This window comes from Magnolia sinica, chromosome 8 (genome assembly GCF_029962835.1).
Source record: "Magnolia sinica isolate HGM2019 chromosome 8, MsV1, whole genome shotgun sequence".
In the NCBI taxonomy this organism is placed as follows: domain Eukaryota; kingdom Viridiplantae; phylum Streptophyta; class Magnoliopsida; order Magnoliales; family Magnoliaceae; genus Magnolia; species Magnolia sinica.
In genome coordinates this window covers 54,982,282-55,270,639 of record NC_080580.1, presented here as the reverse complement: position 1 = coordinate 55,270,639, position 288,358 = coordinate 54,982,282, and the positions used below count along the sequence as shown (strand labels likewise).

The 288,358-nt window shown below is 39.6% G+C and overlaps 1 protein-coding gene across 4 annotated transcripts; it reads left to right on the top strand.

The window, feature by feature from the left end:
* The first annotated feature begins 46,964 nt into the window (after window positions 1-46,964).
* LOC131253331 (anaphase-promoting complex subunit 1) lies at window positions 46,965-253,124 on the top strand. 4 transcript variants are annotated; one of them, XM_058254292.1, is made up of 36 exons: window positions 46,965-47,359; window positions 53,855-53,918; window positions 63,555-63,639; window positions 63,976-64,259; window positions 69,173-69,278; window positions 69,360-69,523; window positions 80,766-80,953; window positions 81,026-81,095; window positions 81,594-81,764; window positions 85,783-86,258; window positions 92,240-92,699; window positions 92,954-93,292; window positions 100,650-100,733; window positions 112,803-112,895; window positions 137,842-137,901; window positions 155,401-155,499; window positions 155,738-155,878; window positions 175,163-175,243; window positions 181,981-182,052; window positions 198,587-198,661; window positions 217,006-217,099; window positions 217,176-217,258; window positions 217,445-217,501; window positions 217,660-217,737; window positions 217,875-217,996; window positions 218,088-218,248; window positions 219,375-219,451; window positions 219,531-219,644; window positions 229,279-229,380; window positions 248,148-248,462; window positions 249,163-249,226; window positions 249,332-249,471; window positions 249,643-249,797; window positions 250,692-250,770; window positions 250,867-250,962; window positions 252,295-253,124. In XM_058254292.1, exons 1-36 carry the CDS (start codon window positions 47,130-47,132, stop codon window positions 252,685-252,687), a joined length of 5,472 nt encoding a protein of 1,823 aa, XP_058110275.1. In that variant the 5' UTR covers window positions 46,965-47,129; the 3' UTR covers window positions 252,688-253,124. The 4 variants fall into 4 exon arrangements, with proteins under 4 accessions (XP_058110275.1, XP_058110277.1, XP_058110276.1 ...); XM_058254293.1 differs by having other exon boundaries at window positions 46,966-47,359; window positions 198,587-198,658; XM_058254294.1 differs by lacking the exon at window positions 198,587-198,661.
* The last annotated feature ends 35,234 nt before the right edge of the window (window positions 253,125-288,358 follow it).

Genomic DNA, 288,358 nt, shown 5'->3' with positions numbered 1-288,358 from the left:
TTATCTTCATATTCTTTCAGTATAGTCTTTTATAGGGAGATGGTCCTCTAAGTCTTCAATCTGTACATCACCTACATCATCTGTACGGTTGGGAGAGGGTCAACGTCATACTCATAATGATGGTCATCCTTTAAGATTAACAGTAATTCAAGAGATTCATAAAAGTAATGTAAAGGATTTAATACGTCTCGCACTCCACAACAACAAGAGATATCAGTGCACGATCTCTATATGAGATGCATGCCTAGCAAAGTATATGCGGTTTGTCACACTTAGTGATCTCCACAATGTGGAATATGATTAGAGTTATCCGGCTCGCCCCGCATCCCATATTACGAAGATTCGTCAGCATGTCCCACGTTTAATATAGATTTATACGATTATCCCAAGACGGACACCACACATGACTAGGTGAATCACGCAACCCCGATTAGAGCGACTAATTGCGACAACCAACCCTAAAAAAAATTAATGTAACACGTATATATACCGATTCACATACATCAACTAGTGCACCATCACCCATGAAACATGGAATTACGTGTCGCCCCAGGGCCACTACCGAAAATGCATTACATCCATGATATTTATTCTATCGCTAGAGGAAGGATTCCCAATATAGTACTTACACCAAGAGAGAAACCCTTGAACTATGGGAGTTTAGGAATATCAAGACACCTGCTTGAACTTTTAAGGTAAAGAAGAGATGAGTAGCAATGATCAGCTCAAATAAGACACGAGTGACGAAGGTCAACTCACATAAGAGACGAGTGGCAAAGGTAGGGCTCGTATCCATAGCCCCACATGAATTCAGGAAGACTCCTTGCAATGGACATCATGTAATAATCTCAAAAGGGCCAATAATTGTTGATGACAATTTCAACGAAAATAAGGAGAAAGTCATAGTAATCTGAGAACAAGTAAAATTCATGAAAAATGACACGTAAAAAGGTGAGATAAAATGAATAAACTCAATTAAAGTAAGCTTAAAGGATAAAACCCTCACATAAATTCTGAAAGGCCAGAGATCATTACTCTTAAATCACTATTTTCAAAGGACAAACAAAGGATGATGGTAAAATTAGTTACTTGTAGGAATGATTCAAAGCATGTGAGGGAACAGAATCATTTAGACTATCTTATATTATTGTAAGCTTAAAAGAAAAGCCCTCACCTTAAACTCGACTCGACCTAACACTCGATGAGTCAACTCGGCCTCCTTCCTCTCTTTCTTTCTTTCTTTCTTCCTCCTTCTCCCTTTCTTTTCTTTTCCTTTTTCCTTTCTTTCCTTCCCCCCATGCTGGATGGCTTCACTTCTAGCAAGTAGAGCTTCTCTCCCTGCTGCCGCTTGGCTGATTTCTCTCTTTCTTGCCCTCGTGATTTTCTTGACGTTGGAAGGCTTTCTCCCTCCATTTCTTTCTCTCATTTCTCCTCTCTTTCTTTCTTCCTTCATGCTTTTACTGAACGAATCCAGTGACAGGGGATTCCTTTTATATTGTTTGTGAATTCTGAAAGGTTCGTGCATAAAGGGTACGTTGGCGGTGTGCGAAAGGTCGAGGTGTGCGTATGGTCGAGCGGCGTTGTTTGATGGACGTTTCCTTCCTCTCTCTCCTCTTCTTTCCTTCCTTTCTGCCAACGTGGGGGTGATCGAAATTCCCATTTATGGGGAGTGGATGGCTTGGATGGAAGCCATGCTTCAAGATCTGCTTGCCTTCTGCAGTGGAAGTTGGGGTGCGACAGGCCTTTCGCTGCTTGTGTGGATCGTCCAGAAGATCCTGTTGTTTCTGGCGAGGTCAGACTCCTTCAAGCCTTTTTGGAATCTCTGGGATGGTCGGAATTACCTTCCCTTGAGATTTGAATGGCTAATATCAAAGGGAGCAAATGAGTTCTCTCCCTCTCTATATCCCATTTTTATCATCTTCTATTGCAACGAGCGAAGCTTCCTTATTTTGGTCTGATTTCCATCATTAGATGGGGTCCCTTATCATGGATTTCTAGGAAATCCAGTCCTTCGATTAGATCCTCTATGATGTATTGGTCCAGGAGTCAAATTTTGAGGTTGATCCTAGCTCTTGATAGGCCACACATTGCAACAACGTGTGAGCAAAATTCCACGTTTAAACCGGTTTCGTCGCCCACTATAACAACATGCAGACGAATGCCATGTGGGATGGTTGTTTCAAAATAGGTGGGGGTCCATTTGTGATTGAATTTTAGAGGATCCACTCCCTTCACTGGTTTGGTAGAATCATGTTATGCTAGGGGCCAAAATATGGGGTGGATCTGAGTTTTGGATTGGTCACACCTTTAGTCAATGTGTGGTGATAATTTCGTAAGAAACTACTTATGTAACCGGATTCTTATGCGGAAGTTACACCTTCTAATTTGTTTGTACGGATTAAGTGGGTTCCATTATGATGAATTTTTGGGAAATTCATTCCACTCATTAGTCTAGTCAGGTCATGTTGGCCCATGAGCCCGAATATGAAGCAGATCCTAGCCTTAGATAAGCTTATCTTAGAAATTCTCCTAGAGGGTGTTAAAATGAACTTAATCTCAATTAGTCGTACATGCTTAATGATCAGGGCCCAATTTTGAAGAAAATGTATGGTCAGGATAGGCAAATGGTTGGATAGAATTTGGTGGTTGATCGATGGTGGAAAATACCTAGATCTGAAATTTCACCTTTATATCAAAATGATGAAATTGGCTTCATTGTTCAACGGTGTAGGATCATAGATCATGGTCCAAAATTTGCATGATGTCACAGTCATGTGAAGCCAAATTGTGGTCCAAGTTTGAGTTTCGATGGACGGCACGAAGTGGCTAGATCTGAAGATCTAGATTTATAAGGAGTTGATAAGCTTCGAAAGGATAACTTCGCGCCTAAGGAAAAGTCTTCCAAAGTGGGGTCTTCATATTTCACACTTGGTCCATATGATGGGCAATCCAAGTCATTCATATGAAGGGAAATATTCAACTACGACTACCCAAGAGGTTTCTTCACGCGATAGAGATCAAAACAATGGTTACGAACTGATTTATCAATTGGGTCAATTATATGATGATCTAGTGGCTGAAAATCGGCATGCATGGTTAATTTATAACAATTAGTCTTGGTATAAAATTTCACATTAAACGGATCGTATGAACCATGTGATCTAGAATTCAGGGGTCTAGGTTAATGGTGTTTTTGTAATTATTACTAATCTAAGAGTTTTCTGAGATCTAATGGTTCTACATGGTTGTAGACACATTTCTAAGTAATTGTTATAAAATAACTTATATCTAAATCATTATAAATAAAGAGTAATTCACCAACTTAATTAGGGAATGTACATATATCAAACCACACAATGGATGGTCAGATGACATGTTTAAAATAGGAAGATTTGATGGTTAGTAATGTAGTCATGTATATAGGTGGGTGTATGGTTAGTTTTGTAAACAAATGATCGCAAGCGGGTTTACTTGGACGTATGATGATCTTGTCTTAAAATCAACGGTCGGATGGCTTGATCTCTGGACGACAATCATTTTCAACGGTTAAATTCACGTTGGAGATTAGATGTAAGGTTAAGATAGTTTAATTGGTATCATAAACATGTACATATCAAGTTACATTTCGTGGTAATGCTCGAGAACTTTCAATACACGGGTATTGAAAAGTTCGATGTGTTACAATATCATCTCTATAAATTGGCACATTTGTAGAAAAAGCTTATGACCCGCCAAGTTTCGTAGCCATGATGCAGGCAGGAATTTAGAAGATCCTTGAATCTTTCCTAGTATTGGAAGAAGGTCCCTTCCCCTTTCTCAAAAAAAAAAATTCATGATCGCCCTCCTTATGGTAACTTTTTAAGGAACTATCGGGTCATCTCAGCCCATGTCCCAATCGATCTTGGCCTCTAGGAGTGAAGCCAAGACTTAACTTTCTCCTTCGGAGAGCAAGGGAATAACTTTAATCTTAAAGTGTCCTCAAATATTGTGAAAGTGTAAGGTTGCTACAATCTCATCAAATTCTTTTAAGTGTAGGTATTGACTCTAAGAATAGAGTCCCTGAAACTTTAAGAGTAGTTGGATCACTCCCAATTTGAAATCCACATTTCTTACATTATGTGGAAACACCATGCATGAAGGTGTACTCGTCCTTGCTGGTTGTAAGCAATCATGTAGAGTTTTAGGCGGATGAACATTTTGTACAACATTCTCATCTTTTCATTCCTCGGCATGCTGGAAATGTTGATTATCATCTATGCTTTCTATCAACTCAGGAGTTCTAAGGTGTTGTCTAATCTGGTGATGGATAGGCAGCCCTTCTACTAATCCTCATTCACTTAAGAGACATAGGGTGTTGTCACAAACCCACTTGCCATGAAACACTCTCAATCCTAAGGTTAAACTATGACCTATTTCAAAAAAAATAAGAAATCTGAAATACTACATTAAGAGAGGTTGGAAATATATTAACACATCAATGATTCTATATTAGTTTCTACAAAATAAAGGAACAAAATTAATATATGATAATTGAGAAAATCCTGATATGGAAACACATACAAAAATTTAAACCTAATCCTAACCTAATTCTAACACCAATGTACTTCATAAAAACACAACCAAAAACTTATTCACAAACCCCATTGCAGTGCTGCGATGTATTAATAACTCAGTGAGATTGAGGTCGTACCCACGGGGACTTGTTATTTTGTAATTTCTGACATACATGAGAACCATAACTTGAATAGACACTATCTATTAAAATTCGGTTTTAAAGAGTAATTGTGGAATAAACTATCATAATTAAAATATTAGAGTGCCAAGTATCCACTTATAACTTTCTTAATGTTAATTTACTTTATTCAATTACATCACACAACTGGAATCAAAGTCCTATCTTATCCAGTCGGATAATATAGCAGTTAAATCATCATGTATAAGTTTATAACATAATTGAATTTTCATTGAATTGGTTCCCTCACAAAGCATCAACGATTTGATTGTAGTGAATTCAAAGCATCTATCATGCCTAGAGTCAATGATAGATCAATGGATTTACAGATCAATCCCTTACAAAATAGATAATAATATATTCTTAACTTTCTTTATCATCCAATGTGTCAGGAGTCGATAATAGATCAAAATAAACTAAAGATATATCTTCATTCAAACCAAAGATCAATGACTTGTTCAACATTCAAGTCAAATAATTTGAATCAGAGTAAACTAAATATCAAAAAGAACTACAAGCTTCACCTCTCATCTATAGCTAAGAGATTAGCCAATCATAGACATGATTGAACTAAAACTTAAACATAAAAACATAAAAACTAACTAAAACTGAAGGTTTGGAGAAGAGTGAGGATTCTTTGAAGCTCCACAGCTCTTTGTTGTACTATTTCTATCCTAATTCGTATATAAGAAAGCAATAAACATCCCTTATATATATAGCTTTGTTTCACATTGACTTCAAATTGACTTTGAATTTATGCACTTGATCGCATCTTCAATGTCACTTCGATGGCATCGAACTCCCACCAAAGGATTTGAGTGAAAATAGAAAACTGTCCATCAATGAACTTTCAAATTCAATGATTTTATCAATGGCATCGAAGGGTGCATGAATATGCCCACCAAAAAATTCATGAATTTCATGATTTTTACGATGCAATCGAGGGTGGCTTCGATGGCATCGACACTTACTTTGATGGCATCGAAGGTGTCATTGATGGTATTGAGGTGTCGATTACAGTTGCTTTGATTTTTCGTACTTTGAATCTTCAGTTTTCTTCCTTCATTGATTGGTTTCCTTGGATATCTGGCTTTTTAACTCTCCCATCTTGACATTCATATATCCAATTATTCACTTGATAATTCTTTAAGCATTAAATCCTCACTTTAAACATCATTTTCATCTTAACTCTCCAAATCACCTCGCAATGGAAAACATGCGTAATTAGATCAATTAAACACATTTATCTTCACAAAATCAATGCATAACAATGGGAAAATATACAATATTTCGCACTCAACACTTATCACATCATAACTTGATTAACATATATATATATATATATAGTGTGTGTGTGTGTGCAACTATGAACTTACACAATCATACTCCCGCATATGGTTATGCCCTCGAATGTCTTCAACCTACTCCAAAAGATTGGTATGAATAACATTGCTTTCCATATCATATTTATTTGTGTGATCTCCGACACCATATTTATACATCCATTCGACATCCGATTTTAATATTTGTCGTCACAATAGAATAAAAAGTAGTTGGTTGAATTGATGTAATGCACTTTAATTGAAAATTTAAAAGAAGTGATATTGTTTGTGATATGTTACCATGAAAAAAGCATTGACGAAGAGAAAAAAAATTAATACAGTAGAATATGTTTATTACAACATTTTGTCAAAAAAAATCATATACAAGTTTATACCCTACACAAAAAAGAAGTATTCGTAAACATCTATAATATAAAATCTCAAATAAAGTGGCTTACTACGCAAGTCAAATTACCCCATCGTCAGCCTAGGAATTGCCTTTTCATAGGCACCTCAACCATGTGTTGTCTTCCTACTCTTAAGCGTTCTCAATATCAACAAGCTCCTTAAGGGTAAGGCTTATAAGCGAATCCATATGCCCCGAATCAAGAGCAACAACATCACTTTGCTTGCTACAAGGGGCCATAAATGGAGAGATAAGGTATTTAAAAGAGTGCATTTCATGTTTAAGCATCTTCTCACCGACCTTGACTACCCTAAAAGGAATTGGGAGGTGTCACGAATGATGACACCTTCTAAGCAATTATGTAAGTAGTACAAACCTCTACTTCATACGTTGGTGCAGGATGACCCTCTTCCTCATCCATGGGTATGGGGTGTACCCCTCAACTCATCTGTCATATCAGGGTGGACCCCTGCCTCATTCACAGGTGCGGGGTGGTCCCTTGCCTCATCCATGGGTGCAGGGTGCTCCCCCACCTCATTCACGGGTGCAAATGGTCCCCGCCTCATCCATCTTAGAGTGGTGGACCTCACCCCATTCATAGGTGAGGGGTGACCCCCTGCATCATCTATCACATTGGGGTGGACCCCCGCCCCATCCATCGATGCAATGGTGGTCCCTCGCCTCATCCACAGGTGTTGGGTGCCCCCCTGCCTCATCCATCACATTAGGGTGGTCCCTCATCTCATTCATCCGAGCAGGGCGATCCCTCGCCTTATACAAGTATGCGGGTAGCCCCTTACATCCACGTATCCGGATTAGCCCTTCGCATGATCGATGAGACATCGTTGGTCCCCGACCTCTCCTTGTTGGGACAATTGGCTCACATCTTGCATATAAATCATATATATGACATACAATACTGGTCATTATAATATCATAATGTAATAACTTAGAGATGCACACCGTAAAAATCGCAACTTAAAATACCTCAAGTGCCTCCAACTCCTCGCGTAGTAAGTTCACTTATTCACGCGTATTTTAATTCTCCTCTATTAGCTCCCGAATTGCTCTTTTATTACACGTAACCCTATTTGATATTTTATATTTGCAAGTTTATTCTTCCAAGCTTACTGTATATCTTCATAACTATATCTTCAATTGACATTTTATACTTCACTTTTTCAACTTTCTCTCCCATTTTTTTCATTTTTTGCATCCTCAACATCTCCTTATCCATCTTCTTCTTCATCCTCACCCCCTTCCCCAACTCTTTTTCCATCTCCTTCTTTCCAACCTCGTCCTCATCCATCTTCTTTTTTGTCCTCAATTCATCCCTCATTATCCATCTTCCTTTTTTTGTCCTCACCTCCTCTCTCCCTTCATCTCTCTTCTCAATCTTCTCCTTCTCCATTTTCTTTAATCCTCATTGTCACGCCCTAGACTTGAAAACTGGGCTCACAAAATTCTTGATCGCCGAATCCGGCGCCGACAGCCTCCGTAGTACCCCATTCTCGGCCCCCAGCACCCATACACCAAGTTCCGATCCTGGGATTCTACAAGGAGGATTTCTAACATGATTTTGATTCGTAATGAGCATAACCATAAGCATAACCCATGAACAATAATCATAAGAACACCATCACAAAATCCATTATGATTAAAAACTTTGAGTACAATGCGAATGAAGGGAAATACAAAATAATGATGATAGAAATTTCTGAAGCTCGAACGTACGCTCCTGCTGCGATTATGCTACGGTTGCGTCCTGGCGTCACCTGCATGCATCAATCGTGCATAAGCTTATAGAAAGCTTAGAGGGTGGTGTAAGTGTGTGCGCAATATGAGTGTGCTCGGAATGCAATGTTAAGGTAATGTGGAATCATTCTGACGAGTACATAAATGCAATTAGTCGTACCAAGGCTATGCGGTACAAGACATGAATGTTGTTTGCCATATCAAGGCCATGCGATACGAAATGCAACTCATGCATGCCAATCCTCATCCACATATCAATGTAGTTCCTCATTAGAGCATCAAATATTAGTACAGTTCTCATTCTGGATAATCAATGGGGTTTAATACACTCCAAATGGCACTGCCCCTTTCTCAGGCGCACAGTCCAAGTGAGCGTAAGAAACCTCACTATCCGCCTGGCCAATAGTCTACCAATATCTATCCGGCACGTCGATAACGGACACAATCACAAGCTGGTCAAACGCAGTCTAGCAATGCCCCCTACCCTTGGGCAAGTAAGGCTACACCCCTTTTTAACCGACCACGACACAGTGGGAGACGCGGCCTCCTAGTATTTGGTCTTCATGTACTCATGTATCCACTCGGTCTCGACGTTGGAGTCATCATCTGGTAACATCGAGTTTAGAAATTTTCACCCATGGACATCTATGGCGCCCCGATGCTTAGTAACAATATTTTCGGTGTCTGATCCTGCCATCCACGATGTGTCTGTAGAGGTCACAGCCCTGATGTCGCTAGGGCGTACAGTAATCATGTCATACAAATGCGAAGTGCATGAATCACACTACCAATCATGCAGGAATCCTGCGCGTACTGCACGCTCATATAGGGCAACTCCGCCTATCAGGGAGCCCATAAACAATCTGTCTGAAGGCATATACGATGATCAGTCACTCCTCATATCAAGCATATATATGATGCGTATTAGCATGAATCATGGAACTATACTAAACATGTCATATGGTGATGGACTCTATTCATAACGAAGATGGGCCTAGACGGCCTACATACCACAAGTATGGGCCTATCAAAGGGGCCCTAAGGAGAGTCATAATGTGGACATTTAACCAACATTATCCTTACAATGTGGACATCAAACTATCATTGCTCCCAGGGCACGGCCCGTTATAAACATCATTATATACACCATGGTGAAATCACACATTGCAATGAACCTAAATACATCCCATTGGGCCTTAAATACATCAAATTGGCCACATCACATGGGCCTCATATTCATCAAGTGGGCCGCATCAATGGGCCTTATGTACATTGCAATGAGCCATAACCCACGGGCCTTGAATACATCACAATGGGCCCTCATTTGGCAAGTGGGCCACATCACATGGGCCATATATACATCAAATGGGCTACACCAATGGGCCTCATGTATATCAAATGGGCCACACCCAAATATAAGTGGTGATAATGATTTCCACCATTAAAATTCTCAGGGCTCACCATAACATTTATTTCCCATCCAATTTAATCATAAGGTCACACAGACCTGAATTAAGAGGAAAAATAAATTTCCTACTAATCCAAAACTTCTGCATTCCCAAAGGATTTCAATGGTAGACGTTCAATCCTCACAGTGTAGTGTGGTCCACTTGAGAAATAGATCTGCCTTACTTTTAGTCTCAAGCCTTAAAATTATCCTTCAAAATGGTTGGACGGTTTGGATGCAACACATGCATCATGGTGGAGCCGTAAGCATGTCAGATGGATGGACGGCCTGGATAGAACACGTCCATTAAGGTGGGTCCTAATAGATGTAAATCATAAAATTCACTATTTTCTAAGCTATGGCCCGTCAGAAAATCGGATTGACTTCATCTTTCAGCTCAATGCCTAAAATGAGTTGGGGAATGGAATGGACGACGTGGATTAGTCTCATACATCAAGGTAGGGCCTGCATGAGCCCCCCACCCAAGTCTTTGAACCAAGCTAATATATATACATATATATATATGTTGCCGTCAACACACCACACTGTGCATTCACATTTCACTTTTGCATATAACACACATATATAAGGTGGGCCCCACCTACAGGCGTACTGCCTAGGTGGGCCACCAAATGGCTGAATGGTGTGGATAAGACATACATCAAGGTGGGGTACATCCGAGTGGGCCACACGGTAACATCATTATACACAAAAACAAATGAAAATTCAAGGGAGAGAGAAAGAGAAAGGGACATGTGTGATGGAGGGCTCCGCCACTATGAGCCTTCCCTTGCATTCAATCATACATCAAGTGGGTCTCTTTACATGTGGGCCCACCAAATCAAAAATCAACAATGGAGATTCCTTCTCCACCAAAATGGAAGGTCTAGATGACCCTATTCATGCAAGGAAAATAAATATCATGATGGGGTCCATGGAGAATGGCCCCATCATGGAATGATCATGAGAATCAAGGTGGGTCATCAGCCACATCTAGGGTCCAAAGTGAGATCCATACCATCAATCAGTAGGCCTCACTTGGCCCATCATAAAAAAATATATAAAAATCTAGGCCTATAGAAACACCCACCGTCCGATCTACTTGGTCCGATGGAACGCCGATCTCCTTGCCTTCAATTTCGATGGAGGTAGATGATGAATGGATGGTTGAGATGGGAGATGAGAGAGAGGGAAAGTGGACCACACTTAGCTTTGGGAGAGAGAGAGCTTCGACGTGAGAATTTTTTTGCTTGGGAGATTTTTTTAAGAAATGAAGGAAAGAGAGAAGTGATGGGATGATAAAGGGTGGAGTGATGGGTGATGGGTGATGGGTGGAGTGATGGATGAAGTGATGTAAGGGTTGACTTTGGGGTAGCTTGTGTAAGAGAGAGGTAAGGGTAGGGTATGGGTTGCTTGTACTTGACTTGAAGTATGATGTGTACTTGATTGATGGGATTGATTGATCGATTGATGGATAGGTCGTAGAGATTCTCTCAAAATTCGCATGCGCGGCGTTTTCCTCGAAATGAATGCGGGCCCATATCTTCTAGCCTGGGTTTCGGATCGGTGCGCGAGCCACGGAGTTGGAACCGCGGCGATGGCACAGTCACTATGGTACAAATTTCGGGTCGAGCTGACTTCAGTATGCAGGACTCGGCTTAGGATCACGCGCAAACGTCATATACAGGTCGAGGGTTATCGAAATTTGACTAGAAGGACCGCGGAAGCCTACGGAACGGTACGGACTAGGATACGGGTCTTATACTCATATTCTTTCATAATTCCCTCATCTCCACATCAGTCTATACCTCATTTCAAGTGGGAACGAGCTCCCTTGAATTCCCCATCTGAAAGTTTCGTACGTTATGTCAATTGCAAACATAACCATAACACACTTCACATAAATAGTTAATGAACATCCCAACTTACCATCACCTTATTGAAAACCCCTGAAATTGACTCATAAGGAGCAACTTCATAGGGAAGCCAATTTAAATGTCTTAGAGGATTGGTGGGAGCCTTTCTTGCAACCCAACTACTATCCTCAATTTGATTGGAGAAACGCTCATATGCCCATACCTATTAGAGGGAAATGGTCATTACATATTAGACATGACGAATAATGAATAACATAACTGAAATAAAATCTATAAAAAAGAAAAAAATACCTGTAAGGCAAATAAGCATCCACACATTTTGTACAAAATGGAATAGTGCTTCGTAATCGTTAAATTAACTTATTTTAAATATTGGTACCCCACATAACCTGTGTCACGCACCAAACCTAGAAATCGGATTCACAGGAATCCCGATCACCAAATCCGGTGCCGACAGCCTCCGTAGTACCCCATTCTCGGCTTCCAACGTCCATATGCCAGATTCCGATCATAGGATCCTACAAGGAGGATTTTTTTTTATTTTTTTATTTTTTTTACGTACATTTGTTTCATAACAAGCATAACCACAAGTTTACCCAATTCACAAAGGCAACATCGTCATCACATATCCACTAATATAAACATTTGAATACAGTGCTGAAAAGGAAATACATATGTCAAAAATCAAAGCTCCAAAAGTCTGATGTACCCTCCAAGCTCAACACTATTACATCCTGACGCCACCTGCATGCATCTATCGTGCATAAGCTTATAGAAAGCTTAGAGGATGGTGGAAGTGTGTGCACAGGTAAGTGCCAAATATGCAATACAATGTCATAAATCATACAATGGAATAAATGGAAATACTGACAAGATACGATATCAGAGTAAGCGGAATTATACTGGTATGTCCATGAGTCATACAATATCAGGGTACATAATGCAAATCCGCTATGCAAATGAGGTGTCAGAGTGAACCAAATATTAGATGCCAAGGATACAATGCTATAAATCATACAATATCGAAAAAAGCGGAAATATACTGATAAGTCTATGAGTGTCAGCAGCCGTACCAAGGCTATGTGATGCAAGACATGAGTACTAACGGCCATATCAATGCAGAAACATGGCAACCCAAAATGCTAAGTACTGCGGATGCAATGTGATATGCGGTGCGAATGAAATGACCAAGCTGGAGTGAAGTCGGGATGATAGTACATAGTATCGCAGGCTATGGGGTCCATCACAAGGGACTTCTATCCAAACCAATCCCATACCTAAATTTAGATAGTCAGACTCAATGTGGTAAACTCCTAATCTCAGGTTAGTCGCGCGCCCAACCAAAATCCTAGCCATCCGAAGGTACACGTAACAAATAGTTACGCACCACTAGCCCGAGTGGATAGTGAATGAATGAATATGTAATTCCTGCTCAATAAGTCCACATATCAGTACGGTTACTCTCTGAAAAATCACCGGGGTCTATTACACTACAAACTAGATTGCCGCCCTATCGCGCACAACAAGGTGAGTGGAAGAGACCTCACTATTCGCCTGCCAATATCGGGCCCGGCTCGTCGATAACAGACCCATTCCTCGAGCTGGTCAGACTCAGCCTAGCATTGCCTCCTCCTCTTAGGCAGGTAAGGCCATACCCCCTTCCAACCAGCCATGAAACAGTGGGAGACGAGGCCTAACGGTATACGGCCTTCATGCGCTCATGCATCCACTCGATCTAGATGTTAAAACAACCTCTGGAACCAAGAGGGTTCTGGGACTTTCACCAAAGGATATCTATAGCACCCCATGTAGAACAGATTTTCAATGTCCCATCTGGCCATCCATGAAATACCTATGGAGGCTACGGCCCTGATGTCGCTAGAGCGTATGGTGGTCATGTCACACAAATGCGAGACGCATGAGTCACACAGTCCAATCATGCATCAATCCTGTGCATGTCATGCTCTCATGTGGGGCGACTCCGTTTATTAGGGAGCCCTATGAACAACCTGCCCTATGGCATATGCAATGGTCAATCACATCTCATAACAAACATGCAGATGATTATGGACATGTATTATGATGCTATGCTGTCACATACTCATAATCGGTATCAATAATCGACATCAATAATCGGCCTTGACAATGTGGACATTTAACCAACATTGCCCCCAAGGAATGGCCACATAGAGCCAAACATATAATGGGCCCACGGCCTCACATAAAGGTCTAATATACAACACGATGGGCCCTACTCAAGGGCCACATATACACAACAGGTGGACCCTGCTCATGGGCCTAATACATATCATAATGGGCCTTACCCATAGGCCATGAATACATCATAATGAGCCTTACCAATGGGCCATGAATACATCACAATGGGCCTTGCCCATGGGCCTCAAATACATGACATGTGGGCCCTACACATGGGTCTTGAATACATCAAATGGGCCATGCATCATGGGCCTAATACGTGTCACAATAGGCCTCAACTATGGGTTGCATGTACATCATATAGGTCATGATAATCGGCCTTGGCAATCGAAATCGGCCTCGACAATCGAGGTCGGCCTCATCAATCGGAATCGACACTCGGAATTAGCCTCGATACTCGGCCTCAACAATCGGAATCAGCCTACACAATCGGCCTCGACAAATCAGAATCGGCCTCGATAATCAAAATCGGCAAATCGGCCAAGTCAATCGAAATCAGCAATCGGCCACGACAATCGGAATCGGTCAATAATCGAAATCGGCAAATCAGTCACGGCAATGGCACCAATAATCAACAGATAAACAAAGCGGGGTCCATAAATGATCAGCCGTTCAACCATAGTATAAAGATCGACACTCGGCCGTGGTTATATCAAATCCGAAAGCACGGAGCCATCCGTCTACGATGAATGGGCCCACTTATTTAGGTTAACCTACAAAGAGAATGGGCCTAACAAGGCCTAAAGGAAGGTCACAATGAGGACATCTAACCATCATTGCCCATCAATGTGGACGTCAAACCATCATTGCTCCCAAGATATGACCGTCAAAAACATCATCACATACATCATGGTGGAATCTCAATCGACGGGCGATTTGAATTAGGCCGAATCAATGGGTTGATTCGAATGGGCCGAATCGAATGGGCCGAGTTAAATGGGCTGGATCAAATGGGCCGAATCAATGGACCGATTCAAATGGGCCGAATCAATTGGGCCGATTTAAATGGGCCGATTCAAATGGGCCGAATCAATGGACCGATTCAAATGGTCCGAATCAATTGGGCCGATTCAAATGGGCCGAATCAATGGGCCAAGTCAAATGGGCCGAATTAATTAGGTCGAGTCTAATGGCCAAATCAATTGGGGCCGATTCAAATGGGCTAAATCAATGGACCGATTCAAATGGGCCGAATCAATTAGGTCGAGTCTAATGGGATGACTGCATATCAAATCAGGCCCACCCTTATGTATTTTGAGATCCGACCTATTCATAAGCTAGCATAGAGATAGATGAAGTGAAAATCAAATATCAGCTTGGGTGGGAACCACTATAGCTCTTAAGAAGTTTTAAACGGTGGATGACATTGTACCCCATTACTATTGCAAATGGTGGGGTCTACTTGAACTTTAGATCTCACTCATTTACCCCATGCCATAAAATGATCTCACAAATGGTTGGACAGTTTGGATACAACACATGTATCATGGTGGGTCCCATAGATAGACAGCGTGGATGGAACAGGTGGGACCCATGGAACTTGCTGCCCTGTACAGCAGCTGGTGATGGGGTCCACTTATTACCGCGAACAGCAGCCAGTCCTCAGACCTGCTGACGTCTAATAGGCAGCTATATAGCTGCCGTACATGCAGCTTGGCTGCTTTGAAGAAAGCAAAGGTGGGTCCCACGTAGGGCCCGCCCTTATATATTGATATAATATATAACAATATATTATATTATATATAATATATAACATAGTACAAGTAGCTTTTGCTGCTATTTAAGAGAAGCAGCGGTGGGTCCCACGTAGGGCCCACCCTCATAAATGTATATAATATATATAATGTATTATACTATATATTAATATAATATAATATAATATATTAATATTATATATAAATATCACCACGTCCAGGCCGTCCACGTGCATCAAGGTACCCCACACGTGGGGTGGGTCCCACCGTCCAAGGACGGTGGAGACCTCACACGCACCATGGTGGGGCCATGACTAAATGGATGGACGGCGTGGATAAATACATACATCAAAGGTGGCCCCACCCCACACGTGCTACACATGTGGGTGGGTCCCATCCACCAGAAAGAAAATGGACGGACGGTCTGGATGGGGGTCCATACAGCAGCTGGGCCCCTTGTGGGCCCCTTGCCGTTACTGCTTTAGCGCTACAGGTGGGTCCCACATAGGGCCCACCATCATATATCATATAATAATATTATTATATTATATTTTATTTTATTTTATCTCTTATAGCTGGATAGTACACCCCAATGTTAGTTCACCTTCTCTGTTAGCACGTCCATGGATATGTATGTGGGTCCCACATATGGGGTCCACCACAATGTTTATTTACCATCCAATCTGTTAATAAGGTCACACAGACCTGGATGAGGAGGAAAAACAAATTGTATAATGATCCAAAACTTCTATGATAACCCAAAAGGTTTTTAATGGCAGACGTTCAATCAGCACTGTTTCCTGCCGTATGGGCCACCTGAGTTGTGTATACGGCTGATTTTTGTGGAAACTCAGTTCAAAAAGGGAACCCATCAAATGCACGGTGTAGATGTACAACATACATCGTGGTAGGGCCCACCATTCCACCGTTAAACCAGCAGTAAGGAAGCTATTTACTGCAACGTCCAGGGGACGCTGACAGCAACAAGGATGTCCCATGTATGTGTTTTAGTTTTTTTTTTTTTTTTGTTATTCTACCGATTCTTATATGTAGGGCCCGCATTAGAAAAATCCACACCGACTACTGGTCTCCCCGGCTCGTAACAGAACTAACGAGTCCAATATGCAATGTTTTTGGCATATAGAAACATCACAGCAAGCCTTAACCGTTTAAATCACAAAAAACCACTGTTTCCTGCATTATGGCTTGCCAGAGGTTTAGATCAGCTTCACATTTCGGCTCAACGGCTAAAATGAGATGGGAAAAAGGGTGGACGGTGTGGATTAAATCCATACATCAAGGTGGGGCCTACATGAGCAGCCCGTCCAAAAGCATAAACCAAGCTCCTTTTCTTTTTTTTAGTTAGCACACCCACTGTCTGTCCATGCTCACAACGTCCAGCGTCCAGGGACGCTAGACGTGGACGTATTTATCAAGGTGGGTCCCACGTGTGGGGACCACGGCTGGTGGGTCCCACATGGACGTGGCCCATTTGATCAATTGATATTTGTGTTTTCCCATCACCGTTAAGTAGGGCCCACATGGCTTAGACGGCCGTGGGGTCCATTTGATGGATGGTTTGGACATCACATACATCAAGGTGGGATACATCCGGGTGGGCCACACGACCACATCATCACACCAAAATAATGAAAGAGAGAGAGAGAGAGAGAAAAAAAGAAGCACCCACCTCAAGATATTAAACTCCTTACTCCAATAAGTCTTAAAGCTCCAAGGAGGTTGATTTAACGGTCGAGATGAGGTTTGGTGGGCTGGATTAGTAGGGAGATTGGATGGGAGATGGCTAGATTTTTGGGTTGCTTGGACGTCCCAAGCTTGCACCAATGGAGGAAATATGAAAAAGAAAGAGGGAGAGAGAGAGAGAGGTGATGGCAATTAATGAGTTTGACTTATGGGGAAAAGGAAATGGGTGGTTGCTTGTAAGGAGTTATGGCTAGGGGTAGGCTAGGGTGACATCATAGTAATTATGTTTATAGGAAAGTACAATAACAAGGATAGGTGGGTCCCGTGATCAAGTGATCAATGGCCGAGATAAAGCACGGGTCGGATCTCATAATCTGAGCATCGCATTGACACACGAGACGCGTCGTCGGAACTGCAGCGACGGCGCGGTTACAATGACATAAGTCTCGGCTTGAGTCGGCTCGGGTTTATAGGATGTGACTCAAGAGCATACGCAAATGCTATCTACTTGTCGCGGGTCGTCGGAATTCCACTGGGAGGACCGTAAAAATTTACGAAACGGTATGGGCTAGGAGACGGGTCTTACAACCTGTAAGACCCGTAACCTTGTGAAACCTTTTGTACGCTTTAACTTTAGCACCGACATGTTCCTGGCAGACCAGATCAACGAGTTTTGATCGCAAGCCTATTTTTATACCACAACACCCCGAGACTTGTACCATAGTGACCGCGCAGGAACTACGGTTCCAACGCCGTACAACACGCCCTATGCCTATCATTCTCTCTCCTTTATCTTCCCATTCTACCCCTCCATCTTCTTTTAATTCCCTCCCTATCCTAAAAGTTCTACCACAAAATTTTCTAACTCCCTCTCATATCTACCATTTTTCTAGCAAGAGTAGAAAGAGATTAAGAGAAAGAAAAAGATTATAGAGAATTAAGGAGAGATTAAGAGAGAAATAGAGAAAAGAAAGAGAGATTAAGAGATGGTTTAAGTGAAAAAAGAGATTTCGAGAGAGAATTAGGAGGGATCAAAAGGGTAAGAGAGAGAGAGAGAAGAGAAACAAGTGATTAGATGAGGTTAGGAGTGGAGAGGAGCTCGGTGGACCGTCTGATCGTCGATCCAAGCAGATCCAACCGTTCATCCTTCGCAGTGAGTGTATGGGAGGATCAAGACCCTCAATTTCTTTGTGCTTTTTTCATTTTGGTGGCCCACAATGGTGGGACTCACCTTCACCATGTATGGAGTGTATGGTGGACCCCATAGTGGTGGGGGCTCACCCTAATGGTCAGATCTCTTCCCTTGCTTTTCTTCAATTTCTTTTATTTTTCTTCTTCTTTCTTTTAAACTTATGATGTTGTGGGGCCACAAGTAGGCCACATTGTTTGAGAGCATTCCCTGTACGCTATCACGGTGTGGACCACCTTGTGTAGCCCACCATGATGTTTACTTTCCATTTAACATGTTGTTGGGTTCAGAATGAATTGGATGACGGAAGAACCACCAAGGTCAAGTTGATCTAAAAGCTCATTGGCCTACCATGATCTAGCTAATCCAATGGACGGAGCGTATTCCTTTAAGTAGGCCCCACCACCTTCTAAACCAAATAAAGGAAGAGAGACATGCCAGTGGCTGCAGCTGGATGCAACAACGTCTAAAGACACTCCTACCCAACAGCGAGTGGGGTACCCACTTGTGGAACTCACCTTCATGTATGTGTTCCGTCCGCTTCGTCCAGCCGAATCCCCTTATCATTTTAAGCATTGAACCAAAATATGAAGCCAATCCATATCTCAGTTGGGCCACACCATGAGAACCAATGTGTTGTAGAGCTCAAGCGTCATTGCCCCTGCATGGATGGGCTGGGAGTGTGGGTTCTCACTTGTGGGACCCACATTGATGTGCTTCTTAGATCCAGACCATCCATCTGCTTTCCCAACCCACTTTGATTTCTAAACCCAAAAATGAAGCTAATCGAACCATTAAGTGGACCGCAACAGGCGACGGGGATGTGGGGAGCACTCCCTCATGTCGAAATGCAACGTGGAGGGGGAGGCCTCCACTTATGGACCCCACTTTGATGTATTTATGAAATCCACGCCGTCCACCTATTTCTCTAGATCATTTTAAACCATAGGTCAAAAATTGAGGCAGATCCGATTTTTGAGTGGGCCGATCAGAGGTAAACAAACCCCTGCTCTTGAAATTATCCAAACCATTCCGAATCAGGGCCATTTGGCCCCTGCTCAAGCTAACCTACGTGGTGAACGGAGCAGATCATGCAAATAGGGCCCACTTTGATAATGCAACAAAAAAATATAATATAAAAAGGGGGAGTGTTACCTGCCCCAGCGAGCGGGACGGACGCCCACCTTATGGTGTGGAAGTGGGGCCTGCATGTGGGACACACCATGATGTTTATGTGCCAGATTATTTTAGGTTAAGAGCCCAAATATCTAGTAGATCTGAACCTCGAGCGGACTGCACCAAGGGTAACAATAGCAAGGTGGTACTGCCCATTTGGGTAGCACCTAGGCCCACTCATGGGACCCATGATGATGTTTATGTACCATCCACACCGTTCATCATCTTCTTCAAGCCGTGTTAGGCTAAGCGCCCAAGTTTTAGGTTGGTCCATATCTTAGGTGGGCCGCACCACAGGGAGTGGTGAGGTTAGAAATTTATTTTTTATGGAATCCAGTAGGGTGTGTCTCCCACTGTGTCATGGTCGGTTGAAAGGGGGTGTAACCTTATCCGCCCTGGGGTAGGGGACTGTAAGCTAGGTTAAGTCTGACCAGCTCATAAATGGGTCCGCTATTGAAGAGCCGGGTGGGCACTGGCATACCACTGACGAGGTGAATAGTGGGGTCTCTTCCACTCACTTGATCATGCACACGATGAGGCGGCAACCAGTGTTGAGGTATACTAGACCAAATGTGATTTTTCCAATGACAGACTGTTCTGAATTGTGGACTAGTTAAGGATCAACATTTTTACGTTGCATCTCTAGCATATGACACTCGGCCACGTAAGCCTTGCACTGCATAGCCTTAGTACGGCTAACAACATTTATGGACTTAGCAGCTTAGCCCTTTGTCATATTCTGCATACTATGATGTCTGTATTATTGTCATATGCATTGTGCACACATGCACACGCACTCTACCGAGCTTCGTAGGAAACTTATGCGCGTTTATTTACACTGCAGGTGATGCTGGGGCATATCAGCAGCATTGAGCTCAGATCATGAGCTCGGCCTTTTGAGTTTTGGTTATATTTTGTATTTCCTTTTTAGCACTGTACTCAAATATTACATTAGTGGATATGCGGTGATGATGTTTTTGTGACTTGGGTACACTTGTGATTATGTTCCTTTATGGGGAAAAAAATTCACTATAAAAATTGTACTTGTAAGATCCCATGATCAGAACTTGGCGTATGGGAGTTATATTGATCCGAGAATGAGGTACTATAGAGGTTGTTGGCACCGGATTCGGCGGCTGAAAATTTTATGAGCTCAATTCCTGAGTTTGGGGAGTGACATAACCCCAATAACGCCTCATAAAGTTTTAAAATTATTTACGAACTTTATATATATTCATCAACACATTCATTTTTTTTAGGAGATCCTACTAGCAACGTTTTTATGCACATAAGGAGTGTTTACTTCACTACATCAATATGTCTTTCTGTCTTCATAAGTGAAATAAAAACATATATCAAATCCTTATTCACGATGACTGTTAGTCACAAGTGATTATCCCTAATCCTCATTCTTTCACTCACCCCAGCATTCTTCATCTACTTATAGGGTTCACACCTGAGGCCTATAATTAGGGCGAAGTCTATCTCCATCAAGGTAAGGATGGAATATTCCTTGATACCAAATTGTAAATCACCAAGGTTCCTTTACATCAGACAGTGAATCACTTAACCTTGAGATTGCCACTGCTTTTCATTGAATTGCAATAAATAGCCGAAAGATGTTTTCATAAACATATCTTTGTGGACATTGCAATTCTTGAAATCATATATGACAATGGTTAAAAATTGTAGAGAGCACTTTGGGGATACTTTTGGATTCTCCTAACCTGAGCACATAGAAGGTTTTTTGACACATTTGAATATGTAGTGCAATAAATAAAATATTAAAATATGTAATAATAAACTAATGGAACATAAATGATTGTCGTTGTCATCTATAAAGGATCGATGTTCTCATGTATAGACAAATGATCACTGTTGTCATATATAAGGGGTCGTTGTTGTTACATACAAATGGTTGACACTGTTATTTTTGGCAAGGATTGTCATTGGGATTTTCAACGAGTATCACTGTTGAGATTCTCAACAGGAATTGCTGGTGTGATTATCAACGGGGATCACCATTGTGATTTTCAACGAGAATCGTCATTGTGGTTTTTAACGGAGGATTGGATTGCCGTTGTGATTTTCAATAGAGCACTATTGTTGTGATTTTAATGGGGGACTACCATTGCGATTTTTAGTGGAGGATTCTTATTGTGATTTCAATGGGAGATCGTCGTTGTGATTTTCAATATGAATCGTTGTTATGTTCAACTATTAGTTTCACAGGTCGTTGTTGTCATTTTCAGTGGGATCCAACTGTCTCATGTATAATTAGTTGTCATTGTCATTTTCGACGGTCCTAAATATTTCATGTACTAGAAGTCGTCATTGTCATTTTTAGTGGGTTGCAACTGTTTCATGTACAATGATGAATTGTTACCATCTACAACGAACAATATAAGTCCCATACATGTATCTCATTCCTTAACTCATCAAACCAACACGTCGATCCATGTGGGGCATCTTGGAATGATTATAAAAAAAAACTCCGAATGGCACCTCATGGAAAAAATCCAATATATATCTCACCTTTAGCCACCACCTAAATGGAGAGTCATTGTTAAATAGTGAAAATGAACGTGGAATAGTAAAAAAGTATGTTGGAAAGAGTTGTGGTTCCCATAAGGGAGAGAACACGGGGTTGGAGTGTCGCAGGAGAATTGTCGGAGAGTGTGGTGCTCCCACAGATGTAGCAACAATGACCAGAGCTTATGGTGATCCTCTCTCTGAAAAAAAAAAACCCTAAAAAAAAAGGGATCATTTGCTATGGTTTGGCCCCACGCAAGGGGATTCAGACGGTATGTGTGAAATCCATGTCATATATTAAATAAGAGTTTTCATTTCACGCCATGGGTCCAAGAATGAGGGAAAAATGACATCAAGAATGAACCACACTAGAGGAAACAATAGAAAATGAATGGTTATTGTTATCGACATATGTGGACTACAAAGGGTTTGGATCACGATAAAATCAATGCTTTCTTTGAATCCATGACTTGCCGAATCAAATTAGCGAATTAGATCTCTCATGGCAGGGGTGCAATCATTGTTTGATGGAACCACTTTACACTCCTCTTCACACATCGTTAAGGTCTTCTCAACTTGTATAGTACTCAACAATCATACAAACTTCAACCCCCAATGTAAGAGCATTTTAGTATTTGAAGATTTTTTAAAAGAGTGCGGATCCTCTGCATCCTGGAAACAGGGGGGAGTTGAATCTAATATTATTATTGGTCCACATCACTTTAAGTGCCACATCACCAGTTTTTTTTAATATATTAAAAAAAATTACATTTAACGAGAAGTCCAACGCCGTTAGACGATTTTGTTTGAAAATCGGTTTGCATGCCGATTACAGTACGCTCTTTCTCTTACCGTACCGAGTGAACTCATTTGGGCCCACCTTGTATGTATGTAGTCTATCCAGGCCGTCCATCCGTTTTTCCATCTAATTTAAGGGGTTGAGCCCAAAATTGAAGTATATCCAAATATAAAGTGGATCATACCACAGTAAATAGTCGGGATAATGATTTCCACCGTTGAAACCTTGCAAAGCCCCACAGTGATGTTTATTTGTTATCCAACCTGTTCATAAGATCATACAGGCATGGATGAAGAGAAAACACAAATATAAGCTTGATCCGAAACTTTTGTAGCCCCCGAGAAATTTTCAACAGTAAACGTTCAATTCAACTGTTTCCTATGGTGTGGTCCATTTGAACATTGTATATGCTTCCATTTTGGACTCAACCTCTAAAATTATCTGGTAAAGTTGATGGATGGAGCAGATAAAATACAAAATCATGGTGGAACCCACAAAGTTTATTCAGTACGCTAACGTAGTGAGTTACTCACTACGCAATCCGCTTCCCTTCGATTCCGGGATTCAGCTCATGGATTGAGTAGCGAGCATCGCTACTAAAGTGACGTCACCTAGTTATGTGGGTCCCACCATGATGTATCTTTTGTATCGACACCGTCCATTCATTTGGAGAGATCATTTTAGGGCATAAGCTAAAGAATGAATCAGATCCAAAACTCGAGTGGACCCCACCACAGAAAACAGTGGAGAGAGTCATGCCCACCATTAAAAACTTCTAAGAGTCACAAAAGTTTTCGATCAAGCTAATATTTCTGTTTTCCCTTCTTCAATGTCTGTGTTAAGTTAAGGCCCACTGTGATTTTTATTTAAGTTTTTATTTGGGGATTCAACGCCCAAGTTGAGTAGCGAGACTCGCTACTAAAGTGACGTCATGTGGTTATGTCGGTCCCACCATGATGTATGTTTTGTATCCACACCGTCCATCCTTTTGGAGAGATCATTTTAGGGCATTAGCCAAAGAATGAATCAAATCCAAAACTCGAGTGGACCTCGCCACAGAAGACAATGAAGAGAGTACGCTCACCATTAAAAACTTCTAAGGGCCACAAAAGTTTTCGATCAAGCTGATATTTGTGTTTCCGCTTCTTTAATATCTATGTTAACTTATGAACTGGTTAGATCTCAAATAAAAATCATGGTAGACCTTAGGAAGGCTTCAACGGTGGACATCACTTTCCTCACTATTTTCAATGGTGGGGTTCACTCCAGCTTTGGACCTACCTTATTCTTTTGATCATGCCCTAAAATGATCTCTCCAAATAGATGGACAATGTGGATACAACACATACATCATGGTGGGCCCCACAGAACTTGGTGGCGTCACTGCAATAGCGAGTCTAGCTACTCAACGTGTCGATAGCTAATCCGCCTCCAATTTTTTTCTTCTAAAATTTAATTAGGCCATGTCATCTCACTGCAATTTTATAAGATAAAAAAATATTTACAAAATCTGCTTGATTAGCAAGGAATATTAGTTGCGACCCAAGATGAGTGATGTCTGTAGGATCCTCCTTGTGGGCCCACCTTGATCAATGCGTTGTATATCTACTCCATCCATCCGTTTTCTCATATTATTTTAAGACTCGACCCGAATCAGTATTTGTGATCGGGTCAGATTCAATCCAGATTAGTCTAGGCTAGACCTAGACTCGGATCGGGTTAGGCATGCTGGACTTGGTACCGAGTCAGGTCGAGTTTGGGTCAGGTGTATTTCAAAACCGAATCGAGTCAAGTCAGCCCTAACTCGGTTTGAATCGACTCGATGCCCATCTCTAACCATGATGGTTGTTTTTTTATCCATACTGTTTATCCAATTTGCCCACTTACATCAGTGCATAATTCTAAAAATAGATAGATCGATATCTCAAGTGGACCACGCCATAGAAAAAGTGGTTATTGAACACATACCATTATAAACTTCGTACAACCCAATGTAATGTTTATTTTCCATCCAACTAACTATTAACGTCACAAAGACATGGATGAAGAGAAATACAAACATCAGCTTGATCCAAAACTTTTATAACCCCTAATAAGTTTTTAATCTTATAATCATCCATGTTTCTTGTGGTGTGGTCCACCTGAGATTTAGATCTTCCTCAATTTTGTGCTCATGAACTACAATGATCTGTAAAAATGGATGGACGGCGTGGATAAAATAATACATCATGGTGGAGGCAATAGAGCTTTTCCAATAACACACAGTACTGCAGTTGGTGGTATATACTACCAATGTCCCCTTTGTCAAAGCCACTTGTATGAGCAAATAGTCAGTGGCTTAAGTGGGCCATACTATGATGTTTTTTGGAAAATCAACCTGGACCACAAGGTGCGTCACCCCATTTTAGGCCACAGGCCGAAAAAATTAGTTTTATTTATAATTTAGGGTGACCACATGATTGTAAACAGTGTATAGACAACCCTCGCCTTCCAAAATATTTCCATTAGTCTGGCCCAAGTGATTCATGTATCGGTATGATTTTTGGCAAAAAAAATTTCTTTAATAATCTTGTTGTTGAAGTGGATTTTGATGTAAGTATAATGTTTAACCCTTTAAAAGAAATGGTAGACATCTCTCTCCCAACTATGAGACTTAATAGCCAATAGTTATAGTGGATATTACATAAACATTGCAGTGAGCCCTGAGAAAATCAAGAGTCGCACCCCATACAAATATATATATATATATAAACTCTCTTTACAACAATTAAATGCGTAATCATTTAAGCCCGAATAAAAAAAAAGGTTAACACGAGATTCATGTGAGCCACACCAAAGAAACTATTTGGAAGAGAGACATCTGTCCTTGAAATTTATAAAACCCACCATGTTAATTATATAAAATAGACACATTAGTTTATCTAATGGAACCCCATCATTTTGTCTAATGGAACCCTATCACTTTGTCAAATGAACCAGTCACTTTGTCTATTGAAACCCCGTCATTTTATTTGACAAGCCGCTACTTTATCTAGTGAAATCCTGTCACTTTGCACAGTAATATCGTCACTTTTTCTAGTGAAACCAAGTCATTGTAATCAAAAACTCGTCATTTTATCAAGCAAAATCCTATCAATTTGTTTGGCAACCCCATCACTTAATCTAGCGGAACATTATTACTTTGTCTAATGGAATCCCCTTACTTTGTCCAATTATCACGTCACTTTGTGTGTTAGAACCTTGTCACTTTGTCTAGCAACCCTTTCACTTTATCTAGTGAAATCCCGTCACTTTGTCAAGCAACATCGTCACTCTCTATGGAGCCCCATCACTTGATACAGTAAAACTTTGTCACTTTGTCCTACTGCATAGTCTCTTTGTCTAGTAGAACCCCATTACCTTGTCAAGCAACCCAATCACTTTGTCTAGTGAACCTCGTCACTTCGTCCAATAGCCTGTCACTTTGTCCAACAACCTTATCACTTTATTTTGTGGAACCCATTAACTTTGTCTTCCAGCCTCGTCACTTCGTTTAGTGGAACCAGGTCACTTTGTCCGGCAACCCATTACTTTTTTCGACAATCTGTAACTTTGTCTAATGGAACCCAATTTTTTTTTGTCTCGTTTAACCTTATTAATTTGTTTAGTGGAATCATGTTGCTTTGTCGAGCATACTCATCACTTTGTTTAGTATAAGATTGTCACTTCGTCTAATAACCCCATCACTTTGTCTAATGACTAAGAAAAAAATATTGATAATGGATGGTCTATATTGTCAGTGGCCCCACATGATTTAAGGCCTATGTTGAATTGTCTTATTACCATGAAAACTATTCATTATATATTGTTTCTAAAAACTATGCTTAATTATCTTAATGTTTAGTAAATCTTGGGGGTTGTACCTAAGTAGGATAGCCATTGACGCTATTAAATCATATTCACTGTGCAGGATACATAGATGATGGGCATGTTGGTGTTCATGTGGAATAGGAGGATATTCTCTATTCCTCATTTCATTTGTATTTAATTTGTACTATCGTGTATTGTAAAAACTTAAGATATTGGTTTATATAAGCCTTCGGGTAGCCACTCGATTATTTTGTTATGTATATTTGGACTCCCTCTTATACTTAATTTGTTTCTATTCCGCTAAAATGCTAACTCTGATAAAGGAAAAAAATGTAAGTAGTGTACTCGGGTTTCGGGAACTAGGGTGTTACAAACGTAATTATTGGTCAAAGTAACGGGGTTCTATTAGACAAAGTGATGATGTTCCACTAGATAAAGTGATGGGGTTGCCAGACACATTAATAGGGTTTCGCTTGATGAAATGACGAGTTTTCGAATAAAGTGACTTGATTCCACTAGACAAAGTGACGATGTTATTCCGCAAAGTGACAAGATTTCACTAGATAAAGTAGCGGCTTGTCAAATAAAATGATGGGGTTTCAATAGACAAAGTGACGGGTTCATTTGACAAAGTGATAAAGTTCCATTACACAAAATAATAGGGTTCCATTAGATAAACTAATGTGTCCATTTTATATAATCATCATGGTGGGTCCTATAAATTTTAAGGGTGGATGTCTCTCTTCCAAATATTTTCTTTGGTGTGGCTCACATGAATCTCATGTTAACCTGATTTTTTGGATTCGGGCCTAAATTATTACACATCTAATTGTCAGAGTGGATGTTGCATATACATCATGGGGGGCCCCTGCTAAAAATTCAATCCCCTATGCTTCTCCAATTATAAAGAGAGTATATATATATATATATATATATATATATATATATATATATATATATATATATATATATATATATATATATATATATATATATAAACTCTCTTTATAATTGGAGAAGCATAGGGGATTGAATTTTTGGGCCAGACTAATGGAAACAATTTGGAAGGAGAGGATTGTCTATACAGTGTTTACAATCATCTGGTCAACCTGAATTATAGATATAACTGATTTTTTTGGCTTGTGACTTAAAACTGGGTAACGCACCTTGTGGTCTAGGTTGATTTTCCAGAAAACATCATAGTATGGCCCACCCAAGCCACTGAATATTTACTCATACAAGTGACTTTGACAAATGGGACACTGATAGTATATACCACCAACTACAGTACCGTGTGTTATTGGAAAAGCTCTATTGGCTCCACTATGATGTATGTATTTTATCCATGTCGTCCATCCATTTTTACATATCATTATAGTTCATGAGCACAAAATTGAGGAAGATCCAAATCTCACGTGGACCACACCACAAGAAACATTAGTAATTAGAAGATTAAAAACTTATTGGGGGCTACGAAATTTTTAAATCAAGCTGATATTTGTATTTTCTCCTCATCCATGTCTTTGTGATGTTATCAGTTTGTTAGATAGAAAATAAACATTACATTAGTCTCTACGAAGTTTATAATGGTATGTGTTCAATAACCACTTTTTCTATGGTGTGGTCCACGTAAGATATTAATCTATCTATTTTTAGACTCATGCCTTGATGTAAGTGGGCAAATTGGATAAACAGTATGGATAAAAAAGCAACAATCATGGTTAGAGGTGGGCATCGAGTCGATTCAAACCGAGTTAAGGCTGACCCGACTTGATTCGGTTTTGAAATATGCCTGACCTGAACTCGACCTGACTCGGTACTGAGTCCAGCATGCCTAACCTAATCCGAGTCTGGGTCTAGCCTAGACTAATCTGGACTGAATCTGACCCGATCACAAGTACTGATTCGGGTCAAGTCGGACCGAGTTGGGTCGGGTGCAGTGGGTATCCATGAGCTTAAATCACAACTCAAAATTGAGATTCACTTGCTAGAATTGCAACCTCTCCATAGCTACACAACATCTTAGATCTGAAATGTCATATCTAAGTTTTTTGTTTTTTATTTTTAAATATATATAAGAGTCGAGTTTCGGATCAAGTCGAGTGAGTACTGAGTTGGATTTCGGGTCGAGTCGAGTCGAGTTACTTGGTGACTCGAACTTGACTCGTTTTGAGTTCGGATTGGACAAAGTTAGCTTGATTAGGATCGACTCACCCACTCCGTTCATATCAAGTTGGATGAGTCAAATTTACCGAGTCGTCGTTTACCTATCCCTAATCATGCTGAAGCCCACAAAGGTTTTTTATTTTTAGTAGCACACAATACCAACATTGGTGTTGTGTACTATGCTATGTGATCCGAGTGTAAAAGAAAGAACCCGACAACTCTGAATCCCCTATGTGAGTGGGACCCATCTAATTGTATACATTGAATATATATATGCCATCTATCCACTTTGCAAGCTCATTTTATAGAGTAGGCTAAAAAGTAAAGCCTATCCAAATCTTAAATTGACCACTCTACAAGAAACCATAGTCATTGATTATTAAAACCTTTTTGTGGGCCACAAATGGTTTTGGATCAAGCCGATATTTGTGTTTTTCCTTTCGTCCGGGCTGCGTGACCTTATCAACAACAGATTGGATGGTAAATAAACATTATAATGGACAATGAAGTTTTCAATGGTCGACATTCAATGACCACTGTTTCTTGTGGTGTGGTCCACCCGAGAGTTGTCTCTGCTTCATTTTTTATATAATTCTCTAAAATAATATGAGAAAACAGATGGATAGGGTAAATATACAACACATAGACCAAGGTGGAGCCACAGTGAGGATCCTACAGACATCACTCATCCTAGGTCGCAGCTAATATTCCTTGTTAATCAGGGAATTTTAGTAAATATATATTTTTTAATCTTATAAAATTATCGTGAGATGACATGACCTAATTAAATTTTAAAAGAAAGAAATTGGGGGCGGATTAGCTATCGACAAGAGGTTGAGTAGCTAGACTCAAGTGACGTCACCAAATTATGTGGGGCCCACCATGATGTATGTGTTGTATTCACACTGTCCATCCATTTGGAGAGATCATTTTAGGGCATGATCAAAAGAATGAGGCAAATCCAAAGTTGGAGTGGACCCCAACACATAAAACAGTGAGGAGAGTGACGTCCACAGTCGAAGTCTTCCTGAGGTCCATCATGGTTTTTATTTGAGATCAAACCTGTTCATAAGTTAACACATACATTAAAGAAGGGAAAACATAAATATCAACTTGATCGAAAACTTTTATGACCCTTAGAAGTATTTAATGGTGGGTGTGACCCTCTCCATTGTTTTATGTGATGGGATCCACTCGAGTTTTGGATCTGATTCATTCTTTGGCTCATGCCCTAAAATGATTTCTCCAAATGGATGGATGGTGTGCATACAAAACATACATCATAGTGGGACCTACATAACTAGGTGACGTCACTTCAGTAGCGAGTCTCACTACTCAACCCGTGCCCTAAATCCCCAAATAGAAGGAAGCAGACTGCGTAGTGAGTAACTCACTACGTTAGCGTACTGAGTAAATTTTGTGGGGTCCACCATGACTTATGTATTTTATCCGCTCCATCCATCAATTTTACAAGATAATATTAAGGCTCGAGACAAAAATTGAAGCATATATAATGTTCAAATCGGCCAAACCATAGGAAACAATTGAATTGAACGTGTTAAAAATTTCTTGGGGGCTATTCTCTTCATCCATGCTTATATGATCTTATGAATAGGTGGATGACAAATAAACATCACTGTGGGGCCTAGCAAGGTTTCAACAGTGAAAATCATTATGCCCACTGTTTACTGTGGTATGATCCACTTGATATTTGGGAATATTTCAATTTTGGGCTTAACCCCTTGAATTAGATTGAAAAAACGAATGGAAGGCCTCCATAGACCACATACATACCAGGTGGGCTCAACTGAGCTTACTTAGTACGGTAAGAGTAAGAGCCTACTGTACTCGATATGCAATCCAACTTCCAAATGAAACCGTCTAACTGCGTTAGACTTCCCGTGAAATGTAATTTTTTAATATATTTTAAAAAATTAGTGACGTGGCACTTAAAGTAACGTGGACCAGTAATAATATTGGATTCAGATGCTCGCTGTTTCCACGATGCTCCGAGATGCAGAGGACCCGCACTCGTTTTAAAAATTGTTGAGAGTCAAAAAATAAAAAATGAGAAAATAAGGCTAAATATTAACAACGGTCAAACCTTGGAGGCCTTTTAATGAAAAACACATTAATTTCAAGATAAGATCATTTTCAACGCGGGTTACCAAAATTCTCTTTGCACTCGGAAGCTGTGTAGGCCTCACAGAGATGCCCATGGCGGATCTATTCCGTCCATTAGTTTTGCAATGCCACAACGGCCGCACCAGACTTAACAATGGTGATTGAATGCCAACCATTAGAAACTTTACGAGGGCCATAAAGTTCTGTACCAGGATGACATTTGGCCTTATAGTTTATCTGAGTGGCAATAGCCCTGTGAACGGTTTAGATAGCATATAAACATCATGGTCGGCTTTTAGAAGGTTTTAATGGCATTCCCATTGTTTTGTATGGTGTAGCCCAAATTAGCTTGGGAACTGGCTTATTTTAAGATTATTGCTCTATTGTGGTCTTGCAAAACTGATGGACGGAGTGGATTTGTATCGGCATCCCTGTGGGCCCTACACAGTTTCGACTGCAGGAACTTTCTCGGGGCACAGGCAATCCGCGTCCGATCATTTTTCCAGGAGAAATTTGCGACTGTATGGCCCATTTATGGCCCCATTTACGAGACCAAGCCACCCTTATTTTCCCGTGCGAGAATACGGCCCAGCTGTACGGATGACTTGCCAAAGGTCGAAAATGCCCCTGCTTGTTCCATCAAGCGGATAGGTGGGGCTCGAAGACGAGCGCTGACACGCCTCGAACTTCGAGTTGTACGAACGGTTCAAAAGATATCAAAGTTACATGGGCCCACAGTTACGTATTTATTATATACACAATGTTCATCCATATTTCGAGATCATTTGGGAGCATTATAAAAAAAAAAAAAATCATATCCAAAGATCAACTGGACCACACCACAAAGAGCAACGGGAAAATTGATTTTCACCGTTAAAAATTTTGTAGGCCCACCATCACATTTATTTTCCATCCAATCTATTCATGAGGTCACAAAAGCCTGGATGAAGAGAGAAAAAATTTTCATAATGATCCAAAACTTCTGTGTCCCCTAAAAGGGTTTCAATGGTAGAGGTTCAATCCTCCACAGCCTTTTACATTGTGGTCCACTTGATAGCTAGATCTATCTTATTTTTCACCTCAAGCCTTAATACAAGTTTGTCGAATATATGGACGGTTTGGATATAACACATACCTCATAATAGGACCCACAAAAAGTGATGGGGATTACAATAGTAAAAAAATAAAATAATAATAAATAAATAGGCCAGGAACTTATTGCTATGGTGTTTTCTATAGCTACGGATTATAACCGTAGCCATAGCCATAGCCCCTGCTGTTTCGATATATCCTTTTATATGTATCGAAGGTCTTTTGATTAATCGAAAAAGGTCCAGAACTGTCCAACGAGTTTGCTTAAAAAATCCTGCAATTTTCAATACATATTGAAGAGTGATATGACCAATAGCTACGGATTATAACCGTAGCCATACCTGTAGTCTGTGCTAATTTATGATTTTTTTTTATTTTTTTTTTTTTACATGGATAAATTTATTCTACCTACAATTTTCTCTAATACATATTTATATAAATATGTATATATAAGCATATAAAAAAAATTTCTCTTTTTTTTCATTTATTTCTTTATTCATTTAACGAGAATATCTCCTATACCAAAATTAGTTACTTGACGTACCATATATGATTTTGGGGTAAGAGAAGCTACTTTAGCCAACCAACCAGGTTATTTTTCAAGATTCCATTAGATCTATGGTCGAAAATCTATTTCATTCACTTCACGGTCAATTTTAATCAGTTCGCGGTCAATTTCATTCATTTCATTTACTTCGCGATCAATTCCATGCATTTCACGGTCAATCTCAGCGATTCTGTTTTAATTCACGGTCATTTCCATGCATTTCACGGTCAATTCCCTTCACTTCACGGTCATTTGCATGCATTTCACGGTTAATTCGCTTCAATTCATGATCATTCCCCATGCATTTCACGGTCATCCCAAACTATTCCGTGTTGATTCACGGTCATTTCGAGGCATTTCACGGTCAATTCCCCTCACTTCACAGTCAGTTGCATGCATTTCACGGTCAATTCACTTCAAACCATGATCATTCTCATGCATTTCACGGTCATCCTAAACAATTCCGTGTTGATTCACGGTCGTTTCGAGGCATTTCGCGGTCAATTCCGTTCACTTCACAGTCAGTTGCATGCATTTTGCGGTCAATTCACTTCAAACCATGATCATTCTCATGCATTTTCCGGACGTCCCAAACAATTTCGTGTTGATTCACGGTCGTTTCGAGGCATTTCACGGTCAATTCCCTTCCCTTCACGGTCAGTTGCATGCATTTCGCGGTAAATTTACTTCAAACCATGATCATTCTCATGCATTTCACGGTCGTCCTAAACAATTCCGTGTTGATTCACGGTCGTTTCGAGGCATTTCGCGGTCAATTCCCTTCACTCCACGGTCATTTGCATGCATTTCGCGGTCAAATTGCTTCAAACCATGATCATTCCCATGCATTTTACAGTCGTCCCAAATAATTCCGTGTTGATTCACGGTCGTTTCGAGGCATTTTGCGGTCAATTCCCTTCACTTCACGGTCATTTGCATGCATTTCGAGATCAATTCGCTTCAAACCATGATCATTCCCATGCATTTCACTGTTGTCCCAAACAATTCCGTGTTGATTCACGGTCGTTTGGAGGCTTTTTGCGGTCAGTTCCCGTCACTTCACGATCATTTGCATGCATTTCGCGGTCAATTCACTTTAAACCATGATCATTCCCATGCATTTCACGGTCGTCCCAAACAATTCCGTGTTGATTCACGGTCGTTTCGAGGCATTTCGCGGTCAATTCCCTTCACTCCACGGTCATTTGCATGCATTTCGCGGTCAAATTGCTTCAAACCATGATCATTCCCATGCATTTCACGGTCGTCCTAAACAATTCCGTGTTGATTCACGGTCGTTTCGAGGCATTTTGCGGTCAATTCCCTTCACTTCACGGTCATTTGCATGCATTTCGCGGTTAATTCGCTTCAAACCATGATCATTCCCATGCATTTCACGGTCGTCCCAAACAATTCCGTGTTGATTCACGGTCGTTTCGAGGCATTTCGCGGTCAATTCCCTTCCCTTCACGATCAGTTGCATGCATTTCGCGGTCAATTCGCTTTAAACCATGATCATTCCCATGCATTTCACGGTTGTCCCAAACAATTCCGTGTTGATTCACGGTCGTTTTGAGGCATTTCGCGGTCAATTTCCTTCACTCCACGGTCATTTGCTTGCATTTCGCGGTCAAATTGCTTCAAACCATGATCATTCTCATGCATTTCACGGTCGTCCCAAACAATTCCGTGTTGATTCACGGTCGTTTCAAGGCATTTCGCGGTCAATTCGCTTCACTTCACGATCAGTTGCATGCATTTCGCGGTCAATTCGCTTCAAACCATGATCATTCCCATGCACTTCACGGTCGTCCCAAACAATTCCGTGTTGATTCACGGTCGTTTCGAGGCATTTCGCGGTCAATTCCCTTCACTTCATGGTCAGTTGCATGCATTTCGCGGTCAATTCGCTTCAAACCATGATCATTCCCATGCATTTCACGGTCGTCCCAAACAATTCCGTGTTGATTCACGGTCATTTCGAGGCATTTTGCGGTCAATTCCCTTCACTTCACGGTCAGTTGCATGCATTTCACGGTCAATTCGCTTCAAATCATGATCATTCCCATGCATTTCACGGTCATCCCAAACAATTCTGTGTTGATTCACGGTCGTTTCGAGGCATTTCGCAGTCAATTCCCTTCTCTTCATGATCATTTGCATGCATTTCACGGTCAATTCGATACATTTCACAATCAATTCCCTTCACTTCACGGTCATCCCAAACTATTCCATGTTGATTCACGGTCATTTCGAGGTATTTCACGGTCATGCCCCTTCACTTCACGGTCATTTCCACGCATTTCATGGTCCAGTCGCTTCACTTCACGATCATTTCCATGCATATCACGGTCATTCCTACCTATTCCGTGTTGATTCATAGATATATAGGCAACCTTATATTCAAGATACAAGGGAACCATATAAAACTTACCAAGATGGACTTCACCCTAATAACAGGGCTGAAGACTAGTGATCTCTATATACCCAATATCCATCGTTCGATGAAGTCATTAAGAGACAAATACTTCCCTAAATATCCTATCCTAAAGAAACATGTACAGGAGAAGTTCAATAGGATAGTTGATAGCAATAAGCACGAAGATGTCGTGAAGTTAGCCCTAATATTATGTGAAGAGTGGTTTATTAGGAGTACCGACACGAATATGTGTAGAGTACTTTGTTAGGGGTACCGACACGAATATGCCTTCAATTAGGTAGTGTTTTTTCAAGGGACCCACATATGAGACCCACTGTTTGGTAATCCAGAGTCCTCATGGTGGACAACCTTCCGAAAGACATTTCAGAAAAGGCATATGAGACCCACTGTTTGGTAATCCAGAGTGTTGATCTAAGGGACCCACATTGGATGGACTGTTCACCAAAAATTCATATACTGACCATAGGCCTTTTCCCACTGTTTGGTAATCCAGAGTGTTCACCAAAAATTTTGGTATGTAGGATATATGTGGACCTCCCAGATGCTAAGAATCGGATGAAAATTCTAAGAATATTTCTGGCCCAAGAAAACCTAGATTTTGTATTTCGATTTGACGAACTTGCCAATGCAACTGAAGGATATTCAGGGAGTGATTTGAAGGTGAAGTACCTACACCTGTTGTCTTTCTTGGCCATTTATTCCTCAATTTCTTACTTTCTTTTTGTGCAAAACCTTTGTATCGCAGCAGCATATAGGTCAGTGCAAGAATTTCTAGAAGAAGAAAAGCGGCTATGTTCCTTGACTTGTAGGTTACTGTTGATGTATGTTTATTTCCTTAGATGCAGTTAGAGTCGAACCAGATTTATGTATGCTTTAAGGAATAACTTCATTTCTAAAAATGTACGGACCAGTGCATGGGCATTGGGCTTTGTGGACAGGCATTGATGTGTCCACTTGTGCATTTTTACAATTCATTTGATTACTCATTACTCTCTCTTTCACTTTTTCACATATGCTAAATTGCCATTTTTTTTGCTTTAGGGAGGTACAAATAATGCACCGTGAGTATTAAGGCCTCTGAATTTGGACGATTTTATTCAAGCAAAAGCTAAGGTATGGAAATAATCTCCTTTTGTAGTTCCAAATTCCTATAGTAATTGATTGAAATACTTGAAAGAGAAGTGCCCAGTGTATATTCTCTCAGGTTAGACTAAGCGTTTGCTAGGGTGATGCCGTTGAAACCAATATCGATATCTGTACAATTATTCTATAATCTTAAGAGAATAGGGGGAACGATCACCACTTACAACCAGTGGTACGCCACAGCCTAGTTTCTGCCTTCAGAAATTTGTATGTGTATATGTATCTCGGTTGCAGGTGATCAGTCCTCCAAAAATAAAGGGAATTGATCTCGAAATGCATGACCGTGAAGTGAGGGGAATTGACCGCGAAATGCCTCGAAACGACCGTGAATCAACACGGAATTGTTTGGGATGACCGTCAAATGCATGGGAATGATCATGGTTTGAAGCAATTTGACCGCGAAATGCATGCAACTGACCGTGAAGTGAAGGAAATTGACCGCGAAATGCCTCGAAACGACCGTGAATCAACACAGAATGTTTGGGATGACCGTGAAATGCATGGGAATGATCATGGTTTGAAGCGATTTGACCGCGAAATGCATGCAAATGATCGTGAAGTGAAGGAAATTAACCGCGAAATGCCTCGAAACGACCGTGAATCAACACGGAATTGTTTGGGATGACCGTGGAATGCATGGGAATGATCATGGTTTGAAGCGAATTGACCGTGAAATGCGTGGAATTGTCCATGAAGTGAAGGGAATTGACCATGAAATGCATGGAATTGTCCGTGAAGTGGAGGGAATTGACGGTGAAATGCATGGAAATGACCGTGAGGTGAAGGGAATTGACCGTGAAATGCATGGAAATGACCATGATGTGAAGTGGAATCAATGTTTGAGTTATCGGCGAGAAATCGATAATATCGCCGATATTATCGGTGTCGCCAGACCTGCGATACCGAAACCCCAATATTTCGTTTCTCTTCTAGATGTCGCCGATATTTTCGATATTATCGGCGATATTTTCGGATCACTGGCCAAATCAGCCAACTCCCCTATAGATTTCGATAAAATAGGCAAAACAAATGCCGTGTTTTCGGCGACATTAGGCGACGACCCTCTTATTCGGAAAAAAATATAGAAAAAGAAGAAGAAGAAGAAGAAGAAGACGCTCTCTTACCTTTTTACTCAAGATCTACCTAGGGAGTGGCCTTCGGCTGAATTTGGTTGTCCAATCGTGGTCAACAGCGCCGGATCTTTCACAAGAACGAAAAACCTAAAATCCCCTTTTTCCTTCGAATGGAATAGCTTTGAAAGGAAACTGGATTCTACCTAGGCTTACGAGGATTTGATTTGGGATTTGAAAAAAAAAATCAAAATTTGGGGAGAGATTTTTGGGAGCTTTAAAATCGCTATGGTCGGGGTCGATTTATCAAAAAAAGGGAAGTGGAATGGGTGGTGTACACACAGTAGCTGTATAGCTGCTGTAGGTACATGGCGTGCGCAGACGAGCACTAACGCTCCTCGAGCTTCGAGTTGTACGAACGGTTCAAAGGAGATTAAAGTTACGTGGGCCCCACAGTGATGTATTTATTATATCTACACCGTTCATCTATTTTTAGAGATTATTTTAGGGCATTATCCAGAAAATGAATCATATCCAAAGATCATGTGGACCACACCACAAATAGCAGCGGAGATAATGATTTTCACCATTAAACAATTCGTTGGGCCACCATAACGTTCTGTAGGCCCCACCATGATGTATGTATTGTATCCTTACCGTCCATCTATTTTTCGAGACAATTTTAAAGTATGAGATCAAAAATGAAGTATATCCCAATCTCAAGTGGACCACATTACAGGAATAATGTAGACCATTAAAAACCTTTTGGGACCTATAAAAGTATTGGATCAAGCTAATATTTGATTTTTTTCCCTCATCTAGGTCTGTATGATGTAATCATACAGATGAATATCAAATAAATAGAACAGTGGGCCATAGGAGGATTTTAACGGTGGATATCCAATCATTATTATTTTCATGTGGTGTGGCTCATTAGAGATTTGGATCTGACTCATTCTTTATCTCGTACACTAAAATGATATCTTCCAATGGTTGGACGGTGTGGATACGAAACATAAACCATGGTGGGCCAGAGAACAGCTACATGTCACTACGGTGGCAAGTCTTGCCGCTCAACCTGTTGTAGCTAAGCAGCATCCCTACCGACTCGAGTACATATGTATTTGCGTACTGAGTAAATTATGTGGGGTCCACCATGATTTAAATATTTTATCCACTCCGTCCATCCATTTTAACAAATAATTTGAGGGCTTTAGCCCAAAAACCAATTATATCCAAATCCCAAGTGGACCTCACCACGGAAACAGTGTGAATTGAAATTATAACGTCTAAAATTCCATGAGGCCTAAGAAAATCTGGATCAATATATTATTTGTGTTTTTCCTTCATCCATGTCTTTGTGACCTTATGGACAAGTTAGATGACAAATAAACATCACTGTAGGCCCTACCAAGGTTTCAACTCTGAAAATCATTATTACCAATGTTTCATGTGGTGTGGTCTACTTGAGCTTTGGACATGCTTCAAATTTCGAAACAACTATTAAAATGAGCTGAAAAAATGGATGGCCAGCGTGGATAACCTGCGCACATTCATAGTGGGCCACAGTACTACTCTCAACAGCCACGAGATCTGAACAATGATTACGAGTCACCTTGTCATTCTATGTAGGGATGAAATGTGGCCATAAATGTGTATTTTTTTAAAATGCATTTACTTTTGCATGTCTTAATTATTATAAGCTTACATTTGTATTACATAAACTCATTTTGGTTATTATTTGAGTGATTTCTTATGACAACGCGTGCCTTTTGGCCCCCATTAAATGGAAACTTCTTATTTAATGCATTCTTTTTGTAATTTTTTCATTTCTAAATATGTAAATATGTGTATTTAGACATGTCATAAAATTTCACTAAAAAATTTCACCATTTTTTCCATGTTTCCCCCTTTTTCCCTGCATTTCCAGTTATCGGCGATAACGATATTATATCTTTATCTCTAGCCAGCGAAACTTGTAGCGATACCGACAACTCGAACACTGAGTGGAATCGTCGGAATTGACCATACATTGCATGGAAATGAGCGTGAAATGAAAGGAATTGACCGTGAAATGCATGGAAATGACCGTGAAGTGAAGCGGAATCGCCGGGAATGACCATGAATGTAAAAAAATGACCGTGAAGTGAAGGGATTTGACTGTGAAATGCATCGAATTGTTCGTGAACTGAAGGGAATTGACCGTGAAATGACCGTGAAGTGAGGTGGAATCGCCTTCATTGACCGTTCCATGCATGAAAATGACCATGAAGTGAAGGGAATTGATTGTGAAATGCATCGAATTGATCGTGAAATGCATGCAAATGATCGTGAAGTGAAGGGAATTGATCGTGAAATGCCTCGAAATGACCGTGAATCAACACGAAATAGTTTGGGATGACCGTGAAATGCATGGTAATGATCATGAATTGAAGCGAATTGACCATGAAATGCATGCAAATGATCATGAAGTGAAGGGAATTGACCGTGAAATGCCTCGAAATGACCTGAACCAACATGGAATAGTTTGAGATGACCGTGAAATGCATGGGAATGATCATGAATTGAAGTGAATTGACCGTGAAATGCATGCAAATGATCGTGAAGTGAAGGGAATTGACCATGAATTGCCTTGAAATGACCCTGAATTAACACGGAATATTTTGGGATGACCGTGAAATGTATGGGAATGATCATGAATTGAAGCGAATTGACCGTGAAATGTATGCAAATGACCGTGAAGTGAAGGGAATTGACCGTGAAATGCCTCGAAATGACCGTGAATCAACACGAAATAGTTTGGAATGACCGTGAAATGCATGAGAATGATCATGACTTGAAGCAAATTGACCGTGAAATGCATGCAAATGATTGTGAAGTGAAGGGAATTGACCATGAAATGCATCGAAATGACCGTAAATCAACACAATAGTTTGGGATGACCGTGAAATGCATGAGAATGATCATGAATTGAAGCGATTTGACCGCGAAATGCATGTAAATGACCGTGAAGTGAAGGGAATTGACCGCGAAATGCCTCGAAACGACCGTGAATCAACACGGAATTGTTTGGGATGACCGTGAAATGCATGGGAATGATCATGGTTTGAAGGGAATTGATCGCGAAATGCATACAAGTGGCCGTGAAGTGAGGGGAATTGACCGCGAAATGCCTCGAAACGACCGTGAATGAACACGGAAATGTTTAGGATGACCGCGAAATGCATAGGAATGATCATGGTTTGAAAGGAATTGATCACGAAATGCATGCAAATGACCATGAAGTGAGGGGAATTGACCGCGAAATGCCTCGAAACGACCGTGAATCAACGCGAAATTGTTTGGGATGACCGTGAAATGCATGAGAATGATCATGGTTTGAAGGGAATTGGTTGCGAAATGCATGCAAATGACCGTGAAGTGAGGGGTATTGACGCGAAATGCCTCGAAACGACCGTGAATCAACACGGAATTGTTTGGAATGACCGTGAAATGCATGGGAATGATCATGGTTTGAAGGGAATTAACCGCGAAATGCATGCAAATGACTGTGAAGTGAGGGGAATTGACCGCGAAATGCCTCGAAACGACCGTGAATCAATACGGAATTGTTTGGGTTGACCGCGAAATGCATGGGAATGATCATGGTTTGAAGCGATTTGACCGCGAAATGCATGCAAATGACCCTGAAGTGAAGGGAATTGACCGCGAAATGCCTCGAAACGACCGTGAATCAACACGGAATTGTTTGGGATGACCGCGAAATGCATGGGAATGATCATGGTTTGAAGCGATTTGAATGCGAAATGCATGCAAATGACCGTGAAGTGAAAGGAATTGACCGCGAAATGCCTCGAAACGACCGTGAATCAATACGGAATTGTTTGGGATGATCGTGAAATGCACGAGAATGATCATGGTTAAAAGTGATTTGACCGCGAAATGCCTCGAAACGACCGTGAATCAACACAAAATTGTTTGGGATGACCGTGAAATGCATAGGAATGATCATGGTTTGAAGGGAATTGATCACGAAATGCATGCAAATGACCGTGAAGTGAGGGGAATTGACTGCGAAATGCCTCGAAACGACTGTGAATCAACACGGAATTATTTGGGATGACTGCGAAATGCATGGGAATGATCATGGTTTGAAGCGATTTGACTGCGAAATGCATGCAAATGACCGTGAAGTGAAGGGAATTGACCGCGAAATACCTCGAAACGATCGTGAATCAACACAGAATTGTTTGGGATGACCGCGAAATGCATGCGAATGATCATGGTTTGAAGCGATTTGACCACGAAATGCATGCAAATGACCGTGAAGTGAGGGGAATTGACCGCGAAATGCCTCAAAACGACCATGAATCAACACGGAATTGTTTGGAATGACCGTGAAATGCATGGGAATGATCATGGTTTGAAGGGAATTGATCGCGAAATGCATGCAAATGACCGTGAAGTGAGGGGACTTGATTGCGAAATGCTTCGAAACGACCGTGAATTAACACAGAATTGTTTGGGATGACCACGAAATGTATGGGAATGATCATGGTTTGAAGCGATTTGACCGCGAAATGCATGCAAATGACCGTGAAATGAGGGGACTTGACCGCGAAATGCCTCGAAACGACCGTGAATCAACACGGAATTGTTTGGGATGACCACGAAATGCATGGGAATGATCATGGTTTGAAGCGATTTGACCGCGAAATGCATGCAAATGACCATGAAGTGAGGGGAATTGACCGCGAAATGCCTCGAAACGACCGTGAATCAACACGGAATTGTTTGGAATGACCGTGAAATGCATGGGAATGATCATGGTTTGAAGGGAATTGATCGCGAAATGCATGCAAATGATCGTGAAGTGAGGGGACTTGACCGCGAAATGTCTCGAAACGACCGTGAATCAACACAGAATTGTTTGGGATGACCGCGAAATGCATGAGAATGATCATGGTTTGAAGCGATTTGATTGCGAAATGCATGCAAATGACCGTGAAGTGAAGGGAATTGACCGCGAAATGCCTCGAAACGACCGTGAATCAACACGGAATTGTTTGGGATGATCGCGAAATGCATGAGAATGATCATGGTTTGAAGCGATTTGACCGCGAAATGCATGCAAATGACCGTTAAGTGAAAGGAATTGACCACAAAATGCCTCGAAACGACCCTGAATCAATACGAAAATGTTTGGGATGATCGTGAAATGCATGAGAATGATCATGGTTTGAAGTGATTTGACTGCGAAATGCATGCAAATGACCGTGAAGTGAAGGGAATTGACCGCGAAATGCCTCGAAACGACCGTGAATCAACACGGAATTGTTTGGGATGACCGTGAAATGCATGGGAATGATCATGGTTTGAAGGGAATTGATCGCGAAATGCATGCAAATGACCGTGAAGTGAGGGGAATTGACTGCGAAATGCCTCGAAACGACTGTGAATTAACACGGAATTGTTTGGGATGACCGCGAAATGCATGGGAATGATCATGGTTTGAAGCGATTTGACCGCGAAATGCATGCAAATGACCGTGAAGTGAAGGGAATTGACCGCGAAATGCCTCGAAACGATCGTGAATCAACACGGAATTGTTTGGGATGACCATGGAATGCATGGGAAGGATCATGGTTTGAAGCGATTTGACCGCGAAATGCATGTAAATGACCGTGAAGTGAGGGGAATTGACCGCGAAATGCCTCGAAACGACCGTGAATCAACACGGAATTGTTTGGGATGACCTTGAAATGCATGGGAATGATCATGGTTTGAAGCGAATTGACCGTGAAATGCATGGAATTGTCCATGAGTGAAGGGAATTGACCATGAAATGCATGGAATTGTCCGTGAAGTGGAGGGAATTGACGGTGAAATGCATGAAAATGACCGTGAGGTGAAGGGAATTGACCGCGAAATGCCTCGAAACGACCGTGAATCGACATGGAATTGTTTGGGATGACCGCGAAATGCATGGGAATGATCATGGTTTGAAGCGATTTGACCGCGAAATGCATGCAAATGACCGTGAAGTGAAAGGAATTGACCGCGAAATGCCTCGAAACGACCGTGAATCAACACGGAAATGTTTGGGATGATCGCGAAAATGCATGGGAATGATCATGGTTTGAAGCGATTTGAATGCGAAATGCATGCAAATGACCGTGAAGTGAAAGGAATCGACCGCGAAATGCCTCGAAACGACCGTGAATCAATACGGAATTGTTTGGGATGATCGTGAAATGCATGAGAATGATCATGGTTAAAAGTGATTTGACCGCGAAATGCATGCAAATGACTGTGAAGTGAAGGGAATTGACCGCGAAATGCCTCGAAACGACCGTGAATCAACACAGAATTGTTTGGGATGACCGTGAAATGCATAGGAATGATCATGGTTTGAAGGGAATTGATCACGAAATGCATGCAAATGACCGTGAAGTGAGGGGAATTGACTGCGAAATGCCTCGAAACGACTGTAAATCAACACGGAATTGTTTGGGATGATCGCGAAATGCATGGGAATGATCATGGTTTGAAGCGATTTGACCGCGAAATGCATGCAAATGACCGTGAAGTGAAGGGAATTGACCGCGAAATACCTCGAAACGACCGTGAATCAACACGGAATTGTTTGGGATGACCACGAAATGCATGAGAATGATCATGGTTTGAAGCGATTTGACCGCGAAATCATGCAAATGACCGTGAAGTGAGGGGAATTGACCGCGAAATGCCTCGAAACGACCGTGAATCAACACGGAATTGTTTGGGATGACCTTGAAATGCATGGGAATGATCATGGTTTGAAGCGAATTGACCGTGAAATGCATGGAATTGTCCATGAAGTGAAGGGAATTGACCATGAAATGCATGGAATTGTCCGTGAAGTGGAGGGAATTGACGGTGAAATGCATGGAAATGACCGTGAGGTGAAGGGAATTGACCGCGAAATGCCTCGAAACGACCGTGAATCAACATGGAATTGTTTGGGATGACCGCGAAATGCATGAGAATGATCATGGTTTGAAGCGATTTGACCGCGAAATGCATGCAAATGACCGTGAAGTGAAAGGAATTGACCGCGAAATGCCTCGAAACGACCGTGAATCAACACGGAATTGTTTGGGATGATCGTGAAATGCGTGGGAATGATCATGGTTTGAAGTGATTTGATCGCGAAATCCATGCAAATGACCGTGAAGTGAAGGGAATTGACCGCGAAATGCCTCAAAACGACCGTGAATCAACACGGAATTGTTTGGGATGACCTTGAAATGCATGGGAATGATCATGGTTTGAAGGGAATTGATCGCGAAATGCATGCAAATGAACGTGAAGTGCGGGGAATTGACCGCGAAATGCCTCGAAACGACCGTGAATCAACACAGAATTGTTTGGGATGACCGCGAAATGCATGAGAATGATCATGGTTTGAAGCGACTTGACCGCGAAATGCATGGAAATGACCGTGAAGTGAAGGGAATTGACCGCGAAATGCCTCGAAACGACCGGGAATCAACACGGAATTGTTTGGGATGACCGCGAAATGCATGGGAATGATCATGGTTTGAAGCGATATGATCTCAAAATGCATGCAAATGACCGTGAAGTGAGGGGAATTGACCGCGAAATGCCTCGAAACGACCGTGAATTAACACGGAATTGTTTGGGATGACCATGAAATGCATGAGAATGATCATAGTTTGAAGCGATTTGACCGCGAAATGCATGCAAATGACCGTGAAGTGAAGGGAATTGACCGCGAAATGCCTCAAAACGACCGTGAATCAACACGGAATTGTTTGGGATGACCGTGAAATGCATGAGAATGATCATGGTTTGAAGCGATTTGACCGCGAAATGCATGGAAATGACCGTGAATCAAAACGGAATTGCTGGGATTGATCGTGAAATGCATGAAATTAATCACGAAGTAAATGAAATGAATGAAATTGACCGCGAACTGATTGAAATTGACTGCAAAGTGAATGAAATGGATTTTCTATCATAGATCTAATGGAATCTTGAAAAGTAACCGGGTTGGTTGGCTAAAGTAGCTTCTCCTACCCCAAAATCATATAAGGTACGTCAAGTAACTAATTTTGGTTTATGAGATATTCTTGTTAAATGAATAAAGAAATAAATGAAAAAAAGAGAGAATTTTTTTTTTTAATATGCTTATATATACATATTTATATAAATATGTATTAGAGAAAATTGTAGGTTGTGTAAATTTATCTATGTAAAAAAATAAAAAATAAAAAATAAAAAAATAAAAAAATAAAAAAAATTCATAAATCGGCACAGACTACAGTTATGGCTACGGTTATAATCTGCAGTTATTGGTCATATCATCTTCGATACATATTAAATACTCTTCGATATGTATCGAAAATTGCAGAATTTTTGAGGCAAATTCGCTGGACAGTTTTGGACCTTTTTCGATTAATCAAAAGACCTTCGATACATATAAAAGGACATATCGAAGCGGCAAGGGTTACGGCTATGGCTACGGTTATAATCCATAGCTATAGAAAACACCGTAACCATAAGTTCCTATCCTATTTATTTATTATTATTTTATTTTTTACTTTTGTAATCCCCACTGCTTTTCGTGGGTCCTATGATGAGGTATGTGTTATATCCAAACCGTCCATGTATTGGACGAACTCGTATTAAGGCTTGAGATGAAAAATAAGACAAATTTAGCTATCAAGTGGACCACATTGTAAAAGGCTAAAAGGTTATGGAGGATTGAACGTCTACCATTGAAAATCTTTTAGGGGTCACAGAAGTTTTGGATCATTATTAAATTTTTTTTCCCTCTTCATCCAGGCTTTTGTGACCTTATGAATAGATTGGATGGAAAATAAATGTTATGGTGGGCCTTACAAAATTTTTAACGGTGAAAATCAATTTTCCAGTTGCTCTGTGGTGTGGTCCAGTTGATCTTTGGATAAGATTTTTTTTTGATAATGCTCCCAAATGATCTCGAAATATGGATGAACGTTGTGGATATAATAAATACGTAACTGTGGGGCCCATGTAACTTTGATATCTTTTGAACCGTTCGTACAACTCGGAGTTCGAGGAGTGTCAGCGCTCGTCTTCGAGCACCACCGATCCGCTTGGCGGAACAAGCACGGGCATTTTTGACCTTTGGGAAGCCATCCGTACAGCTGGGGCGTATTCTCGCAAGGGAAAATGAGGAGGGCTTAGTCTCCTATATGGTCCATAAATGGGTCGTACAGTCGCAAATTTCTCCTTTTCCAGACCAAAAAAGAAATTTTGATACTTTGGCAGAGTGTGATCGGTGATACACATGCACTTTAGAAATTGCACACGTAGAGATGAGGTAATATAAATCTCAGTGTGGACGTTTAATGAACCAAAAAGTGACCTTACATAATTATCTCACCATCAGATTGGTGGATATTTATGGGGTGGTTAAGATTGAAAAAACACAACGGTCCGATTTCAACAAACAAGTGTCCACCAATCAGACGTTAGGATCTATTTAAGTAATCTGATTTTGGGGCTGTGAACGCAACAACGGGTTCCAAAATTTAGTTCGTTTAGTTTGATTTAGCGCATGCCCACTTGTGCAATTTCCAGGTGCCTGTGCATCAAGCATCAAAAACAGCCAGAGTATCAAATAAATCTTCCACAGAAAAAGGCCTTTAGGGTTCTCCGGTAGTCTCCCGCTCTCCACTCACTCAAACAGCCTAAAAAACGGGCGGGATTCTCACATACACCCGCTGCAGCAGCACTCCCATTCCCTTTTCTCGATTCTTCAAACCTTCCTACCGATTTCTGTCACACTCTTCCAAAGGATGCCCATCGGTGTTCGACATCTGACGGTTCTGGGTGAGTTCAAGCCCTTTGGCTTGATCGCAGAAGCTCTCGATGGCGGAAAGGCTCCCGAGAACGCCCACGATAGATACCACTATTTCCTCTTCGATCCAGAGATCGCCCGCGAAACGGATGGCGACGCAGGTAACGATTCATCACTGGGGCCTGATTCCTGCGATGGTGATCACGAGCTCTTCATCAGAGGAAACCGGTATCGTTCCTATCTCCAGGCATTTATCCCGTTCTTTGATTTTGAGATTGCAGTAAAGACGATTACGGGGGAGTGATACAGTTAGATTCTGAATTCTTGAGATGCCATGTAGATTTCCCACGTTCTCCGAGGTTAAAGTGGGGCCCACCACATCGCATCAACTTTTCTTTCTTCCATTGGGCGGGCCATTTCATGCATTTTGTATACCTCTATCGTTTTAGCTGCTGCTATGTTATTCCTGTTTTTTCCTATTTCCTGCAACTGATTATGCTATTTATTAATTTTCGGAGCGGTGGGTTTGACAATATTATTTTGGATTTATCAATTGCAAATTAGTAGGAAAAGAAGAGGAAGAGAAGAAAATGGACGACTTTTCCCATGATGGGACATTTCAATCTGTTTGGATAGCAAATAAATAATAGGTAAGTAAAAATGGAATAATTATTGAAACAACACAGTCAAATTCTCATGCACAGGAAACGAGGTGACGAATGTGAGAGCTTTATGAGATTTCCAGTTGTTATCCAAGCAAGTCCCCCACAAACGGAATACATGGAAATCTTGAGAAATCATTATTGACCAATTATTACGGTTCTGATTTATTGTCTTTCCCCACTATCCAAACAGGCCATTAAGGTCGTCATAGATGCACATCCTCTACATGATTTTGTTTGGGAATTATAAAGTCAGGCTTGTATGACTGAATGAATATGTCTGCCTTCTCGTTGGTGTCAAAAAAGTGGGCCTGCTCTCTATCTCAATTCAAAACAGCTGGCATTGACACAGGACACCCTTATTTCGAAACTCAAAGCTTGTAGAACAATAGGTTTAGTACCTTTGAACGGGGGGGGGGGGGGAGCTGCACACTGATTGAGGGTTTTTAGATCGTAACTTTGTGGAATTTTCACCTCCAGTTCACTGATGACACAATGATATTTTGCAAAGCTTCATTGACAGTGGCAGCCGGCATCAAATTCATCTTTAGATGTTTCGAGGTGATCTCAGGCATTAGAGTTAATCTAAGAAAAAGTTCTATGACCATGATAGATGGCAAGTAGTGATCCTCTGAAGCACTTAGCCAATCAGATGGGATGCAAAACTCAGAACTTTCCAGTTCATACTTGGGCCTTCTACTTGGCGTAAACTCTTTTTCTACCTCCATATGGGACCCAATCATTGAGAGGCTTCAAAAGAGTTTAGTGACTTGGAAGAGGGGATACTTACGTTTGGGGTGAAGGATAACACTTATAAAATCGTCATTGGCAAATCTCCTGAGATATTATCTATTGCTGTTTAAAATACTGGCAAAGGTTGCTGATAAGATAAATAAGATTTGGAGACAATTTATATGAGCATTTCAGCAAGAAGAAGTTTCATCTGGTTAAATGGAAGGATATTCAAACGGCAAAGGAAGAGGGAGGATTAGTCATTAGCAAAATCACAAAGAAAAATGGACGTTTACTTTGCAAATGGTGGTGATGCTTTTGGCAGAGAGCATAATGCTTTGTGGCCCAGGGTGGTATTAGAGAAGTACGGATCAGCCAATAAAGGCTGGGACCTAACCTTCGTTTGCAGAACTAGGGTATCCAAAATCCGAAAAGTTATCGGAAGCATGGGTGATTGTTTAAAACCTTGGAGGAAGACTTGTTGGATGGTTTTAGGTTCTCGATCAACAATGGTGAATCGATTATGTTTTGGAAAGATGATTGGCTGGAGAACTGCCCCCTTGCAATCAAATTCCGAGATTGTATAGGATGGTTAGAGAGCACCATGTTTTGTTGAAGGCTTGCTTGGAAAGATTGGAAGATGGATTGTCAGAACATCATTCTTAGAAGGAACTTGAAGGAGGGAACGGATGACTTCCAAACCCTTTTAGGCAATGTTTTTTTTTTTTTTTTGTATCGTTATCGTCTAATGTATCGCACCCTTGGGATATAGAAACATATCGGTTATCGCATGAGAGATATTGGTTTTATCGTGTAATGCATCGCTGTTGTTGGGAAACAGGGAAACATTGGGAAATTGGTCAATTTTTTCAATGAAACTTCATGGATTGTTAAAAAGACGCCAATACACATTCAAAAATCAAAACATCACAACAAACAAATGCACACAATAGGTTTCCTTTGTATGGGGTCCTAATCTATGCATTGTGTTGTTGTCTGACTGAACTGATACAAGTGTATTCAAAGTCTATTCATATAATTTATAAATGTAAAAAGATATGTATGGAAACACAAATAATACATTAAAAAACAAAATAAGTAAATAACTAGAAATATACCTATGAATAATGTGTGGCTGTGCTCAGACCCACATAGAGCTGTGCGGTGGCTCATACCATGCCCGGGTTATAGTAGAATGATACCCGTGAAGATATTCTCTAACATAATGTTGGTACTCATCCTCTTCGATTTGAGAAAATTTGGAAGAATTTTGAATTTTCTTCAATTTTCTACAAATCGGTCAATTGTTTTCCTAATCCCAAAATTTGAGTGTATGTGATGATGATTTCATCAAACACTCTTGAACACTCTAAAATGTGGGCTAATTGACTGTTGATCAAAGTGGAATTAAATTTTTTAACATTTTTAATTACTTTTTTCCCGAAAAATCTTCACATTATTATTAATCACTAGATCAGGTTACATACATGTTTGATTTTGTATTTAGACACAAATTTGTAACTGATTTGCGAGAAATTGGAAAATTTTGTTTTCGTTCAATTTTCCACAACTTGGCTCATCTCCACCAAATTTCAACGCGTAGCTCTAAATCCATGTTTTTTCATGCAAAACATGAAGAATCATAGATTTGTAACCATTTAACACTAATTTAACATGATTTACAAACGAAGAAAAAAAGGATAAAAAAATCGAAAATGCTCACCGGATCGAACATGTGGGATATATTGGCACTTCTTATGCGTTTTGTATCACACAGGTGGGATACAAGTTATATCGTGGGATATATTGGCCGATATCATCGATACTGAAAACATTGCTTCTAGGCATGTTTGATGCATGCTTTGGCAATGATGGGCACTATTGACCAAATCTCAAATTTCATAACTTCTTGAACAGTAATTATAGTAATTTTGATAGTAAAGGATGACTTATTTGTGTATTTAGAGAGAGGGAGAATAGAGAGAGAGCATTAGTCCTTATTCTAATCTTAGCATGCGTAGCCAATTCCAAATAATCCTTGAATAGAGTTATACCTACTGACTACAAGTTTATGTATATATATATATATATGTGTATATATATATATATATATATATATATATATATATATATAACAAAGTCCAAATTTGCTCACATTTAGAAAGAGAGTTGGAACTCAAAAAGGAAACTGGTGGGCGTAAGTAAGGTGTTCTGTTGCGGTAACGGTGCGCGTAACGGTGCCCACTGTTACGGATACGCTGAATTGATGTAACAGCCGATACAGGGGCGTAGCGGCTGATATGCCCTCGTATATGTCATTTTTTTTTTAAGCTCCAAAAATGCTGAAAAAATATTCAAAAAAACTGAAAAATTATAAATATTCCAAATATGCATTCATTTATAATTTTAAACATGTTTATGGTAGTGTAACAGTCTAGTCTTTGGTAAAAATGTTGTATTGGGTTGTCTAATGAATTTATGAATTTGACAACCTAGTATTGGCTATAGATCTTTTAAATTTAATTATCTAACTATATAATATCAATATCAATTAATCAGAATGAATCTAATACCAAAATATCTCATAATTGTAGGTATTGGTGTATTACATACCTTGCGACTTGTGTACATTTTATTTCAACATACAATCTAAGGACTTTTGTATCCAATTATGTAATTCATATATCTAACAAATTAATACCATTTTCCCAATAAATCTTAAGAAAAAAAAATGAAATTATATTCAAGTAAATAGTGTTGTCAATTTAGAGCTAATTTGGTGGACCATTCGATGCCCCAAATCAACCTTAAATTCATGCAATCTATTGGCACTTATCTCACTAATGGATTGGTGGATATTTATTAAATAGTGAGGAATGACAAATGATTCTATTTCAGGAAAACAAATGTTTGCAAAGTAACGGTGAAAATCGTTTAAAAAAAATTAATTTTGGGATTGTGACTTGGCAACAAGTTAATGTATGCCTCAAGCACAAATTTTACGGCCATGTACATGGGGCCTAGCATGATGTATGTATTGTATATCAATGACGTTCATCTGTTTTATCAACTCATTTTAGGGCATGGTCCAAAAAGGAGGTAGATCCAGATCTCAGGTGGACCACTAGTGGGTGAGGCCTTGAAATTGAGGTCCACCTTGATGTATTTGTATATCCGTGCTGTCAATTTGTTTTGCCAACTCATTTAAAGGCATGATCCAAAAAATCAGGCAGACTTAAACCTCAGGTGGACCATTAGTGAATGACGCCCTGAACATAGGGCCCACCTTGATGCATTTGTTGTACATCCATGCCATCCATCCTTTTTGCCAACTCATTTTAGGTCATGGTCCAAAAAATGAGGCAAATCCAACTCTTTGGTGGACCACACAGTAGAGATTGAATTCCCACGATTAAAATTTCTACTACTATTATTTTTTATAAGCTGCGACTTGTGTTTTCCCTTGATCCAGGTCCATGCGACCTTATCAACAGTTTCGATGGTAAATAAACATTACAATGGTAAGAAGTTTTTAACAGTGGGTATTCAATTCTACTTTGCGGTCCACTTAGATCTAGATATGCTTTATTTTAGGGACCATGCCTTGAAATGATCAGGAAAAATTGATGGGCGGCATGGATATACAACACATAAATCAAGGTGGGCCCCATGCACTAAAACAATGCAAGTGCACTAAGCGGCCTGCACCGGAGACTACTTAAAAAAATAAAGGGTGTGGCTGTTTTACAGCCACGCCACCCATTCATTTTTTTCGAGATAGAGAGAAATGAAAGGGAAAAAGAAAAAATGAGAGGGAAAAAGGGAGAGAAGGAGAAAACGAGAGAGAGAGAGAGAGAGAGAGAGAGAGAGAGAGAGAGAGAGAGAGAGAGAGAGAGAGAGAGAGAGAGAGAGAGAGAGAGCTGCATCAGAGGGGAAAGAAGAAGAATAAGATGTAGGAGGAGGAGGATGAGGAAGAGGAGCAGCAGCATTGCCGCAGCAGCCACAACAGTGCCGCGGAAGAAGAAGAAGGAGAAGAAGAAGAAGAAGAAGAAGAAGAAGAAGAAGAATCGGGTTCGCATTTTTTTTTTTCCTCGTTTTTCTCACTTTTTTTTTTTTTTCCTCCCTTTCTTTTTGGGGTTATTGCCCGTAACGGCCGTTATGCCTTGTAACGGCCGTTTCAGTTCATTTTTTCTGGACCTCCCTGTTTCAGCCCCGTATCGTGTAACGGTAACCGCTGTTACCGTTACGTATTGGCCATTACGGCCGTTACGGCTGATATGTAACCGATTTGGGACACCTTGGACCTAAGGCTGCAATATATTAAGCAAACATGCAATATTTCAATCTTCTGAAGATGTTTTCATATACCAAGAGTGTGACTTCATAGTGCGAAATGATACGTAAATCATCTCCCAATTCTAGCATAACCATACATGCTAGGTAACCTCCAAAACCTTCTCAAACAATGTAGTCTGCACCTAAACTGTCCTTCAGTCTCCTTTTTACAGTCCTTTACATTTCCTTTTACAGTTCTTTCGCAGTCCTCCAGGTCCTGTCATATCCACAGTACGTTTTACAATGCCCAAAACTGAAACCCTTTACAGTCCTTTACAGTCCTACAGTCCTGTTTACAGTCTCTTTCAAATTCCCAAAACATTTCTATGAAGTTCCTGTATAAACTTGTAATGAAGTCCCCATTTTAACCCTATACCCTTGCCAGCCTATATACCCAACCCACCCCTTTGAAAGCCACAACAGTCCTTACAACCTCCAACTTTCAAAATCCAGCAACCCCCCCAAACCCTTCACCCAGTTCCAAAACCAGCCCCCTGCAATTGAACTTGGAATCTTCCCGGATTGACTACTGTTTGGATGGTCCTGATTGGACTGTGGAACCCAGGGACCTAATCAGATGGCCCTGATTGACAATTTTTTGGCCTTTGGGGCATATAAATCAGATGACTCAATCAGACCTTTTGCTCATGATATGGTCCCAGTCCTCTTATGTGAACATGATCTTCAGAAATTTTCAAGTATGTTTTGGCAATATAATTGGTATTGTTCTCATCCCTGGATATACCATTGTTTACATTGTATACATATTGGCAACAACATTGTTACTCTTGAACTGATGGAAAAATTATCGTTGTTGTTGATGGTGGATTCTACTTTGAAACCTGTGTTTGATTTTTTGATTGATGTTAACAAGATTTGCTGATTGGCTAATTGTCAATGCCTTTTCCCTTTGTTAGTCTTGCTTATTTATTTATTTATTTTTCATCTATACCCCTGTATTGCTTTGACATTCCTTGGTGGTCTCTTTTGATAGGATGATTTGGAGCACGGGTTCGCGAGTGCACAGAAGATACACCTCCTGCTCGTCAATAATTATGGTATCTTATTTAATGCTTCATGAACATTTAATTGATTTTATCATGATAATAAACTTTCAGTTTCTTTTTATGCATCCTTGATTATTTTGAGTTCTTAATGTAAATTAGAAGATGAGCAATTATGTAATGATTAAAGGGAAAATTACAAAAATAATTCATTTGTAAACTTTTATCTAAAAACTACCCAAATATTAAAAATTTACCAAAACACATGAAGCTCATAAATTATACTTCCATTCTTCAATCTGCTAACTTTCATTTATAATGACAATTTTGTCCCTTTTACAGAATATCAATCTCCTCTTTAAAGGTTTGTTAATTCCTCACAAGTGTCGAGCTGTACATTGTCTAGGTAGCTATCAAGGTTACTTTCTCTAACATGAAGGAAACAACTTAACATGCATTAATCCGCCCTGTCCATCAGGTACACCACCCCTTCTGGCCTTCATCTAAAAAAAATGGGCTGATTCAGTGCTCAGGTGGGCCACCCCATAAAATTGTATCTAAAACCTCTAAATTCACATGTATGGCCTCACATGTATGGCCTACCTAAGTTTTAGAATACTGTAATTCTTTCATCCTGATGGGGCACATTATGAATGGATTGTATGTTTATAAATACCATGGTTGGCCCTATATAAAACAATGGTGGGCTTCCCATTCCAATTGTTTATTCCTCATAAGTGTCGAGCTGTACATCACCTAGGTAGCTATCAAGGTTACTTTCTCTAACATCAGGGAAACAACTTAACATGCATTAATCCAGCCCATGCCTTCATCTAAAAAATTGGGCTGATTCAGTGCTCAGGTGGGCCACCCCATAAAATTGTACCTAAAATGATGCAGGACCGATGCATGAACTGAGTAACGTGTGAGATCAAATAGCCGAATTAAGATATTTAATAAAAAAACACAAACATTGCTATAATCATCACAAATATCATGAAAATCAAAAGAAAAGCATCCATAATCCTAGACTAAACTACCAAAATCGTAACTCAAGATCATTAAATAAAAAGAAACTAGGATCTAATGGATGTAGGGACATCCAATTAGCATATGATATAGTCTATTTCAAAATAGGAAACCTAATACAATATAGGGTGAAAATTAGGGTTTCGGTAATTTGGGAAGTAGGAAATTTAGGTTTTAGGGTTAGGGTTTTGGGGATGGAAGAACAGGTTTTGATATAATGATGGTGGGAAACCAAAAGGGGCAGGTGGGTTTCACACGTGTGGCTGTATGGTCACACGTGTAGCGTGGGAGGATGAGTTTAGGTCGGTTAGCGTTTGGATTGTGGATGGGTATGAAAAAGTTGGGTTTGTGAGAAGACGAAGATTTGGGATGAGAGAATTAAGAATCTGAAGAAAATACTCGGATGTGGACGAAAAGAGAAGATGGTGTGGGGATAGATGGAGACCTCGTACCTCCGTTGATGAAGATTAGCCTCGTACCAATCTTCCTTCCAAATTGCATGGAAGTATCTTCAAATCGCATGAAGATAGGAAAAGAAAGCAAGAGCTTTTCTCCCTTAAATTTTTTTTTAAAAAAAAATCACGAAATTCAATGGGAGAGAGGTCACACGCCCTCCTCTTTTTATAGATCCAAGAAGTTTAAAAAATTGCAAAAATCTCCGTCTTGTGAACTTTAACGAAAATAGCCCTAGTCTAAATTAAATCAACTAAAACACTCATAATGTGTCCAAATATAAAATAATTAAAAACTAAATCCTAAAATATGATAAAGTCTAAAACTGATGTGGACGATCAGCGATCAATGGCCTGATCATGTGATCCATGCGATCTAATGGCCCGATCGTCGCGTCCCTCTGATCCAACGGTCTGGATCACTCGCGCTGACCGTTCGCTTTCTTCGTAGTGAAAGCGCTTCTCTTTGCCCCTTAAGTAGAAAGAAGGACAAGAAAGAGATTATTGGTGTTATTGCTCCCGCTTCTTTATCTGCGCTCGTCAAGCTTTGTGCTTTTTGGGAGGTGAGCCCATGTGCATCTTCCCATTGTGGGGTTTTCCAGATGCTCGCACATGCACATGGAGTCTTCAGCATGATCACGGGTACTCGCCTAGCCACAGGGAAATCGGCACGGCCTGCCTCCTCTGATACGTACGTAAGGGTGTACATGACGTGATGTCCTCATCATAAAACCTCTAAATTCACATGTATGGCCTACCTAATTTTTAGAATACTGTAATTCTTTCATCTTGATGAGGCACATTATGAATGGATTGGATGTTTATAAACACCATGGTTGGCCCTACACAAAACAATGGTGGGCTTCTCATCCCAATTGTTTCCTATGGTGTGGCCCACCTAAGTGTTGGATCTTGATTTTTGGGTTCCATTGTGAACATGAGGCAGTGTCCTGATGGACAAGGCCTTTCTTATGAAAGTTCCACCCATGTGGATCTCAGTTAGTGAGTAACCTACCCAAAGTAACCCAATAGTTCCTCCTCAAGAGGTTTGCTTAGTAGTTGTAGTAAGACACGTCAGGACTCTAACAGTTGAATTTGGCTTTCTTTCAGTGACCCAAACCATTTATTTAATAGGGGTCCCCTTCGATGGGGGATGCTTGAAAAAACTTTCAGGTTGAGGTGTCTTTCATGTTCAAAGCACAAGTGCCAAATTACCGAAGGTTGAAATAATCTAATTGAGATCTTTTATTTGTTATCATTTCAACATACAGAGGGAGAATCATCATATAAATGGTTAGTGGGATCATTAGAAGATGACCCCATCTTCAAAGGCTAATGTCCCAACATATCATATTGCAATGCACGGGATGTATTCAAGCCAACCACCCTCCTAAAACAACCCTACTAGAGTCATGTGCCTAGGTATGCAGGGAGTGTACCTACCATCACCTGGGTTATACTTTCATGAGATCCAAACCGTTCATTTGGTATGCCGCCTTTCATTCACCATGAAACCCATAAATCATGGTGATTCAAAACCAGGGTAGGTGACACCATAGGAAACAATTGGGATGGAACACCCATCGTTAGTTTTGTGTAGAGCCCGTTGTGGTTTCTATATTTCATCTAGTCTGTTCATCAAAGCATTCCCCAAAAATCACTCTTATTCCAAAACTCAGGTGGGCCATAATATATGACTTTAGAGGTTTTAGGTATAATTCCCCATGGGATGGTCCAGTTGAGTGTTGAATTACCCTGATTTTGGGTTAAGGCCAAACAAGGGGTGTTATACCTAATGGACAAGGTGAATCTCATGCACGTAAAGTCATTACCCTTATAGAACTGTAGGCACGCTATCTGCATACCTTTGCAAGTCAGGCAAGGGTTTTCGCTCCCAAAACCTATCCTTCTTGCCCATCCAATGGCTCAAGTTGAGGCTAAAGGAGAGAAGTTTTTGTTCTCTAATGCCCCACAGGTGTGGGGCCATACACATTTACACGTGGGTGCCATCCAATGGCTCAAGTTGATCCCACAAGTAGAGAAGTTTTTGTTCTTAAATTCCCTACGCGCGTGGAGCTGTACACATTCACATGTGGGTACACGTGTCACAATGTTACACTTGTGAGATTTGAGCGGCACACGGACTCAAACTCTCCTGAATGAAACCCTTCCTAATGAGCTCATCTACCTGCTTCTTCAACTTTGTATGCTCTGCAGGGTTCATTTGATAATGAGGAATGTTTCGTAGAGTCGACTCAGGGAAAAGATCAATGGCATGCTGAATGTCTCTCATGGGTGGAAGCTCATCCGGTAAATCCTCAGGAAAAACATCACTAAACTCCTTTAGTATCGGACTCACCTCGGGTGACAACTCTACACTTACCTTGGGTGTAGCCTCTCTAGCCATGAGGGTGTACACCATTGAATTCACCTTAGACTCCCGCTCAAATTCTTTGGTGTTTAATATGTGGAGAGACTTGGGCAATGTAATCCTCATCTTTATCCCAATGTTCGAAATATCGATACTATCGGCCGATATTATCGTTATACGCCCCCTAGCGAGACGAAACTCGTCCGATAACCCCTGGAAGATACCAAAAAACCCAAAATCCAGATATCACACGATATATTGTGCGATATCGCGCTATATATCATCGATATCGCACTATATTTTGCGATATTGCTGTTATTATCATCTTTCTCGTGTTTTATTAAGGGATTTATCAAATTTGATGCCTAATTACCAAAAAAATTTGAAAAAATAAAATAATAAAAGAGAAAGGCTTTCAATCCAAGTAAGAGAGGGGATTTTGGTACCGGATCGCTTGATCGAAAGTATAATTTGGTGGGCCATGATTGACAGCGGCGCGCTGTGCAAAAAAATCTCAAATTTCCCGTTTTTTTCTTCGAACGGATGATATATTGAAATTGTAACGGTGATTTTGGCGACAAATCAGCAAAAATCCTGGAGTTTTGGAGTTTCGGTGAGAGATTTTGGGGTTTTGGAACCCACTTATTTGAAAAATGGCTTCGGAAGCCCTTTTACAGGGAAGCCACCACCATCCTAGCTTGTGTGGGTACGTGTCGTGCGAAAACGAGCGTTGACGCTACTCGTGCTTTGAGTTGTACGAAAGGTTCAAACAACATCAAAGTTACATGGGCCCCACAATGATGTATTGATCATATCTACACTATTCATCCATTTGGGGAGATCATTTTAGATCTTGATACCAAAAATGAGTAATTTCCAAGGCTTAAGTGGACCACGCCACAAATAGCAGTGGGGACAATGATTCTCACCGTTAAAACATTCGTAGGGCCCACTGTGATGTTTACTTTCCATCCAATTTGTTTATAAGGTCACACGGACCTGGATGAAGAGAAAAAACAAATGTCATATTCATCCAAATTTTCTGTGATCCTCAAAAGGTTTCAATGGCTGGCATTTAATCCCCCATTGATTTTTACAGTGTGGTCCACTTTATTTTTTGATGAGTCTTATTTTTCAGCTCAAGACTTAGTACGAGCTCACCAAGTGGATGGATGGTTTGGATATAACTCATACCTCATGATGGGACCCACAGAACTTGGTGACGTCAACACATAGCTAGTGGTGGTGTGTGGTACACCAGCCAATCCGCTGCCCTTTTACCCTAAGAGGTGGACGGTCCTGTTGGGGGCTTTGTGGGTTCCACCTTGATGCCATATGTTTTATCTGTACCGTCCATCTATTTTGGATGATCAATTTAGGGCATGAGTTGAAAAATGAGTTAGATGCACATTTCAGGTGGAGCACGCTAAAAAAAGCGGTGATTTAACGGTTAAAATTAAAAACTTCTTTGGCCAATGGTAAATTTTATTTGCTATGTAACCACTTTTTAGGGCCCGCTAATTTATCACATAAGATCTGGACGAACAAAAAACTAAATATCAGCTTGACTGAAACTTTTGTGGCCCCTAAAATTTTTTAATGGTGGCCATTGAACAACCCTTATTTTGTGTGGTGTGGTCCGCCTCAATTTTGAATTTATCTCATTTTTTAGCCCACGCCCTAAAATCATTTGCCAAAATGAATTGACGGTGTAGATACACCTTATTACATCAATGTAGCCCTATGGTCAGGGTCTCACTTAGTGCCATAGTTAGCCACCATTCGAGGAAGCGGTTTGTGTAGTGGGCGTGGATTCTGGGAAGCTAACTAAACTCTTTTCGGCTTACCTCGATGTATGTATTGCATATCCACGTTGTACAGTTGTTTGGGCTGCTTATTTCATGGCATGGTCCCAAAAAATTAAGTAGATACAAGTTTCAAGTGGACTACACTACAAGAAATAGTGGTCAATGATCTCCCACCATTAACTTCCTAGGGTCCACCGTAATGGTTATTAACCATCCGACCTATTGAATTTGCCTTATTGGATCTGCTTTATTTTTTGGATAATGTCCTAAAATGATATGGAAAAACGGATGGACGATGTGGATATTGAATATAGTTGTCTTAGTTCAATCCGACAGCGCATAGCTTAGGACCCTATACAAAGGAAACCTATTATGTGTACTTCTTTTTTGAGACTTTATGATTTAAAAGTGTGCATTAAGGTCTTTTTTAATAATCCCTGAAGCTTCATTGAAAAATTCAACCATTTTCTCAATGTTTCCCAATGTTTCCCAAAAAGTGCGATAAATTATGCATTACAAACGATATATCCTGTGCGATCACCGATGTGTATCTTTATCCTGAAGGTGCGATACATTGCGCGATACCGATATTTCGAACACCGCTTTATCCTCAAATGACATTCCCACAGAAAGAGCAAACTCTAATAGTGCATCTTTGATTTTTTGAGGGTTTTTACAATTGTCTAGGATGGAGCAACCGTTAGAGGATCCCTCCTCGGAGGGTGAAAACTGAGGTAGAAGAGATTGAGCAGATGTGCTAGCAATTGTTGGAACAAGGTAACGTCCAGAAGGTGGTTGTTGAGGTGGTAAGGAGGAGGAGAGGGAAGAGGAAGAAGGGCCTCCGAATGGAAAGGTTTGAGAGCAGATTGCAAAGAGGGCTAGGAATGGGGACAGGAAGTTGTCGGAGATGCGAGTGGTAGTTGATCGATAGCTGAGGCACTAGTAGGTCGAGGAGAGAAGGGGGGAGAATGGAGTCCTGAGAGGGTTGAGTTGTGAGGGCGAATTGGAATAAAAATGTGGATAGTATTGGAGGGGACACCTGTTGCAATGGGAAGGATTCGTGGGGGAAGGGCGTCAAGAAGCTGAAAAGATGGATGCTGTTGCATTGAAAGCTCAGGTCGAAGTGGCGCAAGGCTAGGCTCGTCACAGGAACTGAGGGTCTGTTTACAATACTTGAATTGAGGCATATCTTCAGGAGAGGGAGCCACGTCACTGGCTGAAAGAGAGATTATATGTTGGGACTCGAACAAGTCGGTGTGAAGATCCTCAGTACTCATTTCTGAATCTGTTTTGCTATTGAAGCAGTCAGAATTGTCTGAAAAGGATCCTCGAGAAGTAGCACGTGTCGCGATGAGAGAGTCGTTTCCAGAGGCGATATTAGTGGCCGCTTCCAAATCTCAAGAGTTAGGGCGAGGGGAAGGCGGGAGAAATCTGTGTTCGACATGTGGGTCATTGAACCTGTAACCATCAATGGATGGATAGATGGAGGTAGCATGAGAGCTTTTGATAGGGGGCTCTGGCGTGTTCGTCTCGAGGTCCTCCAGTCTGCAGTTGACCATCGGAAGCGAATTTTTGATCTGTGTTAGGAGCTTGCTGATACGGCCTCCTTGATTGGGTATCCAAAGAGCCCGGGCAAAGCTAAGGGATCGGTTCTATCATGGATTCCTTGGGCCGAGTTGGAAAGCTCGATTCCTTATCGTGGTTAACTGCCAAAGGAGGCAAAATCGGGTCCTGCCTGATAGAACATGGATTGGATGGATACGGGTCCCTTTCTCAACGATTGGGCCTAGGATCTGGACCCATTGCCAGATCTTTCATTGGTCTGCCGGAGCATTGGAGAAACCGCAATCCTTCTTCTTGTATTATCTTTGATTGAGGTGAGACTCCAAGGAATTTGACTTGGCTGCTTAGGGAGAGACAAGGAGTCGCATAGATGGAATCCTCTACTTGCACTTCGATATTGAAAAAGGAATCTCCTACCTCCACCGGGATGCAAGAGATTTTTGGACCGTTCTTGTTTAATTTAATATGAATTTTAGTGAATCGTAACTCCCATTCAGATTCTGTTACCGGGTTAAACTAAGTAATTTATCCAATACATGAACGCACCAATGAGAGGAATTGAAGATTCCAAAGCTTAAGCGGTATCAAACAAAAATGATACTGGTTGATAATGAAGCCGAAACATGAGAACTCCCCCCATTTACAAATGGAGACCACCTGCCCATCCTTGTATTCAGGGTCCATCTGAGGATGTGGTCGAAGTTAGATTGAGGGGGAAGCGGGCATATCCGAGCAGCTTCACACCTCCCGCCCTGACATGACAGTGGTTATGGAGCCAACCTTGGATATCCGTTAAGGTGGCCTCTTCCCAAATAGTGAGCACCAAACTGTTTTTCTAGGAGGCTGCAGCTTCCTCAACTACCGAGCAGTCGACCATGATTTTGGGGCCAATGGGGGAGGAGATAATTTGAACCTTGTCGAACTTTACCATCTCCGAAGATAGAGGTGGGAATTGAAAGTATGATCCTTTAACAACTTCAAAGAACGATCGCCCATCCATTCTATTTCGGGAGCTAGATCAAGGGAAGGGAGGGTGGGCCTCGGAACCAAGGTATTCAAAATCGGTTACGTAACGGTAACAGTTATGACTGTAACGACCGATATAGGGGCCGTAACGGCCGTTATGACCTGTATCATAATGGTAACAGTGGTGGCTGTTACGGCCACTGTTACGGTTTTGGAATACCTTGCCTGGAACCGAAGGCCGACCGAGAGGAGACCTCAACAGTGACGGAGACCGTCTTCGTATGATGGACATGCTCGAATTTTGTGAACTATACTGGGTGATGGTTGCATCCTTAGTGATCCTTGTTTTCTAGGCATGACAATCTCCATAATCCTTCCCATTTTGCAAAAAACGCGGGACATCATATGTTCATCCTAGTCCTTCGGGATATTGGATACAAAAAGGGTGGATAGCTTGTAAACCTTGAAACTGGTGGGTTTTTGGTTGATGGGGCTGATCGCTTCCTGGTAACAATAGTCCATCCACCGTTAGTCTGAATCGACTCACGTGATGGGCCTTTTCCCAGGATGCCCTTATGATCTCCTTGTAAATGGAAAGAGAGTATTCTCCCATCGGCTCGACGGTTATCGACTGTTGTTCGAATCCTGCAGTGAGTGTTGGATGGCCGCTGGTTCGGGGATTCACTTCTTTTCCAATGACAATTGAGTGGGTTTACTACCGCATCCAGAACCTCCATTTATTCCATGTGCCATTGATTCTTGCATTCTTTAATATGTTCTGCGACAATCGTACCTTCGCCATGTGGTCCTTCAAGGAGGATTTTGTCATCCAAGCAGATCCGATGCTCTACATCTAGTCATTTATCCTGCTCAATCCTCTGAGCATCCCATTGTTTCTCCACTTCTTTCTGCGCTTTAGATGTATCTCTTTCCTGACGAGACAAAATCTTTGAGTGTCCCTTCTCCACGCCCTCTTCGACGCCCTCTTATATTCTCCCTTAGCCTATTTTCCTCTGAGCATGCCTTCACCATTCTGCGTATCATTCATCACACCCTTCCAGGGTATCTCACAGACTTCCCGCTTGAGAGACAAAAGCAACAGAGGTATGGTCATATTTTAAGAGCTTGGGTGTATGAAATCACATGTTAACTCGTAGTTGCTTAGAATCCCTTTTTTGTTTTTTAAACTTTCAAGGGCTCCTATGTACCCATTAACCATAATTGTTTGTTGTTACTTTCTAAAATTCTTTTTTCCCTGTACTTGCATCATTGCGCCTAAATCCTAGCAACTAAATTACAGAGAAACATGTTCGATCCTCCGTCACAGTGGTATAGCAGATTAGTTGTGTTTCTTTATGAATATGTAAACTAGTTCGTTCTATTGCTAAAGTCTTTGCCAACAAGTCATTATAGTTTGATGATATTAAGTCCTGTGTAACTTAATTTCCATCTAGTCTAGATATGTTTATTGTGCTAATGGATCATCAAATTCAAATTCTAGGCTTGCTGGTGCCGTATGGATTCCATATCAGAACCACTTCTTTGTGTTTTACAAATTGACACTTTGACAGTCTACAACACTTCTGGTGAGTAACGGAGTTAATTTTTCCTTCTCTTTCCATTTTTTAAAGGAAAAGTTGCTTCTCGATATGGTTGTGCATCACTTGTACTACTTGTTCGTTTTCGTTTCCTATTGAGTTCACATGAAACCTCTTTGCAACACTGTTTTACATACTCATACCATTATTCTTGCAGTTTACATCTAGACTTTGGTTTTTTAGGAAATTATCTTTGGCTCTTTGCATGTACAGACTTTAGCTTATAGCATCTGTTAGATGATGTCTTATATAAACCTTGAACTACTTTTTTTTTTTTTGTTGTTTTTTGGATAATGATACAGTAGGTAATTGAAATTTTTGCAGGCGAAGTCATATGCATTCCACTTCCTCATCCTATAGCATCAATATGGCCTCTTCCATTTGGTTTACTCCTTCAAAGGGCAACTGATGGGACTCGTCCTGCCTATTTACCATTTTCATCATCAAGCCCACTACTAAATGCACGTGATTTATCTCGTCCAAATAGAGAACATGCATCCAGTCAATACAATTTGAGTGCATTCAGTTCATCTAGTCATAATGTTGTGGGGGATGCATCTACCATGTCGTCACATTTAATTTTGAAGCACCCACTGGAAGAGCCGCAGGTATATGAATGACGAGTTCTTTCTGTCACTGAGGTTTTTCTGACTTATGATTTTGTCCTTCATTTTTGTTATCAAGTTGCATACTATGCAATACATTTTACTCGTTCTATTACTTCGTTTAGAATTAGTTTCTTGAATTGCTTATTGTCATTGATTAGGCTTATCTTACTTGTCTCTGTTTTTTGTTTTTTACTGCATATGCATTAAAATTCATTGCCAAATTATGCACACTTGTTTGTCTCTGTATTTTTTTTTTTTTTTTAATGTCGTGGATGTTTCTGAGCTTCACTGATGCATATAGAGTCAGTAAAATCTGTTACTTTTGGTTAATTTCTTGTTGAGATGGTTATGTGCGGCGAAGAGTGGAGTCAGCTCTTGTAAGGAGGGGAACATTGATATGGGTTTATGTGACTGAAAAGATGACTTAAAAGCCTAAGTTAAAAGGAAAAAAAAATCCAATATGACTTGGTAACCCCTGAGTTTATTGGTTTCAGAGCCGACCAAGATGAGACGGCCCCCCAGTACATTTGAAACCCCTGACTCCAACTCACCCCGTATCGAGATGAGTTCACCGGGCTCATGGTGATGGAGGTGAGTTGGGAAAGGTCTCTTTTGCAAGTTGTAAATGCAGGTCGGCTTAGCAAAAAAGGTAGGGGGCTAGGCTCCTCTTTTAGTTTAAGCACCATTTTCAAAATGGTGGTGATTCATCCTCATCACACATTTGACAATGATATTCAGCTGTACAGACCATCCATATTGTTAGTGGATCGTTGATGGAACATAACTCTAAAATCACATTGATCAAGCAATCCCGTCCAGTTATTAATGGCTATGAAATGGATGGTTAAAATTAAAATAGCGAGCAGGCAAATTTGAAGGGTAATAATGTGTTTAAGCTTATTTCCTTTTCCATTTATTTAAAAACAAAACGGAAGCATAAAACCGAGGAATGCTCTCTCTATGACACATGTGGCCACGTGGGACTGCTTGTGTGAGCATGTGGGACCCACCCCCGCCCTCTTTTGATTCCTATGTAAGAGGTCCTGGTTGCACCAATGTGGCACTCATCATTGAGCATGAATTGGCCAAATTCTTCTAGGAAGTCTACAAGATGCCAATGATAATTTGCCTTCTTACTCTCCAACTGAACATTGTTTAAAATAATCTTTTTAAATAAACCTAATTGTTGGCCACCAAATTTAGTTGAAGGAAACGAAATGGAGGTGTTCTCCATGTTTTAGACACAATACTGTTTGCCAATTGTGTGGAACCAAATTAATGCATCCAGAACAACACTTGATGACCAAAGATCTAGGCCATCCAACCTTCCATATTGGCTTGATCAAGGATTTGGGAAATCGATAGCCTTATGATTGATTTAGACCCAAATCAATTGTCTTGGATTGTGTGGTTCCACAATAAAATAGGTTTTATTATTCAATTAGTTGTTAGCAGTGCTTTAAATAGTGCATAGCGTATTGCGTAGCTTTCAGCCCCATATAGCGTGTAGCGTAAGCAACTCGATACTTCTAATTTTTTTAGTAAAAATAGGAAAAATATGATAAATAGTAAGGATACATATTAAAAAATGCCAAAAATAAAAATGAAAAGTGCCTAAAAATGCTTCATTTTGCAAGTAAAAGCAAGCCAATCCACTTATATTTAAACCAAATCAAATCACCATCACATCAATAACTTTCCAGCAAATTACTTCAATTAATAATGTCCAATACAACTCGAGTTTAAGCTCCATTATAAAATCCCACAGGTTTAGAGTATTAAGTACAAAACAAATGTCACATTCCTCGAAGTCTCAATTCTCAAATTTAGCACTAAATATACTAGGCTCTAGACTTTAGATTCCAGAGGTCATCGTTATCATCGTTTTCCTCGTCCATTTGTCACCAGATTTAGGCCTTTCATCATTGGCATCCACATCTACATTGTTCACTTCATGAATAGTCTTGCCCATATCTCCTTCCTTTGCTATAGGAGTAAAAATTTGTCTCATAGAACCACCTATTCATAAAAGAAAGAGATTCATTGGTTTTTTTTTGTGCAAAATGTTCTTAAAAAACTTTATCTTAGAAGTTGGAAACTATAACTAGAAGCACTTGCTTAAATTGACAGCCTTTCTTTTATAAGTTTTATTGGGGGACAAGGAGTTGAACTTGAACCACTAGATATTGGAAGTGGTGCATTGTTGCTGGCTAGATCATCAAAATCCGGAATAGTTGCAATAACACTAATATCAAATGCCATGTTTTAATCTTCAAGCCACAATGCATCAATTGGGGGAACATGGTCTTCTTTCTCAGTAATCCACTCATCATCTGAAGCGTGTGGCCAACTAATATAGGATCCATTGCGGCCCTCTTGTTCATACTTCTTTCCCTCAATTTTATATTATACATCCCATATACTAGAGAGTTTATCTTTTGTTGCTTTGGGCGATTTCTCCTTTTCGTGTGAATCTGCCATTATCATATGATGATTTATGTCAATTATCAAAGACTTTCTAATGTACTAATTAATAAATTTAAAACAATGAAGAGTAGAAGAATCACCCGCTCGAAAGTACTCCAATTTCTCTCACAGCAAGAAGCATTGAATGTGAGGCTTAAAACCCGGACTTTAAATAGCTTAAATTGAAATGTTCTATCTCCAAAGCGTGCCCACCAATCAGCTACACAAATTAATAAGATATTAATGAAATGCTTTCACCAATTATAGAAATATTATATCCATGAAATGGAAATATAAATCACTTGGGGAACGCTTCATCATAGTATCAATTGCTAATCAAGAGTGAAAATCCCCTCTTCTAAAGTCATGTTCATTCAAATGAATATTAACATCATCGTGTTCATTGCTTTTGGAGATCATCCTATTCATGCACTCCAAGAACCTTCTTTTTATCTCAGGGTGTGTAGAGTACTTATCCGAGTATCGTATCTAATGATTAAAATATTACCCAACTGCATGTAGAGGACACTAAAGTTGAGGAGTCCATCTCTCATCTATTTTCTTCCAAATTGGAACACATCTCTTCTTTACATTATTGCAATTCAATTTAATCTTCTCCTTTGCTGAGTCCATCAATTCATAAATAAAGCCCATTGCTGGCCTCTCTTTTGAATCTACTTCTCTCAAAACACTTCCTAAAGGCATTGCGCTCTTAACGCATAGCACAACATGCGACCAAAACTTTGGATCAAACATTATGATGGCTTGTACCCTTATTCCTTCTATTTTTTAGCCCAAGAACATGAACGCTATTGCCTAAAATGCAAACATGGCGTACGCTGTTGCAAAGAGTGTCACCGTCGGCCGTAGAGGCTCATTATTATTCGTGAAGCTTCTCATCTTGCCGATGACAATACCATGCCCAAAATATACTCGATCACTGTTTTTGCCTTTTTAAGCATTTCAGAATACTTTTTTATTTTTCCAATATACTCTAACATTAGATATATGCAGTGTGCAACACATGGGAGTCCAATATATCTTTTTTCTTTTCGCCATCAGCTTTTTACCGGCGGTCACATAGCTCAAATGATTATCTGTGATAACTTGAACAACATTTTCTTCTCCGATCTCTTCCACCATATCATCAAGATATTTAAACAAACAAATTTCCGTCTGTTATTGAATTCGAAGCATAAATAGATTTGTAAAACATCGTTCCAACCGGACTATTTATCAAAAACTTTTTTTTTTCATCAGTACAACCATCATCTCATGCATAGAGGGTGGCTTTTGAAAGAAGCCCTCTTTGAAACCCCTTAAAGTATATATATATATATATATATATATATAGATGTAGTTATATGAGTTTCATACCATGTATTACACGGCATAAGCCCTCAGCCACACATGTGGAGGCCCGTATATTAATGGTTAAGATTGTCTAAACTGGTTAAATGAATAGATTTTAACCATCTACCATAGGACTCACTATTTGGATGATCTGGATTGGTCAACATATTGCCATGTGTGAGGAGGATAGGCCACTGCCATTTTGACATAAATGGCTTAAACTCACAGGAATGCAAACTGTTTTCATTTCTTAAAACAACCAAACATGTGCTACACGCTACACCTACGTAGCACACGCAACACCCCTTGTAGCATATGCCATGGGAAATATGCAATTTTCATACGCTACGTAGCATTTTTGCTACGCTATGCTACGTAGCGTGCACAACATGCTACGCTACAGTGCTATTCAAAACATTGGTTGTTAGAGTAGTGGTGGCCTGCATAACAAGTTTCCTTGAGTATTTTTGTCACTTATTTATAAGACCCTTTCATGTATCAAACAATTTCTGAATGACACGAAATTGGTCTGGTTTGAAAGCCCATTGAGTTAGCTTTCAGATGAGCTACGATTTTGTGATTCTGATACTGTTTCCGTGATTTATTGCCAATTTACATAGATCCTATATTATGCTTGCGATAGGATTTGAGAGCATTTTGGTAATTTTTGATATTTTAGTGAAGTAGATGGTTGCGATTAGCAGTGTCAGATGGTTAGGATTGTATTAGGGTTTCTCTTGCTTTAAGAAAGAGTATATATACTAGTAAAGACACTTTTCTGAATGGTTATGAGGGAATAGAAAGTTATTTTCTGGGGTTATAGCATGTGTCGCATCCCTTTTGGCATGTACTGCCTACAGTAGAAGAACAGCAGGGAATTATTGTGATTACTAGTATAGCGTCTAGTAGACTGTTTGTTTTCAACGAGTCCATGCATTTTTATTTTTTATTGCATTAGTGAAGAAATTTTGTGCTTTGATCTTAGAAAAAAAAGGTATGTATTGTGATTCTCCCATTTCATTTGGTTGTGTCACAATTGAGGGTTGGAATTCTTTGTTTGCATTATATCTTGTTTAATTTGAATACTGTGGCAGGTAGTTTTTGTCAATGAAAACGGCGAGTTAAGTTCCATGAAGGATTTTGATGAAAGAATAATATGGACTAGTGACACTATTCCACTCATGGCATCATATCATAAAGGTTTCTTTGAACTTCCTCATGATCAACTCTATTTGGTTCAACACCTTCATGCATTCTTCATATTTGTGCTTTCTGTGGCAGGCAAGATGCAGCATTCAGTGTGGTTTGTTGAAAATGTTAATTCTGATCTTGAAGCATCCAGCACATCTGCAACAATGGATGCAGTTGCTGCAGAAGTGTTATGTAAGCAGTTCTTTTTGCGGAGAATATGGCAGGGAAAATGCACCCAGTCTGCTGCTAGTAAGGTGTTAGTTTACTAGCTGATAGTTCTAAAGTCGCATACACTTTTAACAGTTGATACCAGTGTTTTGTACTCGTCTCCTTTGTCACAAATAAGTGAAGTTCCTGATGTATTCATTCGTGTGCTATTTCAGGTTCTTAGTTGAATACGCCTGATTTGGAAAGCTTCAATTTCCTTATTAATTGCTGAAGATCTAAGTCTCAATTTTTGTTGTTTTCTTTGTGTAGAGCAATATCGAATGTTTCTACAAATAAACATTACACATCATGGACTATTGGTTTGTATTTATTATTTTTATTAAGATTGAGGGATGGAACTTCATGTTCTCTAGTCTTGCTTGTCTTTGGTCCTTGTTAGCATCTGAATGATAAACTGCATAAAACATTGTATGGGGCAAGGTATTAAATATGGTTATGTAATAGCCATTAAGGAAAAAGGGCCTATATGGCCATTACGATACGGGCTGTAATGGTAATGGCAGTGGTTGTTACAACCACTATTACTGTCAATGAATACCTTGATATGGCGTTAGTACGATTGTATAGGTTAGCATAGCCATCTGATATGCATGATGTTGTTATGCAACCTGGAAATGATATTTCTCCTCTCTAGATTTCAGGAGAGGGCAATTGCTAACACAAAGCAATACCCCAATTCTAAACAGCCATGCAGAAATTTTTTTGTGTTATGTAGGTGTATATGCGTGTGGGCCTATGACTAAGCCCACAAATACACACACCTGGGCGTTAGTGTTATGGGCCTCAGTCTTAGCCTTTTGCCCATTTTCTCTTTGTTTTATGCTTTCCTTATTTGCCCCCTAGTCTTTATTTAGTTTTTCCTTCATGATAACAACATGTGTAATTGTACCTTCCCTCGTATTATTATATATAAGATAGGGCTGGACATCCCAGCTCTATCTGTTCTCTTTCTCTCATATTCACTCTTCCTCTCTTTCTCAGATTCTCTCCTCCTCCTTCTCTGACATGGTATCAGAGCCTAAGTGCTCCTAGGGCTCTTTCCTTCTTTCTTTCTTTCTTTCTTGCTTGCTTTCCTCCTCATTCGTCTTCTTAATCCTATATGTTTTATTATTCTAATCTTTCTAACCAATAGTTCCTTCCCTACACATTCATCTTTTCTTTTTTGTTTATTCTTTTCTTCTTTTCCCTTCACCCTTGATGTTTTCCTTCCATCCCTTCGTAATCTTATTTCCTTTTTGTTTCCTTATTTCTTCTTTTCCCCTTCACCCTTTTTTCCTCTACTTTTTTTCTTTTCTCTTTTTTTTGGGACTGCGCACTTGAATCACGTGTTGTTGGATTTGAAGCCGCTTCACTGATCAACCAAAGTTTTTGGTGATCCGGTTGATGCGTTGTCAAATTTGAAGCCTCTACGGTATGCAGTTGAAGTCTTCGCCAATATTTTTTTTGGGTTGAAGATGTTCCTGGGGTTGAAGATGTTCCTGGAAATTCTTATTCAATTCCTTTTTCTGAAGGATTTGCTGTTTTTTCCTAAATGGTTGGAGGTCCCTGGATAGGTTTGGCATATTTTTTGAGTCGTTTTTCTCTAGATTTTCAACATCCAGTCTCCAGTAGTAGAAGTTTGTTGACTAATTTTTGGGCTTCTTTTCTGATCTATTTATCTAGCCATAAGGCCCGTCCTCTCCTCCTTGGTTCTCTCACAATTTTTTGATATATATATATATATATATAGCTTCTTTATTGACTTTTGAGGTAGTTGGTCCTGTTAACTTTAAGATGCAATGATTAATCATTCATTTTGAAAATCCTGGTTTGCAAATTACCACTTAAACTTAAGCCTAACAATTATCTTCAATTGTCGAAAGCTGTTGAGATGTCTATTGGAGGAAAAAAAAGTTTGGGTATATAGATAGCAATATCACAGAACTTCAATTGTCTGATCCTTCATATGGAGACTGGAAATCAAACTTATTTGGCTTTTCTTGGCTTCTGAATTCGATGGAACCGAAAGTTAGCGAATGCTTTTTTTTTTTTTTTTTTGTTATCTACTGCTCTTGAGATCTAATAGATTAACCGTGAACTGTTGCAGATCAGAATACTATGGCTCGGATTTATAATATTTATTAGGTGATTGGAAATCTAAGATAGGGAGAGCGATCGATGTTTGACTACTATGTGAGATGCGTGGTTTGTGCTAGGAGTTATCATTTTTGGATGATCGTCATTTTGTGTGTTCCATAAATGCAGAGGCATATACGAAGAGCATTGAGAAGAAAATAATTTTTGAGTTATTGGCAGGTCTTAATACAAAGTTTGAACTAGTTTGCACCTAGATTCTTGGTTCACCCTCTTTACCCTCACTTAATAGTGTTTGTGCACTATTGGTGCGTGATGAGAAGTGTTGCACTGCTAAGGCGTCAACTATGGTTGAAAAATCTGCTTTAATGACAAAATTTTGAAACTTTGATAATGCTACTATAGGTCATGTTTTTAGGGTTAGGAAGAGGAGGACGTGATGGTGGCCATGGTCGTATCTGTGGTATTGGTCGTAGTCGTGGCATCGATCGATTATTTACTCACTGTGCTTGATGGGGACATCATGCGCACACGCGCACGCACGCTGCCCACACGCGCATGCACGCCACCCCTCCTACGCATGTATGTACGAAGGAGGGCCCTGTCGTCGATCCGGCTCGATGACGACGTTCCCGGAGGGCCTCCTAGTTAGAAGATGGAGTTTTGGTTCAAGAGAGTTGGCCTGATAATCAAGTAAAGCCCATCATGGGATCTCATGATCAAGGCCCACTAGTCGGATTGATTTCATATTTTAGGTTTTGAGTATTTATGTTATTTAGAACATCATGAACACTTTAGATTTCTTTGATTAGTTTTTATTTTGGTTTACTTCATCGCCAAGTAATAGGTTGTGCACATGACGTGAGTTTTGGGATATATAGGGTTTTCCCATAAATAGGCACCCCTTGTAGTTCTTTTTTTTTTCATTGAAGTTGAATAAAAATTCCTGTGTGTTTTTCTGCTCTCTGAGTTTTTGAGTTGTGGAAAAATTCAAGTGGGTGCGAAGTCCTCCCTTTTCGAAGGGCTAACTACTGTGGTGCGAAGCCACGTTTATCCCAATCCGCCCCTCCATCTTATTTCATCCATTCCACGACCATCCTCGCTTCAAATCCGTTTGTTTTGCAGCTGTTCGTCTCTCTACAACCAATTTCTAGAATTTGGCCCTGCAGGAGGGTTGAAACTTCGATGGAGCACTGTGTCTTGGCCGTACGTCGGATCGTCACAAAACTTGGAGGGTTTGGAGACCTCCCCTGGCCAACCAAGGCCAAGGAGTCTGTTTTGGGAAACGGGCCCCGCTCGCACGTGCGGCCAGGCTCATGCGCATGTGCACCAAGCCCTGCCGCTGTCCGCACGCGTGTACGTTTGTTGATTCAGGTTTTTCCTTCTTATTTCCTCTCTTTTATACCAATTTTCATAAACCCTAGCCCTAGATTGCATTATTCCTAATTTATTTGCCTATTTTCTCACCCTAGGGTTCCTGGAATTGAAATTGGGGAACCCCTTGGATTATGGACTGATTACTATGCATGTGTGGCTGATTTCTATTTCCCTTTGAGCATCGTTTGGTCCATAATTTTATTGATCCAGTCCTAGCTTGTGTAGGCCTTGACCTGTGCAGATTCCCCTTTACTTGAATGTTTGAGGTTTTTTTTTTTTTTTTTTTGTGTGTGGGATGTGGAATTATTATGTGATTGTTCTGAATTAGTATGATCTAAGCCTGAAATCTTGCATATCATATTTAAATTTCATGTCCTGCATCAGTGCTAGATAGGGATGTACTATGGATTATCATTAGGTTCTTCATGGTAAACCTTTGGGCCGAGCTGCTAACTTTGTAGCTTCAGATGGCAGAGATTCTCATACTACTACTGGGGACACAATTCCTTACTCTACTTCACTTGCGGTTCAATCGGTTGGTGACATTGTTCATCTCTCAAAATCTGAGTATGATGCTTTGCTAGGAGATGCCATTTTGAATAAGGCTTCCTCATCCACTTCCTTGGTTCAGACAGGTGATACATCCATTACTGTTCATACTACCTCTGTGTCAAACCCATTTGCCATTGATTCAGGGGTTACTGATCATGTGACAGGTGCATTTGGTTATTTTTCTTCATCGTTGTGTTTTTTAGGATTTGAAGATGAAGAAATTGCTTGGTGGTGACATGAGAAGGATGGTTTATACCTTTGTCATTTAAATGCTTCAAGTGAGTGTCTAAGAATTCAGAAGGAAGGCTTTATCATGGTTTATACCTTTGTCATTTAAATGTTTCACGTGAGTGTCTTAGAGTTCAGAAGGAAGACTTCATCTCTGGCATTGTAGGTTTGGTCATCCTTTACCAACATCCGTCGACTTTAGTTGATGCATGATGTGTGATTTAACTATTTGGATGTGGAGGTTATTAACAAAATAATCGAGGTAAATCAAATAAGATAACGTGCTATTCTACCAAGATTAAAAGAGTACCAAAGAGGCAATAAAATTTAGATTTATGTTAAAATCACAATCCCACACAAGCATGAATCATTTAAGCATGAAAACCTTAGGTCCCATGAGAGATTGGAACTCTCACACTTAACATAGGCATAGGTCATGTTTAATGGGCAGATTTGGCGCAATTCAAGGGTTAGGAAATTGGGGAAATAAAATTTGGTTTTTAGATTTGGGGAAATTAGGTTTGGGGATTTGAGGATTTGGGAATTTAGGATTAGGGAATTAGGGATTTAGGGTTAGGGTTTCAAAGGAGAAACAAAAGGCGAAAGGGATTGGGAATGCCGATGGTAAGGAGAGCCGTATGAGTGAGTCCGTATGGTCGTACGGACAGTGTGGTACGGTCGGGTATGTCTGCATAATTGTACGATTAGAGGGAGGGTGTAAATGGGATGTTTTGGGATGGGTTAGGTCGCAGGTATAAGGTTTGGAAGAAAGAAAAACAAAGATGGGAATGGGGATTGTCTATTGTTGGTGAAGGAAGAAGAGAGATAGAGAGAATGAAAAAGAGAATGAAGAGGGTGATCCTTTTGATGGAAGAAAAATGAGGAGAAAGGTAGTTTGGATTTACTCCTTGGCTTCATGCTAAATCAATCCACCCATTCACAAGATGTTTTTACTTCATCACATAGTAAGAAAAGAGATTTTTAATTTTATTTATTTCACATGCTTGCAATGAGGCTAGGGCTAGACGTCCAAGCCTTGAATAGTCTTAGAAAAGTCTTTTTACAAAAAGACGCTCTTAGGAAAGATTTTTCAAAGAAACCCCCTAATATCTAAAATATGTCACATGACACAATAAAACATAAACCTGCTAATCTTTAGCTATGAATAATCAACAAAACATAAAATATGATAATCCAACGCTCATGATCAAAGTGATCATTTTGATGATCGAAGTATCCACACAATCCAACGGTTTGATCGTCGTGTCCTCGCGATCCAATGATGAAGATTCCTCAACTAAGTAGCCCACATGCATCTTCCTAGTGTAGGGTCATCGAAGATGCACAATCATGCATGTGGGGTCTTCAAGTCCTCAGTGGGCCCACCTGGGCCCATGAACAAGTCATCGAGCTAAAGTGATGGCTGGGCCGATCTCCTCCTCCTCTGGTACCCTCTTAATGGTCGGATGTCCTCATCATTAGTAATGTTAAAAATTTGAAGTGTGGGGCTCGTGTTTTAGCTTTTTTTTTTTTCAAAAAGATTCTCAAAATTTCATTGATATGGAGAAACTGAGCGGGGGGCTCAGGCCATAAAAAGGGCGTAAGACCCCCTGTTGTACAAGGCATTCACATTCAGGAGGCCCACCCTAGGGGGCCCTCCTATCATATAAAGGAAAAATCAGGAAAAAGCTAAGAGAATCGGATCGCCCCTAATCCTGTCCTATCTAGGACCAGCTCTCCTCTAGCGGATAGAGGGAGGTCGGAGGCCGAATGGAAGATCCCGGTCTGCTGGTTTGAGCTGCCCCATCGAGCTAGGTAGTCCTCAACGGAGTTAGCTTCTCTAGGGATGTGCTTGATTGAAATGACAACGAGGTTCTAAGGGCTTAAAACTGGTTTTTCCAATAGTATGCATTCCAAGGAGGGTTCCCTGCTGTGGAGAAAAGGCCAACCACGACCAGGCAGTCGCTTTCCACCTCGACGTAGGAAAGGCCCATATCCTTGCAAAAATTGAGGCCGTCAATAACCGCCTTCGCCTCCGCCTGAAAACTCGATCCCATGCCATAGCCCTTTGAGAAGGCAAACTTAAAGGCGCCCTTATCATCTCTACAGACGCCTCCACTCCCGGAGGGACCTGGGTTACCCCTTGACGAGCCATCCACATTAAGTTTCACCCAACCCCTAGGTGGTTTGATCCATTTTACCAAGGGCAATGAGGGAGGGGAACTTCTCCCTGGACCAGCCGAAGGTCAACAACCCCTTCCCTATCTTCCTGGGATTTACACGCCGGAAGGGGATATGCATTGGACAGGTGGAACAACCAGGACCTGACCTGGCAGATGGCGTGGGAGACGCTGGAGCGGGAGTCTTCAAATCGACGCTTGTTTTTGGCCTTCCAGATTTCCCAATGGTGGGCTCGTGTTTTAGCTAAACACCATAAATCTATTTATTTGCTTGTGGAGAAATGTTCCAGTAGAATTTTTTCTTTTGTTCATTTGGATGTTTGGAGTCCAGTTCCTATTGTTTCTAATGGATTTAAATACTCTGTCTCATTTATTGATGATTCATCTTGTATGACATGTATTTCTTTGATAAAATCTAAAGATGAGGTTAGCTCTATTTTCAAAGTTTTTCATAGTTGGGTAAAAAGTCAATTTAATGCGAGTATTGGTACTCTTCATATTGATATTGAAAAGAATACATTTCTCATATTATGATATCTTATCTTTAGGAGCATGGTATTAACTCTCAGACCATATGTGCATATATCCCACAACAAAATGGCGTCGCTGAAAGGAAGAATATATATCTTCTAGTTGGAATTTATGTTATTAAATTTTTTTAGTTAGATGTTTTTTTATATTTTTTTTATATTTTAATTTTTTATTTACAGCCTACTATTTAATAAATCATCTTCCCACAAAAGTTCTTGCTAGAAAGTCACCCATTCGGTATTTTTTGGACTTTTATTCAATCTTTTGCATTTCCTTGTGTATCTGTTGGCATGTATTTTATGTTTATAACACTGATCATCTTAGAAACAAATTGTCAAATAGAGTTGTGAAATGCATTTTCTTGGAACATTCGTCATCACAGAAGGGGTATAAATGTCTTGATCCTCTTACTAAAAGGTTTTATAACTTCTTTTTTTTTTTTTTAATTTTTATTTTTAAAGGTGTTATAACTTATGTCTCTTTGGATGTTAAATTTTTGGAAGATACTCCATACATTTCTGATAGAAAGGGGGAGGCACATTCTATGGCTCTTCCTGTTCCTGTTATTGGGTTTGATAAGATAGTGTTCATGTCTTTTGAACTTGGCAATGCTAGAAATAAGGTTGCTATTGATTCCACTAAGTCAAACTTGAATGTATGTGAATGAAGGATGCTTGTAAACCCTTTATTTTTCACGACACCACGAAGCATGTACCTTCAACTACAAGTACTGATAGCGTTTTTACTTGATTGCTATTTATGGTGATACTTAGAACCTGCCTTAGGTTTACCCCTTGCTGTAGAAAAGGCAAAAAGACAGTGTACCTCTCATCCTATTCAGAGGTTTATTTCCTATCATTCTTTGTCCCCTCAGCATCAATTGTTTGTTTCGACTATTGAGTGTTCTTCATCCACCATTCCTATAAATGTTAAGGAAACTCTTACTTCTCCACTGTGGCGCCGAGCTATGGAGGAAGAGATGATAGCTCTTGGAAAGAATCATACATGTATCTTGAAGGAATATATGTAATTGTTTTATGCTTTTTCTCATTTGCCCCTTAGCCTTTCTTTAGTATTTCCTTCATAATAAGGGCATATATGTAATTGTACCTTACCTCATATTATTATAAATTAGATAGGGCTGGGCATTCCAGCTCTATGTGCTCTCTCTCTCTCTCTCTCAAATTCCCTCTTCGTCTCTTTGTCAAATTCTCTCCTCCTCTGACATATTAGAACTTTTAAGTAGTTAAAACAACACAAGAACAACCAGTCTAACAACACTATCTTTGATTGTTGCATGAGCATTTTACTGATGACCTGTAAAAATCAAAATTTCGAATGGTGCTTACTGGTGTATATGAGGGAAACGATTTGAAACCTCATGGGTTATAATATAGTTGAAGACACCCTAAGCAATCTTTATTGTTCTTTTATGTTCATTCCAATACACTGAAAGAAATCCATTTGTACTTGTACAAGGGGAATAGAAATGGATAGGTTGGACAAACTGAAAACAAAATTCTTCCACTTTCCATATTTAGAACATTATCCAAATTCCTCCTACAATATCCCCACAAAGTTGTTGACCCAATCATGAAAAAGCTACATGGGAAAGACGTGTTAGGAAGGAAACATTATTTAGCTTTATGTCTTTTCAATTGCATGATGGAACTTTAATATTGGTGATGAAAGTTCTTACTGGAAGATAGTCTAGCCATTTATCTGCTTGCTAACTTGGATCTGAAAAAAAGAAATTTGAGGAAAAATGTATGGAATTGGAGTCTGGAGATGAAGATCTTGATAGTCTTTAGCTAAGCGCTGATTGGATCCTAGTACTATGATGGAATACAATATAATGTGTACAACATATAGCCAGAGCATCTGTTCTCCAACTTTGAACTGTCTAGTGTGGTGGATGGTGAAATTTGGATGAATTAATAGTTGACTGGTTGAAGAATGTGGACTATTTAGTAGATCTGTCTGTACAATCTGTCGCATTATTGTTCATGGAAAATACAAGATGACTTTAATTTAGGAGAAACTACATGATCTCGAACCGACAATATGTGCTAGTATCCTTGGGTTCTCAGTTTGTACTAGTGAGGGGCATTGATTGGGCATCTAGACCATAAACTAAACAGCCCATTGATATGGACCACACCAAAGAATCTCCATGATAGTACAATTGTAACACTTTGGCAGTTAAATAGACGATTAAGAAACAAGGTTTAGCTATGGTCCATATTTAAGAAAAAAAGGGCCCAATATTGGATGGTTAGGATATTCCAGCCTAGGGAATATTAGGGCATGGGTCCATCCAAGGTGGAGCACCTCATTCAATGGTTTGAATTGCTAAACCTTGGGCCCCACTGATACAAATTGAACATCTGATGATACTATATGTTGCCTTGGATTGTGGATCATATAATTCCTGATGACTTGGATGAAAACACTGATGGGGTAGGCGGTTGCACATGCTTAAGAGTTGAGTGTATTTTGTGGCACCCAGCCTTGGGGCCATGGATGATAAAATCCTCATCCTAGATCACCTTGAACTTAGAGAAGGGCCATGCCGTAGCTTTTGTTTGAAGAGGGAAAATAGTGGTTGACCATCTTTCTATCCACTGTACTGTGGCTTGGAATATTTTGGGATGCGTTCTCAAGTTTTTTTTTTCCCCCCTTTTATTGTATTTGTTGGATATTCCAGAGAGCTTGGGAATGTGACAAAACGTGTGCATGTGGCGGTGGTGGGGGGTAAAGCTAGAAAGTGTGGTGCTTTTTTCAACTGCTTTTCTTCGTATTTTGTTGAAAAAAATGAATTTAAAGAACTAAAATCACAATTTGCTCACCTTCGGGGTTCAGGATTGTAATCCCTCTCCCATCGTGATTTCTTCACCCATTTTGATTAGAGTTGTTAAAACACACCCATAAACAAAATAGCCAAAAGATTTGGGAAGAAAACCTCTTTTTTAATTTTTTGTGATTTTTTTTTTTTTTTTTTTGAATTTCCAGCAATCTAAGCTGTTGTTGCTTGATAGATGTAAAGTCATAATTATGGTCGATATAGTGCACTTTTACAATATGAAGCTTGCTTATATATCACGGCAAATTGAATATTGTGATATATCAGCATGCATTGACAATATTATGGTCGGTACCATGTAATTTTTGTACTCCCACAGATTTTTATATCATTGACACCTTGATACTGTTATAAGGAAAAAAATACCGTTATGTGGTTGATGCTATCGACACATTAAACGCTGGTTTCTTATAGGCATGGCTTCAGTGTTTATTAGCTGATAGATTTGGAGGGCGAGAAACTGCATTGAATTTGATGTCCAAAGAAGTGCTCATATGCCTTTTATTAAAAGAACTATTAGCTGGGTGGCAACAGTTTTAGATGCGATGTTGATTTCCAAAGAGTGTTCAAATATCACCTTTGGAATGTCTGAACCTGAAGCTTCAAAACGTAGCTGTTAAACATCCTGTCCTGTTCGATGTAGTAGGGTGGCTGTTGACTGGATAAGGAGTAATGTTGATGGTGCTTCTTGTGGGAACCAGGGTATTTCTGGAGGAGGTCTTATCACTCATGTTAGGGCAGGTCCCCTGGTTTCTGCATTCTTCGATTCTCCCACTACTGGTCATTGCTATAACATAGAGTGCAGAGATAAGAACACTAGTTGATAGGATTAGATATTTCAAACTTTTTAATGTTCTTAGGAATTCTCTTTTGCTTTGGAATGAATTTTAAAATATCTGATATAGCTTGACAGTAATTTTCATGCAAACTTTCAGGGAAGGGAATAAGGTGGTTGATGCCTTGATGGTGTTGTGATTGTCAATCTAATGAAATTTTCGATAATAGGTTTTCTCTGCCTGCTAAGGCTAAATTTGCTTTTGTTTTGGATAAGGTTGTGCTATATGATGTTCATTGTTAGCTTTCTTGGTGTAATGTTTCTTTGTTCCCCCATTTTAGTTTTCCTTTTTAATCAATAAATTCGGTGGTACCGTCCACCTTTCCAAAAAATGGGGCATAAAATATTGCGGAGACTGATATAGGAATTTGATGTTCGGCATGCACAATGCATTTTAATAATGTCTGTGTAGTCAGACTATTTAGTATTCCTGCAGCTGATGTGATGTATATTCTTTTTGCATGTTTGGTCATTTTAGTCTTTCTAGAGGGAATTAATGATGTAACCTGATGTTTGATGACATTCAATAGATCGATGAAATTTTTTTTTTTCTCTCCAATGTTACTGATAGTATGGAACCATGTTCGTCTTTTTTATATCTTGTAAGTTACATTGCCATACTTGTTCAGGTGTTTCTGGCAACTGACGATGATGGGGTGCCTATTATTTGTTTGCTCCTTCAAGAACAAAAAGTGCTACTCTGTGTAAGGCTTCAGACTGATGAGAGTAATAATGAGCTTCTTGTTGATGTTAAACTTCATATGAGCCAGAGCATCCCTGCGATTGCTGCTGCTTCTGTTATTGTGACACGTCCAAGGTAGTGAGGCTTGATCAACTGCAAATTTAGCCACATACCAATTATATGAACTTCTTGCCATCTTTTTTGTAGAGTGAAAGTTGGACTGCTACCGTTTGCTGACATAGTTGTCTTGGCTTCAGAAAACAACCTTCTTCTTTATGTAAGCTCTTCTTGCAATGGGTTCTTATATTTGCTGGTCTTATGGAACTATGTTGTATTGCAAAGGTCGTGTTCCCTGTTACTTCATAGCATGGCATGTTTTCAGGCTCTTTCAATTCCCCATGACGTTAATATGACATTCTGCACTATCTAGTTTTTTAATATAATTTGTCACTATGAAATACAGTTTCTTCAATCTTTGTTTGTTTTTCTTTGAAATTTTGGTCTTTTTTTTTTTCTTTGGGAATTTTCAAATCCAGGTTTAATTTAGGCTTATACGACTTTGAAATTTACAGTTTATTTCTGTTTCTAGGTGTTTAATGTATGCATTAGTTGTCTTGCTTAAATGATTTGTTTTTTGGGGGAAACCTTTGTAAATGGATTACCTGCTTCTTTCATACTTTTGCTGTTGACTTTGTAACTGGTTAACTTTTCACTTTTTCCACTTTCTCAGGATTATTGATAAGATATTATGGTTTTGTTGTTTGCAAAACTGCAGTCAGGTAAACAATGCTTATGCAGGTATTATTTGCCATATAGTCTGGGAAAAGGCTTGGTTTCAGATAATGCAGAATCTTCAGAATTGACAACCAATTTCCATGACCTGAAGATTATCGGATTAGCAGATGCTGTTGACAGCAAAATTAATATAATAGTCAATAATGGCCAGGTATTCCCACATCATCATTTCACATTTGTGATTATAGGAAAATAGAATATGACATTGTCCTGGTGTCCTACTCTATCAAAATTTCATTATTATTATTATTATTATTATTATTATTTCACTGTATATTGGATTCATTGAGTCTGAGAGTCTGTGTGTGAGTATAGGTATGTTGATGCAGGACATGAAATTCAGATATGATGTGCAAGATTTCAGATTTAAGATCACATAGTTCATAAACAATTACACAAATTCCACATCCTACACAAAAGTCCAAATATTCAATTTAGGAGAATCTATGTGGGTCCAGGCCTACACACATTAGGGCTGGATCAATAAAAATTATGAACCAAACAATACTCAAAGGGAAATAGAAACCATCCACACATGCATGACAATCAATCTCTAATCCTAGGAATTCACCAATTTCAAATTAAGGAACCCTAGGGTGAGAAAAGATATAGAAATTGGGGATTTAGGGCAATCTAGGGTTAGGGTTTATAAAATTAGGGATGAAAAGAAGAAAACAAGAGAAAAACCTGATCCAGAAATAGCTCCCGCGTGCAGACGGTGCCCCGGGGCTGACGCATGTGTGCGGGGTGGGCTGGCTGCACGTGTGATGGAAGCCCACCTCCCTAAAGTGACACCTAGGCCTTGGTCGGCCAGGGGAGACCTCCAATCCTTCCAAGTTTGACGACGATCTGACGTAAGGTCGAGGCGTAGTGCTCCGCCAATGTTTTATCTTTCTACAGGTCCAGATTCTGGAAACTGGCTGTAGGGGGATGAATAACTGCAAAAGCTAGAAAATTCAAAGTAATAATGATGATAGAAGATGAGAGATATGGATGGAAGAGGGTAGGGGCGGATGGGGATAGATGTGGCTTCGCACCATGGTAGTTAGCCATTCGAAAAGGGAGGGCTTCACACCCACTTTTGAATTCTTCCATAACTCACTAAGAGAGCAGAAAAATAAAGCAGGAATTTTTATTAAGCTTCAATGAATCAAAAGAACTACAAGGGGTGCCTATTTATAGGAAAACCCTATACCCCAAAACTCGGGCCATGTGCGCAACCTATTACTTGGCGATGAAGTAAGCTAAAATAAAAACCAAACAAAGAAATCTAAAGTGTTTATGATGTTCTAAATAATAACAATAAGCAAAATCTAAAATATGAAATCAATTCGACTAGTGGACTACGATAATGAGATCCTATGGTGGGCTTTTTTTGATTGTCGAGCCCACTCTTTTGAATCAAAACTTCGTCTCCTAACTAGGAGGCCCTCCCTGGACGTCGTCATCGATCCAGATCGATGGTGGGGTCCTCCTTCTGATGTATGTGCGTAGAGGGCGACGTGCGTGCGCGTGTGCGTGTGATGTCCCCATCAATTTCCTTCGGCTGTGAAGATTTCGCCACTGGTGAAATAAAACTCCTGAACCACTCTAGGATGTTAGGATCAAGTCTCTGAAGCTCCTCAGTGAGTCACGTGCTGTCTGAACCTGGGCGTGACTTCCATTTAACCAGATACTTCTGAAACCTGCTGTTCGACGTTGAAACTATCTGATGGTTTAAGATATCCTCTATTTCCTCCCTGGGTGTGTGAAGGTTAGGTATGGGAGACGGAGGTTGGGAAGAAAGGTCAGGAAGAGTAGGTATGAGAGGTAGAGGCTGAGAAAATGGGTCGGGACGTATAGGTATGGAAGGTAGATGCTGGGAAAATGGGTCGGGACGGGTAGGTATGGGACGTAGAGGCTGGAAAAATGGATCGGGAAGGGTATGTATGGGAGGTAGAGGCTAGGAAGAAAGGTCAGGAAGAGTAGGTATGAAAGGTAGAGGCTGGGAAAATAGGTCGGGAAGGGGCCATGGTTCAAAGGATAAATATGGGGAATCAGGATGGGTGGGTGAAGGGCTGAACAAAGTATTAGTGGTCCCCTGAAAAGTAATTAGATCCTCTACATCGAATGTGAAACTAATTCCCATAGACGGTGGAAGTTCTACCTCATACACATTGAGACCGTTTTGTTTTATAATTTTGAAGGGTCCAGCGCTACGTGCCTGTAACTTACGAACGGCTCCCAGAGGGTATCGCTCGGGCCTGATGCAGACCATCAAAGAGTCCCCAATATTGAATTCTTTGAAACGCTTATGCTGGTTTGCAGAAAATTTGTAATGTTTATTACTAGTAGTGATCTTCTGCCCGATTTCTTGATGCCATGAATGAATGTGATGCGCAAAAGACTCTGCAGGCTCTGACGCCCTATGGGACAGTGACATAGGGACAAGATCAATAGGTTTCCCATGTTTATAAACAGTAACGACTTCATAAGGACTGAGACCTGTGGATCTATCGACATAACTATTAAACGCAAACTCGGCTGTAGGTATTACGGTGTCTCATGTTCTGGTGTGCTCTATATCCCTCCTAGGGGGAGACTCATCCGGTAAATCATTAGGAAAGACATCACGTAACTCATCCATTATTGGAATGACCTCAGTGGGTAACTCTACACTAGCCTCTGGTGCACTCTCTCCAGCTACAAGGACGCACATGTTGTACCCCTCAAAATAGTGGTCTTGATGTCCCTCATGGGGTGGGTGCACGGGTGCACGCCCATAATTGATTCCTTGACCAACTCCATTCATTGGTCTATCCTCCAGGCCACCTGCCTGAGATTGGACATTTACCCCAATGGTGGGGTTTGTCCTGGCGATGGTCTTTAGTCGGGTAATGCGCACATCAAGTTGTTCAAAGCATTGGTCCATTTCCAAGCGCTTATCCAAAAACGCGATCTGCTGAGACAACTTGTTTAGTGACTTTAGCAGTTGTTCCATGTTTAGTATAAGGTGAAAACAAAAATTCAGCAATATAGTTGTCAAAATATAAGATTTTATTTATTTATTTATTTGATTTATATATAGAAACTTTCCTAATTTGATGCAGGACATGAAATTCAGATATGATGTGCAAGATTTCAGATTTAAGATCACATAGTTCATAAACAATTACACAAATTCCACATCCCACACAAAAGTCCAAATATTCAATTAAGGGGAATCTATGTGGGTCTAGGCCTACACACATTAAGGCTGAATCAATAGAAATTATGAGCCGAACAATACTCAAAGGGAAATAGAAATCATCCACACATGCATGATAATTAATCCCTAATCCAAGCAATTCACCAATTTCAAATCAAGGAACCCTAGGGTGAGAAAAGAGATAGAAATTGAGGATTTAGGGCAGTCTAGGGTTAGGGTCTATAAAATTAAGGATGAAAAGAAGAAAACAGGAGAAAAACCTGACCCAGAAATAGCTCCCGCGTGCAGACGGTGCCCCGGGGTTAACGCACGTGCGCGGGTGGGCTGGCGGCACGTGTGATGGAAGCCCACATCCTCAAAGTGACACCTAGGCCTTGGTCGGCCAGGGGAGACCTTCAATCCCTCCAAGTTTGACGACGATCCCACGTAAGGTCGATGCGTAGTGCTCCACCGAAGTTTCAGCCCTCCTACAGGTCTACATTCTGGAAACTGGCTGTAGGGGGGTGAATAACTGCAAAAGCTGAGAAATTCAAAGCAATAATGATGATAGAAGATGAGAGATATGGATGGAAGATGGTAGGGGCGGATGGGGATAGATGATCACACAAAACCCATCTAAAGCCCGACACCACCTCTCTTAAAAACAAAAAAATCGAGTCAATCACACTCCAGCAATCCTCCTTCCACACCTTCGAATCCGAGATGATTACTTTACTCGTAGTGGCACCCACAACATTGAGCACCACCCCATTCCTTATCCTTGCCGGCCTGGATGGAATTTATCTTTGCCTTATCAACCGACTAAAGCTCTGTCAGTTCTTTTCCACCTTGACAACACTATTGGCACTATATCGGAGTTTCTAATATGTAATGTTTTTTCTATCAGTATTTGATTGCTGAAATTTCAATTCCAAGTACCTTTTCTCTTGTGATAATAGTTATGGCATTGACGAATTCCGGTTTTGTTTTTTTTTCTGTGCAGGTGTTTAGATGTGCATTACGAAGAAGCCCATCTTCTTCACTGACAAACGACTGCATTACAGCAATGGCCGAAGGGCTGCATCCATATTTTTACAATCATTTTGTTACTCTTCTTTGGGGTGATAGTGGTTCCACCTATTTGTCTAATGCTGATTCTTGTGTTGATTCAGAATGGAATTCTTTTAGTAGTATTGTAATGCAATTGTGTAGTAACAGGTTCAGTCCTCAAGAACCTTCAAATATCATGCCCAGTACATCATGGGAGTTTCTAGTTAACAGCAAATTCCACTTGAATTACTGCAAGCGCACCTCTATCACTGGGATTTCTTTTGCAACTGCGCTCGACCCTACAGAATCTGCTTCCTCTGGTGCATGCAATCTCGATAAACAAAGTCGAGGGAAGTCATTCTACTATCAGACATTGGACTCTTTGCATGCACTGTATGAAACTCTGAAGCTAGATAATCTACGGAAACAGTACGTTCCTGCTCTTTTTCCCATCAGTAGGACCTAATTCACTATGTCTAGTCATAATTGTTACTGCAGTCAATTCTATCAATATTCAGCATAGTTTCTGTGGCAGTTTTCTCTAAGTATTATTATATGTTCATTTTAGCCATGTCCTGGACCCTTACCGTAGCAGGCTTCTTGTGGCTTTTGTTTATCTTTTCGAAGTACAGCTATTGCTGTCTTTATATCTCCAGATTGTTCGATAGACTTTTGTTTGTATTTTGATTGAGGTTATATGGTCTTTCATTCATTCTCCTTGTTCGTTTTCTAAACTGCCAAAGATGGCCAATATACCGCTTGCTGTATTGGACCCTAAATAGTTGGAAGATAAATTGCCTAGTATTAGATGTGAATCATGTGATGCAAACTAAATCTGCAATATGTAGAACATGGCCGTCAACAAGCCAACTGAACCTTGATGTGGGTAGATGCATGAGGCAAAAAAAAAACAAAAAAAAAAACAGACCAGTAAATCACACCTTTGTGCAGTGCTGCTCATCTAAAAACTCAGCTAAGTTTATTTTCAGACTCGTTTGGGAATTTTGAAATACTTCCATACTAATTTATCACCTCCATTATCACCATCGCCCACCATATCCTTGTCCCAACCATTTGATGTTGTCTTTTACGAATCCATTTCTCCAATCATATTTGAAACCCTCATTTCTATGAAAAATTAATGTTTCATATGAACCGTATCGAGGAATTTTGAATAGGCTTGTTCTTGTCATTGCAGCACCAATTTGAAAACAATGCAGTGTCCTTGTTACATAGGGTGAACTTCTACCCACATATTGTGGATTAAGCATAACAGTCATTATACCTAGTTCTCGCTACTTCCTCATTCGAGAATTTTCATTATTTTGTTGAGAATCTTGATGATATTCAATTAATTGTGTTTGGTTCATGAATTAATTGCCATCTTGACAGTTTCGTATGTCAGCTATAATAAGTTCGTAGTAGGTTTCCTTGCTTCTCTTTGGTGTCTATAACCTTACAAAAGGCAGCGAGTGTGGGGAACAAGGACTGAAGATCGGTTTCAGTATACCTTAATGTCACCACTGAAACTGGCACTTATCAACTGCTACAAATTGATATGGCCAGGGTTTTCAATTCTGACTAGTGGGGCCTAGGGTTGGGTGATCCAAAACATTATTATGCTATGTTCCACCATGGGTAGACTATTCCCTAAAACCCTTATTTGTAGGACCAATCTTAACCTTTTATTTGTCGCCAACAGATAGATGATTAAGAAGAGATACAACAACTGTCTAACTAATCTGAAATGAACTTTAGAAATAGTCCATCTATAGTGGGATAGATCAAAACCACAGTGATTTCTTGTCATGATCCACCTTTATCTCGCTCCTCGGCAGGCCTCTATAAGAGTTGATGATGGAGGCTGTGTTTTATTGGTATCACTTGCGTGAGATGGTGCCAAGGTCAAAATGCTTCTGCTTATTTGTTATTTTTATGTTCTGGGTGTCCGCTTTTGCTTCTTCTTGAAGAGATGACTTGTTAGCCTTTAAAGATAGATTGTTGAGTGTGGCGTCTTTTCTTGCTCTCGATTGACTTCTAGACTTCGCCGCATCTTCCATTTTGTTATGATTCTTCAGTCCATGTGCTCAGTGCTCTTATTGTTGTCGAGATGACCAACGCACCTAATCAAATTTAACGATCTCCTAAGAAGAGGCTGATACAATTGTCAAGCTTTGAATCACCCTCTGTCAATTGTTTATTATCATGTATCACAAAGCTTTCAAGAATTCATTCTTTTGAATATTCATGGATTGAAAGTCCACATGATCATTTATTTTTTTTGGCATTGATGATCAATGATATAGAGCTTTGCCATTTTAAAAAAAGTTATTTTGGAACTTTATCGTATTTTTTAAAAAACCTTTTCAAGCATGATTTTTGGTATTCACAATGTATCCGTTTTAGCAAGGACAACCATGGATGAATAAGGACAATTGTGATTTGGATGGGAAATAATTGTATGGAGCTCACAAATATTCTCCTTTTGTCAATATTTTTGCAATGAAGAATGGGTAGATACCACTTAACATAGACACATGTTTGGATTGTGGTTGTAGGATCCTTCTAACTAGGTGTCGCTCCACTTTGGCTCACACTTCGGAATCTCACTGTTGCTTCCGCTTACTACCTATCTATGCTCGTTTACATTTTAAAAGAGACGCTTCCCTGCTCCCACATCTGAATTTGTTGTCCCTCCACTTCATGCTTCGTGCAACTATCATTCAGATTGATCCGTGTCAAATTCGACCATTGGATATGTGTACCTTTGTATCAACTAGAAGAAATCATGGGCCTTGGCTCTTGAAGCGAATTACTTTGATACGAATGATGTTTCTCGTTTGTGAGGAATCCACGACACATGGTTGTGGTTAAAGTGTGACAATTGTAATTGTTGTAGGTAGTGTTCGAATTATCTCCGATATTATCGAAATATCTTCGATATTATCTTTATTTCCAGCTCAGCGATAGTGCTAACATTGGGAGTGATACCAATAACGCTGGTAGTATCAGAGATTTCAGGTATTAGCAATGTATCGCTAAATATCGCCAATGTATCAATATCGCTAATGTAATCGCCAGTATTTTCAACTATGTAAATTCTAGGTGTCGGCGTGTCGCTTGTATTGCCAATGCATCAATATTGCCAATATATTGCTAAGATTTTTAACTATGTAAATTCTAAGTAATGCTTGTATCATAAGTGTATCAACGATATTTCAATGATATTGCCAATGTACTAATATCATCAAAATTTTGTTTATTAGAAAATTTTTTATTTCAATTTTTTTTTCATGGGCACATGGTTGTATGTAGTGTTCAATTTGTCATTGATAATATCTCGATATTATCGATATCGCAACATGCGCGATATTGAGACCACAATCTTTCGTTTCCTTTCCAATTGTTGATTATTTCTTAGTGAAATATCATGTATTGTTGATATTTTGCAATATCGATGGATGTTTGGATGGTTAAATAGGTCGGATGGGATGGTTGGACTGATTTCTTACCACAACACATGCTTTTAAGGCCCCATTAAATGGAAACTTGTTTTATGTGCATTCTTTTTGCAATTATTTTTTATTTCTAAATATGCAAATATGTACATTTTAACATCTCCTGAAGTTTCGTTGAAAATTTCATTGTTTTTCCCATGTTTCCCTGCATTTCCGGTTATCAGCGATATCGATATTGCCACTAGTATGTTTGTTCAAAATATTGGCAATATTATTGATAATATCGTTGATATTATCAGTATCGCTACCTGGTGTTATAGAAACACTTAAAAAACACAAAATTTTGTTGTATTGAGGATAATATTGTGGGTCGCTGATATGCCGGCACCACGATATTATCACCCGCTATCGCACCATAAATACTTAGATTTGTTGGCGATATTGGCGATATTAATGCTGACACAGGGATACACGCTATAAAAGGTGCATAAATAGAGAAAAATGAAGAACAAAAATGGAAAATGCATGCTTTTGAGAGAGTTTTTTTTTTTTTTTTTTGAGAAACTATCTAAGGTGGATTGCGACCAATCATTTTCAATTTTTGATTCCAAGCTTAGATTTGGGGGAGATTCGACACTCGAGAGTAGAAGTGGGCCTGAACTTTGAAGGTGAGAAAATTTTCTGAAATATCATTTTTTACTTAAGCTCTTAGCATGAATTTCAACTCGAATCCATGTTTATGCACGCTCGCATTGACATCTATTTCAGTTGAAAATTTCAACACTTGGGGCAAAAAATGGGGAAATCCTATTTTCCTCCATTTTATCCCCTACAATTTGTGATTGAGGAGCAAAATATGTTGATGAGACTTGGCCGATCTATTGATTCAACCAAACTTTTCAAATTTTCAAAAATTTTGACTTATTTAAAATTATGAAAATGAAATAAAAAATCTGTTTTATTTGAAAGATATATTGTTTCATGAAATATTTATTATTATTATTTTTTGTATTTGTGGATAAATGTTAATGAGTGATAAAAATTTTATTTATTTTTAAAAAAGTAATAGTGTCATTTCATAATTGTTTTTTAGTGTATGGATTGATGTATGATGAATGTATGTATGGATGGATGCTTGATGGATGGCTGTATGTACGCATGCATGCGTGGATGGATGTAATGTACGTGTGTATGCATGTGTGCATGGATGGATGGATGTAATTTATGTGTGGTATTTGAATGATAGTAACTCATTTTGCTTGTGTTTCATTACTTGATTTGTATGATATTTGAATAATATGAATTCATTTTCCTTACTATTCCATTGGTTTTTTTATGACATACATGGTTTGGGCCCCTATTAAATTGAAGCTTATTATTTATGGTTGTTTTTTCAATGTTTTCCTAATGATGTTAATGTCTTTTAACATCTCTTGAAGTTCCACTAAAATATTCCACTTTTTTTTTTTTTTCCATGTTTCCTTCAGTTAGCGGTATTTTTCCATGTTTCGTCAATAATAATGGCGATAGTGATACATGTTTCTGTATCCCTGGTCATCGATACATGTAACAATATTGATACTCTGGAACTGCTTGGTTCTTGATCATGGCTACAGGCATCATCCCTCATTGTTCCCTGTGCTGTGGCCCACCTGAGTTTAGTTTGGCTCGAGTTTTGGGCTCAAGGCCAAATATGGCGGTGGGGCATCTAATTAGTATGGGTTTTAGACACACATCATGGAGGACCCCACGTTGTCACTTGCTAGGTGAGTTGTATGGGGGGTGGCTCAGTCCATACTGCGTCAACTGAGGCGAGTCATACAGGGACAATACAGGGCAAGTTGCCCAATGTATACAAAGGGGGGTTGGGGGCTTTTAAGGGGGCAAGTCACCCCATGTATATGATGATACGTACTAGTTTTGGTCAGTACTTCAAACTTTGGTCGGGAATGCAAGAGCTCAATTCTCAGGGGAAGCATGTTGAGACATCGAGTACTAACGATCATTAATTGGTGAAGTTGATTATAGAATGCTCTGCCCCAGTGATTATACTGCACCATTTCGGGTTTTCAGTTTGTACATGTGCAACCCATTGTTCAGTGATTTGAATCATTGTTGGGATGGCCCCCTCATGAATGGTCCATTACTAAAAATTTCCCAAATGGAAAAATTCTATATCTTTCAATAGGTGGCACATGAAGAAATGATTAAGAAAGAAGATACAGCAGTTGTTCCCATTCAGCCACTAAAAGTCCATATATTTATAGCTAGGATCTTCAGATCTGGCGAATTCTGGCTGCGTGGTCCATGCATGCTGTGCCACCCATATCAAACTTAACCTTGGGCCTCTCTTGTATAAGCTGAAAGCCTGACTGTAGAGTACAATATCTCAGCCAGAGCATTGTATAGTACCTATACTTGGTCATTGTGGATAAATCGGTCATCCTAAGAGTGAGATATTAAAGAAATTTACTTCGCCTGAATTTCTGGAAGGATTGTAGTAATTCTCTTCAATGGATGGGGCGCAATAAAAATGCATCCAAATGCATGGAACTTACTGTACTTAGGAATAAGTCCTCTTTGGCGATGGGCAGGACTCAGGAGTTCCAATTTCAGCATCAGGTATAGAATTGTTGGTGATTTATCAGATATTCTAGATTTGGTTGATATGGGAGAGGTGCCTAGAGAGGTTTCAATGTTTGCTTCTAGCCCTGCTTCCTTATACTGAAGTGCTGAAACTTTGTTACATGAGGTAAGTGTAAAATTTTATTTTAATTGCTTCTGTTGTCATTTTTGTTGATGTCATTGCACCTAATTGTTTTATGAGCTACATATTGGTTTTAATTTCCAAGAATGCAAATTTTTTGCAATAACTTCTTCATCTGCTTATAATTTCTTTCCACCTGTCGCAATTTGTTATATTATGACATAGATGCCCATTTATGCTTACAGGGACTTGCAACTTCTTGTTATTCTATTGTCTAATATTGCTGTTTCTTTGGGCGAGGCAAGCTACATGGATCATTATCTTCGTGATTTCCCCTACCTCTTGCAGAAATTTGGGATCTGTCCTTCGTCGTTTGTTGCGAGAACTCCACCATGCTTATTTAGATGGCTTGGAAACTGTTTGCAACATGGCTGCAATGTTGCTAATATTGATGACCTTCCGCTGCTGATTCGTAAAGGTAGAGGTTCTGTGGTGAGTTGGGCCCGCAAAATAGTCTCTTTCTACAGCTTATTATTGGGATCAGAGAGAATTGGAGGAAGGCTTTCTACAGGAGTATATTATAACATTGCCAAGGGATCTGCACGTACTCCAGAGGAACTCACCGTATTGGCAATGGTTGGTGAAAGATTTGGACTCCAACATCTGGACTTACTCCCCGCTGGTGTATCTCTTCCTCTGCGACATGTGAGTCTTTTTCCCTTAATTCATTTCAGTGTATGGCAGGGCATGCGTATAGATCTTATAGGTTCTTGTAAACACTGTACAATATGGACGCAGCTAATGAGTGTTCAAAAGCATTAACATTGAAATTTATCATGCTCTTTGAAATAATAATATTTGTACTTATTCTTGCGATAGATTAGTATTTATCTTATAATTCATCCTTAGTTCCATTGACTAATTACATAGAAATGTGTATCCTTTTATGCAATTGATAGGCATTAGAAAAATGCCGGGAGTGTCCGCCCACCGACTGGCCAGCGGCTGCATACGTTCTTGTTGGTCGAGAGGATTTGGCAATGACATGTTCAGGATCTGCAAGAAAATCCAAAGAGCCAGTATCCGAAGCCAATGTTAATTTAGTTTCTGTTTCTGCACCATATATGCTACACTTGCATCCAGTTTCTATCCCCTCATCAACTTCTGATATGACGGGATTGGACGGTGTGACAATTGAGGATGCTGATTCTATCGATGGTTCTATGGTCGATGGCATGGAGCATATGTTCAACGCGAGCACACAATTGCGTTATGGTCGTGATCTGCGGTTGAATGAGGTTGGTTTTTGTCCTCCCAGAATGCCTACATCCTGTAATTCCTAGTAGGTACCAGGTTGTTTCCCCCAAAGCATGCTTAATTGTGCATATTTCTGAAGCATGATGGTTAAGGTATGACTATTGAAGCCTGAGTTAAGGTTGAAGTTCTTTTATGGACATTTAACTTCTACAGCCTGTTCCGTATAAACTGATTAGCACATATGTATGAAGCTCAGATACGCATGGGTATGCCACTGGATGCAGCTTGAATTATTAAACATGATATGATGCGTATACTTGCCTCATTTGAAGTATCTGGGTATAAATGGCACACACTGTTTACTTTGAAGGAATTTCCTTCAATTTGTTCTTTGAATGATTTATGTTGACCATTTAGTCACTATATTTTTGAGATCATGGGATGCTATTGCATGCATACCATTTTGCTTCTGGATTCATTTTGCTCAGCAATTCATTCCAGAGATAATGTCAGTACATTGCTAGAACAATTAGCTCAATTCTGTTGTCATTATAGTTTCGTAAGCATGGAATGCGACCTTCTGCCCATGGTTTTGATGCCAAATTCATGCTGAACAACACCTTTTCTTGTGTTTCCTTCCACCTAGTAACCACAATATGTATGTTACTGTGGCCAAATTGAAGCAAGATCAGTGAAATTTTGACAGCTGCAAATTAGTGTCAGTTGTTATTTCTTATCTTCAAATAAGTTGGTCATAGACATCACCACTCAACACATCTGAATTTCTCCTTAAATATTTGTCTCTTGCTCCCACAAATTTTGTTAACTCTACATTGTCCTGCCTCTAATTTACAAGTAAAGAAGCATAAATTGATCTTGAATTCTGTGGTGGATAAACAACCTACTTTGGAGAAAAAATGATCCCAATTACAAAGGTAGACCTTTCTGTATTTTCCTCCCCAGAATTCTGTCTGCATGCCCGGCACATTTCCACACACAGTAATGTGCGCGCGTGCCCTGTGCATCTCCGTGTGTGCATGGTCTTGTTCGTGCATTTATTTGTTTGTGGACGCGACATGGAAAGATACACGTGCTGATACTCCCAACCAGTGTTGTCAAAATCCTATTATTTACGATTTATGATATACAATATTACTTGAATCTTAAGCAAAACAATTTGAATACCAACCTGGAATCACTTTTTGTATGAATCCTACGATTATATGATTTGAATCCCACGATTTAAGATTCAAATCCCGATTATTATTCAAATTATACTTGTTCTCTTTTATTTTAAGTTTCACTTGACTTTCATTTTATGTTTTTAAATTGTTGGGGGCTTTAAGAATCCTTTAGGAAAGGTAAATTATTTTATTTGTTCTTTGTAAGAGATTAAATGATATATATTCTCTTCAATGTTAAATCATGAGCTTTTTTTTTTTTTTTTTTTTGTGATATCTTACTTAATTGGTCGAAGCACCAAATTGATGTATGACTTGCCTATAATATTATTATGGATGTCATGCTGACTTATATCTATTATGGAAAGATATTTTGAATCGAAATATCTTTTTTCATTGGTCTACAGTATCAAAGGCTGCTTTTTCCACCGTGTTTCTACATTCTAAAAAGGTTGCAAGAACATAAATTATTAAAGGACCTTGTATATTTTTTTCGGGGAAATTTCTTGAAAGATGAAAAAAATAAAGGAATAAGATTCCTTTAACACTATCATGACATGGTATTACTTGGTGCACATTGATGGCAAAAGGAAGAGTGATGAGTTTAAAAAAATTCTGATTTATTTATATTATTTATATGTTTTAAAAGAAAATAATAAAAAATCTTAAGATTTACTATACGATTTGCAATCTGATATGATTCAACCCCTAGTACGATTTGCGATACGATAATGATTTTGACAAAATTGCTCCCAATCATATCACTTACCCTGGGACGTTGGCATGTGGAGCCGTCGGCAATGCATGCATTGAGATTGGCAATTGGCATGCATGTACACTGATAAAAATATTTAGACAACTGGTTATCGACTGGTCCCAATGTTCGAAATGTCGGTATTGCGCAATGTATCGCGCCCTTGGGATACAAAAACGTATTGGTTATCGCATGGGATATATCGTTTGTATCACATAACTTATCGCACTTTTTGGGAAACATGGGAAAATATTAGGAAAATGGTTGAATTTTTTAATGAAACTTCAGGGATTATTAAAAAAGACATTAATGCACACTTTTAAATCATAACATCTCAAAAAAAAGTGCACATAATAGATTTCCTTTGTATAGGGTCCTAAGCTATGCGCTGTTTGTCTGAACAAAGGCAACTATATTAAAATATAATGCATAACATTTATAAATGTATGAAATCACATCCAATTCATTCAAAAGCAGATGATATAATAGGAAGTAATATTTCGAGTGATGGGCATCCAAAGGTGGAACCACATGATCGACTTCAAAAGTACAAATAGTTCGAATAGATAAATAGTCACACACACAACATATATGAACCTTCACATGCATCTCTTAACGTCCTTTCCAGCCTATAAATTGAGCCAGTTCACTTATCAGGTGGGCCCTACTTGAAATCAATGGACAAAAAATGGTCTGATACAGTGCAATCTGCCTGATATGTGGTCCACTTGAGTTTATTTCTTTCTCATTTTCGGGCTCATGCCCTAAAGTGATCCAGAAAAATAAATGGGCGCGTGAATTAATAAATACATCATGGTGGTTGATGAGGACATCACGTCACATACACTCTTACGTACGTATCAAAGGAGGCGGGCCGCGCTGATTTCCCTGTGGCTAGGCGAGTACCCGTGATCGTGCTGAAGACCCCATGTGCTTGTGCGAATATCTGGAAGTCTCCACACTGGGAAGATACACATGGACTGCTTTATGGAGTGACCTAGACTGTTGGATCGGAGGGACGCCACGATCGGGCCATTGGATTACATGGATCACATGATCGGGCAATTGATCATTGATCGTCCACATCAATTTTAGACTTTATATATCCATGAGTGTTGACCGATCTAGCAATTAGCTACAAGTTTTTTGTTTTTCCAAAAGATAATTATTATTGTTTTAAATTAAGAAAATGGAAGAAAAACCTATTTATTTTGGAAACAAACAAGTTGTTTCACTAATGTGTCATCATGTACGATGTATGCATATATGAACTCATTTTGGTTATAGCTGCACTACTGTTTTTTGGACAACACATGGTTTAGGCCCCTATACAATGGACACCTTTTACAAATAGTTGTTTTTTTGCAATATTTTGATTCTTAAATGTGTAAATGTGTGTCCTTTAACATCCCCTAGAATTTCATTGAAGAATTTCTTCTAGTCTACAACTCAGCTAAAAGTAAAGTGCTGAATTCAAATAGTTGGCTAGTCATCAAACTTTTGCATCACTACCATGAGAATGAACACTATTTCAAATATTGATCAAGCTAGGGTTCCCTTGAAACAGTGCAAGGCAGATTTTAGACTTAGTTGTGGAAGAAAGTGAGCAAGGGCATGCAAGGTGCTCCTTGGAAGGAACATGCTTCCATCTGTAAATTCATTGTGGTGGAAAGTGATTGAAGGTCTTCCTAGGATCCGACGCATGGTTCTGGTGTGAGTGGGCAATTGGACTGGTGCAGTTGAAGGCACAAGTCTGGATGAGGAAAATTTTGTCTCCTAGTTAGAAAAGGGAGTTGGTGGACACTATTGAAAAGAGGGGAATTGAATATGCTTGTAGGTGATCAAATTGTAAATTGGAGATGGCTCTTTTGTCCCATAAAAGGGAAGGATGATAATGAGAATGGGTTAGGGATATCTGGGGATGAAGTCTTGAAGAATAGCACAATAACCTAGAAAAATGGCTAAAAGCTTGATGAATATGATCTTCCAATTAGGACAAACTTTTGGGTTGTCCCCCCCTTCGACATTAGTTCCGATAAAATCAATGGTGTGGTCCAATGAACCGTGGCTTTAATTCCTCCCCATATGATTGCATTTGATTTATTTGATTCTCTGGTTGCATGGGAATGGGTAGTAGACTTATGATAGTTTAATTAATTTATGGTGAGGAAATAATTAATAATATTTTCTTGTATGCACCTGAAGCAGGACATGAAAACAATATCAAAAGACAATTTCAGATAGTGTTGGATGAGCTAATTGCATAATTGCTTGATGGGTAATGAAATTACGTGTATTGTTTACCTTAGCATTAGGAAGCTTGGCAGAGCTTACAATTATGACTAAGTTCGGGGGGGTTGAATAGGACCACTTAAAAAATTACCAATTAAAAACAAATAACCTAATTAAATCAATTTACCAATTTAAACTGATAATGCAATTTACACTTGGGCTTCGAAGCCAAAGTGGGTCCAATCACATTGACTACAAATGATGTAATACTATAAGCAACTAGTTTATAAGAGAGTGATATTGCGTGTGAGTGATCAATTGGATGCCTAGCATTCAACCCATTCAAGCATTCATATAATTCAACCAATCAAACTCATAAGCATGAATATAAGTGTGCTCAAATGACAATTACAAACACAAGCATATATATTGGTTCAACTGCTTGCCTACTTTACTCTTGGCGGACGCACTATCCTCGAGTGTACCGGTATTTCACTATCGGAGGTTTTAAATCAGGTTCACCTCTAACCTTTATAATAGTTTCTCCTAGGCTAACCATTAACCTACACATACACTCCCATGTCAGAGGAACACATTTCCACCCGTGTCGGTGGCTCTCGTAGAGACTTACTTGGTTTTCTATCGGCTAATCAACAACTACTAGCGGCCCTAATCCAAGGCCTTGCGTACACTCTCATTGGATGCTCCCTATGGAGACTAACAACGCACGCGTGTTCGGTGAATTCGACCCCACACAAGAACCTATTAAGCTTGGGTTACAAACTCTACACTCAATCCTACACAAGGAAAGAGTGTGAATGGACTCTACAATTGACAACCTTACTTGTTGGATTGAGCCCTGTTGATGCACCTTCTTGAGATACTTCTTCAATGCTCTCCCGTGCTTGAATCGGCGTCTTATTTGCTCTCACGATCTTTGAAGCGGATGGTTCAACTCCACGATCAAACACCTTGCATGCGATGCTCCAATGAGGTGACTAAGATGATGTGAGTTGGGTTGAATCTCCTATAACTAAAGATTATAGTTGGTTCCTAGTAGGGATTCTCATAGATGGGTGTTCTAGAGGATTTATAGAATTTAGACAATGATATGCTTATAGGTTTGTGTCTAATCTCTAGAACAAGGTGGAGATCATGTTCATCTTCATAATGGATGTTGGAATCCTCATTAGAGTGGTAAATCTCAATAAGATGACTTGAACCTCATAGGTTTAGAGGCTTAGGAGTGGGATTAAGAGCAGGGAATCACTTAAACTCTAATGGCACAAAAACCCATCAAAATACCCAACGTCCGAGTGCCCTTTATTAGCGAATCAAGTTCCAATGGTTTAAAAAAATGAGCAGAAAAACGACACCTTCGATCGATCGAGCGATGCCTTCGATGGGATCGAAGGTCCTTCGATAGGATCAATAAATTCCTGCTTTTCAGACAGTTTGCTGCTGGACGTTTTTGGCCATCTTCGGTTGATAGAGTGCTGAGCTTCGATCGATCAAAGCATCGCTTGAAACCACTCGACAGCCTGTTGATGGAATCAAGAATCACTCGAAAACTGCTGTTTGGGCCATATGTTTTACAACAACTTTACATTTCTTAGAAATTTAACTTATCATGTTCATTAAGTGTCTAAGGCTTGGTTTAGATGATCAAATGTTTATCTATGGGATGGCTCATCTAGAGGAGGGTTGTTTTGGTTCTTACGATGGTCTAGGGCTAGGTTTACGAATGCACCTCATGCTTTACCTGTTGTCTTAGGTCTTGTTGCTTCAAGTCTTCGAGTCTTTGAGTCTTCGGTCTTCAATATCTTCCTATGTAGGCTCAACTGACTCAAGATGCCACCCTAGCTCACATCATTGACAAAACTGAGGCATTAACAGGTAAATGGTATTTATATATGAGACTTAAATGGGCAAGGAATGAAGATTAGCAGGTGGGTAGTAGTGGGTATGTGGGGCCATGGATGTGGGAAAAGAAATGAGTCAAGAGAGTCGATTCTTGAGTTTGCAACAATACATGACTAGGTGATGTTGTGAGATTTGGCTTCTTATTTTGGGGGTTCTAGGTTTTGACCTTCTTTTCGATTGGAATAATTTATTTATCAATGAAGAACCTGAAGTTTGCTACCTCCGTTTTCCTCATAGGTTAACTAAGCATGATTCAACGGAAGGTAAAAAGGTAAAAAAGTCTTCCTAGATGTAAGTTACATGGTTAAAGAACAAAAGAGATTCCCTATGAAGTATGCAATCATGGAACACACGTTTCAGAAAATAAGTACAGATTGACTAATGCGCCGAACTAACTCTGCTATCTGTGCATATGGATCCAAATGGTGAACAGAATTGACCTATGTTATGAATATATTTTTTTTTTTCCAACCGTGCACTCTCCTTTTTATTTATTTCTCTAGAAGCCAAGATACTTGCAGAAAAACATTGTCTCCTACTGTCATGTAATAAATCCTTTCTAATGTGGTTTTTCATCTTCATGTATTGCTCTTAGCCTAGCGATTGTACTCAGCCTGTGATAATTCTCAAAGTATACAGTTTTACTACATTGATGATGCTGAATGTTTGTCTGGCATTCATATTGATTGTTTATTTTTCTTTTGGTACAAACTTCTTTTGTTTTCTTGGTGGTAGCAAACATACTTCATTGAATTCTCAGCAATCCTTTTCTCCCCTTGCTTTTCATTCATGTATACCTCTAATGAACTAAGCAATTGTTTCAGGCATCAAATTGATTGTCAAAATTGTTTTTCTAACATCAGGATCTGTTAAATGGCTGAATAATACCTAACATGCTTACTAGTGAGAAAAAGTAATTCAGGAAATGAATATCACTTTGTATACTCATGAAACATGTCTTTTTTTTTTTTCTTTTGTATAGGTCATCTAAATAATTGATTGAGGAAGCTTAACACTATTAATGTTTGTTATTGTCCTAATTATTGTCTGAAGTAGTTGTTATTTGACTCGTTTCTTCTTGTGCATTTGTTGTTTCTTTTTCAATTCACCTTTTCATCCAGTATCTTTCCGAGGTTTGGATAACCCTTCATTATTTTAATGTTTTTATTGTTTATGGGCAGTCACATTATGCATTCTGTGCTTTTACATACATAGAACAATTGGTGTATCTTCCCTATTTCCTGGAATCATTTCCTTGAATTTCAATTGCATATCCCTATATATTATAGCTTGCGTGTTATAAATTAGGTTAGGCGTCTCTTGTGCTCTGCAAGACCTGTGGCAGTTCAAACGTCCGTTAATCCTAGCACCTCTGATCAGGACCTCCAACAGGTGCATTGTTTTTATTTCCTTCTTGAATGCTATTCTATTCTACATTTCTGTTTTCTTTACATTATTGAGTTTTCACAGTTGAATCTCCACATGGCATAGTGATGATTCTGATTAGAATCTTGGATCGGTTATCAATATCTGTTTTTCTTGAAGGATTAAAAAAAGCATGTACTAGCATCCTTCCATGTGCATGAAATGGAAATGCTTGCATGATTCTGAGAGTTCATTGTGAACCCATGAGACAATTTGCTCCCTTGAACTTGTAACCCCCTGATCTTATTTGCCAGTTTGAATAATTGTATATCAATTGCTTTACTTAAATATCGAGTCATTACCATCTCTAATTACAAAACCTATCTTGTGTCCTCTTGAGCTTATTCTGGGTGAATTACCTCCAACGATTCGTTTTGAATGGGGGAATATGGATTACCTATATATCTTAATGATTGAGTATTGCAATACCCGAGTATTGTAATTGCTGTGAATAGTAACCTCTTTTGTTGAAAAACATCTTGTAGTAGGTGATTACGATTTCCAAAAGTTGGCATGAATCATACTACAAAACTGTCTAGTAATTGATCTAGACCATCCATAATGTGGCTCCCACCCTTAATGATCACCTTTTCCAGATGATCCTCAATGGCTCACGAAATGGACAATCCATATTGATTGTACTTCATATGGTGTGATTATTGATCTAGAACATCATCATGTGGATCCACCATTGATAGCTCATGTAAGAGAGAGTGTAAAGACTAAAGAGAGAGCAAAATAGAGATAGAGAGTTTGAGCTATGAGTGCATATAGGAGTGCTTAAAATCCCTTTTTATAGAAGAAAAATCAAGATTTAAAAAAAAAATAAAATTTCCAACGGTCAGATTTCTGACCGTTGGCACATATGCGATCGCATATAATCGCACATGTGGCATATGCGACTGCATATGCCACTGTCGCATATGCAATCCAAGCATAAGTGTGCGCATATGCGAATGTGCGATTGCATGTGACAACACAGTGCATAACCAAATTATATCTATTGCATGTTATTATACATCCAAGTATTCTGCATACATTAAAACCATCAAGCATCGAAATTGAAAAAAATCAACTTTTTCCTCCTTTTTTTTTTTTTTTTTTTTTTTTTTTTTGCATTTAAAAAAAAATCTTTGAAAATATGTGAAAATAAAAAATAGTAAAAACTTTAGAAAATGCATAACCAAATCAGATCTGTTGCATGTTATTCTACATTCAAGCATTCTACATGCGTTGTAACCATCAAGCATTGAAATTGAAAAAAATCAATTTGTTCTATTCTTTTGCATTCTTCAAAAATCACAAAAAATAGGTGCAAAAGTATATATAAAAAAAATAAATTAGGAAAATGCATAACCAAATCAGGTCCATTGCATGTTATTCTACATTCAAGCTTTCTACATGCATTGCAACCATCAAGTATCGAAATCGAAAAAAAAAATGAACTTTTTCTATTTTCTTAGGTTTAAAAAAATCACCGAAAATAGGTGTGAAAATAAAAAAATTAATTAGGAAAATATATAGCTAAATTAGATCTATTGCATGTTATTCCACACTAAGTAATTATACATGCATTGCAACCATCAAGCATTGAAATAGAAAAAAACTAAACTTTTCTAATTTTTTTTTTTATAATTTAAAAAATCATGGAAAATAGGTTCAAAAATAGAAAAAATAAAAAATTTGGAATATGCATAACCAAATCAGATCTATTGCATGTTATTCTACATTCAAGTATTCTACATTTATTGCAACCATTGAACATCGGAATTGGAAAACAAAAATCAACATTTTCTATTTTTTTTGTATTTTTAAAAAGTCACCGAAAATAGTTGAAAAATACTAAAAAAGTAAAAAAGAAAAAGAAAAATGCATATCCAAGTTAGATCTATTGCATGTTATTCCTCATTCAAGCATTTTAGATGCATTGCAACCATGAAGCACTGAAATAAAAAAAAAACCAACTTTTTCTCTCTCTATATATATATATATATATATATATATATGCATTTTTTAAAAATCATAGAAAATAGCTGCGAAAATAGAAAAAGTAAAAAATTTGGAAGATGCATAATCGAACTAGTCCTATTGCATGTTATTCCGCATTAAAACATTCTACATGCATTGCAACCTTTCAGCATCGAAATTGAAACTAAAACAAGTAAACAAGTTTTTGTGTGTGTGTGTGTGTGTGTGTGTGTGTGTGTGTGTGTGTGTTTTGGAATTGTTATAAAGTCATCGAAAATAGGTGTGAAAATACAGAAATAAAAAAATTGAAAACTACATAACCAAATCAGATATATTGCGTCTTATTCCACTTTCAAGCATTCTACAGGCTTCACAACCATCAACCATTGAAATTGGAAAATAAAACCATTAAATTTTTTTTTTTTTTCAAAAATCATTGAAAATAGGTTTGAAAATAGGAAACGTATATAAAAAAAAAATGCATAACGAAATCTGATCTGTTACAGGGTTATTTTACATTGAATGATTTTCCGTGCATTCGAACTATCAAGCATTGAAATCGAACAAAAAACTTTTCTATTTTCTTTCATAAAACTGTTTGTTTTCGAAATAATGAAAAATTAAAAATGGAACACCAAATCAAGAGAAATTTCAACAAGATTATGTCGATTTGGTGTTTCCCTCTTTGATTTCATCATTTCCGGCAAGAAATCAAAAAAAAAAGCTACTAACCTCGTTTTTAAAAAGTTCCCAAAATGGCACACCGCCCATTCGAGCTTCAATCCGTCAAAGCTTTCCCAATTTGAAGTTTTAATATTTAAAGATGGCATAAAAGCAGTTGGATTCATTTTAGAATGAGTTTAAGAATTAAAAAAACACCAAAGAGATGTGGAAAATCGAGTGCAAATAGGCCTTTTTATTGAAAAAAGTTGTTACTGGACCATAACACATTTAATGGGTGTAATGGGCGTTACTCAACCGTTTTTTTTTATTTATTTATTTATTTATTTATTTATTTTATAAATTTTAAATTTTTTATTTTGTTTATTTTTTAATTGTGAGGGGGACCGTTTTTTAATACCTTAGTACATTCCCGACAATAAACTCTAAGGGCCTATTTGGATTCATGAGAAGTATGGTAAAGGAATTAGTGTTTCTTGGGAAACCTTATTTGGGAATGGAAATAGTGTTTGTTGGAAAACGTTATTTCCCAGAATTGTAGGAAAGGAAACATTGATTTTTTTTTTTAAATTTTATTTTTTGTCTTTCAAATATTTTCCTCGAAATTAGGGACCTATTTCCAAATTTGTTGTTTGCTAAAACAAAATATTTTCTTAAGAAAATTTCCTACTAATTGCCATCATGTGCTAGATTTTGAGACACTTGAAGATGGATAGTGGCACATGTGATGTTTGTGACATATGTGGGGTAGTTGAAGCTGAATCACACATGGCATATTTGTGGTGCTTGAAGCTGTATAATAGCACATGTGTCACAAGAGACGCATGGACACATTTGACACATGTGGGCACTTGAAGCTAGATGGTAGCAGTTTTGCACATTGCTAGATTGGCACGTGTGGCACATATGGAACGATTGAAGTTGGATGATGGCACATGTGCACAATGGCACATTTGGGGCACGAGATGATGGATGGTGGTATGTGTAGCGCATTAGCACAGGTTGGATGCTTTGCACATGTGGGGCACAAGAGAAGTTGAATGGGGGCACATGTGGGGCACAAGAGGAGGTGAATGGGGGCACATAGTGGCCACGTTAGCACATGTGAGATGCTTTTTCATATGGGGCGTAAGAGAAGTTGGATGGTGGAACATGTGGCACATTCACACATGTAGCACAATGGCATGTGTGGCATGATCAAAGATGCAAGATGGCTCATGGGGCACACTGGCACATGCGATGTGAGGTTGTTGAAGATGGACGGTCGTGCATTTGGTTTAACTACTGAAACATCCATTTTCCTTAAATTGTGGGAAAATGGCTTTCTTAATTTGGAGTTGGGAAAATAAATTTTTTGATTTCCAACAAAAGCAGGAAGTGGGAAATGGTATTTTCCACAAATTCCCACAATAAAAGGCTTCACAAAAAATGGAAAGTTTGTTTCATGGGTAATAGTTCTTACCTTTCCTTCCATTGCCATGAATCCAAAGTCCAAACAGGCCCTAAGCAACTCCTAGGCGTCTATTTAGTTGCAGGGGAATTCTTTTCTCCGCTTAGCATTTCTCATGTCTTCAGAAAAACCATGTTAGCATTTCTCATGTCTTTGGAAAAACCATGTTTTGTTTCCTTCAACTGCCTAGTGTTTACATTTCCTTATTCCGCAAAAAGATGCCCTTTATTTACATGTTGGATGGCTTCCCTGGGAAAAGTTGGGGATGGGCTTCTCACTCTCACTAATAGACATCGATTTTCCTAGCCATCGATTGGATGGTTATGATCATCAATCAAAGTGATTTTTGAGAAGGATGGGTGATCAAAGGTTGGTCCCACATGATGGAAGTTCCAAATCAATGACTGTTTCTAGCATGATAAGTACGGACCTTTCAATTTTTAAAGCAATTATTTGAATGGTCATCATTTGATCAAAGATATTTTTAGATGGATGGTGAAATCAGTGGTGGGCTCCCCTGATGCATAGTGATTTGACCGTTTCTAGTATTATAAATGTGGATTGTTCATTTCCTAGATTTTGATTCATTTGTTTTGATTGTTAGATGAATGCATTTTTTTGGGAGGCAATCAACATTGAAAGGTGTGCCTCACATGATTGCGGTATAATTCACTAATCTAGCCTTTTTGCTTGAATGCATCCCGATGTATTACAATAAGATACGTTGGGACTCTATCCATTGGATTTAGAATTTTTTCAATGGCCTAAACCGTTTATTTGATAGGGCTGCCCTTTGAAGGTGGATGCTCAAAAAGCTCTTGGATTGAATATTCAACCCTCTGATTATGAAAAGGTTATTATGACCATTCATGTTTAAAGCAAAATGCTGGAGTAGTTTTCCACCATAAATCTTGGTGAATTTAGCTTTTCCAGCTTCTTATTCTGATTAGTGCGGCTAAGAAGATAAATGCCCCGCGCGGCTCCCTATTTAGTGCTATGGATGGTTCCTTGGTAACCTCTACAAGACTAGATGCCTTGCTCTGGCCTAGTACGAGCCTCAGACAGTGCAGAGCCCGCCCGTTTGCCGCCGAGAAGAAGAATTTTGGAATATCTATCATATTAGATTACAATAGATTTTAGGTTATCTTTAAGATATTCTCAGATTCTCAGCTCTTGTATATCATGTTAATGTCAATAGAAACAAATAACTAAGATTTCCACCATCTAGTCTCTAATCTAATGTGGTATCAGAGCTGTTCATCAGTCCTTTGTCCACCGTTGCCCATAACAATCTTTGATCCTCATTGTTCATCAGCTGACACCGCTCATATCTATCATCGATACATCACTAATGTGAATCAGGAAGCCTTCTTGTCTGCCCCACACCACCATTATCTTCTTCATCATAGGGTCCTCTGTGTTAGATCCCATCCTGGTGTGATATCTCCTCCGCTGCATTTGCTCCATTTGTGCTGGAATCTGTCCCTGTTCACTGTTGCTTTCGTTGCTGCTCCTGCGAACTTGGTTCAGACTCCCAGATCTAATTGGCAAGATTGCCATCTCCAACCTCTGTGTGGCTGCTGCATCGAGCTTGTAGCACCCCTGTGTTTTTGTAGCCACCATTGCTGTCTGCTGTTGAAACCACCTGTAGTGCTGGCACAGTCATCTTCTCCAGCCACGACTGCAACAAATAACCATGGACTGCATCAACCCGAGAACTGACTGAATCATCCCCATGGGTAGAAACTCATGGCCGTCCATAAGCAATTAAAACTGTTGCATCCTTGTCTTTGGCAACTTCCTGTTCCCAAATCTACTCTAACAAAAAAAGAGCCATATTATCAAAGTGTTGAAATACTCCAATTACAAGATTTTAAGTGAGACTCGTCATGTAAATAGTTTGGATCATTGGAAGATGACCCACAGTCAAAGGCTAGTTGTAACGCCCTGAAAATCGAGGGTCGAGCAAAGCTCTACTCCCGAGTTCCAACGCATCACTTATGCAACATGGATAATGATGTTTAGATGTCGTCCATTAGCGATGCAGTAAACATGAGTGAGATTATGTTAAAACAGCATATCATACTCCAGAGTTAATGTAATTTGGCAAGCGGAAGACTAAAATATATGCATTTAATTTTGAAAACGTTTCACAAAGTTTGGATTATGAGTATGAAACCGGGCTAAATATATACATGTGTTGTTTCTAACCATATAAATGCGGGAAGTTAATGTGTTCAATTAAATAAGTATCCCAGTAGTCCCTGCGCATTGGTATGAGATCTATATAGATCCGCCCGATAGTTGAACGTAGGAGAACTCTTCCTTCTCGCCTACGAAGTCCAACTCTGCTGTATAGATCTCGCCATCACCCGCATCTAAACCAGAGTCTGGGTGGTGTTTAAAACACCGTCCAGGTGGGAATGAGTAGCTAATTCAGTGGAACTATAAAGCAAAGGTTAACATGTTATCAATTCAGTCAAGCAGTAATGATAAAGGAGTACAACAATCATGTCCTAAGTACTCTTGTTAATGTAGGGATGATATGCTATAATGATGTATGCCCTCGCCTGCACTCCCTCAGCAACATCATCTCACGGTCGCGCATGCAACACTCCCGCTGTGCTTACCTCCATCGCCAAAGGCACATGCAATGCGGTGCATGTGCGTGTTAGCCAAGTTCTTAATTAGACCTATTCATACAGCAGGTTTGGGAAGCGAAGGTACCTCCCTTTATATCATTTATCCAAACAATGATTCATCTAGGGTCGTCAATCCTAGTTAATCACATACGATAGGCAAGTTCGAGTTTACACTCTAGGTCGCTACGAGAGGCTCGTCACCGTCAGTGTGGGCCTATTTTGTACTCGAGGTCACACCACCAACGCCCTACTAATTGACAGTCTATTTTCGAAGGCTTGTCACCAACCCGACTGGAGACCACAGCCAGGCTGCGCCGGGGTAGGCCGGCAGCTCGAATACAGTATCCCATACCACCGTATTCAGCTCACGAGTTTGGGTTGCTCATTAGTCACTACGGGGAGGCTCGTCACCCTAGCGTAGGCCGACAGCTCGACCACGGTGTCCCATACCACCATGCCCGGCTCATGAGTCTTAGCGGATCGTGGTTCTATGGTTGAAATAGGTTTTACATTGGTAAGCGGTACCTTAGGTTCAAGCAGTAGCGTCCATACATGGTAAATACACAATAGGCCAATCGGGTTATTTGACAAGTTCGATTGGTACGAGTGCACACTGAATTAATCGACATGGAGCGCGTAAGCCCTCCACGTGGCCTAACTACCGTCGACAATCACCATACGACTCGGATTCATCGAATGTATCCAATGTGGCGAAACTAGTTCGGCCACTCAATCGGGAACCGTTACCGATTGCCTGGACTACATAGTAGTGCCAATCACACTCAATTACAATGGGTAGTCATATATGTTAAGCATAACAATATTTAACAAACAATTCAAAAATAAATCTCATTTGAGCATTTTATCAAACACTTAAACTACACATTACTACATACATGACATAAATTAGTTATAGCATATATTATGGCAAATCCTTTCATAAAGGAGTTGTCATGCATACAACGAACATGTATTATAGGTTATTTAGTCATGGCAAACACAAATCATAAATTCAATTTCATTCAATCATTTCAACAAACACATGGAATGCATTTCGTATTATACATAGACTAAGGTAGTTACGACATATATTATGACAAGTCATGTAGCAAGGGGATTCTCATACATCCAACAAACATGAATCCTAGATTAATAGTCATGGCAAGCTCACATCATGATTTCATATCCATTCAAACATTTCAACAAACACGTGGAATACATAATATATTCAACATAGTTTACACATGTATAATTCATCGAAAACGTCGTAACTAAGATCATATGGCAGCAATCAAGTCAGATATAAATTATTAGCTGACATTGAAAGCCTTGAAAACCATAACCTAAGCGTTTATAGTCCGCCCCTTTCGTCGGATTCCTCGTTTCGAATTCGGTTCGAATCCTATACACACTCGAATACAGAACAACGGTACCTAAACATCGAAATAGGTTAGCTATTTCGTTAATTCCGCTATTTGGATCCCTATAACAAGATTATGGTTAGGATTTCTTACCCAAATCGTATATGGAATCGTCGGTTAGCGATGGTGGGGAGGTGATTCAGCACTTGGAGTCGTGGGAGTGAATCCCAGCAACGATCTCCTTCTCTCTCTCTCTTCTCCTCACTCTTTCCTCCTTTTTTCTCTCTTCTCACTCCTAGGGTTAGAGAATTCGTATGGGGGAGAGAGAGGTGCATTTAAGGGCTATATATAGGCGCAGAATTGATGTCAATGGCCCCAGGGCCATGGTATACTTAGGTTACAGCCAAAAGATGTCTGTTTCGGGCCAACAGGACTCATCTGGAGGTCTATTACTGACTATGTCACGGAGTATGTTCCCTAACAATGGATCTAGGCCAGAATACGATTTCGGTTCGATCGGATTAGCAGATCGACCGTGGAGGACCCGTTTCAGTTCAACGGTCATCGGCACTCGATAAGGGCCACAAGTATACTGACATGTGTATAGAATTTTCCTTGATCCAAGGGTATAGTTGGGTCAGAATTTGATGGTCTGAAACTTTAAATTTGGCCTGCAAGCGAACGACCCAATTCACTTAAGTTTGAGTTCATTTTCTAAAGATATTCGCGTTTCTCACACACTTCGCTCAAGGCTCAAGTTGTGCGTTTCTGGATACTATTTGGATTCGATTCCCGCGATGCTTGTCAAGCCCAGTATGGCGGTCATAACCTTATAGTTTCGCGGTAATCGGACTTTCGACGCGCGGTCCAGGCCCGATACGGAGTTTCAATGTGCTCCTGAGAGCAACTGGGTTTTGAGGTTGCTCCTAGGTTTTTAAGTAATGTTGAGTTAGTGATTTTAATTATTTTGGGTCTTGTAGTTTGTATAGAAAGTGGTTCAAGCCAAATCCGTCGATCGTTTAGTCTAGTACTTAACTAAATTCCGCCCTAATTACGACCGAATAAGGTCCTAGGGTAGTTCTATGCCCCCTTTTGGCACTTTTAGTTAGTATGTTATTTTAATTATTTTTCTAGTAGTTCATTATCAAGTCTACTTCATCTCTGCCAAATTTCATTAGATTTCGTGTGGTAGAAAAATTCTAAAAATTCTAGAAGTAGCAGCTGTCCGAACTAATAATTTTTGGACAGTTGTCACATCAACCTAGATTTAACTATATTAAAATTTTTATTTTATTTTTCACTTATTTTTATATGAAACTAGACTTATCAAGCTTCAATCTGGCTTTTGAATCACCTAAATCGGAGTTATATCGAGGGAGATATGACTTTTTCAATTCGAGCAAAAACTGCAGTGAGGGTCCACCAAAACTTGGTGCACCGGCGAGGCATCGCGCCGACCATGATGCCATCACGGTCCGCTGGACCAAGGGCGATGCCATCGCCACCTGGGCTAGGCCTCGCACTCGCCTGGTGGTGGTTCTGCCACTCGCCTTCTTGAAACGGACGTATCTTCCAATCCGGAATGAGTTACGCGACGTGCCATATATGAATTTGGGGTAGGAGAAGCTAATCTATCCAAATAACCTATTTATTTTGGGAGATTCCGTCAGGTTAATGGTCAAAAACCCATTTTATTTATAAATTTACTATTTATAGTAAATTTTAGTTTAAGTATTGTTCTTCATCATTTATACATTAGGATTAATGTTTAATTTGAAAGTAGGTTAGAAAAATTTGAAGAATTAGGTGGTGAAAGGTGAGATTATGAAGGAAATGGGTTAAGAAGGGGATTTGTGACTTTGGGATTGAATTCTGAGAAGTAAATAAGGTATTATGATAGACCCATTGCCCAAGGACGTCTAACTCTAAGTTGGCAAAAATCCGGGACGTTACACTAGTCTTGACGGTATTGTACTACAGTACATCGGGATGTATTCAACTAAACCTCGAGAGAGAAAAAGAGGGAGAGGGATTCAGAGGGAAAGGGTGTGAGCTACAAACGGAGAGAAAGAGAGAAGGTTCCTTCAACAGTGGGTGACCCTTCCCTATGTTTTCTAGTGCTTTGACCCACTTAAGTATTAAATCTGCCTTATTCTTGGGGAGACATTATAACATGAGCCGGTGTAATAGATTAACAAAATGGATCTCTCACAGCCATCATTGAGGGCCTCCAGTGATCCTCTAATGCACTGTCTCCTTAATCCTATGCTTCCATATTGGATACACGGAAAGAGGAGTAGGGGCGGTTTTCACACTAAGAAGAGGAAGTAGCTACCTTCTAGGCCATTGTGGTGAGTGGGAAAATCTGGACTGTTCCTTGTCAAAGAGCTACATTTTCTAAATGACGACTTTTCCCTCATTGAGAAGAGAAAATCCTTTTATGTCATCCCATAACTGGAGCTCCTAACACATCCAAAAACTACTAATATCAAGGGAAAAATTGTCCAGGGCTGCTTGTGTTATATATATATCATATACTATGGAAAATCCATTTTCCCTCTCATTGATGGAATGGTTTCAACTGAATCAATTAAATTTTGAGAGAGGTTGGGTATCAAAGGTGCCATACATATGGCTGGTCCATATCAGTGATCGCACATTTTTCCATATGATCAATTGGAAAACTTCCTTTTTTTGTTGCCATTGATCAACATTTACGGTTATCCGATCAAAGTGATTATTGAGAGTCATAGTCAATTAAAGGTGGGGACAGCATGATTGGGACACTGTGACCAGCCAAATTATGTGCTTTCCTTATGAAAACTATTGTGAACCAAAATCAATTTACTTGGTAAAATCCAAAGTATCAACCTACAAACCGAATTTTGACATTCACCATGAAATGCAAAAGTCAATTTTAAGTTTCCACAAGAAACATAAAAGTGGGGAATGAGTTCCTCAACACCCAAACTTGCCCTTTCGCAGTCTGGGCATTTCCTTTTTGCCCAGCCCTTAAACCCATTTAAAGTACTCCTAATTAGTAACTGTCTGGTAGGAGGGAGGGATTGCTCGTTGTTGATCATTTTAGTCAACTAATGGTGTTAAACAAAGGGTTGACTGATTCCTTTATATAACTAATCATCTGTTGACTAATCAAAGATATTGAATAATTTCTTTAAATATCTGAAATAATTGGCACCCAAAAGCCTATTGCAATCACCTATTATGTTAGACCCTCCACACATATGATTGTCAACATTATGCTAATACCATGCTGACATCAGTTCTCTGATGAAGTTTGTATGGCCCATCTAATTGGGATGATGTTTGTCTCTAATTGGATCCACTAGAGAAAATCAAGTGCGTTTAGCTCTATTATTTCATAATGAAAAGAAAATTGTTCGAGTGATTGAGTCGAGACAACTTGAGGAGTTCTACTTGGTTGAGTTTTTCTTGGATTATGAGACATTGAATGTAGCACAACTTGATTGGGTAGATTCACTTCCTTTTTTATACTCAATGGAAATTTAAACATAGTCCAAGATGTTGATTGGGCTTGTCAGGTTTGTTGATGCCTCTTGTTTTTGTTGATGAAGCTTTTGGGTCCTTTCCCCCTTTTCTAGTAGGTGTAGTGCATCTACATCGGTTCCTGCACATTCTAATGCATCCTTTTTCTTGAAAGCCTTTTTATATTGCAGTTTGAATGTTTTGTAGTTTGACATTGATTTTATTCAAGACCTTGGAGTGTTCTGTGTTGGTTAGTGTACAATCGTATGTGTCAACTTACCAAATTACCAATTACATGTGCTATGTGACTACCATTAATTTTGATACTCCATTGGCCTCAAATATTGTCAATTTTCTGGGGAGTTTTTGCATGCTACCTTGATGTTTTTCAGTCTATGATCCTTTTTTTTATTGGTCTTTGGTGCAGGCTCAGCTCTGGCAGCTTGCTCAACGAACTACTGCTCTCCCTCTTGGTCGAGGGGCATTTACTCTTGCTACCACTTGCACTCTATTAACAGAGGTTCTTTTCCCAACTTTGGAACTAACAATTTTTTCTTGGAAACTATGCATATCTTTATGTTTTGAATTATGTTATTGAATATGAATGTGGGCTGTTATATGGTCCATTCTTTGGTCCATCTTGGTTTAGGATGTAATGTGTATTTTTGCTTGTGTTATTTATGGCATTCTTGTAATATTGAAAACTTTGTTAATAGACTTGAGAGAGGTAGGGATGTGAAACCTAATCCTCATTCTCTCTCTCTCTCTCTCTCTCTCTCTCATTCTTCTCTTTACTCCATTCTTAATCCGTTCGCATGGTTTCAGAGCCAAATTGATCCGGGCATCGATCTTTTCCTTCTTCTTCAACGTTTCTTCTATCTTATTTTTCTTTTTATTGTTTTGAGGTGAAAATCCAATGTCGTTGGGGGTTGAATCTTTCTCAACCACCATATGGTGGGCTGAGTAATCGTGTTCCGTGAATGTGTGTGAGGCCCACTTTCTTATAGATCCATCTTGATGGACAAAAGTGGGGCATCATGTGTTTATGATCAGATTTGAGATCAAAAATACATGTTGAAAGTGAGCATTGCAAAGGCTAAAGAATCAATGTACGTGTGAAGGTGTTGAAAAAAGAGGTTCCATTTAGTGATTGTGTTCATTGATATACATTGGTTTTTGACATACATGCGGGGTAAGTTAAAAGTTATTTGTTCCTCCTTGGGTGTTTGATTTCTCCTTGATCAATAGGTGTCAAGAATGAAGCCAAGAGTCTTTTGTCTCCATTAGAGTCGATGAACTTTCATATTACATTGACTAAACTCAATGGGGAAAATTCCTTACAATTGACCACATCTGTAGAAGTATTCCTTACGGCAAAAGGAAAATAAAATATTTAACTTCCTCCACACCTAATGAAAGTTCAATAAAATATGAAGATTGAGTGTTGGAGGAGATGCTCAAATTAGGCTTTGTTATGGAATAATATGAAACCTCAGATTAGTGCAGATGTTATCTTTTTCGAGACACTAAAGTCTGGAATAACTTGAAGGAGTGTATCAAGGGGAAAAGAACTTAAACTCGGATGTACGAGTTACTTCACAGTATTTTCGCTTTTCAACATGGAGATAAGTGCGTTGGATGGTATTATTCTGCCTTGTGAGGCATGTGGGAGGAGCTAGATGTATACCAGCCCCTATCTACAGATTATAAGACTATGCAATGATTGAGAGAGGAATTGTGTTTGTCAAATTCTTCTCTGATCTTCGTCCCGAGTTTGAGCTTGTCCAAACTCAGATTCTTGGAGGTAGTGAGGTAGTTGATATTCAAGAACCAAAAAAGGAGAAAATAAGGAAAAGATTAAGAAGAGAAAAGGAGAAACGAGAGAAGTGAAGTGAGGAAACATGCATCGAGATTGGATTAGTCTATCATTGTGATAGACTAACCTATTTACATTAATAACAGAAGGAAATTGCAATAATGCCACTAGGAGTAAAAAGACTAAAATAGTCCCCTTGCGATTTAACTAAAAAAATAATCTATCCATACTCTCTCTAGAGTTGGAGCATTGATATCAATTATGCCCAACTTTTCAGTAATACGATGACTGACCAAGAGACTTAGTAAAGACATCGGCCAACTGCTCTCGTAAGCGAACAAATGCTGTCTCAATCTCCTTATTAGCTACCTTCTCATGTATAAAATGGCAATTAACATCAATATGCTTAGTACGCTCATAAAAAACAGGATTAGTAGCAATGTGAATGCCAACTTGATTATTACAATGTAATGGAATTTGACTAGAAGAGGGATAGCCAAGTACTTGTAATAGTGTCTGAAGCCAAATGAGCTGACTACTTGCATAAGCCATCGCTCGATACTCTAACCTCTGTAGTGGACCAAGTAACAAATTGTTGCTTCTTACTTTTCCAGGTGTCAAGATTGCCACTTACAAAGGTGCAATAACTAGGCGTAGACTGCTGATCGAGATGGCTACCAACACCATCAACATTATAGTAATTGGAAATGCAAAGGTGACCATGCCTCTAAAATTGTAAACCTTTGGCAGGAGCTGATTTTAGAGAACAAAGAATTCGATAAACTATAGTATGATGGGCAGTACATAAAATGGTTGATGATGCTCACAGTATATGATATATCAGTTCGCATGATAGTCACATAGATGAGACGACCAACCAAGTGGTGATACATATCGGGATCAGAAAGAAGATTGTCATCATCCTGACCGATCTTCTGATTATCATCCATAGCTGTAGCAATAAGTCTACACCTAAGCATCCCAGTCTCTAATAATAGGCAATAGGATATTTCTGCTGAGAGAGGACAATCCCAGAATTGGACTGAGTAATCTTAATCCCGAGTAAATAACAAAGAACTTGATCTTTGATCTTAAACCATGTGAGGTGGAAATATTTGAGATCATCAATACCCGCAACATTATTACCAATTACCATATGACATCAATATAAATAATGAAAGTCATAATACTAGTGGAGCAACAATAGAAAAAAGAAGAGTGATTGGCATATGACTGTGAATAAATCCAAAATCCAGAAGAGCCTGGGCAAACTTTTCAAACTAGGCCTGATGAGACTGCTTAAGACCATTAATGGACTTTTTTTAGGTGACGTACTAGATGTGAGCCACTAGTCAAAGTAAATCTTGGTGGCTAATCCATATACGCCTCTGCAAGATCACCATGTAAAATACATTCTTTATATCTAGCTGAAACAATGGTAAAGACAAATTTGCAGCCTAGGAAATGACCATGCAAACATAATTAAGCTTGACCACTGGAGAAAAGGTCTCAAAATAATCCACACCATGTCTTTGTGTAGCCCTTGACTACTAACCGAGCCTTATATCTAGTGATAGAATCATCTAGTTGATATTTGATTGTGTAAATCAAACGACATCCAACGATTTGCTTTCCTTTAGATAAATGAACTAGCTTTCAGTTATTTTTTTCACATACTTGATGCCTCTTTCAAATTGTGAGGGGTGAATGGGGATTTGGAGGCTGCAAAAGATCTTGAAAGATGGAGAAAGATTGAAAGGAAACAAAATTAGTGATAAGATGCCGAGTACATGAACGTGTAGGCTTACACAATGCAATAGGACGATCATTACGTGAAGGAAAGATAGTACTTGAACTGCCAGTGGAAGCAGATCGAAGGATGGAGGGTTGATCAGTGGAGGATTTCTTTTGGTGTTGGTATGCATGAAGTGGCTTGGTAGACGTAGAAGTGGGGGCCTCACAAAGAAAGGAGCTGGAAGGGGTATAGAGTCACATAGTGGAAGCTCTCACTAACTAGTAAGAGGGTCATACCGTGAATGCCCTTATGGGGAGAAATAATAGATATCCTAAAAGAAGGTGACATCAACGGATACATACCTCTTACCAACTAGAGGGTTAAACGCATTTATATCCTTTCTGAGAATGAGAATAATACAAGAAGATACACTTTACTGATCATGGGCTGCACTTATCATTACACTATCTAGAATATGAACAAAACAAGTATAATCTATTAGGTAAGGAAAAAGCTTTGTCTCGAGGTTGTAAGATTTTGAAGGACTTGTTTAATAATATTTAGATGGTTTTCTATGAACGGGAAAGGTAGCGGTTAACAATGCACCATTCGAAAAATGTTTATGAACTATCATTCAAGAAAAAGAGTACCAGTGACCTCAAGGATATGACTATTTTCCTTTCAACAATATCATTTTGTTGGGGGGTCTTTGGAAATATAGTCTGAGCAGTGTTTGCTGTGTCGGTATCACATTACGTATCGCACCCTTGGGATATGGATATGCATCGGTTATCGCATGGGATATATTGTATGTATCAGGTCATGTATCGCATTTTTTGGGAAGCATGGGAAAACATTGGAAAATTGGTCGAATTTTTCAATGAAATTTCAGGGATTGTTAAAAAAGACATTAATACACACTTTTCAATCATAACATCACAAAAAAAGTGCACATAATAGGTTTCCTTTGTATAGGGTCCTAAGCTATGCACTATTTGACCGTACTGATGCAACTATATTCAAAGTGAATTCATAACATTTATAAATGTAAGGAGAGAGAGAGAGAGAGAGAGAGAGAGAGAGAGAGAGAGAGAGAGAGAGAGAGAGAGCATAAGAAGCTCCACATGCCTACCCTCTGTTTAATTACTAGGGCTTTCACTTAGGAGTTGAAAATTCAAGAATACCCTTATAGAAAGAAACACAAAGAAATCCATTACCAAAGACTCATGTACACAACCCAAAAGCAAAAAGGCTGAATCCCAATAGGATGACCACACGTGTGACCATTCTAACACCCCCCTAAAAAACCCGGTCTAGATGAGCTCGACTTAAAGCTTTTGTGAACATGTCAGTAACTCGATCTACATATTTGATGATTGGTGTGGATATTTCCTTGTTTGCGACCTTCTCTCTGATGAAGCGACAATCTACTTCAATATGCTTGGTCCTCTCATGATAAACTTGATTATTGGTGATATATGACATAGCTTGATTATCACAATATAGATTCATGGGAGTATAAACCACAAAACCTAACTCACACATTAACGTCTGCTGCCACACAAATTCACATGTGGTATGGGCCATGGCTTTATACTCTGCTTCTGCACTAGAACATGCAAAGACTTGTTCCTTCTCCAGGTAAAAAGATTACCTCATACAAAGGTGCAGTAACTTGTGGTGGATTACCTATCTGAAGGAGATCCAACTCCAGTTTGCATCAGAGAATCCTTCCAGTCTAAGATGTCTATTTCACTTGTTGAGAATTCCATGGCATGGGGCGCCCTTCAAATATTTAAGTATGTGGACCACAACTTTCATATGAGATACATGAGGGGCTCTCATAAATTGACTAACTACATTGAATTAGTAATATCCGGTTGTGTAATAGTTAAATAAACATTTTACCAACCAACTAGCGATATCTGCCTGGACCATCAAATAGGTCCCCTTCGCCTGTACTTATCTTAGAGTTTGCGTCCATGGGAGTTATTACCAGCTTAGCCCTAGTAAACCTGTCTCTTCTAACAAGTCCATAACATATTTCCTTTGTGAAAAATTAATTCCCAACATTGATCGAGCTACGTCAATACCTAGAAAGTATTGAAGATAGCCTAAATACTTTGTATAGGAACTTCTTCAACTTAAATATGCTTTTCAGTAATGATGATGTTGGCCACGTAAACAACAAGAACCAAAATGCCAGTCTCACTCTACCTAACAAAGACCAAGTGATCAACATGACTACGTTTCTTCCCAAATTGCATTAACACTTTACTAAATTTGTCAAACCACGCTCGTGGAGACTGCTTTAACCCATAAATTGATTTTCTTAGCCAACATACTTTATTAGACTCCCCCCTAAGCAAAAAAGCTAGGCGATTGCTCCATGTACACTTCTTCAAGTAAATCACCTTGAAGAAATGTATTCTTTACTTCCATTTAATATATGGGCCAATCCAAATTTGTAGCAATAGAGATCACCGCATGAATTGAATGAAGCTTGGCCACTGGGAAAAAGGTTTCAGAGTAGTCAACTCCAAAAGTTTGAGTACATTCCTTAGCCACCAAACGGGCCTTTTAACGATCCATAGTGCCATCGGACTTGTACTTATGGTATATACCCATTTGCATCCAACTGCATATTTTCTTGCAGTCAACTTAGCCAAAATCCAAGTTTGATTTTGTGAAGCGCAACCATTTCTTCTTCCATAGCTCTTTTCCACCCATTAGAATGTAGAGCCTCCTGAAACAATCAAGGGACAAACACCGATGACAAGGACAAAGCAAACTGCCGAAATGAAGGTGATAAACCATTCAAGGAAACAAAATTGGATATAAGATGTAGAGTACAAGAACACATAACCTTTCAAATAGCAATAGGTTGATCAGCTTCATCCAACAAGTTTGGTGGAGGTTCATTACTAGGCAAATCTTCAGACGGATTGGTAGAACTAGCGGAGGGCACATTGCTAGGCGCTTTAGTACCTCTCTTGGAATGTCTGGAGTAGACCTGCAACGGTGGAGGATTTGGATGTGACTCTGTGGCTTGCTTTCTAGGTAAATCTTTGTCCATCACCACAGGAAGGGCGGTAGAGTTTTTGGAATATTGCAATGTCTTCCCATCATCATCTGAGAAATATGGAGTAGTTAAAAAAGGTGACATCCATGGACAGATATCGTCTACAGGTGATAGAATTATAGCATTTGTAGCCACACTGAGTATTTGAGTACCCTAGAAATACACACTTTACAACGTTTGGTTCAAACTTATTGGAGATTTGATCAAATTGATGTACAAAACATACGCTTCCAAAAATTTTATGAGGTATAAAAAAGGAAGGACACTGGGGATACAAGATAGAGAAAGGAGTTTGACCTCCTAATACTGACGAGGGCATCTGATTTATAAGATAACATGCAGCTAAAACAGCATCACCCAAAAACTCTTTGGAACCTTCATGTCTAATAATAATGCCCTAGGTACTTCAAGCAAATGGCGGTTTTTACGCTCAACAACTCCATTTTGCTATGGTGTATGTGCACATGACGTTTGATGAATGATGCCATGAAATAAGAGATTGGAGTGAAAAAGAGTTTATCCGATGTAGAACACATAATGCCCTCCAGATACACTAGTTGAAGTGCCATCAACCAGGTTGACAGATGAAATGAACGAAGACTGGACTAACTTGGATAGCAAATTACGCTTACCGGTCATATGATCGGAAGCACTATAATCAATAATCCATGGAATACACTTAGAAAAGGTAAGATAAGATGTGCCTGACTGAGCAAGAGTAGCAGTGGAGGAAGATACATGAGTGGAATGATTATTTAGAAGCTTCGCGTAATCGTCTTTGGACATAGTGACTATGTCACCTGAAGTACTCGGCTCAATAGGAGTGGCGGAATTGGCTATATAACCTTCTCAACTATCTTCTAGAGAGTTGGCTTGATTAGCCCAGGCAAGCTTCCCATGTAGATCCCAGCACGATTCTGTATTATGAGTGTTGAGGCCACAATGGGTGCAATGGCAATTACCACGACCGCGACCACTAATGCCACCACGACCATGATCATGGCCACCTCCAAATCTACCGCCTCAACCAAGTCCACCTTGACTTCCCCCATCACCTTTGCCCGCTGTGGAGATAAAAGTTGAATGATCTGATGAAGTAGAACTTTGAGTAGACATGTCAATCGTCGTTTGAACTTTGGCGAACGCTTCTGTCACTGTGGGAATTTCAGTACATCCATGAATCTTGGACCTCACAGGTTCAAACTTAAGTTGAAGGCCGGAGAGAAATTAACAACATGGAATTCCTCCCTTTGCCTAAGCATAACCTTAAAATTTGTTGACAATGGTTGATATACATTCAACTCTTCCCACATGCCATATAGGGCTGAATAATATTCTCCCACACCTTTTATCACCCTGATGGAATGCAAATATATTCTGTGTGAGTTCATAATTCTGGATTAAGTTTTTTTCACCATAATACATCTCCTTCAAGGTGTCCCAAACATCTTTGGCTGTCTTGAGGAAGATTACATTGGTATTGATACGTGGTTCCATACTATTCCACAATAATGCCCTAATTTGGGCATCCTCTGCCATCCAATTATCATAGTCTGTCGTAGTGATATTAGGTTTGGGGGATGTCAACTATTTAACTTTTTTCTTTTCAGTTTGAAAAACTTATACAAATGAGGCCCACTGTAGATAGTTTGTGCCATTCGGTTTCGTTGATGTTATTTGGAGAGGGACCAACTCCAATGAGGATAAAATACTACTCTTGGGATCATTTTTGGAATCCATCTGAATTGTAACAATAATTTTTCTTGAACACAAATCCTCCAACAAACTGACGTACTAAGTCAATAACTGATTCCGAGCTTCAACTTGTTTCGATCAACACAATAAAGGAGGGGCTTCATGAACTTCTAAATTTTCAGCCTTCAAATCTAATTCCATGCTTCGAATAACTGAACTTAGATTGTATACTGGATAAACATGGTTTCACCAACCATAATGTGGAGGTACAACAACCGGAAGAAATTAGGTTAGATTAGCCCCAAACATGTTAGGGTTTCCCACTAGAGTGAATGAAAAGAAAATAAATAAAAAGGAAGTAAGATAAAGACGAGAGATCAAGAAGCAAAAGCGGGTCAATGTGTCTTTGATACCATGTTGTTAATCTAGAAGAAAGAAAGAATGGAGGAAGGTGAGGAGAGAATGTGAGAGAGAGTTGAGAGCTTAAGAAGCTCCACATGCCCATTGTCTTTTGTTTTATTACGAGGGCTTTCACTTAGGAGTTGAAATTACAAGAATACCCTTATAGAAAGAAACACAAAGAAATCCACTACCAAAGACTCAAACCCAAAACCAAAAAGACTGAACTGTAACAGGATGACTACATGTGTCACATGTGTGGACATGTCACATGTGTGATCATGTCACATGTGTGACCATTTTAACAAAGACATTTATGTAAACATAAAGAACACATTAAAAACGAAGGAAGAAGTACAAATTTAGAAATATACCTGTGAATTATGTCTTTAGCTGTGGTTCAGGCCCACACAGAGCTGTGTGGTGAATTGTATTCATCATCTCCATCTCGACGGGGTTGTGAATAGTACTGTTGCTTCACAAATCGATAGTACTGTGGATAGGTCATAGTAGAATGGTATTAGTGAAGATACTCTCTAACATAATGTTGGTACTCATCCTCTCCAAATTGAACTAGTATACCCATCCATGGGTATTGTGTAATTGTCATAGTATGTGGTTGATATGGATTTGGGATGGGCATAGATGTAGCTCCTGGGCATCCATACTACTATTGATATCCTTGCCTGTATGCAGAAGTGAACTTCTTACTATAGTAAAAAAAAAACGATGTGTCATAACTATTGGAGGTGCTCGCTGTATATTCCTCAGGTTTGTATCCATATCCATTTTATGGCACGAAACTCAAGTTACCCTCCTATGTCTGTGATCCATATCCATACTGTGGCATAAAACCCGAGTTACCTTCCCTCTTTTGTGTTTAGATGTAGAGCCACCCTGCCTCTTACTAATGCACGTCCCTCATGGATATTGCTAATAACTCTAATTTTGTTAGCTTCTTGGTCTGCTTTTTCTTCAACAACTTCTTATGCGTGTATGTTTAATTAATGACAAGTCAAGGCCGTGGTTCTTCTGGACGAGAACCATGGTCAGTATCCTGGGTGGCATGATTAAAATCACTCCCCAATGAATGGGCTAAGAGGCCTCTGAGACTTCACTCCCATGATGAGTCTTGCTGTCGTCGCCACCATCGCTGTCGCCAACATCACCATCATCACTACTGTCACTGGAGTCACCCTCGCCGTCGTCACTACTATCACTGGAGTTACCCTTACCCTCACCATCATTGCTCTCATCACCATCACCAGACTCATCACCTGCATCACTCTCTGTCTCTCTTTCGGTGTTGGATAATGTTTTGCTGCCACATGTCCTGCATGCTAGTTTCTGCCACAGGTTGTCCTTTGGACTCCTTGTCAATGGGTCTATAGCGTCGTCAGGAGATCTTGCCTACCCCACATGAGCATCAACATCAATTCCTTATGACGCTGCCTTTGCCACCACGTGCGGTTCTGGTCTCCCATTGGAAGTATTCAAGTTATCTAACTTAACTCACTCGTAAAGTTGGTCCTCATACATGAATCGGTAGATTAGGCCTCATATATGTTTGATTTTGTGTTTAAAGTATAAGATTGCAACCAATTTGGTAGAAACCGCGAAAATTTTGAAATTTCTTCAATTTCCCGCAAATCGGACCACCTACCCTCAAATCTTGAAATCGAAGGTTCAAATCTTTGATTTTCCATCCAAAACATGAAGAATCAAGCATTTATAACCTTTTGGCAGTGGTACATGTGTCAGTGGTAGCTGTGGCTATGGCTGTGGCAGTTGACAACGCGCACTCATTATTGTAGTCTCAATAACCACAATGGATATATGTTGGAATCTTATCGGGAAGCCTACTTGGGTGAATTAGGTTCGTTCCTTTGATAATAACACCGAGGGTTATGTCTCCAAGCCTATCTCTTCCACTTCTCAGCCAATACTTTAGGTGAAACAGTTACACTGTCCAAGGAGGACTGTCAGATTTTTGAAGGATTGCTTTGCTTATGTATCATCATCCACTACCACTCTCGCATAGTCAGGTATCATTTGTCTTGCATTGTTTGATATGTAGCTTAGGTTAGTGACTCAGGAATTTCTGGTTATATGGGCGGTAAGCATAGTGTGTTATCTCAGTTAGTATCATCCTCATCAATCTTTTGTCACATTAACAAATGGTACTTCTACTTGTGTGTGTTGGAGTTCCAGCTCTTATCACACCACGTGATGTAATCCCGAGCCACAACAAACCCGGATCATCCCTAGGTATTAGAATTTCGGATCTAACACCAACGTCAATCCGTGCGCTTTGGGGAAGCATGTTCAACGAAGATAAAACAATGGAATAAACAGAATAACCAAACAATCAAGCAAGCAACCGCAAAGCACACGATATTTAATGTGGAAAACCCTTGCAGGAAAAAGCCACGACACAAAGCGATATAAATCCACTCTAATCAAAAGCCTTAAGAGTTTACACCACTCACCTTCTTCGATTACAGACGAAACCGGATCTCTCCTTGCGACGCGCACCTAGGAAAACCCTAGCCCCTTGAGAAATTCCTTTCCCAAGCCCATACAAGTGTTTAAGACCCTCTCACCTCGGAAACCCTTGCCCTTAAAGAGAAAACACTCGTATTAACCAAGCCCTACTCGTGATCGGACTTAAATACCTCGATTTACTAATTTGTGAAACCCGTTTGGTCGAATCGAATGGCAACTTCAGTCGGACCAAACCAAACTCGACTAACACTTTTTGGTCGAATCGAAAACTTGCAAATCGTAACAGTGTCTAAACTGAGAATCCATCTAATTTTTGGTTGAACCGAAAAAGACCTTAGTTGAATCGAGATAAGGCTTCTATGCACAATAGATTGGCCGAATCCAAAGCATCCCGCACAATGATCTCCACCTTGACTTGCATTTTGCCAATTCACCTTGAAGATCTCCCATTCTAGCCTCCACCTTGAGCGTATACCGCTCCTTGCATTCTCCACCAAGAATGCAACTCCATCCACACCCCTGTGCAAGGGTGCCCCAACCTCATTAATGGCTGGTGAGTAATGCTTGAACTTCTCCGTGGTCACCGGCTTTGTTAACATGTCTGTGGCATTCTCGTTCGTGTGAGTCTTCTGAAATAGAATCTCTCCTTAATTGCCTTTTGCTTTGACCTGAGTTCTCTTATAAGATGTTTAAACCATAATGCCTCTTTTGACGCCTCCGTCGCAGCCATATATTCTGCCTTAGCTGTAGAAAACGCTATCGTGGACTGTAACATAGATTTCCAACATACTGGTCCGCCTGCTAATGTGAAAACATATCCCGTAGTGGATCTCTTATTGTCCAGATTACCTGCATAATTTGAAACCACGTAGCTTATAACTCCACCTGAAGTTCCATGTCCCCTGAACATGATCCCAGTGTTGACTGTGCCCTTGAGATACCTTAGAGTCCACTTGACATTATTCCAATGCTCATTTCCTGGATTCACTATATATCTGCTGACCACGCTAACTGCCTGTGATATATCTGGCCTCATGCAAACCATTGTATACATGAGACTCCCCATTGCACTCGCGTATGACACCCTTGACATATATGAAATCTCCTCTTCTTTGCTTGGACATGACCTGGCTGACAACGTAAAGTGACTAGCTAGAGGTGTTCTAACTAGCTTAGCACCTTCTATGTGGAACCTCTCTAGCACCTTTTGTACATATCCCTTTTGAGACAACCAACCTTCCTAGACTCTCAGTCTTTGTGTATCTCCTTCTTGTCCTTTGCAGCAATTGACATATCATCAACATAAAGTATCAGTAGAATGTATGACCTGTCCTCAAGTACCCTGTAATATATGCAACAGTCATACTCACATTTGATATACCCTATCTCCACCATGTAGGAATCGAACCCCTTGTACCATTGCCTCGGAGACTGCTTCAACCCATATAATGATTTCTTCACCCTACACACGTGGCCATCCTTACCAAGCTCCTTGAATCCTTCAGGCTCTCTTGTAAATTACTTCTTTAAGTTCCCATGAAGGAATGCCATCTTTACATCGAGTTGCTCTAATTCCAAATTGGATTCGGCTACCATACCTAGTAGCACCCTGATTGCGTATGTTTCACGACTGGAGAGAAAACTTGTCACGCCCCAAACTCGAAAACCGGGCTCACAAAATTCTCGATCGCTGAATCCGGCGCCGACAACCTCCGTAGTACCCCATTCTCGGCTCCCAGCGCCCATACGCCAGATTTTGATCATGAGATCCTAGAAGGAGGATTTTCAGTGTAAATTTTTTGTGAAGGAGCATAACCACAAGTGTACCCAAATCACAAGAGTAACATCATCATCACATATCTACTAATATAAATCGTTGATTACAATGCTGAAAGGAAATACACGAATATAATAAAATCTCCACAAAGCTCGGCCTTCACGCTCCTGCCTTAATGCTACTGTGACCTAACGTCACCTGCACGCAACGGTCATGCATAAGCTTATAGAAAGCTTAGGGGGTGGTGTATGTTTGTGCAATGCATGTGCCAAACATTTAGATATCAAAGTAAGCAGAAATACTGGCAATTCCATCAATACCATCAGACTTATCCAAACTATGCGATGCAAAGACATAATAAGGCAAAGTCATATGCTGAGGAAGCAATGTAAATCGACTACGCAATGTGGAGATATAGTAAGCCAAATGTCATATCTAGGCCGTATAGTGTAGAATCATAGTAAACCCAATGTCATAAGCTGAGGGTGCAGTGCAATATGCAAATGCAAAAGAAATGATAAAGCTGGAGTGTGTAATCGGGATGATAGTACGTGGTATCGCAAGTTGTGGGGTTCATCACAAGGAACTTCTATCCAAACCAGTTCCATACCTAGATTTGGATAGTCAGACTCAATGTGGTAAACACTTGAACTCAGGTTGGTCGCGCGCCCCAACCGAAATCCTGACCATTGCGAATGTACACATAACGAATTAGTTGCGCACCACCTGCCCGAGTGGATAGTGAATGAATGAATGAATGAATCAAATACCGAGTACGCAACACCTGCTCAGTAAGTCCACATATCAGTACCGTACATCTCTAGGATCATCATCGGGGTCTAGTACACTCTACGCCAACTCGTTGCCTCATCAAGCGCACAACTGGGTAAGTGGAAGAGACCTTACTATCCGCCTGCCAATATCAGCCCGGCTAGTCGATAGCGGATCCATTTATGAGCTGGTCAGACTCAGCCTAACATTGCCTACTCCATCGGGAGGGTAAGGCCACACCCCCTTTCAACCGACCACGACATAGTGGGAAGCACGACCTCCTGATATTCGGCACTCTGCGCCCTTGCATCCACTCGGTCTAGATGTTAAAGCGTCCTCTGCTACCAAGAGGGTTTAGAGAATTTCACCCAGGGACATCTATAACATCACATGTAGAAAAAGATTTCCGTTGTCCCACCTAGCCATCCACGATATGCCTATGGAGGCCACGACCCTGATATCGCTAGAGCGTACAGTAGTCATGTCACACAAATGCGAGATGCATGAATTACACTATTAGTCATGCAACAATCCTGCGCGTACTGCGCGATCATGCTGGGCAACTCCATCTCACAAGGAGTCCCATAATAAACCAACCAAACGTCATATGTTATGATCAATCACTCATAACAAACATACATATGATGTGTATGGGCATGTATCATGATGTAATAAAGTACATAGGCATGATTATCTGATAGGGAAGACAAAAATACTCCACAATCGACCATCACCGGCTTGTCACATACTATGAGTATAAACCGAACGACGTGCTCATACAATTATAGGAGCCTATGCGGTATGTCTTACATTAGCTTTCCAAGGCTTTGCATGATCCAAGACGGGGACGATGGGTCTAGTCCATATGTCGAGATAGGTTCTACATAGTGGATATACTAAACCTGATACTACATATTCTTCTATCTACGGCAAGGGGTGATGATGTACCAAGCAACGGATAGCCTAGATGATACACTAATGTCCAAGATGGACCTCGCACTTGTCTCAACAAAGAGACGGACGGTGCGGATGATATGTACATGTCACGTGGTCCTAGTAAATGGGTACAAGGGTAGGATACACCTCTCGTGGTGAGTCAAGTGGGTATATGACAAGGTGAGTTCACAAGGTGAGTTAACAGGGTGAACAATTGGGTTTCCTAAATGTCTATATCATGTAATAAACTGGGCTTTCCTATGGGAAGCCCGATACGTACACAAAGTGGGTTTGGTGGAGTACCTACACCTAGGATTATGTGTCCTTCCAAGTAGATTGGGTAGCCCGCTCAACACCTAAGTGGGCCTTGGGTATGGTCACTAAACTTGGGTAAAACATGCATCTACATGGGCCACCTTTCTATGGAAGGCTTGGTGTGAATACAAGGTGGGCTTCAAAATTTGGGCAGTACTACAGGGCATGGTGGGAAGCACCATTATTAATGGGGGCCCAACGGTTTGGGTTAGCCCACTAGGGGAGATGAGAATGGGCCTAACAACGGGCCCTAGGGAGAGTTACAATGTGGACATTTAACCATCATTACTCTTACAATGTGGACATCTAACCACCATTGCTCCTAAGGCATGGCCCATTTGGGATCGGAATCGAAATCATAATGGGGCTCTTGACCCTCCAATTATCTAGGAAATGGATGGACAGCGTGTGCCCATCGCTCATACTTGGTGGGCCTGCATAAGGCGGTGGGGTCCTCGACCTATGAATGGATAAACGGCGTGTATATAACACATACATCATGGTGTGTTTCACACACATAATGGGCCTCACTCATACAATGGGCCTCATATAATCACAATGGGCCTCGCACATATAATGGGTCTTATATACATCATAATGGGCCTCGCACACGGGCCTCATATACATCACATGGGCCTCGCACACAGGCCTCAAATACATCACAATGGGCCCTATACCTGGGCCCCACATACATCACAATGGGCCTCGCTCAAGGGCCTCATACACATCACAATGGGCCTCTCACACGGGCCTAATATACATCACAATGGGCCGCTTACACGGGCCTCGTGTACGCAATCAAGTGGGCCTCACACAACCACAATGGGCCTCACATACGGCCACAATGGGCCTCACATACGGCTACAATGGGCCCTACACATACAGCAGGTGGGCCTTGCGTGTACGGTAGGTGGGTCCTGCACGTCCAGCAATACGGACGGATGACGTGGATATAAAACACATACATCATGTGAGTCCCACCGTCCATGGCTGGACGATGAGGATTACAACACATACATCACGTTGGGACCCACAACTGCTGGACATCATGGATGAAATACATAACGCTGAGTCCCACTTGAATTTTAGATCTATCTCATTCTCTTTGTAATGCCATGTAACGATCTTTACAATGATTGGATGGTGAGGATATAGATCACCTGCATCAAGGTGGGCTGCTGCAGCTGCTGGACAAATGTTCCAACAGCATTCCACTTGTTTGAACGGTGTGGATCAACACATACATCACAGTGGGTCCCATGTATGGGCGGTTTGTATACAACACATCATCAAGGTGGCCCACGTCCCACGGTCTGGACGGATTGGATATAACACAAACCTCATGATCAGACACCCTCAGAACTTGCTGACGTCCATATAGATGGGCGATTTGGATATAACACATGCCTCATGATCAGACCCACAACTTGCTGACATCATGACAGCAGCTATCTTGCTGCTGTAAGGTGGATGGACGGCGTGGATGAAATCCATCCCTCAAGTGGGTCACGTCCAGATGGACGGACGGTATAGATAAAACACATGTCATGTGGGTCCCTGCACAGGTGGACGGTTAGGATGAACAAACACCTCATCATCAGACCCTCAGAACTTGCTGATGTCCATACAGATGGACGGTTTGGATATAACACATGCCTCATGATCAGACCCACACAACTTGCTGACGTCATGACAGCAACTATCTTGCTGCTATAAGGTGGATGGACGGCGTGGATGAAATCCATCCCTCAGGTGGGTCACGTCCAGATGGACGGATGGTATAGATAAAACACATGTCATGTGGGTCCCCGCACAGGTGGACGGTTAAGATGAACACATACCTCATCATCAGACCCACAGAACTTGCTGACGTCAAAATTGCAGCTATACAGCTGGTGGGACCCACAGAGCTTGCTGACGTCAATACAACAATTATATAGCTGTGTAAGGTACACCAGCCAATCGTCTTCCAGGCAGGTGGGTCCCACGTGGGGCCCATCATATAATATTATATATTATTTATATATATACATATTTTTTTAAAGGCACTAGCGTCCAGCGTGCTGGATGGCTTGGACACGGACATCATCAAGTGGGGTCCACGGATGGACGGTGCAAGTAAAACTCATAGATGACGTGGGGTCCACATAGATGGACGGTGTGCATGAAACATACATCGAGGTGGGGTCCCACCGTCCAGCAGCTGGACGGTGAGGATGAAACCCATACATTATGGTAGGGCCCCACCCGTCCAGGGTCTGGACGGTGTGGCAAAAACGCATACATCAGGGTGGTACCACATGGTGGCCCACCCAATTAAGCTAATATTTGATTTTTTCCTTTCATCCAGGGCCTGTTGGCCGGCTGGGCTTTGCTAGCAACAACTGCTAGGCCACAGCAGACCGGGGCCCACTCCTGCAGTGGCCCCACCACACGGACAGTGTGGATACTACATAAATCAAGGTGGGGTCCACGTCAGCGTGGCCCACCCGTTGGACCAAACTAATATTTGTGATTTCCTCTCCGTCCAGGCCCACCCGAAAATGGGCAGCAAGGTGGGCCCTTTGCGGACAACGGGTGCGTCTCAATACATGCGGACGACGTGGATAAAAATACATACATCATGGTTGGGCCATCCAATCAGGGGAGAGAGAGAGAGACGGCGATGGAGGGGAGGGGCTCCGCCACTATGAGCCCTCCCTAGGTGGGCCATGCAAATACAATACATACATCAAAATGGGTCCCAAATCATGTGAGCCCTAAATCATAAAAATCAACGGTGGAGATCCCTTTCCACCAAATAAAATGCAAGGTCTAGATGACCTTTCACAATGGTAAAATAAATATCATGATGGGGTCCATGGAGAATGGCCCCATCATGGGATGATCATACGAATCATGGTGGGCCATCAGCCAAACTTAGGGTCCAAAGTGAGATCCATACCATCAATCGGTAGGCCCCACTTGGCCCATCATCAAAACACAATTTAATCTTACAAATCACCCACCGATTGCAAATATTCTAGGCTCCTTGCCTCCAACTTTGATGGAGGATGATGAAGATTGAAGGGCTAGGATGAGAGATGAGGGGGTAGGAAGTGGGCCACACTTGGCTCTCTTTGGGAAGAGCTTGGACCTTTTGTCCCTTGGGTTGCTTGGGAAATGGATTGAGAAAGAGAGAGAGAGATAGCTGATGGGATGAAAAGGGATGGGTGAGTGATGGGTGTGAGTGACATGAGGGTTGACTTTGGGAATGACTTGTGTAAGAGAGGGATGGGTTGTGATGGGAGGTGTACTTGACTAGTATTGATTGATTGATGTGATGGATTGGGTAAAGATTCTCTCGGAATTCGCAATGCGCGGGGTTTTCCTCGAGATGAACGCGGGCCCACAACTCGCAGTGTTGGAACCACGACGACAGCGCGGTCGCAATGGTACAAGTCTCGGGTCGAGTTGACTCAGATCTACAGGATACGACTTAGGGTCGCGCGCAAATGTCGATTATAGGTCACGGTTTGTCGGGATTTGACAGGGAGGATCGCGAGAGCCTACGGAATGGTACAGACTAGGATACGGGCCTTATAAAACTTCATTGTAATTTACTCGTTCCCTTTATGCTAAAAGCCGTGCATTGAATTTTTGCCCTCCTTTTCTGTTAGCGCTTCCTTCCCGAACACCCACTTGCACCCTATATCCCTCTGACCTTTTTGAAAGTTTCACCAAATCCCATGTATGATTCCAGTGTAGAGATTCAATCTCCTTTGCCATGACCAACATCTACTTGTCGCTATCGTTCTTAGATTTTGCCTCTTGAAAGGTAGAGGGATCTCCACTCACTGTGAATAATGCGAAAGAAACCATATCCTCAAGCTCATATCAAACCGAGGCTCTAATGGTTATTTTCTTCATTTTCTTGGCCATACTTTCCTGGGTATCATGCTGATTGTTTTGGTTAGTTTCTTTCTCCTACTGAATTTCACCTTCAGCAATCAACTCAACTGGCTCCACCTGCACCAACAATTTCTCGGCATCACCATGTATTTCCAACTTCTATGATGCATCCTTGTTGGCCTTCAACATTGATGCCTGACATTTCTGCTAATGACCATCTTCTATGAAATTAAATTCCAAAGTTTATAGCCCTTAACACCTTTCTCATACTCGATAAAGATGCACTTCCTAGATTTGGGATCCAACTTATTCCTTTGTCCACTTCGTACTTGGACATATGCTGGACACCCGAAGATCCTTTTCCCTGAGTTATCGACGTCCTTGCCTGTCTAGATTTCCTCTGCAATCTTGGAGTTTAGTGTTGTAGATGGTGACCGATTTACAATATAGCATGCCATGTTAACCGCTTCTGCCCATAGGCTTTTAAGCAACCTCACATGCAACTGCATACTTTACACCCTCCTCAACAGAGTTTTGTTCTTCCTCTCTTCCACCCCGTTATACTGTGGGGTCGCTAGAGTTGAGAAGTGTCTTGTGATGCCTTGTTTATTGCGGAATTACATGAATCGCACCTCTTTGCACTCCATATTGTTATTTGATTTGAGACACTTAACCTGCCTCTCGGTTTAATTTTAATACTTCCTCCTTCCATTCCTTGAACTTGGTGAACACCTTAGACTTGTGCTTTAAGAAGTAGACTCAAAACTCCATCGAGTAATCGTATAAAAAACTCATGAAGTATCGCGCTCTTCCCAAACAGTATTGTCACTGGCCCCCAAACATCATAATGAATATAATCGAGCGCTTCGCTACTTGTATGTATGGCAGTCTTGAACCTTACTTTACATTGCTTCCCATATATGCAATACTCATAAAAATCCACCTTGCATGCCTTAACTCCCTTAAACAGTTTCCGTTTATGGAGTTTCATCGTGCCCCTCTGGCTCATATGCCCCAACCACATATGCCACATATTGGTGTCATCTGTGTCGGATTTTGTGTGAGGTGGTAGCGGCCTCACCTATAACTGTGCTCACAACCAATTTGTATAGATTTCCCGTCTTATGCCCCTTCATTAACACCATTGCAGCTCTGGTGACCTTGATTACACCGCCAAATGCGGTGAATGTGCACCCATTTGTATCTAAAACTACCAAGGATATTAAATTTTTTTTTTTTTTTTTTTTTAAAGATGTAGGACATGCCTGACATCAATCACCTATAATCCGTATGACTCCATTAAACATCCTTGATGATTTTTATTCCAATTGCCTTGCATGTTGCGTTATTCCCCATCAGAACACTTCCACTATTATAGGACTTGTAGGAATTGAACCAAATCCTATCCGAGCACATGTGATACCAACATCATGAATCGAGTATTCGTGTATTTGAGATATGATTCGTACCTGAAGAGACTGAGAGGTCTCCTTCTTAGCTCTCTTTTGCTATGCTAGCTGACTCATGTGTTCCCTTTACCCTTGCTTTATAGGTGATCCTTCCGTTTCTAACAGTTTCTCTTGAAGTGCCCCTTTGTGCCACAATAGAAGCATTTGTCCTTTGCCTTCGATTTCGATCTAGACTTTTTCTTCCTGTCAAACCAAGATCATTCCACGGATCTCCCACGTCCTTGACTCCCTTTTGCGACTAACCCTTTCGCTTGAGAGTACTCATCGCTTGACTTCTTCCTCATCTCGTTGGAAACAAGAGCCGCGGTGATCTCTGCGAACTTCACTGTTTTCTTCCCAAACAGCAGAGAAGCAATGCTACAAGTAGCACCGCTTTGTCTTCTTCCTCAATTATCACTTCGAGCCTTAACAACTCGCTATATACCTTCGTAAACGATTTCCCGTGCTCCAGTAGATCGGGTCATTCCTTTATTTGTAGCTCGAAAAGTTGTTTCTTCACAAACAACTTATTAGTGAGGGACTTCGCCATATATAGGTCTTTTAGTTTCTTTCACATCTTCAGGGGAGATTCCTCATCTAGAATGTTGTACACGACTCCATCCGATAGACATATACGGATGGTGCTCATAGTCTTCTCCCTGAGTTTGCTCTGGTCATCATTCGATATCTTCTTCGGTTTAGTCTTCAACAACACCATGTTCAACCTTTGTGATACTTGAATATTCTTAACCTTCTGTTGCCACAAACTCAAATTGTTCTTCTCATTGAATTTCTGTATATTGATCTTCGACCCTAACATCTTCGCTAAATTCCCGAACGTCCTTAAACCTGATGCTCTGATAACACTTCGTTGGAGTTCTGGCTCTTACCATACCACTATGATGTAATCCCGAGCCATAAGAAACTCAGATCAACCCTAGTTATTAGAAATTCAGAGTTAACACCAATGCCAATCCGTGCACTTTGTGGAAGTACGTTCAATGAAGATACAATCGAATAAACAAAATAACCAAACAATCAAGCAAGCAACCCTAGAACACAAGATATTTAATGTGGAAAATCTTTGTGGGAGAAAAACACGGCACAAAGTGACATAAATCCACTATAATCAAAAGCCTTGAGTTTACAACACTCACCTTCTTTGATTACAGATGAAACCAGATTTCTCCCTGCGATGCACACCTACGAAAACCCTAGCCCGTTGACAAAATCTCTTCCCAAGCCCTTACAAGTTTTTAGAACCCTCTCACCTCACAAACCCTTGCCCTTAAAGAGAAAACACTCGTATTAACCAAGCCCTAATCGTGATCGGACTTAAATACCCCGATTTGCGCTAGTCTGTGAAACACGTTTGGTCGGATCGAACCAAACCAACTCATACTTTTCGGTTGAATCGAAAACGTGCAAATCTTCACAACGTGCAAACTGAGAATCCTCCCAATTTTTGGTCAAACTGAAAAAGACCTCAGTTGAACTGAGACAGGGCTTCTCCGCCCAACAGATTGGTAGAATCCTAGGCATCCCGCAGAATAGTGTGTCTGGGTTGGTATTACATGTCCTTTCCCATCGCTTACTGCCATCAATACTTTACATTCATAAAATTCTTTTGAGTTTGTTATTAATGTTGTACGAGGTTTCCTTGATATTATCGATAATATCCCTGACATTATTTGTATCTCCAGCTCAACGATACTGATTACACTAGTAATTCATAAATTTCAGGTATCGACGACATTTCGCTAAGTATCGTCAATGTATCGCTAATATTTTTGACCGTGTAAATTCCATGTGTTGCTTGTCTTGTAATGTATCGATATCACCACTGCATTACCAATATTTTTTATTGTGTAAATTTCAGGTGTCGTTTATATCACCTATTTGTTGGTGACATTTCAATAATATCACCAATGCAACAATATCGCTAAAAATCTATTTATTAAAAAGAACTCCATTTCAATTTTTTTAATGGGTGGATGGTTGTATGATGAAATGCATGTTTGTATGTGTCTATGTATGCATGAATGGAAGGATGGATGGATCTTGGATGGATTATGTGTATATGTGATGCTGAAGAATTAACCACTCGCTCTAAAAGTTCGAACTGATAGAGCATTGCGAATTAATCTCTTTATCTCATAGCCTAGGTTCCAAATCCATGGGTTAGGTCCTCGGCCGAACCCTCCTCGTGGGCCCCAAATCCATGGGTTTTTGCGGGCCGCCCGCCCCAAGTCTGGCCCCTCATCCCATAGGCCACCACACTCGAGCCCGGTGTGAAAATGTCCCTGCATTAATCACCCCTGGTGAGGAGTCTCGAACACGAGACCTCCTGTTCTGATATCAATTTGATGAAGGACAATTAACTACTTGCTATAAAAGCTCGAACTGATAGAGCATGGCGAATTAATCCCTTTATCTCATAGCCCATGCCCCAAATCCATGGTTTAGGTCCTCGGTCAAACCCTCCTCGTGGGCCCAAAATCCATGGGTTCTACCTCACACGGGTCCCAAATCCATGGGTTTTGTGGGCTGCCTACCTCGAGTGTGCCCCCGCATCCCACAAGCCACCCCACTTGAGCTTGGTGTGAAAATGCCCCCGCATTAATATGCATAGATGGATGGATGGTTAGATCTTCGATGGATTATGTATGTATGCATGGATGGTTGGGTGGATGGATATGTGTGTGCGTGTGTGTGTATGCTTTAATGGATGCATGGATGGATCATGCATGTGAGTTTGTATTTATGTTTGTACATACATGGATGGATGGATGGATCCACCTTTTTCCTAATTTCCCCGATGTTTTGTTGAGTCAATGATACATGCATTTAGGCGTCGTTAAAGGGAAACTTATTATTTGATTCCTAAACATGCAAATATGCGTCTTTTTCACAATTATTTGATTTTTTAAATATGCAAATATGCGTATTTTAGCATCTCATGAATTGTCATTGAAAAATTCCACCATTTTCCCCACGTTTCTCCAGTGTTTTCCCGAGTCGGCGATACATGCTTTTAGACTCTCATTAAAGAGAAACTTTTTATATACGCATCTTTTTTACATTTATTCGAATCCTGAATATGCAAATATGTGTATTTTAGCATCTCCTGAAGTTTCATTGAAAAATTCCACCTTTTCCCCATAATTCCTCTCCGTTTTCCTCAGCTAGTTATACATTCCCGAGTATCATCGATGTCGATACATGTTTCCACATCTGCGGCCATTACATGTATTGATACCAGTAATATGAACACTGATTGTCAATGACTAAGCTAACAAAGTCCTCAATTTGTTTTTGTCACATTTTATCCTTCTGATTGTGAATTCCAAGATGTAAAGACGAGGATAATTGGAGGGCTTGAAGGACATGGACTCTATTACCTTGATCATAGAATAAGTGGAGCTGCATTATCATTATGGCATACATCTCTCCTTATTGGTGGCATTCTAGGCTTGGCCATCCTTTCTTAAGTACTTTGAAGGATAGTCCCATCATTGTTGCATGTGTCGATGTTAGAGTGTAGGGCCAGTGAGTTGAGAGTAAACACCATAGCTTTATGTGAAGAATTCTTTTCTTTATGGAGATCTGGTTGAAGATGTTTGGATGGAGCAACTGCCCAAGTTTGTTGCTCAAGGGGAGTCGGATAGGTTATACCATCTGAAGAAATCAATTTATGGGTTGGATCTTGGTTTGACAAGTTTTATAAGTTTTATAAGGTGGTGTTCAAGTTTGGGATGAAATGTAGCTAGATCGACCTCTATTTTTGTTCGTCAAAGTGAGATTGATACCATTGTGTTGGTCGTACATGTAGAAGACATCGTTGTCACAAGCAATGGCAATATAGGAGTTGGCAAGTTGAAGAAATTCTTATAGCAACATTTCTTTTCGAAGGACTTGGGCTGTCTTAGATATTTCTCGGGCATTGAGTTGGCCAGGTCTAAGGTGGGCATCAACTTGTCACAACGAAAATATGTGATAGATTTACTGGATGAGACAAGTCTTCTAGGAGCTAAGCCTATTGAAACTCTTATGGATACAAATAAGAAACTTGGTATGGATTAGTGTGAATTAATTAATGATCCAGGGAGATATGTCGACTTGTGGAAAAATTAATTTATTTAACAATTACCCAACTTGATATTACATTATCTTGTCAATGTGGTTAGTCAGTTTATGCAGGCTCCTTGGGTTCCTTACATGGAGGCTGTGCTTCGTATCCTTAGGTACTGAAAAGGAGCTCTTGGTCATGGTATTCTCTACAAGTAGAATGGTCATCTTCGAGTGGAAGGATATTTTGTTGAAGATTGAGCCGGTTCCTATATAATAGGTGATTTACATCTGGCACCTGTATTTTTGTAGGTGGCAATCTTATTACAATGGAGAGTAAGAAGCAAGTATTGTGGCCTGTTCTAGTGCTGAGCTAGAATACAGAGCAATGACTCATGCGGCATATGAACTTATTTGGCTAAAACGTTAATGGGTGGAACTTGGGTATGTAGTTTAGGTTCCTATGAGGTTGTACTATGATAATCAAGCACTTTCTTATATTGTTAACAACCCTATCTATCATGAGAGGACTAATCACATCGAAGTTGATTGCCACTTCATCTAGGAGAAAGATGTAGCTTAGAAATTTGTATGCAGCTCGTCAGATCAACTGGTAATATATTTATGAAAGCTCTCTGTCGTACTCAACTAGACCGTCTCTTTATCAAGTTGGGCATTCATGATATATATGCTCTAACTTGAGGGGGAGTGTTATTGAATGTGAATGTGGGTTGTTATATGGCCCATTCTTAGGCCCATATAGGCATAGGACATAATGGGTATTTTTACTTCTGTTATTAATGACATTCTTGTAAATATTGAAAACTATGTTGATAGACTTGAGAGAGTTGGGGACGTGTGAACCCTAATCCTCATTCTTTCATTCTCTCATTTCTTCCATTTTTCTTCTCCTTTTTCCTCCTCTCTCAATCTATACATAGATTTGAATTAATTTTCTCGGCTATGCTATATGATGTGCACTTAAAGATATATTGGTGTTCTTAATAGCTCCCATCAAAATGTTGTAGGCACTTGCGGTTCCAAAGCTTGTTTTGGCGGGACGCTTGCTTGCACAACAAAATGCAACGGTATGCTATTACTTTGTTTACTAATGTTGCTTGTGCCATGCAAAGCCTTCCTATGCTATATTGTGACTTTTGTTGGGTGATTCTTTTTGTGTTTCATTTCCTTGTAAATCGGGTGTTAACACCTAGTTGCTGCTATTGCTGTAGTAATGTTTTATTTGCCAATATTTGTACATCTTTGTCCTTTTGAATTGTCTTATGGAATACTAATGAGCTGTTCTTTTAATATTAGAATGGATTATCTTTCTTATAACATTGTGATCTGATTTTATTGACATGCAAATCCTCCATTAGATTATGTTGATGGGTTACTGGAGTGATAATATGTTTTGTTGAAGTTCATGAAACAGCATAGAATGAACATACAAAAATTCCTTCTTGTTTGCAATATGGTTTTCCATTTTATTTCTAACGTTTAAATTTTCTTGCCTTCATATTTTTATTTACCGTGAGGTGGTTATATCTATATGGAATACTTGCTTCACTCTTTACAAAATTGTTTTGATTCTCCAAAATAAGTTTGGGAGGTTTTTATGAGATGGAGTTTGGTGTGGTTTAAGGAAAGAAGAAGAGTTATGTGATGAATGCTTTTGTTTGCTATATTTTGAAAACTTTGGAAAGAGAGGAATAATCAAATCTTTAATGATCAGAGTATTTCAGTGCAAGTCTACAACATGCAATAAATCTAAATGACACCACATTGCTAGTCTCATCTGAGCTAGATCCTAAACCTCCATCACCCTCTTATGCCTCAATCAAACATTCTCCCATATTATCACTCTAATCGTTGTCTATAAGGTAGGATTCTCCTTCTTGGTGTTCCACTCATCATCAAATTCCATACTCAATAAGCAAATTGGATCAAGCCCTTGATTTTTTCTTCTCTTGCATGACACACTTCTAGTTGAAGATAGTGTTTTACAAATACAAGGGAATTTTAATCTTTGTTGCTTGAGTCTATTTTTCTTTTTATAATGTGTTTCCATGACCATAAACAAATATTTTTGTAATTAACTAAAGTATATAATAATCAATTAAGCATATAAACTGTGACGCCCCGTCACTGTTACACATGTGGGTGGGCGCTTGTGGGCGGACGCTGATGTGGGCGGGGCCTAAGGGCCTAGGCGAGCTACCAGCGGTTGGCAGGCTACTGTGCTGGTAGGCTACTGTGTACGCAGTGAGAGGTTGAACTTGTCCCACATCGGAAGCGCCGTCTAGAGTTGTGGTGGTTATATGTGGAGGCTCTCTCTTAACTGGTGTGGTGCGTTTTAAATCCGTGAGGGTTAGCTGGGCTGATATGGGCGGGACCACGGGAGCACTGGGTCTGGGCGAGCTACCAGTCGATCGGGACCCAAAGCGACAATATCACAATGATGGGGTGGGTCGTTACAAATGGTATCAGAGCTGAGGACGGCTCTGCCCTCGGTGGGGATATTGTGATGCCCCGTCACTGTTGCACATGTGGGCGGGCGCATGTGGGTGGACACTGATGTGGGCGGGGCCCAGTGTTCGAAATATCGGTATCGCACAATGTATCGCACCCTTGGGATACAGATACGTATCGGTTATCGCACGGGATATATCGTTTGTATCGCATAGTTTATCGCACTTTTTGGGAAACATGGGGAAACATTGGGAAAATGGTTGAATTTTTTAATGAAACTTTGGAGATTGTTAAAAAGGCCCTTAATACACACTTTTAAATCATAACATCTCAAAAAAAAAGATGCACATAATAAATTTCCTTTGTATAGGGTCCTAAGTTATGCGGTGTTTAACTGAACTAATGCAACTATATTTAAATTGAATGCGTGATATTTATAAATATATCATAGTCATGTATGAAAACACAACCAATTCATTGAAAAACAAAATAAGAACTGAAGAAGTAAAATTTGATAAATATACATATCAATGATGGGGACTAGTTGTGGTCTAGACCCACATAGAGTTGCGTGGTGGTTCGTAATCATCATCTCCATCTCGACGGGGTTGGGCATAGTACTGCTGCTCCACAATTTGACAATATTGTGCCCAAGTCATAGTAGAGTGGTACCAGTTAAGATACTCCTTGACATAACGCTGGTATTCGTCCTCTCCGAACTGAATCAATACGCCCATTCGTGGGTACTGCGTAATCGTCATAGTCTGTAACTGATATGGATTTGGGAAGGGCACATATGAAGCTCCTTGGTATCCATATTGTTGGCCATATCCGTACTGCTGCTCATATCCTTGCCTATATGCAGAAGTGAACTCCTGACCAGGGTTGAAAAATGATGTGCCGTAACTGCTGGAGTCACTCGTCGCATATTCACTAGGTCCATATCCATGCCCATACTGTGGCATAGAACTCGAGCTACTCTTCAGTGTTTGTGATCCAGATTTATGTTGTGGCCTATAACTCGAGCTCCCCTCCCTCGTCCATGATCCAAATCTAGAGCCACCTCGCTTGCCACGAACGCTTGTGTGCCTCATGCATTTTGCTAGCAGCTCCTCAAAATCTGAAAGTTTATGAGTCTTCTTTTTCTGTAGTAGCTTTTGATGCGTGTATGTTTTATTGTAAACAAGACGAGGTCGTGGTTCTCCTGGACGAGAACCATGGTCAGGGTCCTGCGTGGAATGATCGAAATTCTCCTCCCCGGTAAAAGGGCTAAGAGGCCTCTTATCCTGACTCCCACCCGTGTCGCCACCATCCCCGTCGCTACCACCACCACCATCATCATCCTTACTGTCATCAGAGTCATCGTCACCCTTATCGCTGCCATCATCATCACCGGACTGATTTCCCGCATCACTCTCTGACTCAGTCTCGGTGTCAGACAATGTTTGCAGTGCGGGCTTGCACACCCTCACCCCCACGCTGCACTTCACTTATCATATTTTTGAATTGAGTGCTTGTAGCAGCATTTGCGGGGATTTGATCGTATATAAAAAATTTTGCTATAAATTTTCCAACTTTTTTCCTCACATCCCCTCCACTAAGCATCTCCTTTATTTTCTTTTGTGTCCCTCCTGCCTCTTTGTACATCCTCGGATCTGAAGGTAGATCCTGCACCCGCATACTACTACTCCTGCCCATGCCCCATATTCCCCCCGCCTACTACCCTCCCCCGATCCACCCCTAACACTCTCCCTTGCTCCACTCCCCCCACCACGCTCATGGATAGACCCCTCAAATCTAGGCCTACTTGTGTCCCACCTCCTATTCTGATCCCTCTCCCACTGATCCCGTATGGACTCTTGAATTCGGGATCATCATCATTATCGAGATCCACTACATCATCCTCACATTTTTTTTCAATATGGTTTTCATCTGTTCTCGCACATCCTTTGGGCACTTAGGGCAATCCACAACATTGCGATACCCTCCTGCTAAATGCTCTTTTAGGCGGGTTACCCCACCACTCCTCGATACATGGCCACATAAATCACAAATACTCCCGAATCGATTATCAGGAATGGGCTGACCGTACGTCCACCCTATATCAGGTTGTCTCCCTCTTCCTCCCGACATATTTTACCTATAAAATAATATTTTATCTATCCATTGAGATTGGATAGAGTCAAAATCAGATAGATCCACCACTTAGATGGGCCACACCACATGGAATAATGAGATTTGATGCCAACAATAAGTTAATAATTAGGGGCCATCTAATTAGTGGTCATCATTTGAGCACTAATTAGACTGAGTGTACGCTGCCCATTAGATCTAGACCATCCATTGTGTGGCTGTATACACCATCTGGATCATGCCTATGTGTTGCCCATTAGATGTGAACTATCCATATAGCTGCACAAGCAATTTGGATTGCGTACTGAGTTACTCAGTACGCTTTTTTCGTACTGAGTAAACGCAGTTGGGCCCACTGTTAATGTATGTGATTTATCCACACCGTCCATCCATGTTTACTGATAATTTTAGGGGTTGATACCAAAATTGAAGTAAATCCAAACCTCAAGTGGACCGTTACACAGGAAACAGTGTGGAATAATGATTTCCACCGTTGAAACCTTCCTAGGGTCCTAATTAATTTTTATTTGTCATCCAACTTGTTCATAAGATCACAAAGACATGGATGAAGAGAAAATACAAACATCAGCTTGATCCAAAACTTCTTTGGCCTCCAAAAACATTTTCAATGGTAGAGGTTCAATCAAACTGTTTCTTGTAGTGTGGTCCACTTGAGATTTTAATTTGCTTCATTTTTGGAATATAGTCCTAAAATTTTCTGTTAACATGGATTAACGGAGTGGATAAAATAAATAAATAACAGTGGACCCCACATAGTTTACTCAGTACGCTAAGGGTACTGAGTTACTCAGTACGCAATCCGCTTCCTTGCAAAAGTGACGTGACCAAGTTCTGTGGGACCCGCCATGATATATTTGTTGTATCCGCACCGTTCATTCATTTGAAGATATCAATTTAGGGCAGGACCAAAAGAATGAGTCAAATCCAAGGCTTAAATGGACCCCACCATAGAACACAGTGGAGAGAGTGACGTCCACCATTAAAATCTTCTAAAGCCCAGAAAACAGTGGATCTGACTCATTCTTTGTCTCATGCCTTAAAATGATATATGTAAGTGTATGGACGGTGTAGATACAACACATACATCTTGGTGGGCCCCACAGAACTTGGTGCGTCACTTCAGCAGTCTGGCTACATGACCCGTCAGTGCGCGGGGAGATGGATTGGCTACTCCCCCTAACACCGGCCTCATGGCTGGTGGTCGATGCTTTGTGGGCCCCACCATAATGTATTTGTTTCATCCATTCCGTTCATCCATTTCTACGGATCATTTTAGGGATTGAGACAATAAATCATAGGGATGTAAATCGAAGGTGGACCACACAAAAGGAAAACAATAATGATTGGATATCCACCATTAAAATCCTCCTAAGGCTCACTGTACTGTTTATTTGACATCCAATTTGTTGATTGGGTCCTAAAGACCCAGATGAAGGGAAAAAGTAAATATCAGGTTGTTCCAAAGCTTTTATGGCTCCCACAATGTTTTTAATGGTCAACGTTCATTCAACACTGTTTCCTGTAATGTGGTCCACTTGAGTTTTGGACATGGTTTAATTTAGGGCTCAACGCCTAAAATGATCAGTAAAAACGGATGGACGGCGTGGATAAACCACGTGTAATCACGGTGGGCCCAACAGAGTTTACTCAGTAAGATAAGAGCGTACTGAGTACGCAATCCAGCGTGAATGCCTGTCGGTGACGGGGGCACGATAGGTCACCAAGTTACGTGGGTCCCACCATGATGTATTTTTTATATCTACACCGTCTATACATTTGAAGAGATCATTTTATAGCATGAGCTAAAAAATGGCTCAGATCCAGAGCTCGAGTGGACTCCACCATAGAAATCAGTGGAGAAATGTTTCAACGGTGGAAAGCATTTACCCCATCGACGGGGAAGCGGATTGCGTACTGAGTAACTTAGTATGCTAAGTGTACTGAGTAAACTCTGTGGGATCCACTGTGATTTATCTATTTGATCCACACCGTTCATCCATTTTAAAAGTTAATTTCAGTTCATATACCCAAAAAAAAAATTTATATCTAAATATCAAATAGACCACACCACGGGAAATAGTGTGAAATGAGTGTCTACCATTGAAAATTTCTAGGGGCCACTGAAGTTTTGGATCAAGCTGATATTTTTTATTTCACTTCATCCAAGTCTTTTTTATCTTATGAACATGGTGGATGAGAAATAAATATCACTTTGGGCACTAGAAAGATTTCAACGGTCGAAATCACTATTCCCACTGTTTCCAGTGGTATGGTTCACTTGGGCTTTGTATATGCTTCAATTTTAGGCTCAACGGATAAAATTATGTGAAAAAACGTATGGACGGATTGGATAAACCGCACACATTCAAGGTGGACCACAACTGAGTTTACTCAGTACAATAAAAGCGTACTGAGTAACTAGTACGCAATCCTATTTCCATCCGCCGAAGCGGATTGGGCACTGTGTACGGAGTAAACTCTGTGGGGTCCACTATCATTCATGCATTTTATCAAATCTGTCCATCCATTTTATCATATAATTTCATGGCTTTTGAAAGAAAAATTAATCATATCCAAAGCTCAAGTGGACCACACCACTTGAAACAGTTTGAATTGAAGTCTACCGTTGAAAAGTTCTTGGGGGCCCACAGAACTTTTAGATCAAGATGATATTTGTTTTTTCCATTCATCCATGTCTTTGTGATATTATGAACAGTTTGGATGACAAATAAACATCATTGGGGGCCTTATAAATATTTCAACGGTGGAAATCAATACTTCCACTGTTTCCTTTGGTATGGTCTACTTGAGATTTTGATATACTTTATTTTTGGGCTCCACCCATAAAATGATCTGGAAAAACGGATGGATGGCGTGGATGAACTAGATGTTAAACAGTGGGGCCTACAGAGTTTACTCAGTACGATAAGAGCGTACGTAACTCAGTACGCAACCCGATTTCCCCATCCGCCCCTCTTTTCATCTTCCCTCTTCATTTTCACCTCCATGGCTCCATCCACGCAGTCCGATCCAGTTCGTCCCCTCAAATCTCGGCCCGGAAGGAACGGTGAGTCGATCCGGCCTGATTCCTCGCCGAAATCTCCGAGAAAGAGGGAAGATGAAGAAAATGGCACTTACCTGTCGAATGGCTCACCTCCGATCACCGCTACAGCAGGTACCCTTCGACTTCTTTCTCTTTTTTTTTCTAATTGATTTTTTTTTTTTTTTGATTCTCCATTGCTCGGATCCGATTTTTATGGTGTGTGTGGGTGGTTAGCTACAGTGGGACTCGTGAGTCCCCTGCAATCTACCCGTGACTGTCCGTGCGTTGATGTCCGACAATAATGGAGAGGAAATGGTGCGATATCGTTGATATATCGTGCGATATCGCCGATAATATCGGCCGATATCTGGATTTGGGATTTTTTGGTATCTTCCGGAGGTTATCGCGAGTATATCGTCTCGCAGTGGTGCGATATCGATAATATCGGCCGATAGTATCGATATTTGAAACACTGGCAGGGCCTAAGGGCCTGAGCGAGCTACCAGTGGTTGGCAGGCTACTGTGCTGACAGGCTACTATGTACGCAGTGGGAGGTTGAACTTGTCCCACATCGGAAGCGCCGTCTAGAGTTGTGGTGATTATATGTGGAGGCTCTCCCTTAACCTGTGTGACGCGTTTTAAATCCGTGAGCTTCAGCAAAGCGGACAATATCACAATGGTGGGGTGGGTCATTACATAAACACTGAGATTCATGAGATGAGTTCAATCATTTTGCTTGTTCAAAAGTGCTCCAGCTGCACTCAAAACTAATATTAGGCTAAAAATACAAATTGCTAGCTTTTACAATTCTGGACACTCATCTCCTCGCTTCTACCATAAACCTATGTAGCTTATTAATATAATATAAATAAGTAAATATTAAACTAAATAACTTCCAAATCAAACAGACTTCTAAGGGATAAGGTCTAAACTCCCCTTCAGCTATGTTTGTCAGACCAATCACCCCCTCTCATTGTTTTTGTTCCAGCTTTTCCCCCCACATCCAATAAATAACCTCTTCCAACCCCTGCAAGAGAGGAAAAAGCATAATGTCATAAAACTTTCCACCCATTCCAATTTTACCCTTTTAGTTCCACAATGAGTTTGGTTAGCCCGCGGCTTGCATCTCGGGATCATGCATTAATTTGGGCCATTCATTAGGTATTGCCCAATGTGAACATGTCTTATGCCTAAAATCACGGTAGCATACACATCAAGTTAACCACACATGTAAGTCGAACTTGGACTGCCAAACCTTTATTCTAAATGCCCCCTTTTACCGCTGATCTATCTAGTTAGTGGACTAATATTATTTTTTGGTCAATGGCAAGTTTGCAGTGTACATTACCTTATGAATGGCTAGGATCTCTGACAAGCATGCCATCCAACATGGAAGTTGGGTTGCATGATAGTTTTAGTACAGGTTTAGCATTTTACTTGAGAGATTTCCTAGAATAGACTCCCATGTTGATATCTTGGGACTTAGGCATTAGATTAGGGTCATTTGCAATTACCATAACCATTTAAGCAATGGGCCTCACCATGGACAGGGACCACCCAAAAAGACTAAGATGGAAGTATTGCAACCTTTGAATAATTCAAAAGTTGAAAGAGGCCATCTATATTGAAACAGAAAAAGAATCAAATGATCAAAGGACTTAAACTATTTCAAATTGTGTGCTTTTCTATCTTCCTCCATCAAAGGTAAGGCCCATCAATTAAACGGTTTAGATCATTGAATGATGATTGAAATCAAAAGAGTGAAGTCCCTACGTATGGTAGAGAAATAGGTAGGGACGGTCTGGCAAACCTCTTTATCAAAATCCTTCTGGCAATGGACTCTAGAATCCAACCTTTGTGAGGGAGCCCTACCATCCACATGCTTGAACACGTGCGAAAATTGAAGCCATGGATTCTCTAAGGGAGGTTTGCTTCAATACATTCCAATGCATAGATGACGCATATGTTAGGAGTTTTGCTATTTTATTTAGGGTCATTGTTCAATGGTCCAAATTGTTTATATGATGAGCTTCATTGTGGACATGGATACACAACAAAAACCCTTATATTGAAATATTTCCACACTCTAATCATCTATTTTCCTTTAGATATGAATATGGATGATCTCCTCAACCCTTCAATAATCAAGGGTTGAAATATCCCCTTTAAGAGTGATTTTTTCGGTTTACCCATGGATTTTGATCCCCGTTGTATAAATAGTTTGGATTATTGGAAATGACCCCAACTACTGTAGCTAAAGTCCTTAAAGTCCCTATGTATGTGCAATACGTGATGCTTGTGGGAACATGTGGAGTTTGTTAATTCCACATGTATGTGAACTCCTGACATACATGCACACGTACGTTCAAATATAAAATTGTTTGAGAGATCTATCATATGCATCTGGTTAGAAATAATGCTTAGATCTTCTACCTTGAAACTCGGGTGGTTTCGGTTCTTACTTTGGCCGCAATGCATTGAATTCCATTGATCGTTAATTTTTTTCCTCTAGGCATCTAATTATTTTTGTTAAGTTTTGGTCCTCCTAAGGTGTCAAATGGCCTGATTTTTGGGCTGAAAGATCCTAATGTCCTATGCCGTCAGATTGAGTGTTTCGATCTTGACCAAGTGTTTTATTTTGTAACATTTTCTACATGGATGGTAGGTCTTCTACATGTGCTTGCTATGCAAAAATTTCGGGGTCATTAAGTCCTTTGGGAGATGAAAGTGCATAACTGGAATAAGAAGAAAGTTAGTGTGTTGTACCGTTTTCTTTAATGCAAGGGGGTTAATGAGGTTAAATCCTAAATGCCAGATGTGAACTTGAACAAAAATGATGAGAGTGACTGGTCGGTCCAACAAGTATAGGTGAAGGGGGATATGGTCTTTATCCCTTTCAATAAGTTACCTAGTTGCTTTGTTGTTCTTGTTAACTTTGTTGTATCTCATCCAAACAGGCAAAAAGTCCTCATAAACTTGTCAATCTGCTCATTGATGATGTCCCTTTGCCTTGAATTTGGAACCATTCTTTCACTACAATCATATAGTTCTATTTTTATTTCCAAATCTGTATGAAAGTTCTCTGCATATTGAAATCTTGGATTTAGAAAGTAGGCATTGCATGTAAGGGCTTATGGAGCTGAAGATTCCAGTACCAAATATTGCTTTTTAGTTTATACCAAGTTCTTTGCTGTATTCTCTTTGACACCATCCATCGCCTCATAAATGTATCCCATTGCCTGCTTCTCATCCAAATCAAGTAACCTTAGTACCTTATCCAATGGGAGGGTAGTCTTTAGGCAATATTTGGTAAATGGTCAGAAGTCGACATCAGTTAACACTATTTTACGCACTTGCTTTCACTTTGGGGTCTTGGAAAAATGGCTCTTCCAATTCCTTAGATGTAAACATCGACCTCAAACCAATCCTATACTCATCAATGTTAAGTAACATGTTGCAAATCATGTCACAACCAATCTAGTCTACTTAGTTTTTGTATGCTTTTGCATCAAATTTGAAATGTCAATGCTTGTAAATGTACATGGTTATAGGCCTTGCCATTGTCATTGTCTTGCATGAACTTGCAATTCATTGATGTCAAGCATAAGATCTATTCAATGAGTTGCGCATGGTGACTAATATATATATATATATATATATATATATATATATATTTTTTTTTTTTTCTTTTCTCTGTCAACATCTAAATTGCTTTGCATATGTGGGTGCATATCCGTAACAACTTGTACCATGTTATCCTTCCCGACCTCATTAATGATAGAATCAAGCAATGTTGTTAAATTGTCCACATTTTTATAAATGTTGAAATGTATCAATAGATTAAAAAACCTTGCCACTCAGACTGTTAACCAAAAAGTTTGTAATAGACCGATTCATTCCATCCGTCTACCCTTTTGACATGCCAGTATGCCCTGTTCTTCTTTCTTGTACCCCTTAGTTGACTTGTGTACATTCTCTACCTCTATCTTCAAAAACATGTTTCTCACATCATGATACGTGGGAGGCTTTAACCTCAACATGAATGTGGCAATGGCTTCCATCATCAATATGAAGTAAGGGTTCTTCAATAGATTGAATGGTAGAGCATTAACATAGAGGAACTGAGCAATAGAAAGACCCATTATCTCTCTCCTTTTTAACAAATTTATTTAGAGTGGTTTCTTACTTTCCTCTTCTTCAATTATGTTTTCCGACAAACTCATCAATAGTCTTTTTCCTTTTTCCTCTAACTCGATTTTTCCTCATCACGTGTGATTAAAACTCTTTTATGGTCATACATGGCGTCTTGTTGTTGTTTCTTGTCAAAAGAATTCGTTTCCAACAATTTCTCAAACTTTTATAGTATATCATTAGTGACTTGCGAACATGCCGCTCTATTGTTCTTTGTTCGGGTGAGGTGTTGTTTCATTTGAAATACACCTCCCCATTGGCTCTCGCAATGGAAGTTGCATTTGAGGAGAGTGTTGGTGTTTTCATTCACTTTTGAGCAATAATGCCATGTAGGATCATTATCTTTACCCTTAAACTTCTTCACCATCTACAAAAACAATTAACACAATCCTAGGGCAAAGACATAAATTAAAGGAAAAGATAAATATTAGGAAAAAGGCAATTCTTTACCTTACAAATAAGCATAAGAATCTCCAAGATTCAAAAGAATCTTAAAGTAAAGAAAAACAAAAGAAAAGGACAAAATATTGAATATTTTATAACAAATTTACCCTAAAAAGACAACAAAGCAAAAAGAAAAGGATTTATAACTATTTTATGTATTTATGAACCTATTTTAGATGCAGAATCTCAATGGAGAAAGTAAGTTTGATTCCGTTAATAGGTGAAAAGGATATGTTAAATTCGTGTTCTAGGTTTTTTAAACTCAAAAACTCAAAATTACGTCTCTTAAAGGAAACAAAAGAGGGCTTGTTTTGGTAAACGTTGGGCTTACAAGTCTTTTAAAAACAAAAAGGGTGTAAAAAAAATCACCATCTTTTTTCGTTGAAATACACTGCCCATTGAATTGTGAATCATATGAATCAAGCTCATTTGTGATGTTTGATTTGGATCACACACCCTTGCGATGCGATTTGAATCATATGGTTCATATTGTAAATTGTACGATTCACATAGCACTGGTGACTACCATTAGCACTTAGTTTTCCATCCTTCTCCCACAAGTGTTACAACATGTTCCTCTTGCTCTGATATTTATCGTAATTTCAGTAAATTCATTGTTAGCTTACCTCTAGTAGCCTTCGTTCCATGTAAGACATCTTTTGTGGGCCTCGTCTACATACTTGAATTACATGAAAGCAAATAATGTAGGGGCATTTTCACACTGGGCTCGAGCGGGGTGGCCTGTGGGATGTAGGGGTACACTCGGGGTGGGCGGCCCATGTGAGGCGGGTGGCTCATGCGAGGCGGTACCCATGTGATATGGGGCCTGGTTTATGAGATAAAGGGATTAATTTGCCATGCTCTATTAGTTCGAGCTTTTAGAGCAAGTGGTTAATTATCCTACATCAAATTGGTATTAGAGCGGGAGGTCTCGTGTTTGAGACTCCTCACCGGGGGTGATTAATGCAGGGGTATTTTCACACTGGGCTCGAGTGGGGTGGCCCGTGGGATGCAGGGGCACACTCGAGAGGGGGGGGGGGGGGTATCCATGTGATGTGGGGCCAATGAGGGGGGTTTGGCCAAGGTCCTAGCCAATGCGATGTGGGGCCTGGGCTATGAGATACATGGATTAATTCACCATGCTCTATCAGTTCGAGCTTTTAGAGCAAGTGGTTAATTGTCATGCATCAACAAAATTTGTTAAGGTCCTAGACTCTTTATGACATGGGGTGGCTATCTTAGATAAGTTTCCAGGCTCTTCAAATTGTGATACAACATCCTAAACTCCCCAATTTGGGTCGAGTCCGATGACCAAGACAATAAAGGGACTTCAATACCTTCAGATCTTCTCTCTTTAACCACTTGGTTAATCCCTTTTGTCTTCACCTATTGAGCTCAGAAGCATCTTGCTCTTCAGTCCAACCAATGTTCTGAGCATCGAGATCGTTAGATCTATCAATGATTAGGGATATGGAAACATTCATCGATATTGCTCATATTATTGTTGATCTTTTGAAAATTTTTGTTGATTGAGGGAAACATTAGTAAAATGGTGGAATTTTTTAGTGAAACTTCAAGAGATGTTAAATGGCACATGTTGACACATTTAGGAATCAAAAGATTGTGAAAATAACCACACATATTAAGATTCTTTTGTATAGGGGGCTTAAACCATGTGTTGTTAGAAAAAGTAGTGATGTTGATGATATTTTGGTAATACGGGTGATTTTATTGCCGATAAAAGCAATTCTTTTTTATCCATGTGCCTGTATTGGTCACCTGGTGAAACCATTAATATTACATATTACTAATAATGTTGATAATATTGGTGATATTTGGAACACTAACTCGAACCTATCTAACCCCTGTAGCAGGAAATGCTCGTCGTGAAATATCATTTTTTGACTTTTGGATTCTTATAGGAAACATCGTTCTGCAGACACTTGTTCTTTTCTTTTCAAAGACCCAAAAGGATAGCAAAACCAGTAATGCTCCGAAGAATGGTGCCCTTAAAGTTTGACTTTTGAGGGCTATTTTTCATTGTTTCATTGAAAAGAGTTCTATACCATGCATAGTAGGTTTAAATACATGTAGCCATATCCTTGGCATTTTGTATAATGGAATGGTTTACTTCTAGTTGAATCTTTTCAGTATTTTTTTTACCTCTCCTTGTCATTATATTCTTTATGCAGTCTCTATTGGGTATGTGGTCATCCTCATGTGTGTGTCCACTTTATTGTGTAGAGTGGTCTATTTATCAAGCATGGAGCAAATATGTCGTTGGGCCCATGTCATGAGTGTGTTCACACGTTTCTACATTTGTGTGGAAATGAGTTATATCTCATATAGATCCTTCTTTCCGATTTTCTCCTTCTATGAGAAAGAGAAAGATGTTGTCGAGAGAAGAGTAAAGAGAGAGTGAGAGAGCCCTAGAACCTAAATCCTAAGTAGAGAGTTCATCATAGAGAGTGACTAAGTGAGAGATATTGTTTTCTCATCTTGACTGAAAAGATGGGGTCCTTGTACACATGAGAACTGATTCCCAAGCAAGTTTTGCCATGAGAGGAAAGCTTTTATCCAATTTCTGCATAGTGGCGTTGATCGGCTGCCCCGTGGTTTTCCTTCTTTGATTGAGTGGGGTTTCCTCATAAATCAGTGTGTTCTTCTCTTGCTAAGCCTTTTATTCCTATCTAAGATTCATTGTTGTGGTTCTATATTTAGCTTGTATACTTTTGTTGGTTGCTCTTGTGTTTGTGAAAAAACTAAACGATTCACATAAAAGAGAGACTTCTGCATTCCTCACCAAGTGGTATTAGAGCAACGGTTGTTGATTCGTGGTGAAATTTTTGTGGAATGAGATGAAAATTGTGACACCATAGATGGCTAGTGTTAATGGAAGTAATTGGTTGATATAGAAAGTCAAGATGTAATTATTCTCTATTGAAGATATTTGTATGCACCCATTTAAGGGATGAAGTTGGAAACCTGACAGAAGATGAATGGGAAAAGCTTGATTGAGAGGAATGATTCGGTAGTTGTTGGATGATGTTGTGTTCCATCATTTGTTGAATGAATCCATGGGAAAATCTCTATGAAAGGAGCTACATGACTTGTATGAAAGGAAGATGACAACAAACAAGGCATGACAACTTTTGAACTTAAAAGTCCAAGGAAGGAACTTCGGTGGTGTACCATCTTAATGAGATGCATAGTATTGTGAATCAATTGGCATTAATGAAGATGATGTTAGATGATGAATTACAAGCACTATTGTTACTCAGTGCCTGTTTGGGAGCTTGTATTTCAAATCCTGGATTCCGAATCAAGGTGATTATGAATAAATGGTGATTTCAAATCCTTTAGTTGTGTTTTCCATCTTGTATTCAGAATGCCCTGGAATACAAAAATAGCAGTGCATTGAAATTATGTAGTATATTTACATGAGTTTGAATTCGATTACTAAATCAACTTTAATATCGCTAATTAGTGTACATATGTGATGTTTGACATAATGATTGTAATAGGCCCATTAAAATATATACTTCCGCAAAAAATGATGAAATTCCAATCCTTGGATGGCTTACAAGCGTAGGATTACAACCGAGTGACTAACTAATGTTTTTAAAACGTCGATTTACATTGCAAATGTTTGGACTACTTAGATCATTTTATCGATGTAATTTTAGTGATTGAGCCGATAATGTGATTGTTTTGGGATATCATCAGCGGGCCACTTGTTCAATGGATTAGTAGCCTAGGGACACCTATGTTACATGTGTGACTCTTCTGCCTTTAAAATAAGTAAAAAGAGAGAATTGGCAATTTCAGCAAAAGGGAGAGATTACAAAACTCAACAATAGTGAGTATTTGATATCCTCATGGACTCCAATGCCCCTCAATCCATGTTACTAAATGACCCCTTAGCTCACTATCAGAAAGTTGGGAGACGGTGGTGGTTTCCCCAAGTGATTCGACATCGAATGGAGTGTGGAGCATGAGAAACGTGACGAGTAGTTTGTTGAATGGAAAAATGTGGAGAAAGTCTACGGGTGTTTCAAATTCACAAGTCTTGACAACCAAAGATAGAACTTAAAATAAAGGGCAACATGTACAAGAAAAGTCCAAGCCAAGATTAAATTCAAGGAGCAATATCATTTATCACTATTGTTGTGGCACCGGACACATAATGTTGCAATGTCGAAAGTTCAAGAGAGACAAAAAGGAAGGAAAGCTGAAAGGAAAGGATGGAGAAGTTGCGCTAATGTGGCGAGTGATGATGCTCTTCTGGCTGTAGAAGAAAGTTGGAATCTTCTCAACCTAACAAGCATTCACAAGAATTGGGTGATAGAATTAGTAGCTTCTTATGATGCTAAACCATGAAAAGATAGTTCACCTCCCTACAAGTTGGGGAAGTTTGGTTTTGTTCATATGGGTAGCAAAAACATATCCAAAGTTATTGGTCTTGGTAGAGTATATGTTAAAACTAATATGGGAGGTAAATTCATGCTAATGTGTGGAAAGTTGGATGATGGGTACAATATCATCTTCGGCAATGCAAATTGGAAGCTCACAAAAGGTGCAGTTGTGGTGGCAAGAGGCAACATGTATGGTACGTTGTACTACATGAAGGGACATTTGTGCAATGGGGAGCTAAATATTACCTCAGAAGTCAGAAAGCTCCTTATTTGAGTTATGGCATAACTGGATTGGCAACATACACGAGAAGGGGATGGAAATCTTAACAAAGAAGAATCTCCTTCCGGAAACCGAAAGTATGCATTTAAATTCATGTGATGATTGTTTAATTAGGAAGCGACATAGAGTTTCTTTTACAAGGTATAACTCTAGATGGTTATTGCAAGAGGAGTATATCTAGAAATGGTTGGGTCGGTTTCATGTGAAGAATGCAAAACTGGTTGGATCACTCTTGCAGGGTTCTAATCATGGCCCTTCAAGTAAGGAGGAGGAGAAACAAATGGAGAAAACTCCTTGTGAGTTGTGGGTAGTATGATATATATTGTGGTTTGTACTAGACAAGACATAAGACATGCAATTGGCATTGTGAGTACATTTCTTGCCAATCTTGGCAAAGAACATTGGGTTGCAGCGTAATGGATTCTTTGGTGTCTTAGTGGTACTTCCAAGATGTGTTTATGCTTTGGAAATGGTAAACTAGAGATTGAAGGATATATAGATGTAAATTTGGGTGGAGATATGGACTTAAGAAAGTCCACCTCAGGCTACGTGTTCCCATTTGTAGAGGGAGCAATTTCATAGTTGTCTAGGTTGCGAAATTTTTTGTTTTGCTTTCTACTATGGCTGAATATATTGCAGCTGCAAAAGCTTCTAAGGTGATGTTTGGGATGAAAAATATCATCAATGATTTGGGCATCAAATAGAAAGTGTTTGCGGTTAATTGTGATAGTCAAAGCGCTATACATTTGGCCAAGAATTGAACATATTATTCCAGGATGAAGAACATTGACTTGCGATATCATTAGATATTGGATGTGTTAGAGTTGAAGAAAGTTCTCACAGACAAAATCTATCAGATATAATGATGGAGGCCTTACCAACGGACATATTGGACCTTTGTCCAGCCCCGATGGGGCTCGATGTCAGATGAACATTGGTTCATTGGGTTGATCACTAGGCAAGGTGGAGCCACCCTTATGAGTTTGGAGGGGGAGATTATTTGGTATGTGGTCCATCCTCATGCGTGTGTCCACTTTATTGGGTAGAGTGTGTATTTCTCAAATATGGAGCAAGTAGGTTCCCTAATTAATTGGGATAAGGCTTAATTGACGATGATGATGGAGTGAATAGGTTGTTGGGCCATGTCTTGAGTGTGTTCACATGTGTATCTGTACAGTGAGTTACGTCATATATATACCCTTTTTATTCCTTTGCCCTTGTCTCTTTATTTTCTTTCTTATATTCACTGTTGTGGTTGTGTGGATTGACTTGTATACCTTTCTTGGTAGTCCTTGTATTTGTGGAAATTCCTAAGTGATTCACTTGAGGGAGAGAGTTCTGCATCTCCCCATCAGTCTCATGGTCTGTTTAATTATGTTCCAACCATGGCTTATCTAGAATTGTAAGGAACGCTAGTATGGTTTATCCAAATGTGGTTTTGTCATCTTTCTTCTTTCTCTTTTGAAATTATTTTGACGGGTTTGCTTTTATAGACTCTGTCCTCTTTGCTATGCTTCCCATAAAATACTCTCCTTCTTTTCTTTTTTTTCCCTCTTTCCGTTTACTAATAAGGTTACCCATTGAATAGGTCAATCTAGACCCAAGTACAAGGAATATGGCGGAACTAAGAACATGGCCAGAGTTTCACAACGGTGTTGCAGCTGGATTAAGGCTGGCTCCCTTTCAGGTTTTGCCTTTTTGACATCAGAAGTTTTAGATTCTCAGCTACATAGTGCTCATTCATGCTCTGTAGGCAACAGTTTTGAACACATTCTTTTCATATGCTGAAGTGCCTCAGCTGTAATTTAGTTTTCTCATTATTCAGTTTTCGTTTCCTAAAATGACCACTAACATCAAGATGTTTAACTGAATTGGACCTATGTGTGGAACTTGTAATTTGGATACCTGTTGACCCTTTTATGTAGGGGAAAATGTCAAGAACATGGATAGCATACAACAAACCGTTGGACCCGACTGTTACTCATGCTGGACTTCTCCTAGCATTGGGTTTGCATGGACATTTGCGTGTTTTGACGATTGCTGATGTATATCGTTATCTTTCTCAGGTATTGTTTTTGAAAAAAATTCTTTATCCAGTTTAGATATTCTTGTTTATCTTAACATTTGTCATTTTGTTGAAACTAGTTCATTTCGTGGTTCAAAGTATCGGTCAAAGCATATAATCCAATAAATAACCATATCATTTTGGATGCTAATTTGTCTTACCAAAATATACACCGAATCAGCTGATACAAGCCGATATGGGCCATTATGAGCTTACACATTGTTCAGTTCTTGTGAGACTTTTTTTCCATTTTATGTTGTTTTTGGATGTTTTCTCTTTGAGAAAGGGGTGAAAGTTTTTTCTTCTTCCTTCATAGAGTCGTAAACCTGTAGCGTTTCACTTTCACACTCAATTATACAATGCTTGTATTAATTGATTTACAAACTACTAGAGACCTTAAAAATCTATAACTAATAGAACTAATATTTGGCTATGTTTGTTTCCGTCTCTTAGGTGAGTAGAAAATGTAGTATTTTCATTAACTTGAGGAGTTAACTGCCCTAGTAGACTTGTAGTCTATAACTCACATGTTTCTCATCTTCACACACTGATTCATATGATTCATGCTTCAACTAATTTACTAGCTATGAAACACCTTCAATGTTCAAACTCTAAAAATAAAGTAAACAGGGCAACTGAAAATGTCAAAAGTCAACATTCAAGACTGGATGGACAGACAATGGTAACCATTCAGCAAATTGGACCAATGCATGCATAAAAACATCTGAAAATGCAAAATCAATATAAACATAGTCATTTGTTGTTCTTCTAATGTATGTGAATTTTTTTGAGATCTTTTTTACTTAAAAGTCATATTGACATGGCTGACATTTTCACTCATATTCAATGCTGTCAAAATCAATATCGAATCGCAAATTGTATTAGGGGTTGATTTGTATCGAATCACCAATCGTATATAAAATTGTATTATTATTATTATTATTATTATTATTTTTTCATTTCTTAAAAGAATATAAAACAAATGAAAAAATGAAAGTAAATTAGAAAAGATTCAATCATCCATTTCCCATCCACATGTACAAAAAAAATAATATACAAGGCATATCATGATATTATCAATTGAGAAAATGTACATGGTATACATATCATGATAGCAAAGGATTCTTGTATTTTTCCTTTGTTTCCTTTTGTTGTCTTTCAAAAAATTACCTTAAAATCTTAGAAGAGTTCACCTTTCTTAAGTGTGGAATCATGTTAGAAAAAATGTCATTTGATTCCTTTGTGAATAAAAAGATATCTTGATTTCTTTATTTTCGGTTCTTGAATATCAAAATCCCCAAATCTCCTCTTTCCCCACTCTCTCTCTCTCTCTCTCTCTCTCTCTCTCTCTCTCTCTCTCTCTCTTAAAAGGAAAAAAGAGAGGATACTTATAATTAGTGTTCGAAGTATCGGTATCGCTACAAGTTTCGATGGCCAGGGATACGGAAACAATATTGATATTGCCGATAATATCAATGATAACTGGAAATGCGGGGAAACATAGGAAAAATGGTGGAATTTTTAGCGAAGCTTCATGAGATGTTAAAGTGTATATATTTGCATACTTAGAAATAAAAAAATTGCAAAAAGAATGCATACATAACAAGTTTCCATATAATGGGGCCTTAAAAGCATGTGTTGTTATAAGAAATTAGTCCAACCATTCCATCTGGCCTATTTAACCATCCAACATTCTATCCAAACATCCATCAATATTGCAAAATATCAACAATAGATGATATTTCACCAAGAAATCGTCAACAATTGGAAAGGAAACGAAAGATTGTGGTCTCAATATCGTACATGTTGTGATATCGATAGCATCAAGATATTATCAATGACAAAATGAACACTACATACAACCATGTGCCCATGACAAAAAAAAATTGAAATAAAATTATTTATTTATTTTTATAATAAACAAAATTTTGATGATATCAATATATTGGCTATATTATTGAAATATCGTCGATACACTTATGATATAAGCATTACCTAGAATTTACATCGTCGAAAATATTGGCAATATTGATGCATTGACAATACAAGCGACACCTATAATTCACATAGTTGAAAATATTTGTGATTACATTAGCGATATTGATACGTTGGTGATACTTAGCGCTACATTGCTAATACCTGGAATTTCTGATACTACTAGTGTTATCAGTATCTCTAAGCTAGAGATAAAGATAATATTGGAGATATTTCGATCATATTGAAGATAATTCAAACACTGCTTATAATAAGAGAGTGCCTTTTCATGCTTTATAAGCAATATGGGACAATGAAAGAAGAAAAAATTGATATTTAAGTTATTTTTGGGCCCATTTACACAGTTTACGATTATTTAGGATGTGCAATTAGGGTGTACGATTTAAATTGTACACCCATATGATACTATATGAATTGTCCACATCTAATAACACTGCTTATAGGTTGACGTAGGATTTTTATTTTATTTTTCTTTGGGCCGATAGATATGAGAAATGTCGTTAAAATCATTATCGAATCATGAACTATTATTGGGGAAAAATCTTAACTTATTGTGAATCGTATCATAAATCATAAGATTTTTTTTTCCATCTTTTTAAAACATTATATAATTTTTTTAAAAAAAGTAAATTAAAAACAAAACACATCTCGCTCCATTTTTCCATGAATATTAAAAAGAAAAACAATGCTAATCATGTGATAAACTGTATATGGTGTATTTGTACAAAAACAATGCTAACATCTACTCGAAAATCAATATGTTGGCCGTGTTGGGGTTGAATTAGTCCTCATTGCCATCTTCTGCTTCTTGATTGTGTATGTCCTACGTGTGAGATATTCAGCATGACTTTAGTCTTGCCCTTCGCTTCCCTCTTCTGATTACATCTCGTCTAGAATTCTTTTTTGTCTTGCTCAATCATTAAAGCTTGCTCCACCATTCTGGCATAGGTCCTAAATTTTAATGGAATTAACTTGTTTAGAATCGACCCTCTCAGGTACTTCTCGAACTTTCTGGCCCTACAAGCTTCATCCTCAATCATATACATGGCGAAACAGGATAGTTCAACAAACTAGGCCTCATACTGATGCACGATCATTTGTCCTTGCTCTACATTTATGAACTCATCTGCTTTCTTCTCTCAAACACACTTGTATTTTTCATCGAACTTCTCACAAAACATGTCCCACGTCCATATGGTCTCCTCTCCGACAAATCTAGCAATCATCTCTCACAAGTGATTGGCCTCTCCTTTTGACATGAAGGTTGCGAGTGCGACCTTCTGCTCCTCATCACGCCCCATAACGATGATATCTTCTCCATCTGCTTGTACTTTTCTACCTCCATAGGATCCAACAAACCCTTAAAAGCAGGCAACTTCAATCTCCTAAATTTCTCTACTCGGCTTTTAGCTCCTTCCTACACAAAGGCACAACTCCCCCATTATAACGGCAAACTTGTTGACCAAGAATGGCCGTCATGTATCCTAAAGCATGGAAGACCCTATCAAGCGACGGGCTACTCTCGGCGGAGTTGAGTTTGGATGGTCTTAGGGGAGAGAGAGAGAGAGAGAGAGAGAGAGAGAGAGAGAGAGTTTTGATGTAAAAGGGCTACAAAGACATCAATCGCACTCTCTATATTCCCTCTTAAGTTGGAGCATAGATATTGATCATGCTTAACTTGCCAGTGATATAAAGAAGCGCATCTCAACAGAGAGACTTGCTAAGAAGATTGGGTAACTGTTCCCTAGAGCAAATAAATGGAGTCACAAGTTCCTTGTTGGCCATTTTTTCCCGGATGAAATGACAATCGATCTCAATTTGCTTCGTGTGCTCGTGGAACATCCGATTGCAGGCAATGTGGATGGCAGCCTGATATCACAATGCAATGGAATGAGACTCAAAGGATTTTAATTGAGTTCTTATAAGAGAGAGCGAAGCCAAATAAGTTCACGTGTCGCTTCAGCCATCACTCGATACTCAGCCTTGGCAAAAGATCGTACCATGACGGATTGTTTTACTCTTCCATGTGACAAGGTTGCCACCTAAAATTGTACAGTACCTAGATTTAGAACTCGTTCATGTGAACTTCCAATACAATCAACATAGGAGTAAATAGACAAATGAAGGTGGCCATGCTATTGAAAAAGTAAACATTTTCTTGTGGAGGATTTGAGCTACCAAAGGATACGATACACTATTGTCAGATGTGCGGTATGAGGGGCATACATGAATTGAGTCACAACCCCTACAACATACGAAAGATCTGGCTGAGTAATAGTTAGATAAGACGACCAACCAACCGCTGATACATCCTAGGGTTAAAGAGCAGCTCACCATCATCAGGACTAAGTTGGTGTGTAGTATCCATAGGCGTGGAAGTAGGCTTACATCCTAGCATCCCAGTCTCTGAGAGAAGAATAAGGGTATGTTTCTTTTGAGAGAGCACAACTCCAGACTTAGTTTAAACAACTTCGATGCCTAGAGAGTACCGAAGAATCCTAACATCATTGATCTCAAGTCGAGTTTTAAGAAAAGATTTAATGGGCACCATTCCCTCAATATCATTGCCTGACAACACAATGGCATTCATATAGACAATCAACGCCATAAGTCCTATGGGACGATGACAGATGAATAAAGAGTGATTTGCTTGATTGTGAATGAATCCAAAATCCAGAAAAGCATGATTGAATTTATCAAACCAGGCATGTGGAGACAATGTGAGATCGTAGATGGACTTCTTTAGGTGACACACAAGAGTTGAGTCGGAAGGCATCGAGAAATCTGGGGACTGATCCGTATAGACCTCTTCGGTAAGATCACCATGTAAGAACACATTCTTCACATCTAGTTGAAAAAGGGGCCAAGAGAAGTTTACCACCAAGGCGATAACCACATGAACAGATTTAAGCTCAACCACAGGAGAGAATGTCTCAAAGTAGTCCACGCCATATGTTTGAGTACAACCTTTGCAACCAACTGTGTCTCATAACGATCAATTGAACAATCTTGAAGATACTTGATGGTATAAACCCACTAACATCCAATTGTACGTTTGCCTTAAAGTAAGGGAACTAACTCCAAGGTGTTCTTCTCTAAGCCATGCATTTCTTCCATCATAGCCTTAATTCAGTTAGGGCTACTCATAGCTTCCTTCAAATTACGTGGGGCAACCTTGGAGGATTTGGAAGCTGCAAAGGACTGGAAGGAAGATGAAAGATGATGATATGAAACTAAAATTGCGGCCTAACCGCTACATTCGAAGCTTGAAGATATGTCTAATCGTCTTAGAGGAGGGTGAATAGGACTTTTCAAAATTTAACTAATCTAATTGCATGCACTTACTTCTAAACAATCAAGTAAATGAATTTAAATGAGAAGAAGTGCATAAACTAAGTTAAATCATGATACATATCATTCATGCATTTTAACAAATATGTTTTGTGCAGAAAGTGAATAGAGCATAGAGAATAATCAATCAACATAGAACATGAATCAAATCATTCACCACGATGCACAATGATGTATAATGGTTCGGCTACATGCCTACTCCACTCCTGGTTGACCCACTCTCTCCTAGAGTGTGCCGGATTTCACTATCCAATGGTTTTAAATGAGGTTACCATAAACCTTTACAACCTACACAAGGTTACAGGTTGCCTACACAAGGTCTTACCAAGTTCTACGCAAGAACTTGAGAAGTCCTACCAATGTTGTCGAATAGCATAACAATCGCATATGGTCGCATATATATATATATATATATTTCGCATTTTTTCAAAAAATTAAAAAAAAATCAGAAAAATCAGAAAAAATCAAAATAAATTATTGGGACATGAAATACATTTAATTTAAGTAAAAATAAAACATACATTTACAAATTACAATTTTACATAATGAATTAAATATTAAGTTAAGTCATCAATCATCATCATTCATCAACAATTCTACTACATTCTACAATATAGTTAACTTCTTAACAATTAACATTTAACAAATATGAAATATGCATATTCAACATTCAATACTACATGATATATAATATATCAAGTTATCAACAATCAGCAACATCAACACACTTAGTAAACATTAAACAAAATTAAGAAGTTATGTATTTATTATTTATCTAATCAATAATCATATACATTGATCTAGTAGCCATTGTGGCATATCACCACCAGGTCCACCACCACCACCATCATCATTCGAGTCATCTCCTTCTTCCACATACACTTCTTCTTCTTCCGTTTCTTCATCATCTGTACGTACTAATACTTCATCAACATCCAATGGTGGATGATCTTCAGCTTGATCATCATTATCACCATCTCCTTCTTCAATCTCCTCAATCTCATCAACAAGTTGACGGCTACTACTTGCCCCCTCGGCTCCCCCCCGTCCTTTGTGTTCAAGTGGTACTACCTTCACCAGGTGTCGATCCGTATACGGCATCTTCAACTTGTGCCCATGTCAGCTCCTCTCCAGCAAATACCGGGTCCTCCGTCTTTACGAGCCACTTGTTATCTGCATCTAACTCATCTAAGCAGATAGGGTCAAAGAAACCAGGCTTTTCTTTCTTAGTTTGGAATCGTTCTCGCAATTTTTGATTGTATTGAACGAAAACCAAGTTGTCGAGCTTTTTTTGGTCAAGGCGATTCCTTTTCTTAGTATGAATCTGCAAGAAAGAAAGCTCATTTGGCATTAGCTATTTAGGTAATTAATTTAGCTTAGGCCACTAAAAAATTAAAGTTTACAAACAATTACTAAACACTTTAAACTTACCGCCTCGAATGTGCTCCAATTGCACTTGCAACCACTGGCAGAACACGTGAGTCCAAGAATCTTCATAGCCAGCTTCTTTAGAGCTGGATCCTTCCTGTCGGGTCCACTCCATAGGCAGCCCACTAGTCAGCTGAGAAAGACAGTTTAAGTTAGTTAGAGACTTAAGAGTCTTAGAGACACTTTGTAGATAAACTATTTGCAAGAGGACACATACACTAACATTCATAGAAGTACTTACTGGGTAATTTCATTGTTTGATGCCTTATTACGATATCCCTTGAGAATATCCATTCACTTTTTGTGTAGAAGTCCAACAAAGTTGAGATCTTGTCTTGTTCTCCTCTATCTGGAATCATTCTTTCCAAGACATCAATAAATCCAACCATATGCATAGTTAGTGCTTCTGATGGATCAACAGAAGTGAATAAACAGGTTGGGTTAAGGATGTAAGCAGCCGAATACAATGGGGATGACATTTGGCTGCCTCATCTTCTATATATAATATCTAAAATTGGCTTGTAATCACGGTCTCTATAGTTAAAATGGTCCATGATCTTATTTTTCGCCCTCTCCATCGCATCATATATGTAGCCCATTGCAGGCTTCTCATCCCCGTCCATCAATAGCAACACAGTGACTAAGGGCTCGGATGATTTTAGCGCCTTTACCACTTGAGTCCAAAAACTTTGAGAAAAAATTGTTTGTTGAACCCGTTTCCCTTCAGCCTTATTTGACCAAGGCCCACTTGTAAAATCGACCGACACTACAAAGCTTCTAAGTTCTGATTTCTTTGCATGTAGCCTTTGTAGTATTAAAAAGGCTGTAGCGAAACGGGTGACTGCTGGACGTAGCAAGTTACCCCCAATGTGTTTTCTCATTCGACTGAGAAGAAGGGCGCGTTTGTATATAAAGACCGTGATTCTTCTAGCCCTTGCAATCACATTTGTAAATAATCTACTTATATCTTCTAACATAAGATTAATACAATGGGCCGCACAGGGGGTCCAAAATAAATGTCGCATCTTCTCCATAAGAAGACGACCGACCATTACATACGAGGCTGCCTTATCTATAATTACTTGTATAACATATTCCTTACCTATTTCTTCAATTACACTACCTAGTAAGTTAAACAAATATTCTCCTATGTGTGAATGACCCGACGCATCCAGTGACTTTAAGAACATTGTCCCAGCTGGACAATTTATCAAAAGGTTAATGAGAGACCGACCGGATTTATCGGTCCATCCATCGGCCATTGGTGAACAACCATATGTTTTCCACGATTCCTTATATTTAGTTATGAAAGATTGTGTATATTTAACTTCAGTTTTTAGGCATGTTTCCTTCATTTCATGATACGAAGGAAGTTTAAGCCCAGGTCCAAATTGACCTATAGCTTCAAGCATTACTTTGAAGCTTCTCGATTTAACGGCGTTGAAAGCAATACCGGTTTGGTAAAACCACTTAGCAATATATTGAATTGTGGTTTTCTTATCTTTTTGTTTATACTGGTTCTCTAAAGTTGTTTGACCTGACCCTTTCCCTTTACCCCTTTGGTCGATCACATCCTCGGGGTGTGGTCTACACCATTTATCCATGGGCCCATGCCCTCGGGCTCTTTTCGATGGTTGTACTTGTGGTCTAGACCGGCCTGTTGAAGTAGAGGAAGTGGGACTAGCTTCATCTACATTAACTACATTTATATCTTCATATGCATCTTATTCCAGATATTCCTCCTGACGTAGGGCACTATCGCATTTCTTTCTTGATTGTTTTTCTATATACTCCACAATCTCCCTTCAGATTTCTGGAGTAATTTTGTCGCATGCTTTTGCATTTGACCCTGGTAAATGTGCAAGGTGTTGTTTGTGCCTTGCAATGCTACCGGAACTCACATACCCACATAACTCACATACCATATGAGTCTTTTCGGTAGCACTAGCACTTTACGGTAGTGCCCATATTTCTAACTCGGGTCATTTGACTTGGGTTTCAAAGAGGAAGATAGGGAAGAAGACATTATGATGGTGGTTTGTATATTATTGATTGCTACTTGCTAGTAGCCTAAGTACTAAAAAGTAACTACTGACTAGAAATTAGAAAGTAAACTACAAATAAAAAGTAAACTAAACTAAGAGACTAAGAACTAAGAAGTAAAATCTAAGAGAGTAAGTAAGAGTAAAGAGACTAAAGAGATGGGACTTGAGAGAGAGAGAGAGAGAGTTACACTTACACACTTTACACTAGTAGAGGGAGAGAGAGAGTGGAGTTACACACTTACACTTGTAGAAAGGGAGAAGAAGAGGGAAAATAAAATGTGAAAGAGAGAGAGAGTTGAGTTACACTTGTAGAGAGAGAGAGAGAGAGAGAGAGAGAGAGAGAGAGAGAGAGAGAGAGATTTACACAAACAAAATTAAAATTACAAATCTAAAAGAGGTTCAACTTCCAACTTTCAACTTCCAAATTCTTGTCTAAGTTGTCTTCTCTTCACCTTTGCCCCTTGACTTGAGTATTGATCTTGAATTCTTGTTGTACTTGTAATTTGTAAGTTGTAACAACTAACAAAGTAACAAATCAATTAACAAACAAACTAAAAAAAAATGATAGAAGTTGTTAGAACTTAGAAAACTTAGAACTTGGATATTATGAAATATGAAACTCTAAGTGAAAATGAGATAGAAAGAGAGATAGAAAGGAAAGAGAGATAGAAAGAGATAGTGATGTATGTTCCCTTGATTGAACTAGAAAGTAGAAAGAGAGTTCAATCAATTGATTCAATTCAATGGATGGAGATTGGAGAGCTTGGTTGTAGTTGTAGTCTCTTGAAGAGTCTCTTGACTCTTGAATCTTCTTAATTCTTGAATGTGGATGTATATACTATGTACCCTTCCTTGATTAAAACTTCATTCTCAATCTTGATTCTTGATTCTTGAAAGTTGAAAGAAAAGAAATATGGAATATGGATGGAGAGGAGTGGATGTAGATTGTAGAGTGCTTAGAAATATGTAAGAGAGGATGTAAGAGAACAAAATAGAGAATTGAGATAGAGAGAGTGAGCTTTTTTTGCATGTAGGAATGCTTAAAATACATTTTTATAGAGAAAAAAAATCCGGATTAAAAAAAAAAGGTCAAAAAAAGGTTAGAAATATGAATGTTGGCCACTATGCGATCGCATATCCTGTATGCGATCGCATACATTGCATACGCGATCGCATATGCTGGCATATGCGATCGCATATGTGCAGTGATCGCATATGCCACTGCTGCATATGCGATCTCCCCAACATTATGTGCATATGTGATCGCATATGCAAATGTGCGATCGCACATGACAACACTGAGTCCTACACAAGGACATAATACGTTGGAGGCCTACGCAAGGACTTAGTGAATTTGGGAAAACAAACTCTGAATTCCAATCCTATACAAGGAAAGGTTTTCAGACATAAAGTGGACTCTTGTACTTACCTACAAGTGAGTGAGCCCCATTCAACACATTTGATGAAGACCTTCCAGGTTGTTGAAGAATCTCCAGCTCCCTTGAACTGCAACCGAGTGATGATGCTCCAATGTTGATGCCGAGGTTGATGGGTCAAGGGTTTTGGGCAAATCCTATCTAGGTGATGATTGGTCTTTAAGAACTAGAAGAGTCCCCAAGGCTAAGCGTTCAATGCTTCCTAGCATATAGATTTGCTAATAAAGATGGTTGCTGGAGCATCAATGAATGTCAGAGTTCATTATTCAATCCAAGCTTTGAATATGCCAAAGATTGTCTTTAAGACAAGGATTGAATGATGAATTCCATGAGGAAAGAGGGCTTGAGAAGATGGGTATTAACTCCTACAATTAATTCTCTCAAAGATCTCTTCGATACTCACCAAATTGCCAATAAACAACCCATATTGATTCAAAGATCTCTTCAATACTCACCAAATTGCTAATAAACAACCCATGTTGATTTATAGAATGAAATCCCAATAGTAAAAAAATGGGCAGAAAACTGTCAGGTTCGATGTCATTGAAGGGTCTTCGATGCCATTGAACCTTCTTCGATTCCTTTGAACCATAGCAACATGACTTTCAAATAGTTGCCAGACAGATTTTGTCGATGACATCGAAGGATGTTCGATGTCATTAAAGGGGACCTTCGATGCCATCGAAGGATGACTTGATGCCATCGGGAATTTTCGAATATAGGACTTGTGGTTGTTGGACAATTTGGGTCCATTTACCATTTACGATGCCATCGAACTGACCTTCGATGTCATCGTGAATGTCCTTCAATGCCATTGTTATAATTCCGATTTTCTGAGATAACTCTCTGGACTGTTTGAGCACTTCTTCGATGTCATTGAAGTTTGAATTTCAATGCCATCGAACAGGTTTCGATGCCATTGAGAATATCCAGATTTTCCTTGTTAGCTTGTTGGACAAAATATGCTGTTTTTCGATGTCATTGAACCTATGTTCAATGCCATTGAAGAATTACTGATGTCATCGAACAGGGTTTGATGTCATCGAGAATGTCCAAATTTTCTTTGTCTGGTTGCTGGAATGTTTTGGCTCAAGCTCTATGTCATCGAGCTACCTTCGATGACATCGAAGACAGTTCGATGTCACCTCGATGCCATCGAAGATGGCTGTTTTTCAGATTTATCTTTTCACTCCAACATCCAACTTCCTAATTATGTAGCCTACTTAACAAAGGTTTTTCCTAGATGTATTTGGTCAAGTATGGGATATGTTTTGAGGGTTTTAAGTGTAGGGTTTGGCTAGGTTTGTGAGGCTAGCTTACCTTAACTTGCCTTTGACGCTTCTAACCCTTAGAGTCTTCAATCTTGGGTCTTCTTTGGGTCTCACTTGACTCTAAGACTCAGATTACACGCTAATTGAGAAACCAGGGCACTTTCAGAAACAAAATTGTTAATGGGATGCTTTGTGTATGAACAGGGACGTTACACAAGGCAATGGGAAGATCATTAGGAGATAGAGAGCTTATGCCTAAACCACTAGTAGAAGTGGATGAAACGATGGGTGGTTGATCAGTAGAGGATTTAGTCCATTGATGATACACAAGGATAGGCTTTGAGATGGTGTAGGAGCATTATTAAGACAAGAGACTGGAAGGGGTATAGAGTTAGACTGCATAGGCTCCCCTCGACTGGTAAGAGGATTATGTAGAAATCTCCATTCATTAGAAAAGTACATAACATCTTCAAAGAAGGTCACATCATCAGATACATATCTCTTATCGGTTAAAGGGTCATAATATTTATATCCCTTTTGTAATCGACAATAACCTAAGAATTCACACTTTGTGGTTAGACGACTCAACTTATCATTACTATAGTTAAGAATTTGAACAGAACATGTATATAAAACAATCTTAGGGGGTAAAGGTAAAGTTTATTATTCGAATGCAAAATTTCCAATTAAGACTTGTGTGATAAAATTTGTGATGGAATGCGATTAATCAGAAATACAACAGTAAGCAAGGCAATGGGTGACTTCAAGATGGTAACTGTTCTTTTGCTCAGCCACGTCGTTTGTTGCGGGGTTCTTGGACATGAAATACAAGATAAAATCCTATGGACCTCTAAAAAGGATAAAAAGGCATGCGACATATACTCGCCTCCATTGTCAGAGTGCAAAATTTTAATAGGGTATTGAAATTGGTAACCGCTTCATTATAAAATGCGTTAAATATATCAAACACTTCATGTTTAGATTTTAGAAGTGTTAAATCTGTAGAAGCATCCTTAACCATAAGTGCTTGATTAGTTCTTGGAGGTTTTCCATAAAGATCCCATCATCCAAAAAAAAAAAAAAACTCCATAATATGATTTGTCAGGCCACAATGAGTACAAATACAGTCTCCACTACCACCACGACCATCTCTACCTTTCCCTGGAAATCTACTGCCTCTACCACCACGAGGAGTGCCACGTCCAGTGCGACCACCACGGCCTCCACGTAAACCATAATAGCTAGATGTAGTGGCTAATGTAGTTTTGTCAGATGCATCAACATAAGTATTGTCAAATTCATTTGCAAGAGACTCTGAAGCCTCGCATAAACTTTGGCCACTAAAGGAATGGATGCACCTCTCAAAATACGATCTTTTAGGTTGATACATTTGGCCATTAGTGGGCTTTCTGCTGAAAGTAGCCCAAAACCGCTACGGCTTGATTTAATCGTACTATTCACAAGTGTGTCTTCAAATGAGCACCTTTTTTTTTTTTTTTTTGTTACACACGCACCTGCCACACACCCACGCACGCTGTAGTGGGATTTCACCACCTATGGGCTTCGAACCCAAGACCTCGTGTTGAAACTCCTCACAGTCTACCACTCGGGCAAGGACTGGAACCCCATCTTCAGATGAGCCTCTCACATGATTCAAACCTCAAATATTCTCTCTAAGTAGAGGTTTCCTCGTAAGTCCAATAAGAGCCCAATATCACAATTCTAGGCCCAAAAGTGACAATTTACACCAATTAGTCTAATTATGGTAAAACAACAGATTCATGGCCGTGATTGTTGGAATCGCAGTGGGTCCCATTTAGCCCATAGGGCCCAAAACATATTTTTATAGGATAGTGGGCTTGATGTAGGCCCATCCCTATTTCCAAATGTGTCCCGTACAATGGGGCCCACTCTCGTGTCCCACGATCACAATTATTACAATGGAAATGATAAATTGCTTAAGTTAACCATTTAATGGCTAGTTTTCCAATAGGCCCAAAAAGATAATAATCTATAGACTTGGCCCAAAATCTTAAATCCACGGGCTTTTTAGACTATTAATGGGTCCAATCTAGGCTATCCAACAACTCTTTTGATTAGGCCCAAAATTCACTTTTATGGCACTTGGGCTAAATCCATTGATTTGTACATAGGTGATGTTGAATGGATTTCCACCCTCATGATCAAAATTATACTTTTATGGCCCGGTTACTGATCTAACATTTTGATCATGATGGTGGGATCATCATTATGCAAGTGGGTCCCACATTAGTCTAAAAAATGCGCATAAACCCGATTTCTCAAAGATAGCAATTTTGATGTATATACAAGATCATAGCCGCAAATTAGAATTTTTATATAAGGAGAATAGGCTGATGGTTTTGGTGGATGCAAGGGGTCCTTTGTGGGCCCCACAGTCAAATAGCATGGCCACAAGTGCTTTTGATGCCCACAAAGCTGGGACCCAAAACTGCCCCGAACTGGTTCTAAAATCAGTCCGAAAGTAGGACTGTGTGTGACGCCCAATTACTGTCCATTTTGGATAGGGATGGGCCCACTCACGGTCTACTTTAGGACCGTGGTCCTTGGCCTAATGATCAAAGATGAGCCCCACTTTGGCCCTCTAGTGATCCACCAAGCTAAGGGTGTGATTTGATGATTTTGAGCAAAAGCACTACAGTGAGATCCATCAAAGGTGGGCCCCACATGGTGGATGCTGGATATTGAATGTGGGACCACATGTTGAACGACCCATATTGAAGGTTGGGCCCCACATGATGGACGGTCCACAACAAAGGTGAGACCTACATGGCTACATGATGGATGGTGGACATCAAAGGTGGGTCCCACATGATGGATGGCTCGGATTAGAATGTGGCCTTGCATGATGGACTATTCACAACAAGTGGGCCCCATATAATAGATGATCTACAACAAAGGTGGGACCAACATGATGGATAGTGGACATCAAATGTGGGCCCTTCATGATGAACGGCTCATATTGAACGTGGGGCCCCACATGATGTATGGTCCACATCAAGGTGGGCATACATAATGAACGGTTAACATCAAAGGTGGGCCTCGCAATGCAGGGGCATTTTCACACCGGGCTCGAGTGGGGTTGCCTGTGGGATGCAAGGGCACACTCGGGGTGGGTGGCTCGTGTGAGGCGAGTGACTCGTGTGAAGCAGTACCCATGTGATTTGGGGCCCACGAGTGGGGTTCGGCCGAGGTCCTAACACATGAGATGTGGGGCCTGGGCTATGAGATAAATGGATTGATTCGCCATGCTCTAACAGTTCGAGCTTTTAGAGCAAGTGGTTAATTGTCCTGCATCAAATTGGTATCAGAGCGGGAGGTCTCGTGTTCGACACTCCTCACCGGGGCTAATTAATGCAAGGGCATTTTCACATTGAGCTTGAGTGGGGTTGCCTATGGGATGCAGGGGCACAAATGGATTGATTCGCCATGCTCTAACAGTTTAAGCTTTTAGAGCAAGTGGTTAATTGTCCTGCATCACCCCACATGCTGGATGATCCGCATCAAAGTGTGGCCCAACATAATGAAACATCCACATCAACTAGGCCCCATTCGATGGCCAGTCCATACCAAAGGTGGGACCCACATGATGGATGATGGTCATTGAAGGTGGGCTCACATGATGGTCGGTTGACATCAAAGGTGGGCCCACATGATGAATGACCCATATTGAAGGTGCGGCCCACGTGATGAGTGGTCCACATTAAGGTGGGCCCACATAATGGACAAAGTAGGCTTCACATGATGGATGACCCTCATCAAAGTGTGGCCCCTCATAATCAGTGTTTTAAATAGCGTGTAGCGTATAGCGTGCGTTTGGCCCTCTATAGTGTGTAGCATAAGCTACACAATCCTTAATATTTTTAATTAAAATAATAGAACATATGATAAAATTTACAAAATGCATAATTTCTACGAGTTCTTGATTACGAATCCAGATCATCAATCATTTATTTCCATGCAAAATCCCTCTCTCTTTGTGTTTAGACATCTCTAAGTATGACTTCTTTTTTATTTATTGAAACATCACAAATTTTTGATATAGACCACAATTTGGATGGTCCGGATTGATCTAAATGCTCTATCTACGACATGGACCACAATTTGGATGGTCCAGATTCATTTAATGCAGTGCCATGTGTCATAGGTATAAGTCATCACCATTTTAAAATAGGTGTTTAACTAACATAGAAAAAACACTTGAAAAAAAGAGATTTTAGGTAGCTTACACTATCCACGATACACACTACACTATGCTACATGTAGCGTATAGCTTATGCTACATACCCTATAGCTTATGCTACCAGGGAATTACGCTACATGCATACACTACGTAGCGTACGCTACACACTTCGCTACATCGCTACTGAAAACACTGCTCGTAATGTACGATCCACATCAAGTTGGCCCCACTTAATAGATGGTCCACATCCAATGTCTTGCATGATGGATGACCCATATCCAAACTGGGCCACATGATGGATCATCCACATAGAAGGTGTGCCCTACACGACGAATGGTGGATATCAAAAGTGGGCCGCACATGATGGACAATCCACTCCGAATTAGAGCCCACACTATGGACACATCACATGTGGACTCCACGTGGTGGGTGATGGGTAGTGGACATTGAGGGGCCCCACATAAAGGACAATTAGCATTGATGATGGGCCCCAGATGATGGATGGCGTACATCCAGTGTTTGAAGTATCGGTATCGCTACAAGTTTCGTTGGCTAAGGATACGGAAACAATATCGATATCGCCGATAATATCACTGATAACTGGAATTGTGGGGAAACATGGGGAAAATAATGGAATTCTCAGCAAAACTTCAGTAGATGTTTAAATGTACATATGTGCATATTTAGAAATAAAAAAATTGCAAAAAGAATGCATGCATAACAAGTTTCCATTTAATGGGGCCTTAAAAGCATATGTTGTTGTAAGAAATCAGTCTAACCATTACATCCGACCTATTTAACCATCCATCCTTCCATCCACACATCCATTGATATTGCAAAATATCAACAACACGTGATATTTCACCAAGAAATCATCAACAATTGGAAAGGAAATGAAAGATTGTGGTCTCAATATCGTGCATGTTGCGATATCGATAATATCGAAATATTATCAATGAGAAATTGAACACTACATACAATCATGTGCCCATGAAAAAAAATTGAACATTTTTTTTTTCCAGTGAAATTTTTTTTGATGATATCAATACATTGGCAATATTATTGAAATATCATCGATACACTTATTATACGAGCATTACCTCGAATTTACATAATCAAAAATATTAGTGATACATTGGCGATATTGATGCATTGGCTATACAAGTGACACTTATAATTTACATAGTTGGAGATATTGATGATTACATTAGCGATATTGATACGTTGGTGATACTTAGCGATACATTGCTAATACCTAGAATTTCTAATACTACTAGCGTTATCAGTATTGCTGGGCTAGAGATAAAGATAATATCCGAGATATTTCGATAATATTAGAGATAATTCGAACATTGCCTACATCAAGGCAGGCCCCTAATGATGAATGGTCCACATCCAAGATGGGCCTTGCATGACCCACTTTGAAGGTTTGACTCACATGATGGACGATCCACATCAAAGGTGGGCTCTATATGATGGACGATCCACATCCAATATTTGACATTATGGATGGCTCAAATGTCTTAAACATTAAGATTGTATGTAGCCATCTAGTCTTTTGCCATTTGGGGCACGGTCCATCTATATTGAGATCCACTAAAACAACCATTTGGATTGCTCTTATAATCATTAGAAATGACATCCTACCTCTGAAAAAAGGTCTTATTTAAATTTTTGCCAAACTTGCTTCTTTCAAATAATAACTTCTTTGGTTTTGAAAAAGTGATTTTACCAAACAAACTTATTTAAAACAAGAGCTTAGAACAAAAAGAGTAATGTAGGGGCATTTTCACACCGGCTCGAGTGAGGTGGCTTGTGGGATGCGGGGGCACACTTGGGGTGGGTTGCCTGTGTGAGGCGGGTAGCTCGTGTGAGGCGGAACCCATGTGATTTGGGGCCCAGGAGGAGGGTTCGGCCGATGACCAACGCAAGGATGTGGGGCCTGGGCTATGAGATAAATGGATTAATTCATCATGCTCTATCAGTTTGAGCTTTTATATTAAGTTGTTAATTGTCATGCATCAAATTGGTATTAGAGTATTTTCGAGATTCCTCAACGGGGGTGATTAATGCAGGGGAATTTTCACATTGGGCTCGAGTGAGGTGGCCTGTGGGATGTGGGGGCACACTTGGGGTGGGCAACCTGTATGAGGCGGAACCCATGTGATTTGGGCCCACGAGGGGGCGGAACCCATGGTATTTGTGGCCCTAGAGGAGGGCGAGGACCTAACCCATGGATGTGGGGCCTGGGCTATGAGATAAAGGGATTGATTCGCCATACTCTATTAGTTCGAGCTTATAGAACAAGTGGTTAATTGTCCCGAATCAAAGAGCTTATTGGAGTAGCTCTTATTGAATTAGAGTAGAGATCCCAAATGAGCCCTTAGTTCTAAGATGGTTTGGAAGAAAAGATAAAAGAAAAGATACATAGCTAGGACTTGAAGGCCTAAACTTCCACATGCCCAAACACAACCTTAGCCAATCATGTAAAGCAATGTTTCATACCATTATGCAACGAATAAAATATAAAACTTAGATATCTCATGGTATTCCTGCACAAGTATCATTACTTTTGTACGCAAAAAAATATATTATTCTATTTATATCAAAATTTGTGGGCCGCAAGTATGAATGACCCATAGATAACATGAGAAGCAATCTAAGGAATTTACTTGCAACAGATGACTATTGTTAGAGTTTCATCAAAGATTTCATGCATACTCAATGTAAAGTAGGGATTTGTGGTCTATGCTCACGGTTCATGGTTGAGCGTTTTTGTTTTTTGTTTTGTTTTGTTTTTTTTTTTTTTTTTTTTTTTCCCTAATATGGAAATCATCATCTGATATTTATCTAAGCAAGTAAATTAATTAGGCAAGTGATAAAATTAATAGGTTACCAAATATAGCAGGTTTGGGAACAAAACTTCCCATTTTTATAGGATATTACAGAGAGGAATGAGGGAGTGAATTGAGGAATGGTTATTATACATGATTGTGGGAGAGAGTGAATGTGGTGACGTGTGTGAGTGGGTGTGGGGGAGGATGTGGCACATGTGTGTGTGAGGAAGGGCGTGTGAGTGTGCAAGTACATGTGCTTTGTGTTTGTGTATGTGTGTTCATGTGTGTACATGCGTGCACGTATGTGAATGTGTGTACACGTGCATGTGTGCGTAGAAGTTTGAAAGTGTAAGTACATGTGTGAAAACTTGCTTGCATGTGTGCTCGAGTGTATATAATATATGCATATATGAATGCGTACAAGAATTTAGGGTCATTACAGCAGCTGGTATCAAATTCCCACCACAACTTTTATCATGATTTCTGAGATTTATGTAGCCAACTTTAAGTAGTTGGGATAAGGCTTTGATGATGATTATTTTGAATTTTGGTGCTCTTATTTATCTTATTTATAATTGATTTTTAATTTTTTTTAAAACAGAGAGACGATATGCCTAGCATTTTTGTTTCCTTTTTCTTCCTCTTCCTCTTCTTCTTGTTTCCCCCCCCCCCCCTAATTGTGGAAGCCATCATATGACAGGAACATGATACCACAACTGTGGGAATTTTGCTTGGTATGGCAGCCTCTCATAGGGGGACTATGCATCCGGCAATAGCTAAGGTATACTTATGCATTATTGTGTTTATATTCCGTTCCATTGCTCCATTCTTTTGTAGTTTTTTTAGATCTTTTGTCTTCAAGTGATGTAATGTGACTAAATACAATTCTCAACAGTTCTTAAAAAAAAAAATTCACTTATTTTGTTGTTTATGTTAATGAAGATACTGATGTTTGATGTTCTGAAATTAAAGGCATTTCAAGTGTATTTAGTCCGTTTTTCTGTACATGTGGCTGATCTTCAATCACTTTCTACAACGTGCGCATGGGTTTTACACCCAAGATGGGGGAAAACTAATGTAGATATGGAAAAGTAACTTGGAATCTTCAGGATATGGAAGACCATGAATTACTATTTTCCTTTGTATTTGTTTGGTTCCAGTTTAATATTGAATGTCCGCAGTTTTTAAGTAAAGGCTGGGAATGGAAGTTGGTTCCAATGTTGTCATAATCGTTTTTGTATCGTAAATCGTAAAGGGGTTTGAATCATATCGTATCGTAAATCGAAAGATTTTTTCAGATTTTTATAAAACATGTCATAAAAATTGCATATAAAAAAAAATTAAAAACACATCAATCATCCATTTTGTCCTCAATATGTAAAAAACAAAAAAGATTTATCATGTATATATCATCATGTCATAATCAAGTTGAAACAATAATCCCTTTTCCTAACCCATGTACATGTAAGTTTTCTATACGATTAAAAAAATAACATTTTCCCCATCCTCATTGACATGTATAATCTCTATTTACTTGTTTCTATAATTCAAAAAGGAAATAAATTGTCCAAACAAATTTATTCTTCATCGGTTGTGCCATTATCATCCTCATCACCAATGACATTATCAACATCATCTTCATCTTCAGAATTTGAAGTCGAAATAAACTTATCTTCCTCCTCTACTTCCAGTACTTTCGCTTTTCCCTTCACCTTGTTTGAATTGCAAGTTTTCTAGGACCTACATAATAGTTGTTGCAAAATTCATTATAATATAAGAGTAAGACTATTAATTTATAATTATAAGACTACAAGAGTATTGTACAAGAGTAAACAATAAGAATATGACTATATGAGTCATACCACGTCGCCCATCCGGTCTTGATGTGGATCCGCTTACACCTTGCACATCCTCCAAGCCTTTAGCAAAGCATTCACCTATGTCCATCCAAGTGTTATCTGTAGGAAGTGCAGGATCTTCTTTCTTTGTGATCCATTCATCATTAGATTCCATATTTGATAAGCACATTGGATCAAGCCATTGGTCCTCTCCCTTTGCATGACGAACATCGATCTGGAGATAATATTTTACGAAGATGAGTTCATTCAATCTTTGTTGCTCTAGTCTATTCCTCTTCTTTGAATGTATTTGCAAGCCCAAGAACATAATAATATAAGGCTATTGGTCACTGCAGTCTACATTGTAAATTCATAAATTGATTAATAAATTCAATAATGTCTCACTCTCACCTGCTCAAAAGTGCTCCAGTTGCGCTTACAACCAGTGGCACTATATGTCAAACCTAAAATATGAATAGACAGCTTTTGCAATTCTGGACTCTCGTATTTGTAACTCTCCACCATAGACCTAAAACCAAGGTGTTCCAAAATGGTAACGGTGGCCCTAACGGCCATCACCGTTATCGTTATGGTACGGGCCATAACGGCCATTACAGCCTCCGCATCGGCCGTTACGACCGTTTTTTATTTTTTGAAAAAAGTTGTCACTGGACCGTTATGAGGCCGTTATGACACGTTTTTCTGTAACGGCCATTTCGACCCCGTAACGCGTAACGGTTATGACCGTTACCGTTACGTGACCGATTTTGAATACCTTGCCTAAAACACATTCACATATAATTTATTTAAACAATAGGTACACAATTAAATTCAAAGAAGCAAAATTATTGTAAGTAAAATTACTTGGTTGCTTTGTCGTTTTGGTTAATTTTGTTGTCTGACTTTTAAATAAACCATAGGCCCTTTTGAACTTATCCATCTACTCATCAGTGATGACCCTCTGTCTTAAATAAGGGGCCATTCTTTCAATACAGTCACATAGGCCGGTTTTATTCTCTAAATCCGGATTAAAATTGTCATTATACTGAAATCTCGGATTTAAGAAATAAGTCGCCGCATGTAAGGGTCTATGCAATTGAAGATTCCACCGTTGGCATATGATTTCCCATATAGCCGAATATTGCTTCTTCACCTCTTCCAAGTCTTTTGCTATGGCCTCTTTCGCCCGATCTATTGCTTCATAAATATATCCTATGGTAGCCTATCATCTGAATCAACTAGTCGTAGCACCTTGACCAATTGGAGAATGGTCTTTAAACAAAACTTGATAGATGACAAAAAATCTACATCGGTCAAAACTATGTCTTGAACATGCTTTCCCTTTGTAGTCTTGAAAAAGCTGTTACCTTCCCATTCTTTGGAGTTAAACATCAACCTTAGGCCAATTTTATTTTCATGAATGCTTTTTAAAGTTAATTAACACGTAGCAAATTGTGTTATGGCCGGTGGAGTCAACTCCCTCTTTGCGTGCTTCCTCATCAAATTCAAGACCCAACAATGTTCGTAAATATAGACCGTTATGGCCCTAGCTTTTGCCACGATCTCTAAATGAACTTGTAGCTTTCCAATGTTTGGAAACATTAGGTCTATGCAATGGGCTGCACATGGAGACCAAAACAATGTCTTCCTCTTCTCCAATAACAATAGACCTGCCTTCACATTGGTGGATATACTATCTATAAACTACCTTCACAACATTCTCTTCACCTACTTCATCAATCACTGACTTGAGCAACCATAACAAATTGTTCGCATTTTTAAAAATATTGGACGTATAAACAGATCTTAAAATTACCATACCACTTGGACTATTAACGAAAAAATTATAATCGACTGAGTCACTCCATCGATCCACCCATCTGACATAATCGTGCATCTGGTCTTCCCCCATTCCCTTCCCCAATTCCTTCTTATAGACGTCAATAGATTTCTCTATCGACTCAACGTCCATCTTAAAAAATTTATTCCTCACTTCATGATATGACAATAGCTTCAATTCCGGCCCAAATGCAACAACCGCTTCCATCATTGGTGTGAAGAATTGGCTCTTTACAAGGTTGAATGGTAGGGCATTCGCATATAGGAAACGCAAAATAGATAGGCACACGTTGTCTCTATCTCCATTCTTTCAGATTTTGTTTACAGTGCTTCTTGTTTTTCTTTTAGCCCACACTTTCCCATTAAATCATTCATTGTTCTCTTTCTTTTTCCACCACCCATTTCATTGACATCATCAATATAAGAACCCTTCCAACATTATATGTCATCTCTTCTTGCTGCTTCTTCTTGCTAACATTACCATCTAATAATTTCTTGAATTTTTTTGCTACCTCATCACCTACTTGGAGACATGCTGCAACATTCTTCTTTGTTTGGGCTAGGTGATGTTTCGTTTGAAACACAACTTCCCAATATGCCTTCCCACAAAAATTGCATCTTAGGTGTAAATTATTGTTCTCATCCATCTTTGAACAATAGTCCCACATAAGATCATCGTCCTTCGTCTTCGATTTCTTTCTCATCTTCAATGCTCAAAACAAACCAACATGGCAAGTCGGAAACACACGTGACAAGCCAAGCCTATATACATAAGCAAAAAACTATTTTGGCCCCATACAAACATAGAAGATTATAAATTGATTAAAAATTAGAGAAAACTAGTTTCAATTTGAAATAAATGAGAAAACTCTTGAAAAAAAAAAACTATTTAGGCCCACATAAACTCCAAATCTTACCACTATCTTTTCAAAAAAAGAAAAGAAGTGATATTATAATGTATGTGGGGCATAAATAACTTTTAAACACAAAAACCCTAAAAAAGAATTGCAAAAAACTGTAAAAAATGAAAAAAATCAAAATATTTTATTTTTCTTTTCCTAAAAACCTATATTTTCACCAATATATGAACGAAATGAAATAGAAAGTAATAGTTGAATATTTTACATGTATTCTTACCTATTTCAATGTAGAAATTGAATGCAACAAGCGGTGTTCGATTCCATTGAGCGACGAAAAAGATATCTTGTTTTCTTTCTCTAGGTTTCCTATGGCCCACAAGCTCTAAAAGTCTCCAAAATCTCTCAAAAGTTGCAAAAGATATGTTTTTGTATTAATGTTGGGGCATAAATACACTTTAAAACAGAAATTCCTTAAAAAAAATAAAAAAGAAAAAAAGAAAAGACAAAAAAAATTGAAAATTTTCGATTTTTTGACTGGGTGCTGCCGGTTTTGAAGTACGATTATCGAATCCTACAATTCGATCTAAATTGTACGATTCACAATTTGATCGTACGATTCACTAGAAAATGTGATTCAGATGTATGATTGGTATCGTTTATTGTACGATAATGACAACATTGGTCAGTTCCAATGTTGATGTTCCAAAATATCCCCAAATCTGATGCATCGAGCAGAATATGATATGGACAAATTACTTGTTCCTATGTATCTTGTTATTGTTGATCTTAATGATTTCAATGTAGTTTTGGGTGCCTAGATTGTAGATGGTGTTGTCTATTAATATTTTCTTGAATTCCTATTGGTAATGATTCTTTTGCAATATGTGGATGAGGCCATAGTGCAATGTCTATCCAACTAGTTGGTTTACCACGTGGGAGATGGTCCAATTTGTGAAGTTGCTAGATCATTGAATTTTACTAATTTTCTTTTCCACTATGAGAATGCAACATTATGTTTTGTGAGTGAGTTCTTCTTTTCCCCTAGATCAGTCTTTTTAAAAAAAAAAAAAAAAATTTATTTATTTATTTATTTTATTTACATCAAATGTTAATGGGAATCAATTGGACAATACAAACAAAGAAACCCATACTGGAGCTGCAAGGAATTTCGGGAAACAAAATGTGCTCTTTGAACTCTCACCTATGATTACTTAAAATTTGAATATAAAGAAGCTTGATGGATGTTATAATATATCTGGGCTTGTCATGGGGCCCTTGTTTCGTTGTGGGCCTTCGGGCCTATTAGTTTTATGTTATTTCTTAGGTTTTTATTTTTTTCCTTGTTTCTAATTACGCCTTTTTACTTGGGGGTATTTTATGTAATTTTCTTATTTTGTTTTATAAATAAAATAGGGTTGGACGCCTAACCCTAGTGGTCTTTCCTTTCTTTCAAAGCTTTTCTTCTTAACATGTTATCAGAGCCTAGGGATTGTTCCTAGGGTTTTTAATTTGTTCCTTAGTTTTCTTCTTCTCTTTTGTTTTTCTTCTTCTTTTATACATGTATTTCATCTTGTTTTGAGGGTCATGAGTGTTTTTTACCAACTGATCTGATTTGATTAGAGAGGGGAAGACTCGCAGTTGGAGATTTTTAAAGGTTTTTGAGATTTGTGTTGGAGTTCGAATTCAAGCTGAGGTTTTATTTGAGGCTTGAGACTCAGCTTTTTTTTTTTTCCGTTTCTTTTCTTTCTTTGAGATCTTAGAGGAGATTTTGCTGGACAATATTTCTTTAATCAAGGTTTTAAAATTTTCTTTTCAGTTTTTTTTTTTAATTATATATATATATATATATATATATATATATATATATATATATATATATATATATATATATATATATATATATATATATATATATATATATATATATTAAAAGTTGGTTTGTGGTTGCAGCCCTTTGATGGAAGTTTGTATTCACCGGACTTTTTGGGCAGTTCTTCCTCCAGAATTGCCGAAATCTGATTGTAGCAATAATCTTTTTGATGTTGACTGTTGTTTGGACATATTTTAAAGTCTAGATTTATTGGAATCTGCATACAGTGATCTTTTAGATTTGTTAATTCAGCCGTAAGATCTTCCCTCTCTCTATTCTCAGTTTTTTGTGAATCAGGATTTGACTATTATTTTGAACTTTTTTTTGATCCATATTATGTGGGATTCCTTTAACAAGTATTCTTTCCCTAATCAGACTGAGTGACCTGTCTTCATTCCGAATCAGTTCTCAATCCTTTTCAAGGGAATTTCAAAATTTCCAGTAAATTAGATTTCTTTCATCAGAAAATGAACTCATGTAAAGCATGTGAAATCATCATTAAAGACACTGGACAATGCTCCACATTTATCTGGAAGGGTTGTATTTCCCTTAAGGATGAAAATCCAACCTTTATGTAGAGACCTAGATGCTTGGTACAGGGAATTGAAGGATAAAACTGAAGGAATATGGAACCAACCTGCTGGCAGTAAGGATTAGATAACTAAATGTACAAGTTGCTTTTATCTTCAGTATTGGTTACTATGGAGCTTATTTGATGTCTTAATGTATTGTACATGTATATAATTACATATCTAGTGTAGTTTTTTATGTTAATTTTTGTGTAAATTATAATTACTCTTGCAATTAGTCTACGTGTCCCTATTCTACATGGTTAATTAAAAGACTAAAAGTGGAATACAACGAATGCTGAAAAAAAGAAGCGGATTTTAGTTCAAAGTTATAGAAATGACATAGAAAGTCAATTTTTGGAAAGTCAAATCTTTGGAATTCAGTATTTTGTGTTTGACTCTTGATCAATAAAAGCTGCTCATAGAGGTTTTGTTCATGATTATTTATTATTATTATTTATTTATTTATTATTATTATTATTTTTTATATCGTAATGCATTTTGATATTATATACAATCTACATATTAATGGTTTCTTTCAGACTATTTATCTTCATATTCCTTCTCGGCATCCATCTTCCTTTCCAGAATTGGAATTACCGACACTTTTGCAGGTATCAACCATTGTTTTTATTTATTTATTTTTCTATATGCAAAGGTGACTTTTCCTTCATGGTAGCTAGAATCTCAGAATTCTGTGCTCTTGCTATGGAATTCTCATGGTTCCATCTTGAAAATCAAACTCTTTCATTGCATCAATGAAACAAATGTTAAATATTTCTACCAATTTATGTCTTATTTTAACCTTCTAAATATGTTTTATTCATACACTTATGTGGGCATCTCTTTTAGTAACCATCTAAAATCCACTTTCTGCTTCCAAACCCACTTTGTGCAGTTAGGTGCTTAATTCACATTCATCTAATTTTGTTCCTTCACTTCTGGTTGGATTATCTTTATTCTGGAATTTAATCTGTTTGCTTGTGGCAGGGAAAAAAAATTATCATGTGTTTTGAGCTACAAGAATTGTTGTTAATTGCAATTATTATATTTGATGCTTCTTTGTAAAGTTAAAGGTGTACTTAGAAACTCTTTCTATAAGATTACAACTTATTAGTTCTTCAATGTAAGATGGCTTGACAGGCAATTGATAATAATGTTGCCTCTTTCCTAAGATATTGCAACTTCCAAATGATTTTTACATCTTAATTTTCTTTTGAGATACAACTCTTTTTGGGCCAACTGTTGGGAGAATATAGGTAGAAAAGTTATGGTATTCGAACAAACTAATGTTGGAATAGAGAAAAATGGCATATAGAAATAAGTCTTAAAGATAATCTGGTCTGTCCAGCAAGGCTGTCCCACCATAAAAATATGATGGCCAAAAATCAGGACAATCTAACCATGAAAATGTGATGCTTCATGTGAATGTGAACTTTTTAGGTATTGTTTCATGGTATTCTATGGTGTACGCTACCTAATAGTCGGATCAACCTGATTTTTGGGGCATATCATTTTCATTATGGGATAATCCTAAAGGATGGGAAAGATGTTGTACAAACACCATGCTGGGCCCCTCACGCCAACTAGTTGGACATACGACTAGTTGCATTTGAGCATTACTTGTGTGAGTGTGTGTGCGCGCGCGTGCGCACGCTTCAATAACTTCATCGATTAGCAGAGCTACTTTTATTATAGGCTATTGGAATATTTAATGGAGCCTACTTTTATAATTGTGAAAAAAGACATCGGAAATATGTACACCCATGGAAAGGAGTATCAAGATGAGAAGTATGACACAGAAGAAGATGTAAAGTACAATTAAACTAATTATAAAATATCAACGACAATAGTCATGAAATTTGGTAAACAAAGAAACTTAATAGGATGATCTGCTTGTTGGATGTTAGATGTCACAAACAATTCAACTGACGGAGGCAATGAAGGCAGCCCACATTGATCTGACATAGCTAGCAAGTAGTTTTGAGTTGAGTTGATTCTAGAGAGACAAATAATCCTCCAAAAGAAAACAATGCTCCTATAAATGCACACCATCTTGCTCCGAAAAGTGCCATCCTAAAATTCACATGAGAAAAGCAGCCATGACCATTGTGTCTTTATCCTATGGTGTAAAGAAGGATAATAGACATGAATGTTCAGGCATTTGTAAAGCAGTAGATGGATTAGAAGAAAGAAATTTCAGAAGCAATCAAAGGATTGTTAATGATCATACTTACGATTTTGGAGGATATTCGGCGTTATAATGTAGTCCTTTGTTGTAGAACCTCTAGATTGTATCAATTGGCTTTCCATCTCCTATCACCCCTTCAATTGACAAACCAAATAATTTGCCTTTCATTTCGATGATAGGCTTCTATGATTTGAAGTGAGGATAGGAGATGGAGCATACTTTTGATTGTGGAGGATGTTTGGTGCTATAATGCAGCCAGTTGCATTAAATTCCCCAAATTATATCAAGTGGATGTTGATAGATAAATTATGGTCCACCAATTCAATCATAAAAATGTAAGCTGGATTATTTCATTGTTAGAGTTAAGAAGTGTGGCCTGATTGATAAAAGAGAATGAAAAGGGAAGAGAAAAGGAGAGATTAGGGTTCACACGCCTCTCCTCTCTCTTAGCTATTGACATGGTTTCGAATTATTACAATAATGCCTTTAGTAGCAAAAGAAAGAGTGTATTACGTCCTAAACATAAATGTGTTGTAGATGAGCCATAGAAAAGCCCATATCTGATGACAATCACACACACACACACACACACACACACACACACACATATATATAGATATATATATATATATATATATATATATATATAGATATATAAATTGGAGCATATATATCTGTCAGTTGATCTTGGTATAACGAATGGCATGTAAATTTCCTTGCAAGCAACTTTCTCTTGGGTGAAGAGGCAGTTGAGCTCAATGTGCCTGGTCATCCCATGATAGGTAGGGTTGTTGACAATATGAGAGAACCTGATTATCACAATACAACCTCATGGGAACTTTAACTATAAACCCAAGTTCGTACATCAATGTCTTTAGCCAAATGAGTCACATGGGCTATTGGCCATTGCCCTGTATTCTGCCTCAACACTTAAACGGGCCGCAACTCTTATTCTTTTTACTTTTTCAAGTGATAAGGTTGCCACCTACAAAAGTATAGTAGAGCGTGCCTAAATTGATTAACCACGCTGACAGTATAAGGTTAGGTAATTGTTACATAAGTTAATTTTCTAATAAGTTGACGATATCTACTTGGCTCATCAATAACTTACCGTGATCCACATTAAGGTTTTTTTTTTTTTTTTTGTATCAAGTGAGTTCATAGGCTTGGGTCTGAAAGGACCTGTTTCATTAATAAATCCATCACACATTTTCACCGTGACAATTTAATCCCACCTTGGACTTGGCCACCTCAATGCCTAAGAAATACTGAAGACGGCCCAAGTCATTCGTATAAAAATGTTGTTGTAAGAATTTCTCCAACTTGTCAATACTTGTACTTCCACTGCCTATCATGTTGATGCCATCTAGACTTACAACCAACATAATAGTGCATGTCTACTTCCCTTGTGAAAACAGAGTAGTCAACCTGGCACGTTTCATCCTGAATTCGAACACCACGTTACTGAACTTTTCGAACAAAGATCTTAGAGACCGTTTCAACCTATGAATTGATTTCTTGAGATGACATAACTTATGTGACTCTCCTTGAGCAATGTGAGGGTTGTTGACAATATGAGAGACAACCCGATGATCACAATACAGCATCATGGGAACTTTGACTATAAACCCAAGTTCGCACATCAATGTCTTTAGCCAAATGAGTCACAGGGGCTATTGGCTATTGCCCTGTATTCTTCATCAACACTTGAACGGGCCGCAACTCTTATTCTTCTTACTTTTTCAAGTGATAAGGTTGCTACCTACAAAAGTATAGTAGAGCGTGCCGAAATTGATTAACCACGCTGACAGTATAAGGTTAGGTAATTGTTACATAAGTTAATTTTCTAACAAGTTGACGATATTTCCTTGGCTCATCAATAACTTACCGTGATCCACATTAAGTGTTTTTTTTTTTTTTTTAATCCAGTGAGTTCATAGGCTTGGGTCTGAAAAGACCTGTTTCATTCAATAAATCCATCACATATTTTCACTGTGACAATTTAATCCCATCTTGGACTTGGCCACCTCAATGCCTAAGAAATACTGAAGACGGCCCAAGTCATTCGTATAACAACGTTGTTGTAAGAATTTCTCCAACTTGTCAATACTTGTACTCAAGGTGTCCCATATCGGTATCGGTTGGCGTAACGGTGACCTCCAAAACCGATACGGATACGGGGGCGTAACGGTGATACGGGGGCGTAACGGCGCAAAATTTTTTTTTTTGCCAAAAAAATATGAAAAAATATGGATTAAATCCGGAATATTCTAAGCATTCCAAATATGCATTCATTTATAAATTGGAACATGTTTATGGTGGTGTAACGGTCCACTCTTTAGTGAGAAGTTGTATCGGACTGTCTGATGAATTTATGAACCAGATAACCTGAATTTGACTACAAAATTCATATATTTAATTTTCTAACTATCTACTATCAATGATAGATATATTAGAATGAATGTAATATGAAAATATCTTACATTTAGGTGTTTGCAATTATTTTTGAGGGCCAAAATTCATGCGTAAATAGAAAAAAAATATAAAATGGCACCCCAAATATGTAAAATGCACATTAACATGTTCTACTATGATTAACACATCATATGGCATCATTAAAACAGCAAAAGAATCATTAAAAATGATTTTTCGAATTTTCAAACAAAGGGCCTAACTAAATGCGTAAATAGAAAAAAATAAAAATAAAAATATAAAATGGCACCCCAAATATGTAAAATGCACATTAACATGTTCTACTATGATTAACACATCATATGGCATCATTAAAACAGCAAAAGAATCATTAAAAAATGATTTTTCGAATTTTCAAAAAAAGGGCCGAAATAAATGCGTAAATAGAAAAAAATATAAAATGGCACCCCAAATCTGTAAAATGCATATTAACATGTTCTACTATGATTAACACATCATATGGCATCATTAAAACAGCAAAAGAATCATTAAAAAATGATTTTTCGAATTTTCAAAAAAAGGGCCAAAATAAATGCGTAAATAGAAAAAAATATAAAAAATATATAAAATGGAACCCCAAATCTGTAAAATGCACATTAACATGTTCTACTATGATTAACACATCATATGACATCATTAAAACAGCAAAAGAATCATTTAAAAATGGTTTTTCGAATTTTCAAAAAAAGGGCCAAAATAAATGCGTAAATAGAAAAAAATATTAAAAAAATATAAAATGGCACTCCAAATCTGTAAAATGCACATTAACATGTTCTACTATGATTAATACGTCAAATGGCATGATTAAAACAGCAAAACAACCATTAAAAACTGATTTTTCGAATTTTAAAAAAAGGGGCCAAAATTCATGCGTAAATAGAAAAAAAATTAAAAAATTATTAAATGGCACCCCAAATCTGTAAAATGTACATTAACATGTTCTACTATGATTAACACATCATATGACATGATTAAAACAGCAAAATATATTAAAAAAAGTATAAATACCTATTTTTGACGAATTTTTGAAAAATGGCCCACCGAGCTTTGATTCAAAAAAATCTATAATATAATGTGTTTTTCTATCAAATACCTAGCTAAGGTTGGTCGAAATTAGTAGTAGAGGGAGTTAGAAACAGTTTGGAAGCAAGAGGTTTCAAAAAAACAGAGCTAAAAAAAAAAAAAAAAAAGTTACCGTTTCGGGCCCGTAACGGCCCGTTACGCCCGTATCGGCCGATACGGGTACAAAAAATCGAATCGGCCGTTTCGGCCCCGAAACGGGTAACGGTTCGCACCGTTACCGTTACGTATCGGCCGATACGGCCGATACGTAACCGATTTGGCATACCATGCTTGTACTTCCACTGCCTATCATGATGATGCCATCTAGACTTACAACCAACACAATAGTGCATGTCTACTTCCCTTGTGAAAACAAAGTAGTCAACCTGGCATGTTTCATCCTGATTTCGAACACCACATTACTGAACTTTTTGAACAAAGATCTTAGAGACCGTTTCAACCTATGAATTGATTTCTTGAGACGACATACCTTTTGTGACTCTCCTTGAGCAATGTACCTAGGTAGTTGCTCCATGTAAACTTCTTCAATCAATTCTCCATGAAGAAAAGCATTCTTCACATCATGCTAATATAGTGGCCAATTTGAAATTGTATCAATGGAAACAACCACACGTATCAAGTGAAGCTTTGCCACAGGTGAGGTCTCTAAATAGTTGACTCTAAGAGTTTGAGAACATCATTTTGCAATTAAACAAGCTTTTAAATGATTCACTTAGCCATCAAGATTGTTTTTTACTGTATACACCCATCTACACCACACTGCACACTTTCTAGCAGGTAATTCAGTCAATGTCTAAGTTTGATTTTAATACAATGCAACCATCTCTTCTTCCATGGCTTGCTTCCACCCATCACAAGCCTCTTGGAGAGAACAAGGAATAGACAAGTGGTGAGACAAAGTAAATTGTTTAAATGAATGTTCTAAACCATTGGATGGAACAAAGTTGGAAATAGGATGTTGAGGACATGAACGGATACCCTTTTGAAGGGGAATAGGTAAATTAGCTTAAATTGATGGTATAGGTGAGGACTCAGAAGAACAATTATCTTTTGACCAAGAGGATTGGTAAAAGTCATGCTCGAATATACTCCATCTCCATGTTTGAAGTGTTTGAAGTAAACCTGCAAAAGCCAATTTGCACATTGCACAAATATCTCCCCAACCCTAGTACTAGTATCAGTATCGATGGATGTATCGCATCCTTGGGATATGGAAACATATTGGTTATTGCCTGGGGATGTTAAAAAACTCATCATTACACGCTTGGAAATCAAAAGATTACAAAAAAATAACTGCTCATAACAAGTTTCCTTTGTATAGTCTCCTCAACTATACACTGTCTAACAAAGTGATGCAATTATGTTCAAAATCAACTAATATAATTCATAAATCATTGAAGACGTATGAAAACACAATCATATAATTATTTTTAAAAATTGCACAGATGACGTCAAACAATTAAAATTAAACTGTCCATATTATGTCTTGTAACCCAAAAATTAGGTTTTTTCTCCTGATTCAGCAATGAGATTTAATTGGTTTAATTTGAGTTAATATATGACATGAATAAAAAATTTTGAGTGCATGCATATAAGCATTGTACTGCATCGTACACATGTACAATTTGTGCATGCCTTTTAATTAGAGAATAGGGATCCTGATGATTCAGGTGGGCCCTACCACAATGTTTAGTCAAATCCTATCAGTTCACCAGGTTCGTTACCCCATGTTAGACCTAGGGCCCAAAAATTAACCCCATTTGTGATTTAGTTGGACTACATGATTGGAAATAGTGTATGGGCAATGCTCATTCTCTAAACTTATTTCCTTGTAGTGGCCCACATGAATCACGGATGGGCAAGATTTTTGGTGCTTGTGCCTAAATTTTGTTGTGGCGTCTAATGGAGTCAATTTCATATAATCATCATGGTGGGCCCTGTAAAATTCAAGGGTGGACGTCTCTCTACCAATTGTTTCCTTTTGTGTGGGCTACTTGAATTACAGGCTAGCTTGATTTTTTGGTGTTGAACCTAACATGGGATTACACATATAATAGTCGGAGTGGATCTCACAAACATATCAAGGTGGGCCCCATAAATAATCAAGGGGGCCAATAAGATTTTTTTTTTTTTTGAAATATATTAGCTCAAATCCAGTAGGCCCCACCCTTCATTTTTTTTAAAGGTCCATTGTGATGCGGTATGTGAATCCACTCCCATCATTAGATGCATAATCTCACTTTAGCCCCAAGGCCAAAAAATCAGGTTGAAATGTGATTCAGGTGGCCCACACCAAAGGAAATAGTTTGTAAAGAGAAGTCCACCCTTGATTTTTATAGGGCCCAAAAATCAGCCCATCTGTGATTCATGTGGGCCACAACAAGGAAATTAATTTGGAGGGTGAGCATTGCCTGTACATTGTTTCCAATTGTTTGGTCCACCTAAATCACTAATGGGGCTGATTTTTTGGACTTGGGCCTAACATGAGGCGACGCACCTGGTGAATGGGTTGGATTTCATAGACTTCATAGTAGGGCCTTATTACTTCACAGTAGGGCCTTATGGAGTCATTGACCCCTTCTTGCATAACATGGGGTGACACGCTGAAGTAATAAAGGCGTGTGACCTTTCTTTATTTGGAAACGGCCATTGGAGTCTTATAGGAGAGAGAAACCAAAAGAGGGAGAGAAGACTATTGTCTGTTGGAGTCTTCTATAGAGAGAGAGAGAGAGAGAGAGAGAGAGAGAGAGAGAGAGAGAGAGAGAGAGAGAGAGAGAGAGTAGAAGAAGAAGAAGAAGAAAGATATGTTTTTTCTGATTTTTTTTTTTTTTCGGCTATATATCGCTAATATCGATACATTTAAAAATAAACAAGGGGAGTTTGCAATATTTTGTGATATTGTCGATATTTGACGATATCTGCCAATATTTTCGGTGATACGAGGAATTAATTAGAATAAGTTGGGATTTCATATTTGCATGAGTGTGATACTGATAATATATCAAATGATATTTCAGCTGATAACATCGCTATCATCAACATTGGTAATTATCAGGTATAATGGGAAGAGTAGTTATGGAGCTTTCTTCAAATTGTAAAGATTTTACTTTCTCAAAGGATTTTGGAGTTTGTTCAAAGAATGTGATGTCGGACGACACATAACTTCTTAGGGAGACTAGATTATAACATTTATATTCCCATTGGGTACGGGAGTACATAAAAAAGAAAAAAAGAACACTAGATAGCCCTTAGTTCAAACTTGTCATGAACATGATCAAATTGATGCACAAAACACACAACCGAACACCTTTGAAAGAATAGAGTAGGAAGGAATTTGAGGACACAAGATAGAGCGAGGTAACCTTCCATCTATAACCGATGAAGGCATGTGATTTGTTAGGTAGCATGCAATTAAAACTCCATCACTCCAAAATATTTTAGAAACCTTCATATTTAACAACAATGCTCTAACATCCTCCAGTAAATAATGGTTCTTTTGTTTAGTTACCCCATTTTATTATGGTGTGTGTGCACATTAAGTTTGGTGAATTATTCCATGGGATACAATGTATGAGTTAAATCAATGTTTTAAATAGACACATCATGTAGCGTGTAGCGTATACTATGTAGCGTAGCTTAGCCTTAACGCTATGTAGTTTAAGTGGTGTGTAGCATATGCTCCATGATAATTTGCATACGCTGCACGCTGCATAGAGTACACTACATGCTATGTATCTCACATTACAAGTTATTTTTCACTACCTTAAAATCAATTCATGTTATCAATGATTTGTTACATTTTTCTATTTTTCAATAAAAATTAATTAATCTTTCTATTGCTTTTTATAAAATAATATAAGTAGTAGTATTAAATTAGTTTCATTGCTCTCTTTATCTTTATACTTGATCATTGAAATTTCTTATTACTTTAGTTTGTGTTTGAAACCACCAAATATCATGAAATTTTGTTAAATTCCAATACTAAATACTAATCGGTTTAATTTGGTGCAGAATATGATGAAATTGGTGTAACTAAGCACAACCTTGATTAAAAATCTAGCAGTAGCGTGTAATGTAAGCTACACGCTATGTAGCTTATGCCTCACGCTTTAAAGAGGCGAACGCTATGCTACACGCTATTCGCTATATAAAACATCGAGTTAAAGTCATGAGATAAATATTCTCTACATTATCTAAACGTAGAATACAAACCTTCAGGGTCTGTTTCATTTTCCATGTCATAAATAATTACCTTGTAAATGGGTAATGATTCCTAATGCAAATGTTGACCACTTACTTTTTGAACATTAAAATCGAGGATGGTTGTGAAATGAATGTAGGGCCCACCATGATGTATGTGGCTCATCTACATCGTTCATCCGTGTTACGCCCCAGACTCGGTAACCGGACTCACAAGGAACCCGATAGCCGGTTCTGGCAGCAACAGCCTTCATAGTACCCCATTCTCGGCTCATGAGGCAGGTTTCGATCCTAGGATCCTACAAGGAGGATTTCCATAACAGTATAACCATTTCTAATATGAGCATACCCAAGATCACAACAATTAAATCTTGAAAATAACAAAGGGGCACATCACAAAATCTACTATAAATTTGAACTTTTACAAATACATAGCAGAATGGAAATACATCTGATAGCAAAAGGAGGAGGAAGGAGATCTGCAACACTTGGGGGGGGGGGGGTGTTGGTTTTCTCGGCTCAACTCTAGTCCAAGCTCTGCTGGTACGATGCTGACCTAGGATCTCATGCACGCATCAATCGTGCATAAGCTTATAGAAGCTTAGAGGGTGGTGGAAGTGTGTGGTAACGGTGCATAGAATAATAATAGAAGGTACGGGAAAGGAAACATGGTCAATGATAATATCGCTAGCCTTACCGAGGCTTACCATGAATACAATGCAATGAGTACCGGGCGCCGTACCAAGGCGATGCATAAAGGGGCTTAAGTAGCCAATGCGAAGTGATGCTAGTGCTCATATCCGAATCCACATATCAAGTACATTTCCAATCATAAGAAAATCACCGGGGTCCAGTACACTGCAGGATGACTGCCGCTCTACAGACCCGCACAGTCAAACGAGCGTAAGAGACCTCACTACCCACCCGTGGTTAGCCAATCACCAGCAAGTCTCGACGGTAGCGGACCCATTCACGAGCTGGTCAAACTCAGCCTAGCTATTGCTCTCCTTCTCTCAGGCGGGTAAGGCCACACCCCTACCCAACCGACTACATGATGGTGGGAGTCTTGGCCTAACGGTATAAGTCCCTCGTGCGCTCATAGTTTCCACTCGGTCACGGCGTTGGGGCAGATCCTTGGTACCATGGAAGTTTTGAGAATTTCACCCATGAGCATCCTATGCACCCAATATGCTCAAGTAACATTTCCAATGTCCACACATACAGCCATCTACGAATGTCCCTGTGGAGGCAAGGCCCTGATGAAGCAAGGGCAGTATCATCATGAAATGTGATGCCAATGCATGAGTCACGCATACAGATCATGTACTAGCTTCAAGCACTCGATGTGCACAAGGGGAGAAACTCCATCCCTCAATCATGTCAACCCAATGACTACACACAATGCAATCCATTCACGCAGATGGTGCATATGAGTCATAATGGTGTAAGTACGCTGCTCGACTATATTCCTCCTTCCTAAGGAGTGAGGAGATCTGGATACATAAACATGTACTCTAAGGAGAAGTTTTCTAGTGGGGGCCCAATACTTTGGGGTAGCCCACAAGCTAAGATAGTCATAAAGCCCCAAGGAAGAAGCGGCCCTAATCGAGGGCTAAGGTGGGCCTTCAACCACCTATAGGAACCCTGTGAGCCTACCTTAGGGCCACCAAGGAGGACATCCAACCTCAACTGGGTCCCCAAAAGGTAGCCCGCTATACGCATATAAAGCAAAGCCCAAGGTCTAAACAATTCATGGCCTAGTGGGCTATACACCAAGCCCAACATTTAGGCAATATGGTGGGCCCTCAAGCAAGGTTTGGGCCCAACCATAAAGATCATGAGTCCATTCATTGTGGTGGGCCTAAAGGGCAGCCCATTATCCCAACCATATGAGCAATTCTTATGTTTGAAACAAGTGAGTTGGGCCTCACATTTTAGCCCAAGTATGGGTTTAATTTAATGGGCAAGCAAGGGCCCAACTACTTGAGTATTTTAGCCCATCAAGCCCATCACAATAGTGTATTAAATATAGGCCCAAAGATCAGGGGCCTATCAAGAAAGTTTCAAGACATTGGGCCTAGGAAACCCAACAATCAACTATGAATATTGTTCTAATAAAAACCCATTTAAGGTGGGCCTTAAGAGTGCACTAATTAAGCCCAAAAATCTAATCAAAATAGGGCAAGATATGCATAATAATGTCCCCAAATCTGGTGGGCCATGCTGCCCCAAAACGTACATTTGTGGGTAGCAACGTTGGGCCTAATGTTGAAATTCTAGCTCACCCACTATCTGGGCTTGCTGGAAATTCAATAAAAAATTATTTATACAATTATTTTAAATCCCTAGTGGCCCATACAAGTCACAAAGGGTTCCACCAGATGAAGGAGTGAATAAAACACATAAATCAGGTGGGCCATGCTGCTGGACTGGACGTCCAGCAGCAGCCCAATGGGCTGGTTGTCCCATGGTGGGCGGTCCAAGGGCTGGGACGTCCCTCCCTTAAAGCACATCAAAGTGGGTCCCACATGTGGACATTCCACAAGGGAGATGGGCCACACACGTGGTCCACAACATGGAGAATGACATGGACAAAACACACATTATAGTGGGCCTTACAAAGGTGGACGGTCAGCCCATGGCTGGACGCCAACCATGCTGGAACGTCCAGCTATGGGCTGACCGTCCACCTTTGTAAGGCCCACTATAATGTGTGTTTTGTCCATGTCATTCTCCATGTTGTGGACCACGTGTGTGGCCCATCTCCCTTGTGGAATGTCCACATGTGGGACCCACGCCAACCATGCTGGAACGTCCAGCTATGGGCTGCCATTCCAGCAGCCATACTTCTATTTTCTGAGGTGAAATTGGTGGCCCACATCCCCAAGGGGGTCCCAACATGATGGGCCACAAGATGGGCCATTTGGAGAGCCATAAGCCCAAGCAAAGCATGGAGAAATCTCATGGACAACAAGTTAGAAATTTAAAATTCTGCTGTAAAAACATTGCTGTCCATACAATGTACACACCAAAAGGTGGACCCAAACTTCACTTAGGAGGGGAGGGATGAGTGTTTGACATTTTTCCCATAGAATACAGCAAGGTGGCGTCCACAAAAGTGGCCCACCCCTCAACAAATCAATTTGAAATTTGTGTTTTCCCCTCCATATATAGGGCTGGACGGTCCAGCAAGGTGGGCCACCTACTCCCCTTGGGGCCTCCTTTTGGGTGCCATTGCATGGGCCATCTAAGGTGTGATCCATCACACTTCAAGGTGGGGTCCACTCCTTCATATTACACCCCACAACATCAAGAAAAATAGTGGTAAACATAGTCCAAATCTATGCCAAACATTATCTATACAGTCCTTGCAACAGTCCAGATTTTTGGACAGCTATATATGGCTGGATATATCAGCCTATATCTATATATATGCAGCAAATAAAAGGATGTGTGGCCTTCCTTAGTGGGCCCCACACATGTCCAGATCAAGAACTTAGGTTAGGGCACTTGCATGCATCAAAATATGGTGCCCAAAAACCATGAAATGGGTGGTAGGGGCATCTCACCCTTGCTGGATTTTTGGGACGTCCTAGGCCCACCAAGTGGGCCACACACATCACCATCCATAAATAAAGGAAAAGAGAGGAAGAAAGACAATCCGGCCATGGGGATAGAGCCCCGCCACTAATGGCCCTCCCAAGAGCAATCAAACACATAGATCTACTTTGATTTACACTTACAATCTTAAAACTATCACATGCATGGTCTATATCTACAATAGATGGTTGGGATGCCATCCCAACATGATCTTTAAGGTCTAGATGACCTTGAGATGGAGTGGATCATGAAATACATCATGATGGGGTCCATGGAGAATGGCCCCATCATGGAACATGACATGCATGTAGGATGGGCCAAAGGGCCACATCCATGGGATCAAATGGGATCCTCACCATGGATTGGTGGGTCCCATATGATCCATCGATGAAGAAATAATAAGATTAAAGGATAGAAAGGAAATCAACAAAAACATAGTCACCCACTTGCAATCCAACTCTCAAACTTCCACACCATGAAGATCTTGGAGCAAGGAAAAGATTTTGATGATTGAGATATATTTTTAGTGGTGGGATTTAAGGGGTTTTAGGGCTTAGAGGGCTGGAGAAAAGGGGACGAAAGGGACGTTGGGAGGGAGGTTTTGCTAGCTTGGAGGGAAAATGAGGAGGATGAATTTTCTAGCAATGTAATAATGAGTTGTAAGAAAAGGCAATGATTGCCTATGGGAGGAGAAAACAATGTTGTAGGCTAGGATAGGTTTTGTGTAGTGTGTAGGGTTGGGTGGTGTTTGTTATGGAACTTTTGTGTAGTGTGTGTAGTGTGCCTTGGAACTTGTGCCAAGGGTGGTGGTCCACATGCATCATATCTAAGTGGGCCACATGATTAGTGGTCATTCAATGAAATGTTCATAACTTTTGATCTATATATCGGATGGACGCACAAGACACGTCGTTGGAACCGCAACGACGATGCGCATAGGTCTCGGGCCGATCTGAGTCGAGTCAAAGTGACTGGACTGAAGGATGACCACAAAACACTATCCGAGGGTTGCGGGTCGCCGGGATTCGACCGGTAAGACCGTAGGACCAAGAGAAATGAAATACATACCTACACACACATGCACATACAAGAACTCGGGTCGGATCTTACAATCCGTTATGCCGGTTGAAATTAGGGTATGAGCCCAAAAATGAGGCAGATCCAAAACTCGAGTGGACCACACCACAGGAAACTATGGTGAATCGAACGCCCACCGTTAAATACTTCTTGGGCCCCCCCAGAGATTTTGGAACATGTTGATATTTGTGTTTTTCCATTATCCATGTTTGTGTGACCTTACGAACATGTTAGATGACAAAAAAACATCAATGCGGGCCTGGTGAAGGAAACGGTTTTCAAAGGTGGATGTTTTAAGGATACTTTTTCCTTTGGTGTGGGCCACTTGTGCATTGGATCTGCCTCTTTTTGGGCTCATGACCCAAAATATTCTACTAAAACAGATGGATGGTACATATATGTCACATACATCATGATGCGGCCCACCAATTTAAGTCAATATTTTTGGACCAGTTTTCAATGGAGCAATACACTTTGGTTATCAAACAAGATAAAAAAAAGTAATAAATACCCATTTACAAGGTAATTACCTTTGACATGGAAAATCAAACAGGTCATAAAATTGAGTTGAGTTTGTGCTTTCATATGAAAAACTAGAAAACACTTCTACTTGATCTTTCATCAAATATAGCCATGTTATATGAGAATAATCTACAAAAATAACGAAGTACTTAAAAGCAGCTAAACCAGTGAGATGAATTGGACTCAAAATATTATAATGTACTAAATAAAAAAGGTTTATTATTTCTCTTGTCCACACGAGAAATGAATGACACTTTATGGTGTTTACTCAACGCACAAGCCTTCCATTCTAATCTAGACACATGCAACAACGATGGAACTACTTTTCAAAATTAAGGAGGGATGACTAAGCTTGGAATGCCATTGATGTGGGGAGATATTTGTCCACAATGCGACTCTAGTTATTCCACTATAAAGGTAATGGAGTCCATTCGCTTCTTCCACCAATTATATTTCTCATCTTTAGATCTTGCAAGTCACAATAAGAAGGATAAAATGTGATAGAACAATTTAAGGAGTTGGTAAGCTTACTCACAAACAATAAACTCAAAGGAAATTTAGGGATGTAAAATGTTGTGGACAATGAAAGTGATGGGTAGGACGAGCAATACCCAATCATACACACGGTTGGAGTACCATCCGTTAATGTGATAGAAGTAATGGATGATGATTGTATTAACTAAGACAATACACTATATGTAATGGTCATATGATTGGAAGCTCCTGAGTCAATGACCCAAGGAACACTATCAGACGATGCAAGACAAAAGATACCTGACTAGATGAGAGCAACTATGGATGATGATGCATGAGGGGAACAATCTTTCATAAGTTTCTGGAAAAAAGAATTTTCTGGGTGTAATAGGGAATCAATTATTGTTGAGTTAGGTTTTCCTCTAGATGATCCCTCATCATTTGTATGGCCATCTCGGCCTTCTTGTTTACTCTTTTTTATTTTTATTTTTTATAATGAAGTTATCATTTCCCTTCAAAAAAGAAAGAAAGGTAATGGACTAAAAGACAAAGCTCAACACTTTTAACTCATGCAGACCAAAGAACATGAGTACAGTGGCACACAGACACCAACCAAATTTATACTAGTGCAACTTCTAATGTAGGAAACTTTCAAAGAACACACGTTAACCATGAATCCTTTAATTATGCGATGGACCAACTTAGTTGAGACCAAATCATTAGCCATGAATCCTGTAATTATGCGACGATAGACCAACTTAGCTGTGATCAAATCATGGTTAAATACCTCAAATAAAGTTGCAGAATCCTTCTAATTGGGTGTCGCTCACCCTTCAAATCGTGCTTTTGGACTCTTACTCCTGCTTCCTACTTATTTATACTTGTTTATATTTTTAAATAGACCCCAAGTAGATCCCAAGTAATTGGGATAAGGGGCTTAGATGATGATGATGATGATGATATTTTTAAATGTACGCTTTCCAGCTCCCACAACTGAATTTGTTGCCACCTTTCTTCACAGTTTTTGCAACTAAAGAGGACAGACGAACAACATATAAAAGAATACAATGCAGACCGTTGTTTTCCTTTTTGCTATTATATTTGACATATATAAACATTTCTAACAAATGCTCTCATTTGATCTTTTAATTTTTTAAATTTAATTGTACTCTGAAGCTTGATAGTTCTGATCAGAGATTTACCATTGTGGATATTATCAAATGTTTTGATAGAGCTAGTGGTGTTTATAGCACTACAAACAATATATACTGTGTTCATAATCTGTAACCTTCAGTGCGTTTTGTTGACTTCCAGTCAGCGGTGCTTCTGTGCATTTCTAACCAATTCTCTCATTTGATCTTTTTTTTGTTTATTTTAATTGTACTCTAGAGCTTGATATTTCTGATCAGCGATTTACCATTGTGGGCATTATCTAATGTTTTGATAGAGCTAGTGGTGTTTATAGCACTACAAATAATATATATTGTGTTCATAATCTGTAACCTTCAGTGCATTTTGTTGGCTTCCAGTCAGCGGCGCTCATGGCTGTTGGACTTCTTCATGAAGGATCAGCACATCCATTAACTATGAAAATTCTTCTGGTAGTGAGTTTATTTTATTTCTGTGCACTGGTTTTGGTTGTTGCTTATAACGTACTTGTGTTTGGCAGGGAACATTTTTTGTGGTGTGTATAGGTGGTTAATATGTTGTTCTTCAATTTTAAAAGAAATTACTAGTTTCCTTGTTGGTCTTGTTTGATTTGTTGAATTTGAAAACCTTGCTTTCTCGAGTTTGTTGAAGTTTGAGCTAATTGGCTTCCACAATACTAGCATCTGTTATTGATGAAAACCATGAAATGAATGGACCTTTAACCTTCTTGGTGTATATGGATGGTCAAGCCAGTAACATGACTAAAAGGTCTATCTAAATCAAGGATAAAGTTGAAAACTCAATATCATGTGTTGATTCTACCCAGTTGACTCATTGAGTCCAATATGTGTAAAGTGATTCTGCAAGTTGGTGTCATATTTTCCTTTTTAAGAAAGTGAATAATTTGAAAATGTTGAAAGATAAGGAAATCTGGATATTAGATAGAAATATCAATACCCACTTTTAATAAATCAATATGCACGTGGTGTTATTTTGTTTCTAATTCTCACCATTAGTCCATTACTAATGTAACTTTGTTGTTGTTTAAGGCTTTAAATTCTACTAGAAATAAGTGATTGTATACCATACATCTTCATGTACAAAGATATGAAGGATATAATTTTACTTAGAGCATAAAAAAAATATTAAAAGGTAATCATCCCTTAATAATGTTGAAATCAATTAATCATTGACTATCATTTATTGTACCATTTACGAATTTATCTCATTAACTTAATATGTCAAAATCAAGTATGAAAATGATGAATAACATCCAAGATACTTGTAATTTCCTCTGGGTTACCCTTCTCAAGGCCATCAAGTTATCCTTAGGCATATCCACCCATCCTGTATTGCTACTTGAAGCAATGATCTTCTCCTAACCTTTACTAGCTGTCATCTTCGTCTTCTATATAGTGTATTTTGATTCCTTCCAACTATCATTTCCAAGCCTTTGTCTAAATTTTCATCTCGTCTTATTCGACGAAACAGATGTAAGGTGAATGAACAAACTGTCTACCTTTTATCATATTTCGGTTGAAATTTTCTTTGCTTTTGAGTGATAGCTATCCTGGAGGAGACTGTAGCTCTATGATGAATTATGCTGGTTGACTAATCATGAGTTTTGTCATGTCGTTTTCCCTTTTTCTTTTCTAATCATGTTAATGAGTGTGAAAGATCATGAATGGTTTAGACATTGTCATTTTGATCAAATGCTTAGCACCGACAACCAATGAAGATGCAACCGGTGTTTAGTGATTAGTATCCTTACATGTCTCGATAATCGGGGATACAGAAACATGTATCGATATCGCTAATACTTGAAAAAATATCGTTGAGTAAGGGAAACATTTGTGGAAAGACGGAGAAAAAGGTGAAATTTTTTAGTGAAACTCCAGAAGATTCTAAAAGACAAATGTTTATATATTTAGCAATCAAATATTGCAAAAAACAACCATGCATATTTAGTTTCCATCCATGTGCACATACATTCATGCATCCATCCATGCATACATACGTATATCATCCATCCATCCATGTATACATATATAGATACATCATCCACCCATCCATGCATACATACATAAATACATAATCCATCTATCCAACCATCGATCCATCCATCCATCCATAAACACATGCATACTTGCTTGCATCCATTCATACACATCTATCAATCCATTCATACATGATACTTCCATACATGCATAACACATCCATTTATCCATCCATCATGCATTCACATATACATATATCATACATCTATCCATACACGCATGCATAATTATGAAATAACATAATTATTTTTTATCAGTAAACAAATTGTTTTAAATCATTGAAAAATAACTTTAATTAAAAAATGCAACACATCACTCATCAACATACATCCATAAAAACCAAAAATTAATAAGTATTTCATGAAACAATGTCATTGTTTTGTTTTTAAATAAAGTAGATTTTTAATGCATTTTCATAATTTTAAATAATTAAAAAATTCCAAAATTTGGAAAGCTTTTGGAGATTCAATAGATCGGCTACCTCTCATCAGCATATAAAAATTTAACTCTTTAATTACCAGTTTTAGGGGAGAAATGGGGAAAATTAGGATTTTCCTAGTTTTCCCAATTTCCACTTCCCAAATGTTGAAATTTTAAATTTAAATCTATGTCAATGCATGAGAATCATGCTGACATGGATTTGTAGTGAAATCTATGCCAAGATCTAAGAATAAAATAGTTTATTTTTAATTTTTCTTATGCTTTGAGTTTTGTCCCACTTTTGCTCTCGCTTGCCCATTTTCCACCCAAGTATAAGATCTTATTCACAAAAAATGAAGTAAAGTGGTTGAAATCTATTAAACAACTACGTGATGTTGATCTTGTACATAAAGACTATGATTCTCTTGCCCGAGAAATTATCTTAATATACAACATACGTATATTTTCTAACATTAAATCAATACAATTTATTGAGTATGGGATCCAAAATAAATGAGCCTCTTCTTCATGAGATAGTGACCGACGGCTATGTAAGAAGCTACGTTGTTTGTAATAACTTGGACAACATATTTCTCTCCTACCGCCTTAACTATACTATCTAACAATTTGAATAAATACCTGGCTGTATGGGAATGGGCCGATGCATCCACAAACTTAAAGAACATGGTCTTAGTTGGACAATTTATAAGAAAGTTTATCAATGTCTGGCTAGATCTATCGATCCATCCATCCATCAACCGTTAGCATACAACCATAGATTTTCCACGCCTCTTCGTATTTAGAGAAAGTTTCTAATAAACTCAACCTCTTTTTTTAGACAACTTTCCCCCATTTCATGATATAAAGGGGGTTCAATCCAGGTCCAAATTGACCTATAGCTTCCACCATAACCTTGAAGCTCTTCAGCTTTACAGCGTAGAATGTAACACTGGCTTGGTACAACCATTTACCGATATATTAAATCATGGTGTTCTTATCTTTTTTACTTATAGCGATTTTTTAATGTAGTTTGTGTAGGTCCTTTTCCCTTACCCCTTCGGATAACCACATTCTCGGGATGTGGTCTACACCACCTATTTATACGCCCATGCCCACGAGCTCTTTTGGGTGCCGATCTAGATCGCCCTATAGACGTAGGTGATGTAGAAGCATCCAAATCAACAACATCAATGTCCACATATGCTTCTCTTTCGATAAACTCTTCTTGAATAACCACTGTGTTATGTCTTTTTTTAGCATGCTTGTCCATGTACTCTATGATTTCCTTTCGGATCTCTGGAACTCTTGCATTTGATCCCAGGGTGTGCTCAAGGTGGTGTTTGTGTTGGCCAATACTACTGAAACTTACAAACCCACATAAATCATATATTATTAATGCCTTTTCAATAGCACTACGATAATGCCCGAGCTTCCAACCTGGGTCATTTGACTTGGGTTTCAAAGAAGATTGGGAAGAAGGCATGAATGAGATTTTATGAGTTGAGTCAACAAAGTAGACAAATAAGTAGCAAGTAATGTGTGAGTGTGAGAAATAAGTAGTAACTAGCAAGTACTATAGTTCTAAGTAGTAAGTGTAGTGCATGGGTATGAGCAGTGTTCAAGTTGTTGGCGATATTATCGAAATATCGCCGATAATATCGGCATCGCTAGTCTTGCGATACCGAAACTCCCTTTTTTCGTTTCTCTTTGGATTATCGGCAAAATATCGCAGATATCGGTGAAAAATTGGAGATATCGGCGAAAATCTTGGATTATCGCCGATAATATCGAGATTTTCGCACTGTACCTACCAACCACGATCCCTATTACGGGAAAACTGTGGCCAACAACCCATAAATCCGTAAAAAAACCCCTCTTTCAAAAAATCGAAAAAAATATCGGAAATAAGAAACCCTTCTTTCGGAAAAAATATCGGAATCGAGAAGATCGCCTCCTTGTTGATCGGATCGGAAGTTGGAGCTCGGAAGAACGCATCGATCAACAGCGCCCGGTGCCATTCCGTTCGGATTTTCAGGTATGAAAATCCCCTTTCTGCATCAACCCTCTTTCAAAAATCTCATTTCTTCGGCGGAGATATCTCTTCGAAGAAATTTTGGGGTTTTTTTTTTCTTTTCTTTTCGTAAAGAAAAACCCGTAATAGATATCGGGATTTTTTTTTTTCTTTTCTTTTCTTACCAACCTGATGAGGCATGCGCACCTACGCACATGCGCACCTTTGTACACGTGTCATGGGAGTGTAATCCGAACGGTCCATGTGATGCGGAATCACATGAAACCTCGCAGGGACAAATTTCATACCGATATAAAACTCCGGTAGGCTATAGAAAAGAGAAATGCAAATCAATAGATGAAACATTTTTCTTCTTTCATGGCCCACCAAAGTTTTGGATCAAAGTAAAAGTTGGGCCTTACAGGTTTCATGGGGTGCTGCATCATGTGGACCGTTCAAATTTTAGACTCCCATCATGTATGATGGCCCACCAAAAAGTTCGCATCAGTTACGTAAGAACGCAGTGAGTGTATATCAACGCATTACGTGGAACAATCCGCACGTTTATAAAGGCAGCCCAGCCACCGCATGTAAGGCCCACCATGATTTATTTATTTTATCCACTCCGTCCATACTCGTTAACAGATAATTTTAGGCGTTTATATAAAAAAAATTTGAGGCATATCCAATGTTCAAATGGACCACACCATAAGAAACAGTTGAATTGCATGTCTACCGTTGAAAAATATTTGGAGGGCCACGTAAGTTTTGGATCAAGCTAATATTCGTGTTTTCCCTTCTTTTGTGTCATTTTTAACTTTTCTGTGGTGGGGTCCAGTACAGATTTTTATCTACCTCATCCTTTCGCTCATGCCCTAAAATGATATCTCAAAATGGATGGACGGTGTGGATACAACACATACATCGTAGTGGGGCCTACAGAACATGGTGACGTCACTTCAGTAGCCGACCGCTACTCAAACTGTCAGTATCTAAGCCGCATCCGCGCGAATCGGAAACGGATCGGCTATTCCCCTGCCACCAGCCATTGCTCTGTGGGTCCCACCATGATGTATGTGTTTCATCCATGCCGTTCATCTATTTTTATAGATAATTTTACGATATGAGACCAAAAATGAGGTATATCCCAATCTTAAGTGGACCACATTACAGGAAACAATGTTGAATGAACATTGACCATTTAAAACTTTTTGGGGCCATCCAATGAACATCTCACCTCTTTTTGTACTGTAAACATGTCTTTGATAGTATATCAGATCCATGAAAATGGTGGGACACACCACGATGATCACCTAGTCTGAGAATCAAGATGAACCGATTTTTGGGTGGGCCACAACTTCAAAATCAATGGGCAGCCGATGGAATACTTAGTGTACATGTGTGCCAGCCAAAAGCGTGGATCGACCTGATTTTCATTCCAGTTGATCATCATGGTGTGGTCCACCTTTGGCACGTAACCGATTTTGTACAATTGTGACACTTTTGTTAGAAAGAAATCATTGTCTCCGAAAATAACATCCAGGCAGGCCCTGGTTCAGTTGAATGGGGATAATTTCTTTAAATTTCTACTCAACTCCTATTTTTGGGCAAAAAATAGAAAGCTCCAAAAATGATATTTTGCTTATTGGGTCAACGCATGCTTTTTGGCCCCCATTAAATGGAAACTTTTAATTTAATGTATTCTTTTTGTAAATTTTTCATTCCTAAATATGTAAATATATGTATTTAGGCATGTCCTGAAGTTTCACTGAAAAATTCCATCATTTTCTCCATGTTTTCCCCTTTTTCCCTGCATTTCCGGTTATCGGCGATATTATCGGCGATAACGATATTATATCTTTATCTCCGGCCAACGAAACTTGTAGCGACACCGACAACTCGAACACTGGGTATGAGAAATAAGTAGTAAGTAGTAACTATAGCTAGTAGTTAAGTACTAAATATAATGTACAATTATTATAGAAATAAGAAACTTCAAGAGAGAGAGAGAGTCTCACTATAGTTGTTTTACAAAATTCATAAGAGAGAGAGAGAGAGAGAGAGAGAGAGAGAGAGAGAGAGAGAGAGAGTACTATAGTTACTACACTACAATTGTGATAGATGAGATTGAGGGACTAAAGAAATAAAAATAAAATAGAAGTCTTGACTCTTGAGTCTTGAATCTTAATTATTGAAGAGTCTTGAATCCTTGAACTTATCTTGAGAGTTGAGTCTTCAATCTTGATCTCTTGAAGACTTGAACCCTGATATTGAATCTTGATTCTTGATTAAATAAAAAAAATAACAATAATATAATTACAATACAAATGATACAATAGACCACAATCAAGCTTTAGAAAGATGAGCAAACCCAATAGAAAATTAGCAATATCTTGATTCTTGAGGATTGATATTTGAGAAAGAGAAAGAAAGAAAAAGAATGAGAGAAAGAAAGTCAAAGAAGACAGATAGAGAATGAGAATGAGAGAGTAAAAGAAGAGAATGAGAATTAAAGCACAAAATGCACAATCCTTGTTCCTTGATCTTGGATTATTGAGGAATGAGGCTTGAATCTTTGATTCTTGACTTAAATTCCATAGGTACCTTCTTCTTCAATTAAATCAAGAGATTTAAGTGAGAGAGAGAGAGAGAGAGAGAGAGAGAGAGAGAGAGCTTAAAGGACTTTAGAGTGAGAGAGAGTGCTAGAGAGAGGGCTTAACAATATTGCAAATGAGGGGGGAAGAAGCAGTGTTTGAAATATCGATACTATCGGCCAATATTATCGTTATCGGCCCCCAGCGAGATGACACTCGTTCGATAACCCCCGGAAGATACCAAAAATCCCAAAATTCAGATATCGCACGATATATCGTGCGATATCGCGCTATATATCGTCGATATCGCCGATACAACCCACATCGTGCGATATTGCAGTGTTTTTTCCTCCATTATTGTCGGAAATCGACAACCAGACTCACGGACACTTGGGGTTGTGGAGAATAAAAAAAATTTGAATTAGAAAAAAAAAGGGAGTGAAATCGGAGAGTACCTGTAGCCGTAGGCTGTGGCGGTGATCGGAGGTGGGCCATTCGACAGGTAAGCATCTGTATCCCTCTTTCTTCGATTTTTTTTGGCTATTTTCTTCAATTTCCCTCTTTCTTCGCTGATTGGAACGTGCGTGTGCGGAGTTCTCGGAGATTCGGCCAGAAATCATCCTCCGGAATCCTCGCTGCGTGAAGGAGAAGGAAAATGAAGGAGATGGGCGCGGGAGGGGTGAAAAGGGGATCGACTGCGTGGTAGTTTACTGAGCACCCTCTTATCGTACTCAGAAAACTCAGTTGGGCCCACTTTTAATGTATGTGGTCTATCCACGCCGTCCATTCGTTTTCCCATATAAATTAAGGGGTTGATCCCAAAACTTAGAAATTTTAGTTGATCATACCACAGGAAACAGTGGTGATACTGATTTCCACCGTTGAAATCTTTCTGGGCCCTGCAGTGATGTTTATCGGTATCCAAACCGTTAATAAGATCATACAAACATGGATGAAGGGAAAATATGAATTTAAGATTGATCCAATCATCTAAGACTTTTGTGGCCCTCAAGAAATTTTCAACGGTGGATGTTCAATTCAACTATTTTGTAAGGTGTGGCCCATTTAAACATTGTATATGGTTTATTTTTGGGCTGAAGCCCTGAAATTATCTGGTAAAATGGATGGACGGAGACGATAAAATACATAAATCATGGTGGACCTCACATGAGTTTACACAGTACGCTAAGCACAGTGAGTTACTCACTGCACAATCGCAAAAGTAGTGTCACCAAGTTCTGTGGGTCCCATGGTAATGTGTGTGTCGTATCCACACCGTCCATTAATTTTGAAATAATATTTTAAGGCATGACATAAACAATGATGTAGATATAAATCTCAAGTGGACCACATTACAGGAAACAATGTTGAATGAGCGTCGACCATTAAAAACATTTTGGGGGCCATTAAAGTTTTGGATCAAGCTGATTTTTGTTTGTTCCCTTCATCTAAGCCGTCCATCCCTTTTTCTCAGATTATTTTAAGCATGAAAACAAAAATGAGGCAGATTCAACGCTAAAATGGACTACACACTCTTGCATTTAATGCAACCAAGCTTATTATTTGGTATTTGGTGTGGTCCACTTGATCGTTGGATCTACCTCATTTTTGTGTTCAAGCCTTAAAATGATACGTGCAAAAGGGATTGACGGCTTGGATGTACAGATACTGCACGGTGGGCCCACCCACAGAACTGCCCGTTCGGGGCTCAAGACGGGCAGGGTTAGGACGCAATCCGCGTCCAGGTACGTGTCGTGCGAAGACAAGCACTGACGCTCCTTAAGCTCGAGCTGTACGAACGGTTCAAAGGAGATTAAAGTTACATGGGCCCCACAATGATGTATTTATTATATCTACACCGTTCATCTATTTTTAGAGATCATATTAGAGCATTATCCAACAGATGAATCATATCCAAAGATCAACTGGACCACACCACAGATGGCAGCGGAGAATATGATTTTCACCGTTCAACAATTCGTGGGGCCCACCGTTAAAGATGAGTTGGACCCGCCACAGATGGCAGCGGAGAATCTGTGACCCCAATACGGGTTTCAATGGTAGACATTCAATTCACACCGTTGCCTTGGTGTGGTCCACTTGATTTTTTAATAAGCTTCATTTTTTGGCTAAAGACTTAAAATTATATGGTGAAATGGATGAACGGGTTGGATAAAATGCATGAATGAAGGTGGCCCCACAGAATTTACTCAGTAAGCTTAGGGTATCTGACATCTTTACATGTGGTACTGTTGCATGCATGAACAACTGTACGTGTGGATGGTGCTCTATGGACCATTCCGTAAAATAATATGACAAAATGGATGAGTGTCATGGATATACAACACATGCCCCAAGATGGGTCCTAACAAGTACTAATATAATATTATATGTGGAATCTCAACTTATCCATGTGGGTCTAGACCACAATTAGTCCCCATCATTAATATGTATATTTCTCAAATTTTACTTATTCAGTTCTTCTTTTGCTTTTCAATGAATTGGTTGTGTTTTCATACCTGACTATGATATATTTATAACTATCATGCATTCGATTTAAATATAATTGCATTAGTTCAGGTAAACATCGCATAGCTTAGGACCCTATACAAAGAAAATTTATTATGTGCATCTTTTTTTTGAGATGTTATGATTTAAAAGTGCATATTAGGGGCCTTTTTAACAATCCCCAAAGTTTCATGAAAAAATTCAACCATTTTCTCAATGTTTCCCCATGTTTCCCAAAAAGTGTGATAAACTATGCGATACAAACGATATATCCCGTGCGATAACCGATACGTATCTGTATCCCAAGGGTGTGATACATTGTGCGATACCGATATGGGAAGAAGTGCCTTTTTATGGGGAAAAAATGGCTTTTTTGAAAAAATAAAAATAAAGAAGGGTCTAACGATCATATTTGAATAGGCTTGTCCCGTCTTTTTCTTATGTGACTAGGTTAGAGTGTGAATGTTGTTGCCATCTGTGATTGCATATGCAATTATGCTATCACACAATCGCATAGTGTGGCTCATATGCTATATGCGATGATGGCATAAGCCATAAGCCATCATCGCATATGTCATATGAGCCACACTATGCGATTATGCGATTGCATTATCGCTTATGCAATCGTACATGGCAACAACATTCACACTCTAACCTAGACACATATGACGAAGATGGGACACCAAGCCTAGAATGTTACTGATGGGGGAAGACATTACTCTACAATACAACTTTAGTTCATGTTCTTCACGATTGGGGTAATAGAGTCCATTTGATTCATGTCGACCAATCATCCTTCCCGTCTTTAGATCTTGAAACTCACAATAGGAAGGGATAGAATTTGATAGAACAATTTAGGGCTTTGGTTAGTTTGTTAACAGATAATAAACTTATGAATGTACAAAACGGAAGACAATGAGAGATGGATAGGAATTGCACTAACTAAGATAGCTAGTTGATGTCCCATCAACTAGTGTGACATAAGAGATGTACTATCAGCTAGTGTGATAGAAGAGATGGATGTGGATTGGACTACATAAGATATCATTCTACGCTTGCCAATCATATGATCAGAAGCTTCAGAATTGATGATCCATGCGACATTATCAGAAGAAGTAAAACAAGTTGTACCCGATGTTTTAAATATCGTTATCGCGTAATGTATCGCACCCTTGGGATACGGATACATAATCGGTTATCGTATGGGATATGTCGGTTGTATCACGTAATGCATCATTGTTGTTGGGAAACATGGGACCATTGTGAAATTGTTCGAATTTTTCAAGGAAACTTCAAGGATTGTTGAAAAAGACATCAATACACACTTAGGAATCAAAACATTACAAAAAATAAAAAATAAAAAAAATGCACATAATAGGGGTTTTCTTTGTATGGGGTCTTAATACATGCACTGTCCAACTGAATTGATGCAAGTATATTTAAAGTTTATTCATAGAATTTATAAACGTAAGAAGACATGTATGGAAACACAAGCAATACATTCAAAAGCAAAAGAAGAAATACTAGATCAGGTTACATGTTTGATTTTGTGTTTGGATACAAAGATCGCAACTAATTTGTGCGAAATTGAGAAATTTTGATTTTTTTTTTTTTCAATTTTCCGCAACTCTACCCCAAATCTTGAAATCAAAGCTCCACCAAATCCATGATTTTTCATGGAAAACATGATGAATCATGGATTTGTAACCATTTGACATTGATTGAACGTGATTTACAAAAAAAAATAAAAAATGGATTGAAAACAAAAAATACTCACCGGATCGAATAGGTGGGATATATCAGCACTAACTATGTATTTCGTATCGCACAGGTGGGATACAAGATATATCGTGGGATACATCGGCTGATATCGTTGATATTTAAAACACTGGTTCTACCTAACTGGGCAAAACTAGCGGTAGAGGAAGAGGCATGGGTAGAGTGATCTCTTAGAAGCTTTGCATATTCTTCTTTGGACATAGTAATTGTATCACGTGAAGTACTCGGCATTGAATGAGCGGACTTGATTAGCCCAAGCTAGCTTTCCCACTGGATCCCAACATGTATCAACTGTGTGATTGTTGAGACCACAATGAGTGCTATTTTGGTTAACAGTGACCACTACCCCCTCCAGAATTTGTACCATGACTACCCCCACATAGTCTTGCCTTTAATGTAACCTCCCCTTGAGTCTTTACCTCTAAATTGACCATCGTGACCACGACCACCTCGTCTCCCCCCATCACCTTTGCCAGACGTAGAGATAAAAGCATGCTAATTGGATGATGATGAACCCTCTATAGTCATACCAGCTATATGTTAAACTTTGGCGAATGCCTCTGGACTAATGGGATCTCACTTCCTCCAAGAATATGAGATCTCATAGGTTTGAATTTAGGTCTTTGCCAAAGAAGAATTTGGTGACACGGAATTGCACCCTTTGCTTTCGCATAGTCTCAACGTCTGTAGACATCGGCTGACACACATTCAATTTTTCCCACATGCCCCACAAGGCAGAATAGTACTCTCCCACACTCGTCTCCCGGTTGGAATGGAAATATATTTTGTAGAATCTCATAAATATGAGTTAAGTTTTTCTCACCCGAATACATCTGTAAGTTATCCTATACTTCTTTGGTGGTCTTGAAGAAGATTGCATTTGCATTGATATGTGGCTCCATACTATTCCACAACAATGTCCTAATTTGGGCATCTTCTATTACCAAATCATCATAGTTTGCCACGGTTTTATCAGGTTTGGGGGACATTAGATATTTCACTTTTCGTTTTCCTATTAGAAAAACTTCTACAGATGTGGTCCACTATAGATAGTTTGTTCCATTTAGTTTACTGATGTGATTTGGAGGGACATTGAATATGATGGGGACATTATTATTCTTTGATTAACCCTTGGTATCCATATTGACAAAGGGAAGAATTTTTTAATATACACTAGGGAAAACTTTCAACAAATTGAACTTCACACATGTAGAAGAATGTATATATCCACAAACATAATCAATTAGATAATTACTTGCTTTCACCCATACACTTTTTCCTCCATACCATCGACAACCTTCGCGAATAATTTTCGTCTTCAAATCTAACCTTATCCTTTAAATCTAATTGTCCAATTATAGATGAGAGATGACCCACTTTAACCCATCACGCGGGTAGAATATGAAAGTGGGCCTTACATGCCTTTGTTGAACATGATTACACCCACCAAGCAGTGGTACAACAAGAGAAAGGGATTAGGTTAGGTCAGCACCAAGCATGTTAGAGTTTCCGTTTTTTTTTTTTTTATTTTTTTTTTTAAGTGACGAAAGATAAAAAAAAGAGGAAAAAAGATAAAGAGAGAAAGCAAGAAATGGAATCACTTATGGCTTTGGTACAATGTAGTTTGAGATGGAAGAAGAGAAGAAGAAAGGAAGAAAGATGAGAGAGTGATGTAGGACATGAAATTCAAGTATGATGTGTAAGATTTTCAGGCTTTAGATCACACTAGTTCAGAAACAATTACACAAAATTCCACATCCCACACGAAAGTTCAAACACTCAATCTAGGGGAATCTTATGCGGGTCCAGGCCTACACATGTGAGGGTCAGATCAATCAAAATTATAAACCAAACAAGAATCAAAGGAGGGTAAATTCATCCACACATGCACACAAATAATTCCCCCAATCCAAGGGATTTAGAAATTTCAATTCAGGAAACCCTAAGGTTGAAGAAAGGGCATAAAATTGGGGATTTGAGTAATTTAGGGTTAGGTTTAGGAATTTTTGGTGAAAGAGGAGTGAAAGAGAGGAGAGACGAACCAGAGAAGTACCACACGTGTGGATAGCAGCAATGGCCCAGACGCACATGCGTGTGATCCTGGCCGCACATGTGTGGGGCCCACTATTCAGAAAAAGACCACCTTAGCCCTGGTCGGCCAGAGATGGACTCCAAAACCCCCAAATCTCAGCTTAATCCGATGCACGGTTTGTGCGTGGTGCTCTGCCGAAGTTTCAGCCCTCCTGTAGGGCCAGATTTTGGAAATCTGCTGTAGAGAGAAAAACGGCTATAATAGAGGATGAATTTGATGCGTAGATGATTGTAGGAGGAGAAATATAGATAGAAGAAGGTGAGAGCGAATCGGGATAGGTGTGGCTTCGCACCATGATAGTTAGCCCTTCGAGGAAGGGAGGGTTTCACACCCAATTGAATCTCCACAACTCAGGAATTTAGGGGAGCAGAAAAATGCAGAAATTTTATTAATCTTCAACAAATCAAAAAGACTGCAAGGGGTGCCTATTTATAATAAAACCCTATACCCTAAAACTTGCGCCATGTGCGCAACCTATTACTTGGCGACGGAATAATAAAAAATAACAACTAATCAAAGCAATCTAAACCGTCCATGATATTCCTAATAACAATAATAAGCCAAACCCAAAGTACTAGATTATTTTGAATAGTGGGCCACGATCATGAGAACCAATGGTGGTATTCACATGACGATCGAGTCTACTCCAATGAACCAAAACGTATTCCTCTAACTAGGAGGCCCTCTCTGGACGTCGTCATCGATCCAAATCGATGGTGGGGCCCTCCTCCTTGCGTACTTGCATAGGGGGGCCTGCGTGTGCGCGTGCGCGTGATGTCCCCATCAAAAAGGAGGAAGAGAGGAGAGAGAATGATGAGCTACACATGCCCGACCTCTCGACAATCATTTATTACAATGAAAGTATACTTATACCCCCCCTTTGCTAAAGGATAAAATAAACAAATAAAGTAATGAGTATGGGCCTTGGGACTCTAACCCAAACACATTACTAAGGCCCGCACGTGTGGCCATAATGCAAGTAGCACCAGAAACAAAAGATCCAATGGTTAGAAACTCTTAGAAATCCATTTTAAAACATCTAGAAGTGTGGGCCCGGAGAATTGAGCTTGATGGAGCCCAAGAAACATGATGTAAGCCTCTAATCATAAGTCCGCGGCAACAGTTAATCCTTTATTAGATTACAAGAGGTTCCTTAACATCAATGCATGTATCCGTTCACATCCCTGTGGCAAATACATATGGCATCGCTAGATATATCAAAGTCATCACACCAAGACTAAGATCATTTGTTGCGTCCTCAATTCAAAGAATAATTCCAAGTTAATCCAATCCTATCATGATGGGCCTCTTGGTTAGAAGTCTTGATGCAATCCTCCAATACGGATATGAATATCCATACTTTTATGTGATGAAATGCGCAAGACAAGGATGTGAAAAATGACCTGATGGTAGAGATTAATCCATCTCGGTTCGTCACTAGTTCACATAAACACACAGGATAACCCCAAACAAGATCCATGCAGCTTGGTTTTCCGAAGTGGTTATGGAATATTGGATAATCGAGAACTGTAGGGGACATCTCTCTCATGACTAAAACTTTGGCCAATGTGTACTATTTCACCATTGGGCCAACCAAGAGTTAATCCATATGGATTAACTTCAAGCCATGAATAGAATGTTTCCATGCATAATTGTATCATCAAATAAAGAAGAATGTAAACAAAGAGGTTACTGACAACCAAGTTCCAATCAACGAAAAGTTGGATTTCAATTGCACATACTACAAACATGAGTCCCTTGAACAGTTTCAGTTCAGTGTCCTTAACCTCGAATTACCCATCTAGGGTTAAAGAAAAATAATTTATTTTGTCTTCTCTAGGGGGTAAAAAAACAATGACAAAAAAGATGAATTGAAATTAATCATTAATTGTGTCCGCTCTGCTTTCAAGTTTTTTGGTAGTGATTGCATTAGTCGGTCCTGAACTCAGTTAAGGCGATGTTAGGTTGGAAGCTGGTTGTTATACTTTTGCCAATCATTCTTGATATTTTTTATTTAAACAGGATTCGTAAAGTCAGAACCAACTAGCTGGGCATGTCTAAGATGGTGAAGACAATTGACACACTCATATTTATTGTATCTTAGTTGAAGATCTTTATTTCTATGTTGCCAAATAGTTGGGCTGAGACTATGATAATGATAGTTAGGACGATCATCTTAACATTACATTGTTGGAGACTTGTCTGAAGAAAACTATTTACAGTCTAAGATTCAACGTTTTCTAGGCTTTATATCGTCCTATAGTGCATGGTTGGATTTATGATGTTTGAATCTGCATCTGATGATTTGGGGTTCTAAGCTTAATGGCATGATCCTTGTGTGTCACTTGCGCTTTGGACTTGTGCTCCTGCTCCACAATTAATTTGGACAAGGCTTAGATGATGATGAACTCCTGCTCCCACTTCTTACCAGTTTATACTTTAAAACATTTGAAGCAAACACTTCCTTGGTCTTCCACCTGAATCTGTTGCCACTTCGATTCACCTTTCTTGTAACAGTAGTTCTAAGTAACAAAAAGGGTATAACTATTGTTAAGTAACAAAAAGCGTATATGAAATGTTATCTTCTTACCTTTTACCCATTATGTAAGATGCACTGTTTTATTTATTGGTATCTCACCATGTATCACACCCTTGGAATGCAGACACATATCAGTCTGGCATTGGAAGTATTGCATGATTGGGGAATCTACATAGAACTGCATAGTGGAATACAACTAATTCAATTCACTGTCGGAATTATGGGTCCTAATTTGGATGTATCTTGGATGAAAAATTACACTTATTTAATTATCTGACTATCGGGTTGGTATTTATTTATTGGATGGTTAAAAATGCAAAATATCCAATGGTGTTATTTCAACAAACAAGTAATCAGAGGTTAGGATTATTCAGTGAATCTAATTTTGGGACTATTACTTAGCAACAGTGAGTTTCACAATTAAGTTGTTTTAATTTGAGTTATTGTATGCCAGTGCAAAATTTCTGTGTGCCTGCTTATCAAGCATCATGCACTGTCGGACTATCATGTAAATCACCTCGTTTTTTAGAGGACTGGACTCCTATGTTTGTTGAAGGTGGATCCTCTGCAATTGCTGTAGAATAAGCTTATTCTAGAACAAGATGTGTAGGGCCCATTACCAAATTTTCAATCCTTAAAATTTCAAATAGGCAATATCCCCAAATCTTGTAAAAATTTCCAATTTCTCCTAAAGTCCTTAATTCATCATCTCTCTTGCACAAAACAAATGGAAACTCAAATTGCTTTTAAGAAGGCCAGCGTTGCGCTTAAAACTTCAATAGAAAGAAATCAAGAAGATCTCATTAATGCATACAAAATCAAAGAAATTTGGAAGATGAGGTATTTTTCATAAATAAAACCTTTCGTATAACAAAATTGGGAAAGTATGCTCCATGGGGGTTTGTAAGACTTCTTTCCATTCTTAACGGACGTTGACATATCAAAAACAACCTTTTTTGAGGTATCCAAAAGGGTATGTGACAACATTATGCAAGTGCAACCAAGTGCACCTAGGCGTTGGGTGCTAGGCACATGCTGGGGATAGTACCTTGCCTAGAGTCCAAGCGAGGCACAGGTGGCCCAAAATGCCTAGGTGTGTGCCTAAGCGCATGCTCAGGATGCCTTTGACTATGTTGGCACCTATAGAGGTTAATATAAATTTGAGAAGATGGGGAGAACGTTGGTGATACTTCAGTCTATCGGCGGTTAGTTGGAGACCTTATCTATTTGACCATGACTAGACTAGATATTTCACATTCAATATATGTTATGAGCCAGTTTGTCTTTGATTCGAGAAAAGATCATCTGATAACCGTGTGTGGATCATCATATACAGAGCTAGCTTGATAGGGCATTGTTATATATATCATCTGACAACTGAGGTGACATTTCTCTTGTGAATGATATTTCTATTGAGTTGCTTGGGATTATTTATTATTATATTATTACTCATTATCATCATCATCCAAGCCTTTTCCAATTAAGTGGGGTCAGCTATATGATTCCTATTTTGCCATTCCACTCAATCAAGGGTTAGGCCTTCAATTGGACCATAGGTCATCAAGTCTTTTCTTACTACCTCCATGGCTCCATCCACATCCTTTTGGGTCTTCCCCTTGCCCTTTTAGAACCTTCAACTTGCACCAACTCACTCCTAGGCAATGTTGTTCTTGGTCTCTGTTGCACTTGACCAAACCATGTAAGTCTACTTTCCCTCATCTTATTACCTATTGGCAGTGTTTTAAGCATCGACGATATCGGCTGATATATCTAGTATCCCACATGTTCAATCCAGTGAGCATTTTCAATCTTTTCTTCTATAAATCATGTTAAATCAGTGTCAAATTATTACAAATCCATGATTTTTCATGTTTTGGGAGCTTCAATTTTGAGATTTGGAGGAGATGGGCCAAGATGTGGAAAATTGATAAAAAATCAAAATTTCCCAATTTCTCACAAATCGGTAGCAATTTGTGTCCAAACATAAAATCAAACATGTATGTAAACTTGATGTAGTGATTCTTCTTTTGCTTTTGAATGTATTGCTTGTGTTTCTAGTTCCACACATCTTCTTACATTTATAAATTATATAAATAGACTTTGAATATACTTGCATCAATTCAGTTAGATAGTGCATAGATTTGGACGCCATACAAAGAAAGCCTATTATGTGTACTTGTTTTTTTGTAATGTTTTGATTTATAAGTGTGTATTGATGTCTTTTTTAACAATCACTGATTTTTCATTGAAAAATTTGACCAATTTCCTAATGTTACCCTATGTTTCAAACAACAGCGATACATTATGCGATACAACCGATATATCTGATGCGATAACCAATACATACGCAATACCAATATTTCGAACACTGCCTATTGGTACTACTAAGACCCCTTAAATGCATCCATTTCTAATTCTGTCCTTCCCCCTCCTCGTCTTGCCACTCATCTGTCTCAATATCCCCATTTCAGCTACACTCATCCTATAAACATGTTGTTCTTTACTGCCCAACATTCTGTCTCATAAGCATGGCTGATCTTATAGCTATCTTTCTTATATCACCTCTGTACAATCTGTCAGTTGGTATCAACTTGCATTAAGTAGGTAATTGACATATTTCTCATGAAGCACTTTATTGGATTTCCCTTACCATTTTGTTCAGTTATCAACACTATTGGCATCATGCATATGCCTTTATATGAATTCGTCACAAGGAACTGTGTTCTATAGAACCCTTGTTTGCAGTTTTCACTTGCATGTTATACTTGCCAACATTCATCCCATTGACTTGATTTACAGGGTGAAATAGGCCGTAGAAGTGGTGGTGACAATGTACTTGAAAGAGAAGGTTATGCAGTTGCTGCAGGGTCGGCATTGGGACTTGTAGCTTTAGGTATGGATTAATACATCAGGAATTGATTCTTGTGATTTTTGCTACAACTGCCAACTAAATTCAGTTCTTTTTGAAGGTCAAGGCAAAGATGCATTTGGTTCTGTGGACACTTTGGTGGATCGGCTTTTCCAATACATTGGTGGCAAAGAATTCCAAAATGTATGATGTTTGAAATGATTTAATATCATATTTTGTTTTAGCTTTTTCTTGGTGGGTAATCTGGGGTTGAACTTGTGACATCATGGCAATTTTTTACCATATTAATCACCAGCTAACAAGGCTCCACCCATATCTAATTTCTAATATGTTTTCTAATGAAATCTGGCAATTTCTTGCTTTCCTCAGGAGAGATCCCTGAAGATGGCACAAACAATAGATGATCGCAATCGCAGTGCTGGGCAGGTTATACTAATTACTAATCTCTTGATTTTATTATCTTTCTTTATTAGATTGTCATATATTAGAACTTCAGATTATACTTCCTCAATAAAATGAGCATCTGGATCCTCTTTGACTAGTGTTAATGAGTTCATTCTGTTGTGTGATTGTGATTGATCTAGCTGATGGATGGAACACTGGTCAATGTTGATGTTACTGCACCTGGTGCTACAATTGCACTAGCACTAATGTTTTTGAAGGTAAAATTTTCCATTAGGAAGCTCCATAATTTATCATTAGTTATGCTGTTTATACATCTTTTCTTTTCCAATAATTTTAAATGCACATATTAGTCAAGGCCTAACATTTTTGTTTGCCCTGTTGCTCTATGTCACAGACAGAATCAGAGGTCGTGGCATCTAGGCTTTCTATTCCTCTCACTCATTTTGATTTGCATTATGTTCGGCCTGATTTTATAATGCTCCGCGTCATTGCACGGAATTTGATAATGTGGAGCAGGTGACCTCCTTAATTTGATGTGTTGAGTAATTCAGTTTATGGTAATGGTATCTGTGAGCATTTACTAACAAAAACATTTGCAATAATGAAGAGTCCATCCTTCTAGAGAATGGATCGAAAACCAGATTCCTGAAATTGTGAAAAAGGGTGTCACGAACACTAGAGATGACTCAAGTGACGGTGATGACATGGATGCAGAAGCCCTGATTCAGGCATATGTGAATATAGTAGCTGGAGCATGCATTTCGCTAGGTTACTCTCTCTCTCTCTCTCTCTCTCTCTCTCTCTCTCTCTCTCTCTCTCAATCTGTTTTCCCTTTCTGATTACCATACATATGATTGATCATTGAACCCTACTGATATGGAGATACCGTTGCCTCTAGAATATGATATGAGTGATGGTTTATTTCATTTGATTTTAATAAATTTTTTTTTTATTCAACTTTACCTATTTGACAAAATTGTTCACAATGTATGATGGTTAAATACAATGGTTTTGGCTTTGAAGAGTAGCCATTGTTTCATCATCATCGTCATTATCTAAGCCGTATCCCAATTAATTGGGCTCGGCTACAAGAATCTTGTTCTGCCATTCCACTCTATCAAGGGCCATAACTTCAGTTAGTCCATAGTTCATTAAGTCTTTTCTTACTATCTCCACTAACATCCTTTTTGGCCTTCCCCTGCCCTTTTTGAGCCTTCAACTTGTACCAACTCACTCCTACATCCTAACCAGTGTAGTTCTTGGTCTCCATTGCATATGACCAAATCCATCTAATTCTACTTTCCCTCATCTTATTACCTATCGGTGCTACTCCTAAGCTCCCTCGAATGCATTCATTAATAATTCTATCCTCCGTTGTCTTGCCATTCATCCATTTCAACATCCTCATTTCATCTATGTTAAACAGACCGTTGTGATCCCACTCGTGGACCAGCTTGGTCCCACTTGTGATCTCTTGTAATTGTTGAGCCAAGGTATGTTTTGGGATGGAGTTTAGGCCCATAGGATTTGCTTGTCTGTTTAAGTTAATGGGGGCAGTTTTTAAATTTTACTTAAATTATGGCCAAACTTGCTTTTTTCATATTTAACATTCCCAATATGGAAGCTAAGCTAGATCTTCAATGTTAATCTGGGGTTATATTATCTTGGCTAGAGATCTCATTTGACCATGTTGGAAGAGGCAAATTGTGTTCAAGATGTCTTAAAAAATGAGGGGTTTAGCCAATTGGCTTTATATATATATATATATATATATATATATATATATATATTGGGAACTTGTTTTGCCCTGATTTCAATATATTTTTTTTCTGTTATATCTCAGAGAAAACATTTAATTTTCTAAAGTGGTTTATACTTCCCACAACATTGGCAGGGTTAAGGTATGCTGGTACCAGAAATGGTGATGCACAGGAACTGCTGTATAATTATGCAATTTACTTCTTGAATGAGGTATTACCTTCAGTTGTGATGTGTCTTTACCTGCTTTTGACAGTTTAGAAGTTCAATTTGTTCCATTTTACATTTGCAGATCAAGCCTATTTCTGTTACAAGTGGGAACACCTTCCCAAAGGGGTTATCACAGTATGTAGATCGTTTTACACTAGAGACATGCCTTCATCTCATTGTTCTTTCCCTTACTGTGGTAAGCGTGTACTTTTTAGTTTTGTATCAGATGTTAGGTATTTAGGTTTTTTCACCACTGTTTCTTTGAGAATTGCACTCAAGTATTTGATGCTTTGACTGTTTGTGTTGGTAACGTGGCATCTTGACGGTCATTTTCTTAGAATGTTTGTGTTTGGATTTCCAGTTATATTCATGCAAACCGTTATTTGAAAAGCTCAAAAGTATACCAATAACAGTATCTTAACTGCTTCCATAGTTTTCAGTGAACTAAACACCTCCACATTGTTCATGTATTTATCCCCTGAGGATGATAACAATGTTATCCGTTGCAAGAAACTCCTCCTTCAATTTCAGCAGTCAAATCGTTACCTTGAGCATGAAGCCAAAAGAATGCATCAAAGCTTGGTAGGCTAGTTCTAAGAATGGGAATATATTTTAAGCTAGTAGCTGAAAATTTACCATCATGTCAAGGTTATCATTCGGGCCTTTGTGGTGAATACAAAACTAAGAATCAGTGTATCCCAGTTTAGTTGTCATTCCATTTTCATTTAAGATTGCAAACTAGTAGAATATAGCTAGCTTATTGCGAAGTTATAACGGAATTGATGAGAACATCTTCATCATGGCGGAACACAATTCATGTAATCGACCCCCTTTAATTGGACAAGGCTAGGGCCGAAAGGCGGGTGGATTGGGTCAGGTTGGTGCTCAACCCTAGCCCAACCCAAGGTTCCTACACCTCAACCCTAACCCAACCCAACCTCAAGTTGAAAATTCTCAACCCAAGCGGGCTCGGTCGGGTTGTTCGAGTGGATACATGCCAATATTTTCGTTATTACATTAGTCTATTATATTTCAATACATGTCTTTTTTTTATTTTTATTTTTATTTTTTTTTAAATTTTTAACCTATGATTTTATTAAGTATATATGTAGTTATTTCGATACATGTCCAACCTTTATCCCAGATCATTTTAGGGTATTATGCAAAAAATGAAGTAGATCGAATTATCAGGTGGACCATACCATAGGAAACAATGGTGATTGACCATTAATGGGCCACAAAAGTTTTGGATCATGTTGATATTTGTTTTTTCCCTTCATCCAGGCTTATGTGAATTTATCAACAGATTGGATGACAAATAAAATCTACAAAAACATTAATTTGCACCTTAAGAATTTTTAATGGTAGGGTGTTTAATCACCATTGTTTCCTGGACTATAGTTCACCTGATAGTTGGATCGTAATTTTTGGTATCATGCTATAAAGTGATCTGAAAAAATGGGTGTATGGAGTTGATATAGAATATCCACATCAAGGTGGGCCCCACGGTAAGGGTTACAAAGTCTTGGTTGAGGTCGGGGTCTCACCTAATCCGCTCACTTGCACCACACAGGAAGCAACAAAATTTCTTGTCGTGTGAAGTTTACGTAGGCGACGCAATAATGTATTTCATAAATCCACACCGTCCATCTAAATTTTTAGATCATTCTAGGATATGAGCCCAAAAAAATGCAGATCCAAAGCTAAAGTGGACCACACCACTGAAGATAGTAGGAAATGATGTTACCGTTGAAAATTTTTTGGGGCCACAAAAAGCTCTAATCAAGCTGATATTTGTATTTTAACTTCCTCCAGGTAGGCTAAAAGTCGAGCGAGTTGGGTTGGTTTGGTGCTCAACCCTAACGCAACCCAAGGTTCCCATACCTTAACCCTAACCCAACCCAATCCAACCTCGGGTTGGGAATTCTCAACCCAAGCCCAACACAAGCGGGCTCAGTCGAGTTGGTCGGGTGGATACATACTAATATTTTTCATTATTACATTAGTCTATTATATTTCAATACACGTCTTATTTTTTGTACTTGTGATTTTATTAATTATATATGTAGTTATTTCAATACGCGTCCATCCTTTTTCCCATATCATTTTAGGGTTTTATGCAAAAATGAAGCAAATCTAATTATCAGGTGGACCATACCATAGGAAACAATGGTGATTGATCATTAATGGGCGACAAAAGTTTTCGATCAAGTTGATATTTGTTGTTTCCCTTCATCCAGGCTTATGTGAACTTAACAACAGATTGGATGGCAAATAAAATCTATGGAAACATTAATTTGCGCCCTTAGAAGTTACTTATGGTATGGTGTTCATTCACCATTGTTTCCTAGACTGTCCACCTGATAATTGGATCTTCTTAATTTTTGGGATCATGCTCTAAAATGATATGAAAAAACTGATGGAAGGAGTGGATACAGAATACGCACATCAAGGTGGGCTTATGGTAAGGGTTGCATAGTCTTGGGTGAGGCTGGGGTTTCACCTAATCTGCTCCCATGCAACACACGGTAAGCAATGGAATTTCTTGACGTGTGAAATTTACATGGGCCCTGCGATAATGTATTTCTTAAATCCACATCGCCCATCTAAATTTTTAGATCATTCTAGGATATGAGCCCAAAAAAATGCAAGTCCAAAGCTAAAGTGGACCAAACCACTAAAAACAATAGGTATTCATGCTGCCGTTGAAAACTTTTTGGTGCCACAAAGTTTTGATCAAGCTGATATTTGTATTTTAACTCCTCCAAGTAGGGCTGAAAGTCGGGCGAGTTGGGTCGAGTTGGTGCTCAAGTCCCTAGCCCAACCCAAGCTTCCTATACCTCAACCCAAGCCCAACCCAAATGGGCTCGATCGGGTTTGTATGGTTGGTCGAGTGGATACATGCTAATATTTTCGTTATTACATTAATCTATTATATTTCAATACATGTCTTATTTTTTGTACCTATGATTTTATTAATTATATATGTAGTTCAATACACTTCCATCCTTTTTCCTAGATCATTTTAGGGTATTATGCAAAAAATGAAGCAAATTGAATTATCAGGTGGATCATACCATAGGAAACAGTGGTGATTGACCATTAATGGGCCACAAAAGTTTTGGATCAAGCTGATATTTGTTTTTTCCCTTCATCCAGGCTTATGTGAATTTATCAACAGATTGCATGGCAAATAAAATCTACGAAAACATTAATTTTCACCCTAAGAAGATTTTTATGGTATGGTGTTCAATCACCACTGTTTCCTAGACTATAGTCCACCCATGGTATTCCAAATCGGTTACGTAACGGCCGTTACATAACTGTAACGGTCATAACCGTTATGCGTTACGGGGTCGAAACGGCCGCTACAGAAAAACGTGCTGAAACGGCCCGTAATGGCATAGAAAGAACATTTTTCAAAAAATAAAAAATGGCCGTAATGGCCGATACGGGGGCCATAACGGCTGTTACGGCCCGTATCATAACGGTAATGGTGGTGGCCGTTACGGCCACCGTTACCGTTACGGAACACCTTGAGTCCACCTGATAATTGGATCTTCTTAATTTTTGGGATCATGCTCTAAAATGATCTGAAAAAAATGGATGGACAGTAGATAAAGAATACGCACATCAAGGTGGGCCCCATGGTAAGGGCTGCAAAGTCTTGGGTGAGGTCGATGTCTCACCTAATTTGCTCCTCTGCACCACACAACAAGCAACAAAATTTCTTGACGTGTGAAATTTATGTGGGCCCCATGATAATGTATTTCTTAAATCCACACCGTCCATCTAAATTTTTAGATCATTCTAGGATATGATAAAAAAAAAAAAAAATGCAGATCCAAAGCTAAAGTGGACCATGCCACTGAAAATAGTAGGAATTGATGCTACTGTTGAAAACTTTTTAGGGCCACAAAAAGCTCTAATCAATCTGATATTTGTATTTTAACTTCCTCCAGGTATGTGTGATCTTATGAATAGGTCAGATGGAAAATGTGCCTCACAGTTGGCCCTTGGAAAGTTTCAACGGTAGTTTGTTCAATCCCTATTACTTTCTGTGGTGTGGTCCACTTGAGTTTTGAATGTGCCTCATTTTTGGGGTCATGCTCTAGAATGATCTGTAAAAATTGATCGACAGTGTGGATCTAAAATAGAAATCATTGTGGGGCCCAGAGAAGTTCCAAATGTTAAAAATCGTGTTGTGTAGCACGCAATCTATTTGGGAGAGAGAAATCCGGCGTATCTTGTTAGCTTGAGTCATCAGAAATGATGTGGACCAATGAGATGGGACAACACTGGAATTTCCTGTGCCTTCAACGTAGACAATCCGCACTTAATTATAATTTATAAGTAACCTAGATATCGATTGGTTTGGGTTGGGCAACCCAAGACCTTAACCCGAGCCTGACTGAAATTTTATCGGGTTGGGTTGGGCAACCCGAGCCCGACCAAAATTTTATTGAGTTAGTGCTTGTATAGCCCAAGCCCAAGACCAAACCCGATACATCCTGCCCGAGCCCAACCCAATGTTGGGTCGGTTGGGTTGAACCCTCCCGACTTTCTGCCCTAGATAAGGCTTAGATGATGATAATGATAGAAAGAGAAAATAGCAGCAATGGCTAAATCTTTTTTGATATCTAAACCCAACATTTGTTTAACAAAAGTATCTCTATATAACACGAGGATCCAAGGATATTTTTGCCCATAAAATTACTTATATGGGAGTTGTGGCCTTTAAGATTCTCATAATAATGTTTGGATTTTAGCCACATCAACAAACTATGGATTTTACCCGCTACTCTCTAAGCCTGCTCCCACCTCTTTTCATGCTTCGCATTTAGCTCGCATGAGAATCCCATCTAACAAAGGCTATGTGAGACCCACCATGATGACTAAGTAACATCTATCCCAAACAAGAGTTAGATCTAAAACTCGAGCATGCCACAAAACAGGAAAAAGTGTGGATGGGTTGCCCACTGTTGGTGACCTTCTCTTTCTTTGTGTGTGTAGCCGCATCCTTTCGTTCCATTTTTCTCTCCTTTTCTTCACCTTCCCTCCGAAAGTCTCCCTTCTCTCTCCATGTGCACCGCACATGCCTATTCCCCTAGTATCATAACTCCAAACAAATTGTGAGTTCTTAGTGAAACAAACAATGTTTTCCATATCGTTATCGCGTAATGTATTGCATCCTTGGCTTATGGATACATATCGGTTATCGCATAGGATATATCATTTGTATTGCGTAAATTTTATCATTGCTGTTGGGAAACATTGGGAAATTGGTTAAAATTTTCAATGAAACTTTAGGACTTGTTAAAAAAAGACACTAATGCACACTTAGAAATTAACAAAATAATAATAATAATAATAATACGAAATACAAAATACAAAAAACAAGTGCACATAATAGGTTTCCTTTCCACAGGGTCCTAATCTATGCGCTTTTAGACTGAACTAATGCAACTATATTCAAAGTCAATTCATAAAATTTATAAATGTAAGAAGACATGTATGGATACACAAGTATTACATTTAAAATTAAAAGAACTAGGAAAGTAGAAATATACATGTGGATTTCCAAAAAATAAAATAATATTTACTAATAATTTTAATTTATTTTTTAATTAAAATTGTAATTTTTTTCCCTAAAAAATCCTTAAATTGCCAAGAATGTTTATATACATGTTTGATTTCATGTTTGGATACTAAGATTGCAACTGATTTAGAAATTTTTTTTTTCCCAATATTCTTAAACTTGGCCCATCTCTCCCAAATCTTGAAATCAAAACTCTAAATCTATAATTTTCATGCAAAACATGGATTTCTTATTTTATATATATATATATATATATATATATATATATATATATATATATATATATATATATAGTGTTCGAGTTGTCGGTGTCGCTACAAGTTTCGTTGGCCGGAGATAAAGATATAATATCGTTATCGCCGATAATATCGCCGATAACCGGAAATGCAGGGAAAAAGGGGAAAACATGGAGAAAATGGTGGAATTTTTCAGTGAAACTTCAGGACATGCCTAAATACATATATTTACATATTTAGGAATGAAAAATTTACAAAAAGAATACATTAAATTAAAAGTTTCCATTTAATGGGGGCCAAAAAGCATGCGTTGACCCAATAAGCAAAATATCATTTTTGGAGCTTTCTATTTTTTGCCCAAAAATAGGAGTTGAGTAGAAATTTAAAGAAATTATCCCCATTCAACTGAACCAGGGCCTGCCTGGATGTTATTTTCGGAGACAATGATTTCTTTCTAACAAAAGTGTCACAATTGTACAAAATCGGTTACGTGCCAAAGGTGGACCACACCATGATGATCAACTGGAATGAAAATCAGGTCGATCCACCCTTTTGGCTGGCACACATGTACACTAAGTATTCCATCGGCTGCCCATTGATTTTGAAGTTGTGGCCCACCCAAAAATCGGTTCATCTTGATTCTCAGACTAGGTGATCATCGTGGTGTGTCCCACCATTTTCATGGATCTGATATACTATCAAAGACATGTTTACAGTAAAAAAAGAGGTGAGATGTTCATTGGATGGCCCCAAAAAGTTTTAAATGGTCAATGTTCATTCAACACTGTTTCCTGTAATGTGGTCCACTTAAGATTGGGATATACCTCATTTTTGGTCTCATACCGTAAAATTATCTATAAAAATAGATGAACGGCATGGATGAAACACATACATCATGGTGGGACCCACAGAGCAATGGCTGGTGGTAGGGGAATAGCCGATCCGTTTCCGATTCGCGCGGACGTGGCTTAGATACTGACAGTTTGAGTAGCGGTCGGCTACTGAAGTGAAGTCACCATGTTCTGTAGGCCCCACTACGATGTATGTGTTGTATCCACACCGTCCATCCATTTTGAGATATCATTTTAGGGCATGAGCGAAAGGATGAGGTAGATAAAAATCTGTACTGGACCCCATCACAGAAAACAGTTCAAGAGTGATTCCTACAATTGAAACTATCCTAAGGCCCACCGTAACGTTATTCGAAATCCAACCCGTTCAAAAGTTAAAAATGACACGAAAGAAGGGAAAACACGAATATTAGCTTGATCCAAAACTTACGTGGCCATCCAAATATTTTTCAACGGTAGACATGCAATTCAACTGTTTCTTATGGTGTGGTCCATTTGAACATTGGATATGCCTCAAATTTTTTTTTATATATAAACGCCTAAAATTATCTGTTAACGTGTATGGACGGAGTGGATAAAATAAATAAATCATGGTGGGCCTTACATGCGGTGGCTGGGCTGCCTTTATAAACGCGCGGATTGTTCCGCGTAATGCGTTGATATACACTCACTGCGTTCGTATGTAACTGGTGCGAACTTTTTGGTGGGCCATCATACATGATGGGAGTCTAAAATTTGAACGGTCCACATGATGCAGCACCCCATGAAACCTGTAAGGCCCAACTTTTACTTTGATCCAAAACTTTGGTGGGCCATGAAAGAAGAAAAATGTTTCATCTATTGATTTGCATTTCTCTTTTCTATAGCCTACTAGAGTTTTATATCGGTATGAAATTTGTCCCTACGAGGTGTCATGTGATTCCGTATCACATGGACCGTCCGGATTACACTCCCATGACACGTGTACAAAGGTGCGCATGTGCGTAGGTGCGCATGCCTCATCAGGTTGGTAAGAAAAGAAAAGAAAAGAAAAAATCCCGATATCTATTACGGGTTTTTCTTTACGAAAAGAAAAGAAAAAAAACCCCAAAATTTCGTGGAAGAGATATCTCTGCCGAAGAAATGAGATTTTTGAAAGAGGGTTGATGCAGAAAGGGGATTTTCATACCTGAAAATCTGAACGGAATGGCACCGGGCGCTGTTGATCGATGCGTTCTTCCGAACTCCAACTTCCGATCCGATCAACAAGGAGGCGATCTTCTTGATTCCGATATTTTTTCCAAAAGAAGGGTTTTCTTATTTCCGATATTTTTTTCAATTTTTTGAAAGAGGGGTTTTCTTACGGATTTATGGGTTGTTGGCCACAGTTTTCCCGTAATAGGGATCGTGGTTGGTAGGTACAGTGCGAAAATCTCGATATTATCGGCGATAATCCAAGATTTTCGCCGATATCTCCGATTTTTCACCGATATCTGTGATATTTCGCCGATAATCCAAAGAGAAACGAAATAAGGGGGTTTCGGTAACGCAAGACTAGCGATACCGATATTATCGGCGATATTTCGATAATATTGCCGACAACTTGAACACTGTATCTATATATCTATATATATATATATATAAAAGAATGAAAACTAAAAAATGTGCACCTTTTAGAATCAAACCCCAAGAAGCTTCCGATCACGATTTTTTTTATTTAAAATAAATAAAAAATAAAAATTAATTAAAAAAAATCAAAGATTTTCTTCCAACAATATAGAGTGGACTGGTTGAAATCACCTTACAATGCACTAGGAAGAAGTTTTTTTTTTTTTTTTTTAATTGATTTTTATGAATTTTTGAGGATTTTCTAGACAAAATATTATCAGTTTCTTTTTATCCCTTTCGATATCGCACGACATTAAGAATTTATAAAGGGTCAGTGTGGATATATAACTCAATATCGCGATATATTGCACAATACTATGAAAAAGGGATATTAAAGCCTGGTTTTTGTATTGCCTAGCTAGGATAACAGATATATTGATGAGATCACGAGATTCTGAAAACACTGGATAGGGAGTCACCACATATATACAAGACCAAAATGGGACCTAGATGTGGTGATTGCATACTAGTTTCGGCCCACGAGTTTGTTGCAGTTCAAAATTGGTACTTAAATCCATGGCCGAAATATTTACTAACGATAACTATGGCTCTAACAGCCAACCTTATGGTTGTTACAGGCCATTATGACCTCTGCAACAGCTGTTACAGCCTTGTGCGGTAAAAAAATAATAAATAAATAAATCTAGGATGAAAGTGTATCGAACCATTATGGGCCCATATCAGTACCTTTGGGTCCCGTATTGGCCCATTACGGGACTTCTTTTGCTCAGAACAGCTGTTGCAGCCCGTATCGCATAACAGGTAACCATTTTCTAATACCATGTCCATGGATTTAGGGTGTTGATGGCCAATCCAACGTTTGAAATCATGTGGCCTCCATCTCTTCTTCAAGAGATGAGATTTGAGACCATGGTGTTAAAAAATGGTTACATAATATGTAACAGTAATGGTGGGAACCATTATGTGATATGGGTTTATCCTCATTTTTCTTCTTTTTTTAAAAAAAAAAAAAAAAAAAAACTGTTTAGGGCCTGGAATTTAATCTGTGTTTCCGTCTGTTTTGGCCATCACACACAGTTTTGGCCAGTGCTGAGTTGCCAGATTTTAAATCCTTAAGAAATGCATATTCAAAGTCCTGTAATAATATATTAGATAAGTGTCTCCTTGGTTCTCTTGTGTTTCAAACTTTTTGAGGATCACCTTTTCCTGTCTACCACATTTGAACTGGCTCCTGCTTAGTGCAGTTTACAAACTATGTTCTCTAATTTAGCAAGAAATTATTAATGGATTGAATATAGTGATAAATGGAATAAATTCACTTGAGTCACTTCTGTATTTCCAGTTTCATGCATCAACTAGTTCTGATTTTCTATATGATGGATATTGTTGGTGAGTATTGATACTTCACATTGGTACTGTTTTGTGGTTCCCTCTGTGGATAATGCATTATGTAGCTATGCTTTACATGATTATGATATTTGTTTCATTCCTTTTCTTTCAATTCTATTTTATCACGACCCTTTCATGTGAAACCAGGTTATGGCAGGCTCCGGGCATTTGCAAACATTTAGGTTACTGAGATACCTGCGCGGTCGAAACTCTGCAGATGGACATGCTAGTTATGGAATCCAAATGGCTGTAAGTCTGTCATACTGTTACACTTTTTTACAGTGTGTGATTTGCCAGTTAATCTTAATGGAGTTGATTTGCTAGTTTATGAGTATTTGTGAACCCTTGAATACTATTATTTTGTTAATCAGGATTGACACAAAGCACACTAGTAACATGCAATGTGCATTCACATCAAACAATTCTATGTTTCTAACCACTCAATCTCAAAGAATGGAATTGGTGGGAGATCTGAGCCATTCACCATGTGGGGACCAGCGTGAATGTGTCTTGGTCTGATATGAGGGCTATTAGTTTTTTAACCTGCATACGCATATCCATGTGTGTGTGTGTGTTTGCACGCGCGCGCACGTGTGAGGAAGGGAGGGAGAATTGTGGTTGCTTGTATGTGGAAGTAGAGGTGGGGCAGTGGAAAAAGAGACTGTTAGTTGCTTGGATGTTAAAATGAAAGTGGTCACTAGTGCAAGATAATATGCATGGGTGATCACTTCCCTTCATATGGACAAGTTGGTAGTCAAGTTATTGGACTCCCAGCTATCTTACACTCCCAGATGGTCAATATTTATTGAGATATAACAAAGTTTCTGTTTCCTAGTAGAAAATAGGAATGGATCTTAGATAGAAAGGTAGAAGAAAAGAAGAAGAAAGGAGAGGGAAAAGAAATGTTTCTAGGTGCATTCCAGCACCTTTTTCAATATATATATATATATATATATATATATATATATATATATATATATTTTGAGCTTGAGAAAATTATCAGTTGGGCCTATTCTATCCCATATTACATAAAAGCCCTTTCTAACACATATCTCAGCACTCCCCCTCTAATTGGGCACAAATATCTATCATGCCCAACTTCTTAAGAACAGGTTTCAATTTGACTTCATAACTCCCTTGGTGAAAGTGTCAGCAAGCTGATTAGCAATTGTTACAAATGGTAAACAAAGGCCTTGAGGGAGAACTTGCTCATGAATGAAGTGCCTGTCAACTTTAATGTGCTTGGTATAGTCATGTTGAATTGGATTTTGTGCTATGCTAATGGTTGCCTTTTATTACAAAACAACTTCATATGAGCATTCGCCTTGATTTTCAAATCACGTAACAAATTTTTTAGCCATAATAACTTTGCAACACCCTGATCGATAGCCCTGTACTTTGCCTTAGCACTAGACTTAGCCACTATAGTTTGTTTCTTGCTTCTTCAGGTGACCAAATTTCCCCCCACAAAAATACAATATCCTATAGTCGACTTTCTGTCATCTACACGCCAGCCCAATCTACATCAGTGCTAGGCCTTTTTGCATAGATGCCCATGTTCTGCAAATAAAAGGCCCTTCCTAGGAGATGCCTTCAAATATCTCAAGATTCTTTCAACCACCTCCACGTGAGAAATCCAAGGAACCTGCACAAATTGACTCACCACACTTACTGCATATACTTTGTCAGGTCAGATGAGAGAAAGGTAGAGTAGTCGGCCAATCAATCTTTGATCTCTCTCTTTATTCGGTAACAACTCCTCACCTTGGCTCAACTTATGATTAGGATCAATTGGAGTGTCTACTAGTCGAGAACCTAGTTTACTAGTATCCTTAAGGTCTAAGGTGTACTTTCTTTGAGAGATAAAGATATCTTTCCCTGATCGAGCAATCTTTATACCCAAAAAATATTTCAAATTTCTTGGATTTTTAATATCATATTCTTTTGCCAAAATTTCCTTCAAGTTTTGAATCTCCTAAGAATCATTTTCTATCCCCAAAATATCATCCATGTACGTAATCAAAGTTGTAATCAATTGTCCTCGTCACCTCACAAAGAGAGTATGATCAACGTGACTCTGGGAATAACCAATCCTCTTCATCGCCTTACTCAACCCCTCGAACCATGCCTGAAGAGATTGTTTGAATCTATAAATAGATTTCTTCAACCTACAGACCTTTTCTTCATTGTTGGGAAGCTTGAAACCTGGTGGAGAATGCATGTACATTTCCTCCTTCAAGTCTCCATGGAAAAAGCATTTTTCACATCTTGCTAATACAGTGGCCAAGAAAAATTGACTACAAGCAATAGGGGAACCCTTATGGAGTTCATCTTGGCTAGAAGAGGAAATGCTTCCATATAATCAAACAAGAGGAAATGCTTCCATATAATCAATCCCATATGTTTGAGTGTACCGCTTAGAAACAAGGGTCGCTTTATACATTTCAATAGAACCATCTGCCATGTGTTTTACTATAAAGACCCATTTGGAACCTATTGGCCCCATTCCTTTGGGTAATTCTACCAATTCCCACGTGTCATTCTTTACTCATGCCTTCATCTCATCCATCATAGCTTCGTGTCACTTTGGATTGGAGACTACTTCGAATCTAGAAGGCAAAGAAACAAACAAAATTGAAGACAAGAAAAAATAATAGGAAGAAACTATTGTTGATGTCTTAAATCTATAAAGAACAGGGTATGTCGATGCCATCGATAGACCACTCGATGCCATCAAGCAGAGGTCGATGCCATCGGAAAAATACATGTTGGTTGCTAGAACGTTTTGGTGTTGCTACTTAATGTCATCGAAAGTGTTCGATGCCATCGAAGTCCCATCAAGCGCACGCGCAAAGTTGCGTAAGTGCGGGATTTGTTTCCTATTCCGATTGTGATAGTGTGTGTGTGTGTGTGTGTGTGTGTGTGTGTGTGTGTGTGTGTGTATCGAGTGTAATTGGGTTTTGGGAAGGAGTAGAAGAGTTATAGGGCTTTCTACTTCATTCCTAAGGGTTTCAAGGGCATAGCTTGGGCTTGTGGAGTAGATTCAAGGCTTGTTCGAATCGGTAACCTCTCTCTCTTGTAATTTCTGCTTTCATAGTTCATTACTTATCACTTTGTGCTGTGGTTTTTTCTCACAAGGGTTTTTCCATGTAAAATTCTGATTGTTTGTGTTTGGACTTGGTTGTGCGATTGGTAGTACTTTGCTTTATTCGTCTCTGTGTGCTTTTGCGGTTCCCTAACAAGTGGTATCAGAGCTAATGTTGAGAGGCAGATCGAATCTGAAAGCTGCATATCAATGGCATCTAACCCAAAGTTATATGTAGAAAAATATTCCGGTAAAAACAATTTTGAATTATGGAAAGTTAAGATGACCGATGTCCTAGTTCAGTAAGGATTGGATGATGTGTTCCTTGAAAAGCGACCAAAATCTGATTGAAGATGAATGGAACAAAATGGATGAGAAAACGAGAACCTCTATCCAATTGTGCTTAACGGATGAGGTCCTCTATGATGTCATGAGAGAGAAAATGACAGCAAGTACATGGGCGAAATTAGAGAATATCTATCGAAAGAAATCTCTTGAGAATTGTTTGTACTTGAAGCTTCAGTTGTTCAATCTGAAGATGGCGAAGGGGGCTGATTTTGAGTCCCACATTAGTAACTTCAATTGATTGATTTGCAAACTATTGGATGTGGAGGAAACGATGAAAGATGAGGAATAGGCATGCATTCTGCTGAATTCTCTCTCGACTTCATATGAGTCGTTCAAGGACTTGTTGTGCACCGGTAGAACTACCATTAGCGTCGAGACCGTTATCTCAGCCCATTAGTCGAAGGCGATGAGAAAGAAAAACGATGACATGGGTGCTTCTACATATGCACTGGTTACAAGGGGGAGAAATTTTGAGCAAGATAGTGGATCATCGTGATCGAGGTTTATTATGGCATAAAATTCATTAAGTTGTGTGGGTTCTGAAGGTGTATCGCGGTTTCTGAAGTTATTGTGCGGATCTGAAGCTGTTGTGTGGAAAAATGAGTCTACATGAGATTGCTTTGTTGCGCAACCGCATAACACAAGGAAAGCTGCTAGATTAGGGGCAAGCTGCCTAGACCGGACATATAGCATGTTGTGCAACCGTGCAACAGTGCTCTGTTGTATAGATTTGCAATTCACACGTGTGAAGGCCTATAAATACCCTACTTCCCTTTTCATTTCATTCATTCACAAGTGGAGAGTTTCAGAGAGATCAGAGAGAGCTTTGAGAGTCTTCGAAGGTATAGAATTGCAGCATCCAGGTATCTTGCAGCGTAATAGTCAAGAAGTGAAGAAGAAGATGCAGCAAGTAGTGTATTGTAAGAGTCTGTTGCATGACCACGCAATAGGGTCTGCTTGCTCCGTGCAACAAGCAGTCTCCAAGTCTGTATGTTGGCAGTTTTGTATCTTCCCACGAGATCAGAATCACCCTCGAGTTGATCTCTTAAGCATGTATTCTAGGTACATTAATGCGGAGCAAGAGCTTTGAACCCGCACAACTCCTCTGTCATTGCAATGGATGTTTCATAAGTTGAAATGTTGTCGAAATCACTATTAGATTGCATTCCTTTCTTTTCATTACATTGATAAAATGTACTTCGTTTTGAAATCAAGGGAAATGTGAGGGATGTAATAAGAATTTAGAATTAACAACATAAGCGATGATGTTTGTTCTTCGATTTTCCTTTATTATTATTGAATGTAGATATTCCAATGCACGTACTTTGTTTCTTGTCGAAACAAAATGGCGACTCTGCTAAGGATCGAACCCAGAATCTCTGGTTGGAATATCTACGTTTAATATTAACAACTGGATAATCAAAAGAACATCAATAGGCGCCGTAATGGCTCCAAAATGGCGACTCTCAACGGGAACATCCCCCCCTTCATCTCCAAAACAAAGTACATTCCGATTTGGCCAAAACAATTGATAAACTTCTTTGTCATACCAGGATACTTTAATTTTTCGCGATCGCAATGACTTCTCTTCCAATCAACGTGGTCTTTTGTTTCACTCCCAATGGATTCTCCGTTGATTACGCCGACGACATGCAATCACTGTCCATGAGCCCCACAAAGAAAGTTCAAACAGTCATGACTAGAAACAGGCGACACCAAGTGATGTCTAGGATGATCTCTGCTTCACCAACAATATAATAGGATAATGAAGAATGGACAGTGGTAACGTTCAGAAGACAGAAGGCTCGATCCCCTTCCATGAGAAGCGTGGTCCCGCCAAACGTGATAAGAGGACCGATCGTGCGAAATACCGAAAGGCGCAACCTCGCCTCAGCTCCGCATTCATTTTACTCGGGAAGGACTGCAATGCCCGTCACCCCACAAAGTTTTCCCGCACTGCCAACTAGTATGGTAAGTACATCTACCATAGATTCATTAAGAGTCCAGAATGATAAAGGGAAAGCCATCGCGACAAGTGAACTTTCGCCCGCAATACCTCCTTCAATGGATTTAATGCAAGCTTTCGCATCAAGAATACCACGATTCGAGTCGGCTAGTTCCTCGCGACGACAATGTGCTGGTTTCGAGTCGAGCAGCGGTTCATTTTCCTCATTATCGCCAATGATGCAGCATTCATTTCCTCCTTCAATATCAGGCCAATCGAAAGAGTAAAGAAGCAGAGGTCTTTATTGTAGGCACTAATCAGACTGGACCAGCTTCCACTAGATGAGCGCATAGCTGAGAAAGTCTTTACTCCTCCAATGACAACTGTCATGAACAATAATGAACAATAAGAAGAAAGAGAGCAACCACGAATGGTTGGATTTCACGGGTCTACATCTTGTTATTGCTCAGATCGTAATACAGGAAGAAATTTGACAAGTGGTCACTGAAACCATCCGCATAGAAAAGGAACGAGAACATAAGAAAAGGTTTCGATACCAGACGTTGTATTCCTGTGAAATAGAGGTGTCGTTTCCCACTAATTTCAGATACCCGGATTTTCAGAAGTTTAATGGAGACGGATCACCGGAGGAACAACTGATGCACTTCATGACAATTATGGGGAATTTATCCACAATTCCTTAGTATTGCTTACGACTATTTGGATCGTCCTTGACTGGAAAAGCCTTTAGGTGGTATTCAGCTTTGGCTTCAAAATCTATTCATACTTGGGAACAAATGCAAGAGGCTTTTATGTCGAACTTTTCATAAAAGAGAATGAACCGTCAAAAAGAGAATGAACCGGTCGATGAATTTTTCAACTGGTTGATATATGGACTTTTCATGATCTCGCTACAAAGGCCCATGCTCTTGAAATGATTGCTAAGAAAGTCTTCACTTCTCGTATGAAGCCACTGCGCCAGAACTTTAATAGAACATCAGCCAACGCCGCTGGTAAAGAAGAGAAAAATGAAGACTATCAAAGTAGACAAAGAAACAACAATGAAGAAAATAGGAACGGTTATACGATCAAGATGATAGATAAAAGGTCTGGACAATATAAGGACCATAAGAAATATGCATTTGCAAATGAAGAAATACTTCCCATGATGAATCAATTATTGGCTATGGGGAGGATCGAGTTACCTCGGCCAAAACGCCTTGGAGAAATGGGGAAGACAAGAGAAAAGGATTACTGTCATTATCACCGTATGCTCGGGCATCAGACTGAAAGTTGTCATGTCATTAGAAATATGCTCCAAAAGATGATCGATAAAGACGAAATTGTTATGGAAAAATATAATGAAGGGAAAGTGGCAATCAACGCAATCTTCATTAAAGGAATGCGATCCTTAAAGAAAGGAGGCATGATTCTAGTGTTGGCACAACCCATCATGCTTATACATAAAATTGGGGGAAGATTTGACCCAAAATGAGATGGTCATTCTTGTTCTTTGAAGAAAACAATAAACGGAATTTTGAATGCGAAGATTATCCAGGAAAAGTCTACCCAATCATAAGGGGGGTAGTATGGCTATGTAACAACATAATGAATGAGACGAATAGTCTTGTAACAGCGTGATCTCTAGTCATGTATCTTCATGAACCTTCCTTCTCTGATGAAGTGAAGATGAAGAATGATTAATAAAAAGAAAAGTCAGAGAGAGACGCGATCTCCAAATATTCATTTAAACATATTTCTCTAAGTAGTAAGATGGGACTGTTGATCCCTTGATTCCGAAAGAGGTAATTGTTGATTTTATGACATAATAACTGTCGATAATAATTTTGCAGGACGACTCCTGGGCCGGAATTATTATCGTGGCCAAACTATTACTTATGTCGATGCCTCGTCCGGAATTATTATCGCAACCGAATTATTATTTATGTCAACCCTTGAGCCGGAATTATTATCACAGCTGAATGATGCGACCTCCAAAATGACCTTAAAAAATTATATATGTGCCCTAAAAAGGCTATCGCCAAATATTTCTAGATTATCTTCAATTTGTTGAAGGCTATTGCCAAATATTTCCGGATTATCTTCAATTACTTGGAGGCTATCGCCAAATATTTCTGGATTATCTTTAATTACTTGCAGGCGATCACCAATTATTTTTGGACCATCGCCGATTATCTAAGAGATTATCGATCACCAATTATTTCCGGACCATCGTCAATTATCTAAGAGATTATCAATCACCAATTATCTTTGGACTATTGCCGATTATATGCAAGATTATCCAATGCCAATTATTTCTAGACCATTGCCAATTATTTAAGAGATTATCGAGCACCAATTATTTCCGGACCATCACCGATTATCTAAGAGATTATCGATCGCCAATTATTTCCAGACTATTGCCGATTATATGTGAGATTATCTAGCACCAATTATTTTTGGACTATTGCCAATTATATGCAAGAGTCTCGTCGATTATTACCGGATTTCTAAATATTATAGACTCCAATAACTTACGATTATAAACTGTGAAGACTCCAATACTATGTTCGCTCCAATAACTTACGAGCTTAAATTGTTTTTGCTCCAATCACTTAAGAGCTTAAACTGTGTTCGCTCCAATCACTTATGAGCTTAAACTATGTTCCCTCTAACTGTGTTCGCTCCAATCACTTATGAGCTCAAACCGTGTTCCCTCTAACTGTGTTCGCTCCAATTACTTAAAGAGCTTAAACTGTGTTTGCTCCAATCACTCAAGAGCTTGAACCGTGATGTTCCAACTACTTATGAGCCTAAACTTTGTTCCCACTAACTACTTACGACACCTAAATTGTACTAATTGAACTCTAAGAAAGAGAATGCAACGCAAGCATGCTAACAAGCAAAAAACAGAATGACTAAATTATTGTCATATTATATACTTCAAGATAAAGAGAAATGCGCAAATACGTATTGATTTACGATTATTTCAGAATTGACAATTCATTACGATTATTTCGGAATTGTCAATACATTACGATTATTTCGAAATTGTCAATACATTACAATTATTTCAGAATTGTCAATACATTACGATTAGTTCGGAATTGTCAGTACATTGCGATTATTTTGAAATTGTCAATACATCACGGAATTGGATTAAAGAATTGTGAAACTTTGAAATGCTATCTTGGCTAACTTGGCAAGAGAGACCATTGCTCAAGGTCCAGGAATATACATGCTATGGTTGAGAGGGCATTCTTGATTAAGAGACATTGGGTAGATTAGGGACTGCCACGGAAGCAGCAACATTAAAAGACGATCCCTTGACCACGATGCTCAAAGCAGCAGTTGCTAGAGCTGTCGCAGGGATCGCCACGGCAGGAGCAACATTGAACGACAGTCCTCTGACAATGATGCTCAAAGCTGGAATCGCTGAAGCTGTCACAAGGACAGGTCCCGACGGAAAATGAATTGCACAAGCAATCGTAACTGAGACTATGGAAGATGCAATTGCGGCCTTGTTAATCAAAATACGTTTTACGTTGATATCTACCTCTAGAGGTTGCCGGAAAGAATGTCATATCCTGATCAATCTCCACGTTGCGTGGGGGAACAAAGATCTGTCCTAAGAAAGCAGCGTCACTGCTACTGCCTACACCATCGGCATATAAAGTCTCGTTTCCCTCAACATTTAGCAAGGAAGAGGGGAATGGAGCGTTCGCTTGGCCGGTTGGTGTAAATACATCTTACGAGGCCTCTTGACCAATCGTAGCGACTTCGTTTGCGATGTCATCCTCGTAAATATTTACTATCCCGCTCATACATGCTCTCACTTCCACAGATGCTAATATCATTTTTCTGTGGATTCAGAGTTGTAGCTTCGGTAGTTTGCTCTCCCAATCTCCTCAATTCCTCTGAAAGAATACCATACGCAATCTAACCCTCCAACGTGTCCACAAGCTTTACTTGGGGGATAGGTTCCTCTAAAGAAATTTCAGACACTTGACCAGGGCAGGTGTCGCTTCTATATTCTTATCTACATTCATGCTCCTAGAAGCAGATAAAGGTTGGATAGGAAACATTAGCATTGTCACCATATTCCTAAAGGCCGAGTATGAAGGATGGAGCCCTGCGGAAGCCAATGAATATTTCTTTCTTTCATCCATTGCTCAATCTACTGCATAACAGAAAGTCGATCCAACTTTGATTCCATCTCTAAAGTAATCAAAGAGGATTGAGGGGGCATTTGTTATGGCATAAAATTCATTAAGTTGTGTGGGTTCTGAAGGTGTACCACGGGTTCTGAAGTGTTGTGCGGAAAAATGATAGTCTACATGAGATTGCTCCGCGCAACAGAGATGTGTTGTGCGACCGTGCAACAGTGCTTTGTTGTACGAATTTGCAGTTCACACGTGTGAAGGCCTATAAATATCCCCTCCTCTTCTCATTTTCATTCATTCACAAATGGGGAGTTTCAAATAGAGCTTCGAGAGTCTTTGAAGGTTCTAAGCTGCGGCATCCAGGTATCTCGCGATGCGATACATGAGAATTGAAGAAGAAGAAGATGCAACAAGTAGTGTATTGGAAGAGTCTGTTGCGTGACCGCACAATAGGGACTGCTTGCATGGCCTCACAACAAGCAGTCTCCAAGTCTGTATGTTGGCAATTTTGTATCTTCCCGCAAGATCAGTCTTCCCGCGAGATCAGAATCACCCTCATGTTGATCTCTTATGCATGTATTCTACGTACATCAATGCGGAGCAAGAGTTTTGAACCCACACAACTCTCACTGCGATGGACACTTCATAAGTTGAAATGCTGCTGAAATCACTATTAGATTGCTTTCCTTTCTTTTCATTACATTGATAAAATGTACTTTGTTTCGAAATCAAAGGAAACGTGAGGGATGTAATAAGAATTTAGAATTAACAACATAAGCGTTGATGTTTGTTCTTCAATTTTCCTTTGTTATTATTGAATGTAGATATTCCAATGTGTGATACTTTGTTTCTTGTTGAAACACGGTCTAAATCCAAGGGCAAGGGTAAAGGCAAGTTGAAGTGCTATAATTGTGGGATGACCGGGCAAAAGAGGAAGGGTTGTTAGAATCCTAAATCGAGAAAGGAGAATTCATATAGTTCTTCCAGGGAAGCCAACATTGCGGAATCCAGTGAGGAAGCGAACAATAGTGACATGTTGACAGCATCAAAATTTGGGTACTTCGACGAAGAATGAATTTTGGACACGGGGGTTTCATACCACATGACCCTTCATCGGAGTTTCAACAATTACAATCGGTGCGATGATGGCCAGGTGTTTATGGGCAATGATAATGCCTGTAAAGTGGTAGGTGTTGGATTGGTGCACATCAAGATGTTTAATGGCATGAAGCGTATCTTGACCGACGTGAGACACGTTACTGATTTGAGGAAGAGTCCAATATCTTTAGGAGCACTCGAGGCACTACGGTGCAAATTCTCCGAGTTTGATCGTGTCCTTAAAGTTTCAAAGGGGGCACTCATAGTCATGAAGGCACAGAGGAATGGAAACCTTTACAGGTTGATCGAGAGCACTTCATCAGGTGAAGTTGCAGCGTCTATAGCAGATTCCACGTCTGCACGTATGTGGTATGCATGCTTGGGCCACATGAGTGAGCGGGGCGTGACGGTACTTTTTGACCGTTGTTTAATTCTAATTTTTAAAAGCATTGATTTTAGTATATGCGAGCATTGTATATATGGTAAACAGTCAAGGTTATCTTTCAAGTCTGGAAAACATATTTGTAAGGGTGTTCTTGGTTATGTGCATTTAGATGTATGGGGGCTAGCGCCTGTGGTTTTTGGTGGAGGGTCCTCATGGTTTGTCACATTTATTGACGACTATTACAGAAAAGTGTGGGTTTATTTTATGAAAAATAAATTTGTTGTTTTCACCAACTTCAAGCAGTGGAAGGTGATGGTGGAAAAACAGTCAGGGTGAAATGTGAAAGTGTTGAGGATAGATAACTGTGGAAAATTCACTTTTAGGGAGTTCAAACGGTATTGCAAAGATGAAGGGATCATGAGGCACAATACAATGCGCCACACGCCAGAGCAGAATGGTGTGGTTGAGTGGATGAATCAGACTCTCTTGGAGAGGGCCCGATGCATGATCAATAATACTGGGTTGGGCAAAGAATTGTGGATTGAGGCCATTAACATGATTTGTTACTTGGTGAATTGGTCCCCTTCTATGACCATCGATTGCAAAATTCCAAAATATGGAGTGGTCAGTAGGTTGACTACTCGGGACTGCATGTATTTGGTCGCGATGCTTACTCTCATGTACCGTCAGTTGAGAGAGATAAGCTAGGCTAAATGGCTAAAAAGTACATCTTTGTCGACTATGGTGGTGGTGTGAAGGGGTACAGGTTATATGACCGGGTCACACAGAAAATCATCTTTAGTCATGATGTCAAATTCGACGAGGGATCCTTGTTCCATAAGGATGAACACGAGGTGGAAAAGTTAATTGTGGATATTCAATTAGACATATATGAAACATAGGCTAATGCAGGTACATAGAAGTACAGGAGTAAATGAAGCAGCCACCTATCAGAAGGAATCCGCTAAGGGATCACAGGTTACCGGCGAGATACATGGATGACTCAAATGTTGTATTTGTCCTAATGCAGGGGGATTTTCACACCGGACTCGAGTGGGGTAGCCCGTGTGATGCGGGGACACTTGGGGTGGGTGACACATGTGATTTGGGGCCCATGGGGGAGATCTCGTGTTCGACTCCTCACCGGGAGTGATTAATGCGCATTTCACACCTGGCTTGAGTGGGTAGCCCGTGGGATGCGGGGACACACTCGGGGTGGGCGGTCTGTGTGAGGTGGGCTTACGAGGGGGGTTCGGCTGAGGTCCTAACCCATGAGATGTGGGGCTTGGGCTATGAGATAAAGGGATTAATTCGCCATACTCTAATAGTTCAAGCTTTTAGAGCAATTGGTTAATTGTCCTACATCAAATTGGTCTCAGAGCGGGAGGTCTCGTGTTCGAGACACCTCACCGGGGGTGATTAATGCAGGGACATTTTCACACCGGGCTCGAGTGGGGTAGCCCGTGGGATGCGGGGACACTCAGGGTGGGTGACCCATGTGATTTGGGGCCCATGGGGGAGGTCTCGTGTTCGAGACTCTTCACCGGGGGTGATTAATGCGCATTTCACACCGGGCTCGAGTGGGGTAGCCTGTGGGATGCGGGGACACACTTGGGGTGGGCGGCCCGTGTGAGGTGGGCCCACGAGGGGGGTTCGGCCGAGGTCCTAACTCATGAGATGTGGGGCCTGGGCTATGAGATAAAGGGATTAATTCATCATACTCTAACAATTCGAGCTTTTAGAGCAATTGGTTAATTGTCCTGCATCAAATTGGTATCAGAGCGGGAGGTCTCGTGTTCGAGACTCCTCACTGGGGGTGATTAATGTAGGGGCATTTTCACACCGGGCTCGAGTCGGGTAGCCCGTGGGATGCGGGGACACACTCGGGGTGGGTGACCTATGTGATTTGGGGCCCACGGGGGAGGTCTCGTGTTCGAGACTCCTCACCGGGAGTGATTAATGCGCATTTTACACCGGGCTCGAATGAGGTAGCCTATGGGATATGGGGACACACTCGGGGTGGGCGGCTTGTGTGTGGTGGGCGTACGAGGGGGGTTCGGCCGAGGTCCTAGCCCATGAGATGTGGGGCCTGGGTTATGAGATAAAGGGATTAATTCGTCATACTCTAATAGTTCGAGCTTTTAGAGCAACTGGTTAATTGTCCTGCATCATGCCCTCATTACGGATGAGGGAGATTCTTCTACTTTTTAGGATGCTTTTAATGAGCCAGATTCCGAAAAGTGAAAAGTAACGATGGATGATGAGATGGACTCCTTGTACGAGAATGAGACGTGAGAGTTGGTGGAGCTTCCTGTCGGCCGAAAAGCAATCGGGTGTAAGTGGATCTTTAAGAAGAAATGGGATAGGTACAAGGCAATGTTGGTAGCGAAGGGATATGCTCAGAGAGAATGTGTCGACTTCAATTAGATATTCGCACCTATGGTAAAGCAAGTATCTATCATATTCGTGTCGGCGCTCGTTGCCCAATATGATTTGAAGCTGGAATAGATGGATGTGAAAACTGCCTTCTTGCATAGGGAATTGGAACAACAGATTTTCATGAAGCAACCGGAAGGTTTTGAAATACAAGGGGCATAGAACAAGATTTGCAGGTTAAAGAGCTCGTTGCATGGCCTGAAAAAGTCACCTAGGCAGTAGTATAAGAAATTCTTTCATGATGAGTCAGAAGTTTACCAGGAGTATGATCATTGTGTTTATTACAAGACACTGACTGATGGGAAGTTCATTATCTTCGTATTGTATGTTTATGACATGCTTATCACCAATCATAGCATGTCTGAGATCGACATACTAAAGACTCAGTTCTCAGGGACATTAGAGATGAAAGATCTGGGGGCTGCAAGGAGGGTTCTCGGTATTGATATACACAGAGACAGGAAGGGGAGCATGCTATGGTTATCTCGGGCTGAATACCTTGAGAGGGTATTGAAGAAGTATGTGATGGACATGGCAATGTCGGTTAGCGTTCCCCATGTAGCTCATTTTAAACTTTCTTCTGAACAGTGCCTCATTTAAGTGCAGTTGGCAGCTTGATGTATGGCATGGTATATACAAGACCGGATATTTCACATGCGGTGGGTGTTGTTAGCTAATGCATGTCTAACCCTGGTAAGCAACACTGAGACGCAGTAAAATGGCTACTTCGATACATTCGAGGTATGCAGGACTACGTTTTATTATTTGAAAAATTAGGGGCGAAGCTAGTGAGCTATGTGGATTCTGATTACGCGAGCAATGTGGATAATAGAAGGTCAACTTCCGGTTACTTATTTGTGCTAGCGGATGAAGCGATCAATTGGATGTCAAAGCTTCAGTCTGTGGTGGCTCTTTCCACAACCAAAGCTGAGTATATGGCGGTGACAGAAGCATTCAAGGAAGGTGTTGGGTTGAGAGGGATGATAAATCAGTTAGGGCTTCAGCCGGAGGCCGTGCCAGTCAATTGTGATAACGAGAGCACGATTAATTTGGCTAAAAATTCTATTTATCACTCACATACTAAATATATTGATGTGTGTCACCATTTTGTCTGATAGGTGCTTAAGGAAGGAGGCGTGACTCAAGAGAAGATTCACACGAGCATGAATTCGGCTAACATGATTACAAAGGTGGTTCCTACAAAGAAGTTCAAGTTCTGTGTAACTTCTTTGGGCTTGGCGAAGGCGTAAATGGAAGACGGAGTGTGCATGAGAAGCGATGGTGGAGCTATGATGCAAGGCGGAATTAGAGATGAGGATAATGAGCTATGAAGAATGAAGATTGAAGAAATGGTGGAGATTGTTGTTGATGTCTTAAATCTATAAGAATAGGGTCCGTCGATGCCATCGAGCAGGGTCGATGCCATCGGAAAAATCCATGTTGGTTGCTGGAATGTTTTGGTGTTGCTACTCGATGTCATCGAAGGTGTTCGATGCCATTGATAGATCGTTGATGCCATCGAAGTACCATCGAGTACGCGTGCAAAGTTACGTAAGTGCGGGATTTGTTTCCTATTCCGATTGTGATAGCATATATATATCGGGTGTAATCAGGATCTGGGAAGGAGTAGAAGAGTTATAGGGCTTTCTAATTCATTCTTAAGGGTTTTAAGGGCATAGCTTGGGCTTGTGGAGTAGATTTGAGGCTTGTTCGAATCGGTAACCTCTCTCTCTTCTAATTTCTGCTTTCATGGTTCATTACTCGTCACTTTGTGCCGTGGTTTTTTCCCACAAAGGTTTTTCCATGTAAAATTCTGATTGTTTGTGTTTGGACTTGGTTGTGCGATTGGTAGTACTTTGCTTTGTTCGTCTTTGTGTGCTTCTGCGGTTCCCCAACAGAAACAAGGCTATATATATGTGACAAACTTGGGATATAGGATGCAAAGTACACCGACGCTTCCCTTTGCGTAAGGCAATGGGATTATGGGACCACTATCGTCCGAGGAAGAAGGAACAGACAAAGGAGAGGGATACCTAATTGCAAGGAATCACAATTAGTGAGTGGGGGTGTCGCATTGATCACCCTTTCTGGCGTCTTGTGTATACTTGTAGTTCCTCCGCCTGTGAGAGTGTTGGGCAACATCAATAATAGTATTAGTAGGCTACCTTGGATCTACTAGGGCAGTAGCCCATGAACTGGAAGGAATAGGAACAAGAAGGGGATAAACTGGAGAATGATGCCTCTTCCAACTCACTAAGCTCTTCTTCAAGAGAGACAAGATTAAGAAAAATAAGGCATGGACTAAAAAAAGGCTACATCTATAGTGACAAAACGTTTATTGGATATACAATCAAAACTCGTGTATCCTTTTTTTTTTAGTGGGAAGATGCCTCTGAAATACACTCTTAATGGCTTTTGGATCTAACTTGGTTTGATTTGGACCTTGGACATGAATGTAACACACATCCAAAGACACGAGATGGAACAATGAAAGAAGGATGATCTGGACACATGACCCGATAGGGGGACTTCAACTTTAATACCTTGGATGACATACAATTAACAAGATAGCTGGTCGTAAGTAGTGCATTAACCCAAAAATGCTTTGGAACGTGCATCCCTGTTAAGCGATTCTAAGTAAATTAACAAAAGATGATGATTCTTCCGTTCTACCACTCCATTTTGCTAGGGAGTGCACAGACAAGGGCTTTAATGAATCATCCCATACTCTTCTAAATAACCCCGTAATTCACCTTCAAAGTATTCTCGAGAATTGTCTGACTGAATTTTATTTTTTTTCCTTCTCATACTAGGTGAGTACTATCTTATGAATTTTTTTAATAATATATGGCACTTCATTACGAATCTTCATGAGTTACAACCAAGTATCGCAAGAGAAATCATTAATAAAATAAATAAAATAATGATAGCTATCCATGGATACAATGGGAGCATGTCCCCACACATCAGAATAAACAATAGGAAACAGAAATAAACTATAACGCAAACTTGTGAAAAAGGTTGATCTACAATGCTTGGACAACTCACAAACTTCAAAATGTAGATTATGACTCAAAACTGACTTGAACAAGTCTGGAAATAAGAATTTCATTGACTGAAAGGCCAATGTCATAAATGACTATGCCAGTCTGACCTAGGCATTATTATGATTGATGCAGGACATGAAATTTAAATATGAGATGCATGAATTCAGGCTTAGATCATACCAATTTAGAAACAGTTACACAAATTCCACATCCCACATGACACTCCAAATCATTCAATTAAAAAGGGGAATCTATGCGGGTCCAGGCCGGCACAGGTTAGGACTAGACCAATAAAATTTATAAACCAAACAATGTCAAAGGGAAATAGAAATTAACCACACATGCATAAAAATCAGTCCCTAATCCAAGGGATTCCCCAATTTCAATTCAAGGAACCCTAGGGTGAAAAAAAAAAGAGCAAATAAATTAAGGCTAATGCAAATGAAGGCTAGGGTTTAGAAAATAGGAATGAAAAGAGGAAAACCTGACTCAGAGAAAGCTCCTGCGTGCAGATGGTGACTCGGGGCTGACGCACGTGCGCGGGCGGGCTGGCCGCACGTGTGATGGAAGCCCGCCTCCTCAAAGTGACACGTATGCCTTGGTCGGCCAGGGAGACATCCAATCCCTCCAAGTTTGACAACAATCCGACGTAAGGTCGAGACGTAGTGCTCCGCTGAAGTTTCAGCCCTCCTACAGGTCAAGATTTTGGAAGCTGGCTATAGGGGGATGAATAGATGCAAAAGATGAAAAATTCAAAGCAATAATGATGATAGAAGATGAAAGATATGGATGGAAGAGGGTAGGGGCGGATGGGGATAGATGCGGCTTCGCACCACGGTAGTTAGCCCTTCGAAGAAGGGAGGCCTTTGCACCCACTTTTGAATTCTTCCACAACTCATGAACAGAGCAGAAAAATAAAGCAGGAATTTTTATTAAACTTGAATGAATGAAAAGAACTACAAGGGGTGCCTATTTATAGGGAAAACCTAATACCCCAAAAACTCGCACCATGTGCGCAACCTATTACTTGATGATGAAGTAAACTAAAATAAAAACCAAACAAAGAAATCTAAAACGTTCACGATGTTCTAAGCAAACCTAAAATATGAAATCAATCCGACGTGTGGGCCACGATCATGAGATCCCATGATGGGCTTTTCTTGACTATCGGGCTCTTTTTTTTTAACCAAAACTTGTCTTCTAGCTAGGAGGCCCTCCCTAGACGTCGTCATTGAGCCAGATCGATGGTGGGGTCCTCCTCCTGCGTACGTACGTGCGTAGGGGTGGTGGTGTGCGTGCACGTGTAGGCGACGTGCGGGCATGCGTGTGCACGATGTCCTCATCAATGATCCTCTAAACCGCTGTAGATGACATCTTCTTACAGAAACAGTTCCTTATATTCTCCAAAGAGAAGAAAAAAAAGAAAATACCAGCTTGAATTACCAATAGGCTCAACAAACAATCTAACAAAAAAAAAAAAAAAAAAAACAAAAAAGGGCCGAACTAGGTTTGTACAGCACCACCTACTCACTAATCTCATTGAAGAAATCTCAAATGTCAATGGAATAAGAAGATTTCTTATTCTAAAGGTGGCAAATGGTTAGCCACATCCAATCAATGTGGAAAAGTTCCCCAAAAAAGCCTTAGAGAAAAAGGATACATTTTCATTACTTTTCTATTTTAGGCAAAAGACCACCAAACACTTGCTCAAAAATCACGAAAAAACCATCATAATTTCAAAATTAATTCTCTTCTCGATTCCGTACTTTTTTCCTTCAAGGGAGCATCTGACAGTACACTTGCTGACATCACCTGTAGAGCATGATGATGTTAGTAGTGGGCCACCACTAAGAAACCTTCTATCAATGTAGAAATCTCCGCTCTGATACCATGTAGAAAATAGGGATTGATCTTAGATAGAAAGGAACAAAGAAAAGAAGAAGAAGAGAAGAAGAAAGGAGAGGAAAAATGAATGTTTTAAGAGAGAAAAAGTTAGGTGCGTTCCAGCACCTTTTTCTATATATGTAAAAGAACTTTAGAAAATTACTAATAGACCCTTATTCTATCCCATTTTACATAAAACCCTTTCTATCACATATCTCAACACCTTCAATATGCATGCTTATGATTGATTATAGAACACATTGCCATTTATAAAATCATTGGGAACTTGTAACCCACCAGTTTCCAGGTGCAGGTTTTTCATTCATTTGCACTTGACTTTGTGATAATCAGAATCATCAGATAGTTTCTTCAAATGCTACCATGGACCGTGATTAGAGTTTGTTATTGTTTTTGACTTGTTGCATGGCTAATTAGATCCATGCAGATAATCTCATGCTTTGGTACTCTTGGAAGCTTTACATTTCCAATTTTTTTATATGCATCAAAGAGCTGATAATTTATTAATTGCTGTCTTTAGTGGCATCGATTATTATAGCTTATAATCTAATTTGTTCGGCATACATGCTTTTGCTATTGGTCCAACCCAAATTTCATTCTTTTCTAGGTCAGCTTAGCTATCGGATTCTTGTTTCTTGGTGGAGGAATGCGGACATTTTCCACTGGAAACGGTGCCATTGCTGCTCTGCTGATTACTCTTTATCCGCGATTGCCCACTGGACCAAATGACAACCGCTGCCACCTTCAGGCTTTCAGGCACTTCTATGTCCTTGCAACTGAAGCTCGCTGGGTGCAAACAGTAGATGTTGACACAGGTCTACCAGTTTATGCTCCACTAGAAGTGACCATCACAGAAACAGAATATCATGCAGAGACAAGCTTTTGTGAAATCACCCCTTGCATTCTGCCTGAACGTGCTGCTGTACGTAACCAATAACTATCTACTCTAGCACATTGAAGTTTTTGGATTGATTTTCCAATTTCCTTTTTCCTAAAAACAAAATATTATAGAATGAGAGTGAAAAATATAGCAACACATTGATAGAATGTGATAGTCTTGCAATATTTTTAAAAATAGAAAAATGTCAAAAATAACACATTATTATCAAATTTTCTTTGGATGTTAAGGTCTTTTAATTTTTCTTATCTCCTTTAAACTTTTTCAACATATTATTTATTTTCTCCTCTTTACATTAATTAATTAAAATATTTTCCATGGGACTTTCCAAATATATCCCATTTAATTAACCCCATGATTTGACAATCACCTGTGAATATTTTCTTACTAAAGAATATCGAAAATGAGATGTGTCACTTAGATTGATCCTGGTGAATCAATGTAGGTTCTGTTTATAATTGAAATATACTTGAAACATGGATGAGATTATCAAATATATAGTATATACTTCTGAGTAGAAATGCTCCTGAAAGTGAAATAATGCTCTGCACACATCAAATGGAATAGCTTGGACAAGTCAATTGTGTTTCAACAGATGCACCATGGAACACCCTGCCAACTTCTGTTCCTACACACATAAATCAAATTTAAAAAAAAATAAAAAAAAAATCTTATTATAATAGTTGGTAATTTTTTTTTCCCTTTTTTCAAATCTTTCTTGCAGCTTAAGACTGTTCAAGTTTGTGGGCCCAGGTATTGGCCTCAAATCATAGAGCTTTTGCCTGAAGGTACTGTAATGGAAGACCCTAGTTTCCCATCCTGTTTACAGTTCTTAAATCTCAAAATGTTGCGCTACATTTTAGTATTCAACTCTGTGAATTTCTCCTGAGTAGATAAACCCTGGTGGAGATCTGGAGATAAGAATGACCCTTTCAATGGCGGCCTTCTTTATGTCAAGCGGAAAGTCGGAGCTTGTTCATATGTGGATGATCCAATTGGATGTCAGTCCTTGCTGTCACGGGCAATGCACAAGGTTGGTGTAGTCAAGCATGAATTTGGCCTTCGTGCATATTAATGAAGTCATAGACATGAATGGACATGGTTACATTACCTATTTTAAATTATATTGGTGTCATAGATGGTGTTTCCCTTTTTTTCCCCTTTTGTACACATCATGATGTAGTAAGGTTCTTTCTCATGGCAGGTTTGTGATATGACAAGCTTGTGGGGCTCCACAAATATCAAAGGCAATAGTGCACCTGGTTCTTTTAAAGTTGATCAGTTGATCAGTAACTTTTCGGCTGATCCAAGCTTAATATCATTTGCACAACTTTGTTGTGATTCTTCTTGGCACAACAGGTAAGCTAACAGTCTTATGATTCTGGAATTTTTTTTTATGACATGAAGTGCATGCTCCTCTTAATGTATTTTAGGGTTGATTTGAGTATTGCTTTACATGCATGGCAGTTCCTGCCTTTGTGCACTTCAACCAGCAAAAGGATTGGCATTTTAAATTTCTTATTACAATCATGCAAGTCGCGTTGCAGGCTGAGTAGCTATCTGAGGAACTCCATGTGAAAGCGGGGATCGTGAAGTTCTAACTGTCCTATATTGATTATGTCAACATCATGTTCTTATATGTTGGTTTGCTTTCTTGAAAGGCCGCAGGGTTTCAGTCCTTGCCTATGTCTTTTTGAGTTAGAACCACTGATGAGAGGGACTAGACAGGGATTGAATCCCTGAGGCTGGAAGCATTTACAAGAGAGTTATGAAAGAATATTGTCTTTATTCTGGATCAATTTCTTCTTGAAGACCACATAATTTGTTCTATTGTACAAAGTTATGGTACAGATATTGGATATTTCCTGATGTCTACTGATTAAACCAAAATAAAGTTTAAAATGTGGAACTGTAATGGTATTTCCAGGGCAGTGTCCCAAGGAGCCCCCTCCCCAACTGGGATCACTTTGACTTCTCAGCTTCTCATACTTGCAAGTGTTTTTCTATAGAGACTTGGTATAAATCCTAACCAATCTCAGGAAAATATCAAGGATTAACCTAGAGTCTCGTAATCTTGTGCTCTTTTGTCCTTGCCTCATGATTCACATCACTAATTTTGAAAATGGTCAATGAATGGACACTTTGCAATATAAATTCTATTATATCAAAGGCATTGGGCAAATTAAATGAGCATCGGGAATGAATTATATATCATTATAATCAACTTATCTGAGGTAATGATGATTTTTTCAGATCTGATGTCGATTTCAAGGAATTTTGCTTGCAAGTACTATTTGAGTGTGTAAGTAAGGACAGACCAGCTCTCTTACAGGTATAATTTCTGTACATTTCTCGTTTGTTTGTTAGCCTGAAACCTTGCAACTGTCATTTGCATGTACGACTGGATTGACATTGGACAATGATGCAGGTCTATCTATCATTATACACAATGATTAAATCAATGGCTGAGCAAGTTACAGGCGGTGGTGTTTTTGGTGACTCACTCTTTCTTTCTAGTCTAAAGGTGACCGCTAAGCATCCATAACATGTCTGTTGTTTTTATTATATTCCTTTTCATGCTTTTAAAATACTAAGGTTACTGTTGCACGCCATCAGTTCTCCTTGAAGTAAAACAGGCTTGTGCAACTTAAATGACAGGATATATATATAGTATGAGGAATGATTGATAGTCTGGAAGAACTATGTCATCAACCTTCCATTTGTGAAGGCGCAGACCCCACTGAGAAGTGATGGGACCCACCAATTTTTGTGTGGTCCTCCATTTCAGCGGCCAATAAGGGAGAAAGTAGTTCTTGTGGATTACTAAACCCGTCAATACTGTAAATGGTATCTGCTTAGTTAAAGGATTCAAATATCAATTTTGGAGTGCAACTCGTCCTATTATTGGACCAAGTCATACCGCCGATACCAAGATGACTAGGCTGACACAGGAGAAGTCACAAAAATGAAATCACAAAACAATAAAAATTATTTAAAATCTTCGAAATCATTATATAAAATAATAATAATAATAATAATAAATAAATAAATAAATAACTGAAAATATTTAAACAGGAAAAAAAATAAAATGAGAATACATCACATGTCATTCGAAATGATTGAAGCATCCTAACCTTTGATTGGTGGCATCTTGTTTGTAAAGTTCGACTCCCTCCCTCCTGACTTGTCCCAATCATGGACGAGACCAACTCATTTGGGACCTATTTGGGTGCTTTTCTTGTGCAGGTGATCTGAAATAGACCAAATCCCACTGAAATTGATGCAACTATTCTCTGGATAACCTAAGAACCATATGAAACAAGGCATTTCAAATGAAGTTTTAAGAGATTGAAATACTCTCCTACCAGTGGTGAGGAAGTGCCCTGTATTTGTGCTTGTTCTTGGTGCCTTTAGATGATGAGGGCATTCTGACTCCAATATTGAGTTTCAGATCATTCTTCTAAACATTTTTTGGTGAATTTTTATGTATTGAATTTAGTAGGTTCCATTTTATAATTAGGTACAAATGATTTTTTTTCTAGTCATATGTTAGCTTCGTCATTCTGTTTCATGAGCTGTAGTTCTTAAGCTTTTAAAAACATAAGGTGGGGAAACAAACAAAGAGGAATGAACAAAAATAACCATCAATAGTTTTCTCTTGTAATCTCTTTTTATCTGTTGGTTTTCTTAATGAACTTCTTTCTTCATGCATGCTCTCTATGTTTGGTAATGCAATATTAAAAAGTTACATGTTGTATTGCCAAAAGTAAAGAAGGTGGGTTTTTATGTCAATTCTGTTCTCAGTTACTAGTGTCACAGCATTAAAATGGTTCCATGACTGCTGTTTGACCTGCAGCTTGCAGTAGCCTATAACGACGCTCTGGTTTGTGGCAAACTGACCTGTGCAAGAGGAGGCATTGTTCAATCTACATTTATTGCATCTCTCAAGAAGCGTGTGGAAGATATTCTGAACTATTCTCAAGGTCGAGATGATTTCCTTAACTACCTGAACGGTGGAAAGTGGCCACAAGAGAAATCAGATGGAGATAGAAACAGCGCTTTGATTCTTTCTTGGCATCTTAAATGGTGTGACATCCCACCTGCCTATGTCATCCAGTCAGCAGTGGAGAAGATCAAGTCCAAGGTTCCAATGGCCTCCTCTTCAGTTCCTTTGTTGCGCTTGTTACTGCCGACAACTCACATTAGTGCACTTGTTGAGATTGATAAGTTACACTTCTTCAAGAGATAGTATCTGAAGCTTCAGCATAAGTCTTATGGATGGCCAGATAGGTGTGTGCAGATAAAAGAGATTCCCATTATCTTCCATTTCAGTCACTTTCTACTGCAGTATAACAGTCACCCATCGACCAGTAACACTTGATATGTTAGGCTAACTCATCAGACCATACCGTTAAACCTCATTCTTCGCAATCGCATTCAGTTCCGAAGAGCCTTAGTAATTTGCACAAGTGAATGAAAGAATGGAAAAGATGCCTCACTGGATTTGAGTTGGATGAGCAATACATGCCTAAACCCAATCTTCAGGACAGGCGGAAGATCACTGATTCACTGGCAGCAATATGTTTACACTAGATATAACTTGAATTCTTGTTAAAGTAGCCTTGATGTAATTTTTTGTGTATTAACATGTTTATGAAATATAATTATAAGATTATTTAAGTGTTCCATTTTATCTTGCAATATAGGCGTTTATCTTACACTAAATCTGGAAAGAACAGAAATGCACATTTGGTGCTATTTGAATGATGCCAAATGGTCCTATCAATTAGGTTTTTGTTTGGGTGGATTAGGTTTTTGTTTGGGTGGAGTAGAAACCCCCTTGTGGAGCCTTGCTCAATGAAGAAAGTTTGCCGAGTGTTCCATCAAACAGGTTGAATATGGCAAGCAAGTAGAAGCGCATGAGCAGATTTTAGGCAGTGGCCATTCTAATGGGAAAAGAATGTTTGCCAAGTGTTCACTGGGATATGTCTCACAATCCTAATCTTAACATGCATTTGAAAATGAACCTTTGGAAATTCAATCTTTTGCCATGCTGCTAAATTCCCACCAGCCATCACCAAGTAATTGCTGAGAGTTATCATGCTCGTATCTCCCACCATACATAAGTGGTCGACAAGGAACTTAACATGCATTTCAAGTGGAATCGAAAACTTGAATTTTGAAATGCTGCTAGATTTCAGCCAACCATCTTTCAATGGTGATAGCTAACAGGGGCTCGACTGCATAAGCCCATGTGCAATGTATCCGTGCCATTATTATTATTGTTATTATTGTTTCATTTTTTGTGTTGTATCTCTGTCATTTTACTGTGAACAATTAAGGGTTTGCAATTTCCTCTGTGCTTGATGGAAGTGATATGTTGATGTGCCAATCAGTTGGTTCATGCAGATCGTTGATCTGATGGACCCCTATTGTAGATTAGAGATGCCACAGTGCTCAAGGCTGGAGGATTGGAATCCTTTAATCAGTGGACAATAAATCAACAGGAATTTGGGAAATACAAGAGTGATCTGTTAAGAGGTTTTCTGGAATAGATCCGGATGTGTTGCAGTAGGGAATGTCGGAACATTGGCCGTTGGATTTAAGTTTTTCCCAACAGCCCAAAGTATTTATTTGATACGGCTCCTTTGGGATGGTGGATGCTAGAAAAAACTCTCGGACTGAGCATTTCAATCCTTTGGTTACACACAGGTTATGGTGACTGCATGTTCAAAGCAAAAGAGCAAAATTATTGAAGGGATGAAATTGTCCAATTTGTGGGCGTTGTTTTTGGCATTGGGTGTCCAGGTGTGCCAGAATTGAAACTACAGCTTTAATTCAAACCAAACAACAATGACCCCAAGCACTAAGATATGCAAACACGTAGTGTATGACCGAGATCTGGTGAGATCGGTCCCCAATTCAACCACTTGACCCCAAGCGCTAAGAAATGCAGACATGTAGTGTATGACCGACATCCAATGAGATCGGTCGCCTATTCAGCGATTTGCTCAACATGCAAAATTGGATCACGTGATAATTAGAGGGTGGGGTTTGTCATCTGATGATGGGTTGCTTGCACCTTTGCCTTTTGTACGAAAGAACTTTTCAATGAGATAAATGGAAATGAGGAAGGGATTTTTACAGTCGGTCACAGAGAGCAACTGCAAAACACATTTCCAATTGATGAACTGAATCTAGCGCACAGGCATGAAATCAAATTATAGCTAAAAGTTATCAGCTACTTCATTATCGCTACAGAATGTAAATAGCAGTCTGAAAAGTAAAATATTAAACTAAGAAATGTAATTTTCTTAATAGGAAAAGTAAAAGATTACACTATGGAATTCAATTTAACTGATAATTTGAAAGGTAATTGAAATATAGATTTGGTTTGTTTGGGTTAGTATGAGACCTTTTTTTTTTTTTTTTGAATTCCTTTACTATTTATAACCTTGATTTACCCACTTAGATCCTTCCCACATTTCGACGGTTACCATACGGTTACCATAATTGCTTCCTATTACTTAAATTCTTTTGTTTCTCATCTTGTCATCTGTCCCATAACCGCTTTCACACGATTACTTCTTCATCGGTTGCTCAAACAATACACGATGCCATTTAATATGCTCCAGCTACTATTATTAAGAAATCTTCTCCATATATATCTGTAGATCTTCAAATACACCATGTGGATCCGTACAGATCACCTGTAATTCTCCCTGATTGGTTCTCGAAGGGATTGCCGATAATGGGGATGAACATTGCCCCCCACATCGATAATGGGGATGAACATTGCCTCCCACATTGTTTTGCCTTTGGGAAAGGTGAACCAATGTGCAACCCCTCATTAATGTGACATTTATTGCTTACACATGTCAACGGGACAATAACCGACTTCGGCCAATACACTGTAACACATCAGCGACGGTTGCACTTTATCGAAACAGGGGATGAACCCTGTGCGGACATGTGTTCTTACATTGTTTCTAACAAAACTGTAATGATGCCCTGATAAATACTCCCTTTTCTCTGCCGATATAAGCGTCGTTTCAAATTCTTTTCATTCTTACACCTTCGTCTATATTCTTCTTTCAAGCAAATCCCATCTTTTCGATTTGCTTCTCAAGCAATGGCTGCTTCTTCATCTTCTACTCCATTCCACCAGAGAGATTTGATCACAGTGATGAATGTACTTGCTAATAAGTGCATCAATAAGATAGTATTTTAATCAGCCATCGGTGATTACCTCTGCTTAGGTCCAGCATTCACTCCATCAACGAAAGTAGAGGAAGTCAGTATGATGGATCCCATGTTTCCTTTATGTCCTGTTGAGACATTGTTGATCCAGTCCAATTTCATCCCCGACATCGAGAATGCCTTGAAGAATCCTCAGGCATGGCCAAACCACTCCCGGAATGGGAAGCTTGGTTCACTCGTGTATCTTCTCAACATGAGGCATCATGAAAGAATCGGGCATCAATGAGGGCATCAAACTCCCCCTCTCCAACTATCCAGCATATCCAACTCTTCTTCTGACAGCTTCAACCTTCTGGAGCTCATCGACCAACACCTTCTTCTTCGGTTATGTTCCTACAAGTTCCCTTTTGGTGAAGCCGTTTAACCAGGCTTCGTGCAAAAAGATGTCAAAAACTTCACGAACAAGGCTGGCAAAGCCTATTCTCACTTCATGACGGACTACCGTAATCACAGCGGACCGGTCAATTATGAAGAGCATACCACCTTCCTTCTGCTTTGGATTTATCGGCATCTACTTTGCGTGAATGCCCTACAAATCACTATCGAATTTGTCTCATTGGCCGAGGCCCTTTCGCACAGTCGAAGGCTTGCTTTATCACCTTTAGTTCTCGGCCATCTTTACAAGGGGATTCACGAAGCTGCCAAAAAAGATTGTATTCTAGAGGAGGACCGTTGTGGCTTCTTCGGATGTGAATTTATGAATACTTTCGCCATTCTCTCATACACCACTCCATCCATTCCGAAGCCACCTACACTTCTTATGGCGAGCGCGTCGTCCATTCCTCCCAAGAAACTCATCCCTTTACAGTGTACATGGATACACTGTTCTTTTCTTTGGACAAGGGTAAGAAGAATTAGTCCTTCATACAATTCTACGAGGGAGAGTATGGTCCCGGTTGGCTCACCGGCCGATATGCACCAGAGGATGATGATGCAACATCCCAAACACTCCTAGCCTGGGAGAGTTATCTCATCGACCAAGACCTTCCCTATAGAGGTTCAATCGAGTCTGGCAAGAATGCCAAGACCGGGATCAAACAATATTACCCGAACTTGCTCGCTCGGCAAATTGGTCTTGTTCAATGCATCCCTTATCCTCTTACTTAGAAGTCTTGCAACCAACCACCCTTTAGTCAGTAGGTTGCAAACAATGCAGAACTTTACCGATCTCTACTCTCTTCTTTCCGAGAAGCCAGTCATGCTCTCGATCTCCCCTGTTATACAAATCGACCACAAGTGATGGATAGTTTCCTTGTTTGGTGGGAGAATCATTACAAGAGGTTGTTGAAGAAATATCGAAAAGAGATTGTGATTTAGTTTTCTTCAAAGCTCGACCCCAAAGGAAAGAAGAGGGCAATGCCCTCATCAGCTAGCACACCAAGCCAAAAAAAAACAAGCAAGCTAAAGACAAGATTGACCACGACATCCCTTTCTCAAGCTCCATCAATCGAGACTATTGCTGCTCCAACACGCCAGAAGTTTGTGAATAGGATTTTTACCACTCCTGCACTCCCACCAATTCCACAACCTCCACCAGCTCCATAGAGAATTCTGGATTTAGGAACTCCACTTGGTCCGCCTTCAAAGCCTCATATCTTTACTCTCAGATGTGTCAATCCTCCCTCTCCACCAACAACCGAGGATTGACCACTACTAGCTTCTCCAAGGCCTCGATGGGCATCAGGTACTTCCTCGGCCAAGGTTGTATCTTCTTTTGAAAAATATTTCAAAAGCAAGTACTAGGCATGTTTCTCCATCACTAGTTACTCAAAAGAAATTGAGGAAAGCTTGAAACGTCACCAAGAAGCTCATTATATTAAACGCTGGAATAAATGGTGGCAGGATAGGGAAAGATTAAATGACCCTGATTTCCCTTTCGATGAAAGGTATCTTACCTCCTATCATCCTAATCTGCCATTATTCCCTGCTTTAAGGCAAATGTTGGCGATGATAATAAAAGCTCATTGGGTTGTGGATAAACGATTCATCACATACATCGTCCGATCTGACTTAGATGAAAATTACTTACATGTATATAACTATCTCGAATCATTTTATTTTCACATCGGCTGACTTTCCCCATCTTTTTTTTTGTAGTCACTCAGGAACTGATGGCTGCCGACAAACATATTATTATGGTGCAACTGATACAATAATGCCCACTAGTGGTCGACGTTCCTGAGATTACTGAAGTTCAGACCGTTGATTCTAAAACCACTGTTAGTGTTGAGTCCCTCCCTTCTCACAGTCCACTAGAAGTTATAACTCTCCCCACCGTCTCCAAATACATGATTGTCATACCATTGAGTCCTCCTATTGTGGTCGATCAGGGAAAAGATAAAGCGTCACTCCTTCATTGCTCGGCCGAGAAACCATCTTCCCAACCGATAGTCTCTTCCTTTAATGAGCCAGCTCCTTCGATAGTTGGGGAAACTTCGGCTCCTGAGAGAATTGAAGCTGTGGCCGAAGAGTTGCAGCAGTTGATGCCATGGAGCTCAAATCACATCCGTCATCCACTCCTATACCATCGATCGCGATTGACACTTCTATTCCCCTGGATTCTGATGTATGTACACTGCCGATTGGCAATATTCTCTCCTATATGTACAACAGCTTATTGATGACCGAATCATTGCGACATAGAATGAAGATGAGCTATTGGTGAAAATGAGGGAACATGCAAGTGACAACGAAGAATCCGAATGGAGGGTTGGCTCGGATGGAGGTTTGCGATATCATGGCCGCTTATGCATCTCGAATCTCCATGACTTGAGAAGGGAAGTCCTAGAAGTCACATCCGGCAGTATGAAGATGTATCAAGATATGAAACGTTCGTACTAGTGGGACAACATGAAGGCCCACACAGCAGATTATGTATCCCGTTGTCTCACGTGCCAGCAGGTCAAGGCCGAACATCGCCAACTCCTTGGTTTACTTCAGCCCATGCCCATAGCTGAATGGAAATGAAACTTCATATCCATGGATTTCATTTCCAGGTTACCCAAGACGAGAAAGGGGCATGACTCCATTTGGGTGATCGTGGACCGATTGACAAAATCGGCCCATTTCCTCCCGATTAGAGTTTCTAATTCGGCAGATGATCTAGCCAAGCTGTACATTCAAGAGATAGTACGATTGCATGGAATTTCTATGGAAATTGTGTCGGACTGAGACACGTGATTCATGTCTATTTTCTAGACGCGAATCCAAGAAGAAATGGGAGTGAAACTGAAGTTCAGTACCGCGTTCCACCCACAGACAGATGGGCAGACGAAACGGGTAAATCAGATACTAGAAGATATGTTGCGAGTGTGAGTGCTTGATTTTAAGGATAGTTAAGATGATTGTCTCCCTTATGCTGAGTTTGCTTATAAAAACAGCTTCCAAGTGAGCATTGGCATGGCTCCCTATGAAGCTTTGTATGGGCGCCCATGTCAAACTCCACATTGTTGGGCAGAAGTTGGCGAGAAGAGTTTGGTTGGCCCAGATTTGGTACAGGCGACCTCAGAGAAGATTGATATTATTAGGCAGTGACTTCTTGCAGCCCAGAGCAGACGAAAAAGTTACGCTGATATAAGACGGAGGCAGGTAGAATTCGAGGTTGGGGACCATGTATTCCTTAAGGTTTTTCCAATGAAGGGAGTCTTTCGTTTTGGCAAGAAAGGGAAACTTACATTGACATTCATTGGCCCATTCTAGATTCTAGACCGAGTGGGTGTGGTGGCATACCGCCTCGCTTTGCCCACACCACTCGCTGGCGTGCACAACATATTTCACGTGTCCATGTTGAAGAAATATGTTCCTGACCCTACCCACATTATCAAATTGGAGTAGGTACAGTTAAGTGAAGATGCTACTTATGTACTGCACCAACGCGTGTTCTCGATAGGAAGGAACAAGTGGTATGCAACAAAGTTATCCCACTTGTGAAGGTATTGTGGACGCACCACACTAAGGAAGAGGCTACTTTAGAAACAGAAGCCGAGGTCCTTAAGAACTACCCTCAGATCCTTGAGGAGTACGAAAAGGTATTAATTTCGGGGATGGAGTTTTTCTTTAAGGGGGGTAGATTGTAACGTCTCGGAAAAATCCGTACAAAGACCCAAGTACCACCTCAGGTAGAAAGACGTAAGGACCGTATTCTACAGTAATTTAGACGAAAATTAATTAAGTACTAAACTAATTAATTGGTGAAATTAGCTCTGACCACCATTTACACAAATGACAAGATCCAAAACCATCAATACCGATAACTCAACACTACTTAAAAACCTAGGCAAAATCTCGTGAACCTATCGCTCCCGGGAGTACATTGAAACTCCGTATCGGACCTAGACTATACGTCGAAAGTCCAATGACCGTGAAACTATAGGATTATGTCCGTCATACTGGGCTTGACAACCATTGCAAGAATCGAGCCTAGATTGTGTCCAGAAATGTATAACTTGAGCCCTGAGTAAAGTGTGTGAGAAACACGAATATCTTTAGAAAATGTATTGAAACTTAAGTAAATTGGGCTGTTCATTTAAGTGCAAAATTGAAGATTTTGGACCATCAGTTTTTGACCAAACTTCACCCATGGGGAAAGGAAATTTCCCTGTGCGTATTCGTATGCTTCTGGCCCCGATCGAGCAAGTACGATCGTTGATCTGATTCCGATCCTTCACGGCCGATCGACCTATCCAATTGCGCCGAAATCACAATCCTAGCATAGATCCATTGTCAGGGAACTTTTCCTACAACGTAAGTGAATAATGGGCCTCCCTATGTGCCCTGGTTGTAAAAAACAGGCACCCTTTAGTTATAAATTAAGTATGCCATGGCCCTAGGGCCATTTACATCAGTTGTGGGCCTATATAAAGCCCTTAAACCACCCCATCTCTCCCTCATACGAAATTTCCAAAAACCTTAAGGGGGAGAGAGAGAGAGAGAGAGAGAGAGAGAGAGAGAGAGAGAGAGAGAGAGAGAGAGAGAGAAGGAGAGAAAAGAGGAAGGAAGAAAGAAGGATTCTTGGAGATCTTTGTTGGGATTCTTTCCCACAACTCCACGCACTGATTCACCTCCCCACTTCACTACACGACCAGTTTCAACTATGATTTGGGTAAGAAATCCAAACCCTAATGCCATAGTTAAGATCTAGAATAGTCTTTTGTCAACCTAGCTAACGGATTTCATGATTTAGGTACCTGTCATTCCATTTTCGGGAACGTGGGATTTGAACCAAGTCCAAATCGAGTATTCTGACGAAAGGTGCGGACTATAAACATTTAGGTTATGGTTTTTAATGCTTTCAAGGTCAGCTAATGATTTATTTCTGACTTGATTGCTGCCATATGATCTTAGTTATGCCGTTTTCGATGTAATAAACATGTATAAACTATGTAAAATGAAATATGCATCGTATGTGTTTGTTGAAATGTTTGAATGAACATGTAAATATGATATGTGCTTGCCATGATTACTAATCTAGGGTTCATATTAGTCATATGCATGATGACCCCCCTTTGTGTAAGGAATTGCCATGATTCATGTCGTAACTAATCTAGTCTATGTATTTGGTGAAGTGTAGCCTAAGTGTTTGATAAATTGTCTAAATGAGAAATTATTGATGATTTGTACTTATTAAGTGTATTGAGATAGGATTCTCAACTACCCTATCCATATGTATAGTTCATTCATGTAATCTTAATTTCATCTATGCGATTTATGGATAAAATGCAATTGCTAGGTGACATGTTCAATGTGTTTGGTGAAATGCTCAAATGAGGGATTTATTTGGACTGTTTGTTAAATACCGATATGATTTTCACATGTGTCTACCTATTGCATCTGAGTAAGATTGGGGCTACAATGTAGCTTAGACAATCATAACAATCCATGTATAGGTGGTTGAATTAGTCTCGCCACCTTGGGTAACTCGATGAATCCGTGTCGCACGACGATTGTCGACAGTGGTTAGGCCACAAGGGGTGCTTATGCCCTCCATGTCGATTAAGTCAACGTGTGCTCGTAATAATCGAACTTACCAAACAAACCGATTGGCCCATTATGTGTTTACCATGTATGGACATCACTACTTGAATCTAAGGTACCACTTATCAATGTAAAAGCTCGTTTCAACCATGGTATCACGATCTGCTAAGACTCATGAGCTGGGCATGGTGGTATGGGACATCGTGGTCGAGCTGTCGGCCTACGCTGGGGTGACAAGCCTCCTTGTAGTGACCAGTGAGCAACCCAGACTCGTGAGCCGGGCATGGTGGTATGGGATACCGTATTCGAGCTGTCAGCCTACTCTGAGGTAACGAGCCTCCCCGTAGTGACCACGAGTATAAACTCTTGAATTTGCCTATCGACTGCTTTCCATTAGGGGTGATGCCCTACAACTTGCCTATCATATGTGGTTAACTAGGATTGATGACCCTAGATGGATCCTTTGTTTGGGTCAAGGATATAAAGGGAGGTACCTTAGCTTCCCAACTATGTTATAGGAATGAGCTTAATTAAGTACTCGGCTAACACGACCATGCACTACATTGCATGTGCTTTGGCGAGGAAAGTGCACTTTAGGGAGGTTGTCATGTGCGAACTTGGTTGTCGGAGTCGCTTGTGAGGGAGCTTCGTGTGAGAGCATACATCATTACTGCATACCATTCCTGCATTAACAAGAGTAGTTAGGGAATGATTATTGTACTACTTTATCATTACTGCTTGATTGACTTGATAACATGTTAACCTTTGCCTTATAGTACCATTGAGTTGATCACTCACTCCCACCCTGGGACGGTATTTTAAAATACCAACCAGACTCTGTTGTAGATGCAGGTGATGATGAAGTCTATGCAACTGAGTTGGACTTCATAGATGAGGAGGAGGAATTCTCCTATGTTCAGCTATCAGGCGGGTCTATGTAGACCTCGTGCTGATTCGACGGGATACAGGGGCACATGGATTAGTTGGACACTTATATTTTGATATTTTTCCTATTTTGAAATAATACATGTACATATTCAGCCCGGCTACATAATCATACTCTGGAGGTTGTAAAACACTTACCTGTTCAAATATATATGTTTTAGTCTTCCGCTTGCTTAATTACATTATCTCTGGAGTATGATATGCTGTTTTAGTATAATCCAACTCATGTTTAACTCATTAATATAGATAAAATCTGAACATCATTATCCATGTTACATAAGTGATGTGCTAGATCTTGGGTGTAGAACTTTGCTCGGCCCTCAATATTCGGGGCATTACAAGTTGGTATCAGAGCATGATTTGGATTAAACTGCACCTGGGTTATAGGTAACACGACGCACTCTGACGCACTCTGACTTAGGAAGGGGATGATGAAATTTAAAAATGATCGTAGGACCCTAAAACTTGCCAACGGGTGAGATTAACTGCAGTAGCTTAGTTCGTACGCGTCCTAGATCGTGTGGGATCATGTGAAGTGATCTCAACCATGCTTAGGCTGTCAATCGATGGGTTTGAAGTATAATTTGACGAATCCCAAACTTGAAACAAGCCAAAAGGCGAGAATACGCGTGTGTTGGACTGTAAAAGTGCCCTTTCCGAGCATAGGGGCCCAAACCGTAAAATGCCATGGGACACAGGGGGTCCTCCGCATGTTTTCGGCATCTCGGGAGGGGGTGGCCACAACTGGACACCCCAATGGGGCGTGGCGGCATCGCGCTGCTGTTGAGGGTCAAATATTGGATATCAGACCCCAATTATTACTCGAATTTACGAACATGATACTGTTTAATGGTCCGATTTAATCGCGTTTGTAATGCAGGGTGCAATTACGAGCTGGGACTGAAAAAGGGTGCTTAAAGCTGAGATTTAGTGCTAAAAATTCACCAAAGCATGGGACGGACTCCAAGAGATCGAGATCAATAGATATACACGACAGAAATCTGAGGAAACCGAGAAACTGAAGCTCAAGTGGCTTGAAAGATGTCCAGAGTGCAAGATCACAGGGTTCTCACCATCCGTTCAGCTTGAAACTTCATACATCGCCTGAGGACCATAAATGAACCGTACACGTCGATTTTCATCCATCGGATCCCTTTAGAAGAAGCCTAACGGACAGATCATGTAAGACCCGTATCCTAGTCCGTACTGTTCCGTCAAATCCCATGACCCTTCCCGTCGAATTCCGGCAACCTGCGATCGAAAATCGACGTTGCGATCGACCCTAAGTCGTATGTTGTAGATTTGAGTCGGCTTAATTCAAGACTTGTACCTTTGCGACCGCACCGTCGTCGTGGTTCCAACGCCGCGTCTCTTGTACCGATCCGATACCCTGGCAGGAAGATGTGAGCCGGCGTTTATTTCGAAGAAAACGCCGCGCATTTGCAATCCCAAGAGAATCTCTACAATATGTCAAATCAATCCCATCAATCAATCCCATCCATCACCTCATGTCAAGTACAAGCAACCCATGCTTTCTCTCTCTAAAGTCAACCCTTCCTCACCCTCTCTCTTACACACCCATGCTAGTCAAGTACACATCACCTCACCCATCACTCACATCCATCACTCTCTCTCTTTACATCCCATCTCCCTCTCTCTCTCTCTCATTTTCTCAACTCAATTCCAAGCAACCAAGTGAGCTCACGTCCAAGCTTCTCCATGTGAGAGAAATGTGATTTTGGTGGCCCACTTTCCCATCCCAAACCTTCCATCCTAGCCTTTCATTTTTCATCTTCCACCGTTGAAGTGAATCTCAAGGAGACCGGCATTCCAACGGACCGAGAAGATCGACCGGTGGGTGCTTATTAGACTAGATTTTTCATGTTTTATGATGGGCAAAGTGAGGCCCACCGAATCAATGGTATGGATCTCACTTTGGACCACTAGGTGTAGCCGATGGCCCACCTTGATGCTCATGATCATTCCATGATGGGGCCATTCTCCATGGACCCCATCATGATGTTTATCTTCCTTGCATGCATAGGGTCATCTAGACCGTCTATTTTGGTGGAGAAAGGATCTCCACCGTTGATTTTCAATTTAATGGGCCTGCATGCAATGGGACCTACTTGATGTACAATTGGATGCTTGAAACGGAGGGCCCATGGTGCCGGGGTCCCTCCATCACACGTGTCCCTCTCTCTTCCTCTCTCTCTCTCTCTCTCCCTCTCTTGTTATGTATGCATTTTATGTATGATGGAATGGCCATATGGCCCACCCGAATGGACCCCACCATGAAGCATGATTTGGACCCAATCCATTTGTGGGTGAGGCCCATCTTACATGTGTATGTGATCCACACCACCCCACCATGTGATGGCCCGCCTAAGCAGGGCCCACCCCAATGCACGTGTTACGTCCAAACGTCCAGGGACGTCCTTGGACGTTAATTGAAAACACAAATATTAGCTTTTCCAAAGCTTATTGGGTGTGCCATTCATGTAGGCCCCACCTTGATGTAAGTGTTCAATCCATGTTGTTCATTCTATTCTCGAGTTCATTTTAGGCGTTGGACCAAAAAATGAAGCTGATCCGAGTATCTGGTGGGCCATAGTATGAGAAATTGTGATGGTTGCCGTTGAAAAATCAACTACTATTTTTATCCATCAAAATATATTCAATATTGGGCTCATTTGCCTTGTATTAAGCCATGGGACCCAATGGCAGGGTCAGATTCCACTGATGCGGGCCCCATATATGAAAAACCACGACATTTAGTGTTTTTAAAAAAAATATAAAAATATAATGCATGCAGCAGACGCTGCTGCTGTCAGAGACGCAGGCAGCGCCTGCTGCTGCTGCTGGCGGACGGGCGGACACAACAGACCCACGGCTCCAGCCGTGGGCCCCACCATGATGTATTTTTAATATCCAAACCGTCCATTGGGTGAGCCCCTCCTTGCACTATGATCTCCCCGAAAATCCGGTCGATCTGACGCTCAGGTGGCCCACATTATAGGAAACAGTGTGAATTGAATTCTACCATTGAAACCCTTTTTGGGTCCACGGAAGTTTTTGGATCAAGCTGAAATTTGTTTTTACTCTTCATCTACGTCTGAGTGACCTTATGGACAGATTGGATGCCATATAAGCATTATGGTGGGCCCCACATGGGACCCACAATGATGCATGTGTTTTATTGGTACCGTCCACAGGCAGTGGACGGTTGGAGCCCACAGGGACGTGTGTGTTTCATGGGCACCGTCCACTGTCCACCCTGGACAGTGGGACCCCCCCCCCCCTGCAGCTGCTCCATGTGTGTGTGTGCGCGTGCGTGCGTGTGTGTGTATATTACATTTTATATATATTATATATATTATATTTTTAATATACTTAATGGTGGGCCTTCATGTGGACCCCCACCATGATGCATGTGCTACATCCAAGCTGTCCAATCATTTTGAAAGCCCCTTTTAAGGCTTGAGACTAAAAATAAGATAGATCTGTAGTTCAAAAGGACCCCACCTTGGCATATGTTTGGGGCACATCTTGATTTACTTATAGCCGTCCAAGATAGATCTGTAGTTCAAAAGGACCCCACCTTGGCATATGTTTGGGGCACATCTTGATTTACTTATAGCCGTCCATTGAGGCTCACCATGGTATATATCTAGGGCCCATATGATGAGGCCCATCTTGATGTGCACAAGGCCGTTGTTGAGGACCACTTTGATGTACATTAGGCCCATGTTACAAGGCCCATTGTGATGTTTTCAAAGGCCCATGGGACATGGCCCATTGCAATGTACATAAGGCCCATTGATGCGGCCCACTTGATTTATATAAGGCCCTTATGAGGCGGCCCATTTGACGTACTAAGGCCTATGGGTCGAGGCCTAATAAGACGTATATAGGCCCATTGCAATGAGTGATTCCCTGTGGTTTGGGTAATGATATTTTATGGCCGGCCTTGCGTTGGGAGCAATGTTGGTTTGACGTCCACGTTGCAAGGATAATGTTGGTTAAATGTCCGCATTATAACTCTCCCTAGGGCCCATTGATAGGCCTATACTTGTTGATAGTTCATTACTTTATAACATGCTTAGTGCACTTCCATGATTCATGCCCATACGCATCATATGTATGCTTGAGATGAGGAATGTTTGATCATAGCATAAGCCATTGGGCTGAGACATTTACGGGACTCCTTATGAGACGGAGTGCCCCACATGATCGCGTGATACGCGCAGGATTGCTGCATGATTGTACGGTGTGACTCATGCATCTCGCATATGTGTGACTTGATCACTGCACGCCCTAGCGACATCAGGGCCGTGGCTCCACAGACACATCGTGGATGGCCGTATCGGATACCGAAAATGCTTGGTTCTAGCACTGTGGGCACTTAGGATGTCCTTGGGTGAAAGTCCCAGAACCTTTTTGGTACCAGGAGATGCTCCAACGTCTAGACCGAGTGGATACATGAGCGCCCGAGTGCCAAATACCAGTAGGCCGCGTCTCCCACTGTGTCGTGGTCGGTTGGAAGGGGGTGTGGCCTTATCCGCCCGAGTGAGAGGGCTATAAGCTAGGCTGAGTTTGACCAGCTCGTAAATGAGTTCGCTATCGACGAGCCGGGTAGGTATTGGCAGACTACTGGTCAGGCGGATAGTGTGGTCTCTTCCACTTGCTTGACTGTGCAGCTAGGGAGGAGGCAGTCAGTGTGAGGTGTATTAGACCCCGGTGATATCCAGAGAGGAACTGTATTGATATGGGTACTTGACGAGTACTGGCACACTTGCTTTGCATATCGCATATGACATTTGGCTACATAGGCCTCGCATCGCATAGCCTTGGTATGGCTGATAGCATTCATGCCTCGCATCGCATAGCTTTGATATAGCTGATAGCATTCATGGACTTACCGCATATTTCCGCATTACTCTGATATTATACACTTGGCACTTGCCTTACACACACTTTCACCACCCTCTAAGCTTTCTATAAGCTTATGCACGATAAGATGCGTGCAGGTGGCGTCAGGTTGCAGCAGCGTTGAGCTTGGAGCGTGCAGCCGAGCTTCTGGAGTTTCTTTTACTTTCGTTATATTGTATTTCCCTTTCTTACGCATTGTACTTAAAGTTTTTGATATAGTGGATATGTGGTGTTGTTGTTTTGTGACTTGATTATGCTTGTGGTTATGCTCTATTACTAAAAAAAAATTTATACTGAAAATCCTCCTTGTAGGATCCCAGGATCGGAATCTGGCGTATGGGCGTTGGGAGCCGAGAATGGGGTGCTACGGAGGCTGTCGGGACCGGATTCGGCGATCGGGAATTTTGTGAGCCTGTTTTCCGAGTTTGGGGCGTGACAGATCAGCCCCCATATCAGCGATCTGGGGCCCACCTGCTAACTGGATATGCCTCAAAATTGGTCTCAACGCGTTAAATGAGCTGAAAATATGGATGGATGGAGCGGATTTCTCATTACCATTTCCATAGGATCTCATGTATATCACATGTGCACGGTGCATAAGTGCACTAACTGTGCACTGGATTTCTCAAAATTGGTCAGCTAACGACTCCATCTTCTCCAACTCAAGAAAGGACATAACGTCCTCCCATTATGCGTCCGTTTCTCACTAGTGGGCCCCACTCCTCATACATATCATCAATCGGGACCGTCCATTGTGTGCATAGGTGGGGTATTTACCTCACCAAGGTGGCCTCTTGAGACCATATAAGATGTTGCAGAATCTTAACCGTTAAATGAAGGATGAACGACAGAGTAGAAGATATTGTGGGCCACATGGAATTCAATCCAAAAACCACCATACCCGAATGGTTTTTCGAGTAGATTTTAATAGACGGTAGGATCTTCCATCTGACAGCAATCAGTGGGCCATCACACTTCACAGAGTTGAGATGCGTCGACTCTGTTTCGTAACTGAGGCTGCGTCCATTCGTTGTGGGCCACCATCATGCAGTAAAGGCTTGATCCGAGTCATCCATCAGGTAGAGGAAGCAAAACCAATCAAATTCATGCTAATCTTTGGCGGCCATGTACATTCACAGGATCGTATCAGCGATCGCAAGAAGACCGTTCAGCTGCCATTGCAGCCTGATTGTCTCAGTGGGCCGCATCAACGGACAACTATAACTCTCCATATCTAGTCAAAATTTCGAGGAGAAGATGATAGACGGCGTGGATTTCACAAACGTCATATAAGATGGGCCCCACCGGCAGCCCGCGCAAGAGCTTTCGCGTTCGTGCTTCGCACGTAGCTGCGAAAGGAGCTGTGGAAGCTTCACCGACTTGCTTGTTACGCACTCCACCGACCCAGCGACAGAGTAGACACTATAAGAGAGAAAAGAAAGAGGGAGAAGAAAATATCGGTTTGGGGGTTTCAACGGGGAACATGAGAGAGAGAGAGAGAGATAATAGTTTTTATTTTTTCTTTTCTTGTTATTTTGTTTGTTTTGGATCCAGCCGATTCATGTTAGGCTCAACCTCTTAGCGGTGAAGCTTGTGGCGTGATGGGGTTGATCCTACGGCTTGGATGTATGTGATGAACTGACGTTGATTCTAGTTTGATTAATAGGAATGCCTTTAGTTTTTAATGGTTTGTTGTGACTGAAATTACAATAGATCTGCGATGGCTTTGAGTATTTCCTTTGCGTTATAGGGTTTGTGAAATTGGGAACCCCGTTGTTCACCATCGTCTCCTGGGCATGGTTGGATGACGGAAACCTTCCTAACATTCATACATTCCTTAGATTGGATGTGGATTGATTTAATTCTGTTGTTTACTTTGTCTCATGGGTATGGTTTTGTGATGGAATCTACTCTAATTTACATCTGTATTATCTCTTGAAAACTAGGTTAAAAGAAGTTCAGATTTGATTTTCATGGTATATCTTCCAACTGGATGAAGATGGGACTCGAAGTTCAGTTGAGATCATGAATCAAGCGTAGATCTCCCTGATCTCTATAAGTGGATCCTTGGCACCCTAGTTTTCTACCTTTAAATTTCCTAAATTTTAGATAATTATTTCACCATTATTCATCGAATTATAATCAATTTAGATTTCATCTTAGTCTAATTTTAATTCTACCTAGTTTCAGATAACGTACAGGGTTCAGTCCCTTGGGATTCGACCTCGGTCTCACCGAGTTTATTACTACATCACAACCTTATACTTGGGGAGTGAACTAGTTTTTGTGCCCACCGGCCACACATGTAGGGCCTGTCCATGTGTGGGACCACCCTCTAAACCCCCTCATTGCTCCCCTTTGCCCATTTCACCCAAATTTCACCCCTCCAACACCCCCCAAACCTTCCAAAACCCCATTTCTCTTTCAAATCTCCACTTCCATTCATGCAAACCTTCCATTTCTTTCACATCCTACACCCATCCATCACCTTTCCCTTAAACCTATTCCTTACAATTCCCCATCTTCCTTATTTCCACCTACTTGAGCATAAAAATCCTCTTTTTTGGGTGTCTCATACTTTCCATATCCTCAAACCCATTTCACTCACAAGCTTTATCACCTCCATTTTCTCAATCTCAACGCTCCTTTCCCTTATGGGAAAGAGAAAAGCGGCCCCGGATGAGGCCGCGCCTAGCCGTCCAAGCCGCTCGAGGAAGAAGGCGAGCACCAAGACTAGTGTAAGTGCCAAATGAGAGCAAAGATTGAAACGGGACCTCGTTCCTCGAATCCCATTGGAGAGATCGCTACCAGCAGGTGTCGAACTAGGTAGGTTCCGTAACCACAAAGTTGTATTTTAAGCACATGTTGATGAGAAATTATTTGGACTATATCCAGTTATTGACCTTCTGTTGGAGACCGGGTGGGATCCCATATTCAAAGGAAAGGCTCATGCAAGTGAAGGCATCGTACGAGCTTTCTATGCACACATACGAAACCCAATGCTGGAGCCACTTCAGTTTACTATCCCTTTGGGGAGGTAGGAAGCCGTAGTCAGTGTGGATGTGATGGCCCGCATCATGGGAATTGAACGTGGGGTGGTACATGCTAGTGCATCTCATCTCGTTAGTAGATGAGAGAAAGATCGCCGCAAACGTTTCCTTTGCGGCCGACTGACTCATTGGAGGCGAGACAATAGCCTTGCATTGTCACGCATGACGGCAGACTTCCGCCTACTCTACCACATGCACGTATAACGTGTATCCTAAGTGGAGTAACTATACAGAATGCACTCGTTTGATGGTGGACTTCCTGTACCGAGTTGGACAGGGAGACAAGCTGTGCCTGCCTACTTTCGCCTTGTCACAGATAATCAGGACCGCACGATTTACTCGGGGGGATGCATCCCTCCCATTTGGCCAACTTATCTGCAAGATTGCCCGTAACTTTGGCTTTAGACTTAATATGGATAATCTTGCGCATATCTATTTCATCAGTGAGACTACACTCAACAATATGGGCAAAGGCCCTAGGCAACGCCAAGCCCGACTCAATGAGTACGGTGATGAGATAGAAGAAGAAAGTGATGAAGAGGAAGGCATGAAAGAGGAACAAGGAAGTGAAGAAGAGGAAGAAAATGAATAAGAGGAAGGAAATGACAAGGAAGGCAGTGCGGAGGAAGAGCAAGAAGAAGAAGAGGAGGCCCAAGACTCATATGGGGGACCTCCTACTACACATGAAGGCTGCCATGATTGGGCTACCTTAGAAGCCCACATGGCTAGGATTGAAGACAACCAGGTTGCCCTGAAGCATTAGTTCAAGGAGAATCAGGCCTATCTGAAACAGAAATTCAAGAAAATGTCTCGCACCTTAAAGGCCCTCCTGTGCTATATGTAGGATAAGGGTGCTCATCAACCTTCGCCAAAGTCAGAGAACTAGTCATGTGTTATCGTTGTCTTCTTGTTTTCATTGTTTCTTGTCTTCTTTGTAATAGCCGTGGTTGGCTTAGTTGGATGTTAGAGTAGTTAGTGTTAAAGCTTTTTATTAAATTAGCTCACATGCATTCTCTATCATGATTCATGTAATGCTACATCAAATGTGTTGTGACAATTTTTGTTAAATGAAATGCATGAAGCTTCTTTTGATTTGAAATGTATAGAATGTGTGGACAAAGTAGATGACATTATCCTAATCTTACACATGTTGCACTTTATGTTGTATATAGGGAATGCCTCTGAAAACCACTTGGAATATGGCACGTCTCCCACTTAGCGAGTCGACTGACGGGGCACCTCCCCCGAGCGATAGCCAGACGGACCCTAACTTGGGCCAGAATTTTGATACAATGCTGGATTCACAGCCGGCCACTGGCCCCACCAATGAGCCAACACTTAGTGCACCATCGGTTATGGGATAGAACCGTACGTCTACATCGACGCCACACATGCCCCAGGCGGCCTCTCCCCTTGATAGGTTGGAGCAGATGATTCTCCTAATGCAGCAACACCAGTAAGTTTTGGCCACCATTGCGGGGCTCATTCCCCAAAATATGAACGTGGTCCCGCCTATGCCACCTGTGCAGCTTGCTAGAGCTATGAACACTAGTGGCTTGTTTGAGCGCTTTCAGCGCTTTCGCCCTCCTACTTTTGCGGGTACTCACCGACCTGAGGAGGCGGAGTATTGGTTGGATCGTATATCCAAGAAGTTAAAGCCGCTGCACTGTACTGAGGCAGAGCAAGTGGAACTTGCTATTTACATGTTCGAGAAGGAGGCTAGTCTTTGGTGGGATAACGTCCTACGAACCGTCCCCACCGGATATGTGTAGACGTGGGACGCATTTGAGACCCATTTCCATGGAAAGTATTTCCCCCTCACTTATTGAAATGAAAAAGGAGGGTGAATTTATCCACCTCTGACAAGGAGGAATGACTGTAGCTGAATACGAGAACTGGTTCACGGAGCTAGCCAGATACGCTTCATTGATCCTAGCGAATGAGTCAATGAGAATGCGGCGGTTCTCAGAGGGTTTGCGGCCTGATATCCGCACTAAGATGTGTTGCGCCAGCATTCTCAATTATGTAGAGCTAGTGAACATGTCCCTGCGAGCTGAGCAGGATGGCGAGAGACTGTCCCGAACACGTATGCCAATGGGCTCGAGGCCTTGGCCTGAATTACAGAACCGGCCAATTCTCTGCAAGAGGCCATGTGTGGATTCGCCTCCCAGGCTTATGGCTCTACCGACCCAGCAGAGGCGATCTGATCTTTGGTGTGTCTATTGTAATAAGGCAGGCCATACAGAAATCTTTTGTTTTACCAAGATGAGGGACAACGGCTTTATGCCGCCTCAGAAGATCAACTGCTAATTGCCACAAGTTATTTCAGCTCCACCTATACGATCTGCGCCACCAGCACAGCCGTACGATCGACCTCCCGTATCCCAAAACAGGCCATCTCAACGACCTATGGTAGCACAACCCAATCATCCTCAACAAGACCGTGTACATACACTTGTAGCTGAAGCATCTGAGTCAGCAACTGCAGTGCCTTTAGCCTTTGAAGTCACTGCCCACATTCAAGGTACACCTGTATTTCTATTGGTGGACACCGGGTCTACTATTTCGATGATATCATACTCTATAGTCAAGCAGTTAGGGTTAAATACTACCCCTATGGTTGGGATGAGAGCCATTGCAGCTACTGGAACCTCCACAAATGCCACTAAGCTATGTAAGGGTTGCTTAATAGACTTAGGGGGCAGGGTGGTGTGTATTGACTTGATTGTCACCACAATATATCATTACAACGTCATCCTCGACATGGATTAGCTCAGCGAAATGAAGGTAGAGATCAACTATGATCCCAGATTGGTGACAACTCATGGACCTAAGGGCAGGATCTTCACCTTCCCTATTCAGGTCAGTTGTGCTTATCGCATTCGTTGTTACGCCTCCTTGTTAGAAAATTTTGATAGTCTGAGGCTTGGGGACACGCCAGTAGTCCAAGATTTCACGGAGGTGTTCAGAACGATCCCTGGACCACATCCTCAGCTCGAGATCGACTTCACTGTCGATGTTGTGCCTGAGGCGACACCCATTTCCTTACCGACATACCGCTTACCTCTGTGTGAAATGGAGGAATTGAGGAAGCAGATAGATGATTTGTTGAATTCAGGTTTTATACGGCCTAGCGTATCGCCTTGGGGAGCACTTGTGTTGTTTGTAAAAAAGAAAGACGGATCGTTGCGATTATGTATTGATTATCGCAGACTAAACCACGTCACGGTCAAGAACAAGTATCCTCTACCTAGGATAGATGACTTGTTTGACCAGTTAAAGGGGGCACAGTATTTCTTTAAAATTGACCTACAGTCTGGGTATTATCAGTTGCGTGTTAGGAATGAAGATGTGCCAAAAACAACATTCAGAACCAGCTTTGTGCACTACGAGTTCCTTGTGATGCCGTTTAGACTTACAAATGCACCAGCCATATTCATGGATCTCATGAACCAGGTATTTCAATCGTATCTGTACCGGTTCATCATCTTATTCGTAGATGACATACTGATATACTCTAAGAGTCGGAAGGATCACGAAGAACACCTGCGAGCAGTCTTTGATACCCTCGGGAAGAATCAATTATTTGCTCAGTACCGAAAATGCGACTTTTGGAAGGAAGAAGTCAAGTTTTTGGGACATTGGGTGTCCAAGGAAGGAATTGTCGTGGACCTTAATAAGGTATTGTGGTACAAGACTGGGAGCAGCCCAGTTCAATAACAGAAGTGAGGAGTTTCCTCAGACTTGTCGGCTATTATCGCCGATTCATTAAGGACTTCTCTAAGATAGCCCGATCATTGTCTCAACTCATCGGAAGGATCTTAAGTTTGCTTCGAACGAGAAAGCAGAAGCAGCCTTTCAGGAATTAAAGGACAAGCTGACATCCGCGCCCGTGCTTGTACTGCCAAAGCAAGGGGTTAAGTATGTTATTTACACCAACACCTCTCGTGTTGGTTTGGGATGTGTACTGATGCAGAAGGATAGGGTGATCACTTATGCCTCGTAATAGTTGAGAAAACACGAAGAAAACTACCCCACGCATGACCTGAAATTGGCGGCAGTCATCTTCGCATTAAAGCTCTGGAGACATTACCTTTATGGAGAGGAGTTTGAGCTCTTTTGCGAACACAAGAGCCTCAAGTACATTTTTACACAGAGAGATCTGAATATGAGGCAATGACGTTGGATGGAGACCTTGAAAGACTTCAAGTTTGAGGTCTCCTACCATCCTGGCAAGGCCAACCTTGTGGCTAATGCGTTGAGCCGTAAGAAAATAATAGAATTCGCAACTTCGCTGATGATAGAAGAGTGGAATATGGTAGAGTTTGTGCGGGATTTCGAACAGAAGTTGATAGTAGAGGAGCCATTCGAGAGCGTCGCACACATCCATGTACAGCCGCTTATTGATGACCAAATCATTGCAGCACAAAAAGAAGATGGGCTGTTGGTGAAAATGAGGGAACATGTAAGTGACAGCGAAGAATCCGAATGGAGGGTTGGCTCGGCTGGTGGTTTGCGATATCGTGGCCACTTATGCATCTCGAATCTCCATGACTTGAGAAGGGAAGTCCTAAAAGCCGCACATAATTCGAAGATGGCGATACATCCGGGCAGTATGAAGATGTATCGAATATGAAACGTTCGTATTAGTGGGACAACATGAAGGCCCACACAACAGATTATGTATCCCGTTGTCTCACGTGCCAAAAGGTCAAGGTCGAACATCGTTGACCCCCTGGTTTACTTCAGCCCATGCCCATAACTAAATGGAAATGGGACTTCATATCCATGAATTTCATTTTCGGGTTATCCAAGACGAGAAAGGGGCATGACTCCATTTGGGTGATTGTGGACCGATTGACGAAATCGGCCCATTTCCTCCCGATTAGAATTTCTAATTTGGCAGATGATCTAGCCAAGCTGTACATTAAAGAGATAGTACGATTGCATGGAATTTCTATGGAAATTGTGTCAGACCGAGACACGCAATCCACGTCTATTTTCTGGACGTGAATTCAAGAAGCAATGAGAGTGAAACTGAAGTTCAGTACCACGTTCCACCCACAGACAGATGGGCAGACGAAATGGGTAAATCAGATACTAGAAGATATGTTGTGAGCGTGCGTGCTTGATTTTAAGGATAGTTGGGATGACTTCTCCCCTATGCTGAGTTTACTTATAACAACAGCTTCCAAGCGAGCATTAACATGGCTCCCTACGAAGCTTTGTATGGGCGCCCATGTCGAGCTCCACATTGTTGGGCAGAAGTTGGCGAGAAGAGTTTGGTTGGCCCAGATTTGGTACAGGCGACCTCAGAGAAGATTGATATTATTAGGCAGCGACTTCTTATAACCCAGAGCAGACAGAAAAGTTACACCGATATGAGATGAAGGCAGCTAGAATTCGATATTAGAGACCATGTATTCCTTAAGGTTTCCCCAATGAAGGGAATCCTTCATTTTAGTAAGAAAGGAAAACTTACACTGAGATTCATTGGTCCATTCCAAATTCTAGACCGAGTGGGTGTGGTGGCATATCGCCTCGTTTTACCCACACTACTCATTGGCATGTACAACGTATTTCACGTGTCCATGTTGAAGAAATATGTTTTTGACCCTAACCACATTATCAAATGGGAGCAGGTACAATTAAGTGAAGATGCTACTTATGTACTGTGACCAACATGTGTTCTCGATAGGAAGGAACAAGTGCTACGCAACAAAGTTATCTCACTCGTGAAGGCATTGTGGACGTACCACACTGAGGAAGAGGCTACTTGGGAAACAGAAGCCGAGGTCCGTAAGAACTACCCTCAGATCCTCGAGGAGTATGAAAAGGTAATAATTTCGGGGACGAATTTTTCTTTAAGGGGGGTTGATTGTAACGTCTCAAAAAAATCTGTACAAAGACCCAAGTACCACCTCAGGCAGAAGACCTAAGGACCGTATTCTGCAGTAATTTAGATGAAAATTAATTAAGTACTAAACTAAATAATCAGTGGAATTAGCTCAGACCACCATTTACACAAATGGCAAGACCTAAAACCATCAATACCACTAACTCAGCACCACTTAAAAACTTAGGCAAAATCCCGTGAGCCTGTCGCTTTCAGGAGTACATCAAAACTCTGTATCGAGCCTAGACCGTACATCGAAAGTCCAATGACCGCGAAACTATAGGATTATGTTCGTCCTACTGAGCTTGACAACCATCTCAGAAATCGAGCCCAGATTGTGTCCAGAAATACATAACTTGAGTCCTGAATTAAGTGTGTGAGAAACGTGAATATCTTTAGAAAATGTATTGAAACTTAAGTAAATTGTGCCGTTCGCTTACATGCAAAATTGAAGATTTCGGACCGTCAGTTTCTGACCAAACTTCACCCATGGAAAAAGAAAATTTTCCTACGCATATCCATATGCTTCTAGCCCCAATCGAGCAAGTATGACCGTTGATCTGACTCGAGTACTCAACGGCCGATCGGCATATCCAATTGCTCCGAAATCACAATCCTGGCATAGATCCATTGTCACGGAACTTCCCATACGACATAAGTGAATAATGGGTCTCCCTATATGCCCTTGTTGTCAAAAACAGGCACTCTTTGGTTATAAATTAAGTATACCATGGCCCTGGGCCATTTACATCAGTTCTGGGCCTATATAAAGCCCTTAAACCACCCCATCTCTCCCTCATACGAATTTTCTAAAAACCCTAAGGGAGAGAGAGAGAAAAGGAGAGAAAAGAGGAAGGAAGGAAGAAGGATTCTTGGAGATATTTGTTAGGATTCTTTCCCACAACTCTACGAACTGATTCAGCTCCCCACTTCGCTACACGACCAGTTTTAGCTACAATTTGGGTAAGAAATCCAAACCCTAATGCCGTAGTTAAGATCTAGAATAGTCGTTTATTAACCTAGCTAACGGATTTCATGATTTAGGTACTCGTCATTCCATTTTCGAGAACGTAGGATTCGATCCGAGTCCGAATCGAGTATTCCGACGAAAGGTGCAGACTATAAATGTTTAGGTTATGGTTTTCAATGCTTTCAATGTAGCTAATGATTTATGTTTGACTTGATTACTGCCATATTGAAAAGGCCGAGATATTAAGTCCTAGAGGGGGTGTGAATAGGACTATGCCAAATTAAAAATTAACAGCGGAATTTAATCAAAATATAAATACTGATTGCAATAAACAATCTCACAATGCTGAAAATAAATACAATTGCAAATGTATGAGTATTGAGAGATTGATACAGATGTTGTTCTAAGGACAACCTTGCACCAAAAACCAAAGGTTTATGGTAGGACAATCTGATTCCTAGAAAGGTCTGTATATAAAAAACTCAAACTAATAAAGAGGAATAAAGAAATAAATAATAAGGAATGAAATCTAAGCTATTATAACATTCCCACACTTGCATAAAAGAAATTACAACATTCTCCAAAAATGCAAAAAGGAAAATTACAATCATCCACAAAAAGAAATAAACAATCAAACCACAAGACCAGAAATTATAGTGGTTCCCTTGTGTGTACACCAACTGTTTAGTAAAACAACCACACAACTACTCCACTCCTAATATCCTCACACAGTGGATATTAGCGTTCACTATGAAAATAGGTTTTTTCAGGATCACCTAAAAATATCACAGTTGTGTCTTTTAAGTGGGCTTACACAATTCAGAAAACCCCACACTCTAAGTTTTCTGGATCACCTCAGACAAACCAAAACAAAGAGATTTTTCTGGCACAATCTCAATGAAACCAAAATAAAGAATTTACAAAAACTGTAAAATACCTGGATATTTTCTTTTTGATGCAGCCCGAAAGAACCAAATCAGAGTAGAAGTTCAACGTAGAAGTTCAATGTCCACACTCACTTATGAAATGGTTCTAGGTTCTAAATTGATTTTAAATTAAATCAAGTTGGGCTAGCTCTATTTAATTTTGATTCCAAGAAAAGGGCCAGTCTCAATCCCTTCTTCAAATACGATTAGAATAAAGAATATAAAATTAAATATAATAAAGTTAAATTAAGAGAATATTAAATGAGTACAATATAACTTAAAAAGATGACTAACTTATCTCTCAGAGTGGCGTATTGATTTAGCTTGAATGGAATATGAAACTCTGAAATTCGTGCTCTATTTATAGTTGCAGAAATTGCATTCTCGACTGGTCTTAAGGTCGGCATGACTGGTCGTAGGACCAACAGATTTTTTAAATTTTGAGCACGATAGGATGTAACGCCCTGAAATTCGGGGGTCGAGCATAACCCAGCTCCCGAGTTCCAAAACATCACTTATGCAACATATTTAATGATGAATGTATGTTGACTGTATTAGTGCATAAAACATGGAATAGATTAAGCCAAAACACAGATATGATTCAGGGACAAGTGAATAAAGCAAGCGGAAGACTTATAGTAAAAAGTGTACAAGTGTAAATCCCTGAATTACATATACAACCAGATCGTGTAAAAGTGTTATTTAACAAAATTATAAGTATCAAATTACATCATTTCAGTCCCCAGAAATATCCCAGAAATCCCACGCATCAGACCGAGGCTCGGTAGAACCCGTCTGAAAACTGCATATAGGAGAAGGCAGCCTCGTCGTCATCCAGCTCCCGCTCTGCCTCAGACGTCGCGTCCACATCTGCAACATCAGGGCCTAAGACAGAGTCTGGTGGGTGTGTAACACCGCCCCAGAAACGTGGGAGTGAGTGATCAACTCAGTGGAACAATAAGGCACTGGTTAACATGTTATCAGTTCAATCAAACAGTAATGATAAAGCAAGATAAGTAAATAAATCCTAAGTACTCTTGTTAATGCAAGCATGAATGCAATATGATGCGTGCCCTCACGTGTACACCCTTAGCGTCTTCATCTTACGTTACGCATGACATCGCCTCAAAGTGCGCCACATCTACAAAGCACATGCAAATGCGGTGCATGGATATGATTACCAAGTTGTTATTAGTCCATTTCACACAACAGGATTGGGAAGCTAAGATACCTTCCTCATATCACCATCCAAACAGTGATCCATACTAGGGTCGTCAATCCTAGATATTTCATACGATCATATAGTTGAGGTCGTAGCAAAGGGCTCGTCACCAATCAATGCACGCCTTTCATGCCCTTACTACCACAGATCGGCTCGTCACCTCCTTGCGGTATCCAGGTATGCTCGAGGTCACTACAAAGGACTCGTCACCAATCAATGTAGGCCGACAGCACGAATATAGTGTCCCATACCACCATAATCGGCTCACGAGTTAAGTTGTTCACTGGTCACTACGGGGAGGCTCGTCACCCCAGCGTAGGCCGACAGCTCGACCACGGTGTCCCATACCACCATGTCCGGCTCATGAGTCTTGGCGGATCAATTACCATAGTTAACAGGATTGCACTGGTAAGTTCGGTATCGTAGATTCAAGCAGTAGCGTCCATACATGGTTAACATACATCGGACAATCGGGTTATTCGATGAACTCGACTAGCACGAGCGCACGTTGAATTGAACGACATAGAGTGCGCAAACACTCCGCGTGGCCAAACCACTGCCGCCAACTCTAATACGACTCGGGTTCGTCTAATACGTCCTACGTGGCGAAAGCAATCTCAACCACGAATATAGGGTCAATTACCGATCTCCTGGACTAAGGCATAGTCCCAAATATCCTACACTACTACAGATATTCATATGGAATGTAAAATAGTAATGGAACAATAACTCAAATCATGGCACAAACGCATCTGAAGAATATCAACTTAACATAAATGTAAGCATAGGAGATGCTTGAATTTAAATAACTTGGAATGTAACTGCATAAAGGAAAACATGCGCATCCAAAGGAGTATTGAGAATCACTTCTCAACGCCCGCATTTAGTGTAATCAGTTACACTTTAGATCATTCATGCATTTATACAAACACTTAGCATACATGGGACAACATACATGACGTATGTTGAAATACATGCACTTAGACAATTCCTTTTATCAAGGAGTTGACATACATGCATCTAGCATACATACATGACAAATAATCATGGCAAACATAAGTGCATATTTTATACGTATACGGTACTTTATAAATACACATAGAATACACAAATCTCAATATAGCACATGCATATCAGAAAAGCAATGTAAACACGACATTTGGCATGTGAAATCTCATCCATAACAAGAATAAATCACTGACTGGGATTGAAAGCCTTGAAAACCATAACCTATACACTTAAAGTCCGCACCTTAAGCGAAGAAAGAACCACCGAACTGATTTAGACGAGTAGTCTTTGTCAACGGCGCTAGAATACCCTAAAACAAAGATGGAAATGAGATACAACAACACTAAGTCTAATCTAAGCTCTAACACAGGTTAGGGTTAGGTTAACTTACCCCAAAAGAACTCAGAATTGTCAGAGGAACGATTCAAAGTGAAGGTTCAAAGGTGAAGAAGAACAAGGAAGAATCAAGATGAATCACCAACCAATCTCTCTCACTTTCTCTCTCTTTTCCACTCTCTTTCCAAGCTAGGGTTAGAGAAAATTCGTATGGAAATGAGAGCTAGGGTTTAAGGACTTTATATAGGCCTTAAAATGATGGAAATAACCCCAGGGTCAAGGTATACTTAGGTTATAACCAAAGCACGCCTTTCTCGATCCAACGAAGCACTTCTGGTGGGCCTATAACCACGAAAGGTCGGACTTAAGCTCATTGACCATGGATCTAGGTCAGGTTGAGTTTTCGTACCGACCGGCTCTTCAGATCAGCCGTGGCGGACCACACTCAATTCAACGGTCACGGAAACTCGATCAGGTCCATAAGCACTAGGATATGCCTGGGCCAACTATCCTGATCAGAGGGTGAAATTGGGTCAGAATCCAACGGTCAGAATGCTTAAAATCGTCGCGCAAGTGACACGACTCAGATTTCAATAAAAGCTTAATAAATTTCAACCGTTCTCACACTCTTCACTCTGAGCTCAATCAAATCGACCTAGAACATCAGGTCGACTTGATTTTCGAGGTGAAGATCAAGCCCAACTCGGTGACCGCAACAGCCTAAGATCATCGCTATCGGACTTTCGACACGCGGTCCAGATCCGATCCAGATCTTCTAAAAATTCCCCAGAACAACTGGATTTAGCGATGGATCCCAGATTTCAGAGTAACGTAGCGCTCACTAATCTACACGTTTAGAGCCATGCAGATATAATTTAAAGTGATTGATGCGAATTTCACAAGCAATCGAGTAAAGCACTAATTACCCCAAAACAACTACTTAAGGAAAGATAAGCACAAAAATTCTAAGGTCGTTACATAGGATAAAGCCGTTCTATGGCTGGTCATAGGCTTTGCTCGACCAGTCGAGTGACCTCCACGACTGGTTGAGTCCTGTCCATGACTGGTCGTGTGGAATCCGATTTAGTTGCTAGACTTTGAGTCGAGCCTACAGGACTGGTCGAGCATAGGTCAAGCATTGTTCACATGACCAGTCGACCAGTCTCCAAGGCTGGTTGAGGCTTTAATAAAAATTTTCAAAAATCAATAACAACCTTTGGACTGGTCGAGGAATTCTTGGACTGGTTGAGCCAGTGCTAGGACTAGTCGAGAAACAGTCAATGCACTTATAAAGTGATCCAATTTAAATTATGTATTCAAAATGACCTACCTTATGTTCAATCTAAGGTCATTCATACCTTATACATAATGTATGAACATTGAAACTTCTTTTCCTTCTGTTGAAAGTTAATCTTTGAAGTTCACGAAGTTTGAGATCTTTACACATGATGAAGCTTGATCTTGAGACCTTTTGAGGCTTCAACTTAAAGTATATTGAAACTTGAATTTGTAAGCTTTGAACTTAAAAACATCTTGAAACTTGAGCTTGAGGTTCAAAGTAAAGGACTTTATCTTGACTTGAAGCTTGACCTTGAATTCACACTTGATGTTGTATTCGAACATGATCAAGTAAACTTGCATTTCTTGAAGTAAAAATCTTTGTTCTTGAGAGATGCATTGTCTTGAATATGTAGATACGCTACACAAGACACAGATTCAAAAAGGTTTTGACACTACAAAATTTGACAATTATATGAGCTAGAAACCATAACACTTACACATATGATCTTAGTTATGCCGTTTTCGATGTAATAAACATGTATAAACTATGTATAAACTATGTAGAATGAAATATGCATCGTATGTGTTTGTTGAAATGTTTGAATGAACATGTAAAAGTGATATGTGCTTGCCATGATTACTAATCTAGGGTTCATGTTAGTCATATGCATGATGACCCCCTTTGTGTAAGGAATTTCCATAATACACATCGTAACTAATCTAGTCTATGTATTTGGTGAAGTGTAGCCTAAGTGTTTAATAAATTGTCTGAATGAGAAATTGTTAATGATTCGTACTTATTAAGTGTATCGAGATAGGATTCTCAACTACCCTATCCATATGTATAGTTCCTTCATGTAATCTTAATTTCATCTACGCGATTTATGGATAAAATGCAATTGCTAGGTGACATGTTCAATGTAGGAAACTAGTATGGCCCACTTACAAATCCAAATAATCTAATCTTTATAATAAAAGACTTATAGGAAACTAAATGAATGAATAAACAGCCCTAATCGGCCCATGACCCAAGTGAACAATTTAGATATATATATATATGCAAATAAATAATGTATCTTTGGAAAACATACAGAACATCTCCAAAAGAGAGAACCATGGGGTTTAAATATAAATAATTGATAATAAAAAATATAATAATAAATTTAAATGAAATATATAACATTGCAAAAATGTTATCTAATATTATAAATATACATTAGACTATTTAATCCATAACCCAACCATTAGTTTCTAGCTAAATGGTTCCGTAGACTCTTTTGACCGTTGATGTTCGAATCTGGGATGACCCGATCATCCAACCAATGCGAACCCATAAATAAGACCCAAATCAAGCTGTGGGGCCCACCTGAACTTTAAAACTACCTGATTCTTGGTCTAATTCCTAAGGGGGACTGTTCAGATTGAATGGATGGTGTGGATTATCCCATAAAACCCCGTGGACCCCACCATCGACCCGGGGGTGCACATTGCGTGGTGCACTTTCTATGCACTGGACGACACCTCCAGTCAAACGGGCTTGACCCGTGTTCTCCCGCAAATGGGAAGGAACTCCCACTTCATCCGTTTTCGCCAGCAACGAACGAAGAACGTTCGTTTGAAGCGTGGCCCACCATCTTATCCCCAAACGAGAGATCCATACCGTTAATCTGAGCCAGGAGGTGGGGCTGACCAAAACCCTGGCCATTTCACACCAACATGTGCACGTGTATGGGCACAAATCCAGACGCAGCGGGTTTGTGTGCAACCACATTTCCAGAAATGGAAAAACTCCATTCTGTTGTTGCCAGCTTGGCAATCCGCATGAACCCCTCATCCTCAAATCTCGACCGTCCATTTCAAACAAATCGCAGCCATCCAAAGGCTCTCCATGTGGAAGCGGATTGCGTACTGAGTAACTCACTACGCTTAGCGTACTGAGTAAACTTTGTGAGGTCCGCCATGATTTATGTATCTGATCCGCTCCTCCCATCAATTTTATCAGATAATTTTAGGTCTGAGCCCAAAAAATGAAGCATATATAAAGTTCAAATGGACCACATCACAGGAAACAGTTGAATTGAACTTCTACCGTTGAAAAATTCTTGGGGGCCACGGAAGTTTTGGATCAAGCTTACATTTGGTTCAAATGGACCACTAAGCTTACGATATGAGCGTGCTGAGTTACTCAGTACGCAATCCGATTTCTGGGAGAGGATTTTCGCCCAAAGAAAACCCAAAACAGCTACTGGTCTGAAATTCCGACTGTATTTGGAGCCGTTGCAGAACTGTGCTATCCAAGCCGTCCATTTCCTATCCCACGGTCAAGAAGGCTTAGGTTGAGATAAAAAGACCAAGGGATCAAACGACAGAGCCCTATCTCCTCTTCTTGTGGCAACACAAGAAACTGACCATTTTCTTTCCACCAGCGAACCCACCACCCAAATCATCCTAGAGCGTCGAAAGAACCTATCCATAAGCTCTCTAGGGTCCCCACGAACAGTCTGGAGAAGGCGAATTGGAGTGAGAAACCCTCGTTTGACATCCTCCATTAACAGCGGATCATCTCCCTAGTTGAAGTCGAACCGAGTTGGGTCCGATTCAGGTCAGAAATGGTGCCTGTTTGAGACTATTTCGTGTGCTGTTGGATGCTTCTAGCAGCAGCAAAGAGAGAAAGAAAGAAGAAATGGGAGATAGGGAGTAGAGAGAGAAAGGAATGGAGAAGAATGAGGCAGAGAGAGAGAGAGAGAGAGAGAGATTAGATTGGTGGCTTGACTGCAGCAGGTCCGCCATGTTGTCGTCTGACCCACCGAGTTGCTGGCCAATTTCGGGACTCATTTCGAGTCCGAGTTGGACGAGTTTGGCTTGCATCCAAGCTTTCTAAGAAGCTAGGAAAAGAAACAGAGAGAGAAATAGAGGGAGAGAGCTCTGCTGCGGCCAGCTCAACCCGACCGAGTTGCGTGCTGAGTCAATGCATTTGGGCATGTTTGGTGGGCCCTGTCTGAGTCAACAGTTGCTAGAATTCCATCAAGGAGAAGAGAAAAGGGAGGAGAGTGAGAAAGGGAGAAGGAAAAGAGAAAGAAGGAAGCTTGAATCGGGCTGGTTGGCTGCTGAGTTAACTCGGCTGGAACCGAGTCTAGCCTAGTCGAGTTGGGATGGGTCTGTTCAGACTCATTGCTGGACATCCCAACAGGGAAGAAGAGAGGAAGAAAGGGAGAGGAAGAAAGATGGAGAAAAAGGGGAGAAAGAAAGAAGGGGGTGTTTGTGTTGAGCCGAGCCAACTCGAGACTAGTTGAGCCCACATTTTTCTGTCCAGATTTAATTTATTTTAATTATCATTGCTATTGTTATTACCATTTTTTTTGGGATTATTAAAATTAGATATGATTGACCATTAGAAAATTATTCATATGGGTATTAGTTGATTTATATAAAATTTTCATTATTAAAATATTAATATTTTACCCTGTCATTCTTAAAATATTATTATTAACACTAGATCACGCTATTTATCTTCATCAAAATGACTATTGATGTCACATTGGCTAAATGTTAAGAATATTGTTAATATTACTAATTGTTTTGGAATTGTTAGCAATATGATCCATCGTCGGTTGTTGTTAGATAATTTAATATGCTAGTAGCCATTGTTAATATTCCTAAAATTAATAACTAATTTATTTAATTCTTTTTATTCATTCATTATTCCCTTTAATAAAATCATTAATGGCCACACAAAATAGAATTTAAATTCCATAATCAAAACTTAGAATCTAAACCAAGAACGAAACCCTAAGAATAAGTAATCTAAACCCTAAGTCAATACTTTTGTGTCCTGGGTTTGGATTTCGGTGTAGAATCTAATATCGGTATATTTGATGTGAACTTATGAACTATCATTACTAACCTATTAGCTAATATAAGTTATAACACTGATGCTAATAGTATTCTTGTAATTATCAAGATTTAATTTTAATTAATACACCAACTAGAGTTCAAATCATAAAATCTAAATTTAAGACTAAACCTTAAGATGAAAATCCTAATTTTACATTAAAAATTCTAAGATTCAAACCCTAGGCCATGATCTTAAACCTAGGTAGTGCGTAGAACTTGGATCTAATTATTCAAGTTCCTGATTTATGGTAGGATTCGATTTTTAAGGGAACTCACATTCCCTAGTGTTGCTGGTAGGCGACGCGAACCATGAGGTTATGATTTCTTCCCCTTGAGTTTTCCATTTTTCCATTAGCTTAAGTTATAGTTTTTATTTTAATTTATAATTGATACCTCCATTTCATAGTCACATGTGTTAATTGTTGGAATTGAATTACTACATTACATGCTTAATGTTTATCCTGTATATTTATTCATGCTTGTAGATTATTTGTGGATTACTTATAAAACTTAAACTGGTACATCAGTGGGAAACCCTCACCTATAAATGTACACCCATATTTGGGATGTAACCCGACTGGTTGTAATTGTAATGGATCTTCGGCTTAGTGGTTATTGAAAGACAGTTTAAATTGACCATTGATGTGGGCCTACCATCCAAGGTTGTTGTGTCTGAGTGGTTTTCAAGGATGGTCTTTTATCGCGTGGTTTGATACTCGCCCTATATGACTTATTTTGATATTTGCCCTATGCAGCTTATTTTGATATTTGCCCTATGTGGCTTGTTTTGATATTGGCCCTACGTGACTTTGTTTTGGTATTTTCTATATATGGGTTCGATGTTTTATACTGAGCAACTATGCGATGGTAAGCCCCATATACTGTAATATGATTGGTCTCTAGTCGACGGGTTTCTATTAAACATCCTAAGATGGTAGTCTCATGAGCCGGGGTGGTGGTTGGGACTTATGCCCAAGGTGCTTGTTTTAATCCATAAAGTGCCTTTTTAAGCCGATATACATGATCAGTATTTTTGGAATCTTCAAAACCCATTGGCTGTTCAACATAGACTTCTTTATGTAAATCGCCATTTAGAAAAGCACTTTTCACATCCATCTGATAGATCTTTATCTTTCTAAAACATGCAATGGATATAAATAGTCTGATAGATTCAAGACGTGCTACTGGTGCAAAGGTTTCATCGAAATCAATCCCTTCAATTTGAGTATAACCTTGTACCACCAGTCTAGCCTTGTTTCTAATTATATTTCCACATTCGTCAGACTTATTATTGAAAATCCATTTTGTTCCAATGATGTGTTTATCTTTAGGTCTTGGTACGAGATACCAAACATCATTTCTTACGAATTGGTTGAGTTCATCTTGCATCGCAACAATCCAGTTCTCATCAGCCAGAGCTTCTTTTACGTTAGATGGTTCAATTTGGGATGTAAAACATACATAATTACATATATCCTCAAGTTGTCTACGGGTGCGAACACCGGTGAGAGGGTTTCCAAGAATTTGTGTGGTTGGATGATCTTTAACAGTCCTCAACTCAGAATCAATCTGATTCGATGAAGTATCGGGTTTATCAATGATTAGTACTTCATCATTATCTGAATTAGAAATTGGTGTGTTTAAGTGATCATCAACGACAACATTAATGGATTCTTGAATCACACCAGTCCTTTTGTTCAGGACCCTATAAGCTTGACCGTTTAAAGAATATCCTAGAAAAATACCTTCATCACTCTTCGTATCGAACTTTTCCAAATTTTCACGATCACGTAAAATATAGCACTTGCTGCCAAAAACTCGAAAGTATTTAACAGTAGGCTTTTTATTGAACCACAATTCGTAAGCCGTTTTATTATTATCTTTGCTAATGTATACTCGGTTAATAATATAGCAAGCTGTGTTGACTGCTTCAGCCCAAAGATTTTTAGAGAGCTTCATGCTATTCAACATGACATTAGCCATTTCTTGAAGCACCCTATTCTTTCTTTCAACAATTCCATTTTGTTGTGGAGTTTTGGGAGCAGAGAATTCATGTAATATTCCTTGGTCGGTACAGAACTTCTCAAAATTGCTATTCTCAAATTCAGATCCATGATCACTACGAATTTTACTGATTTGAGAAGATTTTTCAGTTTGAATCCTTTTGAGAACTTTTCTTACTTCTTCAAGGGTTTCAGATTTATCCCTTAAGAAGACTACCCAAGTG

Bases quoted from the DNA above. Each gene is read 5' to 3' on its own strand.
- LOC131253331 (XM_058254292.1), top strand. From the start codon at position 47,130: ATGCCCATCGGTGTTCGACATCTGACGGTTCTGGGTGAGTTCAAGCCC. The intron at 47,360-53,854 runs GTATCGTTCCTA...CTCTTTTGATAG, and splicing joins CTCTTCATCAGAGGAAACCG to GATGATTTGGAGCACGGGTT. The intron at 182,053-198,586 runs GTATCAACCATT...GTTGGCTTCCAG, and splicing joins AATTACCGACACTTTTGCAG to TCAGCGGCGCTCATGGCTGT.